The sequence below is a fragment of the Penicillium diatomitis genome (genome assembly GCF_028827545.1).
Source record: "Penicillium diatomitis strain IBT 30728 chromosome Unknown utg000002l_segment0_segment0, whole genome shotgun sequence".
Lineage (NCBI taxonomy): Eukaryota > Fungi > Ascomycota > Eurotiomycetes > Eurotiales > Aspergillaceae > Penicillium > Penicillium diatomitis.
In genome coordinates, this window is record NW_026623174.1 from 509,310 (window position 1) to 794,244 (window position 284,935).

The 284,935-nt window shown below is 42.7% G+C and overlaps 58 protein-coding genes across 58 annotated transcripts; 30 read left to right on the plus strand and 28 right to left on the minus strand.

The window, feature by feature from the left end:
* Positions 1-1,540: 1,540 nt before the first annotated feature.
* N7539_001379 (SGNH/GDSL hydrolase family protein) lies at positions 1,541-2,695 on the plus strand (the record flags this gene model as incomplete). The annotated part of the gene is made up of 3 exons (XM_056930982.1): positions 1,541-1,723; positions 1,794-2,414; positions 2,486-2,695. The coding sequence occupies 3 exons, from the start codon at positions 1,541-1,543 to the stop codon at positions 2,693-2,695; spliced, it is 1,014 nt and encodes a 337-aa protein (XP_056793013.1).
* Positions 2,696-3,138: 443 nt separating this feature from the next.
* N7539_001380 (uncharacterized protein) lies at positions 3,139-4,699 on the plus strand (the record flags this gene model as incomplete). The annotated part of the gene is made up of 3 exons (XM_056930983.1): positions 3,139-3,289; positions 3,407-3,545; positions 3,670-4,699. The coding sequence occupies 3 exons, from the start codon at positions 3,139-3,141 to the stop codon at positions 4,697-4,699; spliced, it is 1,320 nt and encodes a 439-aa protein (XP_056793014.1).
* Positions 4,700-4,903: 204 nt separating this feature from the next.
* Positions 4,904-9,306, minus strand: N7539_001381 (DUF3433 domain-containing protein; the record flags this gene model as incomplete). Its single annotated transcript, XM_056930984.1, has 4 exons — positions 4,904-5,765; positions 5,833-6,218; positions 6,368-6,894; positions 6,948-9,306. 4 exons carry the CDS (start codon positions 9,304-9,306, stop codon positions 4,904-4,906), a joined length of 4,134 nt encoding a protein of 1,377 aa, XP_056793015.1.
* A 1,788-nt stretch (positions 9,307-11,094) lies between these two features.
* Positions 11,095-12,120, minus strand: aspf4 (allergen Asp F4; the record flags this gene model as incomplete). Its single annotated transcript, XM_056930985.1, has 1 exon — positions 11,095-12,120. The coding sequence occupies one exon, from the start codon at positions 12,118-12,120 to the stop codon at positions 11,095-11,097; it is 1,026 nt and encodes a 341-aa protein (XP_056793016.1).
* Positions 12,121-12,852: 732 nt separating this feature from the next.
* Positions 12,853-13,086, plus strand: N7539_001383 (uncharacterized protein; the record flags this gene model as incomplete). Its single annotated transcript, XM_056930986.1, has 1 exon — positions 12,853-13,086. One exon carries the CDS (start codon positions 12,853-12,855, stop codon positions 13,084-13,086), a length of 234 nt encoding a protein of 77 aa, XP_056793017.1.
* Positions 13,087-16,395: 3,309 nt separating this feature from the next.
* On the minus strand, positions 16,396-17,385 carry N7539_001384 (isocitrate lyase/PEP mutase family protein; the record flags this gene model as incomplete). Its single annotated transcript, XM_056930987.1, has 2 exons — positions 16,396-17,175; positions 17,251-17,385. The coding sequence occupies 2 exons, from the start codon at positions 17,383-17,385 to the stop codon at positions 16,396-16,398; spliced, it is 915 nt and encodes a 304-aa protein (XP_056793018.1).
* Positions 17,386-18,336: 951 nt separating this feature from the next.
* On the minus strand, positions 18,337-20,296 carry N7539_001385 (Zn(II)2Cys6 transcription factor domain-containing protein; the record flags this gene model as incomplete). Its single annotated transcript, XM_056930988.1, has 4 exons — positions 18,337-19,269; positions 19,352-19,492; positions 19,572-20,159; positions 20,237-20,296. 4 exons carry the CDS (start codon positions 20,294-20,296, stop codon positions 18,337-18,339), a joined length of 1,722 nt encoding a protein of 573 aa, XP_056793019.1.
* A 1,522-nt stretch (positions 20,297-21,818) lies between these two features.
* On the plus strand, positions 21,819-23,591 carry hosA (histone deacetylase HOS2; the record flags this gene model as incomplete). Its single annotated transcript, XM_056930989.1, has 1 exon — positions 21,819-23,591. The coding sequence occupies one exon, from the start codon at positions 21,819-21,821 to the stop codon at positions 23,589-23,591; it is 1,773 nt and encodes a 590-aa protein (XP_056793020.1).
* A 598-nt stretch (positions 23,592-24,189) lies between these two features.
* Positions 24,190-26,512, minus strand: N7539_001387 (OSBP family protein; the record flags this gene model as incomplete). Its single annotated transcript, XM_056930990.1, has 9 exons — positions 24,190-24,592; positions 24,683-24,996; positions 25,096-25,345; positions 25,437-25,715; positions 25,856-25,966; positions 26,018-26,204; positions 26,250-26,276; positions 26,319-26,387; positions 26,476-26,512. 9 exons carry the CDS (start codon positions 26,510-26,512, stop codon positions 24,190-24,192), a joined length of 1,677 nt encoding a protein of 558 aa, XP_056793021.1.
* A 2,015-nt stretch (positions 26,513-28,527) lies between these two features.
* N7539_001388 (GIG1 family protein) lies at positions 28,528-29,716 on the minus strand (the record flags this gene model as incomplete). Its single annotated transcript, XM_056930991.1, has 3 exons — positions 28,528-28,853; positions 29,048-29,230; positions 29,416-29,716. 3 exons carry the CDS (start codon positions 29,714-29,716, stop codon positions 28,528-28,530), a joined length of 810 nt encoding a protein of 269 aa, XP_056793022.1.
* A 470-nt stretch (positions 29,717-30,186) lies between these two features.
* N7539_001389 (nicotinamidase) lies at positions 30,187-31,027 on the minus strand (the record flags this gene model as incomplete). Its single annotated transcript, XM_056930992.1, has 3 exons — positions 30,187-30,414; positions 30,450-30,845; positions 30,947-31,027. The coding sequence occupies 3 exons, from the start codon at positions 31,025-31,027 to the stop codon at positions 30,187-30,189; spliced, it is 705 nt and encodes a 234-aa protein (XP_056793023.1).
* Positions 31,028-31,980: 953 nt separating this feature from the next.
* ssuA (RNA polymerase II subunit A C-terminal domain phosphatase) lies at positions 31,981-32,868 on the plus strand (the record flags this gene model as incomplete). The annotated part of the gene is made up of 1 exon (XM_056930993.1): positions 31,981-32,868. The coding sequence occupies one exon, from the start codon at positions 31,981-31,983 to the stop codon at positions 32,866-32,868; it is 888 nt and encodes a 295-aa protein (XP_056793024.1).
* A 408-nt stretch (positions 32,869-33,276) lies between these two features.
* N7539_001391 (putative DNA excision repair protein (Rad26L)) lies at positions 33,277-36,414 on the minus strand (the record flags this gene model as incomplete). Its single annotated transcript, XM_056930994.1, has 1 exon — positions 33,277-36,414. One exon carries the CDS (start codon positions 36,412-36,414, stop codon positions 33,277-33,279), a length of 3,138 nt encoding a protein of 1,045 aa, XP_056793025.1.
* A 426-nt stretch (positions 36,415-36,840) lies between these two features.
* N7539_001392 (exosome non-catalytic core subunit SKI6) lies at positions 36,841-37,719 on the plus strand (the record flags this gene model as incomplete). The annotated part of the gene is made up of 2 exons (XM_056930995.1): positions 36,841-37,136; positions 37,212-37,719. The coding sequence occupies 2 exons, from the start codon at positions 36,841-36,843 to the stop codon at positions 37,717-37,719; spliced, it is 804 nt and encodes a 267-aa protein (XP_056793026.1).
* Positions 37,720-38,614: 895 nt separating this feature from the next.
* N7539_001393 (high-affinity Cu transporter CTR3) lies at positions 38,615-39,544 on the plus strand (the record flags this gene model as incomplete). Its single annotated transcript, XM_056930996.1, has 4 exons — positions 38,615-38,797; positions 38,863-38,893; positions 38,974-39,175; positions 39,223-39,544. 4 exons carry the CDS (start codon positions 38,615-38,617, stop codon positions 39,542-39,544), a joined length of 738 nt encoding a protein of 245 aa, XP_056793027.1.
* Positions 39,545-41,480: 1,936 nt separating this feature from the next.
* On the minus strand, positions 41,481-42,423 carry cyp4 (peptidyl-prolyl cis-trans isomerase; the record flags this gene model as incomplete). Its single annotated transcript, XM_056930997.1, has 4 exons — positions 41,481-41,667; positions 41,748-41,854; positions 41,953-42,125; positions 42,366-42,423. 4 exons carry the CDS (start codon positions 42,421-42,423, stop codon positions 41,481-41,483), a joined length of 525 nt encoding a protein of 174 aa, XP_056793028.1.
* A 2,003-nt stretch (positions 42,424-44,426) lies between these two features.
* Positions 44,427-45,645, plus strand: N7539_001395 (glycosyltransferase family 8 protein; the record flags this gene model as incomplete). Its single annotated transcript, XM_056930998.1, has 3 exons — positions 44,427-44,463; positions 44,650-45,085; positions 45,156-45,645. 3 exons carry the CDS (start codon positions 44,427-44,429, stop codon positions 45,643-45,645), a joined length of 963 nt encoding a protein of 320 aa, XP_056793029.1.
* A 714-nt stretch (positions 45,646-46,359) lies between these two features.
* N7539_001396 (putative cell polarity protein) lies at positions 46,360-49,034 on the minus strand (the record flags this gene model as incomplete). Its single annotated transcript, XM_056930999.1, has 2 exons — positions 46,360-46,764; positions 46,830-49,034. The coding sequence occupies 2 exons, from the start codon at positions 49,032-49,034 to the stop codon at positions 46,360-46,362; spliced, it is 2,610 nt and encodes an 869-aa protein (XP_056793030.1).
* Positions 49,035-51,465: 2,431 nt separating this feature from the next.
* Positions 51,466-54,997, minus strand: hmg1 (HMG-CoA reductase; the record flags this gene model as incomplete). Its single annotated transcript, XM_056931000.1, has 3 exons — positions 51,466-51,802; positions 51,875-54,594; positions 54,662-54,997. 3 exons carry the CDS (start codon positions 54,995-54,997, stop codon positions 51,466-51,468), a joined length of 3,393 nt encoding a protein of 1,130 aa, XP_056793031.1.
* A 3,873-nt stretch (positions 54,998-58,870) lies between these two features.
* N7539_001398 (uncharacterized protein) lies at positions 58,871-60,133 on the plus strand (the record flags this gene model as incomplete). The annotated part of the gene is made up of 1 exon (XM_056931001.1): positions 58,871-60,133. The coding sequence occupies one exon, from the start codon at positions 58,871-58,873 to the stop codon at positions 60,131-60,133; it is 1,263 nt and encodes a 420-aa protein (XP_056793032.1).
* Positions 60,134-60,878: 745 nt separating this feature from the next.
* On the plus strand, positions 60,879-61,749 carry N7539_001399 (uncharacterized protein; the record flags this gene model as incomplete). The annotated part of the gene is made up of 2 exons (XM_056931002.1): positions 60,879-61,422; positions 61,493-61,749. The coding sequence occupies 2 exons, from the start codon at positions 60,879-60,881 to the stop codon at positions 61,747-61,749; spliced, it is 801 nt and encodes a 266-aa protein (XP_056793033.1).
* A 435-nt stretch (positions 61,750-62,184) lies between these two features.
* Positions 62,185-62,716, minus strand: N7539_001400 (uncharacterized protein; the record flags this gene model as incomplete). Its single annotated transcript, XM_056931003.1, has 2 exons — positions 62,185-62,649; positions 62,714-62,716. The coding sequence occupies 2 exons, from the start codon at positions 62,714-62,716 to the stop codon at positions 62,185-62,187; spliced, it is 468 nt and encodes a 155-aa protein (XP_056793034.1).
* Positions 62,717-64,680: 1,964 nt separating this feature from the next.
* On the plus strand, positions 64,681-65,895 carry N7539_001401 (adaptor protein NBP2; the record flags this gene model as incomplete). The annotated part of the gene is made up of 1 exon (XM_056931004.1): positions 64,681-65,895. One exon carries the CDS (start codon positions 64,681-64,683, stop codon positions 65,893-65,895), a length of 1,215 nt encoding a protein of 404 aa, XP_056793035.1.
* Positions 65,896-67,548: 1,653 nt separating this feature from the next.
* N7539_001402 (ENTH domain-containing protein) lies at positions 67,549-69,477 on the minus strand (the record flags this gene model as incomplete). Its single annotated transcript, XM_056931005.1, has 5 exons — positions 67,549-68,853; positions 68,920-69,001; positions 69,069-69,148; positions 69,264-69,295; positions 69,396-69,477. 5 exons carry the CDS (start codon positions 69,475-69,477, stop codon positions 67,549-67,551), a joined length of 1,581 nt encoding a protein of 526 aa, XP_056793036.1.
* Positions 69,478-70,055: 578 nt separating this feature from the next.
* On the minus strand, positions 70,056-75,317 carry N7539_001403 (putative Ras GTPase activating protein; the record flags this gene model as incomplete). Its single annotated transcript, XM_056931006.1, has 3 exons — positions 70,056-70,957; positions 71,005-71,283; positions 71,342-75,317. Coding segments are annotated over 3 exons (5,157 nt in total), but the record flags the coding sequence as incomplete, so codon positions are not given.
* Positions 75,318-77,307: 1,990 nt separating this feature from the next.
* N7539_001404 (DUF952 domain-containing protein) lies at positions 77,308-77,779 on the plus strand (the record flags this gene model as incomplete). Its single annotated transcript, XM_056931007.1, has 2 exons — positions 77,308-77,598; positions 77,663-77,779. The coding sequence occupies 2 exons, from the start codon at positions 77,308-77,310 to the stop codon at positions 77,777-77,779; spliced, it is 408 nt and encodes a 135-aa protein (XP_056793038.1).
* Positions 77,780-79,013: 1,234 nt separating this feature from the next.
* N7539_001405 (putative IMP dehydrogenase) lies at positions 79,014-80,930 on the plus strand (the record flags this gene model as incomplete). Its single annotated transcript, XM_056931008.1, has 3 exons — positions 79,014-79,203; positions 79,263-79,571; positions 79,780-80,930. The coding sequence occupies 3 exons, from the start codon at positions 79,014-79,016 to the stop codon at positions 80,928-80,930; spliced, it is 1,650 nt and encodes a 549-aa protein (XP_056793039.1).
* A 1,030-nt stretch (positions 80,931-81,960) lies between these two features.
* Positions 81,961-83,186, plus strand: N7539_001406 (NUDIX hydrolase; the record flags this gene model as incomplete). Its single annotated transcript, XM_056931009.1, has 3 exons — positions 81,961-82,025; positions 82,081-82,520; positions 82,585-83,186. The coding sequence occupies 3 exons, from the start codon at positions 81,961-81,963 to the stop codon at positions 83,184-83,186; spliced, it is 1,107 nt and encodes a 368-aa protein (XP_056793040.1).
* A 424-nt stretch (positions 83,187-83,610) lies between these two features.
* Positions 83,611-84,179, plus strand: rps21 (40S ribosomal protein eS21; the record flags this gene model as incomplete). Its single annotated transcript, XM_056931010.1, has 2 exons — positions 83,611-83,642; positions 83,945-84,179. The coding sequence occupies 2 exons, from the start codon at positions 83,611-83,613 to the stop codon at positions 84,177-84,179; spliced, it is 267 nt and encodes an 88-aa protein (XP_056793041.1).
* A 1,463-nt stretch (positions 84,180-85,642) lies between these two features.
* N7539_001408 (phenylalanine--tRNA ligase subunit alpha) lies at positions 85,643-87,269 on the minus strand (the record flags this gene model as incomplete). Its single annotated transcript, XM_056931011.1, has 2 exons — positions 85,643-85,736; positions 85,804-87,269. 2 exons carry the CDS (start codon positions 87,267-87,269, stop codon positions 85,643-85,645), a joined length of 1,560 nt encoding a protein of 519 aa, XP_056793042.1.
* A 4,682-nt stretch (positions 87,270-91,951) lies between these two features.
* Positions 91,952-96,027, plus strand: tcsC (putative two-component osmosensing histidine kinase (Bos1); the record flags this gene model as incomplete). The annotated part of the gene is made up of 2 exons (XM_056931012.1): positions 91,952-92,095; positions 92,116-96,027. The coding sequence occupies 2 exons, from the start codon at positions 91,952-91,954 to the stop codon at positions 96,025-96,027; spliced, it is 4,056 nt and encodes a 1,351-aa protein (XP_056793043.1).
* Positions 96,028-97,112: 1,085 nt separating this feature from the next.
* On the minus strand, positions 97,113-97,707 carry N7539_001410 (uncharacterized protein; the record flags this gene model as incomplete). Its single annotated transcript, XM_056931013.1, has 2 exons — positions 97,113-97,153; positions 97,227-97,707. The coding sequence occupies 2 exons, from the start codon at positions 97,705-97,707 to the stop codon at positions 97,113-97,115; spliced, it is 522 nt and encodes a 173-aa protein (XP_056793044.1).
* A 2,424-nt stretch (positions 97,708-100,131) lies between these two features.
* Positions 100,132-101,511, plus strand: N7539_001411 (carbon-nitrogen hydrolase family protein; the record flags this gene model as incomplete). Its single annotated transcript, XM_056931014.1, has 5 exons — positions 100,132-100,279; positions 100,330-100,835; positions 100,927-101,139; positions 101,217-101,261; positions 101,332-101,511. 5 exons carry the CDS (start codon positions 100,132-100,134, stop codon positions 101,509-101,511), a joined length of 1,092 nt encoding a protein of 363 aa, XP_056793045.1.
* Positions 101,512-103,163: 1,652 nt separating this feature from the next.
* On the minus strand, positions 103,164-103,692 carry N7539_001412 (serine hydrolase-domain-containing protein; the record flags this gene model as incomplete). Its single annotated transcript, XM_056931015.1, has 2 exons — positions 103,164-103,436; positions 103,498-103,692. Coding segments are annotated over 2 exons (468 nt in total), but the record flags the coding sequence as incomplete, so codon positions are not given.
* A 1,773-nt stretch (positions 103,693-105,465) lies between these two features.
* N7539_001413 (uncharacterized protein) lies at positions 105,466-106,073 on the plus strand (the record flags this gene model as incomplete). The annotated part of the gene is made up of 2 exons (XM_056931016.1): positions 105,466-105,845; positions 105,992-106,073. 2 exons carry the CDS (start codon positions 105,466-105,468, stop codon positions 106,071-106,073), a joined length of 462 nt encoding a protein of 153 aa, XP_056793047.1.
* Positions 106,074-108,981: 2,908 nt separating this feature from the next.
* N7539_001414 (uncharacterized protein) lies at positions 108,982-110,084 on the minus strand (the record flags this gene model as incomplete). The annotated part of the gene is given in 3 exon segments (XM_056931017.1): positions 108,982-109,246; positions 109,258-109,393; positions 109,997-110,084. 3 exon segments carry the CDS (start codon positions 110,082-110,084, stop codon positions 108,982-108,984), a joined length of 489 nt encoding a protein of 162 aa, XP_056793048.1.
* Positions 110,085-110,121: 37 nt separating this feature from the next.
* N7539_001415 (uncharacterized protein) lies at positions 110,122-110,443 on the minus strand (the record flags this gene model as incomplete). The annotated part of the gene is made up of 2 exons (XM_056931018.1): positions 110,122-110,218; positions 110,298-110,443. The coding sequence occupies 2 exons, from the start codon at positions 110,441-110,443 to the stop codon at positions 110,122-110,124; spliced, it is 243 nt and encodes an 80-aa protein (XP_056793049.1).
* A 4,514-nt stretch (positions 110,444-114,957) lies between these two features.
* On the plus strand, positions 114,958-116,951 carry N7539_001416 (MFS siderochrome iron transporter 1; the record flags this gene model as incomplete). The annotated part of the gene is made up of 5 exons (XM_056931019.1): positions 114,958-115,213; positions 115,296-115,395; positions 115,467-115,479; positions 115,549-115,766; positions 115,844-116,951. 5 exons carry the CDS (start codon positions 114,958-114,960, stop codon positions 116,949-116,951), a joined length of 1,695 nt encoding a protein of 564 aa, XP_056793050.1.
* A 156-nt stretch (positions 116,952-117,107) lies between these two features.
* N7539_001417 (MCT family MFS transporter) lies at positions 117,108-118,710 on the minus strand (the record flags this gene model as incomplete). The annotated part of the gene is made up of 2 exons (XM_056931020.1): positions 117,108-117,273; positions 117,353-118,710. 2 exons carry the CDS (start codon positions 118,708-118,710, stop codon positions 117,108-117,110), a joined length of 1,524 nt encoding a protein of 507 aa, XP_056793051.1.
* A 1,355-nt stretch (positions 118,711-120,065) lies between these two features.
* On the plus strand, positions 120,066-120,441 carry N7539_001418 (uncharacterized protein; the record flags this gene model as incomplete). The annotated part of the gene is made up of 2 exons (XM_056931021.1): positions 120,066-120,083; positions 120,142-120,441. The coding sequence occupies 2 exons, from the start codon at positions 120,066-120,068 to the stop codon at positions 120,439-120,441; spliced, it is 318 nt and encodes a 105-aa protein (XP_056793052.1).
* A 1,634-nt stretch (positions 120,442-122,075) lies between these two features.
* N7539_001419 (acetyl-coenzyme A synthetase) lies at positions 122,076-122,647 on the plus strand (the record flags this gene model as incomplete). The annotated part of the gene is made up of 2 exons (XM_056931022.1): positions 122,076-122,415; positions 122,457-122,647. 2 exons carry the CDS (start codon positions 122,076-122,078, stop codon positions 122,645-122,647), a joined length of 531 nt encoding a protein of 176 aa, XP_056793053.1.
* A 1,727-nt stretch (positions 122,648-124,374) lies between these two features.
* On the plus strand, positions 124,375-126,048 carry sxa2 (putative pheromone processing carboxypeptidase (Sxa2); the record flags this gene model as incomplete). The annotated part of the gene is made up of 2 exons (XM_056931023.1): positions 124,375-124,570; positions 124,658-126,048. 2 exons carry the CDS (start codon positions 124,375-124,377, stop codon positions 126,046-126,048), a joined length of 1,587 nt encoding a protein of 528 aa, XP_056793054.1.
* Positions 126,049-127,593: 1,545 nt separating this feature from the next.
* On the minus strand, positions 127,594-130,127 carry N7539_001421 (serine/threonine-protein kinase; the record flags this gene model as incomplete). Its single annotated transcript, XM_056931024.1, has 3 exons — positions 127,594-128,773; positions 128,847-129,091; positions 129,678-130,127. The coding sequence occupies 3 exons, from the start codon at positions 130,125-130,127 to the stop codon at positions 127,594-127,596; spliced, it is 1,875 nt and encodes a 624-aa protein (XP_056793055.1).
* Positions 130,128-137,980: 7,853 nt separating this feature from the next.
* Positions 137,981-140,614, plus strand: N7539_001422 (uncharacterized protein; the record flags this gene model as incomplete). The annotated part of the gene is made up of 1 exon (XM_056931025.1): positions 137,981-140,614. One exon carries the CDS (start codon positions 137,981-137,983, stop codon positions 140,612-140,614), a length of 2,634 nt encoding a protein of 877 aa, XP_056793056.1.
* Positions 140,615-142,377: 1,763 nt separating this feature from the next.
* N7539_001423 (putative C6 transcription factor (Leu3)) lies at positions 142,378-144,980 on the minus strand (the record flags this gene model as incomplete). The annotated part of the gene is made up of 6 exons (XM_056931026.1): positions 142,378-142,703; positions 142,777-143,283; positions 143,377-143,642; positions 143,722-144,159; positions 144,230-144,582; positions 144,789-144,980. The coding sequence occupies 6 exons, from the start codon at positions 144,978-144,980 to the stop codon at positions 142,378-142,380; spliced, it is 2,082 nt and encodes a 693-aa protein (XP_056793057.1).
* Positions 144,981-170,369: 25,389 nt separating this feature from the next.
* N7539_001424 (zinc-binding alcohol dehydrogenase family protein) lies at positions 170,370-171,452 on the minus strand (the record flags this gene model as incomplete). Its single annotated transcript, XM_056931027.1, has 1 exon — positions 170,370-171,452. The coding sequence occupies one exon, from the start codon at positions 171,450-171,452 to the stop codon at positions 170,370-170,372; it is 1,083 nt and encodes a 360-aa protein (XP_056793058.1).
* Positions 171,453-172,562: 1,110 nt separating this feature from the next.
* N7539_001425 (uncharacterized protein) lies at positions 172,563-172,919 on the plus strand (the record flags this gene model as incomplete). The annotated part of the gene is made up of 2 exons (XM_056931028.1): positions 172,563-172,705; positions 172,802-172,919. The coding sequence occupies 2 exons, from the start codon at positions 172,563-172,565 to the stop codon at positions 172,917-172,919; spliced, it is 261 nt and encodes an 86-aa protein (XP_056793059.1).
* A 1,361-nt stretch (positions 172,920-174,280) lies between these two features.
* N7539_001426 (uncharacterized protein) lies at positions 174,281-175,018 on the minus strand (the record flags this gene model as incomplete). Its single annotated transcript, XM_056931029.1, has 1 exon — positions 174,281-175,018. One exon carries the CDS (start codon positions 175,016-175,018, stop codon positions 174,281-174,283), a length of 738 nt encoding a protein of 245 aa, XP_056793060.1.
* A 2,292-nt stretch (positions 175,019-177,310) lies between these two features.
* On the minus strand, positions 177,311-178,240 carry N7539_001427 (uncharacterized protein; the record flags this gene model as incomplete). The annotated part of the gene is made up of 1 exon (XM_056931030.1): positions 177,311-178,240. The coding sequence occupies one exon, from the start codon at positions 178,238-178,240 to the stop codon at positions 177,311-177,313; it is 930 nt and encodes a 309-aa protein (XP_056793061.1).
* A 1,089-nt stretch (positions 178,241-179,329) lies between these two features.
* N7539_001428 (SDR family oxidoreductase) lies at positions 179,330-180,100 on the plus strand (the record flags this gene model as incomplete). The annotated part of the gene is made up of 1 exon (XM_056931031.1): positions 179,330-180,100. The coding sequence occupies one exon, from the start codon at positions 179,330-179,332 to the stop codon at positions 180,098-180,100; it is 771 nt and encodes a 256-aa protein (XP_056793062.1).
* A 26,084-nt stretch (positions 180,101-206,184) lies between these two features.
* Positions 206,185-207,731, minus strand: N7539_001429 (bZIP transcription factor; the record flags this gene model as incomplete). Its single annotated transcript, XM_056931032.1, is given in 3 exon segments — positions 206,185-206,325; positions 206,345-207,238; positions 207,306-207,731. Coding segments are annotated over 3 exon segments (1,461 nt in total), but the record flags the coding sequence as incomplete, so codon positions are not given.
* Positions 207,732-247,847: 40,116 nt separating this feature from the next.
* N7539_001430 (uncharacterized protein) lies at positions 247,848-249,389 on the plus strand (the record flags this gene model as incomplete). Its single annotated transcript, XM_056931033.1, has 2 exons — positions 247,848-247,920; positions 249,202-249,389. The coding sequence occupies 2 exons, from the start codon at positions 247,848-247,850 to the stop codon at positions 249,387-249,389; spliced, it is 261 nt and encodes an 86-aa protein (XP_056793064.1).
* A 2,525-nt stretch (positions 249,390-251,914) lies between these two features.
* Positions 251,915-253,465, minus strand: N7539_001431 (GNAT family N-acetyltransferase; the record flags this gene model as incomplete). Its single annotated transcript, XM_056931034.1, has 2 exons — positions 252,125-253,465; positions 251,915-252,032 (listed from the first exon to the last, which is right to left on the minus strand). The coding sequence occupies exons 1-2, from the start codon at positions 253,459-253,461 to the stop codon at positions 251,915-251,917; spliced, it is 1,455 nt and encodes a 484-aa protein (XP_056793065.1). The 5' UTR covers positions 253,462-253,465.
* Positions 253,466-255,110: 1,645 nt separating this feature from the next.
* N7539_001432 (uncharacterized protein) lies at positions 255,111-256,060 on the plus strand (the record flags this gene model as incomplete). Its single annotated transcript, XM_056931035.1, has 3 exons — positions 255,111-255,620; positions 255,870-255,984; positions 256,056-256,060. 3 exons carry the CDS (start codon positions 255,111-255,113, stop codon positions 256,058-256,060), a joined length of 630 nt encoding a protein of 209 aa, XP_056793066.1.
* Positions 256,061-256,350: 290 nt separating this feature from the next.
* Positions 256,351-257,151, plus strand: N7539_001433 (uncharacterized protein; the record flags this gene model as incomplete). Its single annotated transcript, XM_056931036.1, has 2 exons — positions 256,351-256,362; positions 256,981-257,151. 2 exons carry the CDS (start codon positions 256,351-256,353, stop codon positions 257,149-257,151), a joined length of 183 nt encoding a protein of 60 aa, XP_056793067.1.
* A 2,744-nt stretch (positions 257,152-259,895) lies between these two features.
* Positions 259,896-260,363, plus strand: N7539_001434 (uncharacterized protein; the record flags this gene model as incomplete). The annotated part of the gene is made up of 2 exons (XM_056931037.1): positions 259,896-259,948; positions 260,225-260,363. 2 exons carry the CDS (start codon positions 259,896-259,898, stop codon positions 260,361-260,363), a joined length of 192 nt encoding a protein of 63 aa, XP_056793068.1.
* Positions 260,364-260,794: 431 nt separating this feature from the next.
* On the plus strand, positions 260,795-261,609 carry N7539_001435 (uncharacterized protein; the record flags this gene model as incomplete). Its single annotated transcript, XM_056931038.1, has 2 exons — positions 260,795-260,814; positions 260,874-261,609. The coding sequence occupies 2 exons, from the start codon at positions 260,795-260,797 to the stop codon at positions 261,607-261,609; spliced, it is 756 nt and encodes a 251-aa protein (XP_056793069.1).
* Positions 261,610-274,272: 12,663 nt separating this feature from the next.
* N7539_001436 (uncharacterized protein) lies at positions 274,273-276,684 on the minus strand (the record flags this gene model as incomplete). Its single annotated transcript, XM_056931039.1, has 4 exons — positions 274,273-274,531; positions 274,835-274,996; positions 275,678-275,740; positions 276,608-276,684. Coding segments are annotated over 4 exons (561 nt in total), but the record flags the coding sequence as incomplete, so codon positions are not given.
* Positions 276,685-284,935: the final 8,251 nt, after the last annotated feature.

The following is a 284,935-nucleotide window of genomic DNA, read 5'->3' on the forward strand; positions in this document are numbered from 1 at the left end:
GATACAAAGAGATGCGGCCGCAAAAGACACACCTTCCTGCACGACGGTCTGTGGTCCCATTCGACCGACTTGGCGACAGAAACGGGATTATCTTGCGAATTCACTGCAGGTGCCATGGCACAGACACCTTGCTTTGAGGCTCATCTCATTCTGGCCTTTGCATCGGCTCAAAGAGGCAGGTACCTCGTCGCAGTTCTGAGATTGAGGACGCTGTAATCTTCCAATGGCCCTGACTCGAGACGTTGTCTCATCTCGTGTCATGACGATCACTTGTCCTTGTTCACGGTCGCTGAGCCAGCAGATGAAGGTGTGTTGATCGGCTCATCGGCCTGACATTGTCTATTTACTAAGGTCCTATTCTGGATATTAAATCGAATTTCCTTGAAGGCATGTCGACTCTACCATTCGAACATCGCAGCTGATCGCTACCAAATCTCGCCTGCTCCTCAGGTCTGAATCTTGGCTGTCGCCTGGCATATACTTGGGTTGCCAGGCCGTCGAATTGAGCTCAAGTGTGCATAATTATTTGCACATGCGCTAAATTCTGAATTCTTTGCAGTCTTTCCTTTTCAAACATCACAAGAAGGATTGACAGGTGTCTTTCTCCCCCTGCTCAAAGCAGCCTCAAGTCACGCATTTCCAGTTCAAACTCAGAGTGATCGCGCTCACTAAACATTCCGAATGACGCCTGTCTGTGAAGCGGAGCCTCAAGATGAGACCGACGTTCGATACTTGGCTACCACCAGCTGATTTTATAAAATGTCGTGCCTACACGATGGTCGATCTGCAGGGCATGCCCCTTGATGCAAGTGACTCTGAACAACGAAGGGTCAGGTGTTCATCTTCGAGAGAGACAATACGGGCGCATTTTCAACACCCTTCAACCTCTGCAGGAGATGCTCTTGAAGTGAAACCCCTTCGAAGAGCCTCCGGGATGTAAAGACTCGACTGCTTCCTGTGCGGCCCGAGCCACCAGCGATGTAACAGCAATGCAGAAAATGCGGGGTGAAGGACACCGCTGTCCTCGTCGATCAGATCGACTTCCACCAATCAATTCGTATCCACGTCAGCACGGCGAGTCATGGCTAAAGAGAGGATTACAACTAGATCGAGTCTGGATCAATGGACCACGGTGGTCTGGGGATGAAGATGCGGGTACGATCGCCAATGATGTCATTCTTCATGCACCCCAACTTGAAGTTCGCAGAACATCTCTTTTGCCGGGTGCAAGGAGGAATTTGTCTCAGTCGACTCACAGCATCTCAAGTTGCATATTCCCTCCAATTATGCAGATACATAACCTCTTTCGGGAGTTGAATCTGCACACGTAAATAGCCGGTCTGACGGTTTGCATGATGAGCGATCATGCTATTCAAGAGACTTGATCCCGGTGTTCCCAAGGTCCTCTGCTTGTCTCGACGTTGCTTTCGGCGTTTTCGCAAATAGGGCCGGCCGGAACTTGAGACATAGTAGCGTTCTCTCACTGACTCCTGATCATTCGACAGCAGAAAAACAGTCAATCAGCGTGATATAAGTCAGCATGAAACATCGGCTCACCGTGGCACAAGCCGTGGCTTGCTTAGGGCTGCTGGCTCATTGCGGTCTTGCAATTCCATTCTTCACATCTAAACATATCCCGCCGGTGGTCATTTTCGGGGATAGCTACACCGATCAAAGAGTATATCAGTATCGGCCGAATTCGAATGGAATAGTCGCGGTGCCGGTTCTTAATCCGAACCTACTTAGTATGCTAGGCCGATGCGAATGCTTACCATACTAACAGCAAATTGCAGGGGAATGTCACCTCCACAGGCGGACGCGTCTGGCCCGAGTACGTTCATCAATACTCTGGAGCAACAGTCTACGACTATGCCGTGTCCGGCGCAGTCTGCGATTCCGTCTTTGCTTCCTCGCCTCGAAACGGAGTGAAACAAGCTCAGATTCCCGCTTTCCTGGCCGATCAAGACTACTTTCGCTCTCGTGACCCGAAGCAGGTCCTGCGATCCAACCATGAGGCCGTTTATGCGATCTGGATCGGGACAAATGATATTGGCAATGGAGTGTTCTTCACCGACTCGCAGCCCGCAGGATTACCCTTGTCCAGCTATGTCGACTGCGTCTTTGAGCAACTCGATCGACTGCATGCTGTCGGAGCGCGACGATTTGTGCTCATGAACATTGCTCCTTTGGAATTGACTCCGCAATATGCCACACCCGAGAATGGCGGTCTCGCTCGACCCAGATACTGGCCGGAGAAGACTCAATACAATTCTAATCTCACTCAGATCAGTGAGAAAATGAGGCAATATAGCACGCTTGTCAACGACATCTACAAGTTCCAGATCCCATATGAGCTAAAGATCCATCGCAGATACAAGGGAAGTCACTTTGCCCTGTTTGACGTGCACTCGCTGGTAGGATATTTCCTTTCCTTCTCGAGCGATCAAGGATAGAGATCCCGTCGCTAACCATGACACGCATCAAGATGTCGGACATTTGGCATAACCCGTCGGCTTACCTGAATGGATCCGCACCACTGAATGTCACGGGCATGGCTGCCGACACGCCGTCGAAAGACTGGGATAGCTATTTGTGGTACGATGAGCTGCATCCAAGCGAGCAGACAGACCGAGTCATTGCAAGGGAATTTGTTGATGTTTTGACTGGCAAGAGTAAATGGACGACATATTGGTAGAGCGACTTGTGTTCATGGCAAGATGCCGGTCTGCCGTTTGCCTATTGAGTTGTTGTCAAGATGTTTACGAAGATCAATTTGTTCGGCGTGCGGTCTTGTAGCTAAGACCACCGCTCTCCAACTCCGCATGTGACTTGGGGGAACACACGTTTGGACTAATGATGGATACAAGCGTAACTGGCTGGACAAAGGTCCTTGACGCACCACTTTACTTACTCGAGTACATATTGAAACTCTAAAACCGTAATACTTTCATATTTCCAAAGTGGAATTTCTTCATTGAACATTTTTATGTATGTTCCGTCCGCCATATCGACGTTGGGGGGAAGCCGTCGGGCCCGTCAATAGTCAGACACACGTGATTCGCCCATTCGACCATTCTAGTCGATCCATGAAGATCCAGAAAGTCCGCCCGAGTCGCGGTTCCCTCAATCAAAACAATCATGGTGCTACAATTGCATGTGTGGGGACCGGCCTTCAATCTGCCATCAATCGATGCCCAATGTCTTGCGGCGATTGCGTATTGCTCGCTGACCCTTCCCAAGGGCTCGTGGGAGCTGGTGGCCACTAGTGATCCCTCCGTTTCTCCTACTGGTAAGTGACGTGATCATTCAAAGCCTCACATCTTTCCCCCGTTTGCCCTTCCGACCATGACGGCTCAACTTTCCAAAGCGACAGGAAAGCTAATGCAATGACTTGTCTCTGTGCCAGGGGAGCTGCCCGCGCTGCAGGATGATTCCACATGGGTGAGCCGGTTTCGCAACATCGTGGACTATCTCCGCCAATACTCCAATGGGGAATGGGATTTGGACGGCTTGTTGGAGGGAACGGCGCGCGCTGACACCATCGCGTACGTATGAAACCTGTGACCACTGTGCAATAGGAATCATCAAATCTAGGGGGGCTAGCTTCCATATGCCGACGCAATAAGCCTAGCTGACTCGATTGCGCCCCCCGTGCGCATTGCTCTACAGATTCTCCTCCTTCATCGAATCCCGCGGTCAAACCCTTATCGATCTCTCCTTGTACGTGAGTAGCCAGAACTACTACGGCAACACATCACCCGCATACGGCAGTCTCCTCCAATGGCCGAACCAATGGATCCTACCACCGAGGCTGCATAGCGCCGCCAAAGCCCGGACGGAACATCTCGGCCTGTCCTCGTTAGACATACAGGCAATGGAAGAGCAGCGCCAGCGCGAACACTCGGCCGCAGTCGCAGCTGGTCGGGTGCCCAAGAACCTGATCCCCCGACCACAAGATACTGTCTCGAAACTACTCGGCCGCACAGCACAGCACAATCACTTCCGTCTTGAAGCGCTGACGGGCGAATTCTTCGAGCCATTGGAGGCCATGATTGGGGACAAGTCGTATTTCTTGGCCTCCAGCGAGAACGACTCACCCTCCAGCCTGGACTGTATCGCACTGGGCTATCTCTCACTTGCTCTGGTACCCGAGCTCACCTTTCCCTGGTTACGGGACGCAATGCGGACGAAAAGCCCGCATCTTACAGCCTACACGGAGCGCATGCGCCGTCTTTGCTTCGGCGAACAACCAGTGGAAATTGCGCACGCATTCTCACCAGAAACGGCGCCATCCTCATTACTACCGTGGAGAGCTCCTAGCCGAATCTCGGCCGTCGCTGTCAGCAACACCCTTCTCGACACCTTGGCCGAATCTCTACCCCTCGTGCGTACCCTTCGCAGCCATAACAAGTTGAAGGAAGGCGCACAGTCAGCGGACGCAGGGCTGTCGGATATGGAGAAGAAGATTGTATCTCAAGCTGCCGACGCGGGCAAGAATGACCTGTATGCTTCTGTCGCAACTGTCGTTGGAGGACTCGCCGCTCTTGTAGGGTACATGTTCTATATTGGCATGATCAGGCCCACGGGATCGGGCGACGAGGAATTCGTCGAAGAAGTGGAAGGAGAGGAGGAGGCAAGCGTCTTTGATGCGGGATCTGCAACCGATTTCCTCGGCGCTGGATTCTCCGGGTTCCCGTGAGATAAGAGTTCGACAGTGCCGGAGAGCTCGTTCTCCTGAATATGGCGGGCAGCGAGAGCGTGACCAGCGTCTGTCTGCACAGCAAACCGGTGGCTGAAACTTCAAAAATGTATTTTTAATATTAAACTATCAATCTAGTCGTGGAACACTTCTCTCAGACTCTGCAGAAGAATCATTAACCCATGGAAAAATGCCCCTTTATACTCAAGATTGAACATTCTCATCCGATAGACCCCATGTCTTCGTGCCTTTCTTTGAAAAGTACGGCGTGGCGATCCATTCGACTTGTGGTCCGTCGCCAAATGCGCTCACCAGCTCCACGCCCCATCTCAATTCCCCATCTTCATCCATGAACCAACCCAGCCGTGTGCGCAGCTTCTCATACTGATCCGGAGGTATGAGGCCCGCTTCGATAGCCCTAACCACCTCCAGCAGGTTTGCACTACCGGCAATGAGCACAAGAACATCGGCGAGACTTTCAAGATCTCGGACGAGTCGGCCGAAGTATTGTTTTTGTACAATAGCTACTACCAGGGTAGTAAGTATCAGCCAGGCCATAATCGAGACACTGAGCCAGACGGCGATTGCATTCATCTGGAGTAGCTGGACACGCTGGGCCACTTTGATCGAAACTGTTCTGTTTGTTTGCGAGATGGGATGAATGACATCCTGATATGCAGTTGCCACGGCACCGGCAGCGTATCCGTTGACGTATTCAACAGCCGGAGTGAGATCAGAAGGCAAACTAGCATTGATCGTTTGGTAGGCCCAGCCTCCGTTGGCCATGGAGATGTTATTGCTGACGAAATGCTGGAAAAAGGTAGTGAATGATTTTTGAGCGAGTCTAACGAATGTTTTTGGGTCGAGGAGAGCCTGTGGGTCTTTGTTCGCCATCGAGTACATCGAATAGGACATGAAATCCATATTGAGGCCATGCATCTCGTCACGAATATTGAAAGTATTATCATCCAGGCTCTCCACATTGTAGCCAATGGTGTGTGAGACCCCTGATGATCGTTGAAGATCGGCCGAAGTCAACAATGTACTCATGAAAACATGGCCGTAGCTTTATCAACAGAGTTAGCTCAATCATCCATCGTTCTTTGAGGGGGGCTGTCCACGTTCAGACTCACCTGATCGTCACATTGAACGTACTGTAACCAGCACGAAGATCGGTGACAGAACCGTTGTGAGCAAGGAAGTTGTCGTCAAAGGCATCTTTAGCGACCCTGGGAGTGTCTTGGATGACAAAGGACTGAATCGCCCCGCTTGAGGGGTCGACAGTGATACTGGCACTGGCAGTCTCGACAATAGGCTCACAATTGAAAAAAGAGAGCGAAGGCGGAGAGAGGAACAACGGACCAGCATCGGGCTGGCCGAGGAGCTTGTTCTTATTCGACTTGATGCCTGTCACCGCGTTCCCGTAAAACCATTTTGCTGTGAAGTTTCGCTGCCACGATACAGGTGAGAAGTAGTCGAGTGCATCGTTGGGAGACCAATAACCGATTGCAACGCTACCCTGGCGGGAGTTGGTACTGCCATTTCCGCAGCAGGTCAGCATAGCCGGATTGACGAAAACAGTAGTGCAGCCCGGGCATTCAGTCCAATTTTGACCGGGTAGTAAGGGTGTTATACTGCTGGGGAATTGCCTGGCTTTATACGTGTTACCCAATTGGTAACCCCCTTGACTCCATCAGGAATCGTGCTTTTATTCCACACAGTGTGATTGGAAAGATCTGTAGACGTGGTCCAAGAAGTGAGATTCGCAAACACACGTGCAGGAGGTGCACTGCATTCGATGCGACCTCGAATGGCAGGTGTCGTGAAGGTGATGTTCACCTGAGGTATAGATGAAGGCATGTCAGAATGGCTTGCGCCGAGCTTCGCAAGCAATTCCGGAGAAGAGATGGATTTAATGTCCAACGGCACAAAGCTCCATCCATCTTTACTCCAAGCTGGTTCAGACCCGTTGAGAGCCAACTGGACAGTTGCAGTGTACATATAGTACGACGAGAGATTTTGGTACAGACTCTGGAGCACGGCGGTAGGATAGTCCATTGCTGCACCAGGGTACATTGATTGCTTGGTCTCGTAGATGTGTGGAATTCGACGTACTTCAAGAGTACGGTTCAAATCGATCGGCGTGACAAGCACGCCTGTGCCCTGATTGAACAAAGCGGACATGGCAGTTGTGTCTGTTTCACATGGTCAGCTTTAGTCAAACACAATTTCTGTTGTATGGACACACATATAGGAGAGAGTGTAGATCCGAGAGCTACCAAAAGAAGCAGCCAGTGTCTGTTATGCGCTGCTTTGGAGGCTGCCCAGAACCAGTATGAGGACTGATAGGAGAGAGAAACGCCACGTCTGAAAGATTGGTCACGTTTTGCCATAGATATGTAGGGTTGAAGTCGACGAAAAGTTTCGTCGATAGCACTCCACCAGAGTCCAACCCCAATGGCCAAGATCGTTGGAATCATCGAGAAGGGCGCGATCGAAGAAATGCTGGCACCGGGAAATGAAACGTTGAAATGATAGATAAACGCATTTTGATACAAGTCCGAAGCTCCAGCGTAATGAAATAGCACGCAGACACCAGCAATGATAAGTATCAATGCGACGATCATGCCTAGAAGTGCAGGTAGACGAAGTAGTGTCGGTGTGCCACTTTTTGACTGCATCGGCTCGTCGCTTGTCAGCAGATCAGGATTGGTCTTGGACAGTCCTCGGAAGTCCGTGTAGTAGCGTTCATTGCCAAGTCTCTTTTGTAAATCATCGGTTGTTGGCTGTCTCAGTGATTGAAACCCGGACCTTGTCCGTGGACTTTGAGCGACAAGAGAGGCACTTCCGACGATGGTTGCCGGATCTCTATCCAGATTCAGTGGCCTGCGGCTCAGGCGTGAGGACCTCCAGACGACAAGTAAGAGCAAGCAGCAGATGCCGAAAAGAGAGCCCATGGCAATTGCTGGACCCTCTTGAACTATGACTCGCTGCTCAACAGCCCGAATTTCAGCATTCATTCGGAACTTTGTAGCTGCGTTGTCTTGGCGAAGGGCCGACTGTAAAGCTTCACCAAAGAAACGCTGCTTTGCCATTGCGGCAGACCTCGCCAATCTTGGGTCATTGACAAGGCTAGTCATATTATAGTCGTATAGAGCACCGAGAATCACAGAAGCACCTCCCATCAATGAGTTGGACGAGATCATGTAAGCGTTCCATTCTGAGGTCAGGGTCATGTCCTGGAATAGCGTAACGTTGACAATATTGTGGGGTATTGAAGTTTTGCGACGCTCGAATTCTGTTTCGTTGAAGGAGATCTCCGATTGTTCTCCATTGAGTGTGACAGTAACCGAAACGTTGGCCATGAAGTATTCCGTGCTGCAAATTTGAGCGATATGTTTGCCAGGTTTTGACAATGAGGGCCATGGCTCAGTTGCGACGATAAGCTCCCGGTTTCCACACGACACACTTGAATTAATCCACGATAGCTTCGCATCCATCAGAAGCGTCTCGAGGGAGTAGAAGAAAGTTGACGTATTAGACCAACTAGCCCCGCCCGTGGTGAAAAAGTCCGACGATACCGAGAGTCCATACTTACATCCATCCGAGGATGACCATGTGATTGACACATTGCGTTGATTTGCGGTGCTTCCGTCGACACTTTGGCCCACAATCTTCATCTCCTCACAAGTGAGCCTACTGGCGAACATCATGGTATCTGCTGTCCAACTCTGATGTTTGTTGACGGGCAGGGAGGTGATCGCCTCAGCCTTGAGATCAGCTGGCCAAAATGGGAGTATGGTGTAGTTATCTGTGATCCACGGCGAGGTAGACACATTCTGCAGTAGATTGGCAATGGTGCGGAAGTGTACTGTCTGGTCTGCATCAATTGGCAGCGGCGAAGTTGACGTCGGAGAAAAGCGGAAGAAGTCGACCGTCCGGGGCACAATCATTTCTTGAGAGTTGAGGAAAGCAGATGACAATGGTGAAATCGCGAGAAACCCAAGGACATTGACTATCGATACACACACTAATACCCAGCTCCGATGGCCATACTTTTTCTTCGCGAATCCACTGTACAAAGTGACCCACCATGGGCTTGAGATCTCCAAGATGCTTGCTGAAGCTGTTGCACCTTCTGGTCGAGCAAGGCGAGCAAAGGGCTCGGTTCTTTTCACATCATCGAAGAGCATTGTGACCAATTGAATCCAGAGCACGGTGACCGCGGTCGGACTATATCGCCAACCAAAAAGTGTCATGGATGATCCGTTATCAGACCCAACTCCCAAGTTCTCTGAAGACTTCCACCACAGTAGGAAAGTGACAAGACCTAGACTGAATGTCACAACGCTTAGCAGCCCGAGGTAGACGGAACGAAGTGTATATGGAATCCATCCTGTCTCTGTCGCCTTTTGGTCCTGTTCATGGTTCGCAAGTCTTGTTGTGACTTGAGCGCTCTTGGTTGATTGATTTGTGATGCTCGAAACTCGAGAATTGTTTGAAGTTGGTGATGAGGAGCGACCTGGCCGGACATTTGGTGAGAAGAATGTTTGAGTCGTGCTAAGCACCGTGCGGTCTTCACCCCGACTGTACTTTCTTGCCGCCATGATAATGTACCACAATGGAGGTACACCAACCCGCTAGATTTCGACCAGTGCCAATAGTGCTTGCGAGTATTGAGCTCGAGTCATACCAAGCATCGTACTCCTATCAGCAGGGGTGGCTTCCTTATTATAATCACAGTCCCTATCGACCTCATCTCGGAGATGGGCCCCGTTTTGGAAAAGCAGTTGGCATGCATTTTCGATTCGGCCAGCACAGGACTTCCCTATCAAGGTACTGAAGTGTAACTTCAGGTAGCCGCGGACTCAGCGGCAAAGACCGAGTCATCTCTCTCAACTTTGGGCGATCTTTGGCCCCCGTCTAGTAGCGAGGCCGAGCACAATGCCATCTGTCGTTCCGCCAGTAGTGTAGAAAGTCCATGTGTGGCCAGGCGTGTACATCCCTGTACCTTCTCGAGTCCTTCATTTCACTGAAATGATGGAGTCCACCCGCTAGTGCAGGCGATGTCGCATTGAGAGAGCGAACGTCCGCAAGCTTGACCCGATTGATGTTTAGCATGGCGGGCGATCTGCCGCCGGCCCCAGCCGGCGGAGCGGGCATCGGGCCTGTTGGGGTTCGAGCCTTAGCGCCGAGACCAGATGGCGCGAAACCGCTGTGACCAACGGATGTAGCGTGCAGAAGCGTGCTCTTAGTGCCCTTTCCTGCGTTTGGAAGTCGCGTTAATTATTGCTAGGGTCAAGCTTGGCGGCACCGGGGGCCAGACCGTTGATTGAAGTCTGGGGGCCGAGCCTTGGTGCTCTCACTCATGCTGATAGTATAAGAGAGACGTAAAAGAACCTCCTCAAGCCAGAAAATGAACTTCCAAGCCATGTGACCCCTTCTGGTGGATGAACTACTGCCCAAGCTGGGCAAATGGGATACCTGTCCCAATGCAATGATCCATCGTTCAGTTGGCGTGACGGGGCTTCTTGTGCGCATCTGACGTGCAGTATAGCGCCACGGTGCATGCCATCTTGGACGAGTTTGAGAATGATCGACCATATCAAGGGGGCGACACAAGCCACCACTCGAGTCCGGTACGAGCATCGTTGTTATTTTTGCAACTTGCACGTGTATGTCGATTGTCGACTAGCTGAAGGTCATTGTGCACTGGGCTATGAAAGACTCGAGCGGGGGATGCCGAGAGGGAAGCAATGATCAACCTTCGGAAAGTTGCAATCTGATGTTCGGACTGCTTGTTTGAAACTGATTCCCCCGCGTAAGCCAACTCCGCCGGGCCTCACAGGACCACTGCCATTGACTGCTTGCCTGAAGACGTGGCCAACAGATCCAACTCTGGTTCCAATGCTGGTCTGTCTTGAAGTCAATGAACAAGCTAGCGATTCATCCAGCGCTTCCTGTACAGGGTCTTGCGGGTATGTTGGACCTTTCATCCCTGCACAAAGGCTAAAATCTACAAGATCGCAGGTATTGATACCTGTACAACAAGGTGGTGGAAGAACAGAAGTACAATACAACGCGCTCAAGCTCGGAACTAAGAGTGAGTTCTAAAGACGAAAGAGGACATGGGGACAACTTGGACTGAAGCTTGGAGAAAGAGAAAATAGGTGTATGTACATGAAGCCATGGGAAAGATACAAAAAACATCCAAGGATTTCCAGAGTCGAAGCTAAAGAAAAAATGAACGGCCGTGGCACAGGAAGAGAAAGATGGGGAAAAGACCAATCAGCCGCCAAGGTATGAACACTCATTGACCGGCATTGAGATCGCGTGCGGGAAGGGAGAAAAGGGGTTGGGAATCACGCTGACTCCCGGAAAGCATAACCAGGAATCTAAGCATAGTCGAGGTTGACAACCAGACGGATGGCCTCAACCTTGACATTGCCACCAATGCCGTTGATATCGGTCTCGGCAGAGGTGTAGGCATCCTGCACAGTGCCCATGTTCTTGGTGATGGTGGAGCAGGTTGAGCCATCGTGCTGGCAGATGCGCATACCCTGGATCTCCTTGCCAGCGTTCTGGGCCTGGATGCAAGACACATCCCAAGAAGTGAAGTTCGGGGAGTCGCGCATGGTGAATTCACCCCAGGTGGCGGCATAGCTACCGTACTGGCTCAGAGGCATCTCATCGCCCTTCCAGGCGGCCCAGCCACCAGTGGAATCGGTATCAATGGCGACATACTTGACCTGGCCGGCACCTACAGTGAAGGTCAAGGCCTTGTTGGGGTGGAAGAAGCCATCCATCTTTCCATCGGGACCCTTCTTGTTCCAGACGACAACAGTCCAGTCATCACTCTCACTGCCCTCAAAGCGGACGACGTGCTTGTACTGGTTGGCGACATTCTCCTCCACCTCAATGATGTTGCTACCCCAGGGTAGACCGGTGTTGCCACTCCACATTACGCCAAGGGCGCCATCCTGAGACTTGTCACAGTTGTTGACGCCAAATCCAGCACGAGTGTACTGGCCGTTGGCGGGGAGGTCAGACCATGAGCCGCTGGATCCAGGAGTGGCGGTATGAGCAGGGACCATGGACTCGATGGCACTAGGAGCCTGGGAGTGGGTGGGAGCCGCAGTGATAGTGGGGACAGAGACGATGGTGGTGGGCGCAGAGGTGGCAACGGCGAAGGTGGTAGCAGAGCTGGTTGCGCTCTCGCCAGACCACTCGTTGATCCAAGTCTGAAGGACACCGTCGATCACGGCGTGGACGACATCGCCGACAGCACGCTTCTCGACCTCGACAATGGGCTCCATCTGGGCCTTGTGGTGAGCGTGCCGGCGCTCATGGCCGTGCATGCGGGCGGCAGCCGAGCCAGCGGTCAGAGCCGCAGCGAGCAAAAGAGAGTTCTTGACCAGCATTGTGGACGAGGGTTGTGGTTTCTTTTGATGAATTGGGAGATCGGGTCTTCTGGCGGGGATTGCAGAGTGGAAGATGGTCCCGTGGGAAGAAAGATCCTGGCAAACGCAAAAGGGGTGAAGGAGTGACTGAGCGAAGATACACTCGAAAGCTGAAGAGCAATTGGGATGGTAAGGAGTGTGGGTTTTGCAGGACCTGAGGGAGAGAGAAGGAGGAAAAGGGAAAGGACAGGGACGGGGGCGTCGATGGTAATAAGGTGAGTGAACCTAAACGGTGTGTGAACGCTGTGCCTGACTGATTTTTGCTTGTGGGTAATATGTTACTACTGCAACTGGAGGTGTATAGCAGTAATAGGATTGTTATGGTACACAGGTACAGTATCAGATTCTGTTATGGGCCTGTCAGCACCATACCGAGTCCTGCGGTGAACACCCCCATTTCCACTGTTTTCAGGCACCACGCCTTGGATTCTGACGGCCTGTGGGCGTGCTGGGATGGTGCTGCAGCCTGATGGCGCCTGGCCACCGAGATTCTGCCCGAGCAATACCATACATGACGAGTGTTTGGGTCAGGTTTGTGACACTCTCTGACCGTCTGACGGTGTGTTTCCGTGTTGCCCGTATGAAATTACGAGATTCCAGGCGTGTGGCCGTGTGCCGTGTGTGCGTGTGTGTCATGCTCACTGGCGGTCCAGAATCCAGATGCATCCCGAGGGCAGAGTCCAGACGCCCAAAATGGTTCAGCCTGAAGAACTGGACCAACCGAAATCCCGCAGCATGTCGGGACTTCTGGAACCTCAGGGGCAGGCTGCTGGTGATTGGCGGTGTACCTGGTGGTTCCTGGCAGGAGGTGGAGTCTACCTGCCCGATTGGGGATCCTCCCAGAGTGTGATTGGGGAGTGGGATGGTCAGACCCATGGTACTGGCTCATCCTCGCGTCCCGGAAAACACCAAGTCTCAAAACATTGAAAGGGGCCGAACGGGAAGCAGCGTTTTTCAGGAACAGTTCTATTTGACATGCACGGGGGACTGGATATTGAACAACATCAAGAAGGGGGGAGAGGGTACCGGTGACCAGCCCTGAACGTGGGATGTGTGAATCGGACAAAGGTACAAGTGACCCAAGCCACCTCCGATCGGATTGTCACCCAGAGAACCGGGCGCCTCTCCCTCTTTCTTCTGAATTTCCCAGGGGCGTACAGTCGGACACAGCCTACGCCAGTCGCCAGCTGCACTGGAAATCATGAGATTGAGGTGAGCTTTCAGTTTAATTACTGTCCTAGTGTAATTTTACACTCTTTGTGAGAAACCGATTCAATCCAAGTGACAAGGTGAATGGAGTCAATTGATAACACATCAGAGAACCACACCGACCATGATGACACAAGGTGACAAGAGACGTCTGATTTGAATTCATACTTTGGGCGATTTATCGACAATAATACTGCCGAATAATGCTGTCAAACACGTGTTCCTCTAGGAATGCTTGGCCGTTGGAATGTTGGAGCCCGACCAGAGAGCTGGAGATTCATCAACAGTGCAGGTGCCAGGCGAAGCGTCACAACTTCACCAGCTATTCACTCACAATACTACTGTGGTACCATAATTATGACCATCATATCACTATGAGTCCTATTGAGCCCGACAGGGAGTGTAATCTTTCCACACCTTGCCCCGGTGGTCCAAGATCGTCTATGATCGGCCTCGGGAAGACTCCATCCGGGCTGCTCCCCATCCAAGGAACAAATGCAGTCTGGGCTCCTGAGCAGCCCTCCTGCGCTGACGTGGCGCACGCGATATTTACTGTGGAAATCGGACCACTGATTGTAATTTACAGTCTTTTTACTTGGATCTACCATTGCTTCACGAAGATCACTACGGCCGTCTTGTGTATACGGCACCTATTTGCTAACATGGTAGCCTTCTTCTCTTGTCTTTGAATCACCTAGATGTAAAAACACTCATCCTGGACAGGTCATCATCGACCGAGTCATGCCCGATATATAGGGCCTAGAATCTTCTACCTGGTTGGTGCTCGTATGGAATCGTGTTCGACACGTAGCAAATGGAGAATCGATCCATCGCCTTTACCCTATGAAAGCAAGTTCCTTTGCGATTAATCCATTTATGTAAATCGTGCGAGTCTGTCACTCAAAGATAACTATGGTGCTAGTTATTTACATGCACTTCTTGCATTAGATAGTCAGACCCCAAGCTGAAGATTCGTCAAATATTCCCTTTGGAAACAAAACCGGCTCCATTCTCGCGTTGCGATCGGAAAACGTCCACCGGTCCGCTGCTTGGTACCCCGGCATGGCCCACCGAGCGGTCGCCGAAGGCCAACGATGTGGATTTTGGACATTCATGTTTTCACACAAAGACTAACCGATGACTGCCATCTTCCGTTCACCGACATACTGTCACAATATAAATGACCAGCTCACATGCCCCGTCCATGGTTCTATGTATGAGTATACCATATGGATGGCTGTGCGCAACGACGTCACACTTCCATAGCTGGCACTTTCTCAACGGACGGGACGGGCTTGATGGAGAGCGTCAAGTGGATTCCGGGCTGAGGAGGACGACCATCTGTGGTACTGGTAGTTATCTGTTTTTGCGTAAGTTACTAACTTGCCTTGTATTCAATTCGAGTCTCTCCCGCGCCACCCGCGGGCTGTCTGTGACCGATGACAAAGTGTGCAACACCGCATACATCTGGATCTGATAGATCCTCTGGGAGGCTTGGACTAGGCTACGATTCATCTATTCATCGAGTGACTCAAGCCTCGGCAGATTCTGTGTGTTGCAAAATATACAGTGCTACTGTACTGTAGATGCCAAGATGGATATCGATATAACCGACTAAGCCTTTTTAGACTAGGGTTGTGTAACATTGAATCACGTCAATTATGTCAGCAAGGATTGATGCCATTGAGTGTAAGTTGAGCCAAGACCTTTTGCCACGATGGAGTTGAGGCTTCCACCTGCAGATTTGGGTAAACAGCCCCGGGGGAAGCCCGAAGACCATCCTGAAGAGAGGTGACTCCCAGTCCCAAGAGCGGGAAGAAATGACGGAGAGATGGTAGTGGACACTGGAATGGAGGTTGATAAGATTGATCATCACTTTGGAAATCCAGAGGTGTCCAGTCAGGGCTAAATTGGATCTCATGCAAGACTTCAGTCCTCCGACGCAATCTGGAAAACTAGTCCTCATTGAAACATCCTTGCAACTACATACGTTTTATCAGCTTGGTCTCTCACATCCCATGTTCCCCTCCAGGCTAGAACCATGAAGATAAAATACTGCACGCCGCGCCCGGCACTGTCTAGCTGTCTGAAGACTTGGGACGGAAACCGCCCGGTACTTGAGATTTAGCCTGAACCCCTTCAAGGTTACAAAGTACAGCTGGTGTCTATCTAGTGTCTACCCTAGTCTTACCCATCCATGTCTGGTGGCTGGTCTGCGCTTAACTAGTTACAATTACCTTAATACACACTTACCTAGTGACCTACACATGCAGATATCTTGGAGTAGTTTCAAGTCGAGACTCTAGAGGTTGGCAGATACACAAGTTCATCATAGAACATAGAACACGGTTTATTTTGAGTTGTCCAGCGACCCAATGGATGAAGCGGGAAGCGAGCCCTGGAAACACCCCCGATCGCTATGACGGACGTTCCGGCACGCCAGCGGCCAGGGAAGTACTCTTGAAACACCGCCATTGCCCGCGTGGAGGTCGAGTACGGTTGAAAACTGGAAAAGTCCCGTGACCGGGTGTCTGTCCGGCGTCCGCACTACGCAGTGGATGAGGTCCACTCCTATTCTTGAGCAGACTCAACGCGCATGCGCGGTCGCGCTAGGATAGAGTGTTCTGCGACGGTCAAAGTTATTTTTATCCTGGCCGACCTATCGCTTACGATGTCGCTGCGGGTGCTTTCCTGTTGGATGCCCCCATTGCACTATTGCAGTAATGTGTGCCGAGTTAAGTCGGGCGCAGTCTGCTCGTCCATTTACGAGGACACTTGGTAGTCGAGACCCGATGGCATAGCCCATTGCATACGTACCTGCTCTTGGAAAGCTCACAGGCTCGGGTGGTCATGATCAAGGGCGACAAAAATGCTATTTACAGCAACACCAACGCAGATACACTACTGCGGAGTGCAGGCAAAGAAAAGAGACACCGGATCAGGCCCGCCTATCGGCAACCCTAGAGGACCAGAGGGAACATTTATACTCGTTGAGACATAAGAGGAAGAACATGAGAGGGAGCAGCTTCACTTTTGCAGATCCACGCCTCCCTCAAATGCAGCACCGCCAGCATCAGCGTCCAACTTGACGCTTTCGTCCAGCCCGCAGACACGGAATAACATCTGCGGGGTCAACTCGGGGTCGAGGCCCGGTAGTCCCAGACGCTTCAACTTCTCCAGTCCCTCCCTCATCGCCGTCAAAGCAGGCCCGATCGTCGCAAAAGGGAAGATAATCATCTTGAATCCCAACTCCATTGCCTCCTGCGCCGTGAGCGACGGCGTAGCACCATGCTCTACCATGTTCAGCAACAAGGGCCACGGCGCAAGATCCTGCACCGCCTGTGCCGCCATCTCTCGTGAAGATACACCCTCCAAGAATCCCATATCTGCACCCGCATCGCGAGCGGCACGCAATCGCGTCAAGCTCTCATCATACCCGAGGGACTGCAGGGCGTCAGTCCGCGCAATCACCACGATGTCGCTGCCGATGCGCTTGCGTGCCTGCACGGCCGCACGGATGCGAGTAGTATAGGTAGGGAGATCGACGAGTTGCTTGCCACCGAGATGGCCACATCGTTTCGTTTGCACTTGGTCTTCGATGTGGAAACCTGCGACGCCTGCCCGGGCGTACTGCTCCGTCGTGCGGGCCACCATAATCGGTCCGCCGTAGCCGGTGTCTGCGTCGGCGATAAGCGGAGTGCTAGGTGAGAGATTGGCGATCATCTCGGCATTGGCGCGCATGTCGTTGAGGGTGCAGATGCCGAGATCTGCCTGTCCATGGACCGAGGCGGCGGTTCCTGCGCCAGTCTAGAGAAGAATCACGTTAGAGAGATAGTGGTTCATTCGAGACTTTTGAGGAGGGTGAAGATTGCGCTTGCTCACCATGTAAAGTGCATCAAATCCAGCCCCGAGCGCCATTCGCGCAGAAAGGCCATCGTATACACCAGGAGCACACACGAAGCCGTTGGGATCTTCCAGAACCTTTCGCAGATTGCTTGCGCCAGTATTGACGGACATGATGACGTCGTGTATTCGTGAGGAGCGGCTAGTACTAAGTAGCTTTAGGCTCTCCAAACAGCGAGGTCAGATGGTTCAGTGAAAATGCTTCACTTGGCACTGATCACTGACACGCCGACGCAGCGCCGTCACCTTTTCTCTTATAAGGTAGGCCTCCTTGCTGCCTTCGGCCGTGGATTACCGATCATCTCCAATTTTCCTGATGGTTTCCACCCCCTCCATCATTTTTTGCCTGCGTGCCCAATCTTTGGAGTACTCAACCAATGAAGTCTCTTCCGTGGTGAAGCGCACTGCTCTCCACTGTCCCACTGCCGTGTTGCCGATACCGGGAAGTGATTATGTCATCGCATATATCTCGGGGATTTTTCGCATTCTCTATTCATCCGAACCGTTGTGGCGAGTCATGTTGTGTCGATCGAACGAATGTGGCCAGGACAACGATACGGCTTCGTGATATTGCGTGGTGGCGGAAGCGGGAACAATCAAGACAGCCTTGTTCGATGATATATGGAGGTGCAACTTACTGCTCCAGGAACGTTGTGCCACGAGCCGCATAAAGGTATGCTCGCAGATGTGGAGAGCGCCCAAGCCAAGTTTTCGATCTACCAGCATGAATCGCCGTTGTACATATTTGAACTCCGTCGTAGATCCAAGACCAATTGGTCGGGCCACGACTTGATTTGACGACACGATCATTTTTCGATGATTTTGTCCTTGAAATGCTGTCGGCACAGGAGTATTCAGCTCGGTAGACGAACCAGTCTAGCCCATGGCTGATTCGCTTGGTCCCAATATGACAGAATCGAACCTGTTGTTTGCACGGTGATTGTAGAGCGGTTCAAACCATCTCTAACACCACATCAACGCAGGTGTGTTCTAGGAAATCTTTCTCTCCTCCTCGGTGCTTTACATATCTTGCGCCATGATTCGATCCAAATGATAGAATCCCAATTATTCAGAGCTGTTGACCGACCTCTCTGGTACAACATTTCGCAGAGACTGTGCAGCCTTCGCAATATTCCTACCTTCCGAAACAGGGCTACGCGGTGTTTCATTGCTTGCACATGCGTTCTGCGACTCTGCTGAACGCTCAAAAAGGGTCATGTCGTCCCGCAGCGACCGACAGGGTATCGGCCATGGGTCGATGTTGCGGTTGTTCCAGCAATTCGAGTACACGTCAATCAGTCGATTACACATCGACAAGCCTCGATACCCTATCAAGCGAAGGGCGTTGAGGCACCACGTAAACTTCTCCAAACGGCCCAGTCCAATATAGATCTTGATTGCCGCGACCACCGGGAACAACAGCATCCCAGTGGCGGATAGTTGATCTGTATTCTTGGCATAATATGGCATCATGCGACATAGCTCGTCGGCGAGGAACTCAGGTATCTCATGTTGTCCTTCGCTGTGAGGTGGTGTCGTGACTGGAGCCGAAAGACCCATGGTGGCTGTGGGCTGGGGCTGAGCCCATCTTTGCAGCCTCTGAATCCAAGGCTGCACGGTCGCGAGTGCCACAAAGTAATAGTGGTGCATTCTGGCATCATCAAGGGACGAAAATCGATACCCTGAACCAAAGAGTCGCTCTGTGGATGGCAGCTTGTCCGTGTTGCAATCTTTGGCCTCGCAAATAAACATACTGTGGGGGGTGACATACTGCGCGTACCAAGCGCGAATTTTCTCTTCTTGCATCAGGCAAGCTCCAAGCGCTTTTGCCCGCTGTTCAGGATCGTCAATCTCGGTGCGATTGAGCATGGCCGACAGAGGGCCGAACTCTGCATACATGGCGAATAATTTGGATACGGCGGTGGAGCGTCCGTCGATTGAGTTTGTCAGGTATTGATGTTCCTCCTCTGTAATGTTCACACCCGCTGTCGCAATCATCTTACGCAAAGTCAGCAGGTAGCTCGACGATGACAGTAGGGCTGGGCTGTTTCTTTGAAAAGTGAAACCTCGATGTGCATACCAGGCGCATCTTCTGATGCTGGTTGTAAATGGCATCCAGCAGCGGGTTCCGAGGCAACGAGTCACGATGACAGTGCAGGATGGCACTTGTCCCTTGAGTATGCGCTAAGAAAGTGCGGAAATCAAATGAACAACAGTATGACTAGACATTTTTTTTTTCACGTCAGACAGTTCTCGCCAGCAGAGATGCCTCAAAGTAGTGACATCCTCCGATCTCCTACCTCTAGATCCTGAAAGATGACAGTGGTATAGATCGTATCCGCATCGCACGTGTTCCGTAAGACAGAGCTCTTGACGTTTTGGATAGCTGCACCGTAGAGATTCAGACCATAGTGAAACAGGCGATCGTCGTTGTTCATCTTGCCCAAATAGAGACATGACATCGCCGAGAGCGCTCGGTCAAGCGTCCCGGACCTGCGAGGAAGTTGCCCGAAGCTTAAGATAAGGTATTGCCATATATTGAGGGCGGACATTGGATGGGTTTCGCCAAACAGAAGACTCAAAAAAGAGCTGAAGATCTGCTCGCGCACCATTGGGCGGGATTGCCAGGTACTTCCTGAGGGCAAAGGCTGGATCAATGGGGCCGGCGTCGTCTGCTGGACAACATTCGCTGCTTGTGAGCGAGCCAACGGTCCACATAGTTGTTGCGCCGAGGATTGGAATTGAGACTGAGAAATAGGGATGGCAGTTCTGGCTTCATCGCGGTACTTGACTGACGGGTGGTGGATGTAGATGCGAGTCCTAATGTACCCGGGACACTTGACCCCTCGTTTAATGCACCGGGCGCATTCGGGTTCTTGTTCATCACACTTTGAGCGTGAATCCCATTAGATTGTTCCTTCTGGACCATGGTGCATCTTTCCGAGGGATCTCAGTCAACACGAACCTTGACTTTCCGTTTGCGACATGCGATGCATCCTTTCGAGTGCCACGGCGTGCCACCCATCTCGACCGATGCGCGCGTTGACGTTCAACAAGTTGTTGTGACCAGAGGAGAGTGTCTAGCTCATTTGCGCTGCGGTTGAGGTTGAACTCAAAAAACATGAGTTAAGCAGAAAATAAGCTCTCAAAGGACCTTGGCAGGCATCGCCTTTCGTAGCCCGTGCGAGGGGGGTACTTGTCCTCCTTTAACAGAGAAGGGAAGAGTCATGATTATCTCTACCCGGCAACACCTCCCCACTGTCGATCTCGTTCGCTGAAAATGGACAAGGGTCGATGGTTGTCGGCCCTACACTTTGGAGGACTTTGCGGCGTCGCGCATTAGCGCACTATGCAATGTAACGTGAGTACTGAGTAGTGCGTTCACTGCGTACCCTCACGCACGCCAAAATCTCCACCGAGAGAGCTTACCTCGACCGTCGCGGGGCGAAAGAGGTGCATGGTCACCATGGTGGATACTTCGACTTCACATAAGTGGACCGCCATTTCCAAATGGACCTCTCCAGTCATGTTGGTCTCTGTCCGTGTGACGTTGTATGTTGGGGTTGGGGGGGGGGGGGGGACTGTTGGATGTTTGGACTTTGCACCCGATAGAGTCGACCGACACAGACGCCATGAGAACTGAAGTGCGGATTGGTTTGTTGTCGACCAACGCGCGTGGGATTTTGCATTGAGGGAGAGTTGGCGCTTGTCTCGGGATCCGAGTGGGTAAACTTTTGCAAAGTAAAGCGCTGGCGACGTCGACCAAAGAAGTAGGAATTCTGAATGGAGGTAATCTTCACCGGAACCAAACTATAGATTCGCGCACTGGCCCTTCTGCGACTCTCATCTCAGCCGAAGAGTAAACGGGCTCTGTCGCTTTGCTGCCATGTTGAGTCCTGGGATGTCTCAAATTATATGCGACCATACGTGCTCCTTTCGATCCTCACTACATGAGAGGAGCGACTCTCAGCCTGACCACGACAGTAGCAGTACGACCACAACACAAGAGCTAAGTGAACCAAGATCCCATACCAGTGAAGGGTGTTCAATGCTCATAGTCTCATATACCCGTCGCATGAGTACCAAGAATCGGTCAGGGGAATTCTCGGTCTCGTAGGCAAAGCATGCATGAGAAATGGACTACGAATCTCCGGAAAGGGAGCTCTTGAGAGCGAACAATCCCATGGATAAAGTTTGTGAGGGCTGGATCCTGGATCATCTGTCGTGCGATTCACGAATAGAGACCAGAAGTCTGAGAGGCTCCTCCACCCATTTGCGCCGAGCCGCGGCAGATCGTCTTAGTCAGCGCCATCTCGACCTTCCACTAGTAGAATGGGACCCATGGACATTGACCCGTCATTAACCTCTCGTGCATCGGTAGAGGAAGCGACTCCAGATTCAAATTTCCACCTCCCCGAATTCCGCCATTCTGACATGAACCAAATGCTCCACAGCTAGTGCACTCCCATTGTCCTCGTGCTGACGATTTCTCACCCCCAATCGTCCGCTCTTCTCCTTTTCCTCCTCTTCCCCTCCCTCCTCCATCGATGGCGCGCTCGACTATCGTTCAAGAATATGATGCGCCATCCACAACGCTGAGCTTGGACCAAAAATCCAACCACGAACGCCAGCTGTATCAAGTACCCCGGCCCAAAGGGTATCGCGTGTCATGGCACGCCAATCCGGCCGTAGAAGCACATCATTTTGGCCAGTCACATCCCATGAAACCATGGCGACTCACCTTGACAAAACAGCTTGTCATGGCATACGGGATGCACCACGCCATGGACCTCTACCTCGCGCGGGCGGCAACCTACGAAGAGATGGCTGAATTTCACGAGGGCGACTACTTGGACTTCTTGCGCCAGGTGATGCCGGGCGACATGGAACGTGCCGAGCAAAGCGACAACGTGGTGCGTTTCAATTTCGGAGACGATTGTCCCATCTTTGACGGCCTGTACAACTACTGCTCGTTGTACGCAGGCGGCACCGTCGATGCGGCGCGCAAATTGTGCAACGACCAGGCCGAGATTGCGATCAACTGGTCCGGTGGTTTGCATCACGCGAAGAAGGCAGAAGCCAGTGGATTTTGCTACGTCAATGACATTGTTCTCGGAATCCTTCAATTATTGCGCCACCACCCCCGAGTTATGTACATCGATATTGACGTCCACCACGGCGACGGGGTTGAGCAGGCGTTCTGGTCGACAGATCGTGTCCTGACGGTGTCTTTCCACAAGTACGACAAAGATAACTTCTTCCCCGGAACGGGAGCGCTCGATGACACCGGTCCTACGCATCCCCTCAACCCGGGAGCTCATCATTCCATCAATGTTCCTCTCAACGACGGCATCGACGACGAATCCTACATGCAGCTCTACCACAACGTGATTGGTGCTTGTGTGGAGACATACCACCCGGGTGCGATCGTTCTACAATGTGGAGCCGACAGTCTGGGTTGCGACCGACTGGGATGCTTCAATCTCAACGTACGCGCGCACGGTGCCTGTGTCGCCTTTACGAAAACCTTCGGCTTGCCCCTCCTCGTCGTCGGAGGCGGCGGTTATACCCCGCGAAACGTGTCTCGTGCCTGGGCACACGAGACCTCCATCCTTCTCGAGGCCGACGCTCTCCTCGATCCCACCATTCCCGACTCGGTGGCCTTCCGCACACACTTTGGACCAGATTACTCGCTGTTCCCACCATTATCGGAGATTCGAAAGCTGGAGAATAAGAACTCAAAACCATATCTCGCAGGGCTAGTCGAATCCGTTCACGAACAGCTGCGGTACATCAAGGGCGCCCCAAGTGTCCAGATGAGTTTCATCCCGCCAGACATCCTTGGTCTCCGCGAAGAGACTGAAAAGGAAATCGAGGAGGAAACGGCCATGATGGAGGAAGAACGCGAAGAGCACTTTGGCGGAGGCTATGCTGCAAGTACCGCCGCTGCGGCCGCGGCCGCGCGGAGCGGCCGATTTCGTGGGGACGCCTGGCTCGGCCGGCTCAATTGCTCGTGGCAATCGTCGGCGCGAGCTGGAACGAGGCGCAGGAGCTCGCGGCGAGTTGTACTCATAGCATTCATAGAAGTGGACCTTGTCTTTGTCTCGCTGTTGATTTGCCACTTGAAATTTCTTCCGGTTTGGAAAAACACAGGGTGTTGGGGAGTTTGGTGGAGCTCGGTGTTTGGGGGAAAGAGGTTCCCTACCTACTTTGACTGTGAGGTTCTTTTTTTTAAAGCTTGCTGGCATGCTTGTTTAATCGACCCGGATGTCCAGCTTACTATCATTCTGGGTCGGGTGCTCTTCGATGATTGTGTCTGATGTCTGATATGTTTTTCTTTGAACCTTGTGATATACCCTGACATAACCGATGCGTACATATATGGATGAATCAGACAGATTCAAGTGTAACTCTAATTACGATGAAAGTAATCTGTGCCATGTCGTAGTGCTCAATACCTACAATATCACCCTCGATCCACTTTTTCTACATGGATCGAGAATTGACCACACGCAGCATTAGGTATCTTTCACTCTCAAGGAGGTATCTCGTGGTATTTCAGAATATCTTCGTGAGATCAGGACGTGGGGAAACCTATTTGCAACGCGTGGTCATCGTTGTACATGTGCTGCGACATGTACATACTCGATAATCAATGCCGTGAAAGTCGCGAGTATCTTGGTCGCGTGTCTTTCCTTCAGGGGCGAGTCGATGCCGGAGTCGTAAAGTCTTGCAGCGCCCGAGCTGTGCGGATAACGGCAATGCAATGTAAATCATCTATTGACGGGCTTACACCACACCGGTAAACAGGATGAATTAGGATTTAATTATGAGATCATCATGTATATGGTTTTCTTTTTTGGGGGGGCGTCATTTTTCCTTTGGATGGTCATATATGACTCTCTGTCAAATGATGCACTATGACTCCTTGGCGTCCACGAATTGTTCCACCTTGTGCGTTTCGGTGTCCATTCGCTGCACCACTGGGGGCACGGTAGATTCAGTGCCTTTGGGTAGCTCAGTGCTCGGGGGTTGAACGGCTGGGACATGAGGTTGCGCAATGGCATCTGGAGGCAACGCGACTGGCTGAGGTGGTTGGGCAACAGCGTTGGGCGGTTGAGCAACCGCATGAGAAGGTTGAATGGCAGCGTCCGAGGTTGGAGCAGCTACATTCTGCTGGGCGGACACGTTGTGGGTCGCAGACTCGATAGGTTCGGATGTATGCGGGGGAATCTGGAACTGGCTGGAGTCTTTCTGGCCGTCGAGGATCGGTGCAATAGCCAGGATCTGCTGTACGGCGAGTTGCGGGTCTTGGGCGTCTCTGTGTCCAAACGAAAAGATGTCAGCGCACTAGTACTTATAAATAATCCACTCTTTCCTCCGCAATCGGAGATGACATGGCTGAACATACACTTCCGCATTGATGATCCAGTCCAGATCCTCTTCGCCTTCATCGCGACCTCCGGGGCCACCTTCCACATGGCGGAACAATCGGGGACGCCACTCGACTCCGTCATCGACACGCTTCGCAGCCTCCTCCCGTTGCCGGTCTTCGATCTTCGTCTTCTCATCTGTGGCTAGAGCGTGGTTTTGCGCGATGATCGCCTTGACCGTAGGTTCCCACAAGCGCTGGGACTCGCGCTCCGATTGCTCACTGATGGGACGCGCACGCGGCTTGGCGTGTCTTGCGTGTGTAGCATCGAAAAGTACTTCCTTGTGATGATTCTATCGCCGGTTCAATGGTCAGCAATTCGCAGGGTCAAAGACAAGAGCTTTGTCTTCGAATTAGATAGAGTTGGAACAATAGAAACGCAGTTAACTCACGCGGACATCCTTGATGTGCATCTCGCCATTCCACAGGCCTGACAACTCATAGAGCACTTCACCGGTCTGCTCGTTCTTGATCACGCCCCCAATAGCGTTGTATGTGCCCGAGAAGTAGCCCTTGGTCTTGAACTCAATATCGGCCACAAGGTGATTTTCCGGGCACCGCACATAACTGTGATCGCCTAGCTCATACTTCATTTTGCCGAACAAGATGCCGCGCGCGTACATGTTGGGTTGTGTCACAATACTATGAGATTGAGTCAGTCGGTCGACCCCAAGGCGAGCTGCACAAATGCTCGGAACCGTCGTTGCCTCCGAACGTAGGATGGGGCACTTACTATCTCTCTCCCTTTTTTTGGTCCTGACCCCGATTTAGCAGGCGCAGTATCGCAATGCCTTCCATCAGACTGGCGGCAGAGTTTCCCAGAAATTTGCTGCGAGGCTTCAGGGTACCATCGATTCGAATGTGGTGTTCCGGGGCTATGAAAAAGTAGCTGGACTTGGGTGGGTGGTGCGAGGTCTGCTCGGAGATATAGTATCCGCGGGTCTGATCAGGATAGTCCCAGTAGCAGGTGAAAGTCTCTCCCAGGACAGGATTTAAGGGCTTTTTGACACCGCTGAAATCAAAATGGTAGGAACCGAATCAGCACTCGAGGGTTATGAGATAGATGCCCATTTTCGTTTGGAATGCAAGAAAGCCTTTTCTGATGACATATCTCGGTGGAGGCAGGCACAGAGGCGAGGAACACGAACTTACGGAGGCTTGATATGCCATCCACTTAGGTAGAATTTCACCACGGCGACAAATCGTTCGACGGGATCGTCAATTTCCGACATGGGAAGAAGTGTCTCTGGATGCGCCATAAAGCTATACAGATCATCAAGTCAATACTGTGGCTCGTGTTTCTTCCTCTCGCACTTCCGGTTGGCCCAGGCTACAGGGCACGGCCATCCCGTGCCAACCTGGAGCGCTTTGGGAGCGGTAGAGGCCCACACGTACTTTGTAATGCGCTCGAGCATGGATCGCGGTTCTAGGATGAAGGTGGGCAGCACGACTCGGCTCAAGTCGGCGCCCGGTCGAAGTTGGGAAATGATATGCGACAGGACTGCGTGGTCTTGTCAGTTCCCCTCTCTCCACATAGCTGCCATACTGAGCTGGGCCGGTCGCTCCCAGTCTTCTGCGAATGGTGATTAAAGGAAGCTTTTCCAGGGCGTCATACCATTCCCCTGTTCCGGTTCAACAATTTCTTCATCGCCGCTGGCGGGTGATGGGTCCCTCGATGACCGGCCTATCTCATTATGAGGATGATGTGAGCTTCTCGAGATGTTTGCATGGGTAAACCTTGATCATTCCTCCCGGGGAGACCTCGCACGTACTGGTCAAAGAGGCACGGCGGAGATGCGGCACCGGCATGGTTGGCAGCGGGACAGGCGGGACGGCGCAGAGACTCTCTCTTTCTCTCTCTCTCTCTCTCTCTCTCTCTCTCTCTCTCTCTCTCTCTCTCTCTCTCTCTCGGGGTGGGAGTTTGAATCAGTGCGACAGCATGTAGCGCAGTAGGAGCAGCAAGGGAGCAAGGCCGGGTGGGAGATGCACGGATGATGCTGAAGATGCGACTGTCCCAAGGGTATGAATCTGGCAAAGGTGGGAAAGCAGAAGGTGAGTTGAAGACGTGGGTAGCCTGATTCTCAGGAAGTGGAAAAGAAAAAAAGCTGGGCGGAAAAAGCGCAGTCTAGAGCAAAGCGAGGTTTGAGTCGGTGACAGCTCTTGGGACTGGCGGGGACTTGGGGAGGGGCGGGCATTAGCTCGTCATGCGACGATGGGGGGGGGGGGGGGGGGGACGGTGGAGACCGGAGGAGATTATGTAAATCTGTATTGAGTACTAGTATTGACAGTAAGCAGGCCAGCCTTTTTGTACTTGTGGACTCAGACGGTAGTCAGTGTACTATTTGCTTTGAGAGTCTACAGAGTACAGAGTAGAGACTGTAGCTTCCAAGCTTGAAGGTTATATCGACGTGTTCTGTCATCTCATTTGGACACGTTGACCATGTATGGATATACTCTGACCGGCAGAGATGCGTTTAAGCAGGTACTTGGAATAATGTACTTATCCAATGTTAGGAACTTGTCGGAATTACTATAGTTAGTACAATCAGCATACCTCTCATAGTATGACTATCAGTTGGCATGATTGATCTAATATTCTCAACTATACTGCAATACCGCTTCCAGAAATGACTGTTCTAAGCTGCCACCGTATTCCTGAGAATCTGACATGAAGCTCATCCTTACAAAGGTCTGGAAATCTGAATTGTGGATCCTAGGGTCCCATCTCGTTGGAATACGAAGCATGAAACCGGTACTATTGAGTATTCGCACAGCCACACTCCACCGACTCGTGATCTGGAGCCAAGAAACAGCCTGCAGGAGGAAGAGAAGTGGTTGTAATATGACAGTGCTCTTGTCAGAAATGCTTTGCATATCCAGAATGGCGCACTCCACACATCAACCACCAAATCGTCGAGGCTCTCGGAGGCAGTCGGACAATGACGTCGAGAGTCCGCGGATCTTTTGCGTACTGCCTGTGGACGCCCGACCGCCGAGTGGTGGTGGAGAGTGGAGACTGGAACCGGGAGTGGTTGAAAGTCTCTACGCTAACAATAGAAACTGCAACCGATGCGTTCATACTTGAGAAGTCCAGGGTGTATACCCAACTATGTGTAGGTACTTACATACTGCTGAACTTAGCTGGTACTTACTAGCTACTGAAGGAATTAGTATGTGGAGTGTCCTTTACGATCTTCAGTTGTCTCCAAACTATTAGATCATGCCAGCTCAATTAGTACTCTCTCTCTCTCTCTCATTCTACATGAATACGAGGATACTCATGCATAAGCACGACACCTGCCATTATACTGTCCAATGTCTGCGCGGTCATCGGCCATGATCCTCTCCTGGAGAGGGGCATCGCATTGGCTGAGTGGAGAGCAGCAACCCTTTCCAAGATGGAGCCGATCGAATGGAAGAGCCAAAGAACGACACTCGCCTTGATGCAGGTCCAGGCATGCGGGTTTGATTCGTAAAGGATCAATACGAGAATACGGCCAAGGAGAGTAGTAGGACTAGGGATCACTCACGACACCCGTGCAGTGAGTGCACCCAACAGGAAGTCCTCAAGTCACAGTCAATTTACCGACTCGGGAAAAGATCGTTTTACGCATATCCAGTACAAGGCTACAAGTAGAGTTTCATGCTAGCAGGAAAAATCACTTGCCACTTGCAAAGACAGAAGCTGACCTCATAAAGTCAATTGTCTTTCAATAAGAGGCGTAGCCAGCAATCTGCAGTATCCAGTGATCCACTCCGACCGCTGTAATGGACGGTATCTAATTCCATAGTAGTTGAACCTGCAACAAGGATGATGCACTTCTTCAGTCCACCTGTTCAATCAGTGGGACATCTCCCCCGGTAATCTCGCGCACAAAGTCCATATCTGGTCGATGAAGCATGACGTGAAAGTGTTCGACGGCATGGACGGATTTCAAAGACTTCCAATTCCTAAACCAAATCACCTGGTCGGGCGCCAGACGGGAGCAGAACGTGGCCTGCACGTATTGCTCGATCCCCTCGCGCGCTTCGTTGGTGAGATCACCGGTGGCCGGATCTTCGGAGAGCTCAAATTTGGTCCAGACCACAAGATGGATAATGCCCGGGTCCACCCCGTATGGCCAGTCATTGTATAGAATGCGAATGTCCTCTACGGCAGCGTTAGCGTAGAGTCGAAGTAACTCGGCAGATGACCCTCGTGGACTCCCTTCTGCGAGTCCATTGAGGGAGTGGACACTGGAAAGCCTTCTCACAGCGGTTGCCCGGCAGCTACCGCTCGATCACGGAACATATCAAACATAAAGGCTTTCTCGGTACAACGTAGGCCGTCAATGCAGCACTCACCAGCACACTCAAAAGGGCGACCCCGAGGCTGAAGACCTTCCAGAACCCCTATACCCCAGCGTAACCGCTCCATCACCACAAATCGCATGACCGATCCATATTGCAGTTTGATGCGAAAGATATACTCCAAATATTTGCGCAGTTCACTCGGAACTCGCTGAAACCGATCGATTTGGTTTGTCCCTGCTCAAAAGACCATTTCGCCATGTTAGCCGCATCTGCCCTGCTGCACGGCCCAACAGTATATAGACTCCGCGCCAAGGCTGTGAAACGTGCGAGAGCCCCATCGCCAAGATGCATGACAGTTCAACACTGCCGGGGCTGCTGGTCCGGGGGTGAAAAGGGACGGGGCTTTGGCTCCACTCAACGAATGATTATCTGCACTTGTTCCCAGCTCTGTCGCTGATAGTCGCAATCGCGCGTGGCGAGACATTGAATGTTTTTGAGGGACTGGTCGCGCAGGAACGGCGGACACTCCTTGGTCCGTTGCGACCGGGGCACGTTGACCTGCCAGTAGTATAAGGGCTCTTCCGAGTCGAGGCCGGGGTCGTGTAAGTAGCTGGGGCGGAAGGTGGTGGGGGTGTCTTCTTGACCACCTGCATGCCTCTTGACGTTGTCGTGAAAGCACGGCAAAGAAGTCGCAGCCATGTCGATTGATGGAGAGGCCATCAATCAACAAAGATGTTCGAGAAATCAGGCACAGAACCAACAAAAGCAAGGAGGGAAAGAGCTGAGGGAACTGCCCAGGTCGACTACTCCTTGATCGAACTCCTTCTTTTCACCGGGCGCTGAATGATTCTATAAAAAGAGATAATAAAGGGAGAGCCGAAGAGAGAAATGACGGGGAATCAGTTCGGAAATGAATTGCTCCTCGTGCAAGCTCTCCGGGCCGTTGTTATCGATGTCGATCACTGGTCGTCCCAGTTTCACGGATCCAGCCGGGTCTATTGGAATGTGCCGAGTGGCGATTCATTCTGAAGCACAACTATCATTGAGTGTGTAGTGTGTACTACTGTACAATAAAGATCTTGATAAATCCCCAGAACGTTCTCTGGATAATATAAAAAAAGAAACGCGCGGAGTCACCCACAGAAGGCGTAGTGTTCCTGACTCCGGAGTAAATACTGCGGCTGTTATGTTCAGTCCACAGCTGTGCTGAGCTTCTTCACGATGGGGTCGTCCATATGAACGACAGATACCCCCGCCCCATGAAGCTCTGCCTTGACCTTGTCCCAGCCCTCCGGCGCGACACATCTGGTGCCTTCTTCAACAAGCCAACTGCGAAATCCAGCCTTGACGGCATCGATTGCGGTCCATTTCACGCAGTAGTCGCCCGCCAGTCCCACCACAATTACATCCGTAACCCCCTTTTTTCCAAGATGGAGGCGACATCCTCACTGACGGATTGCGACGTCACAGCCGGGTCCAGATTACCAAAAGCGTCTCCAAAGGCTGAATACATCTCGACCTGGGGATCAGTACCTTTGCGGATGAAGTGGTCTATGGGCGTAGTGTCAATCTCCGGGATCATGTTAGACCCAGTAGTATTGGCTACACAGTGATCTGGCCACAGCTGCACCGACATGGACTCCATTTTCTTGTCCGGGGCGGGATTCTTCATCTCTGCGAATGACTCGAATGGACGATTGTTTGGAGGTGGGTGGTTACTGGCAAAGGAAATATGGTTGGCGGGGTGCCAGTCTTGAGTCGCGATGCGTACCACCAGGCCAGGTTGAGCCAAAAGAGTATTGATCACCGGTGCAATGTCCCTGCCTTCTCGAACAGCCAAGGATCCTTCCTGCGAGGGGAGTTCGAGCATCATAGCAAGCCCACGCATCAGTCATGTTCTGTCCCTTTGCGTACCCTATGTCTTGTGGCCATGGCGTGGGTTGAACTCACAGGTGGGCAGAAGTCTTCCTGCATGTCAACTACAATCAGCGCGGGCACGAACGGCCCTCGGTCACTGCCTCTGAACTCCATCCAGGAGTGTGTAACTGTGTACGAGCGCTGGTAGTTAATGATCACGAGGTTCCCAAGCTGGTTGATATTGGTCGGCTCGAGCTGATACTTCTCGGAGGAAGAGTGCACGTGTGAGATCAACCAAATATGACAAAGATTGAACGTGTTTGCAGAGGAGAGCTAATGTGTCTGATAACAACACACAACCTTAATAGAGCCCCAGGCGGGGCGCTACATCATCGTGCGGGTGGTTTGCTGTGTTTGACAAAAGCCACGTGATCTAGAATGGGTCAACCACTGCAGTCGGTAGTTTGGTAGTTTGTAGTTGGTAGCCGACCGCCTCAGCAGTGAGACAGCACAGACTGGAGCCCAGCCCGGCAGAATGTCTGGCTGACTCATCACGCACGCTAAATTCGGTAAATGCCTGCACCTTTTCTTTCTTCATCGTCCCCTCTTTCCCTTCTCTGGTCGCTTGTCTTTCTTTTCTCGAGGGCTCTGGCCCCCAAACGACTAAAGTGTGCTTCTGAGTCAAGGCTGACGATAATGAAAGTCATCTTCCAGGTATGCAAACCTTCAAAATCATCTACCAATTCCTTCCTGTAATACATTCCTGTATGCACGTCTACATGATGAATCTTATTATTGGAGCTGTCTGAGCTTCGGCTTTGCGGACAAACTCATTATACGCTTTTTTTATCTGAACCCAATTTCCATTGCAACCCATCGGCGATCAACTTGACAGTACCTCTACCATGATGGGTCATTATACTGACATGTCTCAAAAGTCCTAGACACGACACCTCTGGAAATTGTAGACATCTTCTTGTGAAGCCTTCTTGATACCCCATTTGCCCAACAAGCCTTTTTTAGCTTCCAGGCCCCATTTCGGGTCCTCTTCTTAGTTCTATCTTACTCTTCTCTCTTTTTCTGTCCCACCGTGCTCCATCCATTCTATCAATAAGCCGTCGCCCATCATGGCATCCTACGACCCCCGTGTAAACACCAACAGCACAACTCAAAATCCTCCTCCCCCGCCGCCTCCTCCCGAGTCCGCGCCATCAGACATGACTGCACCTACCGACGGCGCAGCTGATGTGGTCGCTGCGACCACAACCCCCAACAACACCAATGATGAGCAGACAGATTCCTGGAAACTCAAATTCTGCACCGTCTGTGCATCCAACAACAATCGCTCAATGGAGGCTCACCTTCGACTCGCGACAGCACCCTCCGCGTTCCCAGTCATCTCGTTCGGCACTGGCTCACTGGTCCGACTACCAGGCCCGTCTATCACGCAACCGAACGTGTACAGCTTCAACACCACTTCCTACAATCAGATGTACGAAGAGCTGGAGGAGAAAGACGCGCGCCTGTATCGTCACAATGGAATTCTGAACATGCTGGACCGCAATCGCAATTTGAAATGGGGCCCGGAACGATTCCAAGACTGGATACCCGGTCAGCCACGGCTCGAACATATCTCCAAGGGCGACAAGGGCGCTCAGGGGACAGAAGGGGGAGTGGTCGATGTCATCATCACCTGCGAGGAGCGCTGCTGGGATGCTGTGGTGGACGACCTCATGAATAAGGGGAATCAATTGAATCGACCTGTTCACGTATTCAATGTGGATATCAAAGATAATCACGAAGAAGCCCTGGTTGGTGGAAGGGCCATTCTGGACTTGGCCAACCGGTTGAATGAATCTGCCATGGCGCAAAGAAATACCCACGGATCCGCGGGATGGGAGAATGGATCTGGTGCCGCGCGCTTGAGCTTCGATGAGAGTGTCCCGGAGATCCTGGCCGAGTGGCAAGAAAAGCACCCCAATCTGCCAGCATTGTGGACATTGGCCTGGCTGTAGTTTGGAGCAGCTCGAGCAGCCTTACGCAATCTACGTCTTATGTTTAGACTGATACCCATTCACGATGTTCTGTTCCTCAAGGTCTGCTCTGTGCGAGATAGCAGCCATTTTCTTTCAATTTCGGTAATTTTTGTTTAGGAGACATCATTGACCATTGCGTAATCAAGGAAGGCAGATTATGATCATTACGCTTGCTTCGTGTTTTTCGAGTTGACGTTTAGCCCTTTCCACACTGGAAGACAACCAGTCAAACTCATTGTAGATCGACCGGTCTTCTCTTAGAATTACATTGATCTGTACATGCACTAGTTATGTGGTCTTCTAATCGAGATACGGGAAAGCGAGTCTCAAGAGCCTTGACAATAAGACAATTGGAACACACAGACGGCGTCATCCGAGAGCAATCTCTTATGACTCCTCCTTGACAGCCACAGCCTCCTTGTGGTCTTTGGCCAAGACAACATTTCTTCGCTCCTCATACCACTTATCTAGACACTCTCTTCGCTGAGCCTGAGTCATATTCTCCACCACGAGCGCAAACTCCGTAGCATCGGCATATCCGAAGCGGCGCGCCATGCTACAAAACTGCCGGCGCTTGACATCCTCAGGCGGGTTGTACTTGAATCGCACAATCTGCCCCTCTGGTCCTTGAAACACAGAAGGCGGAGGAGGCAAGTGACGCGGTTCTTCGAATGGATCAGAACCGCCATCGTCTAGTTGGGAAGGCTCGAAGATTTGGAAATTCGCTTCCGGGTCATCGGTAATCTGCTCGGCGCGTCGACTCAGTCTTTCCTCGACCCGAGATGAACCGATGACTTCATTGTTCAGGTGGGTGTATTCGACTCCGGCGCCTGCGAGAATTGCTTGGATCGGGTCGTGGCTGCGGGATGTCTCAGGCTTAGGACCATCGGCATCTGATTCACCGCGGATCATTGCGGCTAATTGGCTCATGGCCTCGTCTTCGGCTTTGACTTGTCCGTCACCAAGCATGCCGCTTTCGGGGTCTTCTTTGACCTCGATGTCCATGACCTGGACGCCAGCTCGGCTTTCCGCGACGTTGGTCTTGTTCACGATGTCGCGAAGGACAACATTGTCATGCTGGTAAGCGAACAGATTGTGCATGCCAAATATTTCGCCTTTTTGATCTTTCTTCTCTTGAACGCCCTTGAAGTATCGCCGCTCCGAGCTGGCAGTGTAGCCGATCTCGGCTTGTTGCTGCTTGTAGATTTGCCGAGCGTAGACGATCTCTTCAATGGTGCCAACTGAGACGAGACGGAAGACTTCGACATCACGAACTTGTCCGATACGGTAAGCTCGATCCTGAGCTTGCAGATCGTACGCGGGATTCCAGTTGGGATCAACCACAACTACCTTGTTCGCCGACGTAATGTTCAGCCCGACGCCACCGGCCTTGGTGGAAATGAGAAAGACGAACTGATTGGGATCGGAGTTGAACTCGCCGACGGCCTTGGCGCGGTCTTCATACTTCATGGAGCCATCCAGATAGCTGACGTTGTAGCTTGTGTGATTGAATAGCATTTGGAGCATTTTCAGCAAACGAACGCTATGGGAAAATACCAGCACCTTGTCCCCGTTCGCATGCCACCACCTCAGCAGCTTGCGAAGGACTTTCCATTTCCCACAGAATTCAGGATTCGCGTAGTTCACAATGGAGTCACGCGAGCGGTAAAGATCCTCCCACTGATCAGGCAAAGCAATCTGTAACATCTCCTTCTCCTTCTCTTGTTTCTCATTCGAGTCATTACCCTGGGGGATGAGAATGGCTAGATGATTGCTGAGCTTCTGCAGGACCGCAATGGCTGGAAAGACAAGAGACTGCCATGTTTTGTCCGTGCCCGGTACATATTTACGACAGCACCATCCCTGCTTCCTGCCCGACGAGCAGTCGCAAAGTTCGGTGGCCCACTTGATCGTGGTAACAATGTCACTGTCCAAGAAGTTCTCATAAGCTTCTGCTTGTGTTGCAGTGAGTGGGCAAAACACCACCCGATCACTCTTCTTCGGAAGCTGATCTGCAATCAAAGTCTTCATTCGGCGAAGAAAGAATTGGGGTAAAAGATTCTCGACCAGCTTCTTGGCCGTCCTTCGAGCTTTGCTCAATTGATTCAACGTTGCCTCGTGAGATTGGCCGATCTTCAAAGGCTCAGCAATCTGCGCTTTCCATGTTGTCACGGGTCCAACGACACCTGGGTTCGTCCAGTTCAACAGTGTCCACAGCTCTTCGTATCGATTCTGGATCGCCGTTCCCGTTAAGCCGACCCGGCACAGTGAGTTGATCTCGTTCATGGCTTGGGTCGTCTCCGACTTGCGCTCCTTGATTTTGTGACACTCGTCTGCAATCACGCAATCCCATTCAATCATATTCACCGAATCTCTATTGTTCACATAAGTTGTGTAGGTGGTGATGAGGATCTCAACACGGCCCGATTTTGCGGCATGCAGAGCAATGTCCTTGCTGCTGCCATGGTACACGTCAACATGCCACCAGCCCCAGCGCTGCAGCTCAGACATCCAATTCGAGATCAGCGTTCCGGGACAGATGATGATGGTGCGTGGGTACCAGGTCCCCTCTCCAGTCCTTCGCATCTTCCGCATGCGTTTGGAATCCCGCTCATCGCCAGTCTTGCCGTAGACGGCGGTCAGGAACGCAATCACTTGAATAGTTTTACCCAAGCCCATGTCATCGCCAAGAATGCCGCCTTTCTGATAGACGAAAAGCTCATGCATAAAGGCGACGCCCTCAATCTGATATGGTCTCAGCCACTGCGCAATCGGGGCTGGGATCAGGCCGAGCGAGCATGGTAGAGTAATATCCTTGTAAGCCCTTGCAGGGGATTGACCGGGAAAGGCGGGCCTTTCCTGTAAATGTTCAAGACGCTCATCATCCGAGAAGTCAACATCGTCATACGATGGGGGGAGTTTCAACCCAGCGTCATTCAAACTTTGCTGCTGACGATCGAATTTGACCCTTCGCTTTTTGAGATAGTCCGGGAGAGTGTACTCCATGAGCTCATCCTCCGAGGAGATTTCGCCATAATCCCTCAACGGCCTTTTTGGTCGCGCCGGCGCGCGCTCTGGTTTCACCAGACCGACCATCTCTTGGTCGCGTGGTTGTCTCTTCGGGAGCTTTGCTCGTCGAGTAGCGGCTGCGGCCTGCTTGCGCTTGACGGCTTTGCGCTCCTTGAAGTTCTTGTATGTCGTCTCGCCATCATTAAACTCATCTTCGCTCTCCTCTTTGGCCTTGATTGGGGTACTCGGAATTAGGCGAGAGGGAGGATGTCGTGGCTCTGACTTGAATTTTGTAGGAGTGGTATACCGCTGGGGGGTCGAGATCGCAGGCTTTTCTCGTTCGGAAATAATTTGTCTCCTATCTTTTAGTTGGTAAGCTGCGTTATCGCGCACATGCTTGGGATCCACGAGACCCGTACCGGGTGTGTTGCCGGGCCTTGCATAGGCTGTTATCTCCAGATCGTCATCGTCTGATTCGAGATCGATGACCTCGACTCCAGCATCCAGATTGCCCATGTCCAATACATTCCCGATTGCTTTCTGGTTGAGTTGGACGACGGCGTTGGAAGAACGTTAAGATCGTTGATGGATCCAAGCCGCAGGCGTGCCAGGGCGGAGTCGATGTCATTTCCGGTCGGCGAGAAAAAAAGCTGCGGGACTAGATTCCTCTCCACCACGACACTCGTGATTTCTTCCGCGGGCATTTGATCATCTTGCATGGGTATTCGGCCAGCTTGAGAAAGGTGAGTTCACACCGGACCAGAATGTCCAGTCACCAACTTCTATGCCGTGACTGTGCTGACGTGCACTCTTCAGCTACCTCAACTCTTTTCAGTCCAAGCAAGATCGGCTTCGTTCTCTGAACCCTAGCGTCTTGTCTCTCTCTCTCTCTCTCTCATTCACGGACCCTTTCACGCGCTTTCAACCCGCGCTATCTACACAATGCCTCTCGACACCTCCACGACATATCCTCTGACCAAGCTGCGGCTTGATGGTCGCCGATGGAACGAATTGCGACTCATCCAAGCACAAATATCGACCAACCCCGCGAGTTCCGGGTCCTCATTCTTCTCGATGGGCAACACATCAATCATGTGCTCCGTTCACGGTCCTGCTGAGGGTCGCCGAGGAGACGCAAGCGGCAGCGCCGGGGGCGCGGGCGCCATTGTTGATGTGGATGTCAACGTTGCAGGATTTGCTGGTGTTGATCGCAAGCGTAGAGCTGGTGGAAGTGATAGGTACGTCCCTCCAAGGGAGTTCTTGTCTTGGAGAATCCATCAGAGAGGGGATTTTGCTAACATTCATCTCTACAGACAATCTTCGCGGATTGCGACGACGCTACGCTCGGCTTTTCAATCACACTTGCACACCTACCTTTACCCTCACAGCACCATTAGCATCCATGTGTCCGTCCTATCAGTCGATGGCTCCCTCCTCGCCGCTGCCATCAATGCCTGTACGCTGGCTCTTGTCGATGCCGGTATTCCCATGCCGGGTCTATTGACCAGTTGCACGGCCGGCATGAGTGGTAGCGCATCTACGCCTCAAGACCCCCGAAACAACGAGCTAGATCCGCTTCTCGATCTGTCTCTGCCAGAGGAGCAAGAGCTGCCTGTGTTGACCGTTGGCACTACCAATTCTGTTCCCGTGGGCGAGAATAACATGGATACTGATGAAGAGGAAATGAAGGTGGCCGTGGTGACCATGGATTCCAAATTACATTGCACCTATGTGGAGACTATGCTGGCAGTTGGTATTGATGGCTGCAGCCAGATTCGTGAACTATTAGAAGGTGTGATCAAAGGGTCCAGCCGAGCTTAAAAAAAGAAGAGAGCTTTGATACCCCTTCTATACTTCCTAGAGGACCATTTCTTTTGACAGCACCTGCAGTATGGATCTCGGAAGGGATGTGACCTGCTCCGTCAACTACTCGAGACCTCGTTCATGAGGGTATCCCGAGGGAGGGTTTCGAATTAAGGAGGACGACAATATCTTCCTGCACTGAGCCTCAGGTGGATGCCCAGAAAAGGCCGTGCTACTGTAGCTATCTTGTAAGTGAGAAACCGGAACGCAATACCTCACTGAGCCATGCCACGTCGTACTCTCTACTTTTGCGTGGAATAAGGAGTATCAAATACGAGTCAGTTGTGATTCCCAGCCCAGAGCGAGCAGGCTCCTGGGTGAACATATTCCTTGTTGGAGCTGTTATACTGGTTACCAGTTAGTGCTCCTACATTCATCCAGGGTCTGGAACAGAGTGACGATGGAGTACATCATTGACTATACCCGACAGCTGAACTATCATGTAGAGAAACAGAAACATGGGCCACCGTCCCAGCTTCGACTTGTGAATACGCACTGTGTAGGAGGATCAGCGTGACAGCCGTGGGGAATCATTAATCTGCTCAAACTTGCTCAATTGTAGTACTTTCGCGCCCCCCCCCCCCCCCCCCCCCCGAAATTCCCAAACGGGCAATCACCACACCACCAAGTGACACTGTTGATGCCAGGGCCAGCATTGATCTGACCATCCATCCTCCTCCCTACTATTTCTGCCACTCTTTCTGCCACTCCCCTTTCTCAAAAGCGGTTGAGGTGAGTCGTGGGCCTTCTTCACGACTTATCACTGACAACTCTTCTTCATTCTGCAAACCACCTCAACTCGACCTTCATCTCCATCTCTTCCATTCCCACTACTTCAAACAAACAAACCAATATGGCGTCTTTCTCTTCAATGTCCATGCCGGATCTGCCAGCAATGACCGCGATGCCTAGCGGATTGGGATTCATGAACACGAGCTCCATGGGAATGCCGGATATGCCGGATATGCCCTTGAATGGATCGGCTCCTCCAGCCATGCCCGGTATGGATGGTATGGACATGAGCTGTCGCATCTCGGTATGTGAGCTCAGGCGCCAGATTGACCAGTACCTTTGGAAGTCATTCTAATCTCGAAGTTGCAGATGCTTTGGAACTGGTTCACTATTGATGCCTGTACGGTTTGACCCTATGCATCTTCCTGGTTTGGGAATCAAGGGCAACAGATGAGCTGATAAACAGTTGTTCGAATCAAGGCTTTCTTTCCAGCACCTGGCACATTCGTTCCAAGGGTGCCTTCGCTGGCTCGTGTATCGGCGTTATTCTTCTCGTCATCAGTTTGGAGTTCCTCCGCCGCCTGGGTCGCGAGTTCGATGCTTTCATCCTCCGTCGAGCCCATCAGCGACAGTCGACTCTGGACGGTTCTCCCTACAAAGGCCAAACCACAGGCTACATCAAGTCCGGAATGTCCCTCGACGGAAATGACCCAGATTGCATGTGCGCAGGTCCAACATCCCCATCGGCAGGTCAAGACGGTACCAAGTTGATGGGTTCTGGTGCTGTCACGGCTGTTTCCTCTGGGGGTTGCGATCTACCGAAAATGGCTCGGCCTCTCGTCAAAGCCATGAGGCTGTCATCTCCTATCGCCCTTCGCCTCTCGAGCAGATCATCCGAGCTTTGTTACACACGGTTCAATTCGCGGTGGCATACATCATCATGTTGCTAGCCATGTACTTCAACGGCTACATCATCATCTGCATCTTCATTGGAGCTTTCCTGGGTGCTCTCGTCTTCTCGTGGCAGCCTCTGTCTCTCTCACATGAGTAAGTCTTCTCGACTGGACACCACCCCCGAGGGTTCAACACTAATACCACAGCAAACCAGGAACGATGCCACTCAGGTGACCAAATGTTGTGGCTAGATGGTAGGGTTGTTGATTCGACGGCGACCATCATGAGCCAAGGAACGATTACAACGATGTGACGGGCTGGATGTTAAATTATGTGATACTTGACCGTTTCTTCCTATCGTGCTGATTCAGAACTGCTGGGGTTGGACTTCACCGCGGCTGTTGCTTTCACTTATCCGATTCATAAGCTCAAGGCAGGGCAGGAGAGGTTTACGATGGCTCCTGCCCCACTTTGATATCACCGTGTGTTGTATGTGTTAAGAATTTCAGCGCTAATGTCGAATATGGGTTCAATTGAAGCTTTTCCAGTATGATATCCGCCTATCTTTATTTCAAAGACTTTAATTCACTACATGGACTCCTTGAAAGCAGCGCGTGTCGCTGTCGCTTGTGCCGGTGGAACAGTAGTATTTCCACTGTGAGACAGACCTGGCCGTTTGAAAAGCGTCTCACATGTCAGGATATTTCCATCTCTTCTCAACGACTCCCTCGTCGAGCTCCTTCCATTGTATCCATGCCCTTTACCTATTTCACCTCCAGCTACAATCTTTTCAAGCTTTACACCACTTCTGAGTTAAGATCCCACTCGCCAGCGCAAACTTGGCGGCGATCTCCTCGTACATTGACAGATTCGACGTCGAGGAGGAAGACACATGCGGCAGTAGCATAGCACCACGATATTCCCGCGTCAAATATTCGCCGGAGAAGGGGCCATCTACCTAGAATCTATCTATACCCCAAGGTTTACCCGAGAATATGATCTATTGGTATTTAGTAAGTACTAAGTACTACTTCGTAAGTACTACTTATCTAGTAGTTCTACACTATACAGTATAATGAGTATACCCTATATGACCACATAGTATTCATGCACCATGCACCATGCGCAGAGAGGGAAATCTTGCTCCCTACTAGATAGTAGATACCAGGTACCTAACCTCAGGTACCGTACGTAGGTCGGTACTTATTCAGTTGGTACTCAGTCACCAAGTAGAAGTACCCAGATTATTGAAATACCTCTTTACCTGGATGCGTGAACGCACAGAGTGACTGGCAGTGGCACAGATTCCAGTTGGCCCCAAGATCAATAACCATCATACTGGTATCCATCAAGGTTCAGGTCTTGACTTATACTAGTACTGGTAGTCTTGGTCCAGTCACTAGTCACTACACTGCCTGAGTGCAACTGCCATGAGCAATCCCCAATATCTCAAGTTCCGGCTTCCTTCTCTCCTTTGAGAATTAGCGGAAGTATGGTCCGCATGTCCGCAGTGGAAAATGTCCAATAGGCATCCTTCCCCCCCTCCTTGCCCAGCCCCCTCCACTTGGCTTTCCTTGACTTCCTCCGGAGTTGAGTGCCCCTCCATCGCATGTCCCAGCGAGCGTAAAGTCCCCCCCCTTCCCGCCCAAAAACCTCCGCGTGCCACCTCAATTGGTTCTTAGTCTTACACGGGGTCTCAGTTGCTGAGGCCCTGCGAGGGAACAGTCGTAGAAACCGGTTCTGGGCACTGTCAGTGTCAAAAGAGGGTCGAACTGTCGACGGACCTGGTAACCGTGAATGACACTTCTCTAAGTTTGACTGAGAACACCGCAAATTACAAAAAGTCATACGAGAGAGCAAATGTCAATGCAGCGGGTTGGAAGCATCAATGGACTATGTTTTTTCACAGTCTAGATTACACACCACATCTTGGAGAAAAAAAAAATAGCCACTCGGAACAAACTAGTTGGTCGCCCCGAATGGGTTTATGATTCTTTTTTGGGTAAAAAACCTCTCCCAATGGTGGCCCAAACGCTTGGACGAAGAATCCGTGCCACCAACGCAACTTCAATTGTTTCCACAATCGAGGTCACTTACAACTCACCACAGTCGACAATGGTGGGCTTCTTGGCAGAGCGAATGGAGCCGCTGGAGGAGCCGAGAGCCTCGATCTCCTTGACAACCTGCATGGACTCGGCATCAGCGACCTCGCCGAAGACGACGTGCTTGCCATCGAGCCAAGAAGTGACAACGGTGGTGATGAAGAACTGGGAGCCGTTGCTGAATGGTAAAGAAGTCTGTTAGAAAATGTGTAATCCAAACCTCACTCCACAAGAAACTCGTGGAAAGGGTAAACTTACGTGTTGGGGCCGGCGTTGGCCATGGACAGCAGACCGGGGCGAGTGTGCTTGTACTTGAAGTTCTCATCGGGGAATTTCTCGCCGTAGATGGAGCGACCACCGGTACCCTGTGAAGAGCGAAGAATGGAGTCAGTCATGAGCTCAACTTGTCTCTTAGGGTAGTTTCCGCTCCGAGCAACGGAGCGAGTAACCTAAATGAACTTACGTTGTGGCGGGTGAAGTCACCACCCTGGAGCATGAACTGGGGGATCACGCGGTGGAAGCCGGAGCCCTTGTAGCCCTCGCCGACGGGCTTGGTGCAGAGCTCACGGAAGTTGCGGGCGGTCTTGGGAACATCAGCCTCATAGAGGTTGAAGTTGATGCGGCCGACCTTGGGGGCTATAGACACGAGTTAGCAGGGCTCGCGACAAAAGAAAATCCCCCCGAGAGGACAATGATTTGGCAGCAAGGGTTCAATTGAGGGCCAGCGAAGTAAAACCTGGTCAATGGATGGGGACTAAGACGAAGAGGACTGGCAAGAGAAGCAGCAGTTGCCCTTGACCCTACCCCTCCTTCGCATCCTGTCCACGACACAGACCAGATTCAAAGACGCTGCTCGCGAATGAAGGAGAAACTTACAGGCCTGGCCGGAGGGGGTGTACTCGACGTCGAAGAAGGCCTTGGTGTTTCCAGACATGATGGCGGATGATGTGAATGATCGATAGGCAAAAGGATGGAAGGAGCAAGAGGAAGAAAAGAGGGAGAGTGGGGTTGACTTGAGGCGGCAAAACATGGTGAGGGGCAGGAGTCGGAACGGGAAAACTCGGGAGCCGAGACTAGATGCGGGTTAGCTGCTGCAAGAGTCGCCATTCCCGTGCCGCGTGGGACAAATGATGGGCGAGGTACGGGGGGTACACTAGTGCAGGCCTGCCTAGCATGAGGTACTGTGTACATGTTGATGCGCGCCAATGCTGGCACTTCAACATGCGAGGTCGTAAAGGGGGGAGCAAGCCACGAGTTTGGTCCCCTCTCTTGGTCTCACTCTCTCGCGCTCTCTCTGATACCCTCAAGCATATGAGAACTGGTCTCCTGCCTTGTTGCCTGAGGTGTTTCCTCTTAGCTCCCAGACGGTAGGAACCATCCGGGCAGGGATGAACCAACGAACAGCTTGACTCGGTCGTCGTGACGAGAGTATCATGGAGAGAGGGAGAGAGATCCATTGAAGGGACCCAATGCATGCTGGACCAACCCTTCCCAGCCCATGGAAATTGAGGTTCACTTACAGAAAATAATAGTACAGTTGAGGAGTGGTGCGGAGATTAGCAGCTCTACGAGGAAAAAGGAAGAAGCTCGTTGGAAAAAGCTGAGGTTCGATCCGACTCTATTCCGGAGGATCGGAGCTCCTTGATTATGTCATCATCGATGAGCCCGATGGACCGGGCTCGATCATGGCTCGAGCTTCGTCCGCAGATGATCTGACTTATAGGACGAATGTTGGAGAATCTGCATGATTGACATATAGTCAGGTAGGCTACATAGGGGACTGATGCTATACAGAGATTGTTTCAAAGTATATCCCATGCCTATGGAATACTACATGTCCGCAGGGTGGCTGTACAAGTAATAATCTAGTGGTGTAATCCTGGTCCGGTTCCTGCGGCTTCGTACTATGATTAAGCGGTGCTTCTCGGGCCCTTCATTAGTGGACATTCTCCACGCTCCACAAGTCCAGACTTTCTATATCCCCGAGCAGCTTCGCCTGCCATTTGGAGTGATCGAAAGTCCATACCAGGAACAGTATGTGCAGCCATCAGATGCCTCACTGAGGATGTGTTTATCTGAACACCGTTCAAGGACCCAACATCTTACAATACTAATACTACCGACTACCAGTACTTACTACCTAGTCCTACTACCTAGTCCTACTACCTAGTCCTACTACCTAGTAGTGGTAAGCTGGAACACAGTAATACAAACCCGGTCTATGAACTGCCTGATTAGATTGGCGAGTTCCCGATATCTCACAGTACTGCCTGATCATGTACTCCTGTGATGCATTGGGAAGGTGCTTCGTGATATCAGCTCGAGTGGAAGGGCAACAGTCGGGATCGATTGACTTGCTTTGAGCGATATTAAACAAAGCATCTTTTGAAGCGTACTTTGCAAAGGGACTCGGTTTCCTACAAATGCCAACTCTTCATCTGCCCAAAATTTTCAAGCCTTTCTGTCTCACTCAAGTGATGATGACTGTGGCTCACTTCATCCCCACCGACGTGTCCACCATTTCTCCCCTTCTCCCCTCCGGCACGATGCAAGTAATCAAGTACAAGGTTAGGTTCTGCGCTGCGGATTAGCAATCTGGACCATCGTCTCCCCCAATCGATCCGATCTCCGATCCGCCCGATTGCGGCTAGCCAGGGACCAGGAACCGTGAAACCGGGGCTGACAACACTTCCGGCTCTCCCTTGTCTGCCCCTCCAAGCGTGGATTCTTCCGTTCTTGATTCTTTCCTTGACGGTCAACTTCAACGTCAGCACGATTTTCAGAGCTCCTACAGAACATTTGCTTACTGTAGCTTCGCAGTGTCGTGGTGATAGAACAACTGGAAGAGATACAATTGAGGCATTCCCCTACCACTTACGGGAGGCTCTTAACAATCCATCCCCACCATCCGAGGCATCTTCAACATCGTCAGACATCATGACCGATTCCACACAGCCACTTGGGGGGCCCCGAGGTAAGTCACCCACCTCGTCGTGCAATTGAACCCTCAATCCAAGCAACAATCTCAATACGACTCTCCATCACCCTCGCGACCTCACAACACCCACATAGACACACACACACACACACACACACACACACTCTCTCTCTCTCTCTCTACCGAAAATAAACTAACCAATCTCATTTCTCCCCCGCACAGTCTGGACTACCCTCATCACCAACACAAACTATCTTTCCGGCCTTCTGACACTCGACTATTCTCTCAAAAAAGTCGGCTCCAAGTACCCTCTCATCGCACTCTACACGGACGCCTTCCCCGCCGAGGGTCACGCCGCCCTCGATGCGCGCGGAATTCTCAAACGCCATGTCCCATATCTGCTGCCCTCGGTCTCCAAGGATTACACCAATGACGTGCGATTCTACGACTGCTGGAGTAAATTGACCCCGTTCTCGCTCGTCGAGTACGACCGCGTCGTGCAGCTGGACAGCGATATGGTCGCGCTCCAGAATATGGACGAATTGATGGATCTCGAACTCGATGCGCCGGAGCTGGACGGGACGGGGAATCGTGTCTTCGCCGCGAGTCATGCTTGCGTGTGTAATCCGCTTCAAAAGGCGCATTATCCGAAAGATTGGTACGTTTTGAGCTAGTCATTGAGAGTCACGCCCATCCCCCCTCAGGTATCTAATTCAAATGTTCAACAGGATCCCCGCCAACTGCGCCTTTACCACCCAGCACAATGATCCGGAATCAGCACAAACGACGGGAGCCCCACCCACTGCAGGCCTGGGCATGCCCAATGGTGGCCTCCAAGTAGTCAACCCTTCCAAGGGGACCTACGACAAGATCAGCGCGCAACTCGCCTCATCCACCGCGTCTAACTACGACTTTGCAGACCAGTCGCTGTTGGGCGACGTTTTCAACGGCCGCTGGGTCGCCATCCCTTACATTTACAACGCCCTCAAGACCTTGCGGTGGAAAGGCGTGCACGATGCGATCTGGCGCGATGAGAATGTGAAGAACGTCCATTATATCTTGAGCCCGAAGCCCTGGGATGAGTGGCATGCGCAGCAGAGGGGGGAGCAAGCACAGGACTCGGAGAAGAGTAAGGACCCGTCTCATGCGTGGTGGATCTCCTTGAATGAAGAACGCATTGAGGCGGAAAAGGCCCAGGGTCTGAATGATCGGTTTTGAGCGTAAAGGCGATTATGAATAGAGCGTCGGTACATTCAATGCATATCTGGAATAGCCGGAAACATCGGGCCTCGTGTTCAATGCTCGGAGTGCTTTCACTAATCTTCTATTTTCGGTTTAAGTTCATCCATCGACGGGGTTGTCTACGGAACTGATATGTCTTGAAGGCGACCCCCATTAACCTTGTTGCAGGTTCAAAATACTGAATTGATCTGCTTCCTGTATGATACAACCCACAAACTGTAGCTCAGTGGAAAATTCAAGGCAGTCTAGTAAAGTCGTAAAAATCATATGCTCTCTGGGCGCGCTCACACAAAAATTGAGTGTCAGCTTCAGACCAAGAATGAACATCCAGTCTATCTCTAAGAGCAAGCTAGGTGGGGGCCGACATGACTGTCAGACACTCGATCCCTTGGACCAAAGTGGGCACAAATTCTGCTGGGTCACCACAATATTATAACTGGCGGTCATCAATGCAAGTTGCTGCGAAAGGAGACGACCAAAAGATGCAGAAAAATTTGAAAGGGGAAAAAGGGTCTCCTCGGGACAGAGAGTACAAAAAGGGAGGAGTGAATATAGAACTAAGGAGATCAAGGTCGGCTATGAACCTGATCGTCTCGGAAAATGTCAACACTGGCGCTGAGCAACAGCCCCTGAGATAAACACTTGAAAAGAAAGGCACCAACTGGGGGCCAAAGGTCCAAAATACCCCTTTTATCGGAAGTCGTCATCGTCGTCGTCTCCTAGTGACAACGTTTCCAGTCGCTGGATGAGGTCTTTGGCATGACGAGCAGTTTCAAAGGCAAGCGGAGGAAGCTGGTTGGTGAGTTCACGGAGCTGCTCTGGACTAGTGGCATTATGTCCCTCGGTGACGATTTTTGCCAGACGGTCTCGACACTGGCTCAAACTGTGAATCACTGGCTGAGATTGTTCTCGAAGAGAGACATCCCCGCTGCGGTCGTGCATCAAGTGTTCGGTGGACGCGATCACGTTGCCAACGATGTTCCCGATAGCCGACACATAGATTTCGACGGTATCCATGCCATGCTCCGCACGAATGCTAGCAACGAGAGCCTGGATTGATTGCACCATGCTATCGGTTTGGTCTTCGACGTATAGCTAATGAGAGAGGAGTCAGTGAGATCCCCAATAATGATGATGATGATCTTTTTCTCGGTCCGTACCTTCAACTCCTGGAGCTCGTGGTCCCCTTGAGGAGCTCCGTAATTATAACTTTGAGTAGTGCTGACGTCCTGCTGGAGTGAGGATGACATCTCATCAGGAGGACTCAGGACGCTGTATTCGGAATTGTTGCTGAGTCGCCGCTGACTGGGTGGAGCGCTGAAATATTCTGGAGACTTGTCCGTGGGGAGATCTTGTTCTTCTTCCTCATCCGATGCATCCACAGAAGACACCCGGATTTTCACAAGGCGGATCAACTCCACAACGGCCGTGCTCAAATGCGACGCAGCCGCATCCATCAAAGAGACAGGGGAGAGGCCATCAGAGCGAACAAAGTTCCGTGCGGCGGTAATCATATTATTCGCAGTCACAGAGACACGTCCTTTGGCCTTGACACGTAAGGCGGCCGAACCATCCATCGGAGAAGGAGCCTGATCCACGTCATGTATGATACGGCGTACGGCCACGATCACGTTCTTGATATGACGAGACACTTGTTGCGGGTCGTCAATTCGCGCAACACGTAGCAATTCGTCGATCGAGATCTGGAACTTGGTGACATGCAGATCCTCGACAATACCGTCGGGCTGTAAGAGCTCGTGCTCCCGAGCTACTACCTTGGAGGCATCGGGTATTTGATCGGCAAGACTGCCGGCAGAGCTGCGCAGATCCCGCAATTGTGACTTTGCCTTGGCATACCGATCTTTCCACTCATTCACTTCGTTTTCGAGCCTGTGGACATCAACCGAGAGCCGTTCCTCCCGTTCTAGTTCTTTGTGGTTCTGCGTGGTCAAACTCCTCATCTCCGCGAGAGATTCGGATGCCACACGACGAACCTCAGCTGCCACCTGCTGCTGTTGCTGTAGCTCGGCTTGAAGGCTTTGATGCTTTGTCTCCAACTCCATATAACGGGCCTCTAGTTCGGGGTCTCCCGCATTTAGGCTGACTTCTTCAAGCTGACTACGAAGGTCACGTTCCGTCCGGTCATGTTCCGCGCGCATCTTTTCAAGCTCCTCTTGCAGTGAATGATTAAGATCCTCGGCCTTTGAGACCTTGCTTTCTAGATCTTGTCGCAAATCATCCCACTCTTGACGCTCGCTTTGGCTAATCATCGACTGGTCGGCGCTTGACCCACGGGCTATCTCATCGTCCTTCAAGCGAAGTTGTTCCTCCAGCCTCTCAACCTTTTCTTGCAACGCAGACACTTGCGTCTGGCTGTCCATGAGCAATTTTCGCTCATTGTCCCCCAAAGTCGTCGTAGTCCCGCGCCTGCTCAAGACTGCATCCAGTGCGAAAGCATCGCTGCGTGCGTCCTCATCATCGTCGCCCGCCATATCGTCGCTGTCCTCCACCATGGTGCTCTTATTCGGCACCATAGTACTGCTCTGAAATGCTCGGGGAACCGGGCCCTCTCCATTTGGCCCGACAGGCGGAGCACCTAAAGAGACCTGCCGAGGCGGAAACGGGCCCCCAGGAGGGCCGCCGGAGGGATACCCTCGCCCCGCCGGAGGAGGGCCTCGCGACTGGGACGATCTGGAGCCTGGAGGCGGCGGTCTCGGGCGGCCTGTGAAGTGTGGGAATCGGCGCTCCAATTCACAGAACACGTCCGTGGCGAGATCTCGGAATCGCGCGTGTTGCAGAGACGCGAGTTTTTGGCGGGCGTGGTTTCGTTTCTCGTGGAAATCTTTGCGGGGAGGGAGGAAGGACGGGACATCGGTTCGAGCAGGGCGACCCGGCGGAGGCATTGCTTGCTGACGGCGAACCAACTCATCGTAGACATCGGTACTCAGCTCATGGAACTGGGTTGCGGAGAGACGGAGCAACTTATCACGGGCCTTTTCGGACCGACCATTCTTTCGTTCTTCGCGCAATGAGGCGTCCAGAAACCGTTTAAGGGTCACATAATGTTGGTGCATCACATCCTCCAACGGGCGGCCCCGACGACCACCCTTCTCGCTGTTGATTGTCCCGATGCTCGATCGAGCTGCCACCGAACTTGGAGGAGAGGGATTTCCATTGCTGGGGGGGCCACCGCTATTCGGGCTGAGAGGAGAGCTGGGAGCGCCGGATGTTGGAGGAGTGGCCAAGGTACCTCGTGCAGAGATCGTAGGGGAAAAGGGCGCATCAGTTTTCTGGTACTGATTGAGGCCCGACCAGTCGCTTCCATCAACGGAGATGGGCGACAGGCCTCCTGCGGGACCATTCATGTCGAGGGCACCGGGAATGCGGAAGGACTTCTCGGTGGCCGCAGGTGCTCAGAATTTGTGGCCAAAAGGGCTCCCGACGCTGCCTCTCGTCCTGTGTACTGCGAGAATGATCGAAGGCAGTCGTTTGTTTCGCGCTGCAAGCGTTTGACACTTCGCGGACCAGTCTCGGTCCACAGGAGTTGATTCTCCTCCACACTAGAATCTGAGACCTGAGGAGCCGCGGACAAGGGGCGAAAGAAGGAGGGTGGGGAGTTCCGAACCCAATAGGAAAGCCAGACAAAAGCCTAAAAAAAAAAAAAAGAGTAAGAGACCCCACGATCGAAACTCGATCCTGTCGAGTATGACCAAGTCCAAAGGAGTGAAGGACTGGACGGAAGTAGAGTATGGAGAAATGAAGAGCTGGACGAGAAGACCAAAGTGAAGGGGGGGGGGGGGGAAAGGAGGCTTGTTACTAAGGTAAGATGAGCGAACGGCCCTTCAAAGTGTGTGCAGCGTTCTGGACCGCGACCGCGACCACGACCGCGGAGGTACTTGCTCGGCCCGTTCCTAACTAACCTGAAATAGACAACACCCACTGTATGATAGCCGTCGTCTCCGGAGCTACATACTACGACTAGTCCAGTACTCTGGACTCTGGACCCGTGCGGAATTGAGTAATCCTGCATCCACGCACGCTTGGACCGTAATTAACTATTTGTGTACAAGTCTTTGGTTGCCATAGTCATCATGCGTAGAGACTGTAGACTGTTCGCACCTGACAATACTATGCAATCTATCAAAGGTGCTACAAATCATTGACATATGTGGATGCAAGGTTGCTGATAGTCCAGGTACCACGTTGGCCAAGGTACACGCAGTATTCTAGTGGCCATTCGGTGCCAGGAACTTTGAGGAGACTGCGCCTCAAAAATCATAGTTCATACCTCAGGCCACCTGCATTCGATGTGAAAGTATAAGTCACGTGCTTTCTTTCCATCCATCATAGTGCTGACGCTGCTGAGTGCACTCGCACTCGCACTAGACTATAATCAGGACATGCTCAGTGTCCGAGTACATGTAGACCATGCTTCTTATGGTCTGAATTTCTAAGGTCTTCATCTGGGACAAGAAACCCGGCTATACGGCGAAGATTACATGCTAGGCCACCTTGTATAAGAGAAGCCCAAGGTTGAACCTCGCGCTTGTCTCTGACAAGCTTCATCCAGACATATAAGTTCTGGATTGCATACTTTCCTGAGGTGAGCCTGTGGAAATGAGCTCTGGTCGCAGGAAAATAGTGCGAGGAGCATCTCGGACATATCAAGCAGGGGTCAAGTGCCTCGAATGTGCCGTTGGCAAAGACGAGATACGGTTTTGCATGATATTCTTGCCCTCAAGGTTGAAGCAAAGAAATGCGCTTCATGACCAGCGGCTCAAATACTCACTGTCGGATCAAGTCGCCGAACGACCGGTCAGGCTGCTGTGCAATAATCAGACTGGCGACGACAACCATCCGGTTGTTGTATGACCATGTCTAGAGCAAATCAGCGTGCGTGGGAAGATGGAAAGAAATCTTGATGACATCTTCGTGGATTGCAAAGACGGACCCGTTTTTCTCAATTACCGCGTAGGTCAACGGAGACAGTCCTGAGCAATGGCACAGCAGATCCTTGATCGTCAGCCTGGAGGGCGTCGCGGTATGGATGTGCTAGATTGTTTCTCCATGCTTAAACGGGCAGATTCATCGTCTGGTGGGCGGAAGCACCAGGAATACTAGCGAGATACGCACAAAAATGAAGCAGCATACTGAAACTCTGAGGCGATGGAGTCCAGGGCTCATCAATCTACCCGTCACAGGTCGAGACAATAATGCATTGTGACATTGATCGTGGGTCGGACGAGACTTGGTATTGTTCTGAAGCACCGGGATCGGAGCATCTCCTTAAACAGCCGTACCCCGGGAAACGGGTGGGGCGAAGGCGGGCAATTATTGAGGTAATCAAAAGTTCAATCGTACATATTTCATGGGCTATAGACGGCCGGAATTCTAATTGAGAAGCATCAAGGTACAGGAATGTAAGGTGAGCGTGTAGCTCATATCCGCGTACGATGCGGTTTTGCTGAATAGACTCCACGGAGAGGGAGATGTTCTCCTGGCAGGTACTATTATGCGCAGATCACAAGGGCTTTGCGGGCTGAATGGACGCCGGAGTGCAGCGGATTCTGTTGGATGCCGCTCCTGTAACCAGTCCCGAGGGCAGCCCCATGTGTGGGACGATAAGATGCAGTGGGTGAAGGAACGTGGGAAGAGGAAAGGAAAGAAGATGGTGGCGAGGAGGAGGCGTCTTACCCAGCAAATTGCATCTGAATATTATCGTGAAGGGGTCGTAGGTCGCGGAACGATATACAAAGTCTCATTCCAAGTGATTTGGAATGAGCTCACGGCAATCTCCTACTTGGATGTCATGGAGAGACCGCGGGCAGCACCGACAGCAGCAGACACGGGGGTGGAAGACCGCGTAGGTGCCGCACTTCGGTTGTGAGCCATATGAGCTTTGACGAGATGACCGGCAGCGAGTGCAGCGCACAGACTAAGCTCACCAGCCAGGACCGAGGCCGCAATGATGCGAGAAAGCTGGCGGGCATTGGCACCTGGCTCAGTCGGGTGAGGCCCGCGCACTCCGAGCATTTCCAACATGGCCGACTGGGCCTCCAGAATAGTACCGCCACCAATCGTGCCAACCTCAATGGACGGCATGCTAACTGAGATTTGAAGGTCTCCATTGCGGCTGTAATGAAGGTGTTAGAGTGATTGATGCGCGCAGTGTTAGAAGGGAAGGGAGGAGGGTTAATGAACTTACTTTCGCATCGTCGTGATACAACTGCTACTCTCGACATTCTGGGCTGGGTCCTGACCGGTGGCCAGGAAGACAGCAGAGACAATGTTGGAAGCGTGAGCATTGAAGCCACCCAAGCTACCTGCCATCGCAGAACCAATCAAGTTCTTACTGATGTTGAGTTCAACCATAGCCTCGACATCACTCTTGAGAACGCTCTTGACAATGTGCCCGGGAACAATGGCCTCGGCGACAACTGACTTGCCACGTCCGTCAGTCCAGTTGATGGCGGCGGACTTCTTATCAGTACAGAAGTTGCCGGACAACGAGATGATGGACATGTCGTCAAATCCGCAATCCTTGGACATGACATCAAGAGCCTTCTCACAACCCTTGGAGATCATGTTCATACCCATAGCGTCACCAGTGGTGGTCTTGAAGCGGATATAAAGGTAAGTACCGGCGAGAGCAGTCTTGAGACTTTGAAGACGAGCAAAGCGGCTAGTAGAATTGAAGGCGGCAGTGATGACGCTTCGGCCCTCCTCTGAGTCGATCCAAACCTTGGCAGCGGCAGCCCGGGCCAGAGTAGGGAAAGACACACAAGGACCGCGGGTCATACCATCACCGGTCAGGACGGTCACCGCGCCGCCACCAGCGTTGATGGCCTTAGAGCCACGGCTGGTGCTGGCAACGAGAACTCCCTCAGTCGTAGCCATGGGGATGAAGTAATTCTGTCCGTCAATGTTCAAGGGTCCAGCAACACCAAGGGGAAGAGGCAAGTAACCGATAACGTTCTCACAGCAAGCGCCGTGAACCAAGCCATAGTTGTAATGTTCGTAAGGGAGCTTCGAGCGCTCGAGCGAGCTGCTAGTGGCAGAGGTGGCGGGAGTACGGGAAACCACAGCACGGCGAATCTTAACCGCGCGAGTAAAAGCATCCACACGGCTCATCAATTCCTCGTTCTCCATGGTCTTTTCCAAGGCATATCCAGGGAGTTTGCCCTTGAGTGACAATGTGATCAACTCCTCATCCGTCAGGTAGGGGGCTCGCTTCTCCTTCAGCATCAGCTCGCATTCTTCCATCGTTCGGGTAGACTCTTCCTCATTGGGCTCGAACTTGGGATAAACCTTGGGTGCCACAGGCTCCTCAGGGGTGATCTTGACGGGCTCGGGCTCTTTGATACTCCAGCGAGCAGCATTGAAAAGGTACCCATTGAGAATGATGCTCAGAGTCAAAGCTGCAATGATCCACTTGCTGATGATGGGGTCTTCCACGCTCTTGAGCAGGCTCTCGAGGACTTTCCCACCCACGGCGTCCAGGAACTGGTCAGAATACTCGATCTCGAAAGAGCCAGTATCTTCGTGAGTCGCGTAGTGCACGGAAGGGTATTCCAATTTGTATTTGATCGGAGGAATTACGGTGACCACGGTCTCTCGTCTTTGGCTCTTCGCAGCCACGTAGATAGCATCCAAGCCATTCTCAGCGACCTTGAAGGGATCAATGGGAGCAGGCGACATGACGTTTGAGAGGCGAGACATAATAGCACCATTTCCAACATTTCTGAACGGGATGGCGGACAGATTCACAACGTTAATCAGAATGAGGCCACCAACCATAAGGAACTTGAACCGTCGCACACTGCTCGACTTGATCTTGCGCCCGAAAATGCTGGTGTCGGCTTCGGCGCCAGCAGCACCAGCAGAGGGCCAGTCGTTGCTGGAAGCGACGTTCTCAGCAACGCTATGAGTGATACCATCCTCCTCAAGAGCTTTGCGCAAGGCAACGTGACGCTTGATGCGAGTAATCTCGAGTTTGATGCACAGTATTGTCGTGTAGAAAGTGAAGAGCAGAACACAGTCGAAGAACAGAGTCCACGCGGCAAGGAAGCAGAATTGCTGGAGACCGCCTTGGACACCAGACACAGCACCCAGAGTGAGAAGACCAATCTCGATGCAGTAGTGCTGAACAATTTCGAAACCCTGGGATTTGATGGCGGTGGCAATAGAATCTTGGATTGAGCCAGGGGTGCTCGCGGTCAAGGGACGGGGCGCAGCATCGGGCTGAGGGCGACGGTTGTCCACAGATGCTCGCAAAACGGCACGTGTGAACATGATAGGTTTTTCAAAGCCAATGGTCACGACCAAGAACGGGAGACCTTCGGACAAAAGAAGAAGGTTGATCGGCACACCAAGCTTGGTGGTCACCAAAAGGCCGAAGAGGAAGGCGAAGGAACCGGAGAAGAGCACGGTCGTTGCCAACCAGAAATTGGACCCTAGTCGGCGCATGGAAAAGAAGAGGGAGACGAAGCTGAGGTGCATCGAAAGGTAGCCAAGAGCCATGATCACAATGTCAATGGTCTCGGCGTGCTTGAGAAGATCTACGAAAGAACTCCACATGTCTGTGAACCAGAGCTTCAGAGCAAGACGCGATCCGGTAGGGCCGCGGGCAGCCTTCATGATCCATTTCTTCGACTCCTCCTTTGACTCGTCCGCCACTGGATTAGGAATTTCCTGAACGGCCCTCAACAGCTGCGGAACGTGGTCGAAAGGCAGAGCGTAGGCGAGAGACGAGTCGTGCGAAAATGGCGAGAGCATGTTCGGGGTGTGGGGTACGGAGTAAGCGGAGACATTGGAGGGAACCGGGACATCCTCGACGGAGGGGGCAGTAGAAGCAGACTTGGAGTCAGAGTCCGGGAAGATGAAAGTTGTCAGAGCGAGATGGTTTGTGGGTTCCTGCTGGATTGGCTATTGTTGGCGGAAGTATGAGTTAGTCGAACATTGGCAGAGCAAAGAGCGTGGAAGGGCAGCCTACCACGGTATTCATCCAGGACTCCTCAGCCTGCCACTTCCAGGCAGTTGATTCGCCGAGACGGAGCGACCGACTGCCTTGCAGAAGAGTATCGACGTCCACTTGTCCGGCCACATTGCGGGCATTGCGAGTCGCGTCGAAAAGACTGCCCTCGAGCAGACCAACATAGGTGGTACTGGCAAAGAGCGCAATCACGACGATGGTATGAATCGGGTGCACACACGCGCGACGGGAGACACACTGAAGGCCAGCGGTGACCTGACGACGAATCCAGCTTGGCTCGGCATTGCGATCACTCTCGGCGGAGCGCAGCTTCTTGGAGATCAAAGAGGTTGCCATGCTGGCGAGAGAGGCGGTGGATCAGAGAGATCTGTCCGCGACGTCCTGTTGAAGGCGTGGAGGGGAGGAAAGTCCTGTATGGTCCGCGAAAGCCAAAATCTGTGCGAGCGACGCCGTCGTCAAGCACAGTGCCTGACACGTAATAGAGAAGTCGAGGATCTCACAACAGTCGAGGGGTCCTATATCAATTGCCACATGTGGCTCACGAGGCGGTGTTTCTCAGTCGCAAGTGTGGATTTTTTGCAACGGCGGAAATCTTTCTCCAACCCTCCAAATCGGCACTGCTGAGCACACTCTGCCGCCAGAACCTGGGATGACAGACAGGCAATCCGTCAAATTCAGCGGACGAAAAGGCGAATGAGCACGACCCCAACTAGCAATTAACTTGATGCGGTGGATAAGAGAAGCACGGGGAAACCCCTGAAGGCTGCAAAATAGACGACATCCGGGTCCACGCCGATGGAATTAAGTATCGCCGACGAACGGGTCTCGCCAAGCCCCGCCGAGCAGAAAAAACAACACGGGCAAAAAGGGGGAAGCGAACTATGGTTGATCTGTGGCCGGCCAGTCCAAAGACAAGCACTTCGAGACACTGGAAGACCCCGCGCAAGGTCGTCTGCTCCCGATTTATGATACCCCCGAGTGGCCAAGAGGAGAGAAGGTAGGGTGGACTCGGGTGGTTTCTTTGTGCAGCACACGCAATATATGAGGTCGGTCTGGTTGTGCAGCAAGGGTCGGCCTTCGCAGGGAAGGAACAATCTTGAAGAACAATCGGGCTCAACCCCATTCCCGAACCCCGGATGAAACGAGCCCGATCTTTATGAAAGAAATTCACGGCCAGTCCAGTGAAATTACATAAGAAACACAAGAGGGGAAGGTCATGCGAGACCCTTGCGGTCCTATCGATTACAGTTATCGAAAGGCCTCAAATGTGAAGTTAGGATCATTCCAAGGGAGTAGCACCCTCGGGTGTTCTGTGAATCGAAAAGACCCAAGGGTAGGAAAGGATGTGCTCAGTGCTCACCGTTCGATCGCGTCACTGGACACGTCCACTTGAAAGTCCTACGAGGATACTGTAGATGTACGCTGCAATGCGCAGTGCCGTACCGTGTACAGCAATCCCTCGCGTGTTGCCACTTTCTCGCAATGCAGCCCGCTCACCGGTAGCTATCCAGTGTGAAAGAGGGCTCATCGGTCACCCTATTATAATTGCGCGACCGATATGGACGGGAGATCTAAGATTCGCAAGTCCGGGGACGTCAGTTTCGACTTTGGCCAATGATGTACGGATGTGAAAGCCTAGATAACCATGCAAAATTCAGCTTTGAGGCAGTTGACTTTCTTTGATCGAGCGTCATGGGAATCAGCAAGACCGCCGGACATTCGCCACCGGTTCTTTCGGAACAAAGCATGCTTCGATGCTTCACAGGAAGGCCGGTAGCATGGTTTGTATGAGATGAAGCATCCATCACACCTCGAGGGTTCGAGGGTTTCGGAAGAGTGGACCTCTTCCACCGACATTCCGTTTGCTTCTGTGTCTCGGGTTTTGAGGTATAGAGCAGTACTAAATCCGAGTCTGCGGGAAAACACCCGTATGCACCTCACCGGAATCACGGGTCCGATCGCTAATCAATGTACAATTGTACACATTGCACAGTAGTACATTCCAGTCAGAGCATATAGCACTGTTCTGTGGTATGGATCTTTTGCCCAGCCAACCCCCATGTGGCTGTCGGTAAAGGACAGTGCAGTGTGCACTTCAATAGTATCATCTATCGCCTTGCTGGCCGAGCCAAAGGATGCGGGATGCAAATTTCCGCCGAGAAGCGCAAGATCAGATAACTGTAAGCGGGATCACTCAACGTATCGATCAATGAACGGTGATACACTTACCAATTCCCCGCCCATATCCACAATTTGTCTCGGGCACTGGGATTGTCAAGCACTGACGACAAAGCAGGATTGACAAAATGATCGGGAGGTAGCTAAAGTATCCATGTCTGTGACCCGAGGTGCAGCTTTCGTCCAGGACAGGCCATTCGAGGTGGGCAACTACTGGGGCCCGGTCATATGAGGCGAAGTGGTTCAAATTCAACATGGAGACCTAGCAGACCAGGAGTACTGCAAAGTGGACATTCATATTCCCACTGAAATCTCCGCAAGCCCAGGGTAGTAGCTAGAGCATACTGCATACTCACAGTATGAGTATCAGCACATGTGACTACCGGATATCTGGCAGAGATTGGCCACGGGAAATGAATGGGCACGTTCCAAAAACTGACCTGTGCGCACAAGTGGGACTCGAGATGCCACTTTCTCGCAAACAAGCCTTTGGAGGAATCTCCCATGCGGACATGGTCCATGCCTCGAGGGTACGAAGAGAATATGCCCATAGAGAAGAGCATAGATCGTGTAGAGAATATAGCGTGTCCTGTTAAATGAGAGACTGGATTTATCGAGTCATTCCAGCGTTTCACCAACTTCAAGGTTGGAAGACTCCACGTGATGATCTCCTGCCAGCACGTGTAGTATACCTACCTTGGGGCTGCAGGTGTCTACTCAGCACGAAAGACAGCCAAAATTTCCCTGCTAAGATTGTCGGGTCATGATACCGACACATCGATTGATCAGTCTCACTGCCGGTCTTTCAACCAAAGTGCCAAGCCACAAGAATGCGATGCTGGCGATGGAGTTTCTCCTGCCCCCTCAGGTCGAACAAATATCCCTCCAACATCCATGACTTAAACATGGCAGAAGCCCACGAGATCTACTTTTGAAGGGTTGACTGCTACCCGCCGGCCCAAGGGGCTCTCACCAGGCGCTTAAGGTGCCGGTCCAGTCCACCGACCGCAGCCAATCGGTTCTGTCCACTGCCCACCCACTCCACTCTCCTTCAACCTGCAACGGCCGCATGGGTCCCTGACTAACATTCCACAGCCTTTCGCGATCGCCGAGCAGTTAGCAGAGAAGCTCCAGCGAGCAGAGACCTCGAGTCAGTCTCAACGTCAGACAAGAGCCCTTGTCTGACGTTAGCGCTCAACCCCATAAATTGTCCGACAAAACGTCCGGACGGGTACCCTAGTCGACTCAAGTGTTGCACCCACAGTCTCCATCCCGTCTGTCACTTGATGCTCGTCGGCCAATCATCCATCCATGGTGACTGACATTCTTGAGTCTCTGAAAGGAATGAAGCTCGCCTGACAGGCCCAGTTCAAGATTGCGAGCGTTTCAATTATGACGTTCCGCCGGAGCGCGAGACCATGCAGGCTTTGTTTGCTCCCCTTATTGGGCGCAAACAATCCTTCCTTTGACCAACTTCCCTCCTAAATTTATCACAATAGCCAATGATGCCATGTTGATATGCTGGGATATAAACGTCTGACTGGTATGCTCGGAGGCTCCTGCTCTTTGTCTTTCCATTGTCGTTCTTATTAAGTAAAGCTGCCTGCAGACATTGCAGCCTGGACAACAATTTCTTCTGGGATCTACTACTTTCCCCTGCCCACTGCTTCTCCACAGACAACAACCCTGATTGTTCAGCTTGTTTGGGGCATGCTTCTCAACAAGACTTCTTTGTTCATCCTGACTCCTACCTCTTTCTGGCCCACGCTCCAAACTCATAAAGGCATTCTGTCTTGTCTCTCAGTTGCCGCGCATCACTTCAATACGCATTCTTCCTTCTCTCGCCCGTTGTGTGGCAAGATCATACTACCACGGCGTCGAGGACTTTCCAGTATCGACCTCGACTTGATTTCCCACTGGAAATTTCACACTGTCACTGGTATTGTCTCGCAAATCCAGAAAGCTATCTTCTACGGCGGTGGATAGCTAGCGCCAAGCTCGAGGTTTCACACGCCAACCATTACAGTCAACATGCGGGCCAGTTGGCTACAGGGCGTCTTCATTCTCCTTCTCTCGACAAGACATGGGCAGGCCCATAGTTGGGTCGAGCAATTGACAGTCATTGCACCGAACGGTACATTTGTCGGGAGCCCTGGCTACTCTCGGGGGAACGTTCTTCGCTCGGAACATGGCTTCAGCGACACCAAAATGACCCATCTGATCCCTCCAAATACTCGAGCAGATGTCAACCTCATCCTCCCCACGGATCGGATGTGTATGGACTCGCAACTGGAGCAGAAACAGACGGCTGGGAGTCCTCGCCTACAGGCCAAGGCCGGCGACCCAGTTGCCCTGCGCTATCAAGAAAACGGTCATGTCACCCTTCCGTGGAATCAACCTGGCAAGCCTCCCAACAGAGGTACCGTCTACGTGTACGGAACGACGCAGCCCAAAAGACGTGAGAAATTCCTGGACGTTCACGGAGCCTGGACCGCGGACGGAACTGGAGGGGACAAGCGAGGTGTGCTCCTGTCCAAGCAGAATTTCGACGACGGGCGATGCTATCAGATCAACAGCGGTAACATCTCACAAATACGCAAAGAAAAGTATGTTCATCAGGCCAACGCGTTGATGGGTGCAGACATGTGGTGCCAGCAGGACATTCAGTTACCGTCTACTGCGCCATCAGGCAAACTGTACACCCTCTACTGGGTCTGGGACTGGCCCACTCTGCCCGGCAAGGATCCCACTTATCCAAAGGGAAAAGCAGAGATCTACACGACCTGTATGGACGTGGAAGTGGTCGCGCATTCGCCGCACGTCCTCGCCAGTGCTTCTGAAGGATACGTTGCCAATCAGGATCTCAACTACGCGGCCATTCCTTCCCAATTCACCCACCTCGACGATGTTTCCAGTTCATCTGCCACTACATCTCCCCTCTTATCAGCATCCGCATCATCGATTCCACATCAGCCGCAACCCGACTCGTTGACGCTAAGCTCATTGACTCCCCACGAGTCGCCATCCCCATCTGCCTTGAATCTCGACACCACTGCTGTACCCACGGAGTCCGTGACTTCCTCAGCGACAGCACTTGTCACGTCGGTTCCTCAGGGACCTCAGCCCACCTCGACCCTGTATCTCACTTCCACGCAGGTAGTCCGGATTCTCACGGTGACCGAGTGGCTCACGACTGAAAAGGTCATTGAAAAGACCGTCACCGTGACAGCTGGAGGGAGCGCTGCGACGCCAGTAAGTCGACATCGATTGGCCCGAAGGAGGTGGAGAGAGTGATGCAATCTGAACTCAATCAGGCACGAGGCAGGCTTCCACTTCATTGCTTTCAGCTCTTCATATCTATTCATTTGTAGACGTGGTAGCCTACTATTTGACTTATTTCCTTATGGTCGGTTTCTTTGAGATTCAGCGAATGCAATCCTTTGCTATCATATGGGCTTCAGATTACTTGCGTGGTGGGTGAATGGTCCGCTTTAAGCCTCCAATATTCCTTGTTCTTTAGTAATGAAGATACGAAGAAAATTGAAGCTTATATTTACTCCCCACAATGCACCCATTGCATGCACCTGTCGGGCGCCCACAACAGCACGAGTTCAGATAAGCCTCGTCCCTGGCGGGCATCAATCAGTTGCACTGGACCGTACAATGCCCATCGATTTTCGCAAGGCAGACCCAGCTTCTAGACCTAGCACAGAAAAGACGACAAAGACAAGAAGATTGATTAGAGGCGTACATATTCATGTCCATAATATCCTGGGATCGTGGTTGATCCGTTGCTGACCCGCAGCACCGAAGTTGCCGTGTTCTTGGCTGGGTCGAACACACGGCACTGTGCGCTAGGGTCTATACCCCCAATGGGGAAGGCACTGTCGAGTGCACCACAAACAACAGCGCCTCCTCACTCTTGCACCTCGCTCTAGTACTGCTGTCTAACCGTCTTTCAACGAGTCCACCATGGCCTCCGTCGCTACCAGGATTCAGCATTCCATCATTCCAGTCACAATCCCGCCGCGACACCATAATGGCTAGCCCAGTCAGCCATAACGCTTCCAGTCTCTTGCTCGAACCTCTGCCGAGTCTCAATGTTCCACTCAGCCGCACCAGTAGCAAGGCACTGCGTCGAATCCAGTTTGTCGGAGCTCTGAGGCGCTGGGCCAACTTCCGGATAGAAGGTTCGCAGACATACAACAGCCAGACATGGAACGAGCGCGAACTAGCGGCCAGGGTGTCAACCAGCCTGCAGGCCGGCTCAGTGGACGAAGAGCACGTTCTTGTGAGCGATGAGCATGGCGTACAGAGTAGATTCGAAGGACGAGCAGAGGAGGTTCTCGGGGTGGCTTTCGAGGCCCAGAATCAGGATCTCAAGCTGGGTGGCTTCAGAGGTGCCTCGTCGCTAACCCCGGGATACAAAAAAGTCCCTGATTTTGTGCTTGTGATCTCGTCTCGCGAAGCAAAAGTTGTGGGGGAAGTCAAGGTCCCCTGGATCAATGATCATGGCCTAAGCAAGGCGATCTCTCTCTCTCTCTTCCAGACAGGAGATGAGGAACCTTTCCAGCACCTACTAGGTCAGTTCAATGAGCTATCGATGGGACTGACCCAGTGAATACACGCTGACACGCTGACTTGCGAGTGAAGGCCAGATTGCCAAGTACATGTTCGATTCACGCCTGAAATATGGAGTATTAACAACATACCAGCTGACGATCTTTCTTCGAAAGATGGACTTCGGTCGAGCTTGGGGACTGGGATTCTCTCCAGTGATTCATCACAATTTCCGAGGGAGTACTTCAGGAAGGACTATATCGTTATGTCAAAGTTTTTACCATGTTGGATTGTTAGCTCTCACGGACTCGCAGTTTGACACACAGACGGGCTTGCGTAACCAAAGATGACCAATTAATCTCTGAGAGGCCACAGTCTTATCACTGAGTTCAATCTTTAAAAGTTAACAAACAACAAACTTTACTTCCTCTCCACTAATAGATCCAGCTCGAGGTGTCTTTTCCCCAGTCAGGATCAGTCTCATCCATGGAGGGTTCGGGCTTGACGAGATCAAAATGCGCCATCCAGTCAGCACCGAAAGTAATATCACGCCGGGGTCTGTCGACCTTCGAGAAAAGCGCGATAAAATAACCACACACAGCAGGTCAGTAAGTTAGTCATCCTATCGTTACAACATGGTTATAGTATAGGTATACAGTTTCTGCTTCTCCTGGTGCCAGACCAGGCTACGTGCGCCGAGAATACAGGGTAGCCATTTGATCTCATACAGCTTACTATGTTTGATAGTAATTAGTCTTTATCTCGAATACTCAAGAGTGCCCAAATTACGCTAGACCATTGATAAGAGCCATGCGAACACGCTCCCTTTCGTCACTTTCGAGAGCCCAGAATGCGTCCGCGCCATTGCCGTCTCCGAGGCGCAGCCCTGGGACAATCTCCCACACAAGCCAGATCATAAATCCACCCGGGACTAGCCCGGAGCGATCCTGTTTACCGGTCTTGTATCCAAGAAGCCCAGGTGTCTCGCTCGAGCCCCGTTCGGTAAGGTCTCGGTAGGCGATCAATTCGAGGGGCTCGAAGGTTGTGGCTTGTTGGCTTCGGGTGGCAGTATCGTGCATCTCAGTCTTCCCATGGGGGACTTGTGCGTAGATACGCATCAAAGCTTTCCTGGTCCGGGACTTGGGATCACTGCAAAGATACTTGGCCGAGGCCAAAGATCGCCTGCCAGACTCTTTGTTTTCTTCGATGTTGACCTGATAGTCATGCTCGCTCAGATTCTCGAGAATCTTCTAAGAGGAAGGCCCTGGCCGATCAAGAGTAATGATATCGCTGGGATTAGGTCCTTTTTGGAACCATCTTGAGTACTCGGTCACCATTTGGAAGTCCTTTGGATGGTTGGAGGATGGGGCTTCTTGGTTTGATTGTGACGTTAAGAAGAGGAGACTTGAGAAGAGGCTCTCTTACAGGGCAGACTAGCAGCAGGTACATGAGGTAATTAGTACTAACTACATACTACATACTACATACTACATACTACTAAACATTTGCATACTAGTAGTTACGTACTTTCGCGTCATGTGCTAGCGGAGAACTGGCGCCTTGTGGCCTAGAGTTTCAGGCCGGAAATCAAGCAATTCGACAGAAAATCTCCTTCGTGGCACCGAATGCGGATGGCCACTTAGTGTAGCTCGTAGCCCACACGAGACCTTGACTACCAGCAGCCTTGGATCTATGTGTGTATGACCATGCGGCATCGTTACGAATTGCATTTGACCGTAAGGTGTGAATGGCCTGGGCGTTATGGCTGTGGTGACCAACAAGGCAGTACATACATTCTCAATGACCATTCATGATTGAATGATTGCACGTCTGTACACGGGTCCAGAGCGGCCATCATACTGTGGATGTAGATGTCGAGTGCTGTCTGGTTCAAAGTCGGACTACAGAGTTTCGTAGTCTACCTTGACTAATACTACTCATTATACATATTAAATTCTACCCTCTAACTACAGAATACACGACAAGGAGTGTGCACACTGTACAGTGTACACAACTACACACCCTACCACTAACTTCGTATCGTCTCCCCTTATGAAACCTAAAGAAAATTAAGAAACCAAAAAAAAAAAAAAAAGAAGAGCCCGTTCCCCCCACCTCCGGTCAAATCCACTTACGAAACGACGCAAATGGCCCCTCCCCCTCCTCAAAAGCTCAAACCATCAACCCTCACCACGACCACCTCACCATATCTTCCCCTCTCCAAGCCTTGGGAATCCCTCGTCCTGCTCGGGCTGTCCCTCAAGTGCCGACCTTGGACGATCAAAAGATATCTCTCGGCCACGGATGGACCATTTCTTCACTCTTGGGACTCTCCTTGCCGAACACCCTTCCATCACTTGCAGTTGAGGCACCCTGCTATATTTAGCACGTTTAGTTAAATTGGCCGTCGCGCTCACCAGTCATCATTTCCGAACCGGCGCCTGGAGCACCACTACTAGCAGCACCTGCACCACAATTACCTCTCTCTCTCTCTCTCCAGGACTACCCTCAGTCCCATCAGTCTTCAGTCTTCAGTCTTCACCAGCTCCGCCACCGCTGCTGCTCGCTGGTGTTGCCCATTCCTCCCCTCCCGTCTTCTTCCCCCTCCACCAGAGCCTACTGGACCCTCGACCCGCGCGCGACCAAGACTCCAGAGTCACCCCTTCTGCCCGGGAGCCAACCCTCCTCGGATCTCTCTCGAGTCTCGGCCTCTGACCCTCTCCAGTCGTCTCACACCAGTGATCTTCTTCGTGGGGCCCCTTGAAGTCTTCTACCCCTGGCTCCGTGCACCACGCGCACTGCCCGCAGAGTGGCCCTCGAGAAAAGACGGTCCATTCCTTCGGCTCGCCGGTGTCTGCCAATTTCTTCCTCGTTGATGTACCACTTCCCAAGTGAGGATTAACATCACCCATCCTGCTTCGGCCCTGGTCACGTCAGATCGGACCTCCGCAAGTGCATTCGCCTTCTTGCTCAGTGCAAATACCCTCCTCATCCGGGTGTGGCTCCGGTGGCAAGTGTACACGAGACCTCATCGCGCGCGGCCCGCCGATCTCGTTGCGCCAATTGATCGCATCCCGGCGCTCTCAGAAACGGACCGACCTGCACTTCTGTATCACTATGCGAAGGTGGATCTCCAGCTCCTAAACGGGAAAAAAATAATAATTCACACTGAAACCGCAGCCCATGATTATCTTCTTCACCTTTGGACTACACCTGCGCGACCTGAATTGTTCTTCTCGCCGTCCACAGCGATATCTATTGGCGATTCCCCTTCTCTGACAATGACCTCTCCAGCATCGCCGAATTATGCCTCGGCTAGCAACTTACAGGTCTTACCTCCCATCCTCACCGACAACTCGGTGAAAGCCTCCCCCAGCGCCCGAGATCGACTCTCGACCTACTCGAATCTCTCTTTCGTCTCCCAAAATCGGTCACGGCCAGGCTCCCATGTCTTTCCCATCTTCCACACCAGCCTTCCGTACGCCCTAGTCCGAGATTTCGCGTATCCGTCCATTCATCCGTTGCACTATGGACCACCACCCCCTCTCACGTCACGAGTGTCGACCCCCGCTAGCGAGTATCGTCACATGTCCGATCCCCCAGGCGCGTGGGACACCTCCAAGGGACCCTGGGCTACCACCGGTGGTTGGAACACGGAATTGACGCAGGGCCAGCAGCGGTTACCTGCAATGTCTTTCGGGGATGGGCCTCCTTACAGTGAGGATGAGGATCTGCACAGTCCCGTCGTGACCTCCTCACGTCAGCGCAAGAAGTCCCAAGGTACCGACGTCCACGGCATGTTTGATGACCGCGCTTCCGCATATGGGCCAACTGCGGATCGCGGCACTTTCGTGAGTGTCAATCCCGATGGGAGCGAGACATACTTTGTGAACAATGGCGGTGCGGTGGGCGAGGGCGAGGGCGAGGGCGAGTATATCACCTACCCAGCCAACGAAGGAAGATATTCGGTGGCATACAATGTTCACCCCGGCTACCAGCAAGATCATGAATACGACTCGGAGGAGGAATTCGTGCAAGGGGATCGTTATTCGAACGACTATCAGTTTGCGGTTGGATGTCCTGACGAAGAAATGCACGGCAAGGCGGTTGCGCTGTTTGACTTTGTCCGGGAACACGAGAACGAGCTTCCGTTGACGGAAGGTCAAGTCATCTACGTCTCATATCGTCATGGTGAAGGCTGGCTGGTCGCCGAGGACCCCAAGACAGGCGAAAATGGCTTGGTCCCTGAGCAGTTTGTTCGCCTCTTGCGTGACATTGAAGGGGGATTGAATTCGCTGAGTGCGGATGTCAATGTTGAAGCCGTGGAAGGGAGCGTGCCCCAAAATACTGACCTCGATGAGCACGCTGCAAATGCCATGCGAGGCACAGCGGGAAGCATCGGTAACAGGGGACTGCCGCCTGCTTCTGAGGAAGCCGGCATCGAGTCGCAGCCGAGACCCAAAGAGGACAGTCACATTCAGAGTCAAGGTCGGTGACCTGAGTGTCAGGATCTCGGATCGACATCCGACGTGCTCTATGTGAGCTGCATCGCTGCGCAGCCCCGACAGCAAGCAGCCGTAAGCCTTCCACCTTGAGATTCAATGCGCAGCCTGATTCATGTTGGCCGGTTGATCTTTGACAACTTTGACAAGTGACTGGCGAGTAATTGCTGCACTCTCAGGAGTCGACCGAACCGACTTGGCACTCGGGCGCTATCCAGGCCTCTGGAGACCCTACACCACCTCATTGTGGTCTGGTCTTCAGCACTTTACTGGAAACGCAGAAGAAGCACATGAATCGTCGAACATGTACCTCTTATGCGTCAGACGAGTTACGTAAACCGTCGGTATGCCCTCAGGGCCAATCTAGTCCTTAAGATCTCGGGCAGCTTGCGACCAGCTCAGCGACGAGACTGCCGATGGAAAACCGTCAGGTCTTTCCTCGGACCCGACATGTCAATGGTCCCCAATGCCCATCCGCCGAGATCCATCATTCAAAAAACCCCGCAATCATGATCCCTGTTAGCCCCTCCCATTGACCTTGCCTACTCGCGATGTCCAACAATTTGTCTCTTTCTTTCCACCTCGAAACTTGTTCAATCTTCATCTAGATGGAGCGATGTGCATGAGAAATGATTCCACATTCCTCTCTAGTCTTTATCAATTGTTCACATGCTCATTTCCTCATCTATCATGTCCTCCATGACCAAACATGTACCTACTCCCATTCTTCAGCGCAGGCGTTGTCCTTGCCTTGCATCATTTAGCCCTAGCACATAATACGTCTACTTATCTCTCCACCTGAACGGTGCACCCTAGACTATCGGGTCGATTCGGGTCGATTCGGCCTTTGACCAACAACGTACTAAATCGGTTCCAAACCCACTCGATAGTAGATATGCATGTAAGAAACACAAGGCCGAAGAAGACTTCCAATTATGGACTGTCCTAGAAACTGGCCAACCCCGAAATAACTTGTACTAGGTAGGTCGGTACCGGGCAGCGAGCCGTTTTTTTTTTTTTTTTTCACCTGGGTAGTATGGAGGGAGCCAAAGGTCTGATGGAAGTCACCTGCTGACCAATACCAGTTGACCTAGTTGTACCTTTTGATTTACTCATAGTATCTTTTCGAGACTCCCAGATCACGATTTTTCAAAACGATCGACGTACAAGATCGAGGCGGTCTGTTCCTGATGGAAGGCATACACCGTTCACTGGTGGCGACGATCCTCCACTAGGCAGGGTGGAAAGGTAGGATGCAAGTCTATCGATCAGAGGAAGGCCGGATTTATCATTATTGTTTGCTAGGCGGGGTAATGCCCTCGGATTGAAATGACGAAGGAGAACTGGAGGGCGGTAGGGACTCGGGAGGGCAGGAAAATGCGGGAAAGAAAACTGAAGAGCTTTATCACGCATGTTTTATGGAAATACAAACAGAAGACCAGGATGCGAAACCAAAGCATTGAGACCTATTCCCGAATAGAGACCTATTCACGAATAGAGCGTCGGTGACAGAGAAACGGCAGCAAGTGGAAAAAGCTTGAATACACGCGCAATGTATTCGTGGCGCAAATGAGTCCAAGAAAGACAAAGAAGCAAAAGATTTGGCACTTCAACAATCTCTCGTCCATTTCTGCATTGACCAACCGCCTAGCCTAGAAGATCATTAAACGCGGAGCCACCTGCTGGTTTTTGCTGCGCCGCGGACGAAGATGTAGATGTCGACGCGGCTGGTGCGCCCCAGATACCGGCACTGGCCTTTTCCTTGGCCATGCTGGCCAGATTGGGACCCTTGTTGGCGTTTGCATTGGCTTTGGCAATGCCGGCGCTAGCACTGGCTGTGGACCAGAGAGACCCAAAAGCATCACCGGAGGGTTTCTTGGCAGTACTAGTTGTAGGCTTGCTGGCAGACGATGCGGCCGTGGGCGAAGACAGAGATGGCTTGGAAGAGTGAGATGAGAATGGCTGTGCAGCTCCAACTGACACAGACGTAAAGTAGTTGGGAGTTGCGGCTTGGTAACCGGATGGCTTCGATGCCATCGTTGGCTGCATAGATCCGGTTTGTGAGACTGGCGATGCGAGGGAGCTTGTAGTAGGGGTGGGGGTGGCAGATGTGAAGCCAACAATGCCATTGATGTTGGCCCCCTGCGCTGCAGACACAGGCACAGGTGCTGCGAATTGTGTGCTCGAAGTTGTGCTGTAGGTGGTGGATGGTGGGGGGATAGAGAAGTTAGACGATTGAGCAGGAGTGGGCTGGACTGCCGGTGTCGCCGATTGGAAGTCGTCAAAGTCATCATCATCCGCCGTTGTATCGAGCATATTCAAGCCGCTACTAGCAGGCTGTTTACCCGCGGCAACAGAGGTCGCTTTTGTAGCGGGAGCGGCGGGCTCGTCGTCTCCAAACTCAAAGAGGTCTACAACAGGAGCAGGTTCTGACTTTTTTGGCTCCGTCTTGGGTTTCGGGGCTGGGGCAGACTCGCGTCGTGGACCTGCAGATGTACCCTCATCGTATTCATCATACTCCTCGAAACGGTTGCCCCGGCGGCTAGTATCGCGGCTGGTGTCCTGGAAATCACTTGAAGCTCCGCCGAAGCCTCCACCGTCGCCGTAGACACCCCCGCTATAACCGCCGTACCCTAGACTTTCACTTCCAAAGCCACCGTATCGGCTAGAGCCGGAAGACATGCCACCACCAACACTCATACCACCTTCAAATCCACCGAACTTGTTCCGGTTGGCGCGAGCCTTTTTGCGCTCCGTGCGAATCTGATCGACGTCACCCAGCAATTTGACAAGCTCTGATGAGCGATTGCGCACATTGATACCCTGGTCTTTGCCGTTCGCATCGATAAAATGGAATTGTCGCAACATTCGCAGCAAGGACATGTGAGATCGCGCGTCGTCAACGACCCGCTCCGAACCATTTTTGACGAGGAATTCGAGAAGTTGAAGACTCTGTGGAAGGAAATGGAAGTCAGCGTCTTCTCGATAACAGCAAGCTCGATGCGCTGCTCTACACACCTTGTAGATCTGTCTCCACTCTTCAGCACTCTTGTCGGTAAATCGCTTGTAGATCAATGGCATAATCTCATTGAGTAGCTGACTTCACGGCCAAAGTTAGACCAATCTCTTTCCACGCAAACTTAGATGAACGGCGAGGCATCACGTACTAACTGTGCGTTCCATTGGCGATCTCTTGCATCAAGGTGGTCGAAGCACCCCAAGGCTCGTTGTTGGTCGCTTCGCGGACCTGTACTACACATTAGCCATCGCTCCCAAACCGCGTGATTGTAACGATCCAATTCGCGTCATTGAATTGCTGCAAGTGGCTTGTAGCGGGGTGGCGGGTTGGAGTAAGTGCGGACCTTGGCCTCCATCTCGGTATAGTTCATGACGGCTATGACGGAGCTATTAGCACAAATGGTCCCAACGGTGATATGGAGTGAAGGGCCCTAGATATGAAGTATATCCTAATTTCGCGCAAGGATATAGCTCACCATTTTGGACTTTACGGACACCGGCTTTGAGGTCGTATAAGGTCAGGTTGCTGACCTTCTCTTGGAGGTTGGAGAGGTCCATGTCGAGGGATGACGGAATGGCAGGACAGCAAGTCGCAGGGCGCAGATAGCTTGAAACAATCTATCACAGAGCGAATTTGAGATGCACCACAGACACAGAGGGATTGGAGCTGCGACGAAAGGGTCCAAACCAACTGGCAACAATTGTGAGAGGAGAAGCTGAAGAGGGAGTCGGCCGGTTCCTAACTAGTTGGTTGATCCCACTCCCACTCTCAGGCGCCACGTTGTCACGTGGCATCCGACCCCTGACCTTACTGGACAACCACCCTCTATGACAGGCTACCATCAACAATGCCAATGACATCGAACTTGTCTTGCCAAAAATTCCCAAGCTTCTCATATTATGTGCTATTATCTGTGAATGGAACCTTTCAATTGTAAGAATATATAGTTGCAGAGCCTATATAAAATGGAGTCGATATTGGTATCAAGAGAGTACTCATAAAATCGCAACAGGGGCAAATACCAAGGTATCTAAACGTGTAACAGGAACAAAAAAAAACATGAGTGCGAATCCAAATGCAAGAGAACTCCTGCCCCCAAAGCCGTCATCTCTCATCAAGTCCGTCAATGTAAGCTTTATTCGTTGTAAAACTTCTTCATGATCAGATGCAGGAAGAGGTTCACATTGACTCTCATTTGCCCATCGAAGAAATCCATGAACTGCGTATTGTTGAATTGGGCTTGCAACAGATCGTCAAGGGGTACTTGGGCATTAGCGCCAGGAACCATCATGTTGCCGGTGCTTCCATCGATGGTAAACACTCCGACTTCATTGCTCGAAATAGTCAGGTCGACTCGATCATACTGTCGCTCAGAGTACCCCTTCCAGGCGACAAGAACACCTCGTTCAGCCAACGTTCGTGCCGAGTACTTATACGAGCCGAACTTGAAGACCTTGCCTGATTTTTGTAGCTCACGCTGGTGGTCCCACTGCTTGGTAAATGGCATTAGGAAACGTTTCTTCCCCTTCTTGTTCTGCAGAGTCATCATGGCTTGTTCAATGTAGTCATTGTAAGTTTTGAGCTGCTGATCCAAATAGATCGCCTGATCACTGAGGCGAGCCGAGGTCAACCGCGCACCTTCCAGCTCACGCTCGCGCTGGACTCGACGGCGATGTTTTGTCCGAATATCGCTCGCAATGGCATTGAGAAGGTCTTGGTAGTGGTTGTGTCGGCTGATTTTGCCAGCTTGCTCGAGTCGAAGGATGTTCTCAAGCGCAATGCCCTTGAGCTCGGTGTAGTTCATAGACCCAATGTCGATGAGCGTCGTGGCTTCCGAATAGGCTCCACGACGAGAATTGCTTGAGCTGAGCTCCTCCCGCACCAAAGTGTGCCAACGTTCCTCATCTTCAACGCTTGGAGGCTTGAGCATGATATCTAGGAGATTCGCGCCTGTCTGGACTCGAATAATGTAAAGTATGCATCTCTTTGTCTCCATGAACAAGGTTTTGATGTCGGCCTCGGGATCTGTAGCAAGCTCTGTTTAGCGAGGTTCAATGATAAGGACTGTGTTTACCTCCACATACCTTCGGTCTGAGCGAGCTTCGGGTTGAGTGTCAAGTTAATTTCAGTTGAGCTCACACCCATCAACTCGTTTTCATTGGTCTTCACATTTCCAAGATCACGCACGAGCTGTTTGAGGAAATCATCCGGGTGCGGACAGATCACATCAATTTGAGACGCCACAAGTTGATGAATGGAGAAAATGTCGGACATCTTGATGTATAGCGTAGGCTTCGCCTTTGCGTAAAGATCGTTAAACTCGTCAATATCAAAGTATGCCTCAGCATCTTGCACCGAGACCACTAATGTACTGTTAGAGACAATCTGCACGACAGGATAAAAGACTCCCACATGACTTACTTTGACCCCAAATTTGCCCAAGTCGCTGTATTGATTCACCGATGTATGAGTTCAATGGTTGAAGATAGACGTTCTCAGCCCCAAAGAGCCTTCCAGACGCCACTTGCGCGACAACTTTCGCAATTTCACCAAGATTTCTCTTCTGTTCTTGCGTCAAACCCCTGTCTACAACTCCATACTTCTCTGGCTCCAGCAGAGCAGGCTGAAAGTAGTTCTTCCAGGTCCAAAGCCCAACAGTCTGCAGGACATATCCAGGATCCTCATTAGGGAATCTTGAGAGCAAACTCTCGTACATTTGCTGTGCCAAGTATCTTGTACCAAAGGGCATGCGATACAGGAAGTCTTCAAAGGCCGCGAAGAACTGATCGGCGATGTCACGCAAGTCCTGTAAGTGTTGAATAAACGTCTCACGAGTTTCCGGGTCCCTGATGGCTTCCTCTCGAGGAAGGTCCGGTCGTCGCCGACTCCGTTGGCCTGTTCGAAGTTCTTCGTTGTTAATCGAAGACCGATAGATCTGAATGGGGTCGCTCTCCAAATCAAGCTCTGCGTTGTTGATCACAGACTCTTTGACAACCGTACCCCAGACGTCACGCATGAATTTCCGATCACGAGGGGATTTGGCGTATGAGGCAAAAAGCTTGTTCCAAAACGCGTGTGAGCGCAGATACTCCGGCAGTGTGGCAAATGTTTCGATATCTTCCTTCACCGAACGAGATATGAGCTTAATAAGGTAGTATTCTTCTCGCCTCTTCTGAGAATATCCGAACAGACCCATCATCAAATGCCGTATGCGTTCGTATTCTTTGTCAGAAGTGTTGAGCTCTCGTAAACGGCGGAACAGACGCGCCAGGTACTGCGACTGAGTCTGGAGTAAGAAGAAGAACACTTGATACTGATCAAGCTTTCTTCTCGACGTCTTGTTCAGAGCTTTGAGATCATAGGGATCTTTGGAGGAGATGTCGGTATTGGACAGAAGGTTGCCAATGTGTCCGCCGAAGTGTTTCTGATGCTTGACAACTTCGTCAAGCGTGATCTTGTTCTTGACGAGCAGAGCAATCTTGATATCGAGCTGGCTGATGTACTGTTCAGCCAGCTCGTTTTGTCGAACTTGTTGAACGACAACCTTCCGCAGCCGCTCAAATTCAATTTCCTCGTCAAAATCAAAGTCGCTGTCATTAAGGAGATGCACAAAGCCTTTGACAGTACCGACAGGCGGGTTTTTACCGCTAGTCAGACTCTTGTAGGCTTGACCTTGAATGCGAGCTCGGATCACGCTCTGTGCCTTGATGACTTTCTCCATGTTTTCATTGTAGTGACGACGCCGCTCCTCGAAGCGAGTGCGGACCATGGAACCCCTGATGCAGGCTTGTAGATCAACAATGAATTCTTCTTCATCCTCAAGCTCGGCCAAAGCTTGACCAACATGGATTCGAACAAGCATGGCTCGTGACAGTGCCTGAAGTTGAACAACTTCCTCCTCAGTATCCTCGACTTGCGACAGGATGTGTCCTACGCGAATACGCTCGATTGCAGCGCGCGCAAGGGACTGAAGACCGACAACTTCAGCGTTGTGAGATTGGAGGGCACTCTGGAGTCGAGCCAGGCTCCGTCTCTCCAAAAGACCCCTGATCGATGACTGCAAATCCAAGATCATGTTCTCTTCCTTTTGCAGAGAGCTCAATTGAGCATCAAGCGCCTTTCTCACGGCCTTCTGTCTCATGATACTCTGTAGATCTACAATAGCAGCGCTATGTTCGGACAACGCAGAGCGAAGGGCTGACGTACTCTGGCGTGCATCCGCGCCTCTTATCATAGCCTGCAAGATTGTGCATTGATCATTCGTGTCAGCCAGAGCCTGCAGGAGCAGGTTCTGACGGTCCTTGGTTGCTATGGCTCTTGCTATTGATTGAAGGGAGGTAATCGCATCTGCTTCGGTGCTGAGAGATGACTTAATCTGTGCCAAGTGCTGTCGAGCAAGGTTACCTCGAACAACCGACTGCAACGATTGGATAGGCGAAGTGCTTTGCTGTACTTCTTGCGATTGAACAGCAAGGCTTTTGCGCTGTAAAGCACCTCGAATAATGGCCTGGAGCTTCAAGACGTCCTCTTCGGCATTATGGGTTTGTTCATAACGCTCGGAGACTGCCTTACGTTGCAAGGCACCACGTATAGCAGCCTGAAACTCCTTGATGCCGGATTCTTGGCGTTGAGCATGTGTTTGCAGTAATTTCGCGTCTGCTCGCACCTTTGAACCTCGAATCAGACTTTGCAGCTGGAGGAAAGCTGTGGCCTGGGTGTCTCGTAATGTCTTGTCACTCATTTGACGGCGGCGCGCAATGTATCCACGACTGAGAGCCTGCAGCTGGACTGCAAATTGACGCATGCTTAGGCGGTACTGGCTAATCTGCCGAGCCCAATCTCCGCGCAGCCGTGATTGCAACTCGACCAACAAAGGCTCAAAGTCCCATAGATCATTCATCATTGTACCAAGTTTGAGTCGCAGCATTGCACCTTTGATTTGAGCTTGGAAGTCGACAATCGACTGCTCATTCTCATGGAGCTCTCGATCAATGCGCTCTTCTTCCGACTCGACAGGTTCTGGTTCAGGCTCCGGCTCGGCCCCGAAGTTTGCAGCCATACCAGCAAAGCTGGGCATGCTGACACCAGATTTGTCAAGACCCTTCTGGGTTTGTTCGAGTTCGTGGTGCTCGAATTCTAGCTGACCAACCAGATTGCCCATTCGGAAATCCAGCATGCCGTTCTTGAACAACAACCAAGACAGAGCATGGATACAGTGGATGACTTTCGGTATATTCTTCTTTTCGTAAAGGTCGATGAGCTCAAAACGGAATAGCTCTGGCAGCTCCACATCATCAAGGAATCTGAAGAACAGGGCAATATTATCTGAATGGCGGTATTGAAGCTTTGCGTGCCGAAAGATCCGCAAAACCCGATCAGGATACATCGCTTGGACAACCTCTGCAAGAGTGACACCATCCCGAAGAGCTTCTTCGAGTCGAACAATAGGCGGAATCTCCTTGTTGATCACACTCTCGATCCACTCTTTAGCTTCACCAATGTGACACAGGTACTCGTACGCCTGCAAGAACTGTCGTTGTTGATCCATCCAGCTTCCGGCGGTCCAAGATGACACCTTGGGCTTCTCCGGTGAGACTGCGCCCGTCCGCCCACTAGCAATTGAATCTGCGCGCTTCAGGCGCCGACGTCCCTGCATTCCCACAACCGACTGACTTGTCCCTCCAAACTGGAATTCATCGGTATCGCCTGACTGTGCGATTTTGGACAGTGTTCGCAAGTGGCGTGTGGAGGACTTCTGGAATTTTTCCAGCTCCGGAGCGGACAATGCAGTAGTTAACGGTGGAGGATGCGGACTGTTAGAGAGGGTTTTTTGAGGAGACGAAGGGCGAGAGGACCCCGGGGTGGTATTGGGAGACAACGCAGGAGCTACCATCCCTCTCGGTGGCGTTTGTGCTTTGAATACTGGTGCTCTGTGATGGGGTGATTCATTCTCCTTGAAATGAACCCGTGATGTCTCCGGGGTACCAGTTCGATGCCCTTTGGGAGACCGTCCCTCATCGATCGTGTAGCTCCGCGCATGTCGGTAGGTCTGCGGTTTGGGAGGTACCTGAGTGGGATTTGGTGGTTGTTGAAGTGGTCTCAGAGACTGCCTGATACTGTCGTACGTTGATCCAGCGTCGGCCCAGTTCTTGTCACCGCCAGGCTTCATCGTCGATGCGCTTGTTTCGCTCTTGCCGCGGAAGTGACCTAGGTTACTTTTGATAGACGCATTCGATGAGACGGTGCTGGTCCGACTGGGTGTAAACGAGCCGGAAGCGACCGAGTAAGCGGAGGAATTCGTCGACGCAGTTGATCCGTGTCGCAGAGGACTCGCCGAATGTATCGGGAGATCCGTTTGGGTGCGCTTAAGCGATGGAAACTGGTTGGACATTGTTCTCTATCGTCGCGACGTGGAATTAAGTATCGGTAGAAAGGTGGCGCGGCACTCGGTTGAACGCATCCCTGCTCTCTACACAGAACAGGTGAGTTGGGGTGGTTCAGACCAATTCTGGGAGATGGGCAACGTCTCCGATCCGGAATCAAGAGAAGGTGATATGAACCGCACCACTTATCGATCTCCCCTGCTGTGACGGAGATGATACACAAGGCGTGAATTGTGGATGATTTGGATATTGTCAACCAGCAGAGTGCGACAATGTCAAAGATTAATCTTGGAGGAAAATGCGTTTTGCTAACGATACGGCGCTGCTGAGAGTTTGTGGTTGGGTGGGGGTTTCCAGCTGGGCATGTGCGACCGGGATTCCCCAAGCCCAAAGGAGACATGTCCAAAACAAATCTCTCAATTAGGCCTAGCGTCAATCAGGTGATCGCCGCCGATCTCTAGTTTCTTCGCGGCTCTCTTCTCACTACTGCTCAGAGCATTGCAAACTGTTATATCAGATATACCGATGAGGTTTGGCAGTTCGGTAGCTCTTAAGGCTTCTCCAATCTAAGGACCTAGCCAACTCCATATCTACTCATGCTGGCTAGTTTCATCGCTTGAAATGTGCGTGACGTCTTGTGCAAGCGGGTCGGTCGCAAATACTACGGTGTTGTGATGAGCGACCATCGGCCTCTACAGGCCGAGTCCCCGCTGCCGACTGCCCAGCGCCCAGTGCCCGTTGTAAGTACCCGCCAGGCCCGTTGCCCCCCTTCACTCGATGAAGTCACGGAATAACGACTGGTAAGTGGCAACCCTGCCCGTATTCATACTTGTCTCTGCCCGTACTCATTAGTCATGATACCTTCTTCGCAAATTTTTCAACCATATCGCCGGTCATCATTAGCAGGGACCTGAGTGGTTCGTTACATACAATCCGTGGCTGTCCAGAAGAGAGTGGTTATGCGTCGTCTCGGCTTAAGTTGAACATTTCTCAACGAACACCTCCACACTGAGATGACCCAGTAACCAGTAAGGCATCCACAGTTCCACACTGATGTGAGCCTCATCAACACATTTCTATCTTTTGGAGCCCAGTGAAGTAACGCCAAGTTCCAATTCAACTGAAGGGGAGTCGGGGTAACCGACAGATCAAATTTACTTCAGACCTAGGAGGTAAAGAGTAATTTCGCAACTTAACAACGATCACCGAGGTCATTAGAAGAGCTAGTTACTCACTAACATGTATCTGGTACACCCTGCTAAGTGGGCGATATATATAAGCCAGTGATTGCCGTTGCAAGCGCTGGAGCTGGAGCCCCAATGGTGAATCCGAATCACAAGTCCGATCGGGAGAGCAGTGCGGACATGTTCCCAACGGAAGCAGTGTTGGCGGGACAGTCAATGTACGTTGTCCTCCTCCGAGCAGAAAGGGTTTGGTGAGAGTCGGCTGCGAAGAGTGTCGTAGGTACACTGCCCAGCAAGGATGCATGCATGAGTCAGTCAATCATTCACGATCGATCGAGGTATAGTAGTAGGTAGTCCGGCTGATCGATGCAAAAGCTTGGCGATGAGGTAGTCAGTCAAGTGGCTGACCCACGGACGTGAGGCGCATCCAAAACTCAGGCCCCCTTCTTTTACTTGTCGGTACTGCAGTCTGCAAGTGCAAGTCTTAAGTTCCGACTTACCAAGTACCTTAGGTACCTAGATTACTGTATCGGTGTACCTCGCCTACCCAACTACTAAGCCCAAGGGGTAAGGTACCTCCATCAACCAGCCCAGCAAGCTTGAACCCCCGGCAGGATCTGGAGCAGAGTGTCACGCACACCTCCTGATCCAATATCCGCTCAACTCTGATAAAATTGATCTTCATCCTTCTCCCACCTGAACGCTCTCGTGACATTCCAGTTTTTTTCAGGACCTCTTTGTTGTGTCCCCAACAGGAATTGGAACATCGATTCACGACTGTCCATCGACACTGGAGTAGCTACCTACCTAATTCTCAATCATGGCGGCACTCGAGACTCAGCCCAGATATATTTATAAGATCGTCCCCTCTACAGCTCCTGTGCGGGAGCCGATACCTGATCGACTGCCAGTCAGTCAGCTGGATCAAGACTCAGGCTTCATTCATCTTTCGATGGCGTCTCAGGTCCCTAATACCCTTAAGCTCTTCTTCAGCGAAGAGCCTCTGGTGTATATTTTGCGCATTCACTACGCAGATATCATTCAGGATATTCGGTGGGAGTCGCCAGATGGGACAGTGTGCGGCCCGCGTCCCGGGGAAGGACTTTTTCCGGTAAGTGGTTGCTGGGACGTCCGCGATGCTGATGTGAGATGTTCTGACTTGAAGCGACTGGTAGCATCTGTACAATGGCCTCAAACTCGGCAGAGAAGAGGTCGAAAGCGTGGCAATCTGGCAGAACGAGGAAGGTTGGGACAAAGCTCTAGATGGCGCAAAACCGTGGCTCCTGTACTAGGCTAAAGCTTGGACTTGCATCGAGAGTCGCCTTGCACAATTCAACTTATTTCGCCCAAACTCACTTGATCCAATGATTCGGACAAGACATCGGGTGTTGTGCAACTCGTCAACTTTGAAGGCTGCCTCCGAATAAAAAGGCCTGGAGACGATGCTTTGTGTCTTGGATCCAGCCGCCTCATCGCCTTCCTGAAGATGGACCCACCCCTTGACGAAGAGATGCAAATCGTTTATCGTAATGAATAGAAGTCATACAGTCGTGTTCGCACGAGACCCATATGAGCTTTCATCACTACGTATCTTATAGCCTATATTTAGCATGTACGGCACAATTGGAAATGGAACCTCGAGAGGATACTGGTACTGTACCAGGGACCTACTAGGTTACAGGTATAATTACCTAGGTCAACCTCAGCATCATCCATGTTGGCATAACCACACACAGCAGGCTTGATGGAAGCCATCTGAGTATTTCATCTATGTATGAAAAAATAGGAGGGGACTAAATGTCGATGGATGCTACAAAGGTCCACTACTATCAGATATAAAAGATCTAGGATCCTCAAAATGGGGACCCGAAGTACGAAGTGGACTTGATGATTCCTGTGGAGAATCAAAATTGACCCCGAGGCCTAGTATTCAGTGTCAAGCACGCCTTCATTATTTTTGGAGCTCCTCACAGCCAAAATTTTCTCAAGCGGAACCTGGGCCCGGGACGTTGACCGCATCTCGGATTTAGAGGCGCAACATGACAACGTTTGAATAATGTGTCATCCGACTTGACTGATCGTAATGAACTGGACTGGATTTGGAAGGTTATTACTCGATTTTGTACTTCTCAGGGGGGTAGACACTAGACTCAAGACTGCCCTTATCCACAGAATTGTCCGCTTGGACTCTCTGGAGTAGGCGGTTCGCGTCTATCGTTCTCCCGCAGGGCCCGGTCGGCACTGCGGCAGAATGCCATCACCGGGGAAGCTCGGCAATCAACCAATGACCGTCCCCAAGGACGTGGGATGAAAAAGTTTCAACGCTAGTCCTAAGCAGGAAAGGGCCCGTTGCTCGCAAAAAAAAGTGAAAAGGAAGACATCGTCCGCGCAGACTTTTCCCTCTTCTTTCTTTTCTTTGGGAAAGCTGGTCTCTCCCCATCAACAGATTGTTTCTCCTGTTGATTATAAGGTCAGCTTTGATACCCCACAGAGTCTTTTATCAGCCGCCTCTCTTTCATTCCAATTATGCCTATCACCGACAAGGAAGCCGCGCCTGGTGCCGCTATGAAGGCTGAGATCGAAGACTACACCAAGGCCCTCGAGGTCGTGAAGACTTATGCCACACTGGATGGCCTTGATGTGGACACTTTGCTGGATTCTGATAGCCATGGAGCATTGACCTACAACGACTTCTTGCTCTTGCCTGGCTATATCGGTAAGCCAAACTAACCGGTGGTTTGGCAAGGCCCGTATGTTAATAACGCCGGTCAACAGGCTTCCCTGCCTCCGATGTCAGCCTGGATACCCCTGTCACCAAGCGCATCTCTCTGAAGGCTCCCCTCCTTTCTTCACCTATGGACACTGTCACCGAGCACAACATGGCCATCCACATGGCCCTGCTTGGTGGTCTGGGTGTCATTCACCACAACTGTGCCCCCGAGGATCAAGCTGAGATGGTCCGCAAGGTGAAGCGATATGAAAATGGCTTCATTCTCGATCCTGTCGTTCTCTCTCCCAAGGCCACCGTGGGAGAGGCCAAGAATCTGAAGGCCAAGTGGGGCTTTGGTGGTTTCCCTGTCACTGGTACGTTTCTCCACCTGTCTTCCCCCCCCAAACCCGGCACTCCATTATTGCATGATGAACAAACCTTATCAATCATAACTTTCGTTCCACTGGCAGCAACGAGAGTTGCACTGTAGAGAACCTTTTCTTATCTGATCTTGCCCACAATCAAACGACCTATCATCACATCATTTTGCTTGGCTTGAGTGCTAACTTTCTCATGTGATAGAGGACGGAACCCTGAGCTCAAAATTGATCGGTATGGTCACCTCCCGTGACATTCAGTTCCACAAGGACTTGTCTGAGCCTGTCACCGCCATCATGGCCACTGATTTGGTCACTGCCCCCGCTGGGACCACCCTGGCTGAGGCCAACGAGGTTCTGCGTCGCTCTAAGAAGGGCAAGCTGCCCATCGTGGATGCTTCTGGCAACCTCGTCTCGCTGCTCTCTCGCTCCGACCTGATGAAGAACCTCCACTACCCCTTGGCCTCTAAGCTTCCTGATTCCAAGCAGCTCATCTGCGCTGCCGCAATTGGCACTCGTGAGGAAGACAAGTACCGTCTGAAGTTGCTTGTGGACGCCGGTCTCGACATTGTCATCCTCGACTCCAGCAACGGTAGCAGCATGTACCAGACTGAGATGCTGAAGTTCATCAAGAAGGAATTCCCCCAGATCGACGTCATTGCTGGTAACGTGGTGACTAAGGAGCAAGCCGCTATGCTCATTGCTGCTGGCGCCGATGGCCTGAGAATTGGCATGGGCGCCGGTAGTGCTTGCATCACCCAAGAAGTTATGGCTGTCGGTCGCCCCCAGGCTGCTGCTGTCCGCAGTGTCTCTGCATTCGCTGCGCGATTTGGTGTTCCTTGCATCGCCGACGGTGGTATCCAAAACATCGGTCACATTGTCAAGGGTCTTGCCTTGGGTGCCAGCACTGTCATGATGGGCGGTCTTTTGGCCGGTACCACTGAGTCCCCTGGCGAGTACTTCGTCAGTAACGAAGGCCAGCTTGTCAAGTCTTACCGTGGCATGGGCTCCATTGCCGCCATGGAGGACAAGAAGGCGGGTGGTAACAGCAAGGACAGCTCTGCCAACAAGGCTAGTAATGCCGGCACCGCCCGTTACTTCTCTGAGAACTCTCGTGTTCTCGTCGCCCAGGGTGTTGCTGGCTCCGTTCTGGACCGCGGCTCTGTCACCAAATTCGTTCCCTATCTTGTCGCTGGCATTCAGCACTCTCTGCAGGACATGGGTGTCAAGTCGCTTGATGAGCTGCACGACGGTGTGAACAAGGGTCTTGTTCGCTTCGAGATGCGCAGTGCCAGTGCTCAGGTCGAGGGTAACGTCCACGGCCTCCACAGCTACGACAAGAAGCTGTACTCTTAAGGCGGTCGGCCTTCTTGTATGAACGGGCTCCTACCTTGTGAATAAATCTAATCGGGATGTCCTGTACGATGCGACGCGATTGAAAACAATACCAAAATGGGGCATGTCAAGGGTTGGAGTTAGATTTGAGGAGTTTTATCCTTTGGGACTTAGCACATATGCCATGAATGCAGTTGCACGACACTATTTGTATTCGAAGTATTTCTTTTCTTTCCAAGCCGTAGAGCTCCTAGCACCATCTATTCTGGGTCTGGGATTTAAGATACAAGGCACGCGCCGTAGATTGCCTGTTTTGGGGAGACCAACCGGGTTTGGTCTAACAGATGAGCCAAATTGCCTCGGCTGGCCAGTGGGATGACCTCTTCATCAGGCGCTGAGAGCCGCCCCGTCCAAGGAGTGAATACGTTGCTTGCTTCATAGAAAGATCTCAAGATTAGGTGGGCTTATTGCACGGTTCCTGGCATCGACTTCTCGGCCACTTTCAATCACCCCGAATCCTTTCAATGAGTTCCTTGTCTCAGCCTTTCCCGTGCTTATCAAGCAGTGTTGTTGGTCATTTCCTCTCAGATGGTAGACTGCCTTTTGTGCTTGTACTTGCGACTCAAGCACGACATTTTCCACTCCATCAAATATACCTCCCCTGGGCCGCGAAAGAGGCTTAGTGGCAACGTGCTATGCAGGGCCGACGTCCGCTCCCATCTGCCAATCAATGTAGCCCCGGAAACAATATCACCAGCACAAGCGCGGGGTACAGGGATCAGCCTAGGCTCTCGGCCCAGCGACCCTCTGCTTATGAACCTTCCCGAGAGCGCTTAGAAAGAGCGATACAGAGGATATGTCCAAGTTCATCTTCAGCATTCCCTGCTGCCGCCGTTTCCCATTGAGTTCTTTCACAGACCTTCGCCTTCAGTCAGCGGCGCGATTTACCCAACCCAGATCAGTATTCCCGCGAAGTCACTGGCAAGACTGCTCATCCACATCCTACGCAACAAACTCAAACGATTCCAAAAGTCCCCTGAGAGCACCTCACATGTCACGCTCAAGCAGCCATGGCGAGGCAAAAAAAATGCCAGCTTTGCCCCGGCCCAGTTCCAGGTAAGCTTTGTCCATCAATTCTGTCAACATAAGCACATCCCTTGGCTCCAAACAGGCCGCCAGCAAGCGATAGCCCAACATCGAATGCCACTGCAGTCGATATGCCTGTTCGAAGCGCAACGTCACTGACAATTCCCGATAGTGTAATCTTGGTCTCACCGCAAAATGAAATCTTGTTGCTCCATCGAGTCAAGACATCGACTTCTTTTGCGTCTGCCCATGTCTTTCCTGGAGGTAATCTGTCTGAGCAAGACGGACCGTGTCCTCCACCCGAGAATCTTTCCAGACATGAAGACGGACCTCATTACCGTCGGGCTGCCCTTCGAGAGCTATTTGAGGAGAGCGGAATTTTGCTTGCCAAAGATCGCAAGTCCGGGAAAATGTTAGCTGTTGACGAGGCCACGCGGGAGCAGGGCCGGAAGCTCATTCATCAAGGGAAAGCGACGTTTGACGAGTGGTTAGCGCAACAACATCCGGATGCCGAGCCTGACACAGGTATGTTGCTTTGGAAACGATTCACTCAATTGCACATTGCACGACTAACACTCGAGCTTACCAGAAAAATTGACCCCTTTCACCCGCTGGATAACCCCCAGTGCAAATGCCAAGCGCTATACAACCCAGATGTACATCTACTTCATGCCACTGCCAGTGAACGTGGATGAAAGCTTACTCAAAGAATTGCCACAAGAGGGTGAGCGCGAGGAGATCCAGGTGCCATCGAGTGACGGTGGCATCGAAGTCACAGAGGCACAATTTTTGCCGGCAAAGGAATGGCTGCGTCGCGCACAGAACGGAGAGATCATCCTTTTCCCGCCTCAATTCCTACTTTTGTACCTGGTGTCTGGCTTCCTGGACCAGCATCCACGGACAGGGCTTTCTGTGGAAGAAATGGAGCATCGACGAAACAAACTCATCAGATTCATACACTCGGGATCGCCTGCTTGGACAGATAAGTGCATATCACCCAAGATGACCAAAGTTGCCGCGGATGGACGTACCGTTCTCGCGTTGCATGACCCGGGTTATGAATTGAAAGGGTCGAAGAGGCAGGGCGAGTCGGATTATGTCGTTCTTGTACGATTCATGAAGGGGTCTGCGAGGGAAGTAACGGTTGCCTTGAAAAAGGATATCCTCAAAGACGAGCGCAGTAACCTTTGACCTTGCACAGTACTTTACGACATAACGAACCTGTCGTCATTTGTGTATGCCTAGCCTAGAAGAAATGAGCAATCATCGCGCCTCGGGCAATGATGTATATCGTGCAATCATGCAATAAAACTTGAGGCTTTTCGTCCATGAATTGAACCGTCAATCTATTGTATGTAGTTATGCAGTCCTGAACAGGAAGCAGAGTTCTCGAATGTTTGCCAAGTGCAGGCGGCTTCTTACAGTATTGCCACGGACCCTGATACGGTGCTCAAGCCCAGCACGCCCCACTTGTCTTCCGGCAGCCCTCGACAAATAGTCACATGACCACACAAATCATTTGAGTCTCTGGAATTACAGGTCCTCAAAATTCCCATCTTATTCAACCTCACCGTCGCCCGCCGAAACCCCCCTCCCCCAACCACAATCATTCAAAATGGAGAACGAGAAGGGAGAGATCGTCGATCTGTATGTGTTTCCCCCAATATCATCAACCGCCAACACTCCGCCATTGCCTCGCGGGATATCCTGAATTCTCAAATTTTCCTCGACTGCGCCGGACCACGCCATGCGATATGATGAACAACCATGTTCTCGGAACGGCGCCCCAGACGAAAACCCTGCGACTTCGACAAATCTACTCTTGTCGCACAAGTATCGAATTCAGGATATCCGCTGAGGGCACATGGCGGAGGTTTGCTTGGCTTCGGAGTACCCGATGCATACCTTGAGTCAGTCGCTAATTACTCTATCTTTGCTTTCGCCAATAGCTACGTGCCCCGCAAGTGCAGCGCCACTAGCCGCATCATCAAGGCCAATGACCACGCCTCCGTTCAGATCTCCGTCGGAAAGGTTGACGAGAACGGCCGCTACACCGGCGAGAACCAGACCTACGCTCTGTGCGGCTTCATCCGTTCCCGCGGTGAGAGCGACGACTCCTTCAACCGCCTCGCTCAGCGTGACGGTTACCTCAAGAACGTGTGGACCGCCTCCCGCCAGCGCTAAATTAATCATGTCGCTGGGATGTGGTTTGCATTAGAGGGTGTTCGCGGGTTGAATTGATGTAAGCCATACCGATCCCAGCTTTCTTAAGTTCCTCTCTTGGAGGGTGGCTCTCGAACCGAATAGCTGATTTCGGTGGTTTACACTTGACAGACGAACTGCGACTTGTACCGGTCCAGTTTGAGGAATTGGTCATGAAAAGAAGGGTGGAGGGGTAACTGGCAAGTTCCCTTTGGTCTGGGTCTACCTTCCTTCGAGAAGAGCCCTCTTTTCCCTTACAGTCCTATCTATCGAAATGAAAAAAATGGATTCGACGACTTCAAAATCTCCGTGCATTGTCCCGTCACAAAACGACATGCTTGTTGTTCAATATTTCTGTCACTTCAGCTATTCCTGAACTTGCTGGACTTCGTACGCCATTCCCAGTCAGATCCACTGTCCATGATACTACGGTGGAATCCAGTTGGAATCTTCCTTTGGGCATAATTTCCTCCAAGACTTCTGCTCCCGGCACATCAAGGCTTCCTCATCCCGGTGGACATGGAAACCGGACATGCTCACGCGGTCTGTGATTCCATCGTTTCTCACCTTTCCATGGGCGAGGAAGTAGAAAATAGCACATCCAGCCGAAAATTGTACTTCCAAAACCCGCCTTCTGAAGAGCCACTGTCGCAGAGTATCATGCGCTGGGGCACAGATACGGGTGGGACATCCATAATGTAGGACACGTAAAACCCACGTTTTGAAATCCATTCAGACGTGGTCATTTGATCATGTCTTGGGATCTTTGCGTTACTACCGAACAAATGATAATCTTTACCAAATGATTCAAATTTCTCATCTCGTACGAACCATTTTTCACTCTCGTGATGACACTCTGACTGGATTCCTTCGATCGCTGCGTCCTGGTTGAGCGTCTGCCCGAATCCTAGCATTCGCTAACAACCCGAATGCCAAGGTTGATGCCGACTTCGTGTCTCTACCGTGAAGAGTTGGAAACTCCAGCTCCTCCAAGCTCCATTCGAGACACAGGGCGATCAAATCAGTACCGGGCACCACCTGCACATGTACCGTAATCCGCATAGAATTCTTCAAAGCTGGGAATAATGGATATCTCGGTTGTATGCAGCCTCCACCGGCGCAATCTCCAGTTTTCTTGAGACGTATTTTGACTGGCTCCAATCCCAAACTATATACACACGATCGCCTCTGGATCTCCTGTGTTCCATCGCGCTCCATCTTGAACAGCACTACAAGTTTTTCGATCGGTGAAAGGGTAATGAATATGTTGCGAAACACCAATGTGATTTGATTATGTGAATCTTCTAATGAACCATAGGAATAGAAGAATTGTTAGACGGCGAATGACCAAGATGTTTGTTTTTCGTAATCTATGGACAGATGAACTCGCTCGAGCCCGATGTTATGCTTGTAAAGAACCTTCTCCCCCCTCCCCTCCGTTTCTTTTACTCCTTCTCCAGACGAACGGCAGGGTTGGTTTCGATGAAGTTCAGGTCAACCTTGTGTCCAAGCAACTCACGAATGTTGCTAACGCCATATCTGTAAGGGGTGTCAGAAATGCATGTTACATGCTTTAGTAGGGCGCTGGACAAAGGGAAGGACTTACTTGATCATGGTTGGGCGCTCCAAACTCAATCCCCAGCCATACACTCGCATATCCTTGGGGATACCCATTGACTCCAACATCTCTGGTCGGAACATTCCACTGTTACCAATTTCTACCCACTTGCCGAGACCCTCGTGGTAACCGAAGATCTCCATGCTGGGCTCAGTGTAGGGGTTGTAGGCGGGCTTGAAGCGCAGCTGGTGGATACCCATCTTGTGGAAGAAGACCTCCATGAAGCCAATCAAGCCTCCCAGAGTGAGACCGAAATCGGCAATGACACCTTCAACCTGGTGGAACTCTGCCAGGTGAGTGGCATCAACGGCCTCATTTCGGAAGACTCGGTCAATACTGAAGTAGCGGGCCGGCCGCGGGTTGGCGGCGAGCTTGTGCAGCACGTTCGCCGAAATAGAGGTGGTGTGGGTACGGAGGACCAGACGCAGTGACTCGTCTGCGTCCCAGGGGTATCGATAGCCGATGGAGCCAAACTTGCCGTGCTCGTGGACCTCGTGGACGTTGTCCCAATACTGTTGGTAGTCCAAAGGCTTTTGTTCCGTCGCGTTGGAGCCAGGCTGGGAGGTCTTGGGGCGGTGCGGGTCATTTGAGGGTTCCTCACGAGGGGGGTCGGCCTTGAGAGGATCGGCGATGTAAAAGGTATCTTGGAGGTCACGGGCAGGATGTTGTTGGGGCACGAACAGGGCGTCAAAGTTCCAGAAGCCAGTCTCGACGAAGCGGTTGGTAGGCATCTCCTCGAATCCCATCTCGAAGAAGATGTTGCGGAATTCCTGTCGCACCTTGTTCAAGGGATGCAGCGCACCGGCAGGAGTGATGGCACCCTTGGCGTTGAAGTTGTAGGGCTTCAAGTGCACGGTCTTCCACGAGCCATCGGCGAGCATCTCGGGAGTGAGGTCGGTCTCCTCCTTGACAAACTCGCGAGCGTACTTGGGACCCTTGGAGATCTTGTAGGCGATATCCTTGGTGACAGAGACCAATTTCCTTCGCTTCAGGTCTGCGAGCGCTTTGGCGTCACCCAGACCCTTTGTCTTTTGTACGGTGAGCAGCTGCTCCCGAGTCTCGTCGACAATTGACTCCTTCACTGCCCGCAGCTTGTCGTTGTCCTTTTTGATCCAACCGCGCTTGAAGGCATTGCCCTGGCCGACCTTGGCATTGTCCTTGCCCACCACACCAGGGAGATCGCTAATCTTGAGGCCGTCCATGGCAGCCACCACGGCCGCGAAGACCTTGGCCTCATGACTGCCATTGGCGGCAATCTCGTCACCCTCCGAAGTAAGCACGTAGACTTCTTTCTCGAGGGTTTCATATTCGATCATCTGTCGCGAGCCGAGGCGGTCCAGCGCACTTTTGACATTCGATGAGGGGTGGGAGGGGAAGGCATCGGTGGACAAGATAGGCTCGTCGGACGCGGACAGCGCGTCCAGGACGGGCTTTGTGAGATCGGAGGACGCCATAACTACAGTCTATTCCTTCAGAATATTTGTAGTGCCCGAGGCGGTCTTGGTGGAAGGCGAGGGGGGGGTATCGGTCTTTGCGGTGTCGGCCAAAATTCGCAATGACTCTTTCAAATTCCCAGCATGAATTCCGGCGGGGCATTACGACCATTTCTGCCGTTTCACCCCGCCATGCTGGCAAAACGCCGCAATCCCCGTCCGCCTTTGGTGTAGGCGTGTGTTCGATGGAAGTGACTTGGATTCTTCTGCCGAGATTCAACAGGGATAGCTTTTGGCCCGGTGTAGCATCCAGACAGATCCAATCTCGATCTCGTGAAACGCCCTGCCATGTCACATTCTCAAGATGACAAGGTCCCAGGCTTCGAGATCAATGTGCCAGCCACTCGGTTGTGTACTTATGAATACCTTCAAATTCAATAGCGCGTCAATTTCCCATGGACGGAGTAAAAGACTATTGACAGGACCCATTTGAGAAGGTGGCCTGTAGCCCATCGCTTCGCTGGAAAACACTGCGGGGTTCTTATCTCGAGAATTTCCCGCATCATTGAAGAGTCGTAGCAAGATTGTCCAAGATTGTCCTGTGGTGCTTACCGGCTCGGGGAAACTGCGTTGCGGCTTCATCCACTGTAGCAATTACACAGGCCAGAATATGTTTGGACAGCGATTGGAATGAAGGACTTGGGTGTCATTACTCTCTGCCAGATCACGTCAATCTCATGACCTATGATCCCTGATCGCAGCCTCTCCCGGTCTCATTTGGTAAAAATCACACTGGGCAAACGTCTACTCTGCCCCGTCAACCGGTGAAATGTTACAGGCGGCCTCAGTGACGCGGCGATGGTCAACGCCCAACGGTCAACCCGCGAACGCAGATCGATTATAGTACATGACTGCACGTGAAAGTACGCAACACTAGACTTGCCGCACCGGCAAAGTCTGTGAAGACTCGAGTTGAGACGTCCCGTCTGAATGACCAACGGAGCCTATCTAGTTCACTTTACGTGCCCGCGCTACCCCGTCTTCAGGTGATCGACCCTACGCTGTGCAGCTGTCTTGTCTACAAGGTTATTGGCCGGCTTGAACCCGACAACTTAGAGCAAAGCAATCTCGGAGTGTGCTGTACACCCGCATGGTCTATGCTCATTTGCCTCGACAAGATCTCGAAGTTGTGCGCTTGACAGCAACTATTACTTATTAGACACATGTTTAATCCTGGCAGAGCAGGGACGATTATTGGCAAGTGTCACAACTTCTTTGAGACTGACTGATCTTGATCCTTTGAGCGCGGCCTATCTGATCGAGGTAGAGGGCACCTTCCCAATGTGGAAGGCATTTACAAGTGAGGCATCCGACAGTACCTGTGATCGGTCGAGTTCCAACAGTGGGGCAGCCTTACTCTGAGGGAAATGCGAAGAGAGAGAGAGAGAGAGAGAGAGAGAGAGAGAGGGAGAGAGAGAGAAGCGATCCCTCAGCACCACCGGTGGTAACCTATGGTCGGAAGACTTGTGCTATGGTGCGATGGGGACGAGTCTTGAGTTGGCCAATTGCCTGGACAAAAGAAAGGGTTGAGAGGGGAGACACCCACCCCGAGCGAGGACGAGATAGACTCAGGAACCGCTCCGCTACAGATCCCGGGGACGCAGAAAGGTCTTCTCCTGACCCGGAGATGGTCGCCCGCGGGTTGACCGCTGATCAGTGCACGGGGATCGCCTGTCGTTGCGAGGTAGATCCAATGCTTTTCCAACTCGTAGTTATCGTCTTGAGTAGCCTGCTCATCCAGATTGTAGTCAGTTTCGACGAGCTGACTCTGGGGCACTGCTGGACAGAAGTGTGTTGAATTGTGCGCTGTATGCAGTTCTGCATTATACACCAGGGCTCGTGTGCAACTGTGCAGTGGTGCACAGATACACAGTCACAGTAGTGCGCCCGAGTCTGCTGCTCTCTGCGCATGGGGTACGAGTGTCGACTCGTCGAGTCTTCTCTGGGTAGAGATTCACTGCAGTGGGGCGGGTGGAAGAAGGAATCCCGAGACAACGAACTCGGCGGATCTTGGGCAATTGTGCCTGACTGGCTGGGGAACAGAGTGGTTGACTGGGTTCTCTCCACTTGGCACCACTCAAAAGGCCACCCGGACCGTTGGCCTTGCGCCTGTCGGTCTTCCGTTGGGAGTCGTGTCTCCTGTGCGCATCCACCTGAAGAGGCGTTTGAGTCCGTCGAGGGTGCCGAGCGCAGGCTTAATCCCATGTTTGACTGGTCCCCGTTGTCAGGCAGGACTCAGTTGTGCTTGATGCTCAAACCCTCAGCCCCAGCGTGCGGTGTTTCGGGGAGAAGGACGCGATTTGCACCGACTCGGTGGATGCTTCTTCATCGGTCAACTCCAGAGGAGTCGTCTTTGCTTTTGGGACAGACGGTTCGTGTTTGAGATGAAGGAGCCGGGAGAGAGAGAGAGAGAGCCTTGACAGCAGGTTGGCCCTCAACCACGCTAGAATCGACGACTTGTTGTAGCCCTCTTGACCGATTTGATGGACAGCGCCATACTAGGCAGTAGGCACTGAGAGCCATCCATCATCAGACAGTCTCACCTTCAGAGTGATGGCGATAAGATCGGATGGTGCTGCCTGATGAAGGCTGGCTCTGCTTCATCTGTGCGAAGGGTTATGGTCAATCTATCCTACTGGGGACGTGGAGAGACATGATCGTTGTCAATTCGCTGTCGCCTTCTCCTTTAAACTGCTCACGACTAAGACTCGTGACTCTCGAGGCGGTAGCCCAACTTGATGGCAGATCGGTAGGAGCCTCCAGGAGGGGTACATCTGTTGACTGCATTGGTTACATTCATCCAGTCTCATCTCTCTCCTGGAGGCTCCCAAGAATGACAAGCAATGCTTTCAAATAAAACCCATGACCACACTTCAGAGGAACCTTGTCTTGAAATCATTCATCTACAGTCGTCTAAACCAACGATCAGGTTCATCTCGGTACGAGGCCGAACTTATCGTCTGCCAGACACGACAGAGACGTCTAATGCATCAGGAGGTGTGACAGGCTGACAGCGACATCGATTCGTTCGGTAGGTGGCTGTGATGTACAGGTCAGGATATGAAGTCCATGTCGCTGCTCGTCCTTGACTTGGTGTATCAGAACACTACGATCGTTCTACATGGTATTTCTACATGATAACCTCCACCTGCCTCGATTGCCTTCGTGTCCAATCTATTCAAGGGATATGTAAGATGATAACGGGTCAACATCCGGACATCTGTCCAATGTACACTTGTAGTCTGTACTCTGTACAGTTGATCTTGACTCTGCTATTAGTTCACTCTTGTTGTCTCACTGGTTCAAAAACAACAGAGCGTCGAGCGCCTGCCTTCCACGGTCGAGGTGATCACGAAAAACTCTCGTCATGACTCGTCAGATGGGATGCTCAAACCCTATATGATTATGCACACCGTCTGAGTACATCCTACAAAGTGGTACAGTAGCAGTCCAGTAGGTGCCCGGTCAAAAGTGTCGAGTGCATCCAGTGGTAGTACACACGCAGCTGACACTCCACCACCCCTCCCCACTGGAAACCAAACATCTCCTCGACCGTGTGTTCTCCTCTCCACTTCACCCACAAATTTGTGCCTCAGATTCAGAACAGCTAGCGGCGGTGCCGCCCCTTTTGAAATCTTCCGCTAGTCCCCTCTGCGAGTAGTAGCGAAGGACAAGAAGCAACGGAGAGGGAAAGTAATACTACTAAAAATAAGATTCAGATCGCCTACGGTCAACTCCTCCCCCAAGACGATCATTCTCTCTTTCTCCTGAGTACGACTGTTTTTTTTTCGAGGCCAAACCCACGCGCGACTGCTGCTCTGCTGGTCCATCTCAATCTCGTTGCTCCGATCTTTCCAGTCTTGGGTGAATAATGTCCCTCCCCGCAACCCTTGCTGTGATCCCCGACTCGGTGGGCAAGAAAAGCCGACCTGATCTTGAGAACTGCTCTTGCACAGACGATGAGCAGTCCTGCCCGAACGTGAAGGTCACCTCACGGTGGAAGCGCGCTGCTGACATAACCTCCTCCGTAGGCCCCTAACGGTACCGGTACCTGTGAGAGCGTTCCCGGGCGTGCGAACCGTTGTTCTCCCCTCTCTCCTTTGAAACCCAGCCTCAGCACACGCTGGCGACCGTGAACCACATCCTCTCCGGTTCTCTGCGGGAAATCGTAGGAACAGTCTCGGGATCTCGATCGGTGTGCTGAACCTTGAGACGACTCCTTCTGAACCATCTCCACCCCCATGTCGCTTGAATCTTCATCTGCTTGATATATCCTGCGGAAACCGTCCCCTGTGTAAGTTCCGCTTGTCCCAGCTCCGCCTTTCGCGTTTCGATGGTGCCCGGAACTCGTGACTCTGCACAAAAAGGGGGATGGGCGACATCCCACCCAGCCCCTACTTTTCTTCTCTGTCCCCATTCTTCATTGAGCCATTCGCCATGAGATTTGGGTTCAGCTACTCAAGCGCCCGATTCTGATCTATATGGCTTGTGCCGAGATCCGAGGGGGCATGGATGGGCATCGAAGAACAAGACACATCGAGGTTGCGGAAAACTCTGCTTCGCATACGATCATCAACACCGTTCTTGTGACGACTCGTTCTCAGCCTCTTCGAACGCCACACTGACCGGATCATTAGGGCACAATGGCTGGCGCGGACGAGACGCTCGTGGCCGCGACGGCAGTGTTGCAGGCGCTCGCCCGCGATGAAGTAGCAACGGGTTCTGCCTCCCCCCCTTCGATTTCGAATTCCCGGCGACCAACGGTGCCAAACCCTCCAGACTCCCCGGTGACCCCAGCCCGGCAAAGGCCGCCTTCGAAGCCGAGTTGGAGGCCTTGGTGCGCCGTGTGCACCATCTGGAATTCCAAGCTGTCAGTCATCACAAACTCCCTGACAATACCCAGCAGACCACCCTGTCTGCTCACGGATCTCACCAAAAGGACCCTGATTTTTTGTGGACCTTTGGGCTCAATCGCTTGTCGTCCGGTCAAGGTTCTGACTCTTCTTATTGCCTTACACAGCAGCAAAGCCTGAATCAACCCGGTCGGCGACAGGTGACCCCATCGGGAAATGACTCCAAATCTCACCCTCCCCCGCAACAAGCCACCTCGGCAGGTGAACTCAACGACGAGGAGACCGACGAGGAAGATGAGACCGGCGCCACCCGTCTGGTTCGAGAAGAAGACATCAGTATCCTCCGCAATCACGTGCAGAAACAGGCCGAAGAGATCAGCTTCCAGAAAGATATCATCGCGCAGGTTCGAGATGAGTTGCAAAAGCAGGAAGAGCACACCCGCCGTGCGCTCACCAAGGTGGAAAATGAGGACGTGGTCTTGCTGGAACGCGAGCTTCGCAAGCATCAGCAGGCGAACGAAGCTTTCCAGAAGGCCCTTCGAGAGATCGGCGGCATCATCACTCAAGTGGCCAATGGTGATCTCTCGATGAAGGTCCAGATTCATCCCTTGGAGATGGACCCTGAAATTGCAACCTTCAAACGCACGATCAACACGATGATGGACCAGCTTCAAGTCTTTGGAAGTGAAGTCTCTCGCGTTGCCCGTGAAGTCGGCACGGAGGGTATCCTCGGTGGTCAAGCGCAGATCACTGGGGTGCACGGTATTTGGAAAGAACTTACGGAAAACGTCAACATTATGGCCAAGAACCTGACGGATCAGGTGCGAGAAATCGCTGCCGTCACTACTGCCGTCGCTCACGGTGATCTGAGTCAAAAGATTGAGAGCCGGGCCCAGGGTGAGATTTTGGAACTGCAACAGACGATCAATACCATGGTGGACCAGCTACGGACCTTTGCTACGGAAGTCACACGAGTCGCCCGCGACGTCGGCACAGAAGGTGTCCTGGGTGGACAGGCACAGATCGAAGGGGTACAGGGAATGTGGAACGAACTGACAGTCAATGTCAACGCTATGGCCAACAATCTAACAACACAAGTGCGAGATATTGCGACGGTCACCAAGGCCGTCGCAAAGGGTGACCTCACACAGAAGGTGCAAGCCAACTGCCGTGGAGAGATTGCGGAGTTGAAGAAGATTATCAATTCGATGGTCGACCAACTTCGCCAATTCGCCCAGGAGGTCACGAAGATTGCCAAGGAGGTCGGTACTGATGGTGTCCTAGGTGGACAGGCTACGGTCAATGACGTCGAGGGTACCTGGAAGGATCTCACGGAGAACGTGAACCGAATGGCCAACAACCTGACCACCCAGGTGCGCGAAATTGCGGATGTTACAACGGCCGTCGCGAAGGGTGACTTGACAAAGAAGGTCACCGCAAACGTTCAGGGTGAAATACTCGACCTCAAGAGCACTATCAATGGCATGGTGGACCGACTGAATACCTTTGCATTTGAAGTCAGCAAAGTCGCCCGAGAAGTCGGAACTGATGGTACGCTTGGCGGCCAGGCCAAGGTCGATGATGTGGAAGGCAAATGGAAGGATCTCACCGACAATGTCAACACAATGGCTCAGAATCTCACGTCGCAAGTACGAAGTATATCGGACGTGACTCAAGCTATCGCGAAGGGTGATCTCAGCAAGAAGATCGAAGTCCATGCCCAGGGAGAAATATTGACCCTCAAAGTCACCATCAACCACATGGTGGGCCGACTAGCCAAGTTTGCAACAGAACTTAAAAAGGTCGCCCGCGATGTAGGTGTTGACGGCAAGATGGGCGGTCAAGCGAACGTTGAAGGAATCGCAGGAACCTGGAAGGAGATCACAGAGGACGTCAATACCATGGCCGAGAATCTAACGTCTCAAGTGCGCGCCTTTGGTGAAATCACGGATGCCGCCACCGACGGTGATTTCACCAAGCTTATTACGGTGAACGCATCCGGCGAAATGGACGAGCTCAAACGGAAGATCAACAAGATGGTTTCAAATCTGCGAGACAGTATTCAGCGCAACACCGCGGCCAGGGAAGCTGCCGAACTCGCGAATCGCACCAAATCCGAATTCCTTGCGAATATGTCGCACGAGATTCGAACGCCGATGAACGGTATTATTGGCATGACCCAACTTACCCTCGACACGGACGATCTCAAGCCCTACACGCGCGAAATGTTGAATGTGGTACACAACTTGGCGAACAGTCTACTCACCATCATTGATGACATACTGGATATTTCCAAGATCGAAGCAAACAGGATGGTCATTGAAAGCATCCCATTCACTGTGCGTGGCACAGTCTTCAATGCGCTCAAGACCTTGGCCGTGAAGGCCAACGAGAAATTCCTCAGTTTGACGTACCAGGTCGACAACACTGTTCCAGACTATGTCATTGGTGATCCTTTCCGTCTGCGACAAATCATTCTGAACTTGGTCGGCAATGCCATCAAGTTCACGGAGCATGGCGAAGTCAAGCTCACAATTCGAAAGTCCGATCGCGAACAATGCACCACCAACGAATATGCCTTTGAATTCTCGGTCTCCGATACTGGCATTGGAATCGAGGAGGACAAACTTGACCTGATCTTCGATACATTCCAACAGGCCGATGGTAGCACCACACGCAGGTTCGGTGGTACGGGTCTTGGTCTGTCCATCTCTAAACGTCTAGTCAACCTCATGGGAGGTGATGTGTGGGTTACGTCTGAGTATGGACACGGCAGCACTTTCCACTTCACCTGTGTGGTGAAGCTCGCCGATCAATCCCTGAATGTCATTGCCTCCCAACTCTTGCCCTATCGAAACCACCGAGTCTTGTTCATTGACAAGGGCCATAACGGCGCTCAGGCCATGAATGTCATGAAGATGTTAAAGCAGATCGAGTTGGAACCCTTGGTCGTACGCAACGAGGAGCATGTGCCTCCACCAGAGATTCAGGACCCTTCCGGGAAAGAATCTGGCCATGCGTACGATGTCATTATCGTGGATTCAGTGGACACCGCTCGAGTCCTGCGTACTTTCGACGAGTTCAAGTATATTCCGATTGTATTGGTCTGTCCCCTGGTCTGTGTCAGCTTGAAGTCCGCATTGGACCTGGGTATCAGCTCCTACATGACTACGCCCTGCCAGCCCATCGACATGGGTAACGGTATGCTCCCCGCGTTGGAGGGACGATCTACTCCTATCACGACTGACAACTCCCGCTCCTTTGACATTCTTCTTGCCGAGGACAATGATGTGAACCAGCAGCTGGCGGTCAAGATACTGCAACGGCACAACCACAATGTGTTCGTGGTGGGTAACGGTCTGGAGGCCGTCGAAGCCGTTAAGAAGCGACGTTATGACGTGATTCTCATGGATGTGCAAATGCCGGTCATGGGTGGATTTGAGGCCACCGGTAAGATTAGAGAGTACGAGCGAGAGAGCGGTCTGCAGCGGACGCCCATTATCGCTCTTACAGCACACGCTATGCTGGGCGATCGTGAGAAGTGTATTCAAGCTCAGATGGACGAGTATCTGTCCAAACCACTGAAGCAGAACCAGATGATGCAGACGATCCTGAAGTGTGCAACACTTGGTGGGTCCTTGCTCGAGAAGAGCAAAGAGTCTCGAATCTCAAGCAGTGGAGAGATGCATCCGTTGCATTCTTCCTCGGTTCCTGAGAATCAGCAGAGTGGGCGGCCAGGCCTGATCGAGGCCCGGGCGACATCCAGCACGGGTCCACCCACGCGAGGCACTCCAGCCGAACCGGAAGATTCAGAAATGGCTGATGACATTGATCGCACGTTATTGTTACGGTCCAACAGTACTTGAGTTTTCTATTGCATACTTATTTCGAGGTCCATTTATTCTTTCCGCTGCCGCGCAAGATATCTTTTATTTGTGCCCAAACGGCATTGGCGTGGCCTGTTGATACCCTGTCCATATGAGTTGTCTGAAGATCGCTACTTGTTCTTTCTGGTGCCTGGTCTTCTTTTGAGTCTTTTTTTTGTTTTCATTGTTATGCCTTCCTCTCATCATTCTATATGACATTCGTCTCTGTTCCAGGTGGCCACAATTGTATTTGTTCCATTTACATTCAGTAAGCTTTTTGAATCAAGCATCTCTGGTTTCCTATGGAGAAGACTGGTATGAAAGAAACGATTCAGAACAGAGAAGCATAGATCTTTGCTTCGTAGACTTTCAGGGCGTCACGGAGACGTTTAGTGTTGACGGTCAACACAAACACTCCTCTTCCTAAGTTGCTCCCATCATATCAATTCCAAGTCTTGAAAGTTGCTTGTCATGACCGAGATCCCAACGGATGGTCATGCTGTTCTGAGTCTAAAGGTTTTGACATCGCGGTGTATCGAAGACGAGGCTTGTATTGAGGAAAGGTCGGGTGGAGGTACTCGAGGTCTACAGCATCAGTGTATGCATTGCGCGCCTGTCTCCTCCGTCCTTTCATTTACCAAGGAGCCAACCAAAATTCACGCCCGAGTTTTGCGTGGAATGTTAGAGCTTGCTTGATCTTATATTGTAAGACCGGCGACGGCCACAGGCGTGACGTTTCATTCTTGAATCTTGGAGCAATGATAGTCTTCTATTCCCTTGCATTCTTAGGTTCTTTCAACTAGCGAGCACTATCGTACAGTCTGAAAGCCAAGGCGGAGCAAAGTTTTCAAGGACAGATAGGGAGTCGGAAAGATCAAACGAGGAGAGTCTCAAATAGCAAAGAACTCTGCAATGTAACAAGAGCTCACGACTTCATCAGTTGACAAGCCAGATCCTTACCTTTTGTCAACAATCAACTGACCGGACTTTTCAAGGACCCGAATCATGAAACCCGATAATGGCGATTTTATCAGCATCGCTTCCATAAAAAGGGTCCATGTTCTTTTTTGAGACAATCGAGTGTCCTAAAAGAACGGAACGAGCCGTCTTCGCATTCGTCGAGGGTCTAAAAGTGCTGTTAGCGAGATCCTATCGCGCCGGGGGCCCTCTCTCCACTGCCAAAGCTCGTTCAAACATACCGGGGAGTGGAAAATGGGGTCGAGTGGTAGTCTCCTTTGCACTTTCATGGCTGGTAGACGTCCGCGGGTTTGTCGTAGTCAACGTGGGTTCACCGCTCGAAGGTCGAGTGTGAACAGAGCTACTACTTCCGTGTACCGATGGCGTTGAGCTACCATGCCGAGGACTGGAGCTTGGAGTTGGGATGGCCGAGCTCGACCGCGAACTGGTTGGAGTAGCGCTGCCGACTGTGGCCATGTTGGCGGTGGCTCCGGACGCACCGTGAGTTACTGTGACCGTTGCCGTAGTGATCACGGTAGTGGTCGTGCTTGGAGGACAGGCGGCGCAAAGAGCAGTGACGATCTCGCATAATCCTGTCGAGAGCGAGTTGGGGCCGGAGGAGTCGCTATTGATGCGTTTCGCGAGGTTCAAGGGCTTTGAAGCTTGGATTGGGGAGGCGGCGAGTAAGATGCAGGAGATGATCAGCCATTTCCAGGAAGACATGTTTTCGGCAAGATGAGAGATTGCAAGAAAGATCGGGTTAGCGACGATGAAAATTAGGTAATTCCCCCGGAGATACGGATTCTTCGCTGCTGTAAGGAGAACTATGATGAAGATTGTTGTGCAACGGAGTGACAGATCAAGAAGTCAAGCAAGATAATTGAAATCGGAGTGACTGAGCAACAGAGACTTGTCAGACCCAACAACTTCCCTTCAAGTAGTTTACAGAAGGCCGAGCAAGAGACATGGCCAGTTCTAGAACATTGACCGTGCAGTTCGGAGAACCTCATGGTGATACTTACAAAACTTCGATGACGCTCAATGTCAGCGGGAACTCCATCACAGTGTCAAACCTTCCCAACTTGATCGTTCTGTATATTACCCGTCAAAGCACGGTTGACCCGTGCCATGATTGGCGCTGCTATAGAGAGTATGCGTCGACGAGAGTCGACCAGGCCTGTCAGAGACTGACCCGTCCATCTCGTCCCACGGACACGACTCTGAATTGACTTTTGCCCTGTCGGCCACACCCACGCCCATCCGTGGTTGACAGAACTCAACACAGGTAAGCAGAGGTCACCGCTACATCGTCAAAGACGCTATGTGGGAGGAGTCCGGAATCTTCAAAACATGCCTTCCAGATTGACTCCGTTCCGTGGACACATTGGAATACGAATTCATTCCATCATTCGACAAGACAACCAGCGGCATGTCGGCCTTGTAGTCTCATCAGATAGGGCCACACCGCTTGAATGATCTGCCTCATTCTCATTTGAATCGTGGTCTATGGCAGAAGATTTCCTGTAGCCACATTGTTTCGATCGCTGATAAGATTGCCATTCTTGTGTGAAAGAATCTGGACCGTGGCTCGAGTCGACACCCAGTATATCAATGAGAAACTAAGGAAAACTGTGGGACGTTGGAACGGCTCCCTTGATCCCATCATTTCAGATTAATAAAAGAGCCTCGAGCCTCGAACCTCTGCTCATCGTTAGATCAGAGGTATGAATGACCATCGAATCGGAAGCACTGCGAGGATCTGGCTCGACTATGGCCCCGTCAGACACTTGGTCGCACCTCTACCTGCACGTCATGCTCAGATGTCAACAGCGATGTGGCATCTGCAGTAAGGCTCTCGAGTCATCGGCTTCTATGCCCTCACTGGGCACTTTTTTCAACTCCCAATAACTTTGCCGCGGAGACCAGCTGCAGCGATGTCCTGAGGTCGGGATTCATCTCAGTCTCTTCCAGTTGGCCCGGAGAAGGAAAATGACCGAAGACATTCAGCCGGTCTTTCCATCAAAGGCCGGAACAATGATCTCAGCTAGGCAATTTCATTGCCCTGCTATGTATGTATGTCCAGCTCTTGGAAAGGGGTTTGATTTTGTATGTGAGTGGAGCTCAATCACCGAACGGCGTCGAGCATGCTCTATCTCAGCTCGTCGACAAACAACAAACGTCCCACTTGTCGCGACGCAGTGTAACGTTCAAAGGCCAAATTATTGCGGAGACGGGACAATTTTCGTAGCTGCTCTCCGGTTCGGATCATACGTGACTGAAAAAAAAGATGGTTTCTCCGCATCTCTTGCATCGCTGCAATGCATGAACACTCTGGCAGTCACCGTCGGAGTGCGTCGTGCTCAAGCTGTTCTGACTCCGGATGATATTTGCTTCTCAACCCGAGTATCGAGCGGCACCTGGTCTCGGGATTTGCGCATTCGGCCATGGAAGTCTCACCGTTTCACTGTATTTGAGCAGAGCAGATCCCGCGCAGGGATTTGGTAGGCTTGCACCTCAAAGACTTCCTGTATGAGTCTTCTGGTTTCAATGCTTCGACAGAGAACGGCAAGCCTGCGTGTATGCCAAGGGTGGTTATTCCCGGGATTTGGTACTCGAGATGCTGTGGACGTACGTGCCCTCACGATGGTAAGCAACGCACCGGACTGGATTTGAATATCGTACGATCGATCCCAAGGAACTGAAGAACCGTACCAAATTATCCGCAGATGCCGAGAAAAGCTCGAAGATCCGCTATGAAGTGAGTATAGACCAGGATGAAGAACAAGTACGCGGCCGACGTTTCATCTAGTCAGACCCCGATGGCTAAATTTGCGAGGCATCGGATCGTATCTGAGGAGTCCACTTGTCACGCCCGAAGAACTCTGAGCCAAATAGCATCGAGCAGATCCCGAGTTGTGACACTCCGACGTGGCGTGATGGTAACCATTCCCTGTGCATGCATCCTCAACAAGAAGTGATCTCATCTAACACAGCGTCAAAGTTGCCTATCGTCTGCTGTCTCTTCACCATGGAAGAGAATATAAAGCTCCAAATTCCTCCCGGAAGGATAGTTCCAGTATTGAAGCACCATCTCAATCCATCGTCTCTCTTGCAAATTCACCGCGAATCATCCGCTACTGTCCAACAATGGGTCCTGTTCTCAAGAAATACAAGGCAGTAGCAGTGAATGCTGAGCCTGGCTGGTTCAATCTCGAAGAATCTGTCCGACGCACCGTTCACTGGATTGACGAAGCCGGAAAAGCAGGCTGCAAATTCATCGCGTTCCCTGAGCTGTGTGAGTACAGGGCCTGCACCGACTTCAAAGTTTTTGTGGTGAAGTAATAGCTGATCAAAGAGAAGGGATTCCCGGTTACCCTTACTGGATGTGGAAGGTCAACTATCAGGAGAGTCTGCCATTGCTCAAGAAGTACCGTGAGAACAGTCTCCCCTCGGACTCGGATGAGATGCGGCGCATCCGTGAAGCTGCGCGCAAGAACAAGATTTTTGTCTCTCTTGGGTATTCCGAGGTTGATCTGGCCAGCCTGTACACCACTCAGGTTATGATCAACCCGGCTGGGGAGATCATCAACCACCGTCGCAAGATCAGGGCTACTCACGTCGAGCGTCTTGTCTTTGGTGACGGGACCGGCGATACCACTGAATCAGTGATGGACACTGAGATTGGGCGAATCGGACACTTGAACTGCTGGGAAAACATGAACCCTTTCCTCAAGGCATATGCTGCCTCTCTGGGAGAACAGGTCCATGTCGCTGCCTGGCCTCTGTACCCCGGCAAAGAAACGCTCAAGTATCTCGACCCATATACGAATGTCGCTGAGGCTAATGCCGATGTAAGTCCGCCAGAAAAGGGCCATGGCTCAGATTTCTCATGATGAATGGAAGTCCCCCTCCCCACTGATTGCTGCTGACTAGAATGCCCAGCTCGTGACTCCTGCCTATGCCATTGAGACTGGAACATTTACTCTCGCCCCTTGGCAGACCATCACTACGGAAGGAATCAAGCTCAACACCCCTCCTGGAAAGGACCTCGAGGATCCCCACATTTACAACGGCCACGGTCGTATCTTCGGACCCGATGGTCAGAACCTCGTCCCTCACCCGGATAAGGACTTTCAGGGTCTTCTTTTCGTTGACGTAAGTCCTCTGGTCTTTTTTTTACCTTTCACCGGCGTTACTTCTCATCTGAGCCGCAGAAACTGACTCAGACTCAGATCGACCTTGATGAAATCCATCTGACCAAATCATTGGCTGATTTCGTAAGTCTTCCATACGCAGACAGTGCGCTTCTCCCTGCGTCGGGAATTTTTCACTGACCAATTGATCCAGGGTGGTCACTATATGAGACCGGACTTGATCCGCCTGCTAGTAGACACCAACCGCAAGGACTTGATTGTGCACGAGGACCGAGTCAACGGGGGTCTAGTGTACCGGAAAACTGTGGACCGTGTTGGGCTTTCGATCCCTCTGGACAGCCCACCTGCAGTGGCAGAGTTGACTACAGAGTAGAGGAAATGAACACCTCTGTCACAGGAATGGTGCTAGGCATGGTTCAGAACTGGGAAGTTTTCCGTTGCCCTGCTGATTTGGGACCTAGATGTCCCTCGATAGAGACTACCGACACTCTGTCTTTGTTTCCATTCTCCAGATTGGTATATTGTATGATGGTACCCCTGTGCAGACACAAAATGCAAGAAATTTGCACTCACTCGATGATGGTTTGTGGACGGAGGGATGTGGCCAGGGGATTAAGACGTCTCAGGTGAAGAAGAACAAGCAATTTGCAATGGATGATTCACATCAGAGGCGGTAGTCACACACATCACTTGATCAAGGTCACGAGAATAGTCATGGGTACCGATATGTCAAAATTACACACACCCAGAGAGAGAGAGAGAGAGAGAGAGAGAGATAGAGAGATAGAGAGATAAGAGACCAAGAGACCAAGAGACCAAGAGACCAACAGATTCATACAGATAAGACAATCGAAGCCATACCTAGCCAACATGTAGTTGATGATAGGTAGGTACCAGAAGACAAGCAATAACAGACAAAAGTCTGCCCGGAAGAGCAAATTCGCATTAATGAACTGAAAAGTCATCTGAACTTACGTTATAGCATTGCTTCAAAGAATGTCTACTTGTCTAGAGCATTTCTTGTCTCGCCATTTACAATCTACAGCGATGAAGGTACTGTTCATGATCACCCCAGAAGAATGGCTTCGGAGAACTGGACACGCGTCCTCCGACTCAGTCGAGATGGCCTCCACTAGCACCCATTTGAACCGGATCTAAGGTTAAACCTTCATGTGTCTTATCCTTGTCTCGAGCCACAGCCACACGCGCGGAATTGACACGAGTGTCGTGTCAATTGACAATTCTTGACAGCAATGCGAAGATGGTTATTGACACTCAGTTTGCGGAGAACCATGCGATCACCTACACGGGTTTCTACCAAGATAGCTAAATTTGATCAACAAATTAGAAAGAAAATCCAAACCGCTCCCGTCCGGGGCTTTCACTCGGGATTTTGTATGATCAAAGTAGGGTCAAATGTTCGAAGAAGAGCGATGATAAAATCCTCAAAGGGACAGACGAGGCTTATTGTGAACACCTCTTGAGGTCAGGAAATTATCGACATACAAGTAGATATATTTTTTGATCTTGTGCCAAGACTGAACGGCCAAGCACTGTAATACCGGTGATGGTAAACTGCCGCCTCGGGAAATGATCGGCTCCCGGAGCACAGAATGAGCTAATCACCTCGCCGCCCTGAGCAGTTCCCTGAGCGAACATGAGCAGCTTCCTGAGCAGCCTGATCGCTCACCCCAATGCTCATACCGACTGCACTTTCGGTCCCAATTTGCCTCCCCGTTTGACAAAGGTTTTGGATGCTAAGCGCGCAGCTTCTGGTGCGCCTGGGAGCGAAAGCCAGGATATGACGTACTCACGTTGCTATGGTAACTTCTTTCGCCTTTCCAGTTAGCTGGTGCGCCTGTTTTTCAGCCTCTCTAAAATTTTGAAACCCTCATCATGTGTACACTGTGTCATCCATTCATGCTATTACCGTGGAACAAGTATACTTCCCTTTTTCTTCTGTTGTCAAAGTTTGGGAATAGGCTCGTACGCACAGTCTCGGGCTTCGCAAGCAGTTCGACCAAATCAATACTGTGTATAATCGCTGCCTGAATAGATCTCATATTCCTGGGAGCGCCTCTCTCGGTTGACCCACCCCCCATTATACTGATAGAGCCATGGACTCTTGCATTGTCGTGCAAGCCTTTTTGTTTGATCTGGAGAAATTGTTGCATCTGAAAGGCCTATAGTGTGGAAAGTTGGGGTCGCGATCTTTGGCGAGTAGAAAGCTTCATAGCACATATTTTCCAGCTTGAATCCACTAAGGCATATGGCAAATCTGAGTTTTGGGTGGTTCACCTAGGGATCTCCCGTCAGTTCTGAGATCATGGGCATGCAGGATGTGAAGGCTGTAATGTACCTTCAATGGAAAGCCACTAATTCCATCATTCTTTTCCAGAAGCGGCGTGATGATGGCAGTCATAGCGGCACCAGAGGAAAATCCAGTTATGCCGCTAAAAGGGCCTTTTTCTTCGATTGTACCAAGAATATACTGAATGGACCCCTGCAAGCCCCGTATTTCATCGTGTTCAGGCTCACCATAACCCCAAACCCGCTAGTAAGTGATCTTGTCACTATCGGGATAGGCTGGCTAAACTCCAGACAGGAACTCAAACTCAAACCCCACTTCCTCTGACAGACTGTGGAAGATCTCTCGCACATACCGAGTTTTCGGCTTTAAAATGTCCACGGATTGACCATATCCTAGTCTCCTATTAGTCGACGCGGCAGAAGGCCCCTTTTGGGGTTGGCAGCAGTCGAGTTTTACCATGAAGCATTAACAATTTGTGAGGATTGTCCGCCATATTTGAACGTGGAAGGGATACTAATTTGAGGGCAAGTCCTACTTATACCACTGTAACCATAAGAGCATAATAACCGCCTTGTGTAAAAACGGTTAAACGTCTGTCCGTCCTACATCTCGGTGAGATACGTTCATCCTATTCAGCCCTCAAAAATCAACAGATTCTTAGACTTATTTACCTTCAACATCTTTCAAAGCTACATACAGGTTCTCACTTTGTATATATTCATGAATCTCCCTTGTCATCCATCAACTGAGAAGACAGGTGCTTTTCCCTAGTACAAACTGCACAAAGATGACTCATATCGATCTGGAAAGCAGTCGAAATCAAGATGGCCATTTATCAGCATCCTCAGAAGGTTCGTCGTACGACACTGAATCCCCTGGGTGTAAAGAAGAAAATGGTGTTGTTGCATGAGAATGGGATGACGATCCCTACAATCCATACAACTGGCCAACGCGTTTCAAAATCCAACAAGTGCGGTCTTCACAACGTAAACCATTATCTTTTCTGTGATATTGATAATCTCTTCAACTAATCACGTCTTGCAATAGCTTGGTTTGTGTCTCCATCCTATCCCCTGCCCATCTCCAGATAATGGAGGAGTTTGGAGTCGGAAATATGGTCGCAGTTCTTCCACTGTCACTTTATGTGCTTGCTCTGGGGCTAGGCCCTCTAATAGGAGGGCCATTGTCTGAGACAGTTGGAAGATACCCTGTACAGCTACACATTTCCCCTTCTCCTGGGAGCCCAGCCATGCCCTGATTGGTTGCATGTGACACATGCTAAGCATCCCCCTCTCTGACAATCTGAAACACATGACTAATCATGGCGGATAAAGTTATCTCCTGTCTCCGGGTATCCACCTATCCTGCTGCTGTGACCTGTATTAGCTATAAATTGCCAAGGATTTACTAGCCAATGAGAGCAATGGAATTAAAAAGGAGTAATGTAGAGATGAGATGAAAGGAGTGTTGATTCTGGTGAACTAATCTATCGAACTTCATGGGGGTTGAAATACCGTGAGAATACCAACGACTCGGTGGTTACAAATCCGAGGTGGCGCCATTCCGCGACTGTACGTATAAATCAAAGAGTGAGGGTATGGTAAGAAGGTTAGGTAGTCCTCACTGCTCAGGACACCGTATGGGTACCTGACGAGGCAATACAGCGCCAATGTCCATTTTCCTGACAGATTATAATGCCTGTCGCCCAGGGCTTCCTGGCGGAAAACAACTTCAACTTTCCATCACTGTCTACAATGGCATCTCCACGCTTTTTGTTAACCTTCTTTCATCAACTCTTGAATACCTTCATTCATTCCACAGGAGATGGTCCACTACTTGCGCGAGCTCATCGACTCGTACAAAAGGAACCTGCCCAAACAAATAATATTTTACTATTGGCGCCAATTACTCTAGGGATTACCCTTGACATCCTAGTAAGCGACTAACAAGGAAATTCCTATTCCTTCCGCAGAAGCTAATCAGCCTCAGATCCGATATATTGTTGGCCATGTCTTAATGTCTATCTTAATCCTTGAAACTGTGGAGAAGCAAGCAAATGCTTCTAAGACGCCTCCCTCCAGCCGCCAACCGCTCCGAACCATTGCCGTCCTCTACCGTAAAGGCGGCCTCCGTTTTCTCCTTAATGGCATCGGTTCCGCCTGTACCTACTGGGCGATGCACACCTCGGTGGTAAAACTATTGAGTTTTCTACTTCCTAGTCCGGTCGCGTATATTATTGCATCAGTCCTGCTAGCGGAGACCCATTTCCTCTGGACCGCGCGTACCATCCTTCCGCGCGACCAGGTGCGCCTCGTGCCTAAACCCTGTGACCACCAACGATGGAAAACCCTAGTGATTCCCGCTTCAATCTATGCCGCGGCCAATACGGTGATGACGTATGTGCCGGCTCTATTCGATAATAGCCTCGCCCCACCGGAGGAAGTCGCGATAGTAGGACTGTCATATATTGTGGGATCCGACATCCTAATAGCGGGGCTCATGCTTTTTGCCCAACTCTTTCTCCTCCTTCCCTCATATATAGTGTTAGTTTTGGTCCAGGTCAGTCTTTTACCACCCAACTGCGAGACATTGGTCTTTACGTCGAGACAGCAGCAGCGGGGTAGACGGGTGGGGGAGATCTTTTGGGTTAAGAGAGGACCGCTACAAGCACAGGAGGCGGCGCAGATGGTTAGCATTGCACGATTGCTATGGTGTCTGGAACTGCATGGAAAGATGTGTTTATGTTTGGTTGGGGTTGCCGCTGTGGTGCATGTGGTGGTCTACTCTATGAAATAGAAGGAAAATACCAGCGCCTCCTGGGTACATCTTCATACCTGGTTTCTTGATGCTCATGACATTCTTCAAGATCTAAGCCAGCAAATAATGCTTGCGTTATTCAATCGGTCACTTCCCTCCTGGCAAATTTACCTTGTTTTGTTCCATCTGTTGTCGACCACCGTGGGCGCATAGCTTTCGAAGGCGCTCCATAGAGGAAAGTGCAGGGACTTCAAAGGCTTGAAGCCAAAAAATTATACCGAAGATGAATGTACGAGGGCTGAAGACAAGCAACGGATCGTTGATGGTTTCGGGAAAAGGAAAATTGTTACTAAGGATTAGACTTATTATTGAGACCTTCATTGCCCGGGTTCAACGCACGAGATATACACTTGGGAAGTTCCGAGGAATTACTTTGTATGCTCCGATTTGATCTCCACTAAAAATACGGGAGGGTCCTCGTCCGGATTATCTTGTATGGAGAAATGCAGATGTTTGAATCGTAGCGAAAGAGGAGCATGCAGCCGGTTCACAGTAAAAATCCCGAGCATGTTGAAGAGACAGCTGGATTCGTTAGTATCTGATGAGATATGGCTACGGTAGGGGCAGCAGTATCGATCTGTGAGAGGGATGAGGAGTGGGGGTGCTGTGGGGGAGAGATTCTACCTAAGCTATGGACTGTGGTGAGTGGCAGAATCACATGCCATGTAAATATGATGAGAAAAAGCTGCTTCACACATCAATAAACAATATTTCCAGTATCGCTCCATGAATCAGTAGGATAATGCTTCTCTTTGTCGGCCCAAGGATCTGAGATATACACCGTTCCGGTGTCCGAGTATACATTAGCAAAAGCGTATAGCACATGCGTCAGTCTATCAGTTGGGAGGTCCTGAGGATTGAAGTTACGGCCATCAATTGCCTAAATATGAAATTGAGTGACTCTGAGTGTCTGGTAAAGTACTATTTCAGAAAAACTGACCCAGTTGACAAAGTAGGCAATAGAGCGATATCCATCCGTACGACGGACTACAAGCTCGGTTTTACCAGCACTCTCGGATTCTATATTGGCACTAGCTCTGATAAGGCATGCCAGGCCTATTATAAAAGGAGTGACAAGGTGCATGATGAACGAAGTGGAAATTGTTCTCATGAGGGATTCAGTAGAAGCAGCTACGGTGTAGTATTAGAGCCCGGAGACGAGGGAGAACGTTGTTTATAAGTCATTGAGTTCACCAAAAAGGTGTCGCAGATTTACTGCTATAGCGGTTTTCCGACTCACCCAGACCAAGGGTACTATTGTGCTGTCGCAGCTATTTGCGGAGTTGTCTAATCTGTTACTGTAAAATACTGTAGGACATCTTCACCCTGAAATAAACGATCCATTCAAGAACACGCTACCTATGTTTCGGGGCACGATCCTCTAATGTTTACGCCCACTTCAGATAAGCCTAGCTTTCATTATAACACGTAAAATCCTCCATGGATTTCTCTGTAACTTACACCTCGTCGGAACTGGCCATTTCCCCTTTCTTGTGAGGATTGTCAACATTGGAAAATCCCTGCATAGCTGAGTACTCGGGGTGAGATTGAGTGTTGTCTTCAGCGAGAAGTTTCGGTTCCGTTTGCCATTTTCTTTTTCGATTCACAGTTAGACCACCTTTCGTCAATATAATGTGCGTCGAAGAAGTGGCGACGCAGATTTATATTACTCCCATAATCCTTTGCTTGACAACAAGGATAAGGACAGAAAAAAGTCGTTGGGGTTTTCAAACCATCGAAATGTTGGTCAATATGATGAAGCAGTGTTGCCTTGGCCACCCACTGTTGAAGTTTCTCCTCTGGTTTCTTGGCTTCCTCGCCCAAACAAAATGGGCAAAAGCCAGGGGCAACGAGCGTATAGCGGAATTTTCATATCCCACATCGTGGTTGAAGACTATTCAGGTGGCTTTGGCAGTGGCCAATCCACGCTTGCTCGTCAGATTAGATTTTTGCGCAGAGAGAACAGAACTGCACAAAGTTCCGCTGAACACGCCTATACGCTCGCTTTTCGTTCCGGTAGGGTTGTTGGTATTGCGGCCCACCTAGAGAACGTCTTCGACACTGCGAGATATGTTTTGCTCTCCCCTGGAATAGTATCTTACTTTGGTCAGTCTTGGATTTTAGATCAAAAGGCAGAGTGTTCTTACTGTGACACAAGCTTACAGCATATCGGACATCGATCGTCCTTAGGTAATAGCCCGGAATAGTAAACAACACGTTCCGTGGATTTGCAAAGCTCAACCATATCCCTTAAGCATTATTGGCTGATCACATTATCCACTGATGTTTCCGTAAAAAGTGATTGGCTCAGACGAGCACGTTCTAGTAAGTACTTTTGAAAAGTTTAAATAAACAGGTCATATCGCGCTCCGTGAATCCATTTCCTGATATATATTCGTTGTATGCAGAATACCACCATTTCTGTATGAATTCGTTCTTCCAGGTTTCCAAGAGCCTGTAATTCCTGCTATATAGATTTGTACGTTCAGCAGCAAGTTCATTATGTAGCTGGGGCTCCCCGGCGATTTCTGAAGTCAGATAAGCAATTCTCCGATTCATAGATTTGATATCGACTCTCTCTTCAAATGCTTTGATAGCAGCTACGTTCAATCTCTAGGGGCCATTGGGGTCTTTGTGGTGAGCCATGCTCTACTCCATGTCCCGACATTCATAATCAGGCAGCAAATCAGAGAACAGGGCCTAAATATCCAAAGATTACAGCACAGATTGGTATTTAATATATGTGTTATGGCTTTGATGATCGAGAGCCTGACTGCAGGTCGCCTCCGATGCCTTGGCTGAATAATGTAAGCGCTGATTGTCTGAGAAGAACAGGAATGACTTACGGTCAGTGCAATTTGCAACAGCACCACGAATCCTATATACGCGCAGTGGGTCCTTGAAGCACTGCGCTGAGCTAGACAGGTGAAATTTTAGTGCATAGAAGAAAAGGATAATCCTTCCTTTCGATGGGGTCCTTCTGGAGTCAACATCCTAAGGAATGGAAGCTTCTTCACACTCTCATTCCACTCAAGTATATATGATTCTCTCCCTTCTGAAGTTCTCACAGCGAGAACGTCTGCCACTGTACTCAGACCCTTAAAGGCGCCATCAGTAATTCCATGCACTATCACCCAGTAAAAACAACATTCATTCCTAGAATCGGATTTTCTCTGAACCAGTTTTTTAGTCTTAACCTATTATCTTAAAGTCAGCAGTCAAATTCCACAAAAGCTTATTCGCACTTAGAAATCTTTGTCATCGCGATAGCGCCATCCTTTTAGAAACTCGGAATCAGTCGTCACCTAGCGTTTCTATTCATGTCTGGTACTCCATTTCATAATAAATATCAGATGTTTTGACGGTTCGGTTAGCTTCATTACTTTCTAGGGATAGGGAGGGAATAGGGAGGGATACGGTCCAAACGTACCCCATAATATAGACATTCGTTAGGGTGAAGATAAGTGCTCGATTCCCCTATAGCACCGGCCCTGGTACCTGAGCCAGCAAATAGGGCAAGAGCACTCCCAGTTTGTACACGTGCTCTCTCGTGCTTGTAATCGTGCCAATCATCGCCGAAAAGGCCCCGAAGAAGGTAGTCAATGTCCTTTGCAGTGACCATAAAACGCTCTCGTGGCTTTGTACGCATTTGATAGTTGACGGTCAGATCCTACCTAATATGCTTCAACTTGTAAGGAGGAATAGCCTTGAGGAGATTCAGTGGTCTTACGTTGAGAACATCGTCCTTGACAGGCCTCGACAGAGAACGAAACGTCTCTCTTTCCCATCTTGACGTGAAGTTTATCAAATTCTGACATGCAGAATTCTGCGAAGGTATTCTTTTTCTTGTTGCAATTAGTCCTTGGCAAAAGATTTCAAAAATTTAGGGGTAGAATCAGGTTCATTCTTGGAAAAATTGGCATTGATCGCTTCGTGCCGGGAAAGTCTCCATCTGCAGAAATTAGCGCCAAGACCTGTAGTTGTCCATAGCAGTACTTACAAGGCCAATTTTTTTTTCTCTATTTTCATACTTCATGAGAGTAGCCGGAGCGAGCTGTTCAAGGCAGATGGTGTTGTTTTCTTGTTCTCGTTTGTTTTGATACTCAAGGGTGAAGCCACGTGACGCAGCACATGCACTTCTTTCCTCGAGTTCGTTTTGGAAGTCTTTCAGCAACATCTTCTGTGAAACGGCTGAGCTTTGAGGAATAAGAACAGAAGGCCAGGAAGCCACCCAGTGCTCATACTTATGGGCTGGTCTCCAAGTCAAAGTGGGTATGTGGGTGATCCTTGATGAGAATTCTCACACGCTCTCACCCCGTTCTCACCTCTATCCACCCAGTCTCCGCACTTCTCACCCAAATCACCCACACTCACCCTAAGATGAAATCAGACGCCATTCAAGACTCAGGGCGCTTTGAGAATTAGCCGCATACTATATGTGGCTTAAGTACGGCTCAGCGGATGGGAAGCCCTGTTCTCCACTCCCTATGGTCGTATGTGCTCAATATGCTTTCGCGGGGAATCATACAGACATCGCAATATCGCAAAATACTGTAGAAATCAGTGCAAAAGTCGAAGATATCAGGCCTATCGGGAGTGCAAGGAGCCAGGGCTAAACGGTCGTAGCGTGCTTATAGTTACGGAAGATAGTAGCTGAAGCCGATCGGATCTATTTGAATCGTGAATAGACCGAATAATTCAGTCAAGCTACCAAGCTAAGTACTTGCAACCGAAGTCCCAACAGCACTTAGTGTACTCTCACATGTCAGTGAAGCTGTAGAGCCTCGTAAACAAGTGAGGGATTCCACAAGCCAGCGAATAAACAACGCCAAGCGCGGAAGTTAATATCAATCAATGCCTTGAGAAAATTCAAGTCAAGAAAAGAGTTGTCCAAGCAAGGACGAGCTAGCACGAGCCAGTCATAGAAGGGAAACGTAGACAGAAGTGCGGTACGAAACCCTAGAACTCTAAGAGCTAAGATGGATGCAGAAGTCGACGAGCAATAAGACAATGTAGCCAGGATAGACTCGAGCGAAGCAGAACACTTCTTGGCGCCGAAATTGACGAATTGGTGGCGAGAATGGGCAAGGGTTTTGCAGTACGAACGCAAGCCAAACTTTGCGGGCAGCTCGCGCATAGTAGTAACCCCTTCACTCGTTCCTCGTTTCAGGGCAAGGTGAAACTAATTTCGAGCGACCCTGTAAGCCGCAAAGTTTCTCTGAATCTCTATTTCCGGCTTCCAACCCTATGATGGCAGTTCTCTCACACCAGCCGGGAATGTACAGAGCCGAACTATCGAGGCTATTTGGGGAAAGCGAAGAGCAGAACAGTAATTTTTCATCCCAACAACACAATGATCCCATGTCGTTGCTGCCAAAGCATTCCTGTTCCACGGGGCCAGCCAATAGACCATCTGGGGGACGAGGTGAGTCGGGCCCTTAGCAAAAATGAAGCCAGCTAACTTGAAATGTGAAATAGCATTGGACGGTCATTCGGCAAATAATCAATGCTTGTCACCTGAATCATGGGAACAGTAAGATATAGCTCCAACTACACGTATGACAGTATTTACTAATTAATGGCCGCGAGTTAGGCTTAGCACGTAACTCTGGCACCCCCTCCGAAGCACCGAAGCCTTAGTGTAACATATAATGTCAAGTAGTTTATGTACGTGGTGTAACGGTGAGGAAATCACCCAGGTAATTCCGTAACGAGACACGACTTTAAGTCGCCATTCTTTAATTTTTTCCACGAACAGGTACACCTGGGTATATTACCAGACAGATATCATGCACTATTGAGTCAAGACCGAAAGGCATTCCAATGTCAAACGTTTAAATGTTTGGTATTCCGGAAATGAAGCTCAACACGGGTCCTGCCTCTGTATTCTTGGGCCCACCCATCATTTGCTAGTAGGTAGAATGCACCAGGCCCAAAGACACTTCTGAAAACTCCCCCTCTGCCATACACCTTATGGCATAGTAAGGATCATTCAAGATCCACCAGCAAAGCAGCAAATACAATATTGTGTAGTATTCTGCAACCGCTCCGCAATGAAGTCTTGCGTCTAGATTCCATTTCACCACCTATAGGCCGGGGAGGTAGAGAAAAAGACCTGTCGACGGCTTAGTGGTCACTAGCCCCTTTTAAGTATAGCGTTTTCTGATAATATTGATTTTCTGGGTCTTTTTTATCGTAATGTTGGGTATTTATCAAAGGAGATTAGTTCCTACATTTGGTCAGTCTTTGCTAAAGGATCGCCTTGATAGTAAAGAGGGTCCGAGCACCCAATTTGAGCAAAGATCACCTGTTGGCTGCCATGAATCCTGTCAAATCTGATCAACCGGCCGAAGTCTTTCCGCCGAAATTGGAGGGGGTACAGCATCTGCGGTGTGCAATGGTGCAGTACCAGAGGTACCCGTCAAACCACTCGCGGAGGGCGATCAACAGCACTAAGGCAGCCGCACTGGAGTCGGTCGCAAGTTCCTTTACCGAGGTATGCGAGGGGTGCTGCTGGTGTCTAGTCACTCTGGTGTACCCCTCCTCCGTGCCCACCCGAAAGAATAGCGGCAGAGGAGAGGTGGGAAAGTCCAGAAAGTTCGTTTGCCATCAGCCTTTCCCGCTCGAGTGTATCGGATCCACGGACGGGAGTGGCTGAAGGAACATGGGAGCAATGATTATAAGCATGACTGGTGAGGCTGGTAACCTGCAGCGCCTCTTTTTCCCTGCACTGGGCAGTCGGCAGCCCATCGGTACCTTGAGATCGGACGCAGAGTTGCCAACAATCTCCAGTGGTCGTTCGTCCGATCACCCGAAACTCAAGATAATCCGGCGGGCGTCGACAAGCGAGTCGCCAATTCTCCACTCGGAAAACTTAGGCCGATTCACCGGAAGCGGGAGGTGTGCGCCACCGACGAACCTGGACCGAGATGCGATAGATGGCCTATCCTGTTGAACATGCCCCATACTCTTGTGTGATGTATGGAAGTGTGGGTGTCGTGTGCTCATTATGCATGATGAGTGCTGTGTAGTATATACTGCGTACACCACGTCTAAGAGGAACTCAATGGTGAGGGGAATAAAAAAGCAGGATGTTGCAGGCTCAACAGTCTGAAGATGACGTCGGCGTCGGGAGGCGTGGAGATCCGCCCGTGCTAGGGTACAGATATACGGTATATATGTTACCATTTCATATCGTATTTTTTCAGTCCCGCTGCTTCGGCAGTGCTGCCTCCGTATATCGAGTAGGGTCATCGCCTATCGATTCGTCTCACATGAGTGACATAGTATTTGAGATAAGCGATCTGAAACGTGTGATCATGAAATTGATCATAGCAGATTATATAAGCTTTGTTCGACACCTAACTAAGGACAGATGCATAATCGAAGCCCGATTGTTCGAAAAAGTCATGGAAGATGTTTTGTATATGCAAGGAACGTGTTTCGTTTCACTTCACCCAATTTCAGGTGTGTCATGACAGAAAGTACCATACCGCGTGCACGTCGTGTGGTAGACTCACTTGAATTGACTACTAGACTGATAGAAAAGGAAATCGACCGACATCACTGAAAAAACTTCGGTACACACACGTCTTCCTGCCCGATCAGGTGATTCACCGATACATGGGTGGTCCGAAGATACAAGACTGACCAAAGTACAGTAGGCCCCGAGGCTGCAAGATGGACGTCATACCTCTCTTCTGAGTACATCAGCCGTGAGTCAGACATCAGAGCCTGCAGGTATAAGTGTACAAGAATGGCGTATGTAGATCCTGAAATGTCGTATTACATATGATAAATTCTCATCTGGAGGGCATCGAAGCAGTGATTCTCAATCTCGTGGCCTCGTATCTCTGATACAAACGGTTCCGTAATCCCAACGGTCCGGGAGTTTTTCCGTGAACCGTGTGTCCGGTTTGGGCCTCGGGTTCCACGGCATCCACCCGTCTCAGGGCGTTTCTGCCCGCCGCTTCGCTGGCTCACTGGGTCACTAGTCCGCTTTGGCTCGAGCTGGCTTGGCGTTGCGTGTAGCAGATCGGTCAACCCGTGTTTTCCTTTCGACCCTGTCGGACCTGACCGTGAGGAAAAGTTTTTAAGCAATCCGACTGTTGGCCCCATTAGGCGTGATGTATTTAGTGCTCCAGAGATCCCTCAGAATATCATTTTCAGTTCCTTACCTTTTCCCTTCACCACAGCCATCAACCTCCGTCAACGCTCCACCACTCATTACCTTATCCCGGGCTTGGATCTTCCTTGCTTCCTCGCCCTCGGACACGCCTTGATATCGACCAGGCTGTCAAGCACTACTGTCCAAAAATCAATCTAGGGTCGAATATCAAGACAGTCTTGCAATCGTGCTGAAGTAGCTGGTGCCTCGAACGCTTGTATACTTCCCACAACGTCTTGACCTAATCTGTTCTGTACACCCGTGCGACATTGATATCACATTCCCCTTTGCGGCCCGACTTGATCTGCTCACTCCTCGACCGAGAGCCGGTTTCCGATTTCGACTTTGCTTCCATTGCACCTTTTGATCCTAAAAGAGACGGAAACTCGATCGCCATTGCTGGTTGTAGCAAACCCTGTCGACTCCCAAAGCGCCAAAAAAACAAAAAAAAAACAAAAGCAATCTCTCACGAGAAGCCCGGCTGAAGGCAATCCTCCAAAGCGCCTATCTCTTGATCCGCCACCATGGGCTTCGCCAACTTTAACCCGTTGAAACGAGAACGCCAGAACTTCCCCGGCGTGGTCATTCCTTTGGCCCCCGCCTCCGCTACTCACGTCTCGCCAGACCTGACTGAAAAAGATGACAAGGCCTCGGACCGTGCGTCCTCATCCCGCAGCTCCGGCCAAAATGAAAAAGCCAGCACTCCCTTGACGTTAGAAGCTTTGCGAGCCGAAGTCGAAGCGGATATTGTCGCTTCTGGAAGTGACACTTCATATGACCGTAAGTATATGATGATCCGATCAGATCTCGGAACGTCTTGGAAAGGAACCTGCGCCAGTTGCTAACCCTAGGACTCGTACAGGAAAAGCCAAGGTGGTGAACCGGGCTCTCCAAGACATTGGCATGGGCCGATACCAATGGGAGCTCTTTGCCCTCTGTGGCTGTGGGTGGCTTGCAGACAAGTAAGTTTGGGGATGGGTTGGTCGTACACAGTCAAAAATTGGCTAACCCTAGATTCTTCCTCACTTCACAGTCTTTGGCTCCAGGTATGTTCCCAATGATGAAGAACCCATTCGGCCTATTGTGATAAGCTGAGACTAATCGTGGTAAATTAGGGAATCGCTCTCACGTTGACCCCAATTTCATATGAATTCGGCATCTCCGAGTCACACGTCCGGTTCACGACCTGTGCTCTGTTCCTGGGTCTGTGCATCGGTGCTTCTTTCTGGGGCATCGCCTCGGATATTGTGGGTCGCCGACTGGCTTTCAACATGACCTTGTTCCTGGCTGGCACCTTTGGTCTTGCCGCTGGCGGCGGTTCCAGCTGGATTGGGTATGTTTGTTCATTCTCCCTTGCTCAATCGCTGTCGGTATGATCGAGAGCCCCCAGGCTAATTAGATCGTCGATAGTGTCTGCGCCTTGTACTCCTGTCTTGGTCTCGGTGTCGGTGGCAACCTGCCCGTCGATGGAACTCTCTTCCTCGAGTTCCTGCCCATGGCCTCGGGCAACATGTTGACCTTGCTGAGCGTCTGGTGGCCCGTCGGCCAACTCATCTCCAGTCTCCTGGCCTGGGCCTTCATTCCCCCCTTCACATGTGCCAGCGCGGACGGCTGTACCAAATCCCAGAACTGGGGATGGCGGTACCTGATCCTGACCCTGGGCGCCATCACCTTCTGCATGTTCATCTCCCGATTCTTCTTCTTCCACCTCTACGAATCACCCAAGTACCTCCTGTCCCGTGGCCGCCAAGAAGAAGCCGTCGCCTCCGTGCACGGAATCGCCTACAAGAACAAAACCCAGACATGGCTGACCAACGAGATCCTCAACGAAATCGGCGGCTACGCCGAAGCCCAAGAGACCCAGAAGCTCACCGTCAGCCAGATCGTCCAGCGCTTCTTCTCCAAGTTCTCCATGCACCGCATCCGCGCTCTCTTCGTCAATAAGCGTCTGGGCGTCGAGACCGTTCTCCTCTGGTTCATCTGGGCTACCATCGGTATGGGCTACCCTCTCTTCAACGCCTTCCTGCCCCAATACCTCGCCAAGTCCGGCGGCCAGGTCAACTCCAGCTACATCACGTACCGGAACTACGCGATCACGTCGATCGTCGGTGTCCCCGGCAGTATTCTGGCGTGCTGGACCGTCGAGAAGATCGGCCGCAAGGCCACCATGGCCACCGCTACCTTGATCACCGGTGTTCTTTTGTTCTGCTTCACCATCTCCCCCGACGCCAACACGCAGCTGGGCATCTCGTGTGTGGAAAATCTGGCCCAGAACATGTTCTACGGTGTCCTCTATGCGTATACTCCTGAAGTGTATGCTGGCCCTGTTCGAGGCACGGCGACGGGTATCTGCAGCTGTCTGAACCGGATTGCCGGTCTTTGTGCGCCCCTGGTGGCGGTCTATGCCTCGGGAAGTAACACCGATGCGCCCATCTACGCCTCTGGCGGCCTGATTCTTGCCGCTGCCGTGGCGATGATTTGTCTGCCGATTGAGACTCGTGGACGAGCAATCATGTAAGAAAAGAAAGACAAAAAAAAGTTTTCATGTCATACATAGATGTTTCATAGCCTTACGAATTGCATTGCATTCTTTGGAGTTTTTTTTATCATACCATTGCCACTTTTATCTGGTTGCCTAGCGTGCGAATATTTTGAATTTTGTGAATAGACATTATCAGTAGACTGCCCATGGACGACGCCAGCCAACTTCAATCACCTTGACCGCAGTACAGCATATCAACCCCATCGCATAACAGGTGGTGGTGAAGGCGATCAGACCCCAATATGCCCCGTTGGTGCGGGATTGAATCTCTCCAGCGATGGGAATACCGGTCAGGGTCCTAGTGAGCATTGAACATATTGAGTCAGTTCCCCTGCTAAAATGACTTAGCACCGCCAAGGTGAGATTCTATGGCTTACCCAAAGCTGACAATGGTATATGCTGTAGCGTAATAGCGTCCATAGTGCTCGGTCTTGCACAACTGCCCCACACAAACCGGGGTCAGACTGATGTTGCTCCCGCTCGAGAATCCAAATAACAGCGCATAAATGACGATCAGCGCCAGGCTATCTCCGGCTGGGAGCCAAAGGCACGCATTCGTCAACAGGCACAGTGCCACTGTGACAATCAAAGCGTTGAAGCGACCCAGGAAATCGGCGAAGAATCCAGGTAACCAACGGCCGAAAAACGACCCGACATTCAGAATGGCCAGAATCTGATATGAAAAATCGGTGGAAAAGCCATGGTCCAGAGCGTAGGAGGTGATGTAGGAGATGGGGATGAACATGCCCCATTCGATAAAGAATACGCTAGCAGTGGTCAAGGCGAATCGCACGTCGCGGAAGATGAGGAAATCGGGCATGATGTTCTCCTTTGAGAAGGGCTTCTTTGGCAGTCGTGAGCGAATCAACAGGTTGGCCAGTCCGAACGCGATCAAACAGATCAGAGCCACTACTCGAGTGGCCCATCCCCATCCGATCTTGGGGAACAGGGCTTGTAACACCAGTGGGAATACGATGCCTCCCACGGACCCACCCGTGGCAGCGATTCCAGTCGCCAGCCCCCGTCGGACGTAGAAGTAATGACCTATCGCAGAGATGGCAGGAGTGAAGATGAGCGAGGCCCCGACGCCGCCCAGCACTCCAATCACCAACATAAATTGCCAGTACTTGGTGCAGAACCCTAGAAGAATGATCATGGCCATCTCTAATACCGAACCGAGAAAGACAAGCACCCGTGGGCCCTGGGCGTCAAAGATCGGTCCAACTTGCACTCCGCAGGCAAAGACCAGGAATGCATACACTCCAAAAATCCATCCGACACTTCCTGAACTGTAATCTTGCAACTGATGAGTCTGGATGTATGCCTGGAAAGTACCGATGGTGTTGACCAGGCCCAGTGAGCCAAAGAGCCCAAAGAAGCTGCCAATCACCACCGACCATGCTTGCAGACCACCTTCCGGGTAGGTGTTGCCTTCTGCATCGGTGGTGACTCGGCTCAACGGGTCTCGCTGAACAGACCGGTGAGATGGAGCGATTGTCGACGCATGGCGATCGAGATCATCTCCTTCAGCTCCATGGTCCGACGCACCTCTCTTGGCCTGCTTGTCGGAGTCGATTTCCTGTGGCTCAGCAGCGAAACATGAGGGCGATCCCTTTTCGGTCTGACCAAAATCCACGGTTTGAACCTCCGAAGAAGCTATGGTTTCGCTATGCACTTCATGACCATCTTGTGAGACCGTATGGCCTAATTCACGAGCATCACCATCTTTCGTCATACTCCACAAGTGGCCCTCCTTTTGGCTATCCTTGAGCGATGTTAGTTTCAACTTTGCTTTTTTTTTCTCTCTTCCAACGAGACACTGTTGGAAAGCTGGTCGTCAAAGAGGAAAAGGAAGGGCGAAGAGAAAAAAAAAAACTATAGCTGCGGGGGCCAAGACGAGGCCATTAGTCAAGAAAAGAGCCTGAGCCTGAATTAGACTCATCGGCAGACTGGGGTTCTCAGAAGGCGGAGGATTCCCCATTGGCCTCAGGTTACGGGCAGTGGCTCTTCTCCCTCGATTACCTTCTTTGGCGTCAGAGGAAGACGTTGGAGTCGCTGGTTGATTGGCAGGAGCACAATGTGGGTTGGCGGATGAGTTCCTCCACCTGCCGCCCTAATAGCCGAAGTGATCTTTCCCACGACTCCGGTCTGCGAGGTTGGGCACTCGCGCAGAAATGGAGAAGCAGTTCTGCATTTTATGGTGTGATGCGCAAGCTGCGTTGAATCTGCATCTTGCGGTCGTCGTGGAGGGGCACGATTTTCCAGCGCCCAGACAGTCCTCGGAAAACAGGCCAAGTTGGACGGGCCGAAGCCTTTTGGTCTTACATAATACCGCACGTTTGCCGCCCATCTGAACACTCAACACCGAGACACGGGAAACTTGCCCGCGTCGAGTTATCAGATTGGGCTGCCACCAGCTTGCAAATATGTTTGTTGCCTTTGATTTCACCACGGCCCAGACAGTCGTGAGCTCTTTTCTGAGACGATCGAGCAAAACGGCCTGACATTGGAAGCCAAATTGCAGGGACCTTGTAAGAGACAGTCAAGCGAATGGGCACTGTGTTGGTTCGGGAAGTAAAGGTGAAGATTTGGGCCCATTGATGCCAAGCGATCCCCCCGGCTTCAGTTCCACGCTGTCACGGCACGTTGAAGCCTCTGTGGGTGCTTTCCACGGAGCACGGAGTCTTTCTTGATTGTTCCATGTCTTTGTCAGATCAAGTTGATCTAGATAGAGGTACAGTATAGTTACACACCTCTGAAAAGATCCTCCAACAGTGACTACCAAACATGTAATGGAGACACTGATGACCCACATAACCTAGATGAGCCGCAGCTCCAGGCAAACTGAGTACATCTTCAACCGCACCGAATCACGATAGTCTCTCTACCGACAACGTGATCCGCAAATGTAGGTATGCCTAAACGCTGAGACGTCTCGAAGACATCTTCAGCCTGTGAGGGTCAAGAAGCGGAGCCTGAGAATCCCCAATACATTATCAATGACAAAGGGTCTCACTCTTGCTGACTGTCTCGGATGGCGAATGACCTGTATCCGGATAGTTGGAGGTAAGGATGAAAGACAAGACCCAAATGTATACTACCACTAGGGTGAATCGGCCCAAATATTCCGAAAATCAACATTGAGTTTGTTTTGATTGTCATTCAGAACAAGGAGTGGAAAGTTATGGATATCGAGGAAAACAACACGGTACAAGACATGACGAAAGATATAGAGGAATGGGGGAAAGAGCAACACGCGCGAGTGAGAATTCGAGAAGAACAGAGTCGTATTTCTCCAGTCGTCGACACATATCTTGCGAGCAATTCCCGTGCGGGTTGGGTTCAGATGCAATATCTCATCTTTCAAAATTCTTCCCAAGGCAAGAAAGCCCTCATTTTCGATGCTCGAAGTATCGCGGAGTTTTATGACGCTACAAGCGAGGGCAAGGTGCCGAAAAGGACATGATGTTTCTACTCACAACTTCTCCATGTCGATTACCAAGGAGATCTAGATCAATTGTACAGACCACCGTTGGTATAAAAAGCAGAGCTGGTAGCCTATCTGGCATCATCGCTACAAAGGCCTGCAACTTGACGGGGGTGCAATGTCCTCAATCTCGCTTACTCGAGAAGCCGCAGGGGTCTCCTGAATCATGAGTACCATTTCTTTGATGAATTGACGATCACTCTGGAGTCATTGATCTGCTGGAACAGTGTCAGTGTTCATAGGAGACACTTGTACGCGAGATGGAATAACCCATCCGTTCCAGCCACTGAACCTGGGTTGACACTGTTCACGGTAATGCCGTCAGAGCGACCAAGCTCCTTCGCCCACACTCGGGCCAGAGCCTCATGAACATTACAATCAAAAGTGGGTAGTGAAGAGCTCCAGCTATGTGTCTACCGGGTTGGCCTGTGGTCCAAGAGCGGCGCTATAGGCTCGATTAGTCTCAATTGTCAAGGGCCAGCTTTTTCCCGTCGACGAGCTGCATACATGCGGTGCTGGTGATAAGTTTGGTGCATGAGGCTAGTCAGACGGTATTGCCAAGCGACATTGATGAACTTCGATTCAATCCTGCCTGGCCGGATGCACAATTAAACACGATGTCATCACTTTTGTCTATCGCGCAGTCGACCGCGCCGGTGAGCTGTGGTGTTGGCCCGCTAGTAGCTGTCCAGCACCGCGAGGGCGGTCGTATCCACCTGGTTGAAGAGCTTCCTTGACCTTACTGGGCGATGAAAAATGAAGTTATTTGAAGCTGTGAGAGTTGGGAGGGCTTGAGGAGCCCCATCGTCAATGTTTTGTGATGGAAGGTGGCTACAGTCGGTACAGCATCACAATATAAGAGAGGGATGAGTGTGAGACTGACTGGCTAGGAGAAATTCTATCTAGGCTAAGTGCTGCGGTGAGACGGCAGTATCACATGCCATGACGAACATCTTGGTGTGAAGGGCGCTTGTTGCTCTCGACCTTATCATCTCTCCAACGCGGGGAGACCTCAGAAACAAAGTTTTGAGACTGGAATATCAAGAAATCGGGCTATGGTAATGGCTGATGATCAGTGAATCTTCAGCAGGGTGTTGGGATATGGAGATTATCTGCAAAGAAATGGCCCCCGGAAGTTTGACAGGCTCCATTTTCGTAGGGTGGAGAGTTTGTAAGTGATTGCCTCATCGGGTAAGACGATTGCGGACCGTACGGTGCTACTCTAATTGCCCACTATCGATGGATAGTAATGGGGTAGAATTTAGAAGAGATGGATTGTCTCGAGGGATGAAAGAAAGAATGAATAAACGAAAGAGGTATACCGGTCAAGCGACTGAAACCAAATGGATGCTTGAGAGGATTAACAGCTTGTCTACTTATCGGACACAGACTGATCTGATGGCTTCAGTCTCAACGTGGATGGACTCATACGAAGATAAAGCATCAATGCCCAGATTTCAATTTTGGGATGTTTCTGACAACATCCCACTTTGACTAACTGGCTATTAACGCTACCGATTAGGACGACTACGCTAACGAGATAGAACCCGGAAAGCAAGCGATCTATATCGCACTATCAAATCGTCAACACCACCGCTATCACTGCCATCGCCATGGGCGACGTAAACCCAAGTTTTGAACCTGAAATCATTCATGTCGCACCCAGATGGCGAGTCCGTCACCCTTCCACGTCATACCTCGCGGGTTTGCTGGACTATCCCGCCTCTTACAAGAAGTTCGTTCAGCATCCCTCAGCCTCTTGGGTGCGACAGGCTCGAGACCTGCTTTCCTTATCCTGCAATTTCCATGCCACGTCGGTCGGTTCGTTCCAACATGGCGGTAATGCATGGTTTCTCGATGACCATTTAGATGCATGCTCAACTGCGTTGACCGACACGCGGCGCAAGATCCCGGAAGCCCTTTTCATCTTGTACGAGCTTGACGATCCAACAAGTCAGGGGAAAGTAGGCACACATGGAGATCTCTCGCGCCAGGTTTCACGCTTGACGGGCTGACCACGGGCCCGTGGAGTCTAGAAGCGACGGGGCTCCGATGCATGGCTGAAGAAGAAGAAGAAGAAGAAGAAGAAGAAGAAGGCGGAGGCAAATTCTGGGATATTGGCGTGGCTCTGTCTGGAGGTAGTACTACTGTCGAAATAATTTGTCAAGTCTATGGAGAGAAATAGCGTGTCTTTTGGACGGGACGTTCAATAGTTCGATATATTCTGTCAGGACTCCAGAGTAATAGGCCAGGCCACCCCGAACTTGTGTCACAGAGGACTTCATCCAAAAAGAAGAGATCAAGAGCGGTGGGTTGCAGCACCAGATAGGTAGCAAGTTCCTGTGCTCCACACAGCTGGTGAATCTGTAGCGAAATCATTGGGGTCTTGGTCGCCCAGCAGATAAAGCTCCGGCCCAGACGGATCGGACCAGCATCCGGGGCGGGACAAGTGCAAAGCTTAGCGATCCTTAGCCTCTCCACCCTGTGCTCACTGCTCACTGCTCACTGCCTACCACGACGAGATAATGTTCAGAGCTAATTTGCGCGAATTGCACCGCGCTCACGATAGTTGAATATACATTGATTGATTTCATGGAGAAAGCGCTGTCGCTGTCTCTGAAATGTCGGACAAGCGCTCTTTTACGGCTTCCGTCAGGTTACCTACCCTGTTTAGACCTGTCGATCGCGTAGAGCCCGAGCAGAGTTCAAAATAGATACCATTGCCCATTGCGCGACAGTGGCCTCAAAAGCTCGACACTGGGCCTGAAGACTCTTGGCCGAGGGACGGTAACTTTTTTCCAGGCCGCCCAGACGACCTGGACTGCTGTTCTTCTCCGCTGACGATAATTGCACGCCTGAAGCACTGAATGTTCAACCGATGTGGAAGTGTCACCGCTCAAACCACGCAACCAGTACGTAATAGCATCAGAAGATAAGGGCCGTCTGGAGTTCTGCGATCTGCAAAGACTATGACAAGCAGATAACCGAGTCATCAAGTGTATCGCAAGAGCCCACCATTGAGGTTTCCCTCTACATATCTATTGCTTTGCGAAATGTACAGCGTCGCGGTTATCTGGAAACGGCAGCCTGAAGTGGACCCCAGCACGAAGCGATGCGGAAGTCCGACGCTGATCCGGACTGACTCCTCCCTAACCATCGATTTCTACCGTTTGAAGCCAATAAGGGCAAATCTAAATCAACAGCGACGGAAGGGAGCGACCACAGCAATCAGCGTGACGATGCTGATCTGTGGCGAACCAAACGGTGTGAAGCGAAATGGAAGTGCAACGCCGATCTCCAGGCGAAAACAGCCTCGAATCCAGACGTGAAAGCACTTGCGGATGCAGACATTGCCAACATGAGGACCTGCCACTTCGGGCAAAGATGGGGGGACATCTGCCATCTTCCCCGCTTGATCCGTGCGATCCGACCGGGTTTCCATGGAGTCATGGTCACGCTTTCGAGGAAAGAAAGAGGAGAGAAAGAGGAAGAGAGATCCTCCCAGCCAAAGACACTCGAGGAAAGCTGATGGCGTCGAAGAAGCAAACGCCCGGTGGAGTCGAGTGGGCCGCCTCGGTTCTGCAGCAGGCCATTTAGAATCTCCAGACACAACGGACGCCCGTGGGAGTTCCACGATTCAGAGAAGCAGACCGACGAAAGCATAAAAAAAATGGAGTGGGCCATACTTATCGGCGGAGCTGTACCATGATGACATGGTCCCCGAGGTGCGGTCTTATCCGCAAAGCTTAGCTTTTGCAGACCCTGTCGGTTTAAAAGGCGTCCCTCGCGCCTAGAGTCACGAGCGTTTGACCCTTGGTGTGTAGGAATCCTGACCTGATTTTCTTGCTTGTAGTTTCCTCTTTTTGCTGGAAACTTGGGGATCTCCTGAATCCCTATCGGGCCTCATTCATCATGTTCTTCAGGTCGATTCTGACCTCGGCGCTGGCCTTGTCTCTGGGGTTTGAGACCGCCGCGGCGTCTAAGCATGGGCGCTTCGCGCAGCTTGCTCGTGATCCTCTGGAGAGAGCCCAGCGAGCTGCGGATGCCGCACATGTCAAGCCGGTGCGATCCCATAAAGGGTACCGGTTCTTGAACAAGGAGACCAAGCGTAAGTATTCCCAAGCTGTTATCATTTATCCCCCTGGTGAAAGTGCCGAGAAGGGAATGAGCCGTAACTAATTTTCCCGGTGTCTAGATCACTTGGTCAGCCACCTTCCGGACGTGCCATACGATATCGGTGAGATGTACTCGGGATTGATGCCCATTGACAAGAACAATGAGTCTCGAGCCCTCTTCTACATCTTCCAACCGACCATTGGCAAGCCTGTCGATGAGGTCACTATCTGGTTAAACGGTGGTCCCGGCTGCAGTTCCATGGAGGGCTTCCTTCAAGAGAACGGCCGTTTCACGTGGCTACCGGGCACTTACGCCCCAGTCGAGAACCAATACTCCTGGGTCAATCTGACCAATATGTTGTGGGTTGATCAGCCCGTCGGTACGGGCTTCTCCATCGGCACTCCCACAGCCACCACCCAAGAGGAGACTGCCCAAGAATTTGTCAAGTTTTTCCAAAACTTCCAAGAGCTATACGGCGTCAAGAACTTCAAGGTCTTCGTCACGGGCGAGAGCTATGCTGGCCGCTACGTCCCGTACATCTCTTCGGCCCTGCTCGATGCCAACATCACTCTTGGCGGTGCCCTCGCCTATGACCCGTGCATCGGTCAGTTCGATTACGTCCAAGAAGAGATCCCCGCGGTTCCTTTCGTCCAGCAGAACAAGAACCTGTTCAACTTCAATGAGACCTTCATGGCGGAACTGGAGCGTCTGCACAAGGAGTGTGGGTACGAGGAGTTCATCGACACGTACCTCAAGTTCCCCCCACCCAAGGAACAGCCCCCTCTCTTCTTCAACTACACCAGTATGGGTGAGTGCGACGTCTTCAGCATGATCTACAATGAAGCCCTCGGCATCAACCCCTGCTGGGACCTCTACGAGGTCAACCAGATGTGCCCCCTGGCCTGGGATGTTCTCGCCTTCCCCACCTCCCTGGTGTATCTCCCCAAGGGGGCCTCGGTCTACTTTGACCGCAAAGATGTCAAGCATGCTCTCCACGCCCCCAACGTCACCTGGGCCGAATGCTCCAATGCCCCCGTTTACGTTGGCGGCTCTGCAGGCCCCGAACAAGAGGGCGACACCGCTGCCAACCCCATCGAACACGTTCTCCCCAAGGTCATCGAGGCCACCAACCGCGTCTTGATCGGTAACGGTGACTTTGACTTTGTGATCATCACCAACGGCACACTGATGGCCATCCAAAACATGACCTGGAACGGTCAACTTGGGTTCCAAAAGGAACCCTCGACCCCTATCGACCTCCACTTGCCCGATCTGCAGTGGAAGGAGGTTTATGCCGAGAATGGTGCGACCGGTCTGGATGGAGGGCAAGGCATCATGGGTCTTCAGCACTACGAGCGTGGTCTGATGTGGGTACAGACGTACCAGTCTGGTCACATGCAGCCGCAGTACCAGCCTCGCTCGTCCTACCGTCACTTGGAATGGCTGTTGGGGCATACCGAGCAGATTTAAGCACAGTAGACAATCGTTTATTTCTACCAGCGGGGGCGCACACCCCGCGGTCACAGCCACATCTGTGATATTTCCACGAAGTTACCAAAAGCTTCCGCGGCTCTATAGTGAATAACGTTTACTGCTCCAGACCATGTACAGGGAGCAAAAGGAATGAAGCACCTAATGAAAGTCAAATCTAATTTTCCATCGAAACTTTTCTGCTAATTCCTCTATGACTCGCCCCAAAATTCATTCTATCAAGCTCTTGTCCGTAGCCTTGAATTCTATGTCCCAGACGCTGTTGACATTGTCTGATGAATACCCATGACCTTCCCAAGCAATGTTCAATTCATTGAATATACTCCCGAGAAAGACAGTATGGATAAACACACGCGCAAACCATCATTCCAGCAACTAGATTGATTTTCGCTGGAAAGAAGGTAAGCACTAGCCTACATGGCTATGCAAGCATCATCCATCCCGTCTCTATCCAAGCCGAGACTGCTAGGAAATTCCCGACGGCGAGCGCTGCTATAAGATTGATCATATGAAAGTGGCGCGGAGGTCCTTCATCCCATCTTTTTGGCATCAGTCACACCTGGAAGGATCTTATTGAGCGGGGCGTACAGTGCACGACTAGGTAGATAGAACTGATGATACGCAGGACGTTTACTTGATCAGCTTTTGCTAGATAATAGATTACTCAATCATGAGCTTGTTCGATACTGATGGTAGATACTGCTATATCCTAAGTACCTTGCACCGTCGATACGAACCACTCACTGCCTACTTGACCAGGCTTGGCAGAATACCTGCTTTCTGTAACACTGTTGAAGACCACGCTATGGAGGAAGACGTTGGCCACCTGCATGGCCGCGATCTCAACAGCCTGGATGTTGAGACTGCCATTGTATTGACAAAGACTATATCTTCGACGAATAAAACAACGAAAGAGAGAGAGAGAGAGAGAGAGAGAGAGAGAGAGAGAGAGAGAGACAGCATGTCAAAGTATGGTATGATAAATAAAGTGAGCCCCTGCAAGCACCGTTCCAAGCTAAAAGCTAAAATAAAAACAACAACTCCGGTTCAACTCGGGCTTGCGATTTAACAGGGAAGATCGGGACACAAAACAATAAAAAGTGTAGGGATGGGCAAGCGAGCGCTCTTTTCAATAGTAGAGAAGAGGATAGTCCACCATCTTGAACCACAAAATCATAAATGTCGAAAATAGCATTTCCACCTCTCGTGGTGAGACTTGCCTGGAAAGACAAGTTCGATTCCGTCGAAGATGTCGAAGCCCAGTGATGGGAACGACTTGATAAGGAAGAGCCCCAAAGTCCATTCGACAAGAACAGATTCGATGCATGGTCATACAAGTTCATGAGGTTGGAAGAGAGGAGGGCAGATAAATAAGCAATGCAAAAGGTGATCCGCTTGAGAAAGAATAAAAAGAAGAAACACGGAAGAAAGACAAGCCATATTAAGAAGTGAGCCGCATCGCTGACAATGAAGGTCACAACATCATGTCATTGAAGAAAGCAGCAGATTTTCATCAAATAGGACTCAGGCAACGGGCTGCCCCTGGTTGCGCCGGCCACGCTTCTCAAGCAGGGTGGCGCCATCCAGGCTGAGCTCGAATGGCTCATGCGTTCTTCTGCCAATGGCACTCTTTGCCGCGGCAGCAACCTTGGCATCGTGTTGCCCATAGCCCTGCTGCTTGGGCTGACGGTTGGCCTGTCGAGCTTGAGCCGCACTGCTCTGGGTGCCAAGGTTCGTCGACCGAAGCTTGGCCTCCATACCAGCCATGTCACCTGCGTGGTTGTTGCCCTTGGCGACCTTGTTAGGGGGCAGATCTGAGGTCTCTTCACTGCGTCCCCGGTACTCCGGCTCGTCATCATAGTCCTCGTTCAAAGAACCCAGGGCAGACTGGAAGCCAGCCAACGGGTGACCGCTTCGGGCAGCATTCTGCTGACGGCCACGACGACGCTTGCCTTCCTCCTCTTGTCGGTGAACCGCATAACCCACATCGAAGACTTCACGCAAATTGAAGGCTCCGGGCGAACGGAAATCCATCCGTCGGTCGCCAGCCACTGAAGGCGCATCCAGAAAGCGGGAGCTGGCGGGCTGGTAGGGCGCTTGGTCGGCGCCAACAGGGTTGAGCTGGGGGCCGTCCTGGCGGGCTGGACCGTACGGAGTCGCCAAAGGAGGCGCGTCGGCAGCTGCGGTGGTCTCTTCGTTGGTCTGGCGGATCCATGGGTGAGCGAGGAACTCCTTGATGGTGTATCGCTTCTCGGGGTCCACAGTCAACAGGTGGGAGATCAGGTCCTGAGCCGACTTGGAGATATCGTCCCACCAGGGAGACAAGAATGTGTATTGTCCCCGCGCCACCTTCTCCGTCAAGACTTGGATACTCTCGTCGTAGAAAGGTGGGAAGCCACAAAGGAGGGTGTAGAGCACACATCCCATGGCCCACATGTCTACACTCTTCGAGTACCGTTCATCCTTGACAATCTCGGGGGCCGTGTAACCCACAGTTCCGCATGGCGTCATGGTCTGGCTGTCCCAAATCACCTTGGACAGACCAAAGTCGGCAATCTTGATGGTGCCGATGCCGCCAGCCCCGACACCGGGGATAAAGTCGCCTTCGTCCTCCTTGTCTTCGTCACCTGGCTGCTTGGGCTTGGGATGTGTGCTGGGTACGAAAGGAGCGGGGTAGAAGAGCAGATTCTCGGGTTTGATATCACTAGCATGATTCGGTTAGTTCGGAACGTACCGAGGCCGACCTATTCCAGTCAATAGGATCGATCATTACTCACCGATGGACCACGCCTGATGTTTCATGCAAGTATTCGATAGCATTTGCAACTTGGGTAATTACGTGGCGGCTCAGGTCTTCGCTGAAGTATGTCAATCGCACGATTTGGTGGAAGAGCTCTCCGCCCGGGCAGAGCTCCAGAATGATGTAGTAGTATTGCCGAGACTCGGAGAAATCGACCAATTTCACGATGTTGGGGTGATCGAGATTGCGCATGATCTGGACCTCTTTCAAGATATTGGCTCGCTAAGCAATTACGACACGTTAGCCTATACGGTTCCTCATAAGCAGCAAGGGCGAATGAGGAGGACGAGAATTCGAGGAATTCCTCGACAGTGACACGCGAAGAGAGCAGCAAGAAAAGGCACGCTGAGGCAGGAAAGACAGGGCAACGAAGTACAGTGTGGCACACGAGTCGCCACAACCGTTGGAGGAAGAAGGCGTGTGTGTGTATATGCATGTGTGTGGAGGAAGATTAGAATGCGCACCTCCGCAGCCCGTGGGACCTGTTTGACGCTGGGATGAAGGGGATCGGTCTACAGAAACGCTATGTTGGCGAGGGATCATTCCCCTTTTTCTTTGTTTCTGAGACGCAGAAAGCACGTTGTGTTGTCGTCACCGCACCGGCGAATCGGAGTCGAAAGTTGCCAACCGAAAGGACAGACGAGAGCAGACGCACGCGCAAGCATAAGAGCAAAAAACGAAGAAGAAGAAGAAGAAGACCACACCAAAACCGGAGTAACCACGGGGACAAAAGAAGCGAACCAAACAGGGCATCATCACGCGCAGAGAGAAAGGAAAACAGGGAACCAAAGCCCTGTGTTCATCATACCTGATTGCTATTCATTTCAAACTTGCGCACCACCTTGATGGCCACTTCGCCCAATTGGCCCGTTGAGTCTCTCGCCCGGTAGACATTACTGAAGGCACCGTCACCCATCTTCTCCAGCAAGATCCAGCGGTCCAAGCCGGGATATTGGGGCATCTTGGAGCGGCTATGTCTCTCTTCTTGGACCAGACGCTCAATTTCTGCAGACCGATCGTGCTTGGCTTGGGCTTGGGCTTCGGATTTGGAGGCTGCCGCGTGACCGTTGCCGGCCTGGTGGCGGGCCTCTGTCGTCTCAAAGGCACCGAGGGCGGGGGCAAATTGGCCCTGGGGCTGGGGTTGGGGTTCGGCGTGGACGGTAGAGACGTCGGTCGTGGGCTCTGCGTGCGGGGTGACCAGGCGGGCTTGCTTGCCGTGTCGAATAAAGTTCTTGATGTTCTGTATCGTGCTCATCATGGATAGATCTGCGATCACTGCCTGGATCGAGGGGATATCTATGTGAGATCGGTGGCGGGGGAAAGTGAAGGGAAGGAAGGTTCACGTCGTCTCCAACTGTGGTATGACGATGTGAAGGAGGCTGGGGCGACGAAGCGTCGAGAGTCTGTCAGATTGGGGGATGGGGGAGGGGGAGAGGGGAAGAGGAAGCAGGAAGGATTTTTGGACGATGGGAGAAGAGAGAAGAGTTGGTGGAGAGAAGCGTTGGCAGTTGATTAGCCGGGCAGTTCCAGGATCACGACCCCACGATGAGATAAGGTTCAGAGTCTAGATAAAGCGAAAATAAAACTTCAGGAGGATTCCAGGTTGCGTCGAGGATCTATTCATTCGAGACAGCAAGAGACTCGGGGAGGGGTGGAGGGGAAGAGCGAGGATTCTGGAGAAGGGGAAAAAAAGGAAGAAAAAGATCCAGTTCTGATATGAAGAGGGGCAGTACCCGAGTAAGAAGTAGGGCCCGGCGAGGATGCGATGCAATGGGAGCAGATGAGGTCAGAGTTCAGAAGTCTTGGGACCAGCAGCAGCAGTTTGTTCGGCCGGGGTGGACAAGGTGGATAAGTCCGCTTTGAATATGTCTTGCTTCTTAGTGAAAAATAAAGATAACAATAATAACGATTACAATTTGGAAACGTGATCTATTTTTCCTTGGGTCCATTTGGGCGGGGGGAAGGGTGACAGCCAAGGGACGAGTCCGAAGATCCGTCCAAAACGCCGATGACGAACGTGCCGTCACTGCAATCACTTCGCGGCGATGTCATCGCTTCTTTTACTGCGGACCTCCTTTTGGCGTTTTTGGGGCTCTCCCAACCTCCCGCGCAAAACCCGATGTTTTCCACAAATTGATGGGAACAGAACATACATGTTCAATGTTAGACAAAAGGTCTTGAGGATTGAGCGAGACTGTCTTTCATAGTGTAGCATGGTTCTGCATACAAGTATTTCACATGGCCATGTCATACGCCATCTCATGAATCGGCGAGCTGATCAAAGGACACCAGGCATTATGTGATAGTACTCGAGCCTTTTCCGAGTTAGGAGTATTCACTTTCCACATTCTGGTCGCTAGCATGAACAGAAATGTCAATGACCGTCTACTAGTTCTGTCTAGCCCCGTTTCCCCCCGTAGCAGAAATGTTCCAACTCTACGCCAGGTTCGGATTTTCAGGGCAGTCAACTTTCCAGGCTACGTTCTATTTCTCCATTTTGCAACTCGGGCGCTCCACCACTAACTCGTTCTTTTGCTCTCCTTCTCTCTCTCTTTCACTGTCAATCTAGAGCTCTCCGCCCGGTAAAGCTGCATGCACTGTGCTCTGGAGTCTGGAGTGGCTTGGTCGGGGGTGGAAGGTCTCTCACATGCATTCAGAATTGAGCCAACTGTCGTCATTACCGCCACTGACGGTCCGACCCACCTGTCAAATTGGACACACATCACTTTGCGAGTGGAACAATTGCCCCGTCATGGACGAGTACTCAGTACAGTAGTAGTTGAGTACCTCAAGTGGTCTTGTTAGAGTTGTTTCGAATTCTCGCCAAGAAGAAAGGATAGAGGTGGATGGATTTGGTAGATCTGTTAGCCCGGATCAGGCAGGACTGTGTTTCATAGGAGACAACAACACTTAGTGAGCTGCAGCCGGTAGCTGCACCAGAGCCTTTCGATGTTGGTGTTGAGGGGAAAAGATGCAAACGCCTAGGTTCAGCCACGCCGAGATGGCATTGTGCAATTACTAACCAGTCGCTTGACCTTGTGCTTCTTGTGGCCAACGATACTATTCTGCATGATACTCGGTCTATGACCAGCCTGTCTTCACTCGGCAGCATGTCACTGTCACGGACTGTGAGTGGCTTGGGGGTGACTAATTTCGCATTGGTTCAATGGATCAATAAGCTACCATAAGCTCAAGAATATGACGGTCAAGGAGGTACTGGCTACGAAATTGCTGGGCTTCTGATACTGTTGCAGGGTCGTCGAGAGCTAGCAGTGATACAATTACATAGGCTTTCTGGGTGCACCATCGACTTCACACTAGACCTTGTCCATTCAGCTGTCGACCTCCCAACCCCCCTTGAGAGGGCTTAGCAGACCCTTCAACCCATGAGCGCATATGATTGATACCGGCTGTTTAATATTAACACAGGATCAGCTGACTGTAGTACTGGACGGTCAAGATCTTCTAGCGAAGTCATGTGTGACAATCTTCTTTGTCGCGCATCCGAGTCTCGTTCATCCGAGAGATTGGATCAGATTCAGATGTCCAGTTGACCGTGACCTTGGCGAGCCAGCCCCGAGTGGAGTGTATCGTCGTCATTTCTCGCCACAAACCCTTCGTTTCAGGATCCAAGCTTCTCGTGTTCGCCAGACTGAGGATGACCGAGGAGGATGCCGCTTGGATGGCACTAACGCCTTTCTGATAGGCGGAACCTTACCCTCTTCCAGAGACGATGATCCTGGTTCGACTGGAAAAGGCTGCCAGCTCCTTCTTGGTCTTGAATCTGGTGCGGTCTAGGCCTTCCCCCGTATCTGTAAAGTCGAGGAACCTGGGGTTGCGTAAATGTCCTACCCACGCGCTGAAATCGGAGCTGTGATAACGGGACCTGTAAATTCCCTCATCCGGTTAGTTTTGCCGCTGCCGGTTTAGAGCCTGTAAAACACCGTCACGTAACCTCCGCCTTTACTCGCCCGAGCGGAAAAAACCCAACATCGCCCTGCTTCCTTTACTCCTCTCACTCTTTCTTCCTTCGTCCCCTCTATCTTGATGATGTGGCCTCTTGTCGCAAGTGACGCCGTGAAAGAGGGTCTCCGGTCATGGGGCGAGCATGCTCTGCGTGATGCGGTTGTACTGAGTGACTACTGAATGAAGTCTCCTCGTTCGAGCAAGTCCCGAATTGCTCCTTCTCTGTCTGTTCCCCTCGATGCCCTCGATGGCCGCCTGCCTAACGTCTTCGGTCAATTTTACGATGCTGCCTATGCTTGCCACGGTGCATTGTTATTGTCACCGGCCGCTTTGCGTCTGACTCGTTGATGATCTCTGCTGCTCTGCCTAGTGCTGTCGCGGCTTGGTTGCCTTCGTGGCTGCTGCGCCCTGTTGCAACTGCCTAATGGCAGATATATCTCACTGATCCTCTCGGGCTCGTGCTGCGCCGTGCTACGCAGTTACTGCCGGTCTTGACCCTAAGAAGCCTGTTTGGACTGGAGAACTGCCAAACCTCGATCCCATCGATCCCGCAATCCCCGGCTAAGCAGATCCCGACAATGAAGATATTGCTGAGGGCTTTGCCAGCCAGAAGCCGGTAACGAGTTTCATGTTTTCTACGTGCAGACTCACCCCTGTTTGGTCTAGTCGACATGACGCCAAGGACATAATCTCCTCCGCACGAAAACCATAGGCGCACTCTGCTTTAACCTCAGACGGGGCCGAGTAAGGCGTGCGCAGTCGAGCCATTGGCACCCGCTCCTCGCCATCGTCAGTCTCCCCGCCGCTCTTCCGCTGCAAATTTGCTTTTCGAAGCACACAGGGGTGTCACATCGGCCCACAGTCTCCCAAGACCTTAGGCGATGCTTCGCCCGCGGTTTAAGCTGGCGTAGTCCCAGTTTGCCTTGGATGCAATGGCTTGGAACGGGACCGCTTGGAATCTTAGATGTTTAATATGTAGTTCCCGCCGGTCCGCTAGAGGGGCCCGCCGTCGTAAGACCGTTTTATCTTGTACCGTTCGTCAATTCTCGGCCCTTCGCATTGAATCCCGGCTACAGCTGCTGTCCTGACTATTTGCACTATCACACTGTATCCCAACGCGTGTCAACATGGAGGTCACCTGTATATCGAGATACATCTCAGAAACCAAACTCGAGACAAGATGCGTCAAATCTCATTCCTCTGCCCAGCCCAGCTCGAGTACTGATCTCATTGATGGGCGACCCCCTGCTACGATTAAAGGCCTACCATTTTCCACGGAAGAAAACCGTTTATTGCTGGACCTCAAAGAATTGGTCAGAGGCGAGGAGACGGTCTGCGCAAAACTTCCGCGAAAGAAGCAAAGGGTCCCATACAATCTGTGCACTGGAGCACGACTCTTAAACAGCGGCAATCTCTACTGGAAGCCACATGGAAAATGTCATCTGTTTGCTGGTGAAGCTCAAGTCGCGTGTGGCTTGTACCTCGTATGAGTATACATTGATCGTATCGACGAAAAGGCAGCCTAAGGATGATGCAATTTTCACGAAAGATCCCAGGATGGGACGGTGTGCGCCCTGTAGTGTACCGTTCGAGATGAGCCGGCCGGACTAGAGAAGCCTTATAATACCAAGAACAAATCATAAATCTCTTTCTGTTTCGACCAGGCGTTCACCCTGAACCTTGAGTGAGAGCTTGCTCAGTTAGAATAACTCATCTCACGTGCCTCGCCCTCGTTTCGAAACCTCTGAAATGACGGTCGCTGATCCTTGTTATATCACCTGACATGGTACATTTAGGGAACGGTCGAATTCCAAATTCCTCGTTTAGAAATTATTCTTTCAATGCGCCTCCAGGATGTTGTCGAATCTCTGGCGATTTTACTCGGCAGTACTGGCTGCGATGCGATACATTGATTATCCCTGTCATCGCGCATTTGACCTCGTGTCTCACATGATTCCGCCAGTTATCGGATATCATCCGTCTAAATCTGAAAAGCCTGACGATCTTGGGGCTAATGATCCGGTTGATGTCGCCTCAACATCAAACTTCCACACATACACCATTCGGCTGCACCCTCAACGTGACTTGGAAATAATCGGAGTTGGAGCTTCCGCTCCGGCCAGGGTCAGGGATGATGTTCAGGGCACGGAGCCGGCACTCTTCTAACTTCTCTGCATCCGCAGGCATATATAGTCGTCTCAACCACCATTTGACATGGCAGGCGATCTGTTTTAGTCAGCATTCGTGTGTAGTAGTAGGTCGTCGAGGGCGGCGCGCCGGCCAAAGTTACGGGTGGAAAGGCAGCCGTTTCGGGCCTCCAAAGCGGTCATTTTTGACGTCAATTTCACGGGTCCTTATATTCTAGGTGTAATACATCCAAGCACAAAAGTTCCTGGAAAAGTGCTGGTGGTCGGGGAAGTCTTCATGCCAGTGCGCTCTCCCGGACGATGATAGAGAGTTGGAATGCCGACCATGTATTATGGTCTGCGTTTGGGAGAAGAGACATGCATTGATCTGCGTTGCGTCGCATACTGTACAAGAGATGCTTCAGTTCCCCGATGCAAGGAGTGTAAAGTCTCTCAAGATCAATGTGACCCCACAGAACCTCGTCTGCTCAGACTGAGGAATTCATCCATTTACTCTTTGGCTGGTCGCTTCGTCTGCCCGACAAAGACGAAGAGGAGGGGAACTCCGAAAAGAGAAGAAGAGAAAGGTGATCATTCAGGAACGCGTGCTCGTGCTCTTGTCGGACCCTCCAGCCCCACATGGACCCGGCCGACTGGAGACGATTCGTGAGAAATGACGTTGATCCGTGTCACCACGACAAGCACGGGCCGGCGACTCGTCGGCTACCACCGAGCCCGAGGGGGAATCGACATCACCTTGACGTGGTCGGGGTCTCGGGAAATACAGTAGTAGTGGTAAGTGGTAACTAGCCGGAGAGCTTGATCGGTCTTTATCCATTTCTATACCTTATTGCAACTTATCACTGGCTGCAGCTCCACAAAAGGTTGTTCTTGAATACACACTAGATTGTTGGGACGCCATGATCTAGTGTAAGAGGTTTTCAGACAGACTCACACGAGCAGAGGAGATGGAGTGTCCATCCCCACGTTCCATCATGGGCCATGCTGCATGAGAATGTATCCCCGGTAGACGCCTTGGAAGTCAAGGAGAGTGAATGAATCATGCTAAACAATTGGCAGGAGTGTCACGCTGCAGGAGGTGACGCACGTGATGCGCTGGCTGCATAGCCACAGGTGGCTTGGTCAACTGATGGCTAGTACAAGTTGTTCTCTCCCAACCTACTAGGGTAGTTTTCAATGTTGGATGATCTAACTACCTAGTTACAAGATTTGTCTCTGAGTCACTCCAGCGCTTGGAATTCAGGAGGACAAAGATTCTTTTGGCCATACCTAGACATGGGAAGGGACTCCATAAATTTGCGAATAGCCAGGGTTTACGATGAGGCTCTTGAGTGTATTCGGCGAGTGAATGAGTCGGGTCTTCAATGGTCGTCTTGGCCTCATCTGCACCTCTTCTTGTCGACCTCATATATAGGTACCCTGCATGTGAAACATTGACAGGACTAGCATTCTCGTCTGAGCTCCTCGCCTTAAGCTTCTGCGACCCACAAAGACCTAGAGCCTCGTGTCTCGTATCTATCTGTTCGACAATTTCCCGACCATGTTGCACATCCATTTCTTGTCTTGAAGCCCTGCGCAAAAAGAACAGAGAGATGCCTGATGCAGGTCGTGTACGTTACTAGGTACTTACCTAGGTACTAGGTCCTCCATCTGAATCACAACCATTGCATCACTGAAAATGAAAAGCAGTATACGTTGCTTCCGCCTCAGTCCCTCGTAAACTTGTGTTCCAACCACTCATACTACCGTAGCCCGGCCAAGTCCGCATCCATATGTTCTGCAGCTGAAGCGAGGCATCCAAAAGGGAAGCATTGACTGTTTCAGGTACCTGCCTAATACTATATATGCATACGAGTTTTACTCGACCAGTCTCGTGTGTACAGTGGGAAGTGACTAATTATATCCATTACTACTTCCTTGTGTCTGTTCATTAGAACTACCACGGTTGTCCGTTGCCGACTGCAAAAGAACTGCTGATCTCGATCAAAGGCGCATTGCTGATCAAGTCCCTTTTAGGCTCGACTCAAGAAGTGGTAAACAAAGGACAGTGGTCCAGAAAAAAAATTACGATCAAACATCAAATCCGACCGTATCTTCCCACTGGGCGGTTGAAGTCGTGGGTTGATTGTTTGTGCTGATTTGGAGATGCGAGTGTTTCTACTTCTTGTATGACTATGTGGATGGGTAGTACTAGTACCGGTGTTGAAGATCTCAACCTTTAGATACCTAAGCTCCAACCTATGGCTATTTAAATTAGTCTTCAATGGTCCTGACTGCGACCCGGGTACTTTCACAGTAGAACAAGCAATCAGTAATCTACGTAAACCGATCATGACCCTAAATGGATATGCAAGCGATGAAGACAAGAAACTGAAAGTGGAGCGGAATACTTAACCACAAGTTACTACTAGTCTCGTATACTTCAGTATGCCACTCAGTCGCTTTACGGCCGTTTGAATTTCCAAATCATCTCGCCCCTGCATACTGGCACTAGCAAGAGTCATCCCATGGGGTCGCGACTCATTCTACTCGCAGTCCCTCCATAGTACCTTCGCCCAAGTCCGTACTGAGCCTAATGCCGCGTCAAAGTCTGTTCGGGCCAAATATCGTTTCGAGGCGGGGGAACGGCAATATAACCTTTTGACAAAGCCATCCTCGAATGAGCGGAAAGACGCCGTGTCATGGACGGTAAATTACCTTTCTGCACCCTGCAGATTCGGCGATTCGGCCCCTTGGGAGCGCGCGTTTCGAGGGACGAATCGAGGTGCCTCTTCTCGCTCGGCCACCATTTTACAACTTGACTTTCCTCCATTCCGATCCAAGTCACGCCCAAAAGCGAGGCTCCTCACGTCAGGAGTCGCGGGCGATGCTTGACTCACGACCGACGCCGCTTCGACGTCTCTCATAGGATCGCATGTTCGTTCTGTGATTGTCCTTCATCAAAGTCTTTCGCTTTGGGTCCCGACTCTATCCCACACGAAACGTTGGAAATCCCACCATGCCGGGCGTCCAAGTGGCGAGCGCATCCGCGACCCCATCGATGGACATCCCAGGGCCGCAACGTCCCAAGTCTCACAAGACTCCCTCTCGGAAGGGAATTGTCGTGCCTCAAATGGACTTTTCTTATTCGACACCGGGCTCTCCGGAGTCGAGCAGCACGGTCATCGCGACACCCGCTCCTCCACTGACTCCGCCTGCCGCCCACCAAGACGATCGTGTTGCGCAGGAATCGATACCGCAGAAGACGGCCACTCCCCATGTTGAGACCACCTCCTCTGGCTTCTTGACACCGCGTCGACCGTCAAAACCTCCCACTCCGGATGTGACACCGCCACGGATGGGCTCCACCAAGCGTCCAACCCTCCATCCGCTGGTGCATTTGTCGGCCTCGTCGCGAGCTGAATCCTTTCAAACAGCCCTGGAAAGTCTCTCTTCCGACGGCGATATGGATACGCCCGAACGTTCCACAGCACAGCTGTCTTCCAAAAAGCCTACCAAGCGAGAGCCCTCAAGCAAGAAAAGGAACAAGGCGCCCGGTGATTCCGCAAAATCAAAGTTCTCCAAGCTGACGCCACCCTCCGCATCGCAGCCCTTCAGTGAGACGGATTATGAAACAGGGTTCGAGTCTTTTGATGGAAGCTGGGCCACCCCCAACCAGACAGGCGATCTGCCAACCGTTCGCCTGGATAAAGAGACATCGCCGAATACGCGGACGATGTCGATGCGGGCTGTTGATGCCAAAACCCTTGATGTACAGCGTCTTGATGAATCACTTGCAAGGGAACAGAACTTGCGAGACAGGATCCATAGTAAAGGCTCGCTCGGCGAGTCCCCTTCAATGGAGCGTTTTCGTGAAGAGATCGGCTGGCCCTCGTACGATGCAGGCCAATCTCCTCTCGAAGATTCTGAGTCGCGTAGGATCTCTGGAGTCTCCTCCACGTCCACTGTCGAAGCTTTGATCATTGACTCCCCCAAGAGAGCCCCTCGGTCTCTACGGCACACTGAAAAGAGAAGCTCGCTGCGGTCTGCAAGCTCGCCTGTCTCTCGGCCAGAGCGAACATCAGCCGCCTCTAATGTTTGTCCACAACCTCGTTTGCTCCACAAGGCAGCGCGCATCACAGAGCACGATCGCAGAAGCATTTCATCCGACGTTTCATTTTCCGCTCAGACGACAGCGGGTCTCCATCAACCACCAACCACCGTCATTCCCGTAGTGGTGATTCCCGAACGACGGTCATCTTTGAAATCTGGGCCCAGCAGCTTCACTTCGTCTAAACCTAGTTCTCAGCACTCCCAGCGGCGTCCACCGCTAGTCTCGTCGGGTAGCTTAGTGGACGTTCCTCCACATAAGCCGCAAACAGTGTCGGACTCCGCATCCGCACGCTCCCGAGACATGGACTCGAGGTCTCGACCTATAGGTCGGCCCAAGATTCCACCTCGCAGTTCCTCGCTCTCTGCACCGACAAGTCGCAACAATTCGCGAGCCACCTCCCTCACCTCTGAGAGTTTACGCAGTCACACCTTGGCAATGGACACGGGGATGCAAAAGCAGCATGACTGGTTACCGGTCTCACCTCCTCGTCATAATATTCTCGGGCCCAACGGTCGTGGGAAGGGTCTGCTGGAGGCGTCAAAACTACCCGAGATTGTGTTGAATAATTCAACGGACGACATGGCGGCTCTGCGCCCACCGTCTCTGCCATATACACAGTGGTCGATTCCATCGTCCTCACCCGGCCCGATTGAAATTCGTGAGGCGACGGCAGTCAGCATGTTTGCGCATCGCAACCGATCGTTACTACTGGTCGATCAGCGTCTACCTGTAAACCAGAGCGCAATGTCTGGATTGGGTAGAGTGGCATCTCTTGGGGAGTATCATCCTCGAACGCCTGAAAATCTTGTCGAGGATCTGCCTTACATGTTTGTTGAATCCCCATTAAAGAACCCTCGCCCGCCTCCAAAGCCTCCCGTTTCCAGGCCTCTCCCACCACTTCCGCCGACAGACGAAGCACCCCGGGTGGAGAGACCTGGCCTTGGTCGTCGCTGGACCTCTATGAGACGCACATGGACATCCCGCCCTCGATCAGACTCGTTCGGGGCCCTCACACGATCCTTATCGATGCGATCTGCCAAGAACCGCAAGGCTGGTATTGAGATGGACAGTCGTCTGCACCCTTTTTGGCGCCCACGTGGGTTTTGGGAGGATATGCCAGAATCGCCTGAAAAGGGTCAATCGGGCAGTCACACTCCGGCCGATGCAAACTACATCGGCAATTCGCTGGGAATCCCTCGTCAGAGGCTCATATTTGAGGGCTCCTCTGTGCTCGATCGTCGCAGCCCCGAGATGAAGCGTTACTTTAATGGCATGACGTCAACCAGTCACGGCAGTCTCGTCGAGTCTGGTGGTATCTTGCGCACTGGAACGCCGTTGTACAAAACCCGCTATGTTGTCTTGTCCCAATGGCGTATGCGCTGGCGGTATTTGTCTGTGCAGGCTATGCGTACTCGCTTTCGACGAATGCGTCAGCGCCGTGAGGAGAGGAAACGAGCCGCTCGTCGTGAAAGCCTCAAGCAGAGCATTGGTGGTCCGCTGCATGTTGTCTCTAGCGCGCCTCATGGCAGTATCCAGTGAAGCTTCTCCGGCGCTATCCCGACACAAACAATATTTGTGACTCGCACCATTGCTCAGTCGATGAGGTTATTAAATTTGCGTTTTCACATATCCACGGATGCATGTGACAACGGACTTGCCTGATCTACTTTGATCTTATGTTCTTCACCGCCGACACAACCCGTGACACTTTACAAACCTGATAATCGTCTTCTGTTTGATTGATTTTGCGTTATGACATTACGAACCGATATGACTTTAGCATGATGATGATTCAATGACTTATGTTGATGTCTTATGTCCTGCGTTGCCTTCTGTTGATATTTGTCTACCATGTTAGCCGTCGGCACTCTTGGCGAGTACGTGGGTTTGAAAATGTATCAAAAGAGATTTCGTTATTCCGATTGTCCGAGAAAATGTACTATCTCTGAATCTCATCCTTTCTCCTCGTACGACCTTTGATTTCACATGTTCATATTCGTTGTGTCCTCTTTCCGGAAAGCACTTTCCACCCAGGAGACAGGCACGTATTTCACGCCTCGAAACGCCCCAAGTATAAAAATTACAACAAACCATTTAGTTTAACCAGACGGAATTCTCAAAATTGCCCTCCCCAATACCCACCCCTCGTCGCCGCCCTTGTCCGCCTCCCCCTCCCACTAACATTCGACCTCCCCCGAATAGCCATAGACCCATACTCCGCCTCGCGCTCCCTTCTTCTCCGCCGCTGATCGGGCGTTTCCCCTTCAAACCGCCCACCCTCCCGCCTCTTCGTACGCTCACGACGATCCCCTGCGGTTGAACCCGTCACAGGCGATGCAACCGCCTCTTCTTTCTTTTTTGCGCGTATGCGTGCCCGTTTGACCATATCCTCCCAGGTACCCGGGTCGAGAAAGGGCTGCGGAGTCGCAGCGAACGAGTACTCGATTCGAGGGAAATCCGAACTGGGATCGACGTGCTCAGCAGTTGGGAAGTAGATTCTCGCTGTCGTCGTCGTCGTTACTGTTGCAATGTTGTCCGTGCAATCTTCTTGGCGGGCGCGTGGTTTCATTTCGGTTGTTGCGGCTTTCGCGCTGGGGTTCAAGGTGCTGTGTACTTTCTTTTGATTGGTTGATGTGTGGTTTGTTGGAGGGAGAAGAGCGCGTTTATGTGGGATGATTAGGGTGCGTTTGGTTGTCATGAGGGCAGGAGGACTGGTGGTCCTGGAGAGTTTTGGAAAATGGACGAGGGTGAGACGGACCGCTTGTCAAGATAGCGCTTTACAGACAGAAATAATGCATTTCGGGATATCGAAGAATAGAGTGATGACGATGTTGGGGCCGATAAGGTCGGGAGACGGGATTACGCATATCCACCCTTTACGAGGTTATCTCTTATCGATAAGCAAAAAGGCTCAAAGGTTACCCATGCTTGGGCCGAGGTGAATCAAGTCCAGGGACATTTGGCATCGTTGTGAACTTCGCTGTCCCTCGGCTGATGCCTGCTACTATCTCTTCCTCTCTGTGCACGTACGGAACATATTGGGGAAATGGGCGCCCGGCTACGTGAAACAAAAAGAAAAAGCAAAAGGACCGTCAAATGGGCGTAACAGCATTACAAAGTCAGAAGACCCTTCTCCTAAGTAGACATTTGTGACTGCCTCTTCGTGGTATAATAGTACAAATCAAGGGCATCATTGGAGCGTCAGTACGCCCAGTATAAAGATATTCAATAAACCACCAATAAAAACTTGAGTCCGTGGACCTCAGGGAAATAAACAAACCAACTTGGAACAAGCCCCACGTCTATACAATACTTTGAGGCTCTATACCACCCATGGTCGAATAAGAGTATGGCAGATCGACGAGCCCGTCGAGAAGCCAGTTTAATGGATCGAAGACCTCGTAGTTTGGCTCCATAAATCCACTAGGGAGACTGTTAACTCCCGCGTTAACTCCCGAACTCGGTTGTTGTACTCCGAGAGTGGGCGTAGCCAGCATGGGCGCTGGTGCTAGGCTGGGATCGGCCCCAGAGATCCCAGGAGTGGATGAGTGGGTTCTAGTTAGGCCCACTGAGGATGCGGCAGATGAATCCGCTGCCGAGTCTGGATTCGTAGGGTTTTTGAGATATGCTGCGGGTAGACCAGTTAGTCAGATGTCAATGGGGGTGAGCCAAAGCTTCTAGCTAACTCCCTTCATACATACCTTCAATGTTCCGTCCCTTCGTCCGCGTATCCTCTCGCCATCGCCAGACAGAGTCGAAAAGCAAGGACATGCTCATACGACACCGCACTTTCAACCTTAGAGAATCATCCACGTCGGTGTTACCACCAGCTACCCGCTGAGTGCCACCTCCGAGCCTCCACATCTGAGCAAGCACCTCGGCAAGCCGCTCTGGGAGGTCGTTGCTAGACACTGACACGCCACGAATAGCCCAGATTGTGCGATTGAAAAGATTCTTCGTGTGTTCCATATCAATATGGGACGAGAAGAAACTCTTGCTCAGCTTGAGAAGTGTGCACCCAGCTGCGACCATCATCTGATATATGTAATAGGGCGTATAGGAAAGCACGGGTCCCATATCCGTTTCCAATGTCATGGCCGCTTCAAGGAAAGATGTAGTGGCGACATATAAGGCGAGAAGACGTTCGCGATAATCCTTCTTGGAAGGCTCATCAAAGAATGCAGAAAGATGCAAATGTAAATTTGCGGCTCGAAGATATAATTTGGTTATGACTATATGTATCGTCAGCATTGGAAGTTAGGAACCGGGGGAAACAGCCGACAGGTGTCGATTGGTCCTACCATCTTGTTGTGGCTTGAGTTGTTCCTCTAGCTCATCATAGTCACGGGACAGAAATGAAATCATTGCGTGTCTCTCTTGATCAGTAGAGAGACCAACCGGGTCACGTCGGTTGCTGTACAGAGCTTTTGTAATCTTGTCACAGAATCTTTCGACATTAAGCCGAGACAGGATATCTGACGGAAGTTTGAAGTTGGGATCGGTGGAATCGCCCGATAAAGTCCAGTCGTAAAGCGTTGAGGGCGGCTGACCATAGCCCGTAGACACTCTACCGGTAAAGAGGACTATCGCGTTAGCTCTTGTCTCTTCGAAGGGATCGGTGAAACCAGCTCGGTCGAGTAACATACCGCTGCGCAACAATATTGCAGATAGCCCACGTCTGCACCTTGTCCCTCAATTCTTCTTCAATAAGCTCCACTCTGAACTTGCTGAAATCTTGGGTATGCGACGGGCGATGAAGACCCAGCTGCATCGCGACCTGAATCATCATACCACAAAGCATGAATGTGGGATCTGTTGAGGTGCTGCTTGTAGGGAACGGCCACGAGCACAAAAGACAGAGCGCCTTGACCACATGGTAGCTCTGGGGTATATCGGCCAGCGTACTCCAGACAAGGCGAGTCACGGGCCCGGCAAGGGAAGTCAGTAGGCCTGAATCACTCTGATATCGCCTTGCGCCGACGCTGACAATCGTCCAGAATAGGAGTGGCGAAGCAGAAAAGTACTCCTCGGGGGGTTTCGTTCGGTTTAGAAATGGGAGGAATGGGTGGTAGTATGTGAAGAATCTGTCGCTGTCAGAGGCTAGCTGCTCCTCGCACCGGGTCAATGCTTTGGGTACGGGAATCTAACACTTACAGACCGAAGAGCTCCTTGACTTTTTCGGGCACGACTATCACGTCTTCTATCCGTTTGAACTGGTGAGTATTGTTGCGCATGTAGGTAGAGCCGTCGTAGCCCGATCGCAAATCGAGCAGCGATGCGACCGCCTCCTGTGAACCCATGTATTGATCCGCGGACATGGCTGACGGTGTTTGGTAGACTCCGGCGGGACTGACATGGTTCGACTCTTGCTTGGGCGTGACTTGGCCCGCCGAAAGCTGTGGTTGCTGCTGGTAGGCGCCTGCACCGGAATTCGCGGTCGCGATCTGCTTTCTGAGTTCGATAATTTCTCGTTCCATTTCCGCATTGCGACTTCGTTTTCCGACTCGCTTGAAATTAGATTCGATTTTACACTCGAGTTTGAGTCGGCGACACCTCGAACAGTCCATCCATGGATCTTGAACCACATCACATCGTAGCTAGAAAAGACCACATCCAGTGAGTCAGCTTATTCGGTTTGCGCGACCATAACAGGGGGTTGGACAAGCATCGTTCGCAATGTTTTGCTCGCATTGGAGCGCATTCAGTGACGCACCTTTTGCTGTCGACACTCATTACAGGCACGCTTCACCGGCTGTCGCCTTCGATCATCACGGTCGATATCTTCACCATCATCAATGCTGCCGGGGGAGCTGTCCATTCCTGCCATTGCTACAGTGCGTTTGCGATTTGACGCAGCGTCCACAGCAGCTGCAGGCCCTGAGACATGATTGTTCACACCCGCCATGACGGGGGTTGGGGCTGCTGAATCATTATCGACTTGCGCAACGGGGGTTGTGGTCTGGGTCTGCGACCCTCCGATTCCGTTCGATTGACCCGAAGACGCCAGGCTGGTGACAAGCTAGGAATCGGACTGAATCTGAGCGTTTCCAATTGATCGCAGATATATAACTCTATATATCCAAATGGTCCAGATTGCGATCACTGTTGCAGCAAAGCGACCATATGGACCGCAACGTTTGCCTGGCCTCTTGAGATCCTTTTGCTCTCCGCACAGGCCAAAATGATCAGATCAACGGGCTGCCTGCCCGTTGCGGCGCACTGCAGTGATGACTCAGCGCGGGGGCTCAGCCACGTGACAGTCACAAGATAAGAAAATTCAAAAGAAGTGCATGAAGACTCAGGCATAATTCTATTAGTGAGGCATCCATGCAGCTTGTATAACTTGCTGGACCGGACTTGGCCTGAAGCTCCGCGACGGACTCACATCGCAACCCATGACTACAATGTTTGCGAGCAGAGTAAAGGATTGTTGCAGATTGACAACTTGCCGTGTTTTCTACCACCGTCGCTCTCTGTTCCTTAGGCTGTTCTCCAGGCTGTCCTGTATTCTCTCACCTCTCATTAATAGTCTAACTGCCATTGCGAGACCTCATTTTGCGAGCAAAATCCCCCTCAAGGAATGTTTGTAGATGAGGACTATCAATCTTGATTACAACGTGAATCTCTGGATCCATTTGAAAAGTTCCGTCGCATGGCACGTCATGAATGTGTTGCCTGTAAGAGACCTCTTGGTGGCGGAGATTTAGTGTGCCTTCTATAAGCATAAAATTCTTTCACCTTGTCTAGGACTTTCATGCAGTACAATCCCAGAATACTACTAACTTCTCACCTATGGTTCTAGGTACCATCACGATGCTCCACAGACCTCACAGACTCATTACCATAAAGTTTGTACACATATACACCGCCAGCATGATGCGACGTAGCTATAGGACAAGCCTACTGAAACTCGTGGATAACATTATGCGGCATTGATGTCTTAGGTCTTTCTCTTTTAGCCAGGGCATCATTCGGAGTCATCTATGAACGAGTCCTGTTTGAACTCGACTTGATCCTTACCGGGTTGCCGTTGCCCGGCGTTCTAGGGCGATCGTAGAAGAATCGCATCGCGACCAGCTTCAGGACTTGGAAACTATAGAACAGGGTCCTAGATAAGCTTGTGAAACAGCTAGGTAGTCATAAAGTACGTGGTAGTTCGTCCATTGCTTCACTATATGCAGGTCACTACTTGGCCTAGGCCAAATAATGACCTAAGAAATACAATAATATCCTTGCCAGTCGACTGGGCAGACTCCAGAGCCTCGAGAAATTGTAGATACTGCAGAAAAACTCCATGCAGGCAGATGTGATGAGATACGGCTACGGTAGGGGCAGTAGTATCGATGTGTGAGAGGGATAAGGAGTGAGATTGCTGAGGGGGAGAGATTCTACCTAAGCTATGGACTGTGGTAAGTGGCAGAATTATATGCTATACAAAAACCCCCCTAAATCGCGACTCTGTCCGCAATCTTACTGGAAAACTGGAATGAAACTATTATATATTATTGAGATAATAAACTAGTTCTACTTATGTTGAGATGCCTATAAAGTTTGTATTAGAGGCTACTAGGAAACGTAGCAGACCTAAAAGAGGGGAGAAAGGAATGGTGAGATTGTATCTGGTGAGAGGTGCCTATCTAAGCTACGAAGGTGGTATACGTAGGCGCGCACCACGCTAGTAAGACGCGCTAAACCACTAAGCTATCTTAATACCCCCCTAGACCTCGATCCACTAATCTTACTCAAAATATGAAAAATATAAAAAGTAATTATATAAATATATTAATAACGCCTTAATATAGCTTTTTAAGCTCAAAAAGGTATTTAAACCCTTAGAATTAAGCTCGCTATAAAGACTATTAAAAAGCTATTAAATAGCTATTAAATAGCTATTAAATCAGAGCTTTTTTATACCTAAAAGAAATAGAAACCTCTCGAATTAGACTTACTATAGTAGCTTAGTAAAGCTATCTATAGCCTACTCTATAGTAGAGATTTTAACGAATTTATATACCCTCCTAGAGACTTAGTCTCTAATATAATAGTATTTAACGTTAATATACTTTATTTATTAGTATAAATTATAGCTTTTAGTAAGGTAAATAGCGTCTTAGTTATCCTTATAGATTATAGTAGGAAGTTATAAAAGGGACTCTATATTAAGTTTCTTAAGAAAAAGCTATAGCTATAATACCTCTTATATAGCTAAAGATATAGCTATATACTTACTTTCTATAGAGGAAAGAGTAACGTATATTTACTTTTTATAAGCCTAAGTAATTATATTATTTATAAGCTTAAAAAGGAAGCCGGATATAGATATACTAGCGTCTATATATTTCCCTACCTAATCTATATTAATAAATCTAAAGAGAGGATCTAGTAAGTAGGAATATATAATAGTAAGTATTATAGAACCGTTAAGATACCGAAAGATATACTTTAATATAGTTATGTACTTCGCGGAGGGGTTATATATATATCTTATAAGCTTTATAACTATAAATATAATATCTAGTCGCGTATTAACTATTAGCTAAATAAGTAAGCCTACTATCTTACGGTAAGCTTTAACTTCCGCTAGAGTTATAGTATCCTTATATAGTTATAGGATCTTCTTATTATAAAATAGTATAGGGACTATATATATATCTTATAGGTTAAATTTCGCGAGGACTTAACGAATATAGGCAAGCTAAGAAAGTATAACTTTACTATCTATAGATTAAATAATATTAATCGTAAGGAATCGCGTAATAGTACTATTATTAGTAATATTATTAGGGTTAGGATTGTAGGATAACTAGGACTATTAACTAAGTAAAGGATCAAAGTCTAGAGGGGCTTAAATTTAAAGACTAAATCTTAAAGGTCGGAGTTCTTCCTCCCTTCTACGATTATTATATATATAGTTCCTACGTACCGAGCCTATATCCTTAGGGCTATAACCCGGATAGATTTATTAGCGTTCCGTACGTAATTCTCCCGCGACCGCGCCTTAATAGATCACGCTATAATAATTAATCCCCTTCTTTATACTAGATATCCCGGCTAGAAGTCTCCTAAATTTTTAGCTGTTTATATATATACTCTATACTATATATAGTAATATTTATATCTCTATCGGATAATAATATTCCTTTATATTACCCGAGCTACGATTATAGATAGGATAGTAGGGTCTACTATACTAATAAAGAAGACGCTATCGCGGAATCGGATATAAGTTAGGGCTATTATAATAGTAGGATAATAAGTAGGGTTAAATAAAGATAAGATATAACTAAACCGCGATTAGTATATATATAACTATAGGAACTTATCTTAATTAGGACTTCTTATAGTATCTTATAGTATTAGTATATATATAGTTATAATTTTATATTTAGTATACTTAAAGGGACTAGCGATTATAGAGTTAAGTACGAATAAGTAGGAAAGAAGGATATTTCGGGGAGCTCTCGGAGATATTATAGTCTCTACTATAAGTAGAGATAAGATTCCTATCTCCTAGTAGTTATCTAATATTAACTCTAAGTTTCTTCTTTCTTAGATACTATATCTCCTACTTCTTATAATTATCGCTACTATACTAAAGTAGATAGTATTAGATATACTTCTCCGGTACTAAACTATATTTATATAACTTATAAATATCTTTAGTATATATAGTATTTTAGGAAAGCTAAAAGGTTATATAACTACTTCTCTACTTCGGAGTTATTCTAGATAGTTTATACTTTCGATCGAATTAGTTTAGTATTATATAAGTTATATAATAGTCGGTATAATTTATATAAGTTAGTAAGAAACTCTAGGCTATTATAAAAGGGTAATAATTTAATATTAATCCGTTTTAGGTTCTTATAGATATAATATAGGATATATAAGTATTCTAGTAGTATCTATAAATCTATTAGGCGATCTTTAAAAGTATCTAAGAGTTAAATATCGCTAGGAAACCGATATATATTCCTATCTAGCTAGTTATAATATATACCGATCTCTTCTTTATAAGTAGAATCTAGTAGCTATTTTCGTGGGTATAGCTACTATTTATCGGAAGAAGTATTTTTTCGAAGGCCCGAAATATATATAGTCGATAAGAAAAACCTAGTATTTCGATTATATAAATATAAGCTAACTTAGGTAGTATTACTACTATTTCTACTATATAAAGATAAATAATTATTACTATAATTAGATATTAATTATAGAAGCTCCGACCGAGTAGATTAATATACTACTAGATCTAGAGAAAGGAGATACTAGATTTATACTATAGTAAGTCGGTCTAGTAAATTTTATAACTTGTTTAAGGGATATAATAAATAATTATAGAATATTAGTAGTTAAGGCTATAGCTATATATAATTAGATATTAGAGTTTATAGAGGAGTTCTAAGGATAGTTTAGGGATATTTTAGTCTTAAGTCTTATATTTATTATTTAGTTTTTACTACTTTAGTTTTCTTATATTTTCGAAATTATATAATAGCTTTTACTATATTCTCTATATTATAGTTAAGAATCTATTTATTATATTTAGAAGGTTAGTTCTTCTATTTAACTAGAAAATAAAGTTACTAATTAATCTTAGCTTCGCTCTTAATTTCTTCTACTTTATATTTATCCTCTTCTTTAGCTAAGTTAGATATTAGTATCTTTTCGATACTATTTTATACTAGATTATTATTTTATTTTTTAAAAAGAGAGATATAGAAGATATTATATAGATAGCTATATTTTTCTAGTAATATAAGATAATAGACTTAGGATCTAACTAATTAGAGGATCTTAAAAGGACTAATTCTCTTTAGTAATAGCTTTCTTAACTTTTTAATCTATAGATTTTATATTAATAAAGTAACTAGATTATTCTACTTAAAGAATATAGAAGTCTTTTTTATATTATAGTACTTCTCTATAGTTTTATTTACTTTTTACTAATATTCTATTAGCTTTTCGCGGAGTATTATAAGTTTCTTAAGTCTTATATTTACTTTCGGTACTTCTCTCTCCGAAGTAATAGTCTTATTATAGAGATAGAATAAGAGATTAAATCTATAAAAGACTTTATAAAAACTAAATTTAGTTATTATATTAATATATATATTATAGTAGAATTCCGCTAACTATAGTAGTTTTAGCTAGACTATCTATTTCTCGCCGGTAAAGTACTATAAATAATATTCTAAGATTTAGTTTATCTATTCTATTTAGCTATCGGTTTAGGAGTAAAATACTATTAAAAAATAAAGTTTTATCTTAGCTAGATAGAATAAGTTAATCTAGAACTTACTAGTAAAGATACTATTACGGTTAGAGATAATTCCTTCTTATAGTCCGAAGACTAACTTAATCTTATTATAGTATAGCTCCGTAAGTTATACTATATTAATAGTTATATATACTAGGAAGAATTTCGCGAATTTTGTAAAATAGTCTATAATAACTAGGATTATATTAATCTTACTTCTCTTATAGATTATTAGCGGAAAGCCTATAATAAAATCTATAAAGGATTCTTACTATAGTTAGAAAGGGATTAGTAGTAGCTTTAAGATTCTATACTTTTAATATTTAGGAGATATAGTTTCTTAGTAGACTAGATAGAACTTAATATATTTATTAATATATTTATAGATTTTTCTCTAGTAGTACTTCTAATTTAAGAGTTTAATAATATAGTTTTATCTAAAATATCCTCTATAACTAGGTTATTATAGTATAGATATACTAATTCTTATTTTAATATTTTATCTATTAGGATATAAAGCTATCTCTTATAGTATACTATACTATCGGGATCGACTAACTAGATCCTAACTTCTAGGGTTTTCTAGTTGATTATTTTATAAATCTTTCCTATTTTAGGATTATCTCTCTAGGATTCTAAGATAAGACTATAAAGATCTTCTAATATAATCGTAATATAGGTACTTTTATCTTTATATATATTTTTTACTATTTTATAGTATAAGCTCTAGGTATAATCTAATTCTTATCTCTAGATATCTAAAGATCTATCTAGGATTCTATCTATCTCTAGATTAGGTATTAATTTAGTTTTAAATTTATATAGATTAGCTAGTACTATTTATACTACTATCTCTTCCTAATAGATTACTATTCTAGCTTCTATTTAGTCTTATAATAGGTTTAATAGAATAGTATTTAAGATATCCCTTAAAGTAGACTCTATTATCCTCGAAGATATATCTATAGGATTCTTTTTCTCTATATAGTATAAAATAATAAAGTTAAATATTAAAAGGATTATATACTATTACGCTTAGTAACTATATAGTTTAGAATTCTATATAAAGGAATATAGATTATTATAGTTAGAAAAGACCTTAATTTAGTACCGGGATTCCTCTAAGTAGTATTATTATATCTTAAAGGAATATATAATAGTAAAAAGTTCTTAATCTCTAGTAGTATATTAGCTCTTAGTATTAGAGAACTTATAAGACTAAAATATAACTAGATACTAGATCCTTTTATTATCTAGTTATAATAGGATACTAGCTATTCCCTACTAAGAGGCGTCTATCTTAAGTTTAATTTTCCGGTTAGAGTTAAAATATTAGAGAACTAGCGCTATTTTAAAGACTTAAATTAATTAGTAGAATATAGCTACTTTATAGGCTTTAAGTTCGAGAGTTCCTAGTTATTAGCTATTTATTATCCTCTTCGTAAGATTAATAAGAGGTTTTATAATACTAGAGTAGTTATAGATAAAGTATCGATAGAAGTTATAAAATCTAAGAAAGGATTAGATCTTATAGATAATAGTTAGTTAGGGCTATTTTCGGATAGCTTCTACTCTAGATTTATCTATTATTACTTTTATAGAACTTACTATATAGCCTAGGAATTCTATTTATTCTTAGTAGAATATATACTTTAATAGATAGATATAAAGTTTATATTAATAAAGTCTTTCTAGGATAAGATAGATATATTTTATATAGGAATCCTAGTTAGAAGAAAAGATTAGGATATTATCTAAGTAAGCTATATAAAAGATATCTAAGTATTCTTATAATATAATATAGATATAATTTTAGAATATAGTAGATATATTTATAAGTCTAAATAGTATTACTATATATTCGAAATAGCTATATTAGGTATAGAAAGCTATTTTCTACTTATTATCTTTCTTAATACTAATATAGTAGTAAGTCTTATAGATATTAACTTTAGAGAAGACTATAGCTCTTATAAGTCTATTAAGGATTTCCGCGATAAGAGATAAGAGATAGCGATTCTTTACTAAAATATAGTTAAGTTCTTAGTAATCGATATAGAGATAGAGACTACTATCCTTCTTAGGAATAAAAAGGATAGATATATCTATAGGACTTTTAGATAGTCGGATTCTCCTATTTTTAAGATTAACTTAAATATACTCTTATAATTCTTTTAACTTAGTCCTTAATAATAGATAGATTAGTCTATAGGATAGAGACTTATCTAGAAGTAAGTTAATTATATAGTTAGTTTCTTTATAATATAGTAGAGTCTTAGTCTTCTAGACTAAATAAAGATCTATAAAGTCTTAGAACTTAGGAGACTAGACTTTAATTCCTTCTAGATCTAGTAGTATTTTAGATAAACTCTTAATAACGAAAGAGGGTAGTATACTTAGTTAGTTATCTTTATCGAAGTTAGATACTATCTAGTAGGAGATAATAGCGAAGATATATACTTTATTATAAAGATATTTTATAAACTAGTAAAGAGAGAGTAACTCGAGGTTTTTCTAGTTTACTCTAAAGTACTATTAATATATATCTATATTAAGAATAATTTCTTAGGTACTTAATCTAGATATTCCGAGAAGTATAGGAGATCTATATTTCTATATAACTATATAATAGTCGATAGTCTATATCTAGATAGTATCTTAGCTATCTATAGTAGTAATTAGGAGTTAATATATATCTTTAGTATTACTAAAATAGTTCCGAAAGTCGTAGAGTCCTAGGATATAAAAGAATATCTAATTAAGCTTGAATATCCTTATAAAATTAAGATTAATTATATTAATACTAGCTCTAGTATTAAAGCTAACTATAACTATATCTTATTAGATCTATATAGCTATCTAGATTATAGGAAGGATCTCTATAATAGACTAGGAAGTTAGAGATATAGAGTCTACTCTAACTTACTATTATTTCCCGGAGGATAGACTAGCTCCTCTATAATTTTATTAATCCGGGTATTTTAGGTAGATTTCTATTCTTAAGAATAGCTAGAGATATAATATCCTTTTTTATTATATTAGTAATAAATAATATATAAGTAATCCTTCTAGTTAGAGGACTAATTATATTATAGTAATATTCTAAGAGTAGTATAGTTAGGATATATTATCTAATTAGAAGTATTAGAGGATTTTTATTTTTTAGGTAGATCTAATCGGGAGATCGAGATTATAGGACTTCTATAATACTTCTTAGAGTTATATTTAGCTATATAATTATCTCCTATTCTACTAAAACTATAGCTATCCTAGATATAGATTACTACTAAAACTATATTAGTTTAGTTATCGGATAGATTATTCTAATATAATATCTTAAGTTTATTTTTAAGAAAAGAATAGAGCTTAGTATAGTATCTAAGAGCTTATTCCTTTTCTTAAAGATATATATAGTTTTTGATTAATTAGAGATAGTTATAAAATACTTAGGGGTCTTAGTTAGAAAGCTACCGGATACTATAGTATTTTTCTACGATATTAGTATTAGTAAATTAGTCTCCTTAAATAAACTCTAGAGTCTAGTTAATAAAGTTAGACTAGATAGAATAGATATAGAAGAATTTAGTCTTCTAATAGTTAGTCTATTAGGCCTACTAGATAGATTTAAGTATAAAGAACCCGATAGGGATTCGGTATAAATTATTAGCGAAATAGTTAGGACTTATATTAAAGATATACTTAATTTTATTAAGCTACTAAGTATACTATTTAAGGAAGGAGAAGGAGCTTAATTAATAAGAGATATAATTAAACTTAATCTCTATACTATATTAAGATCGAGATATAACTAGAGATTCCGGCTTAGTTATATTCTACTATAGAAATATTATCTCTTATTCTAGTTAGCGGATTCTAGCTTAGAGTAACTCTAGTATATTAGAATCTCCTAGTATAGGAGATCTAGGACTAGATATAGAGGGAGTAGTCTTATTAGTAGAGCTAAAAGAAGTACTAGTAAGGATCTACGGAGTTAGACTCTTACTAGCTTATAGATTCTATATCTCGGTATAGTATTTAGAATATTTAGTAGCTATAAGATAGATAGAATACTAGTAAGTCGGTAGATTAGATATCTTTCCTTTAGATAGTTAAAAAGAAGATTTAGTAATTATTAGGATTAGGATCGTAGAGTAATAAGGACTATTAACTAGGTAAAGGATTAAAGTCTAGAAGGACTTAAATTTAAAGACTAAATCTTAAAGATCGGAGTTCTTCCTCCCTTCTACGATTATTATATATATAGTTCCTATATACCGGGCCTATATATTTAGGGCTATAACCCGGATAGATTCGTTAGCGTTCTATATATAATTCTCCCGCGACTACGCCTTAGTAGGTCGCGCTGTGATAATAATTTAAAAAACTAAGTTACTTAGATAAGATAGATATACTTATCCGATATATAAGGGTAGTATTAGAGAGCTAGGACTAGTCTAATAATAACTCCTTAGATTCCTTATAGGCTAAGTAGACTACTAATTATAATAGTACTCTTACTATCCTAGAAGATAGTCTATTAATATACTAGGCTTATATTAGTCCCCCGGTATAGAATATTAATATATAGGTCCTACTAGATAGTAGTATCTTATATATATTTATATTAAAATCAGTTTTAAAGAAGTATAGGAGCTAGCTTCTTATAATATATAATAAATATATCTTACGAGTTAAGCTTCCCGACGGATAGAGTATATAGTCTAATACTTCTTACTAACTACTAATATATATTAATAGTTAGCGAGGGTATATATAAGTATAGATCTTAGATCTACCCGGATTCGATCTAATTCTTAGTAGAAATTTCCTTATAGCTAAGAATCCCTATATTAATTAGGTTATCTTAGTAATAACTATCTATAATTATACTAGTTTATACTAGATTAAAGCTATTAATCCTTCTTACGACGAAGAGCTCGAAGAAGCTAAGCTTAACCTAATTAGCTATTATTAAGCTTAATAATATATAAGGAAGAAAGATTCCGAGAGCTTCTTATTAGCTCTCCGGTCTATCTAAGAGGAGCCGAATATAGCCTCTAAGTTTATATACCTAGATCCTAAGATATATAAAATTATCCGATAATTCCTAGATATTATATAAGATAAGTTTCCTAATATTCTTCCTCCTATATAAGCTATAAACTATATAATCGATACTAGAAATATAAAGCTAGTTAATATTAATATCTATACTCTTTCTTATAAGAAGCTATAGAAGTAGATAGCCTAAGTTAATCTACTTCTAAAGAAGGATCTTATATATCTATCCTTAAGTCTATAGGGATTCCCTATCCTATTTATTAAGAAAGTAAATAGGAAGTAGTAGATATATATTAACTATTATACTTTAAATAATATTACGATAAAGAACGGATATCCCCTATCTTAGATTTAAGAGCTATTTAACTAGATTAGAGCTATACTATTCCTCTCGAAGATAGATCTAGTATCCGGATTCTAGTAAGTATATATATATAAAGATTTAGTAGCTAAGATAGCCTTTAATACTATCTAAGATAAGTATAAATAGCTCGCGATACTATTTAGCCTCTTTAATACTCTAGCTATATTCTAAATAGTTATAAATAAAGTCTTATATTCCTTCTTAGGTAAGTTTATCGTTATATACCTTAATAATATACTTATTTTTTTAAAAATATAAAAAAAGTACTATAAGTATCTATATTTAGTACTAGAGATACTATAGAAATATAAATTAGTAGCCTAGCTAGATAAATACGAGCTTTTAGTTAAGAAGCTAGAATTCTACGGATATATTATCGGTTATAGATATATATAATTCCTACTAGCTAAGATAGAGATTATTCAGAACTAGCCGAAGCCGCGTAATATCTATAAGATCTAATAGTTCGTAGGCTTAGCTACTTACTACTAATATTTCCTCTAAGGCTTCTCGGAAGTCTATATATCCTTATATAAGTTAATAAAGAAAAAGGATAAAGTCTTATAGAAATAGAAGTTCCGGCCGATTTAGTAGACTATTATATATAAGTCTATATTTATAAGAATTAAGGAAATATTAACAGAAGCTCCTATACTAATATAACCTAATCCTTCTAAGCCTTTTATTATTAAAACTAATATCTCGGAGTAGACTATCGGTATAGTCTTATACTAGGAAGGCTTAGATAGGAAGCTTTACCTAGTTGTATACGATAGTCAGAAGCTAAGTATAGCTAAACTAAACTATCTAGTCTACGAGAAGGAGCTCTTAGCTATTAAGAAGGCCTTACGCTAGTAGTTATAGTATATCGAAAATAGTACTTAAACTACTATCGTAACCGATTATACGAGTCTATAATACTTAACTATAATAGTTATATATAATAAGTAATTAGCCTACTAGATAGAAGAGTTCTAAGAATATAACCTAAAGATCTAATATTAGAAAGGATCGGAAGCTATTATACCTAATATCTTTAGCTATAGGCCCGACTTTATTAGGAATAGTCCTATAAATATATCTAAGTCTAAACCGATCTAGGATACTACTCTTAATATCGTAGAAGTAGACCTAATAATAGTCGGAAGTATATTAGAGAGTAAGTAGCTAGAAGTAACTATATAATTCCTAGAATTATAGGAGAAGCTAAGTAACTAGATACTTATCAAATCGTTAAGAAGTATATACTAAACTTAAGTCTTTAGATATATCCTAATAATACAAATAAGTAATTACTTATATTTATATATAAAGATAGTCTAGTAGCTCTATACCTAGAGCCTATCTTTTATATAGATCTTATTAACCGGATATATATATAGTATAGCTACTTAGATTAGCTAGGATTAAACGGAGTTATCCGCCTAAGGGTATAGTAGCTATAGATATAAAAGAATATTAAGGAAGTAGTATATATATACCCTAATTATTAGGTTTTATAAGGTTCGAAGAAGAGTCTAGAGAGAGAGTTACTATAGTATATAGTAATACGTAATATCTAGCTATTCTAATATTAGAATATTAATCTAATCGGTATCTTATCTACTATATATAATAGAAATCGGTAGATTATTACTATAATTAATTATATAACTAGCTAGCTAGTTATATAAGTAGTACTAGAAGTAATAGAAGAATCCTTAGGTTAGTTCTTATATAAATAAATCTTTATAAACTATAATATCCTCTTAGAATTATTATCGGATAATAGTTAGAACCTACTTTCGGGAGCGGTCGACTACTATCTAAAGCTTCTAAAGACTAGATATCGAACTATAATCCTTTATTATCCGCGGATAAATAGGAAAGTTAAGAACCTAAATAGTTTAATTAGATATATATTAATAAAATATCTTATAGATAAGCCTATAAAAGCTTAGGACTTATATCTAGTATAAGTAGTATTAGCTATAAGGATATAAGAATATATAGTTATTAGTCTTAGTCTATTCTTCTTAGTATATAGTATATATCTATAATTACTAGGTAATAATCCTATATAGAGTATCTTAATAGATAGAGATTATCTTAGTAAGCTATAGGATCTAGGTAATATAAGGATAAAGGCTAATAAGCTCCTTTTTATATAAGTAATTAAGACTAACTAGATCTATAATAGTAAGATAATAAAGATAGACTTTAAAAGGAATCTAGGTCTTAGTATATAATAAATCGCTAAAGAAGTACGAAAGTAAGTAGTTTAGCCTATTTAAGGTACTTAGCTAGTATCTACTTAGTATATATATACTAGCGAAGCTAAGCGATTATATACTCCGCTACTTAATTAATAGATCTCGGCTTATCGAGATAAAAGTCTAAGATCCTAAATTACTATAGATATCCTAAATAGTATAGAGCGTCTTATATATAAAAGACCTATATCTATAGTAGCCTAAGAAGATCCTATATATTCTTAAAGAGGATAAGAATCTCCTATCTTACTTAGAACTATCCTTATTTATATATAAGGAATAGGATAAATTCCGCGAGGATATCGCTTACTAGAAACTAGTAGGAAAGGGAATAAGCGTAGCGATAAAAGCCCGCGAGGGGTAATATATTATCTATATTATACTTAACTACCGTCGAAAGAGACTCGAATAGATATAGAAGAAAGTATATAAACCTATTCGAGACTAGAAGAAGCTATAGTCCTCTAGGTCGGAAGATATAGACCTAGAAATAGATAATAAAGATATATAATAGAAGGATAATAATATATAAAGCTATCTAGTCTACGAAAGTAAGTCTAGGAATACTAATACTTAAGAAAAGACCCTATTTAAAGGCCCTATAGCTATTATAATTCCTATAAAATAGTCCTAGTAACTATAAAGAAATATATATATATATACTAGTATCCTTATAAGAATTCCTCTAATAGATCCTTCTCGCTTTTATCTATCTTCTTACCGCTATTATTATTATTATTCTTATCGAATTTATCCTTAGTCTTAAGTATCTATATAAGAATATTATAGTTACTTTATATATAGATAATAATATCCTTAAGGATAGCGTAATCTTCCTTAGTATATATAATATATAGGTAATAAGTTAATAGTTAACTAGCTAGTCGGTTAACTAGTTCGTGAACAGACTTAGAGTATAGAGTTAGTTAGATAAGTTAACTAGTTAGTTACCGTGAACTAGTAAGTTTACTAACTAGTTAGTCAGCCGACTAGCGAGTTGGTATTAACTAGTAGGTTAGTTAGCTAGTTAATAGATATAGACTTAGGGAGTTAAGGAGGAGATTATATAATCGATATTTACGTTTATAAGATTAGATAATTACCTACGCGTTATTAATAGAAGCCTTACGCGTATATATATACTAGAGCCTAAGGATTATTTACCTTTCGGTTTATTTCTATAGAGGAATCTTCTATCTAGGACTTTCTATAAGGATTCTACCGTCTTACTATAGCCCTATCTACGATAGGTATTTAAGATAGTACTTTATCTTCCTTATTTCTTTCTTTCCTTTTTCCCCTTTGTCTTAGTTTTCTTTGTTATATAGGATATAGTTACTTTATCTTTCTTCTTCTATATATAGGTTATCGTAGCTATACTACCTAGGAGTTATATAAAAACTAAGACCTTTAATATTCTTTTTATCTTTATATAATAGACCGATATTTACTATAAGTTATTAAGTCTTTATATATTATCTTTCCTTATTTTTCTCTTTTCCCTTTAAATAATCGATATAGTAGTATCTATTAATATAGTATATCTAGGTATTAATAAAGAACCTAGTTAGGGAGAGTTATATAGTATATATCGACAGAGCTCCTTAGCTAGACCTAACGATCTTTCCTATAAAGACTACGATATACGTTTTATTTAGGTTATATCTTAGCTAGATAATCTACTCGAGTATTTACGTAATAGAAAACTTAGCTATAAGAACTTTATCGACTTAGTATATAACGAACCTAGGTTTATATTCGACTTAATATAGGATATATAGCGAGCGACGGTCGACTATTTATATTATCTCGATAACGAAGTAGAGGAATAACGCGGATAGCTTACTATAGCTACTACTAAGATAGTTAAACTAATAAACTAGAAGATAATAAACGATAAGCTCCTCTATAAGTCTAAGGAATATACCGATCTTAATACTACTACTATTAAGCTTTTATAGATAACCCTCTAGTAGATCTATATCTCCGCCGATCGAATCGAAATAAGCCGTCCTATATCTTCTACTAACTAATATAAGTAACGTAAAGCTACTATAGATACTACTATAATAGGCTATTCCGATTCTATATATACTATACGTAAATTTAAGATCCCTAATCTACTTCTACTTACTAATAGAAAGGAAATAACTTAGGAAAACTAGAAGATCGCGATAGAGTATAAGCTATATAGTATAGGACTAGATCTTACCGATCCCTTAGCTTTAGACTATACTTACTCTCGATATAGAGATATAGCCGAATAGAATATTAATTAATATATAATAGATATAGCCTCCGAGCGATACTAGAGCTATAATAACCTCTTTAAGTATCTTAGATCTATCTTTAGTAACTATAATAAAGCTATACACTCTAAATAGGATTTCTAGAACTTAGAGATATAGGGTAGCTAGTTATTTAGCGACTTCCTATCTTAGTTCTCTTACCTCTTCGACGCTAGCGAACTTATTATAGGCGAGCGCTAGAAGAAGTATACTCTCTAGAACCGCTTAACTCCCCGACTTCGGGAGATTATCGATATCGACTTAATCGATAAGCCTCTTATATCCTTTACCGAGTTTAGCTATAAGGTTAGAAAGAAGTACGACGCTCTTTACCTAAGTAGCTAGATCTCCGTTTAGCGATACAGCTAGACTACTAATAATAAAAGTACCGATCTGTCTAGAGCGTCGAAAGCGCGTTTCTCTAAGAAGTCTAATAATAAGACTACTACTATAACTCTAGTATTATCTAGTACTATATCTCGCGAGATAAAGATAATCCTAGTATCTAATACTAAGAGTCTAGATAGGAAGACCTATATCTACTATATAAAGGAAGGATAATACTTTAGATATAGATAGACTAGATATATATCTTCTAAGTATCCTAATAAGGAATATACTACTTTAGTAGCTAAGATATTAGTATCTAACCCTAGTTATATAAAAGAGATCTCTAAACCCTCCGAGATAGGAAAAGCCTAAGCCTAGAATAAGTCTTTCTTCTAGGTATAAGTATTATAAAAGTAGTTATACCTTTAGATTTATATATAGTATTAGGAAATAACGAATAATTTACTTTTCTAATTATACTTATATCTAATAGTTAGTTAACCTATATAACTACTTTACTTAATACTAGAGTAATATCCTATATAGCTATTAATAAAGGATTAGTCTATACTATCCGAGATATTTAGAATATTCTATAGATATCTTTATCCTAGTTAGTAAAGGTAGAGGGATATAATAAGAAAGATAGAAATACTATTATCTATATAATTATTCTAACTCTCTAGATTAATAGATAATAGTTTTATTAGATACCGTTCCTTATTACCGGTCTAGGTTATTACTTTATAATTATCGGACGAGCCTAGTTCGTATATTATTAAGTATTATTAGATTATATAAATTACCGAATCTAGTAGCCTACTAAAGTTATCCTAGTAGATAAGATAGCCGGGAAACTAACTCTAGAGATCTCTCTACTAGTATTAACGCGTCCGCGGGTTATAAATTAGAAATATTAGGTATATACCGAAGCCTATAACCGGGAAATAGAGCGACTAATCGAGTAGGAGCGGATCGATAGATCTCGGGTTACTTTAACTACGTATAATACCGAATATCGACTTCCTAAAGAGTTCTTAAGTAATTATATATAAGCCTATAAGGTATTTAGCTATATAATAGCTAGGGATAGAGAACCGGTAGTCCTAGCTCCTTAACTATCTCGCGTAGAATTAAATACTATATTTCTAAGTCCCGCTCGAGCTTTTATTAGTCGAGTAGGGTTTAAACGCTATATATAGACTAAGAATACCGAAGTATTTATTACTACTCTTAATAAGATCGATACGGTAATTACGGAACTAGCTCTTAGAAACGAAGTAGTTATAGAGAAGAAGTCTATTTAATAGTAAATTCCTAAGATATACTATAATCTATAGGAGTTCTTCTCGTAATATAAGTCTAATATTCTACTACTATATTAGGGCCCGTTCGACTATAAGATCCTTTTTAATAGAGAGTAGAGACTAGGCTATTATCCTCTTTATAAGATAAACTAGAAGAAGCTTAAAGTAGTTCGAAAGTATCTTTTCGAGAACTTATAAAAGGACTTTATTATTCTATCGAGATACCCCTTCGCTTCTCTAATCCTAATAGCGAAGAAGGTAGATAGCGGACTACGCTTCTATATAGACTACCGATAACTAAATATAATTACGGAAAAAGATATCTATCTATTACTACTTATTAATAAGATAATAGACCGGTTAGCTTATATAAGATACTTTACTAAACTCGATATATAGTAGGGATTCTATCGATTTAGAATAGCGGTAGACTTAGAGGATCTAACGATATTTATAACTCGATATAGGATCTTTAAGTATAAGATTATACTATTTAGATTATATAGTAGATCTACCTCCTTCTAACGGTATATTAACTAGATACTTAGGGATCTCTTAGATATAGTTACTATTATATTTATAGATAATATCCTAATCTTTAGTAAGGACCCCGAGAAGTATATTAAATATATTCGGGCTATAATCTAACGATTATAAGCTATAGGACTTTAGATAGTAATCTATAAGTATAAGTTTAACCGAACCGAGACTAAGTTCTTAGGTTTTATTATAGGAGTAGATAGAGTAAGGACTAACCCTAAGAAGATTAAGGCTATTTATAAGTAGTAAACTCCTATAATAGTTAAAGGAGTTTAGTTCTTCCTTAGGTTCTATAACTTCTATTATTATTTTATTACCGCCTATAGTTATATCGCGAAGCTACTCTACTAACTTATAAAAAAGGACTATATATTTATATAGAGCGAGGACTATATAAATATCTTCTAGTAACTAAAAACTACTTTTTCTTCGGTATCTATCTTAGTATACTACTATCCGGAGAGGGAGACGAGACTAGAAACGGATATCTTAAAGGATATTATCGCGGAAGTACTATCCTAGAAGTAGAATAGATTATAGTATCCTATTAGGTTCTTCTCTAAGACTATATTATCTAGGAAGTAGAAGTAGGATATCTATAATCGGGAGATACTAGTAATTATAGAGAGTATAGATAATTAGTAGGCTAAGCTATTAGGACTATAATATAAAGAAAGATTCGAGGTCCTAATAGATTACTAGGCGTTAGAGTACTTTATATTATTAAAACTTCTAAACGCTCGTTAAGCTTACTAAGATTTAAAACTTTCCTAGTACTATTTCGTTATCCGCTACTAACTAGGATAATAAAATACTCTTATAGATATATTATCCTACTTCTAGATTAAATAATAAGAGGAACCGGAGAGCTAGATATTACTACCGGAATCCTACTTAGATCCCTAGATCGTAAATAAGCGTAAGACCGTTCGAATTAACCGACTCTATATTAGTAGTAACTTAATTAAATAGTTACTCTTAATAAACCGGGATAACCTAGAGCTAGAAGTATAGTATTAGGAAGCCGAATAGGAGAATTCCTTAAGTAGATTCGACTTATAAGAAGAGATACTAATCTATAATAAGAAGCTCGTGATCCTAGTATATAGATAGCTATAAACCTAGTTAATCTCCGAAGTCTATAATTAACTATCTTTAGCCTATCTAAGCGCTAAGAAGCTTTAGAAGTTCCTAGTAAGCTATTTTTAGTAGGAGACTCTCCGCTAGGATATTATTCGGTTTTCGGATAACTATATAATATATAAATATACTAAAACCTAGCGAATAAAGACTCCGGGACTCCTAAACCTATTACCGATACCGGATAGATCCTAGTAGTATATCTCTATAGACTTTATATATCTACTAAAAGACCGATACGGATATAATAACGTCTTAATAATAGTCTATAGATTAATAAAGTAGATAGTTTATATACTCTTATTTAAGAATACTATAGCTAGGGATCTAGTAAAGTTATAGTTAATATACTATTATAGATAGATAGGACTTCTAGACTTAATTATATCGGATAGAGGACTATAGTTTATTATATTATTCTAGAAGATCCTATATAAATTAATAGGGATTAAGTAGAAGTTATCTACTCTATATTACCCTTAAATAGATAGGTAGTCGGAAAATATAATCTAGTTACTATCTTAATAACTATATATCTTTATAGATAAGTTCGCTAATAACTAGTCTAGTCTACTACTAATAATAGACTTTACTTAGGCGATTTTGCCTTATAAATCGACTAGGGTCTTACTATACTACGCCGAATATAGATATAAGCTAAGAATAATAGTTAATTAGTAATTTAGTAGTAGCGGATAGGATCTCTATAGGCTAGACCGGGAGATAGCTCGAGACTAGGTAGATAAAATTCGCTAAGTTTATAAGTTCGTATAGGATAATATAGCTAAAGCGTAGGAATATTAGCGTACCTAGGCGAATCGATATCGTAGGGAGCTAAACTTCGATATTAGGGATCTTATTATAATTATAATAAAGAATAATTAGTAGATTATAGAAGGGCTATTAGGTAAACTCCGTCCGAAAGTAGAGGGGCCTTTCCGGATTATCGAGAAGATAGGATACGCTTTTCGACTATAACTACTAGAAGGATCGTTACGATATAATATCTTTAACCCGGAGAAGTTACGCTATATAATAAGTATAGATCTACTTCTAGGATAGTCTATCCCTAAACCGGCGATATAGGTTATACTAGAGCCGGAGTACGATATAGAGATAATCCTTACTTCGCGAATTAACCGGTCGAAGCTTTAGTATCGAGTAAAGTAGATAGGATTTAAGAATAATATAATATAGTATAATACTAGTAATTTCCGGACTATAGCTTCGAAACTCCGGGAATATTATAAAATCTACCTATTCTATCCTAGATCTCCGATAAATCTTAACTATTAGTTAGAGTATAAGACTCTTAATAAGGAGCTACTAGTACGCCTAGATAATAATATACTGTAATATTACTACGCCTAAGGATAGTCGTAAGTCTAAATAGGGAATAATATAATATATAGGTAATAAGTTAATAGTTAACTAGCTAGTCGGTTAACTAGTTCGTAAATAGACTTAGAGTATAGAGTTAGTTAGATAAGTTAACTAGTTAGTTACCGTAAACTAGTGAGTTTACTAACTAGTTAGTTAGCCGACTAGCGAGTTAGTATTAACTAGTAGATTAGTTAGCTAGTTAATAGATATAGACTTAGGGAGTTAAGAAGGAGATTATATAATCGATATTTACGTTTATAAGATTAGATAATTACCTACGTATTATTAATAGAAGCCTTACGCGTATATATACGCTAGAGCCTAAGGATTATTTACCTTTCGGTTTACTTCTATAGAGGAACCTTCTATCTAGGACTTTCTATAAGGATTCTGCCGCCTTACTATAGCCCCGCCTACGATAGGTATTTAAGGTAGTACTTTACCTTCCTTATTTCTTCCTTTCCTTTTTCCCCTTCGTCTTAGTTTTCTTCGTTATATAGGATATAGTTACTTTACCTTCCTTCTTCTATATATAGGTTATCGTAGCTATACTACCTAGGAGTTATAGTATATAAGAAATTACTATTAGTAGTATATAATTTCTTATTATTAAGAGATAAACTAAACTAAGCGTTCTTAAATAGCTATAAGATAGACTTTTTTAAGATCTTACTCGAGCTATTAGCTATCTTTATACACTAAGAAGGTTCTTCTATATATAAATACTAGCTATCTATATCCTTACGCTTAGACTTAGTTACGGTCTTAGCTACCTAAATAGCTAGATAGTTCAGATTCTCCTTTTTTAGGAGTATAGTAATCTAAGTAGGAAGAGTTTTATCCCTTCTACAGAACGAATACTTAGCTCTATCTCTATTCTAGATATAATTTATATAGAACCTATTAAACTAAGGCTTCCTATCGAAGATTAGGATCTAGTAGGACTTAAAGAGATCCTCCTTCTCGCTATAAGAGAGATAAGACTTACCGGATAGTATCTTAATACCGACTTATTAAATAAGTATATATTAAAGGTATAATTAATCCTTATAATCTTTTAGGCTATAGGCCTAGTCGATATTATATATATACTTAAGCTAGTATATAGTAAGATTATTACCCTTCTTAAAAGAAAGTAAAAGGGGATTAAACCGTAAGTTAAGACCTATATCTATATACTAGAGTTAGTAGATATATAATACCGCGAGGGAGCGAAGGAGACCTATATATTATAGATAGAGGAATCTTATTATTATCTACTTCCTCTTCGGAATCCTTAGCCGTCTTATCCTCGCTATCGCTATTATTATTATTATTACTATTATTACTATTATTACTATTACTACTATTATTACTACTATTACTATTACTATTACTACTATTATTCCTATTACCGTTACTACTACTATAAAGATAATAAGTAGTCTCCTTAATATCGGATAGATATATAGGAATATCGGAGTCGATAGAAATAGTACTACTTAGAGTATTACTAGCTAGAATACTAGATTATAGCTAGCTCTGCTTAAGAGATCGAGTCGGTATAGATATACTATTAGAAGATATACTATAAGTTACTAAAATATATATTAATACTAAAGAGAGGTTATTATCGGTATTAAACGGATATAAATAACGAAGGACTTATCTATATTAAAGCTAGGAGAAGATTTCGAGTACTAGAAGAAGAAATATATTATAAGTTATAGGAAGAAAGAGAAGTTAAGAATAAGTATTTAAGCGAGAGACTTATCTTATCCCAAGAGTTACTATATTAAGAGAGATTCCTTTAATATAGTTATAAATTACTAGATTTAGTAAATACTAGAAAGCCCTATAAAGTAATAAGAACCTAATCCCGTCTATTCTTTATATAGATTAACGCTATCGCCTAATTTTTATAATAGTTAGCTTCGCTAATCGATTTCCTTTATCTAAGTTCTACTATTATTATAAGTATAGCGCTAATTAGTAGGGATTCGGGTTAGAAATTATAGGAATTACGGGAATTCTGACTCGGATATAGCTCTTTCGATAGAGGAGCGTAAGTATAAGGATTTTCGTAGTATATTTCTTTATAAGAGATTCCCGACCATAAGGGCGCGGTTAAATCTAGTAGGGGAGGATATAATTATAGGCCTATAGCTATCTTAGGTATCCTAACCCTTCCTTTTTGCGATAACTAGAGCTAGATAAGCTATAATCTTACTATATAGCTCTATTCGGTTATATAAGGATCCTTAGTCCTCTATATATATATAGTTATATCCGTAGCTATACTTAGAAGAACTATATCCTATCTATCCTCTAGATCTTAGATCGATAGAATAGTTATATTAGTTAGAGAAAGATAGGATCTTTAAGCTAGTAAAGAAGAAGAATCCTTAATAGTCCTCTAATTTAGAAGGGAATTCGAGAGGCTTAGGTATAGCTTCTAGTTCCTTATCGATAGGAAGCTAGACCTCCTTAGTCTCGGGTAGATAGACTACTATAAAGATATAGGCTTTATTTCTAGAGATCTTAGTAAATCTCTTAGGACTAAGGACTTTAAAGATTAGGATACTAAACTATTACTACTAGCCTCTATCTAAGAGATAGATATTAAGGTTATAGAGGATAGTTATAGAGAGTAGTATAGGGCTACTACTAAGTTATAGATTATAGTTAATTATAATATAGGAACGAGTAAACTAACGGGTTATACCTCGAGAGTCTATAGCCTAGATAGGGATAGACTAGACTCTATAGATAGAGATCTCCTATTAATTAATAGTATTAATTAAGGAAGCTATAAGCTTTATATTTTAGAACTTATACTATTAGATAAAGCTCTAGCTAATAAGATCTATCTCGGCTCTACTATCGAGATCTATATAGATATAGAGGATATCCCGGACTATAATATTAATATTAAAGCGTATTCGAGTTCCTATAAGATTTAGAGATAAAGAGAAAGGATCTACTCTATCTTAGTAACTTTTCCCTAGATAGCTAATTAGATAGTCTTTCCTTTCTTAGGATAGTTATATATATAGTATTCCTTACTTCTATAAGTAAAATAGGTATTTCTCTTCTTATTACTACTAATATAATTCTTTTTACTATTATACTAGCCCTTATATTTAGGACTATTATAGGGCTTCTAATCCTTAGACTCTTTTATAGGATTATAAGAGTTATAGGAGTTATATTAGCCTCTTATCCTCTTATTATCTTAGGAGATAGCTAGCTAGTTATTAGTATCCTTTCGTTTCTTAGGACCTAGGGACTAAATTTCCTAGTAGTAGTAGACTATATTAATTATCTTATCCTAGGTCTCTAGAAGCTTAATCTAGTATAGTCGAATAATATACTATAGGTTATATTATAGCTTTACGAAGTATAAAAGGGATCGCTCCTTCTTAAGGACTTATAAGAAGTATTACTTTAGGATATCTAATTATATATAGAACTTCCTCGGATCCTTATTATAATATTAGTATATTCTTTTAAGCTAAGCTATAATCTTAGATTCTAGGCTAGTAGCGTTTTTAATAAATATAAGAGTCTACTACTTAAAATATTCCTAATCTTCTTTAATTAGCTAGGAATAAGTAGCTTCCTTCTCTTTATAGTATCGATACTATTACTAATAGTAGATAGTATCTATATAAATAAGGACCCCGATAATCTTACGCTTCTCTATATAGTATTTCTTTAGGACTTCCTTAAATTACTAATAAAGATTAAGTAGCTACTTCTAATACTTCTAGAGATTAAATTCTTTTATAAATAGGGGGATATTTATAAGTTTAATTTCCTTTTCCCTAACTATATCTATATCGAGGTAATCGGGAGATATATAGTACTAAGTAGGAAGGGATTTCTCGAGTTCTTTATTCTTTAATAATACTTAGAGGATAGCTAGCTATTAATATAGATTAGCTAGCTATTCTAGCTTATTAATAGTTTCCTAGGTTATAGTAAAATAGATATTAAGAGATAGGAGGTCTTAAGCTTCCTAACCGATAGAAGAGATATTTAAGATTCTTATAGTCGGGATTAAAGAGACTAGCGGGAGATCTTTAATATTCTTAGGTTCTAGGTTAAATACCTCCTAGACTTATAGTTCCTAGGATTTATTAGTATAACTATAGATTCGCGGCGCTATCTCTTATAGTAATAATAGAGAGAAGAATTAGAACTATTAAGATAGCTACTTTAGTAAGATAGCTAGACTTAATTATTAGGAAAGAGATAGCTTATAGTAGTTAGATTAGTATAAAGACTAATTCTTAGGGATCCCTACTAGTTCCTTCTCTAGTATCTATCTTATAGTCCTCTCTCTCTATACTCTCGAGAGGACTACTCTTAACTCCCTCTTCTATCAATCGATCGATCGATCGGCTACCCGGAGAGATAGGATAGAGCTAATATAGAGATTACGATCCTTCGGGTTAGAATATATAGGATAATAGGGGTCCGAGGCTAGGCAGAGGGGCCCTGGGAGCCTAGCTCCCTAGAAGCTACGGGAGGGCCTAACGCCTAACTATCACGTAGCTAGGCCGGGATCGTAGGTTACGGGTTACCTAATAATTACTAGGCTACGGATCACCTGACGGGGTACTTTAATAAAGGGAGTCCCCTTACAATAGATCAGGCGTTCCAAAATCGAGTGAAGCTAGTCCTAACAGATTTATATAAATCTAGACACCTAGACCTTTGGCCGCTAGGCAACTTCTTAGTCGCGTGTAGAAGGCGAAAGAAGCTGTCTCAAGGTTCACCCAAGTAGTTTCTATTTTGTTTGACTCGCAAAGTATGCCGAAGGTTCATTTTAGTGGTCAAGCTACGGAGAAAAGCTCTTTACCCTCGGTCAAATGCAGAAATTCCACTTCCATTGTGGTTTGCTAGCCAAGGCAGGTTATCAATTGCGCCACGCTTTGCTTCGCAAAACTTCGAATACGAGGAGTATTGGCACTTTCGTAATCTACAGATGGATCTTCCAATGCGGCAGCGCTTCGATGATATTTGGGCTGAAATCAGTGGAGGATTTCCGTATGGGCGGGCAATGCATAGTAGGCCGACCTCATCGGCGGTTAAGGATATCTCGACATCACCTGAATGCAGGACGATGTAAACCAACGGTTTGCTCCCCAGGCCCATTCATTCTGAAATATAAGAAATAAAGTTGAATTTTCAAGAAGATTGCGAAATTTCTTTGGATTTGATGAAGTATACGGCGTGGCGACAATTCCGAAGACTGAAAGTCGACCAACGTTCATATCTCTATGGTGATTGAGCCACGCACAGTCAAGCTCTCTCTTTTAGTTGCACTTAGTCATCTCCGACTCAGATTTGATTCATATTACTTTGCATAACGCAACGCTATACTAAGCTGGAAAATCCACTACCAACTTGCCCCCGGCTACAGCGCCTGCTCGTAGTTTGTTTAATCCATCTAATATACCCTCAAACCCATCCTTTTCCTTGACAGTAGGAATCGGTTTTAGGATGTGTGTGATTGTTGGAAGGACATTGTAAAAGCGGACAAGAGCTTGGCGGTCGGATGGTTTAGCCTCGAACTTTGGGCCAATTGGGGGTAACCACTGAAAAGGGTGACCAAACACCGTATACGCCATCACCATCTCGTACAACACGCCCGGTATGCTTGACTTGCCGTTAGGCAATAGCGTTACCACCGTACCGCCAGTGTTCTTCAGTACTTCTGCACACACGGAAGTAGATTTTCCTTCGGAGAAACAATCGACGGCCATTGAGATCTTAGGATACTCCTTGACAACATCAGCTGCAACGGTGGCCGACCTGTAGTCAAACACTGCAGTGGCGCCGTACGCCTTAACAAGGTCGAATGAACGCGGCGAGGCCGTCGCAACAACTTTATACCCAGCTGCTTTTGCAATCTGGATGTGAAATAGTCCAGTGCTAGTGGCGCCAGCATAGATGAAGATCACCTCATCTTTAGGAGTTGCCTGATCACCTTGGACAAAGGGAAGGCCATGACGGACATTGAGGGTCAACATGGCAGTCACGGCTGAGACGCCGTATGTGGTGGCGTCCGTGTCGCTGATTTCATCAGGGACCTTCCAAGCCAAATCCGCGTCGACTTTCAAGTACTCGGCGAAAGCGCCCTTGTCGGGAAAAAGGCCACCGTGGACGGCGCCCGCCACGCGATCGCCGGGAGTCCATCCAGACTTGACAGCGCTGCCGACCTGTTGAACCACGCCGGCATAGTCGCAGCCGATGATGGAGTGAGGAGGAGAAATGACATCTAGGTGCTTGAAATCCGTAGGGTTCAACGCGACCGCCTTGACTTTGACCAAAATCTCGTTGGGTGAAATTGTAGGAATAGGAAGATCGTCCGTGACCTTTCCTCCCTGGCCACCGACCGATTTACCACTGGCCAGGTTGAAAATTCTGGTGGTAATTTTGCGATTGGAAACAAGAGCCTTCATGATATGGATGCACAACAAATCACCAAAAGTATACGGTGAAATACGGAGTCGCATGTCTTAGTATTTATGGAAATGGTCAATTATTAACGCCACGTGCTTTTGCAGATTAATAGATCACGAGGAAAGTTTAGAATTACGCTACTGGAACTTAGGTGGGGATCAAGTAATCAACGTTATCTCCCCGACGGCATAATGTTACAGTAATTAGGTCGTGACGGAATGGTTATGTAACCCATCCGAATGTCATGGAGGATCTATTGATCCAAAACGCGGGAGGTGTCAAGGCACATCAGTATAGGTCGCAGAGAAATATAGTTAATAATCATCTGATCCTGATATTCCTACAATCCTATATTAGGTTACTCGTGCTTACTTTAGCATACATAGGCGGTGTTGCGCGGTGAATATCGTTCACAATCGGCCTTATTTCACGCAATATGTCGGACTCAAAGTAACGGTCAATCCTTATTACCGGGTACGTTGAGACCGATCCACACCTCCATATTCCCTGACCTAACCGCTCACCCACCAGATATTCCTAAGGGGGTGCCGGCAACGCCTAGCCTTGTAGTTTGCTTCTAAGGACCTCCGCGTCTTTACGACCGCTAGGTCGCTGAAGACTTTGACTAGCCTCTAGGGGGAAAATTTTGAAACGCTAACTCTTGATGTCACGGACGCGAGCAGTATTAAGGCCCTTACGGCAGAAATTTCGAGTCGTATAGGAGGTTCCTTAGACATACTCTTTAATAATACGGGCACTCGTGGGTTATCTCTAGAATAGTCAATTATAAAATTTTGCACGGAATTAACGCTGCTCATACCCTAGTTTACGAAGCGCCTGCTATCGAGGCAGATCCCCCTCGCGTGCGTGTACTCTTCAACACGAACGTTTTCGGACTCATGGAAGTGACTACTGCCTTCGCCCCGCTTCCGCTAGCTAGCGTGAGCTCAGGCTTTTCGCCGATAATAGTTAACATCGCCTCTGTTCTAGCGCGCGTCCCGAACCCATTCGCTTCCGCTTATAACGCTGGCAAAGCGGCTGTAGCAGCCCACTCGGACACTGTTCGACTCGAGTTGTAGCCGCTTGGGATCAAAGTCAAAACCTTGTACATGGGAGAGGTATCGACTCCTTTGATGGCGGCGGATAATATTAAATTTGGGCCGGAGAGTATCTACTACGTCGTGGATGATTCTGTAAAGGCGCGAACAAATACTTACCGTGCAAAGATAATGGCGCTGGCTCAGTTTGCCCGGTAAGTTGCAGACGAAGTTCTCACTGGAAAGAGTGCCACCATTAGGAAAGGTACTAATGCCTTAGCGGTTTAGCTTTTGAACGCTGTGGGACTAAGGAATGTATTCGATAGTACCGTGTTAGAGGGGGTTCGGCTAGATAAGGAAGAAGCCAGGTCAATTATTTTTAAGCTTGGTGAAGCAAAGGCAAAGAAGGATGCGCCAGGAAAGGGTTAACGTAGCCAGATATAGCTAGGCTCACAAGCCTTAGGGAACTTGATAAATTTGGAATGTATATAGTATATATAATTACTGAGTGCTTGACTGTATTTTGTTTCTTTAATACATATTTATATATATGGTTAGGAAGAAGAGACCGAAAGCTTGCTAGGAGAGAGTAGAGAAACTGTCGTCAACTGAGATAGCGGTTGTGCGGTCTTTTTGAATTATGCGTCGATTGTAAGTATTAACTTGAGATCATCTTCGTCGACTTTAGTGATATCATTTCGTGGAAAAGTGGAGATGTGTATTACAGTAACATTGGATTGGCAAATAACTAGCCCATATTCTCTATTCTCTATGTTTTCGTATATATTGGTATCACCAGCTACGTACTATGTCACAGTTAAGTGGAAAGCATACATGCTCCAAAAGCAGAAAGTAAATTGATTGATGTAGATAGATGTATATTCCAGGTCCTCGTATTTTCCTGCGACCCTGCGACCTATTTTACCTGGAAAGAAGGTACACATGGTATCATCTGGCCACAAGTTACAACAGGCTAGTATTTCCACTGACTTTACACTATGCTTCTCCAGTGTCGGTCGAGCGCCCTTTGAGCGGTTTGAAACAGCGACTCCGAAGAAAGCTATTTCCAACCGCCACTTTCTCATGCCACCAAAGCTTAAAGGACCAGAATTCTCGTCCTCTTGATTCTTCACCTTCATGCTTTCAAATGAGATTCCGAAAATGAATTCTATCTTGAACAGTCCTCTAGAGCCGAGTCTTAGGGGCAGGAAGGGTTGTGAGAAGTGATTGATGTAAGCGCTCATCCTCCATGTCTCAACGCTCAACTCTTGTGCAGGAAGATGTGGTTTGCTGACAAGTTATTAATACATAAATAGCGAGTTCAGAACGACGAGCGCTTGCCACAGCATCGGTGATGCTATTCAAGTCTACCGAAGCTTAATACAACTACAGCAGCCTGATTAGTGAGTCGGTTATGGCTGAGGCTACCGTAGGGGATGTGAAGTATCTCTCCATTGTGCCTAAAAGGCTTTGCTTTACTTTGACTCATCTCACCAACCATGAACTTCCAAACTCCCCTACCTTCCACGACCAATCTCCGCCTGACCCCAACCTGGGTCGACTGAAGCAGCTGCTGGAGCGTGCACCAGCTGAAATTTCCATGGCAATTGAGCTTGCGCAATCTTGTTCTGAAAGCAATGAAAAAGCGAGCATCCTGGAACAGATGGATTCGACTTCAAGAATCCCATCTGTACAACACTCAAGGACTTGAATTCGTCTGGGAAGTGGGCATGGGTGTGTGGCTAAACTAAAGTAGAAAATAACGGTAGGATCACTCCTCTCTTTTCATCTCAACGCAAAGCAGGAATATAATCGCAGAAAAAGCTTCCATCATCAGTGTATCCATGGATGGAAAAATGCAATGAGCGATTTACCAAGAGAAATGCATTCACATCGGATGAATCCTCGTGGACAACATGTACGGCGAAGACCTTGCGGCCTCGCGCATTCTCGGAACATAGCATTTCTATGACCATGTCAAACAGCAGCAAAGCTCCAGCAGTGTCTTCTAGTGCGGGAGTGGTTGATTTCAGATCTGGTAGGACGGTCTGCGCGAGGTAGGTTAAAATATCAGGGTTGGGCCAGCGCAGGCACAATAACCCGACAATCCAGCACATGTTCATATTATACGTCTCCTCGTATAGGTACCGCGGTGGATCACATCCCTTTGCAATTCCCAGAATCGTCTTGGCCCATCCATTCAACTTCGAAGTGACTGGTCCACTCGCTGCGTCGAGTGAAAATTGAAGTGGTTGCCAGTCACAGTAGACCTGAGCTAGCGCGTACATTGCGCAGGCCATTGCCTCCTCATGACTCGCGAAAGTAATCGGCGGGATGGTATCATCTGTATAACCATATTCCATCTCATGGAAAGCTGGGTGGCTGGTGCATCGAACAAAAGCATTGTAGAGAGGAGTTGACTGAGCGAAAAGGATGTCGATACGTCTCCGTAGATTTTCGAGCTTCTCATAACCCTCCGACTCTGAGCTTCCCGAGAGATGAGCTTTGCCGTACCCAGGCACTGACATCCTGTTAAGCAGCCCCTGTAGCTTGTCAGAGGGATACTGTGTGGACTTTCCCAGGAGCAAATTGGACGATATGCGGATTGCGTCTACCACCATAGAGAACAAAATTTCTTGCGGTGAACAAATCTGGTCTGCCAGAATGTCTAGCTCGCGGTGGACCATATCTTCCCTGCGTAGGGAATGTAATGGGCCGAGAAAAAGAGCACCCTTTGAAAGAGTGAAAAGACTCGCTCGCAGCAGCAATTGACCATAAGGCGTTGCCGATAAATTGTGATGGTAGCGAAGTGTAAGAGTCTCGAGTCCCTGGAGGTGACAGGAGTAACCCCTGACTGTCCCAACAACATTTTCGAAGAGGATGAAAAAGATGACGGTAGCAAAGATGTCCTCTAATTGGCTGTGATTCTGCTGTATCAACCTGATTGCCCGACTGAAGTGATTCAACGACTGGATGAAGAAATACTTATTCGGCCGGACGAGTGTCTTCGATTGTGTATGGTATGGAGCACCCAAAGAATAGGCAAAGCGAGCAGCAGAGAAAGCCACAGTAGCATCACATAGGGCTGGCAGGGTTGAAAGTCTTGAAACGACAGGCCGCACGCTGGTCGGTAATAAGTCGACGATATGCGCGAAGTACTGATTAAGGTAAATTCGCTCTGAGCCACTTATCTGATACGCAAGCTGAAGCCCACTATTGCTGAGCGCTCGATCTTTCGCTGAACGCATAGGGGTTCCCGTCTGGGTGAGCCTCGTTACAAGCTCACCATCATAGCGGACCTTTCTTGTTCGCCCCGGCCTATCCAGTGCGACTCGAAATCGAACCAAAGGTCTTTGGTAGGAACATGTGATTTTCAGCCGCGAACAGACTCCACAACTGGGGCTGCCCTCATCACACTAAATGAGAGTTGAACGACGTTAATAAGGATTCAAGCCACTCGCACGTGAGTTTCACCTTTCGTTTTTTCCTCCTGCAGGAAATGCAACCATTCCGGCTTCGGGTGATGTTTGTTTTTCTAGGTCGAGGCGGAGGAGGGCCGTACATGACTTATGATAAAGCAGGCAAACATTCCATTCCGTTAGTCGCTAACAATTGGTGTCGACAATCTAGCCGGCAAACTTCTGAAATTTTGTATCAGTCTTGTAGAAGCGGAGGAATGATGAGCGTGACTTTACCAGGAGTTCAGGGCGGTGAAGGCTGGCCTCCAAGGCGGCGGACCAATACGACACTGGCTCAATACTCAAAAACCTTGACCGCCCCTGATACCACGTTAATGTCATTGCCTCACACATGTGGTTTCCAGCCCTAAATAGCTAAGTAGTCACCCTCCCACCTAAATAGGAAATCTAGGCTTGTTTGAAATTATTGCGGATATCGACGAATCTCCTCAAGAAGAGGATCTCTGACCATAGCTCTATTCACCTTCTTCGCCCTCTTCGCCCTCTTCGCCCTCGATCTCTGCGAATAGCTTCCTACCGCCAACCTCCCTTATCGCCCACTATACCAGGTCCGATTGACCTAGCGCGATACAGACAGAAGACAGTAGGTCTCACCCGTATCGACCACTCAGCAGAGGATATTCTTATCGGCCTCTTGAAAAATGACGCAATCGAGGTCGCACTTAGCACGATCAATAAACGCCTACGCCAATAGAGAAGCTATCTACCTACAAGTTGGACTCGGCGAAAATTAGGAGGTTCGAAATTCTGCCGGACAAATAGTCTGGCCTTCAGGCATAGAGCCAGTGCCGCTATCTTCCGCCTAAGCCACCCACCTATGGCCTGTCGTCACGTTCGATTATAAATCGCGACGCGCCACGTTTTAACTATCTTATGGTTGTAAATAACCTTATTATTGAGATATCGACTTCATCACCTAGTGTTCTTTGTGAATGTCTGGTAACAGTCTGATACGTACCTGGCTAAATCTTGCCTTAGACGAGGTGGAGCTTAAGGAACTGTCTCTCTTGAATGATCCGATAAGAGGATCATCTAGGACGAGTTCGTTTTCGATCCTGTTGAATGCCTATTCCACTTAGCCATCATCTCTAGTTGGTGATCCTGGCCCATAAACAGGCTATACCCTAACCATTGAACTTGCTCTTCCAGTTTTCCTCACAAATAACCTCCTATTCTAGCTCTCATGCTTACTCTAAGTAAGTTTGTGTTCCTGGTCTAATAATCATTGATGAAAACACCTTGAATACAAATACTTTAACACTTTGCAAGCTAGATCTATTAAAAATCAAGCAACACAGGAAGAGTACCAGCGCGAACACAGAAGGGAAATAAATACAAATATCACGAAATATAAGTCTTCAGCTCCGCCTCCGTCCATTCCCACAACTTCAATGCCAAGCTTCTGTTCTTCAACAAGCCGTTACTAGCGGCCTTTCCGACAGGGAGGTAGTATTCGCCAGTTTGAACCTCATTTGATGTGCTTGCCCATAGCTGGTTCAAAGCGCCGGTTTCCACATCCACGGCGATGGCCATTTCCGAAACTTTCAGTAGAAGCGACATGAAAATGGAAGAGCCTTTGCTTTCTTCAGCAATATTTGTCCGGACAAGTCCAGGATGCAGAGCGGCGGATTTGATCGCAGGGTACTTCTCTGCTAGGATCTTGGTGTAGTAGGCATTTGCAAGCTTCGATTGACCGTAACGGGAAAGGGTGCCAAGATCGGCCAGAGGAGTCTTGTTTTCCTCGAAGAGAATTCCACGTTTCGGAGCCGCTTTATACAGTTCCGAGCTCACATTGATGATACGGACGTCCTTCCCAGCCGTTGCAGTTCTTTCCAGAAGTGGAAGGAGCAACTTGGTAAGGAGGACGGGCCCCATGTAATTGGTGCCAAAGTTGATTTCATACCCATCTTCCGTAAGGCCAGAGTTTGCCAGCATGACACCAGCATTATTCACGAGGATATCGAGCCGGTCAGTCTCAGACAGGAGAGTCTCTGCCGCCTTTTTCACAGATTTCAAGGAAGCGAGATCCAGTTGCAAGAATATAATGTTTGCCGTTGGCACGGTCTCCTTGATATCACCAATAGCAGCTTTCGCTTTCGCTTCGCTGCGGGCGCCCAGATAAATCCTTTCGGGATTGTGTTTGGCAAGCTGGAGGATGGTTTCCTTTCCCAAGCCAGTGTTGCCACCAGTGACGAAGATAACCTTGCCCGACAGGCCGGGGATGTCATTTCTGGGGTTAAATCGAGGACTCGAACTGAAAATGAGTCCCATTGTTGTAACAAGTATAATGTGCCCGAGGGAAGATTTCAGGTGACTCGTAAAAACATTGATCTTGTGCCTCGTGGTAAAGACACGAAATGTGTTGTTTTTTTTGAGCTTCGATAATAATCAGTAATTAGTAATTTTAGTCTTCTCAGCCGTGGAAGATCTCAGAGAGATATCAGTCATCAACCTTGTCGGTGCCCCCGATGTATTATTGATCCAAGTTGCGGGTTCGGGTACCAATTTGGCCGGCTGTTCACCGTGAACTTTATCCAGGCCCGACACCATATGGGATTACTTTCGGCCGAGGGGACATTTTTTTTCTCCTGCGCACCCGTTCACTTCTTCGAGACAAAAGTGGCGGTTCCGGTCAACCCGGAGTTGTTGCTTGGCAGAAATTAGGTTTGTCACCATAGGCGTGTCCATTGTAGGCAATCCTCTTGATTCTGCCCCACTATTTTTACTGTCGCCACGGAATTTAGGATCGGCGCTAGCGCAATCGTTGACTGATTTGGGTTTAGTAGATTTCGGCTGTTTCATATTTCATGATTATCAACACTCCTTAGTGATGAGATAGTAGTTGGAAAAGTGGAGAAATCTAGTATGAGATTGTATGCCTAGTGGGGAGGAAAACAGCCCACGGAACCATATGGATTAGATCGATTGATTAGAGCAAAAGGAAAACGAGCAAAAGAGGAAAAACAGAAGCAGGTTGAGCTATCCCCAGGCGGGGTAGCCGAGTACTCCGGTGACTCGGTGTCTGGGGAATACCCGCAAATACTAGCAAGGTACATACACAAAGGCGTCAGGGATTCGACCGATCCCGAGTCACCGTAATAAAAGATAGTCCACATTCTTCACAGCGTTTATCCCCACTTTATGAGTTTGGTAACTAGGAAGTTGGTTGATTGCTTAGCTAACTCGAACCCTAGAATTAATAACGATGATCTAGAAGCCTCAACAGTCGCTTGACCCTTGCTGGTAGATTCCAATGCTTTGAAATCAGCTCACTGCTGCATGGAAGTGTCATATTTATTGTGATGAGGAGAGCCTCTTTCAAACAAGCAAGCGACAAGCAAATTTCATATTCTCGTCAACATGAGCACAAATCTGAAGTACTTCATCACTGGCGCCAATCGTGGCATCGGCAAAGGTCTTGTCACCATCTTACTGCAAAGACCTGCAACTACTGTTATTGCTACCGTTCGAGATCTCTCGAGTAATACCACCGAGGAACTACGCCAGCTACCAACGGCCAAAGACTCCAAGCTCATTGTACTCAAACTCGACTCTGCAATTGAAAATGACGCTTTCGACGCGGTTACCTGCTTGACGCAAACCCATGGCATTACATCTCTAGACGTTGTCGTGGCAAACGCCGGTATCTCTCACTCGGGAAAACCTGTTGCTCAGACTTCTGTCGAGGCAGCCCTTGAACATTTCTCGGTCAACTCTATCGCCCCATTGATTTTATTCCGGGCTACTGCTAGCTTACTCAAAGCCAGCAAAAGTGGTCGCTCCACTTTCGTCGCACTGAGCTCTATTATTGGCTCGATTGGCGGAATGGAACTACTCGCGGGATTCCCGGCGAAACTGAGCCCCTATGGAGCAAGCAAAGCAGCATTGAACTGGCTGGTCCGCAGGATTCAATTTGAGGAGCCTTGGCTGATCAGCTTTGTTATTCATCCGGGATTGGTCCTATCAGATATGGGATCTGCCGCGGTCAAAGAAACAGGCGCTGATCCGATTGCCCTGGGGGCGATAAGTGTCGAGGAAAGTGCCAAGGCAATCCTAAAGAGCATTGACGAAGCCACACCTGATACGAGCGGTACCTTCCAGAGTTATAATGGGGGGATTCTCCCATGGTAAACCATCTGGTGATTGCTGGACTACATGGATGGTGTACAGGACGTGTTCTAATGGGCAAATTTCATTGCACTACTGTGCCTAAGCCCTGTCTGGATCCTAATCCTGCTGGAGATTTGCTCATTCCTGTCTAGTTCCTTGCCCTTTGATGCTTTGAGGGCCAGCTTTTTCCTTTACTAGTTGTTGAGTGGCATTCGCTAGTGGGCATTGATGCAGCTTGCTCTCTCTTTGATTTGCGGTCTATATAAGCCTATGCTTTTATTTTCTACTCCTTCTCTAGATAGACTAGAAGTCGCTCTTTTTCTAAATCTTGTTTTCTGTCCCTACGACGTGGACAAACTTTTTAAATTTTTGGTCTCTACTTACCCTCGGAGTAATATCTTTCTCCTCCTTCATGGCAACAGGTTGTGGTTCAGGTAGTGGGTGAACCAAAAAGAGACAAAATCGTGCCTATCGTGAAAAACATGAAGCTGCGCCAAAGTTCTGACGAGTCATCTAGATAGTCCTCGATTGTAAGGCTAATTCCTAAAGGAGACTGGCCTGGAGGGACTGGTTCGTATACAAGTTATGTGAAGAAACTTTTATGATGTGATATCAATAAGTGATGGAGACGATGTCTTATGAGTACGGAGTTTGTAGACTTATGTGTATTAATAATTACTCTGACTCTTCATACCCTACAGACTGGCTTCCTTTGATAATTTATCTTTAGGGAATCTACGAGTCCATCGTTTAGTTGTAACGTCCTTAACTTACGGCTGGCTTCGGCCTTCTTAATATATTCTGTATGTCCTTACTAAGTCTCGGACCGAGTATATCCGAGCTTCCTATTAAGGTAATTACTTTAGTAAGGTAGCTAGACTTAATAGTTAGGGAAGAGATAGCTTAAAATAAATAGGTTAGTATAAAGACTAATTCTTAGGGAACCTATAAGGGGACTCCCTTTATTAAAGTACCCTGTGAGGTGATCCGTAGTTTAGTAATTATTAGGTAACCCGTAACCTATAATCTAGATCTAGCTATATATTAGGGTCAGGATCGTAGGGTGACTAGGACTATTAACTACGTAAAGGATTAAAGTCTAGGGGGGCTTCAATTTAAAGACTGAATCTTAAAGGTCGGAGTTCTTCCTCCCTTCTACGATTATTATATATATAGCTCCTATATACCGGGCCAATATCCTTAGGGCTATAACCCGGATAGATTCGTTAGCGTTCCGTACGTGATTCTCCCGCGGCCGCGCCTTAGTAGATTACGCTGTAATAATTAATCCCCTCCTTTATACTAGATATCCTAGCTAGAAGTCTCCTAAGTTTTAGCTATTTATATATATACTATATACTATATATTATAATATTCACGTCTCTATCGGATAATAATATTCCTTTATATTACCCGAGCTATAACTATAGATAGGATAGTAGGGTCTACTAAGATCCAGAGGGTAGATAGGACATAGTTCTTCTAAGTATATCTACGGACGTGACTATATATATATAGAGGACTAAGGGTCCTTACGTGACCGAATAGAGCCGTACGGTAAGGTTATAGCTTATCTAGCTCTAGTTATCGCGAAAAGGAAGGGTTAGGATACCTAAGGTAGCTATAGGCCTATAATTATATTCTCTCCTACTAGATTCGACTATACCCTCGCGGTCGGGAATCTCTTATAAAGAAACGCGTTACGAAAATCCTTACGCTTACGCTTCTCTATCGAAAGAGCTACGTCCGAGTTAGAATTCCTATAATTCCTATAATTTCTAACCCGAATCTCCGCTAATCGGCGCTATACTTATAAGAATAGTAGAACTTAGATAAAGGAAATCGATCGGCGAAGCTAACTATTATAAAAATTAGACGATAGTATTAATCTATATAAAGAATAGACAGGATTAGGCTCTTATAGCTTTATAGGGCTTCCTAATATTTACTAAATCCGGTAATTTATATCTATATTAAAGGAATCTTCCTTAATATAGTAACTCCTAGGATAAGATAAGTCTTTTACTTAAATACTTATTCTTAGCTTCTCTTTCTTCCTATAACTTATAATATATTTCTCTTTCTAGTACTTAAAATCTTCTTCTAGCTTTAATATAGATAAGTCCTTTACTATTTATATCTATTTAATACCGATAATAACCTCTCTTTAGTATTAATATATACTTTAGTAACTTATAGTATATCTTCCGATAGTATATCTATACTAACTTAATCTCTTAAGTAGAGCTAGCTATAATCTAGTATTCCGGCTAGTAATACTCTAAGTAATACTATTCCTATTAACTCTAATATTCCTATATATCTATCTAATATTAAAAGGACTACTTATTATCTCTATAGTAGCGGTAATAGTAATAGGGATAATAGTAGTAATAGTAATAGCGATAGTAATAATAATAATAGTAATAGCGATAATAGTAATAATAGTAATAATAATAATAATAGTAATAGTAAGAATAAGATAGCTAAGGATTCTAAAGGAGAAGTAGATAATAATAAGATTCCTCTATTTATAATATATAGGTCCTCTTTACTCTCTTATAGTACTATATATCTACTAACTCTAGTATATAGATATAGGTCTTAACTTATAGTTTAATCCTCTTTTACTTTCTTTTTAGAAGAGTAACGATCTTACTATATAATAGCTTAAGTATATATATAATATTAACTAGGCCTATAGCCCGAAAGATTATAAGGATTAATTATATCTTCGATATATACTTATTTAATAAGTTAGTATTAAGATATTATCTAGTAAGTCCTATCTCTCTTATAGTAGGAAGAAGGGTCTATTTAAGTCCTACCGGATCCTAATCTTCGATAGGAAGTCTTAGTTTAATAGGTTCTACGCGAATTATACTTAGGGCAGAGATAGAGCTAAATATTTATTCTATAGAAGAGATAAAACTCTTCCTACTTAGATTACTATACTCCTAAAAAAGGAAAATCCGAACTATCTAGCTATTTAGATAACTAAGACTATAACTAAGCCTAAGTATAAGAATATAGATAGCTAGTATTTATATATAGAAGAACCTTCTAAGCGTATAAAGATAGCTAATAGCTTAAGTAAGATCTCGAAAAAGTCTATCTTATAGTCTTTTAAGAATACTTAGTTTAGTTTATCTCTTAATAATAAGAAATTATATATTACTAATAGTAATTTCTTATATACTAAGAAAGCTTATACTATCCTTAAGGATATTATTACCTATATATAAAGTAACTATAATATTCTTATATAGATATTTAAGACTAAGGATAAATTCGATAAGAATAATAATAATAATAGCGATAAGAAGGTAGATAAAAGTAAGAAGGATCTATTAGAGAAATTCTTATAAGGATACTAGTATATATATATATATTTCTTTATAGTTACTAGAACTATTTTTTAGGAATTATAATAGCTATAGGACCTTTAAATAGGGTCTTTTCTTAAGTATCGGTATCTCTAGACTTACTTTTATAGACCGGATAGCTTTATATATTACTATTCCCCTATTATATATCTTTACTATCTATTTCTAGATCTATACTTTCCGATCCGGAGGACTATAGCTTCTCTTAATCTTAAATAGATTTATATACTTTCTTCTATATCTATTTAAGTCTCTTTTAATAGTAGTTAAGTATAATATAGATAATATATTACCTCTTGTAGGCTTTTATCGCTATACTTATTCTCTTTTCTACTAGTTCCTAGTAAATAATATCCTTACGGAACTTATCCTATTTCTTATATATAAATAAGGATAGTTCTAAGTAAGATAGGAGGTTCTTATTCTCTTTAAGGATATATAGGATCTCCTTAGGCTACTATAGATATAGGTCTTTTATATATAAGATACTCTATACTATCTAGAATATCTATAGCTATTTAGGGTTCTAGACTTTTACCTCGATAAGCCGAGATCTATTAATTAAGGAGCGGAGTATATAACTACTTAGCTCCGCTAGTATATATATACTAAGTAGATACCGGCTAAGTACCTCGAATAAGCTAAACTACTTACTTTTATACTTCTTTAGTAATTTATTATATACTAAGACCTAGATTCCTTTTAAAGCCTATCTTTATAATCTTACTATTATAGATCCGGTTAGTCTTAATCGCTTATATAAGAAAGAGCTTATTAGCTTTTATTCTTATATTATCTAGATCCTATAGCTTACTAAGATAGTCTCTATCTATTAAGATACTCTATATAGGATTATTACCTAGTAATTATAGATATATACTATATACTAAGAAGAATAGACTAAGACTAATAACTATATATTCTTATATCCTTATAGCTAATACTACTTATACTAGATATAAGTCCTAAGCTTTTATAGACTTATCTATAAGATATTTTATTAATATATATCTAATTAAACTATTTAGGTTCTTAACTTTCCTATTTATCCGCGGATAATAAGAGATTATAGTTCGATATCTAGTCTTTAGAAGCTTTAGATAGTAGTTAACTACTCCTAAAAGTAGGTTCTAACTATTATCTAATAATAATTCTAAGGGGATACTATAGTTTATAAAGATTTATTTATATAAGAACTAACCTAAGGATTCTTCTATTACTTCTAGTACTACTTATATAACTAGCTAGCCGGTTATATAATTAATTATAGTAATAATCTACTAATTCCTATTAGATATAGTAGATAAGATACTAATTAGGTTAATATCCTAATATTAGAATAGCTAGATATTATATATTACTATATACTATAGTAACTCTCTCTCTAGACTCTTCTTTAAATCTTATAAAACCTAATAATTAGGATATATATATACTACTTTCTTAATATCCTTTTATATCTATAACTACTATATCCTTAGATAGATAACTCCGTTTAACCCTAGCTAACCTAAGTAGCTATACTATATATATATCCGGTTAATAAGATCTATATAAAAGATAGGCTCTAGATATAGAGCTACTAGACTATCTTTATATATAAATATAAGTAATTACTTATTTATATTATTAGAATATACCTAAAGACTTAAGTTTCGTATATACTTCTCGACGATCTTTATAAGTATCTAGTTACTCGGCTTCTCCTATAATTCTAGGAAGTATATAGTTACTTCTAACTACTTACTCTCTAATATACCTCTAACTATTATTAGATCTACTTCTACGATATTAAGAGTAGTAACCTAGATTAGTTTAGACTCGGATATATTTATAGGACTATTCCTAATAAAGTTAGGTCTATAGCTAAGGATATTAGATATAATAGCTTCCGATCCTTTCCGATACTAGATCTTTAGATCGTATTCTTAGAACTCTTCTATCTAGTAGACTAATTACTTACTATATATAATTATTATAGTTAAGTATTATAGACTTATATAATCGGTTATAATAGTAGTTTAAGTACTATTTTCGATATACCGCGACTACTAGTATAAGATCTCCTTAATAGCTAAGAGCTCCTTCTTATAGACTAGATAATTTAGTTCGGTAGTACTTAGCTTCCGACTATCGAATATAACTAGATAAAGCTTCCTATCTAAGCCTTCCTAGTATAAGACTATACTAATAGTCTACTCCGAGATATTAGTTTCGATAGTAAAAGACTTAGAAGGATTAGATTATATTAGTATAGGGGCTTCTATTAATATCTCCTTAATTCTTATAAATATAGATTTATATATAATAGTCTACCGAATCGGCCGGAATTTCTACTTCCGTAAGACTTTATCCTTTTTCTTTATTAACTTATATAAGGATATATAGACTTCCGAGAAGCCTTAGAGGAAGTATTAGTAGTAAGTAGCTAAACCTACGAACTATTAGACCTTATAGATATTATATAGCTTTAGCTAGTTCCGAATAACCTCTATCTTAGCTAGTAGGGATTATATATATCTATAACCGATAATATATCCGTAGAATTTTAGCTTCTTAACCGAAAGCTTATATTTATCCGGTTAAGCTACTAATTTATATTTCTATAGTATCTCTAGTACTAAATATAGATACTTATAGTATTTCTCTTATATTTTTAAAAAGATAAGTATATCGTCGAGATATATAATAATAAACTTACCTAAGAAGAGATATAAGGCTTTATTTATAACTATTTAGAATATAGCTAGAGTATTATAGAGGCCGAATAATATTATAAGCTATTTATACTTACCCTAGATAGTATTAAAGACTATCTTAGCTACCGAACCTTTATATATATATACTTACTAGAATCCGGATACTAGATCTATCTTCGAGAGAAATAGTATAGCTCTAATCTAGTTAAATAGCTCTTAAATCCGAGATAAGGGATATCTATTCTTTATCGTAATATTATTTAAAGTATAATAGTCGATATATATCCGCTACTTCCTATTTACTTTCTTAATAAATAGGATAGGAAATCCTTATAGGCTCGAGAATAGGTATATAAGATCCTTTTTTAGAAGTAGATCGACTTAGGCTATCTACTCCTATAGCTTCTCGTAAGAAAGAGTATAGATATTAATATTAACTAGCTTTATATTTCTAGTATTAATTATATAGTTTATAGCTTATATAGGAGGAAGGGTATTAGAAAGCTTATCTTATATAATATCTAGGAATTATTAGATAATTTTATATATTTTAGAATCCTGATATATAAACTTAGAGGCTATATTTAGCTTCTCTCGGATAGACCGGAGAGCTAATAGGAAGCTCTCGGAATCTTTCTTTCTTATATATTATTAAGTTTAGTAGTAGCTAATTAGGTTAAGCTTAGCTTCTTCGAGCTCTTTATCGTAGGAAGAATTAATAGCTTTAATCTAGTATAAACTAGTATAATTATAGATAGTTATTACTAAGATACTACTATCTAGTAGAATCTATATATTAATATTCTATACTAGAGGACTAATATAAGTCTAGTATATTAATAGGCTATCCTCTAGGGTAGTAAGAGTACTATTATAATTAGTAGCCTACTTAGCCTATAAGAGATCTAGGGGATTATTATCGGGCTAGTCCTAGCTCTCTAATACTACTATTATATATCGGATAAGTATATCTATCTCGTCCGAGTAATTTAGTTTTTTAAATTATTATTACCTATATTCTTTTTCTTAGACTTAGGTTTCGATTAATCTACTTAGCTCTAATCGCGGCTACTATTATTATTATAATCTCCTTACTCTCTATATCTATATCTACCTCTATAGCTATAGAAGCTTCCGGGATTATACTTTTATTTATAGGCGAGTCTAAGATAGCCTACTTAGCTATAGTTATAGTAGATATATATATCGCTATTTACTATATTAAGACTATCTATATAGATATTACTATCGGTATCCTAGTTCCTTCGGCTAATATAATTTATAATTATAGTATCTTACTTATATTAGATAAACCGATCGATAATACTATATAAGATTATAGGCTTATTAGGGTTCTTAGCCTACTTCTTCTAGAGTTTAGTATAGATATCTTAGCGAAGGAATTAAATAATAAGATCTTCGAGGAATTTATATTTATAATCGGCTATAAGCTACTATAAGTTATAGGTATACTTAGTAAATCCCTACTAGCCGCCTTACTTATAGGTTATAAGTTAGTCGAGCCTATATTTAGTACCGATATACTCCGAGAATTCGTATTTAATCTATTCTCAGAACTTAGCCTAAGTAGTAGTATATTATATACTATATATCGGGTTAATATATTTAGACTAGATATAGTAGGCTTTCTATATATTATCTACTAGAGCTCTAGATATATATATAATCTTAGTTAAGTCCTAGAGGATTAAGTTAGAGAGTTAGCTTATTTCCGTAAAGAAGTATTTATAGTTATATAGATACTTTCTAGCTCCGTCGTTCCTAATTATACTAGTATAATTCTTAATTTTTAGGACTATTTTAACTAGTTATTTTCGGATAGCGATATCTATACTAGATTCTCGGGGTATATTAGTACTATCTCGATTAGCTAGAGGCGGATATATCTATAGTATCTATCCTAGGAGATATTAAGTAGTCGAGATTTAGTTAAAGATAGCTTAACGGATAATCTTCCTCTAAGAAGTAGGATTAAGAGCGCTTTAGTAAGAGCCTCGAAGGGGTTTAGCTATATTAGCTAGTAAGATTATTAGAGTATTACTAATCGATAGTAATACTAGTTATAGTATACTAGATATTAGCTAGTAAGAGGGTTCTAGGAGTAGTATAAGAGATTCGGAGTATAGGATATAAGTCCTATATAGGTTTTTCTATATATTAAATTCTATCGGAAGAGGATTATATATTTTAGTATTCTATAAGTTAATAAGGATTATAGTTTATTTAAATAAAGAAGCTTTTATTTCTAATTAGATATCTTTCTTCTAGTTTTACTTCTAGTTACTTAACTACTAGTAGATTAGATCTCTTCTAGAAGAATATCCTATATACTAACTATAGTAGAGTAGAGTTTTTTAGGATTTAAGCCCTCTCTTATACTATTATATAATTTTCGAGATTTTTAGTATAGTAAGAAGAGAATTACTTAATACTATAAGTAATTAGTAATTTAAGCTAGATCTTTAGGGATTATTTAGTCTCGAGAGCTTAGTAAGTATAGTTCTAAGTAAGCTCTTACTCTCGAGTAGTTAAGTACGAAGGCTTAGCTAATATAAGGGTTTACTACTAGATAAGATCTAGAGGGTAGATAGGATATAGTTCTTCTAAGTATATCTATAGATATAACTATATATATATAGAGGACTAAGGGTCCTTACGTAACTAAATAGAGCTATATAGTAAGATTATAGTTTATCTAGCTCTAGTTATCGCGAAAAGGAAGGGTTAGGATACCTAAGATAGCTATAGGCCTATAATTATACTACTATACTAATAAAGAAGATACTATTATAGAATCGGATATAAGTTAGGACTATTATAATAGTAGAATAAGAAGTAAGATTAAATAAAGATAAGATATAGCTAAACTATAATTAGTATATATATAACTATAGGAACTTATCTTAATTAGGACTTCTTATAGTATTAAGATAGCTACTTTAGTAAGGTAGCTAGACTTAATTATTAGGGAAGAGATAGCTTATAGTAGTTAGATTAGTATAAAGACTAATTCTTAGGGATCCCTACTAGTTCCTTCTCTAGTATCTATCTTATAGTCCTCTCTCTCTATACTCTTAAGGGGATTACTCTTAACTCCCTCTTCTATCAATCGATCGATCGATCGGCTATCCGAAGAGATAAGATAGAGCTACTATAGAGGTTATAATCCTTCGGGTTAGAATATATAGGATAATAGGGGTCCGAGGCTAGGTAGAGGAGGCCTAGGAGCCTAGCTTCCTAGAAGCTATAGGAGGGCCTAACGCCTAACTATTATATAGCTAGGCTAGGATCGTAGATTATAGGTTACCTAATAATTACTAGACTATAGATTATCTAATAGGGTACTTTAATAAAAAGAGTCCTCTTATAACTATCCTTCTCTCTAGGGATACTAGACCCTAGTAGATAGACTAGGTCTATAAAGACTAGTTTTTCTTTATTCTTATCTAATAGATAGCCTATAGAGACTATTATAGAGAAGATAGAGATTTCCCTCCTATATACTTCCTTAAGTCCTTCTTCCTCTTCTTTCTTACTCCTCCTTATTACTATCTCCTATAGCTCTAAGAGTACTAGCTAGGACCGCTACTATAACTCGATCTAAGTATATAACTATATAGATAGCTATCTCTCCTCTAATAAGCGGTATAGCGTAAAAGACGGCGCTAAGGAAAGTAGCTATAAAGAAGATAGTACTAAGGAAGGTTACTACTAGTAGTATAAAAAAGATAGTAAGAAAGATAGTTACTAGTAGAGTTTAGAAGACTACTCCTATAGCGTAGCCGAGACTATTAGCTATATAGTATAGAGGGGAATACTTAAGATAGTCTGATCTTACTAGATAGGTCGAGTTATAGAGGAATTAAACTATAACTACTAGTACGTATATCTAGAGATCTCCTAGCCTAACCGTATAATACCTATCCGTAGGATATCCGAAGATAAAGAGGAAGATTAAAAAGAGTATATTATTATAATATAAAAGAATCCGACTATAAAGACTATACTAAACTCTCTTAAAGCCGTTTAATCCGATAGTTATATTATATCCTTTATATCTATATAGTTATCCGTATTATTATAGTTATTAAGTTAATTAACTCCCTCTTCTTATATCTAAATAGCCTCTCCCGACTATAAGGCTACTATTAGGTATATATACCTTAATAGACTATCTACTCTATATATATATAACCGGATTCCCTACTATATACTATCCTCTCTAGAAATTTACTATCCCTTAGTAAATTTTCTATATCCTTCGAGGATTTTACTAGCTATTCTAAGAGTCTTATAAAGGTTTATTAGTCTATATAAACTATAGTATTACTAATAGTCCTTTCTCTTTCTATAGAAAATAGGAATATATACTAAACTATACCCGTTATTCCTATACTATTATCTAGAAATACCGAAGATAGGCCTATCTTATATAATCGCGCTACTCTTAAATTAATCGGTATATATACTACTAGTCCCGACCGAATAGAATATCTAGCTTATTAATAATAGTAGGCGAGTCCTATCTTTCGCGACTAATAAGAGTATCTCTAATTAGACTTAAATCTTATAGCTAAATCGATATAGAGAAGGAATATATAAGCCGACTACTATACTTCTAACTTAACTATCCTAAAGAAGTCTTCTCTAGTAATAAAAAATCGTGATAGTATACCGAAAGTTTAGACTAAGTACTAGATTTAGGACTATCTAAGATCTTATAATTATCTCTAATTCTAATAAACTATAATAAAATTATTCGTCGAAGAATACTAGCTAGTCCTATTAATCTATAAGATAAATACGGTTTTAAAATATATATCTCTTCCTACTCGTAAATAACTTTCGTCTAAGAGAGTCCGAATTTCTCCTTATTAGTAGATATCTATATTATAGTAGAAACTTTATAAATTAAACTATCCTTTTAGTAGCTATATTCGCGTAGATCTTACTATTATTTAGTAAGATAATTTTATATTCTAAGTAGTATATCTATATAGTTATATAAGTCTTTATTAGTTAGAGAGACTATCCCTTAAATTATATTCGCTATCTACTAGGATATAAGTAGATCTATTATATTTATATTAAGATAATAAAAGATAGTCTATTTACTAGGATATATACTCTTTATATAATAAGAGAATAAAATTAGGCGATACTAGTAATTAGATCGAAGTAGTATATAGAATAGATAGTAGATATAGGTATACTATATTAGCTACTAGATACCGCTATACTATATATTCTTAGCCTATCTAATTCTTAGAGTATACTTATATAACTAGTAATACTAGTTATATATATTAAATTCCTTCTCTACTATATCTATAATACCGCGAGGATAGTAGCTATCCTAGTTATCTTATAGCTATAAAAAGATTAGGATAATAATACTCCTATCTATATCCTAATCTCTTTCTAGCTTTCTCCTAAAAATATTAGGAATTCTTCTAAAATAGTAAAGACTTATATCTTAAAGAGAAAGATATAATAATTTCCTAAAATCTAATACTAGTAGCTTCTATAACTTAGGAAGGAATTAAAAATAGTTCCTAAGCTTCTTTCTAGATAATAGCTTAAACTAGGCTTCGAACTCTCTTTTAGCTCTATCCTAGTTACCTAATTATATATAAAGATAGTATAGATAATATACTAATATTATATAGTTTATACTATTAGTATAAATATATAATAGATATATAAGTTAAGTTATATATTTCTTATAGATTAAATTAGAATTAATCGTAGTTATATTTTCGTAAATTAATCTTCTAATAATCCGGAAAATTATTAGAGCTTCGCGTTTACTTTTAATATTTAGTTTTAACTTCGGAATTACCTTTTTTAGCCGAGATAAATCTATCTTATATCTATAAGATATAGATTTAGATAAATTCTATAAAGTCTATAATTTCTTAGTTATAATTAGAACTAATAGTTCCGGAGTCCTCTTTCGCGGCCGAATTTCCTCTATAGAAGAAATTAGATTCCTTTATAAGATCTAAGAAGATAGTTAGCTTTATAGCTAATTTTCTTCTATAGAAGAAATCTATATCTCTTTACTATCCGAGACTATATCCTAATTTTTAGTATCTTTATCTATAAGCTATAGTATTAGATAATATTTATATATAAACCTATCCTTATTAATTAAAAGATAATAATTTAATAGTTATTCTAGTATTAATTCTATTAAATCCGGTAACTTATATACGTTATCTAGATTATCTTATATAATCTCTTTAGCTCTATATATTCCTTATCTATATATTACTTTCTCTAGATATTAAAGAATAGTATTATTAACTCTAAGCTATATTTCTTCGAAACTAATTCTACTCTATATTAACTTACTAACTTTTTCGGTAAAGGTTTTTATTCTAGCTCTAATTATAATCTTTTTAGTATTACTATTCTAAGCTTAGAGTACTATATATATTACTTACTAGATATAATTCTTATTATATTTATAGCGATTAACTATCTCTCTTACTACTATCTAGCTATCTTTAAAGTCTTCTTAGGTCTTATATCTCTTCTAAAATTCGCTATCCTTAATAAAAATATAGAGATTAATTATAACTAAGTCTAGGAATTCCTATCTCTTCTTATAGATCTTATATAGATAGAGCTTAGTAGTCTAATATATCTAGTCTTTAGGTAATACTTATAGCTCTTCGATAATCTAATCTAGGGAAACTACTATTAGTTAGTTACTTAGTATTAAAGATATAAGATTAAGATACTATTCTATAGTAGATATTATAGTATCTTTTATAGAAGGAAACTAAAATCTTAAGTCTAGAAAAGTAGATAATATTATAGATTTTTAGAGTAATATTACCGATTAATATCTTCTATAGAAGAAATCCGTAGAATTTAGTATAAATCTTCTATACTTAACGTTTTTCTCTAGAGAGTCCCTTTCTATCCTAAAAATCTTACTATTCCTAGTAATCCTCTATTTTCTAGCTATCTTCTAGTTATCTTTAAAGAAAGTTCTTAAAATTTAAATAATAATAAAGCTAAAATTTAATAAATTTAGTCCTTTTAAAGGAGAAAGCTTTAAAATATAAAAACTAAAATATTTATATAATATAATCTAATTAGTATTTAAAATTTAATAAAAGAAATCTAATTTAAACGTAACTTAATCTTATCCCTATTATAGTAGCCGTTCTCTTCTATATCTCTATATAGTAGATAGGGATATATTCTTAGTCTTAATTCTTTTAGCTTTATCTATATTACTTTTATCCTAAAAAGCTTAGTAATAAAATCTTTTTAGTCTACTACTATTAATACTAGCGCTTACTTTATTTATTTACCGGTAGAGAGTACTATCTAATTCCTTAATTTCGTATACTTCGTTTTTTAGATCCCTTCTAACTCGATATAGTCTAGTCTATCTAAATCGTAATTTATTTTTAGATATTATATTATCTTCGAGCCTAGTATTATATAGAAGAATAAGATCTTTTTCTTTTAGAGATACTAGCTATAGATTCCGATATAAGTTATAATATTCTTTATTCTAAACCCTTAGCTACTATAGCTATAGTATTATATCTATAATATCCTAGTCGCGTTTTTCGATTTATTTTATATATATTATAATTAAATACGTCTATATCTTAACTTTATCCTAAGATAAAGTAGTCTAAGTAGGAATATCTAATTCTATTAGTAGAACTATATTCTATTCGTAAATAAACCTAAAAGGAGAGATTCCTATATATATATATAAAGTAGCTCTATCTATAAGAATCGCGATCGGTAGCTTTTAAGACTAACTTAGCTTAATTTCTTTAGATAGCTTATATCTATTTATTAGCTTTAATAAAGTATCCTTTAGAGTTTATATTACTCTTTTAATCGCGCTATTTACCTATAGGTTATATATAGAGATTAAAATTATATTAATATAGTAGGATTTTAAGAAATTCTATAGCTCTAAATATATCTTAGGTCCGAAATCGATTACTATCTCTTATAGGACTCTATATCTATAAATAATATTCTTCTATATAAATCTTATAGCGCTCTTCCTATCTACTTTCTAGAGAATTCTTATCTCTAGCTATCTACTTATAGAATCTCTTACCTAGATAACTCCTCTTTAGCCTTTCTTATTTAGTAGTAGAGTTATATTAATATACTATTTTTCCTAGATTTATATTAGTCGTATACTTCCGGTAGGTTTATATAGTCTAGTAGGATCTTATATCTAATATTTAAAGTATATATATATAAATTTTATAGTCTTATTATATATTCCTAGCTAGTAATATTACGTAGTTAATAGGTTATATATAGCTTTATATCCTTTATAGCCTAAGTCTTTATATAGTCTTTTTAATACTTTCTTTCGAAGTCTAATATTATCTAAAACTCTCTATATAATTAGGTCTCTACTATATCTCTTATAAAAGAGATACTAATCTTAGACTATAAATTTTAATATCTTTTTCTTAAAGATACTAAATTCGCTATAAGATATATCTAGAGATCTATAGAATATTATTAAAAATCTTATAATTTACTAAGATTTAGCTAAGTAGGATCTATCTAGAATTTTAATATTAGACCTAATTTCTTCTATAGAAGAAATCGGGTTCTAGTCTAGCTAGTTCTTATATAAGTTTTCTTCTATAGAAGAAATCTCTTAAAAAGCCGGAATTTTAATAGAAGTTATTATCTCTATAGGAGAAATAGTAGCGCGGAGATAGGAAATTTCTACTATAATAAACTTATTAATATCTCTTTCTATTTCTTATTCTTTAATATCTTTAGATATAGCTAGTTTTCGAGATAGTCTATTAGCTATACTATTCTTTATACTAGGAATATATTTTATATCGAAATTAAAAAGCCGAATCTAAGTTAGCTATTACGTTACTAAGATACTAGGAAGATCCGAAGCCGGTTAGTTTAACTATATAACTAGTATATTAGTATCGGTTTCTAATATAAACCGAATACTATATAGCTAGTATTATAGCTTCTTAAATACTTTTAATACTCTATAGTATTCTAATTTTCTAGTATTATAGATCTATTTAGCTTTAGACTATACTCTAGACTTATAATATATAACTCGCTATACTCTATCTCTTTTCTATATTAAGATAGCTTCCTATCTAATTTTAGATATATCTACTATAATAATTAGATCTAATAGGTCCTAGCTATAGTCTACTAGTATAACCGCGGAAAAGCTATATAGTATCTTCTTAATTTTATTAAAGATATTTTACTTAGTATCTCCCTATTCGAATACCGAATCTTTCTATAGGATTATATATAATAGTACTATTATATACTAGAAATCTCTTACTAGGATCCGAAAGTAGACTATAAGTCTAATAAAAGAGTATATCTTATTACGATTTATAGGAACTAGCTAGTTAGTAAGCTTAGAAATCTTCCGCTTATTAGGCCTACGACTATTTATATTATATATCTAGCTAATAATTTCTAAACCTAATATTACTAACTAAGATTTCTCCGCGGATACTCTAGCTCCTACGAGTTCTAAAAGATATAGAGTCTTATCTAGATTTTATATATATTCTAAGATAAATTTATATATTCCTAGTCTTATAAATTTATCCCTATATCGTAACTTAGGATCTTTAACCGGTATATTATCTATAAATAGCTTTATAATATATAAAATATTAGCTAGAATCTATAAGACTATCCTTTAGAATTAAGATACTAAATTCGAAGCTTCTTATAGTAAAGTAGTCTATCTTAGTAGACTAATTAGAGTCTAGATTATAGTTATATTTCGGTCGCGACTATCTAAGATTATCTAATTATAACTAGAGAATAGATTAATAGCTAAAGATATTACTATTCCTATAAATTCTTTAATAAATTCGTCTATATCTAGTAGTATATTTATATCGTATATTATTACTTTATTAATATATATTATAGTATTAACTAATCTATACTTTCTATTTTTCTTATATACTAGAAACTAAGGATTTTAGTAGAGACTATTATAATATTTAAGGACTTCTTTTTAAAGTCTCTCTTATAGTATCTCTTTAACTATTCCTTTTAGTATAAGTAGAATATAAAATCTAGGATATTACTATACTTTATATAGAATTATCTTAATATATTAAGATAGTATTACTTCTGGAAAGATTAATAATATATAAGACTAATCCTATATAAAATATCCTTCTCTTTTAAATAGTATTTCGTATCGTAACTCTTATTCTTTTAGTAAGAGGTTCTTACTAATTAATATCTTTTCCTCTCTTTCTAGCGTTAAATAAGCTTCTTTTACGATTATAGAGATCCGCGGAATAAGTAGGTTATCGAACTCCGTCTTAATATTAGAAGCGTAATACTTAGTAAAGTATCTCTTTTCGTAGATTTCTTTCTAATTTATATACCCTATAGATACTAAGCTATTATTTTTAGTCTTATTTACTAGCTTAATTTTATCTATAACTCTTTTAAATAGAGTATAGACTAGTATACTTTTTATAGAGTAACTAAATCGCGGATTCGTAGCTAAGAGATATCTTAGTTATAGATATTCCTCCGGAATATCTTAAGACTACTAATAAGGAATTTTATAATAATAACTAAAATAACACTCTTTAATAGTTATAAATATTTTTATAAGCTTATTATTTTCGAATATTTTTAGTAATTTCAGTAGATATTTTAAAAATATAGTTAAAATATATAGTAAGTTATAGGAAAATTTCGGTATTTTAACTCTAGAAATATCGCTAATTATACTTTCTAATATCCTAAAAAGTTTATCTCTATATCTATAGACTCTATAAAATCTTTAGGCTATAGCTAATACTCCTAGACTAAAGTCTTCTTACTTAGAGAGTAGGCTTTAAATATTAGTTTTCGCGTTCGATCTTCTAAAAAGATAGCTATCTTAATAGATCTATTAGCTTTCTCCGTAGTAGAGACTATTATATTACGTAGCTAGATTTATCTAAGAAGGAGTTTAGCTATATAGTCTTTTATAATTATATAGTAAGAATATATAGTAATATTACCGATTAAGATAGATAGATCCTCTGTTATTCTATAAAATAGATACGTTTAGCTATTAATAGATACTATATAAAGCTTTAGATCTTTTCGAATACTAAGATCTAGTATTCGAGTAGTTTCTAAGGAAATAAGATTAACCGATAATCCCTAATTAATTATAGCTTCTAATTTATAGCCTTATATATATACCTTTATACGTAGTAGTCCTCTAGTATACTCCTTAGCTATACCTAAATTCTATAGCGTTATAACTCTTACCGATTTCCTAAGGTCTAGTACTCGCGCGTTTACTTTATCTATCTTCGTAACCTACTAAGTACTAGCGAAGTATATAGCTATAGCAGAATTCGTTATAGTTATAGATACCGAAGGTTTAAAGGAATTTGTAAAATTTCTAACTTAACTATATAATTATAGTAATATAAATATTAAATCTCCTATAGTAATTATAGGTAGTATAGGAATAGCTAGTAACTTTCTAGTAATTTCTTCCTTATATTAAGTAGTAGTATCTATAGAAGATTTAGGACGTTTCTAGATTATTACTATATTTCTAGGACTAGACTAGTAGATAGGTATCGAAGATCTTATATCTTAGCTATTTTTCTAGATCTAGCTATCCTAGCTACGGATTTCTTCTATAGAAGAAATCGGCTAATTAACTAGTTAGCGTTCTTATTCGCGATTATAGATTTCTTCTATAGAAGGAATTCGGGAAGAGATCGCTCCTATATCTACTATTATATTATTATTATTAACTATTACTAGATAATATCTACTAGGTTAAATACTATATACTTTTATATAATTTCTAGTTAGATTCGGCCGCTTATAACTAGCTAGTTAACTATTAATAGCGAAAACTTCTTCTTAGTAGGCTTTATCTTTATTTTCTTTTAATTCTTTAAAATCTATATCTTTTCCTAGTAAGATATCTATAAAGTCTACTAGTATATTATAGATTTATAGTATATAGTAGGAATAGATATTAGAAGAGATTTAAGATAGGATAATAGCTAAGACTATATTAATATTTATATATTAGTTCTTCTACTATTAGTATTAGTCTAGAACTATATCTTTCTAAAATTAGTTACCTCTTTTATATATATCTAGACCGTTTTTACTAGTCCTACCGATTTTTACTCGATTTATCTTATTTCGATAATATAAATCTTTACTTTATATACTTAGGAAGATAGGATACCCTTAGACTTAGTAATCTTTATTTCTATACTAGAAATATCTATCTTATAACTATCTAGTAGATATATAAATAGGATCGTTCCGGCTATTATTTTTTATAAGAAGATACTAAACTAGAGCTTACTATTTATTAGTAGCTTTCCGCTAGTCCTCTATTACTTTTAGTATATTTACTAAAAGACTATTAAAAGTATTCGTTAAACTTTCTAAATCCTATCCTCCTTAAAGACTTATATTTCTAACTAGAGGATTACTAATTCACGGAGTATCTACTATCGCTAGCTTTTTAGAAGATCTTTTACTAGATTTCGAATTTATATTAGTATTAGTATAGACTTAAATTCCTTTATTAGATATAATATAGTCTATCGTAAGATCGTAATCCTTTTAATCTTAATTAAGATTCCTAGCTATTTTTTCGATCTAGCTAAAAGAGATCTATCTCTTACTTTTCGAAGGATAATTAATATTAATCTTCTCTTTCTTAATTAACTTCGATTATAGCTTCTCCGGTAGTCCTTCGATAAACTAAGTATACCGCTCTAGTTTACTAATATCTCCTCTTTTTACTAGATATAATAATATAGATAAAAAAGTAGTTAAGTATATATAGAAATTATCTTACTCGATATAGTTTCTATAGAACCTTTATAGCTAAGACTAGGTATAGATAACCTATAGGCTATCTATATCTTAGTACTATTCTTTAAAATCCTTAAAGAATACTTTCTTATCCTTTATCTACTAGTTAAGATTTTCTTCTACCTAGATATATTAAAACTATCTATAGTAATCTAGAAGGATATCTAGAATCCTTATATTATCTCTTATATTATAGCGCTTATATATCTATTTAAAACTATCTAAAAATTTAGAGATATTTCTTCCTTCGAACCGTAGCGCTCTAGGAATTCTAGATTTAGATATAGTCCTAACGATATATCTTAGTATTTATATCTCCGATCCTAGGCTATAGACTTAGATCGGTATCGGTATTAGCGAAGATACTAGTCTCGGAGGAGATAGTAGTAGTAGTAGTATAATTCTCTTACTAAATACTTTAGGCGAACTATCTATAGACTCTAAAAGAGCTCGATTACCGGGATTAAAATAGGCTTTAAATAAAGTTATATTTATAGGTATCGTATTTATAGATATATCTATAGATATTTTAGATTCTTTTAGCGATTTAGGTTTAGATTTCGATTTCGGTTATCGCTTTAGCTTCGTAGATTCTATTAAATTCGGATATTAATATTTTTGGGGTTTTTTAGTTATAATAGGATCTAGAGATATACTATAGGATTTATAATATTTATAATATTTATAAGGTAATTAATTCTTTAAGTTTAAAGGGGTTATAAAATTAGTAATTAATCCGGATAGTAGTATAACTCTTAATTCTTACTAATTCTTCTTCTCTCTTTCTTCGATTTCCGTTTTTCTTTTAATTTTTATTTCTCGGGTAGAGATTTCTTCTATAAAAAAAACCTATAGCTAATATCTTAAAGTAGTATTCTTATCTAGTAGCGTCTTCGTAGTTATAGCCTATAGTAGTTATTCTAAAGTAATATACTAATTCTATATAAAGTTTAGGTATACTAAGGATATTATCTTATATAATTAGTCCGGAGTTATTTTTAGTAGTTAAATTAGTATCTTCCGATCCTTTTAGTATCGATTAGCTAATAACCTATAAACTAGATAGATATATCGGTCGAATAAAGATATTCTCTTAATAGTAGGATCCTCCGAGGGTATAGTCCCTTATATATAGCTAAAAGTCGTATATTTAGCTATTTTTCTAAATTCTGTTAGGATTAAACGTATCGCCTACTTTTTATAGTAAATCCGTAAAATTTTAGTTATAGTCGTAGTTATAGTTATAGTCTTAATCGTAGTTATTATAGTAGTAGGAATATTAGTAGTATTAATCTTATTATTAGATCCTCTTATAATTATACTATAGGAATAATATAGTCCTCTATCTTAGCTACCTTTTTTATAAAGCCCCTATATCAGTTACTAATATAGAGGGGAATACTTAAGGTAGTCTAATCTTACTAGATAAGTTAAGTTATAGAGGAACTAAACTATAACTACTAATATATATATCTAGAGATCTCCTAGCCCGACTATATAATACCTATCTATAGGATATCCGAAGGTAAAGAGGAAGATTAAAAAGAGTATATTATTATAATATAAAAGAATCCGACTATAAAGACTATACTAAACTCCCTTAAAGCCGTTTAATCCGATAGTTATATTATATCCTTCGTATTATGGTTATTAAGTTAATTAACTCCCTCTCCTTATATCCAAACAGCCTCTCCCGACCGTAAGACTACCATTAGGTATATATACCTTAATAGACTATCTACTCTATATATATATAACCGGATTCCCTACTATACTAGATAATAAGGGAATCTAGTATCTAGTTATATTTTAGTCTTATAAGTTCTCTAATACCGAAAGCCGATATACTACTAGAGATTAAGAACTTTTCGCTATTATATATTCCTTTAAGATATAGTAATACTACTTAGAGGGATCCTAGTACCGAATCGAGGTCTTTTCCGACTATAATAACCTATATTCCTTTATATAGAATCCGAAACTATATAGTTACTAAGTATAATAGTATATAATCCTTTTAATATTTAACTTTATTATTTTATACTATATAGGGAAAAAGAACCCTATAGATATATCTTTAACAATAATAGAGTCTACTTTAAGAGACGTCTTAAATACTACTCTATTAAATCTATTATAAGACTAAATAGGAGCCGGAATAGCGATCTATCGGGAAGAGATAGTGATATAGATAGTACTAGCCGATCTATATAAATTTAAAACTAAATTAATACCTAATCTAGAAATAGATAGAACCCTAGATAGGTCTTTAGATATCTAGAGATAAGAATTAGATTACGCCTAGAGCTTATACTATAAAATAGTAAAGAATATATATAAAGATAAAAGTATCTATATTATAATTATATTAGAAGATCTTTATAGTCTTATCTTAGAATCCTAGAGAGATAACCCCGAAATAGGAAAGATTTATAAAATAATTAACTAGAAAATCCTAGGAGTTAGGACCTAGTTAGTCGATCCTAATAGTATAGTATACTATAAGAAGTAGCTTTATATCCTAATAGATAAAATATTAAAATAAGAATTAGTATATCTATACTATAATAATCTAGTTATAGGTAGATATTTCGGATAAAACTATACTATTAAACTCTTAAATCGGAAGTACTACTAGAGAAAGATCTATAAGTATATTAATAAATATATTAAGTTCTATCTAGTCTACTAAGGAACTATATCTCCTAAATATTAAAAGTATAGAATCTTAAAGCTACTACTAATTCCTTTCTAACTATAGTAAGAATCCTCTATAGACTTTATTATAGGCTTTCTACTAATAATCTATAAGAAAAGTAAGATCGATATAATCCTAGTTATTATAGACTATTTTACAAAATTCGTAAAATTCTTTCTAGTATATATAACTATCGATATAGTATAACTTATAGAGCTATACTATAATAAGATCGAGCTAGTCTTTAGACTATAAGAAGGAATTATCTCTAACCGTAATAGTATCTTTACTAGTAAATTCTAGATTAACTTATTCTACCTAGCTAAGATAAAACTTTACTTCTCGATAGTATTTTACCCCTAAACTAATAGCTAAATAGAACAGATAAACTAAATCTTAGAATATTACTTATAGTACTTTACTAGTAAGAAATAGATAGTCTAGCTAAAGCTACTATAGTTAGCGGAATTCTACTATAATATATATATTAATATAATAACTAAATTTAGTTCTTATAAAGTATTTTATAAGATTAATTCCTTATTCTATCTCTATAATAAGACTATTACTTAAGAGAGAGAAGTACTAGAAATAAATATAAGACTTAAGAAACTTATAATACTCTATAAAAAGCTAACGGAATATTAGTAAAAAGTAAATAAAACTATAGAGAAATACTATAATATAAAAAGAATCCTTATATTCTTTAAGTAGGATAATCTAGTTATATTATTAATATAAAATCTATAAATTAAGAAGTTAAGAAAGCTATTACTAAAAAGGATTAGTTCTTTTAAGATCCTCTAACTAGTTAGATCCTAAGTCTACTATCTTATACTACTAAAAAAATATAGCTATCTATATAATATCTTCTATATCTCTCTCCTCGAGAAATAGAATAATAATCTAGTATAAAATAGTATTAAAAAGATACTAATATCTAACTTAGCTAAAGAAGAGGATAAGTATAAAATAGAAGAAATTAAAAATAAAACTAAGATTAATTAGTAGCTTTATTTTCTAGTTAAATAGAAGGACTAGCCTTCTAAATATAATAAAGAGATCTCTAACTATAATATAGAGAATATAGTAAAAGCTATTATATAATTTTAAAAATATAAGAAAACTAAAGTAGTAAAAACTAAATAATAAATATAAGACTTAAGACCGAAATATCCCTAAACTATTCTTAGAACTCCTCTATAAACTCTAATACCTAATTATATATAGCTATAGCCTTAGCTACTAATATTCTATAATTATTTATTATATTTCTTAAATAAGTTATAAAATTTACTAGACCGACTTACTATAGTATAAATCTAGTATCTTCTTTCTCTAGATCTAGTAGTATATTAATCTACTCGGTCGGAGCTCCTATAATTAACGCCTAATTATAGCGCTAATTATTTATCTTTATATAGTAGAAATAGTAGTAATACTACCCGAGTTAGCTTATATTTATATAATCGAAATACTAGGTTTTTCTTACTAACTATATATATTTTAGGCCTTCGAAAAAATACTCCTTCCGATAAATAGTAGCTATACCTATAAAGATAGCCGCTAGATTCTTACTTATAAAGAAGAGATCGGTATATATTATAACTAGCTAGATAAGAATATATATTAGTCCCCTAGCGATATTTAACTCTTAGGTTTCTTTAAAGATCGTCTAATAGATTTATAGATACTACTAGAATACTTATATATCCTATATTATATCTATAAGAACCTAGGATAGATTAATATCGAATTATTACTCTTTTATAAAGGTCTAGAGTTTCTTACTAGCTTATATAAGTTATACTAACTATTATATAACTTATATAATACTAAACTAATTCGATCGAAAGTATAAACTACCTAGGATAACTCCGAAGTAGTAAAATAGTTATATAAACTTTTAGCTTTCCTAAAATACTATATATACTAAAGATATTTATAAGTTATACGAATATAGTTTAGTACCGGAGAAGTATATCCGATACTATCTATTTTAGTATAGTAGTAATAATTATAAGAAGTAGGAGATATAGTATCTAAGAAAGAAGAAACTTAGAGTTAATATTAGATAACTACTAGGAGATAGGAATCTTATCTCTACTTATAGTAGAGACTATAATATCTCTAAGAGCTTCCCGAAATATCCTTCTTTTCTACTTATTTATACTTAATCCTATAATCGCTAGTTCTTTTAAGTATACTAAAAATAAAATTACGACTATATATATACTAATATTATAAGATACTATAAGAAGCCCTAATTAAGGTAAGTTCCTATAGTTATATATATACTAATTACGGTTTAGCTATATCTTATCTTTATTTAACCCTATTTATTATCCTACTATTATAACGGTCCTAACTTATATCCGATTCCGCGATAGCATCTTCTTTATTAGTATAGCAGACCCCGCTACCCTATCTATAGTCGTAGCTCGGGTAATATAAAGGAATATTATTATCCGATAGAGATATAAATATTACTATATATAGTATATAGTATATATATAAACGGCTAAAAACTTAGGAGACTTCTAGCTAGAACGTCTAGTATAAAGGAGGGGATTAATTATTACGGCGCGACCTACTAAGGCGCGGTCGCGGGAGAATCACGTACGGAACGCTAACAAATCTATCCGGGTTATAGCCCTAAGGATATAGGCCCGGTACGTAGGAACTATATATATAATAATCGCAGAAGGGAGGAAGAACTCCGACCTTTAAGATTTAGTCTTTAAATTTAAGCCCCCCTAGACTTCGATCCTTTACCTAGTTAATAGTCCTAGTCACCCTACGATCCTAACCCTAATACTACGATCGTTAGGTTATCCTACGTAATAATCTATCGGTAGGCCCTCCTATAGCTTCGCGGAAGCTAGGCTCTCGGACCCTATTATCTAACCTCGGATCCCTATTATCCTATATATTTAAACCGAAGGTTTAGAACCTCTTTAGTATCTTATCCCTACCGCCTTAATTTACTAATTAATTGATTAGGTTAATAGAAATAGGGTTAAAGAGAAGTCTCCTAAAGTATAGGGAGGAAGGACTATAAGATAGATACCTAGAAGAGGACCGATAGGGATTCCTAAGAATTAGTCTTTATACTAATTTAACTACTATAAGCTACCTCTTTCCTAATAATTAAGTCTAGCTATCTTACTAAAGTAGTTATCTTAATAGTTCTAATTCTTCTCCCTATTATTACTATAAGAGATAGTACTATAAACCTATAGTTATACTAATAAGTTCTAGGAGCTATAAATTAAGGAATGTTAGGGTCAGGATCGCAGGGTGACTAGGACTGTTGACTAGGCAAAGGATTGAAGTCTAGGGGGCTCAAATTCAAAGACTGAATCTTGAAGGTCGGAGTTCTCCCTCCCTTCTGCGATTATTGTACATGTGGTTCCCACCTGCCGGGCCCGCATCCTTAGGGCTACAACCCGGATGGATTCGTTGGCGTTCCGCACGTGATTCTCCCGCGACCGCGCCTTGGCAGGTCGCGCCGTGACATATATTAGATTTTACGTTTTAAAGCTTTCTCCTCTAAGAGGACTAAATTTATTAAATTTTAGCTTTATTATTATCTAAACCTTAAGAACTTTCTTTAAAAACGCCTAGAAAATAGTAGATTACTAGGAACGGTAAGATTTTTGGGATAGAGAAGGAAGCCTCCGGAGAAGAAGGTTAAGTATAGATAAATTTATACTAAATTCTACGGATTTCTTCTATAGAAGATATCGATCTATAATACTACTACTAAAAACCTATAATATTATCTCCTTTTCTAGACTTAGGATTTTAGTTTCCTTCTATAAAAAGATACTATAATATCCGCCGCGATGTGATCCCGGGCCTGTAGCTGCCTTAGGCACCCTAACCCTTCCCTTTCGCGATGACCAGAACTAGATGAGCCATAACCTTACCGTACGGCTCCGGTCGGTCACGTGAGGACCTTTAGTCCTCTGTATATATATAGTCACTCCCGTAGCCATACTTAGAAGAACCATGTCCTATCTACCCTCTGGATCTCATTTGCGCCGAATCTGCGTATATAGGGTGTTGAAAATGCAGTTATTTTGCAAGTTTCTGAACAGGCAGTATAGTAGGAAGTGTTAAAACCTCACGTTTTGCGCTAAATAGCGCTTATAGACTGATGAGATACGGCTACGGTAGGGGCAGCAGTATCGATGTGTGAGAGGGATAAGGAGTGAGATTGTTAGGGGGGGGGGAGGGGGGGGAATTCTACCTAAGCTATGGACTGTGGTGAGCGGCAGAATCATATTTCATACAAACATATATTAAGCCTTATCGCATAATAGATACAGCAGTACATATGGATAGATATAGTAGGGGTGTATCGGTAAGTAATTAACGCTCACGTTTATGGATTAACTAAGTTCACACAATGGCCGAAAAGTGCAGGGCCTCCTCCACATCATCGCGTTGAAACCCAGGTGTCCGACCAAGGCAAACTCCTCTGCTGATCAACGCTACAAAGGTCAGGATAATATATTCACTAAGGACCAGGGACAGACTTACCTGATATGAAACGTGAGACATTGATATTGGTCTGCACTTTCGAGCGTCTTGTTGGCTCACCGGCCGACGCAACCAGGAGGACATTCTTGTCTCGAAGATACCCCTCCAGATCTTGCAAGTTAAACCAATCCCCTTCTAGCTGCTTCCGTGAATCTACCGTGACCAGTGATAAGGGGTCCTCAACGGTGCCCCATCTCTGGTAATGAGGGATAAATGCACCCGTGTCCCCGTCGGGATAATGCGTTCCCGCACCCCCTAACCTAAAAAAGGGGACTTCCTCCCATCCGTCCAGCGGCTTTTGGCTTACTTGAGCATATAATTCCGCTTTGAAGTAAGATGTCAGGCGTTCGCGGTTCATCATACTAAAAATGAGCCCAAAGGGCCTTTGGAGTTGATCCAAGCTGATAGATGGATTGCATAGAGCGAGATATCCCTGGTAGAGAGCTGCTAGGAGCAGCCTTTTGCTGAATGCGGATACCTCTAGAATCGGCATTCCCGGTGAATTGACGGTATATGGCAGGACAGCACTGTTTGGATGAGATAATTTAGTGCCGTCTAGGGGCAGGTGGAAGGGAATGTTGGATGACGGGCGGTTGATTGTGAGTTGTTGTGAGGCTGGTAGTGAGTCAATTGTCTTATTAGAGTCAACCGGGACCCTGATCTCGTCGTCCAGGCTTCCTCCTGACGCCATGGTAAGGAAGATCTTCATCGTGTCACGTAAATTCGCTGTCAGAGTAGAGTGTGACCTAAGCACTCCACTTTGGACTAGCTGCTCACTAAATGATAGCATAGCAGAGCTCATTCTCTCAATTGAGGTCTCCAAAAGTGAGATGCGGCTTTTGAGGCCTTCGACTGAGGCTTGCTGTCGTGAACGATATGCACGTTGCGCCATGCGAGTTTGTATGCGACGACGCTGTCACAAGAGTGGTCCGGTTAAAACTCTCACAACAATAGTAGAGGTCGACTGATACCATACGAACCTCTTCAGTATTGTCCTTACTATTACTAACTCCTTGGGGGGCTCCACAGTCCTTCGCTGGTGCGGCCTTCTGAGGTCCACGTCGCTGTCGTTTTTGCGGTCGTGGTGTCGTCGGTTTAGAGACGGGTGTTTGGTTTGTGTTCGTCCGGCTCAAGGGAGATGCAAGCTCAAGGGCGAAGTCGCTAGGACTGGGTGATGGCGTACCACTTTGAGCATTTTGTGAGTTAAATGATTCGGGCAGGGGATAGGAGCGGGCTGAGAGCAATGAGGTGATGTCAGCTCTCGCGGACTCCTGTAATAATGGGCGGCTGTGTTCGGGTAACGATGTGCTTCGACGGAAATCCTCCCAATTGAAGAGAGGCAGGTCGCTGGATAGCGGTAATGGTACTTGTTGGTCCATGAAGTGACGAATATAGTCACGGATAAGCTCAGCGTGAAGTCAAGCGATAGTCTGTCAGCCAGGAGAAGAGACTGACTGTATTAGAGTCCGATCAGCGCTGCCTGGTCGACTAAATAATTATTTCAGTAGACAGGCCTTTTCAAGATGAGTAGGATGAGGGGTGATCCTATCCTGGGAGAAGGATGAACATTCGTAAATTGCCCCGTGGAGGCAAAATTAAACTTCGGCTCGGCATGATCACTCATCATTCCGTTTAGTGACGCATCGAAGAAGTTCAGGAGTTCTTGCGTCCAAACAAACCTACATGCTTACTAAGGGGTCTTGAAAAGGCCGGGGGCAAATCTGTTTAGCAGAACAGCCGGAAGCAGACAAAATTTGTGCGGAATGGATACTATTGACTTGACGCTTTAGAAGACAAGGACTAAAAATGAGGACATCTTTGGACCACGCTTTTCCCCTCTTTAAGCTACTACAAGGAAAGCTTCTTCTATGGACCTGCCAGACCGAAGGGCGGACCACGCTTTTTCCTGCCCCTTTAAGCTATCCCAGGCAGCTTCTGCTTCTCTCGACAGACCGCTTCGTAGGGCGGACCACGCTTTTCGATGTAAGTCTACAACGAATCATTAAATTCAACATAGCTACACAGTTCCAGCTCTTTTGGACAATCGGTCAGATCGTGTGAGTTCAAAAGAAATGTCTTCGTCATACGACAGCTTGCTTTTCGCTGATCCCGCTTACAGGAGTCCTTCCTGAGTAACAACGTCACTAATCATTGAAGCAGTATCCAGGTCTTCCACGGTTCCAAAATGATGCGACATCATCATCCAAGGCTGCCAACGCCCTTGCCGGAGCCTTGCGCCCTTGGGGCATATGTGAAGACCCTTTACAGCCACGATGGTCCAGAAGCCAAGTGTGAAAGCACCCGGAGGTGCCGATGTTCGACGACCGACTAATCGACTGACATATGAGGTTATGAATCAAGGCCAAAAACGCCCCATCTCAAATGCAATAAGGAAAAGCGAGCCGAAACGAGGCCGGGCGGTGGAAGGCAGTGCAGATCGTACTTAAGTACTCGGGGAGAGATCGCAAAGAATAGGCTATTTTGCTTCGGAGGCAAATACGGTGGGAGGACAGTGAACTAAATCAGTAGCAAAGGTGTCTCACTAGTAACGCGCGCATAGGGAAACGGTGATGAGTAGAGTAGAAGGGAGAAGAAATACGAGAAGCTGAAGCGGTGATTGAAAGAGGCACGCGAAATTGCATCACGTGCATGGCTTATGTCTTTTATCTCCATTGTCTCCCGTACCCACTCACGAACTTGTACGCGATGCGTTGGCCGAAATAGAGGTCGAAGTGCTGATCTGGCCGCGACATTCGCCAGATCTGAATCCTCTTGAGAATCTCTGGGCCCTTCTCAAGGCAGAAATCTACAAGATCCAGCCTAATCTTATGCATACTAGCCATCCTAGGACCAACGTGGTCTTAGGACTGAAAATGTGTCTCGTCAGAGGCCACAACAACATTATAAATCCTAAATTACCTATAATTACACCGAGCCAGTATGCTAGCCAGATTTACACCAGGTTTATACCAGATCCGCAGCCAGTATCGCAGCTAGTATCGCAGCCAGATCCGCAGTCACTATCGCAGCCAGATTTACACCAGCAACACAGCCATCATCACAGCTAGTAACGTAGCCAGCATCGTAGCCAGCATCGCAGCCAGGAACGCAGCCAGGAACGCAGCCAGTAACGCAGCCAGTAACGCAGCCAGATTTACACCAGCAACGTAGCTAGTATCGTAGTTAGTAACGTAGCTAGTATCGTATCTAGTAAAGTAGCCAGTAACTGTGACGCATGAGCAAAGGTCAACATATCAACTAGCGAGTTAGTTGACTAGTTCGTGGCTGGACTTGGGGAGTGGAGGTCGGAAGATGAGTTAACTAGTTAATTAGTCAGTCGACTAGTGAGTCTTCGCGAACTAGTGAGTTTACTCACTAGTTAGTTATTAACCAGCGAGCTGTAGTTAACTAGTAGGTTAGGTAACTAGTTAGTAAAGAAGGACTTAGAGAGTTAAGACGGAGGTTATATAACCAATATTATAACCACGAAGTTAGGTAATTATACTTACATTATCGCTACCTATAGTCCTATCTATATAGAAGCGCGGGACCTAAGACTTATTTATTTTCTGTTTATATTAATAAGGAATCTTCTGTATAGATCTTTCTATAGGAATCTACTATCTTACTATACCCTACTCTATAATAGATATTATAGTAGGGAATCCGGTTGTATATATATAGAGCAGATAGTCTATTAAGGTATATATGCCTAATAGTGGCCTTACGGTCGGGAGAGGCTATTTAGATATAAGGAGAGGGAGTTAATCAACTTAATAACCATAATAAAAGATAAGAATAAGTATAATCACGGGCCTATAGCTACCTTAGGCATCCTAACCCTTCCTTTTCGCGATAACTAGAGCTAGATAAGCTATAACCTTACTATATAGCTCTATTCGGTCACGTAAGAACCCTTAGTCCTCTATATATATATAGTTACGTCTATAGCTATACTTATAAGAACTATATCCTATCTACCCTCTAGATCTTATCTAGTAGTAAACCCTTATATTAGCTAAGCCTCTATACTTAACTACTCGAGAGTAAAAGCTTACTTAGAACTATACTTACTAAGCTATCGAGACTAAATAATCCCTAAAGATCTAGCTTTAATTACCGACTACTTATAGTACTAAATAAACCTCTTCTTACTATACTAAAAATCTTAAAAATTATATAATAGTATAAGAGAGGGCTCGAATCCTAAAAAAACTCTACTTAGCTATAGTCGGTATATAGGGTATCCTTCTAGAAGAGATCTAATCTACTAGTAGTTAAATAACTAGAAGTAAAACTAGAAGGGAGATATCTAATTAGAAATAAAAGCTTCCTTATTTAAATAAACTATAATCCTTATTAATTTATAGAATACTAAAGTATATAATCCTCTCCTAATAGAATTCGATATATAGGAAAACCTATATAGGACTTATATCCTATACTCTAAATTCCTTATACTACCCCTAGAACCCTCTTACTAGCTAATATCTAGTATACTATAACTAGTATTACTATCGACTAGTAATACTCTAATAATCTTACTAGCTAATATAGCCGAATCTCTTCGAGGCTCTTACTAAAGTATCCTTAATCCTGCTCCTTAGAAGAAGATTATCTATTAAGCTATCTTTAACTAAATCTCGACTACTTAATATCTCCTAGGATAGATACTATAGATATATCTATCTCTAGCTAATTAAGATAGTACTAGTATACTCTAAGAATCTAGTATAGATACTACTATCCGAAAATAACTAGTTAAAATAGTCCCGAAAATTAAGGATTATACTAGTATAATTAGGAATAATAGAGCTAGAGAGTATCTATATAACTATAAATACTTCTTTATAGAAGTAAACTAACTCTCTAACTTAATCCTCTAGGACTTAACTAAGATTATATATATATCTAGAGCTCTAGTAGATAATATATAGAAAGCCTACTATATCTAGTCTAAATATATTAACCCGATATATAGTATATAATATATCGCTACTTAGGCTAAGTTCCGAGAATAGATTAAATATAAATTCTCGGAGTATATTAGCGCTAAATATAGGCTTAACTAACTTATAATCTATAAGTAAGATAGCTAGTAGGGATTTACTAAGTATACCTATAACTTATAGTAGCTCGTAGCCGATTATAAATATAAATTTCCCGAAGATTATTAGGGTTAGGATCGTAGGGTAACTAGGACTATTAACAAGGTAAAGGATCGAAGTCTAGGAGGCTTAAATTTAAAGACTAAATCTTAAAAGTCAGAGTTCTTCCTCCCTTCTATAATTATTATATATATAGTTCCTATATACCAGGCCTATATCCTTAGGGCTATAACCTAGATAAATTCGTTAGTATTCTGTACGTAATTCTCCCGCGACCGCGCCTTAGTAGATCGCGCTATAATAATTAATCTCCTCCTTTATACTAGATATCCCGGCTAGAAGTCTCCTAAGTTTTTATAATATATAGGTAAAAGTTAATAGTTAACTAGTAGATTAGTTAACTAGTTCGCGGATAAACTTAAAGAGTAGAGCTAGGTAGAGGAGTTAACTAATTAGTTATAGTAGACTAGTAAGTTTACTAACTAGTTAATCGATAGACTAGTAAGTTAGTATTAACTAGTAAATCGGTTAGCTAGTTAATAGAGATAGACTTAGAGGATCGAGGAGGATATTATATAACCGATATTTATATTTATAAGATTAGATATATATCTATATATTATTAATAGTTAGAGCCTAAGAATTATTTATCTTTCTATCTATTTCTATAGGAGTACCTTCTATCTAGGACTTTCTATAAGGATTCTACTATTTTACTATAGTCTATCCTATAATAAATATTTATAGTAGTATCTTACCTTTCTTATTTCTTTCTTTCCTTTTTCCTCTTCGTCTTAGTTTCTTTATTATATAGGATATAGTTATTTTACCTTCTTTCTTCTATATATAGATTCTCGTAGCTATACTATCTAGGAGTTATATAAAACTAAGACCTACTATATTCTCTTATCTATATATAATAGACCGATACTTATTACGAGTTATTAAGTCTCTATATATTATCTCTTCTTATTTTTCTTTCCTCTTTAAATAATAGATATAGTAGTATCTATTAATATAGTATATCTAGGTATTAATAAAGATCCTAGTTAGAGAGAGTTATATAGAGTATATTAATAAAGCTCCTTAGCTAGACCTAATAATCTTCCCTATAAAGACTATAATATATATTTTATTTAGGTTATACCTTAACCGGATAATATACTTAAGTATTTATATAATAGAAAACTAAGCTATAAGGATTTTATCGACTTAGTATAAAATAAACCTAGGTTTATATTCGACTTAATATAGGATATATAGCGAGTAATAGTTAATTACCTATATTATCTCGATAACGAGATCGAGGAATAATATAGATAGCTTAGCGTAGCTACTACTAAGATAGTTAAACTAATAAACTAGAAGATAATAAATAAGATTCTACTATATAAGTCCGAAGAGTATACCGATCTTAATATTACTACTATTAAGCTTTTATAGGCTACTTTCTAGTAGAATCCTATCTTCTCCGACTAAATTATAGTAAGCTATCCTATACCTTCTACTAATTAATATAAATAGTATAAAGCTATTATAGATACTACTATAATAGGCTATTCCGATTCTATATACACTATATATAAATTTAAGATCCCTAATCTATCCCTATTTACTAATAGAAAGGAAATAACTTAGGAGAACTAGAAGATCGTGATAGAGTATAAGTTATATAGTATAGGACTAGATCTTACTAATCTTATCGTCTTAGACTATACTTATACTTAATATAGTAGTATAGCTAAATAAAATATTAATTAGTATATAATAGATATAGCCTCTAAGTAATACCGGGACTATAATAATCTCTTTAAGTATCTTAGATCTATCTTCGGCGACTATAATAAAGCTATATACTCTAAATAGGATTTCTAGAACTTAGAAATATAAGATAGATAGTTATTTAACGACTTCCTATCTTAGTTCTCTTATCTTTTCGACGCTAGTAAACTAGTTATAGGCGAATACTAGAAGAAGTATATTCTCTAGAACCGGTTAACTCCCTAACTCCGAGAGATTATCGATATCGACTTAATTAATAAGCCTCTTATATCTTTTACCGAGTTTAGCTATAAAGTAGGAAAGAAGTATAATATCCTCTACTTAAGTAGCTAGATCTCTGCTTAGTAATATAGTTAGACTACTAATAATAAAAGTACTAACTAGGCTAGATTATCTAAGATACGCTTCTCTAAGAAGTCTAATAATAAGACTACTTCTATAACTCTAGTAATATTAGATACTATATTCTATAAGATAAAGATAATCCTAGTATCTAATACTAAAAGTCTAGATAATAAGATCTATATCTACTATATAAAAGAAGACCGATACTTTAGATATAGATAGACCGGATATATATCTTCTAAGTATCCTAGTAAGAAATATACTATATTAGTAGTAGAGATATTAGTCTCTATCCCTAGCTATATAGAAGAGATCTCCGAACCCTCCGAGATAGAAAAAGCCTAAGCCTAGAATAAGTCTTTCTTCTAGATATAAGTATTACGAAAATAGTTATATCTTTAGAATTATATATAGTATTAGGAAATAACGAATAATTTACTTTTCTAATTATACTTATATCTAATAATTAGTTAACCTATATAACTACTTTACTTAATACTAGAGTAATATCCTATATAGCTATCGATAAAGGATTAGCCTATACTATCTAAGATATTTAGAATATTCTATAGATACCCTTATCCTAGTTAGTAAAGATAGAAGGATATAATAGAAAGGATGGAAATACTATTATCTATATAATTATTCTAACTCTCTAAATCGATAGATAATAATTTTATTAAATATTATTCCTTATTACTAACCTAGGATATTACTATATAATTATTAGAAAAGCCTAGTTCGCGTATTACTAAGTATTACTAGATTATATAAATTATAGAATCTAGTAGCCTACTAAAGTTATACTAGTAGATAAGATAGCTGGGAAACTAATCCTCGAGATCCTCTTATCTATATTAATATATTCGCGGATAATAAATTAGAAATATTAAGCTTATACTAAAGCCCGCGACCGGAAGATAGAATAACTAATTAAGTAAGAATAAGTCGATAAATCTCGGGTTACTTTAAATATATATAATACCGAATAGAAACGTCCTAGGGAACTTATAGGGAATTATATATAGGCCTACGAGATATTAGGCTAGATAATTACTACGAGTAAAGAGTAGATAGTCCTATCCTCTTAACTATCTTATAGAGATCTAAATACTATATTCCCTAGCCCTACTCGAGCTTTTATTAGTTAAGTAGGATTTAAATAATATATAGACTAAGGATACCGAGGTATTTATTACTATCCTTAATAAGATTAATATAATAATCGCGGAACTAGCTCCTAGGAACGAAGAGGTTATAGAAAAGAAGTCTATTTAATAGTAAATTCCTAAGATCTACTATAACTTATAAGTAGACTGCCCCCTAGGAAACCTAGAAGCCAAGAAGTACTAAGCGTAGCGAAGCTTTATCAGATTCGTAAAAGTATAATCTTAATCAGATTCGTCTTAGGTAGGAGGGCGTACCGCCCCCTAGACCCCCCTACAGGATTATAAGAGGGGGTATAATACATTTACAGAATAGATATATATATTTATAGTAGAGATATATAATTTTATAATAGAGGTATAGAATTTTACGGTCGAGATATAGGGATTTATAGTAGAGATATATAGATTAATAGTAGAATTATAGGTTTATATAGTAGATTCAAAACTATCAGAGGTAGAATTTAAGAATCCTAAGCTTAATATATAGGTATAAAAGCTATTTAAATATATTCTAGAAAGGCCTAACCCTCCCTAAATCCTAATCCTCCCTAAATTAAGACGGTAGTAAAGTTTTAATTTATTATATATAAAATTAGGAAGATAGTCGAAAAGCTAAGATTTAAGGAACGCAAAGTTAAAATTATTAAAATTTTAGTATTAAAGTTAATATTCTATATACGTAAACTCAAGAATATAGAACTAAGATTAAGGTTTAAGAAACGTAAAGGTAAAACGGAGTATTAAGATTAAGATTTAAAGATCGTAAAGTTAAAATCGTTAAAATTTTAGTATTAAAGTTAATATTCTATATATATAAACTTAAGAACGTAGTATTAAGGTTAAGATTCGAGGAACGTAAACTTAGGAACGTAGTATTAAGATTAAGATTCGAGGAATATAAACTTAGGAACGTAGTATTAAGGTTAAGATTCGAGGAACGTAAACTTAGGAATATAGTATTAAGATTAAGATTCGAGGAACGTAAACTTAGGAATATAGTACTAAGATTAAGATTCGAGGAACGTAAACTTAGGAATATAGTATTAAGGTTAAGATTCGAGGAACGTAAACTTAGGAACGTAGTACTAAGATTAAGATTCGAGGAACGTAAACTTAGGAATATAGTATTAAGGTTAAGATTCGAGGAATATAAAGTTAGGAACGTAGTAGGCTATTTATTATTATTATTAGAATCTAGTAAAATAGTCTTATTATTAGAGTTAATTATCTCTTTTATAAGATCGTAAAGACCCTTCTACTAAGTTTTAAGTTAAGTAGTATTATTTTCGATTATAGTAAGTAATTACTTAAGGTTTATTATAGTCTTCTTAAGACTCGCCTAGATTAATTTTAAGGTTATAGCTATAAGAGAAAGGCTACTTTAAGTTATTAAGATAGTCTTATAATTAGTTTCGATACTTAAGGAGAGACGCTATATCTTAATTTAAAACCCTATAAGCTTCTTTCTATATTTATATATAGCTTCTTACTTTCTCTTCGCCCTAATATTAACCTAGTTTTTATATTTATAAGAGGTTCTTAACGAATCGTCCTTCTCCTTATTATCTATTAATAGGCGTTAGTATAAAAAAAAAACTATATAAGATAGTATTACTTACGAAATTAATACTAGATACTACTAGCTATCTAGTAGTAATTAGTATAAGTACTATTTAATTTATCCTCTGCTACTATATAGCCGATAAATAGGCCCTTCCTATTTTTATAATTATCGTAACTATCTATATAAGTAAGCGTATCTCTAACGACCTATACTAAGACTACTTCTATATTCCTATTATAGTTCGTAATCTTAGCTATAAGGTCTTAGATATTTAATTTATATATATAGATTTCTCGCTTAAGAGTTAGCTTTTAAAGATTTTTTGTAGCTTAACTTAGCTTCTCTCTCTATTAATAGTCCTAGATAAGCTTTACCTAGTTACCTAGATCCGGATAAATAGTTATTATAGGATTAGTACTAACCTCTAAGACTAGAAGACTATCTAATATTAATATATTTACGGTTAATATAGGAGGAGGAGGAGGAATTATAGATAGTAGAGGAGATAGTCTAGGAGATAGAGAAGGAATTATAGATAGTAGAGGAGATAGTCTAGAAGATAGAGGAGGAATTATAGATAGCGGAGAAGGTGGTCTAGGAGGTAGAGGAGGAATTATAGATAGTAGAGGAGATAGTCTAGGAGGTAGAGGAGAAATTATAGGTAGTAAAGAAGGTAGTCTAGGAGATAGAGAAGGAATTATAGATAGCGGAGGAGGTAGTCTAGATAGTAGAGGAGGAATTATAGATAGTAGAAGAGGTAGTCTAGGAGGTATAAGAAGAAGAGGAGAAGAAGGAGAAGGAGCTTTTAGGGGTACTTTTAGTTAATATCTTATAGAAGGACTTATAGTATTAGGTATATAGATCGTTTTACTATAAAGCTATATAGTTCTTAATATTAGTAGGAAATAATAGGCGTATTTATATAGCTATATTAGTAGAATTATAGGAGATATTAAGATATAGATAATTAGATAGAATATAGCTATAATAGGATTTTCTTTAAATTATAGAGTAGATATAAAAATTAAGGGATAACTTATATAAAATAATATCTATCTTCTTTATCCTTATACTACTATATAAATACCTATCTCTATCAGAATCTTCTAAGTTTCGATCTATCTAGTAAGATTATAAGAAATATAGGAGATATAGGGAATAGGAAAGGCCTAGTAATTAGAAATAGAAGTCTATATATCTACCGTAGATTAGGACCCTTTAGTTAAATTAGGTTATAGAAGGGATTTAGAGAGTAAGATCGAGTTATAGTCTTTATCTAAAGTAGGCTATACTAGCTACGAATAAGTAGGACTTCTATTAGGGGCTTCTATAGGGATTTTTATTAGCTTAGACGACTTAAAGAAGCTACTTATATAGTCTTCTAGTTCGGATATCCTAGAGTATAATATACTTATATACTTAAAATCTATAATTTCTAATAAGCTATCGTAGTATAAACTATCCTCTATAGTATCTTATATAGCCTATAAGTATAAAGTTAGTAGTTAAAGAGGAGGAGAACTAGAAGATAGTAGACTTATAGCGGACTACGAAACAGTAGGCTATAGACTTATAGGGGGCGTAGAGAGAGGTAATAAGGGCGTAGGAGATAGATCGGTAGATTCTTTATCCTATTTTTAATATAGTTAGTAGATTAGTTAGTTTATAGGAGGTAAATATAGGATACTTTAACTAGAAGAGATAGCTACGGGTCTAGGCTTTAAGGATTATAGCTGTTATAGGGATATTTTTAGTAATAATTATTAGGTATAGGTTAAAAATAGCGTTTTTAGCCTTTCTTTAACTAAGTCTATAATAGCTATAGAGTAGGACTACGGTCTTTAATAATACTAGAATAGAGACGTATAGTTATAGTATAATAATTATAAAAGTAAAGTAGAGGTTATAAGAAAGATAGTAGGGAGTATAGAAGAGAAGAAGATATTATAAGGAAGAGGTAGTAATTAAAGAAGAGAAGAGAATTAGGTTATAGGAGATATCTAAAGATAAGAGATAAAGACACAAAAGATAGAAAGAACTATAAGAGATATATATTACGCGTCGAGGTTTATAAATATCTCTTACTTTTACTATATCTATATAGTAAAAATACTCTAATAATATTAATTCCTTTATAAAGGCTATAAATTCTAAACGAAAAGATAACGGCTAATATCTAGCTCTAAATCCGGCTTAGAATTATTATCCGAAGACCCCGAGGATAAGGATAACAAGAATAAAGATAGGTTATTATACTTAAGTCTACGCCGAATTACTAGACTTAGGTTAAGAAGATAGGCTATAAATACCTATATAGTTAAGATATTAGTAAAATAGAATCCTAGAGATATCTAAATAAACTATATATTATATTTACGAGCGGGTATAGATAAAGCTAACCGAGTAGGAGGAGTCCGTATAGTAGGTATAGGACTCTGCGGGCTAGTATACTAGAGATTATATAGTTAGTAAGTAGGAATAGAGTCTTATAGGGTATATATATAGTCTCTAGAAACCGTCTCTCGAGATCCTATATTCTTATTTAAAACGCTATACTTCGCTCTCGGCCCTATAGTAGTATTAGATCGAAAGGTTTATCGAATATTATACCCTATAGGGTATATACTTATAATATTATAATATACTATAAGCTAGTAGCGAACTTCTTCTCGTTAATATCTATAACTATACGATTAAGGGATATACCCTAGGCCTTATATATAGTAATTATATACGCGACTATAATCGGGAATTACGATTAACTATAGGGCTTTCCTTTATAATCGAAATCTCGAGTTAACTAGAAAATAGGGACTAATTTAGGGCTATTCTTAGCTATATCTAGAAGTTACGGACTATTATAGTAGTTAAATTCTACTATTAGAGCGTATAGAGTAGTAGTATATAGATTAGCGATTACTATAGGCTAATAGATCTTTTGTAGGGTATCTATTACCCTATTTACGAGACCCTATTTAGTCTAAAGGTTCTCGCGTAATATAACGCGATAACTAATATATAGGTTAATTCGATTCTAAAGGTTCCTAGTAACGTTACTATTAGTCTTATCTATATAATCTCTACTATTTTCTATATAGAGCGTAATAGCTAGCTTAGCTAGATCTCGGAGGTATTTATAGTTAAATATAGCGATAGATATCTTCTTATAGAATAGATAGATAGTATTATTAAATTCCGTAATCTCCTAGTCGGTTAGATTATATTTTACTCGTTAACAGAAAAGGTACTAATCTTCTACTATAGAAGTTTTAATATATAATCGGTTAAGAGCCTCTCGAAATATAACTACTATTATATCGGCTCCGAGCTATCGTATCGGAGTCTATAGCTCGACGGTTCTATTAAAAAAATAATATACCTATTAACTAAGGAGCTCCTCGTTAGGATAGCGATCTATATAGTAAAGAGTATGTATAATAACTAGTAGTAGCTAGAAGAAGTCGTCTGTAAGAACTATATTTAATCTGCTAAAGGGCTTATCCTATTATTACGGAAAAGCCTAGTAGTATCTATAGTCTATATAGTATAATATATATAGCCTAATTATTAATTTTTTATCGATAACTAAGTAGTATATACCCGATAACTTATCCTAGAGATGTTTTAATATAGGGCCCCGTAATTCCTAGTAAGGGCCTAAAGGGAGAGGGATAAGTAAATTAAAAAGTCGATAGAGGATAGATCCGTTAATATTAAACGCCGTAATCCCTATTAGAGCCGCCCGTAGAAGAGGATTTAGATAGTTTATAGCTCTTATAAATTACTCTATCTTCGTAGATATTATCTATATTAGATATAACTTATCTATACTAGCCTTACTATTAAGATTAATTAGTAGCTATAGCTAGGGTATTAGGACGCCTATAGAGGGTTCTAGGAGCTAATCAGAGATATAACCGGCGATACGAATAGCTAGTAGCCTCCTCGTAATCTAGCGTCTACTAAAAATACTAGATAATTAGGTTAAATACCTCCTACTACTAATAATTAAGAGTATCCGGAACTATATCTATAAGGGTTTCCTAAGAGACCGTATTTACCTCTCGGATATCCTTCTAAAATATAATTAGAAGTTATAATATATATAGCTAGCGCTAAACCTCTTCTGTCTAATTATACTAATAGTTAATATACCGGTCTCTAAGGTTTTTAAGATCTTTATCCTAAATTATATTACTACTAATTCGGCCTATATAGGCTATAAAAGATCCCTAGGACGGTTATATATCGTTGTCTATCTCCGTATCTGAGTCTATATCCTCGAAAAGCTACTCTAGTACGGTTTTAGGCTAATAGCCGTAGAAGTCTAGAGGGATTTCGCTACTATATAAGATACGCTATCGTTCCTAGGCCTCTTCGTTAGTATTAAACGTTTAGCTATTAATAACCTTTAGCTAATATAAATACGAGAACGGGTAGTATAACGTAAGCTTTATACGCGCGAAGTCCTCCGGTTACTAGTATAGTTTATATATCTTAGAGTACTATAAGATATAATCCGGATAATTAGTAGGACGCTCTTTCTTCTTATTATCTACCTATAATAACTACTAAAGATAAGATTTCTCCTACTAGGATTTAGGACGCTCTATATACTTAGTTAATAGTATCTTATCCTATCTTAGCTCGCCTATTTTACGGTCTATAATATATTATATAGAGTCCTCTTATAGCGCGTATTTAACGAATCAGACTTTACGGCTACTATTATCGAGCGAGTTACTAAGTAGTAAAAAGTAAACCTCCTATATACTCTAGTTATATTCGATAATTAGTATATTTAGGAATTTATAGGTAGCCGTAAATCGGGGATCGCGTATCTTAGAGAGTCTTATAATAATACTTTCTATAATCTACTAGTAGGAGGACGTAGACTTTTCTATCTTACTATAATATTTCGAAAGATACTACTTTAGGGCCTCCGTACCTATATAAGGCGTAATATTAATATTAGTAAGCTATCTAAGTAGATATATTACGTTATACGGATTAAGATTATAGTCTGTTTTATAATATTTAGGGTATAAATACCAGAATAAAGATCCTTCCGGCTACTCGAGAGTTAGCGTATCCTAGGGTTCGAATAGGAAATAAAATCTATATACTATAGTATTAGTACCTATCTTTTTACGGTAGTAGTAGCTACTATATCTATATATTTATCCCTATTATACTAGATAAGCGAGGAACTTAGTAGTATTTTTAATCTCGTTATCGTTAGCCTATATTAGGAGTATCTTACCTTCTGTAGGAGATAGGAGATCTAGCTAAGGATTTATAGCTTTAATATAAAATCCCTAAACTCCTATCAAATAGGCCTATAGCTCTAGTGTAAGAAGATTATTAGGATCTAGTATATTTATAAGCTAAAGTATTAAATATATATATATTAATTCTCGGTCTTACTACTTATAACGTAACTAGTAATCCTTAACTCTAAACTTCGGTATTAGTATATACTTATAAAAAAGTAAAAACTGAAGATAGAATTACTATATAATAATATATAGGAAGTCGCGAAGTACCGCCTATATAAGTTTATAACGCTCGCTATTAGTACTATTAGTCTACTAGTTATAGTACGGGAGCTACTTTATTAAATTATTCTAATATATATTAGCTATAGATAGGGTAAGAAAGATATACGCGGAACCTAGCTAGTTAATTATAGTATTTAACTTAGCTCTCCTTTAGCCCTAATACGGCTACGTCCCTCGTAAGTTCTTTATAAAAGATATAATTAACGATAGTAACCTAGAGGCCTCGGGGTTATCTCGGCTATAGTTAAATATAGCCTAAAGTTCCTCTACTATAGGAGTATTACCTTACTACCGAGAAACTAAAAATCCCGCGGTACGGATAGCTATATACTATATAAATATATTAAATACGACGTAACGGAAACGTAGATAGTATATAAATTATCCTAACTTATATTTTATTAAGTACTTAATAAACTCGATATAGTTAACCTTTCGTAGATAACTCTATATATAGTTAGGATTACTATATAGGAAGAGGGACGGAAATATAGATAATATTAGCGGAATAGATTCGTTAAATTCGTTAACTAGTATAAGCCTAGAAGTAGGTATAGAGAGGTATAAATATTAACTAGAACTAGCTAATCGCTCTCTACGGGTCTATATAAGCTCCTATAACTAATTATATTTATCGATTATAGTAAGGATATCCGGGATACTAACTACTTCCGGGTTATTAGGACCCTCGAAAGGATCTTTATCCTCTAGTTACAGTCTATAGTTAGATATAATATTAGGTAATATAGCTTCCTACGAGACTTTAATTAATAGTATATTATCTATTATATTACTATCTTCGGGGAGGGATATAAGCGTATCTAGGCGAATCTATATAGTATAGTAGGTAGGATAATATCGCTATAAGTATTCTAGCTAGACCTTAAGGGCGTAATAGCGAACGCGAAAATTATTATAGAATTACCGACGTATCTACGGGTTAGTATTAGACTATAGAGGCCGGAGTAAGATGATTTATAGCTCCTCTAGTAATAGAGATAGCGTATTATACGTCTTTATAAAATTCTAGATAAAATATATAATATAGCCGCGATATTTATACTAGTACCCGCGAATCTATATAACCTAGATAGTAATATATACTTTAGCGATTATTATCTCCTCGATCTAGGTTAATTTAGGTAGATATATAGGTATAGGAGGGGGAATTATATTATTACTAGTACTATATTTATAGATAATCTGTCTCTTATTATATTCGCGATAGTAGCGATAGATATTCTATAGGTTAAGATCTATATAAAACTAACGCTCTTTATACCTCTTATAGGTCTATAAACAGATATCTCCGAGGGCTCGGCGGAAGTTACGGATAAGTTCTATATCTATAGTAGGAATTATAGTACTAGTTATAATATCTAGCTCTCTATTAAGGGGAAGTAGTATAATATTTAGAGGGTCTTTAATATTATAAGATAGTATATTAGGATCCTATAAAGCCGTTCTTAGTAATACTAGACGGTTCTATCTACCATATCTAGCGTTTATTAAATCTGTAGTATTAGAATAGAGAGATATAGGTTCTAACTATTACGAGGAGGGGTTAAATAGGGTACTGTTACGGCGTACTCATACGTGGTAACTTAGGACGATTCACGATCGAATCGACCCCGCGTCGCCTTAGGGTAATAACCCTAAAGGCTCTATATAGGGCTATAGAGACTCGGTATACGGAACCCCTATATATATATTATATAAACTAGTAAAGTCTACTATACCCTAAGATTTAGTCTTTAATAATTATAATTATAGACTTAGACTCTCTGCCTAGCTAATAGGTTCTCTGTCCTACGATATAGACCCCCTAATAATTACTAAATCTTCCTATTTAGCTACCTAGAGAAGAAATATCTATACCGACGACCTATTAACGATCCGCCTATCTTACGGTAGCAGAACGATCCCGATAAGTTAGTAAGGGGCTTAGGTAACCCTTAAGTAAACTTAGCCTAACCCCTCGGGACCTAGAAGATAGGTCTAGTTTCGAGGTACGATCTCCCGAATAGGCCGAGTTAAACGAATAAAATACCCTTAATTACCTCCTAGCGCGGATCTAGTAACTCGAATATAAAGCTATAATTCGGCGACGAGATACCCCTAAACCTTAACTCGCGCCTCCTCTTCCCTATCGACCCCGAGGTATAGAGATTAAAATTAATAATATCTTATACCGCTTAAGCTCTACCTTAACCCTAGAGTAACGTATCTAGTAGCTCGATAAATTAGAATATATCTTCGAAGCTAGTCCCGACCGATATATAAGTAATTTATATAAGATTCCTATTAGATTCTTTATATTAGAACCGATCTAACGGGCCTAGTAGATAAATTATAAAAAGACCGAGTTTATAGCCTAATAGCCTACCTAGGATAATTTCGTTAACTAGATACTCGAATTTATCCGAGGGGATCGATTTACGGAGGCTAATATTACAGAAAAATACTATAGCGCTTACTAGCTTAAGGACTAAGATCTACGCGCGTTTTATAACTACCTCTAATCTATCGAAAACTATATAAATATTTAGGAGAAAGAGCGTACTCTTAGCTACTATATAAAACTACGCCTAGTCCTTAAAAATAAACTTAAAGTACTATACTAGAACGATCTCCTAGAGAATCGTACCGATATAGTTTCGGCTATAATCTATATATAGGATAGTCGAGGTATAGGATATCGGAATCCCCCCCTACCTAGAATAAATCCGAAGAAGTAATACCGGGAAGACTAGGACTAAAAGGGATAATAGGAAAATACTAAGAAGTACCGATCCTCTTTCTATAGACGAGAGACTATAAACCCTAATCGAAATACTCCTATCTTACCCTATTATTAGTTCTACGGAAATAGGGACCTAACTTCGGTTACCTATTATACGTATAGAAAAAAGGGATATTATATTTCTAACTATTCTCGGGTAAGACCTAGCTAAGGACGCCTAAATATGTATATTAACGAAATTATCGCCGACGACGAAGCTATAAAAGAATAGGGAAACGCTAGCGAGTCGGAGTAAACTCTATAGTCCTAACTTAGTAGCTACTTATAGAGATCCTTCCGATAATTAAAACCGTTATATATATTAAGGATACTATTATTAAAATTAGCCTAGATATAGGTATAAGTATAAGTATTATCGACTACGAACTTATAAGGTCTTATAAACTATAATAAGCCGCTCTCTAAATACCTAAGCTCTATAACTTCTAGGATTAATATAGTAACGCTAAGGACGCTTTCTGCGTCCTAATTATAGTAACCGATTAACGAGGAATTATAAAGATCTAGATAGTAGAGTACTATACTATTAACCGGAAGATAGGACCCTCTATACTACTAGGGATACCCGGGTTATATATATAAGGAATTATTATCGATATAGGTATATATTATTAGTACTTCGGGGTTAATTATCGAAACCTCGATCTACTTACCCTCTACTAATTCGCGAAATATATATATAATAAGATATATATCTTTATAGTAGTATCCTACTAGATTAATCTAGAAATAGATCTCGATACTCTCGATAATCCGCTCTTCGATAGTTCGCTCCTATCTACTAATATCCGAAGGAATCCCGAAAGGACTACGAATTATACCGGAATTACTAGTTAGCCTAAAGAACTTTATAACTTTAAAGATTTATACTCGGCGGAGAAGGTAAGAACCTTACCCTAGCGTAAAAAGACTAATTATATAATCGATCTTATCCTAAGAGCTACTCTATCCTATAGGCCTATCTATCCTCTCTCTCGCGCCGAGCTTTAGGAACTTAGGAAGTATATTTACGTAAATATAGAGAACGGCTAAATCCGCCTATCGAAGAGTCCTATAGATATACCTATTCTTTTTATATCTAAAAAGGATAGCGGATTATAACTCTATATAGACTACCGGGGACTTAATCGCGTTTCGGTAAAGAATCGCTACCCTCTTCTACTTATCTCCGAAATCCTCGATTACTTCTTATATACTAAAAAGTTCTCTAAGATCGATATCCGAGAGGCTTATTACTATATCGGTATTAAGGAGGACGATAAGTAGAAGACTATATTCCGAATACGATACGGCTACTATAAGTATATAGTTATATCTTTTAGTCTTACTAATACCCTAGCTATATTCTAGAACTATATCTATATTATACTATAAGGATATCTAGATCTTTTCTATATAGCCTATCTAGATAATATTCTAATCTTCTCGGAGGATATCGAATTATATATAAAATATATCCGACTTATCCTCGAAAGACTCCGGTAATACGAACTCTATATTAATCCCGATAAATACTTCTTCTACTAAGACTAGGTAGAATTCCTTAGCTATATCGTTACTACTACTAGAATATCAATAGATCTTTTACGGGTTAAGTTAATCCGAGAATAGCTACTACTATCTACGATTAAGGAGATCTAATCCTTCCTTAGATTTTATAACTTCTACTACTACTTTATCTATAACTACTCGACTATCGTAAAACCTCTTATAGACCTTACGAAAGGCCTCGAAAAAGGAAAACGACTAGATAGGATTAAACTTAGTATCTATATAACCTAGGCTTTTTATAATTTACTCTACGCTTTCGAGTCGGTACCGATTCTATAATATTTCGATCCTAATTATACTATCCGACTAGAAACGGACGTCTTATAATAGGGAATAGCTAGGATACTATCCTAACCCGACGACGAAGGAATCTAGTATCCGGTCGTATTTTAGTCTCGTAAGTTCTCTAATACCGAATCCCGCTATACTACTAGAGATTAAGAGCTATACGTAATTATATATAGTTTTAAGATTTAGCGGTATTATCTTAAAGGGTCTCGGTACCGAATCGAAGTCTTTTCGGACTATAATAACTTAAGATCCTTTATATAAAACCCGTGATTATAAGGACGTTAAGTATAATAGTATATAACCCTCTCTATATTTAATTTTATAATTTTATACTATATAGGAAAGAAAAACCCGGCGGATATATCCTTAAGAATAATAAAGCTAGCTTCGAGGGATATCTTAAATACTACTCTATTAAATCTATTATAGGCCTAAATAGTAACCGAAGAGGTACTAGAACGGAGCTAGACGATAGTATAGTTAGTACTAACCGATCTATATTAATTTAAAAAGGAATTATTACCGGATTCGGGGGTTTAAGAGCTAGATAGTATCTTAGATACCTAGAGGTAAGAGCTAGGTTATATCTATTACTCCTACTATAAAAAAGTAGTAGCTTATTATCTTAGGTAATATACCTATATCTTGAATATAACTAATAATCTATAAAGTATAATCCTTAAGGCCTAGCGAGACGATCCTAATATAGGGAAGATTTATTTATTAATTAATTAGAATATCCTAACGTTAGGATACTAGTTAGTCGATCCTAATAAATTAGTATAGTTTAAAGGACGACTATATATTCTAACTAATAAGAAACTAAAGTAAGAGCTAATAAAGCTATATTATAATAATCTAGTAATAGGGGGCTATTTTAGCTAGTTACGAACGATTAAATCGATTAGTCGAAAATTCTACTAGAAAAATCTCTACGAATAAGTAGAGGAATACGTAAAGTTCTATCCCGTATACTAAAGAGCTATACTACCGAGGTATAAGAAGTACGGCTTATTAAAGCCTCTTCTAATTCTAACCCGACCGTAGTAAGAAATCTCGATAGACTTTATTATAGGTCTCCTACCTACGATTTATAAGGAAAATAAGATCGACTCGATCCTAGTCGTCGTAGATAGATTTACTAAATTCGTGAAATTTTTCCTAGTATATATAATAATTAACGCCGTATAACTAGCTAAGCTATATTATAACGAGATCGAATTAGTTTACGGACTATAAAAAGGAATTATATCCGACCGGGATCCGGTATTTACTAGTAAATTCTAGCTTTCGCTATTTAATATCTTAAAAATAAAGCTTAGATTTTTAACCGCGTTTTACCTATAAACCGATAGCTAAACGGAACGAATAAACTAAACCCTCGAATATTACCTAAGATACTTTATAGGGGAAGAATAAACTATATAGCTAAATTTACTACGAATAGTAGAATTCTATTATAATCTATACTAAAATAATATAATAAAATTTAGCTCCTATAAAGTACTATTCGGATATAATATATCCTTCTATATACGCGACGAGGCCGCTATAGAAAAAGAAAGGCTACTAGGAGTATAAACTAGGATCGAGAAACTATAGAGTTTACGTAAGAAGTTAATAACTTACTAGTAAAAGGCTAATAAATCGATAATAAAATACTATAATATAAAAAGAACCCCTATTATATTTAAGCGTAATAATCTTATAATACTTTCTACGTAAAACTTACGAATTAAAGAGTCTAGGAAGCTCGCTCCTAGAAGAATTAGCCTATTCCGAATCCTATAAGTAATCGGAACTTAGGCGTATAGACTAGTACTATCCTAAAAGTATATATACCTCTATAATATTTTCTACGTCTTCCTTCTAGAAAAATAGTATAATAATCTATCGCGAAGCGCTCCTAGAATACTCCCGCTTCCTAACCTTATCGAAGATAACTAAGAATATAAAGTCGAAGAAGTTAAAGGAAAGATAAAGATTAATAGATAACTTTATTTCCTAGTTAAATAGAAGAACTAGCCCTCTAAATATAATAAATAGATACCTAAAGAGAATATATAAAATATAAAATAATCTATCGCGAAGTTTAAAAATATATAGAAATATATAAAACGAAACTAGACCGAACCCGCTACGATTTACCTTAGAAATACTCTATAAACTCTAATACTATATTCTTTATTATAGTCGCTTCTACCCTAAGTATACTATTCGTAGTTATTATAGTCTCTAAGCGCTCGGTAAAGTTAACTAGCCTAGTCTACTATAATATAAATCTAGCGTCCCCTTCTTTAAGACCGAGATACTAGTCCGTATATATTAAGGGAGGACCGAAAGCTATAATTAGATTCTAGCGACGTAATACTATCTTTTCTAAATAGAAACGATAGTATCTCTATAAAGAGAATTTATTAGAATAAATCGTTAAAGAATTACGGGTGATCCGTACCTTTTATATATACTTCGGACCTTCGAATATATACTCTTTCTTATAGGCCTATACGACTCCTAAGAAAGTTATAGTAAGATCCTTACTTATCTAGAATAGATCGGAATAAATACCGACTAGCTAAACCAGAATATATAATAGCCTAGGCGCTATAGTAATCTCCTAGATACTATTAAAGATTACCTAGTAAATCTTTAAAAGAAAATAGGATATCTATATATCCTAGATTATTAATACGGGAGTCTTATAACCTATTAGTAATTCGGAAGTATTTCGGAAAAGAGTAAAAAACTTATAGTCTCGTATATATTATAGTTACTCTTATAGCTATTATAGAGTACCGATCCTAAGCGATTAAACTCGTACTCTATAGCGAAAGAGACTATCGTAACTAGATAGTTATACTCTATCTTAGTCCTACCGAAATACTTTAGATACCAGAGAAAATCGGGGCTTACGATTACGAAGTTTAGTATAGGAGATATATAGCCTATTCCGCTAGTAGCCTCGTAGCGACGACGATTCCGATAATAATAGGATATTCTGGAACTAAGCTTAAATAAGGGAAGTAGGTTAAAATTAAAAATCTCCTTATTTATAGGGAAAATCGATTCTATAAATCTTCGGGGATAAATCGTTAACGAAATACTCTATCGCGGATAGATTCCTAGCTCCCCGACCGACGTTAATTAGGTAAATAGGGATTAAGCGCCCTACCGCGATTTCTTTTAAACGGTATCGCCGATAGTAGTAGGAGGTTACGGCTATATAATATAGTAATCCTTTATTTATACCTATATCTCCTAAATTTAAGGACGTAGTATTCCGTATACGATATATCTACGATTCCTTCCCTTAGTACTATAATAAAGTCCGGACTATAGTATTCCCTAGATAAGAATATCCCTAGTCGGGATAACTAGTATAGAAGGGGGTAATAGTTATTATAGTATACTTATATATAGTAACTTAGGACGATTCACGATCGAATCGACCCCGTATCGCCTTAGGGTAATAACCCTAAAGACTCTGTGTAGGGCTATAGGGACTCGGTACACGGAACCCCTATATATATATTATATAAACTAGTAAAGTCTACTATACCCTAAGATTTAGTCTTTAATAATTATAATTATAGACTTAGACTCTCTGCCTAGCTAATAGGTTCTCTATCCTACGATATAGATCCCCTAATAGGTACCTATATTATCCGAATACTATAAGTTTATAGGTTACTAGAGGGGATCTATAATAGATATAGGTACTTCGGAGGAGGGTTACGATTCGTCTATTATAAGTATAGAGGGGGCGTATTAGGTCTACGGTAATTCTAGAGTAGATAAAGGATCTCTACTATAACGCTAAGTAGCTCGGTACTAACGCTAAATATTAGCTATCTCTTACCTAAAAAGGGGCAGAGAAGGGGAATTCTAGGTCTCGCTTTATAAGGCTACTAAGCTAGTTAGCTAGTATAGCTTAGGATACTATAATTATAGTATACTCGGCGGCGAAATTATAACTTACGGGAAAGGAAATAATAATATTAGTATACTTATTTCCTATAATAAGATTAACTCTTATAAAAGCGTATTTTTATCTCGAGATAAGTTTATATACTAAGCTATAGAAGTAGGATCTAGGGATAGGAGAGGAGGAAGAATAACTTACGGAACTAGAAAGGCTAGGTATAGAGGTCGTAAAGCTATAGATAATAAAGAAGGCGTTTAGAGAGAAGGCTGATTTTATATCTATTAATAGAAAGAAGTTAGTAAATAGATTATTAGGAGAATAGAATATTAAAATAATATACGCGTAACGCGATACGCTTCTAGCGATATTTATTATATATTTTATAATAGCCTATCTAGCTAGGCTTAAGGAAGTACGAGAGCGCCTTTTTATTTCCGTAACTAGTATATCTCCGACGGGAATCTATTTATAGGTACGCTTTTTCTTTTACGAAAAAGTAAAAGTAAGTTACGTAGGGTAGGTTATAGATATAAGATAGAATTCAGAAGATAGGTAAGAGATATAAATAAAAGGAGTATATTATTAATATAGATAAAACCCTAAAGATATACCCTAACTACCGGATTCGGATATATAAAAATTAAGGTTATAGGTCTAATATATAGTATAAGATAAGCTTATTTAAAGATATAGAGGCGATATAATAATTAATATTTAAAATTAAAATTTATATAACAGAATTTTGTCTTTATAATATAGTATACTATTAATTTTTTTATTTATAGATAGTATAGGTTCGATCCTAGATATCTATAATATTATAATTTTAATAAAAATATTTATATTTATATATAATCTAGCTAGCTTTCGGAGAGATATTAAGTATAAAGCTATATTCTAGATTTATAAAGATAAGAATAACTAAAAATCGGATAATCTTAGGAGTTATATTTAGTATATTAGATATATAAGAAGACTGAAGTTACTATAGATAATATATATATAGTAGTCTTATATCCTTAAAGAGTTAAATTCGGGCTTTCTTAACTTTACGTGCCTTAATATCTTTCTTATAATCTTATATTCTTATACTTATAAGCGTCGGAAGGTATCTAATATCTGATTTACAGCCTAAATTAGGGGTTTATTAACCCCTAATTTGGGCTATAAACTATCTAGTAGATAGCTTCCGATACTTATAAGTATAATTACGTAATTAGATTAATTTTTAGGTTACGTGACTTAGTAAAACCACGCGCCAGGATTTTTACTAACCCTCTCCGCTTTTAATATTAGTTATACTTTCGGAAGGGTCACGTGACTACTCTACTCTAATTAGCTAGTTAGTAGAGATCACGTGCCGGTACCGATTTAGACCAATCAGAGTAGGTCCTCACTAGCGCGATTTTATTAGCTAATCGTATCAGACCTCTTAGTAGGGCTATAGGTCGGGGTACGAACACATAAGTTACTTCGCTACGCTCAGCAATAAGAGTTCTTCTTATAATAGGAGTCTAATATCCTACTACTATATTAGGATCTATTTAACTATAAGATCCTCCTAAATAGAGAATAGAGACTAGGCTATTATCCTCTTTATAAGATAGACTAGGAGAAGCTTAAGATAGTTCGAAAGTATCTTTTTAAGAACTTAAGGATTTATTATTCCCTCTAGATATCCCTTTATATTCCTAATCCTAATAGTAAAGAAGGTAGATAGAAGGCTATATTTCTATATAGATTACTAATAGCTAAATATAGTTATAGAGAAGGATATCTATCCTTTACTACTTATTAATAAGATAATAGATTAGTTAAGTTATATAAAATACTTTACTAAACTTAATATACTAGCTATCCTAGGACTAAAGTAGTCTTAGGACTAAAAATATATCTCGTTAGAGGCTATAATAACCGAATCCGATATACTAAAACGTCCTTTCTAATTAGCCGTAGAGAGCTTAATCCTATCTATAGAATATATATAGTTAGCTATAACTAACGTAGGCCTATCCGTAAAGTAGTATTTATTAGCTATAGAGGGCTATTTTAGCTCCGTAAAGTAGTAATAATTAGTTATAATTAATAAAAGGGGAGCTTATAACTAGCCTCTTATACTATAATACTCCCTAAGGCCTCCTATTATACTTAGCTAATTAGTACTAACTAGTAAGAGCTAGTAGCTACGCTCCTAGACTTCTACTATTTTTCTTTCTTAGGGGATATATATCTCCTAAACCCCCTCCTAAGCTTAAATTTAAGTAATAGATAATATAAAGGGTATATAGAATAAAGAATATTCCTAATATAGCGGTTTCTAGAGTCTTCTACGTAGGAACCTACGCTCTATAATTATATATAATAACTACTTAAGATATACTTTAGAAATTATAACTCTTATATATCCGAATCTATAGATCTATCTACTACGAATATAGGTACTATAATATCGGCTAGAAAGCCTAGTAATAGCGAAAACGTCGGTATAAGTAGTATAAATATAGTCCCCTTTCTCCCTAGTATAAAGGATAGTAATACTCTAATAGATACTAAACCTACCGAGTAGATAAAGCGTATTAAGTTATTTAAGTAGGAATATAACGCGAATACCGGAAAGAGTAAGAAAATAGATACCGATCTAGTAGTATCGCTAAAGTAGATAATATCGAAGCGAGAGCTATATATATATAATATAGCGAATATTAACTTCTACGTTAATATTAACTATTATCTATAAAACCTCTAGGCTATACTAGTATAGGTAGTTAGGACTATCGCGGAGGACGACTATAATTACTATAGTAAGGATAATAGATTATTTATCTAGTATATAGTTAGTAAGGACGATCTCTCTAGCTTATATATAAATTACTATTAGAACTCCGGTAGTACTAAATATAGCCTCCGTAAGTAGCCTCTACTATAATATATAGATATAACTAATCTCCTATAGAGTCTATAGACGATAATAGAGATAGTAAGAAAGCTAAGGGTAAGAAGCCTATATATAGAATACTAGTTATATATAGAATAACGGCTAAACTAACTAGTATCGTAAAGATAGGTATTATAGCTAACTATATTAAGGACCTAAAAAAGTAAGGCTAAATACTTTAAGATATACTTAATATAACTATTACGACTACTAGTATACTTAAGATAACCCTAGATAGTATAGTAATTATACTAGATAGAATTTAATATAGCCTAAAGAGCTATAAGAAGAACCTAGCCGACTACTATAAGGATATTAGTACTATACTAGATAAGATAGAGGAAGATAATAATAATAACTAATCTATTATATTTCTTTCGGATAGGGCTAAGGAATCTACTAGGTTATTTAAACTTTACTATATTCTAGGGTATTTAAGAAAATCCGGGGAAGAAAATAGAGATAACTAAAAAATATTATTAGTTATAAATAGAATAGATTAGTATTTAGAGACTATCTACCTAGGGATTATATAGTATATAGATCCGTCGTAATAGCGTATAAGGGCTCTATAATATATAAGATAATAGCCGTAAAGGAAGACTTAAGATAATATATAAGATAGATAGCGTCTAGGAAGGCCTTAGTAAGATTATTATAGATACTTTTAGACTTAGGAACCGCGGAATCTAATACTATAATTCGCGCCGATCGCGATTATAGATATACTTAAGTATCTTCTAAGTATAACTCCTAGGTAGTATAGCTACGATAACCTACGTATAGAAGAAGGAAGGTAAAGTAACTATATCCTATATAACGAAGAAAACTAAGACGAAGGGGAAAAAGGAAAGGAAGAAATAAGGAAGGCGAAGTACTACTCTAAATACTTATTATAGGGCGGACTACGGTAAAGCGGTAGAATCCTTATAGAAAGTCCCGGATAGAAGATTCCTCTACAGAAGTAAACCGAAAGGTAAATAATCCTTAGGCTCTAGCGTATATATACGCGGAAAGCTTCTATTAATAACGTATAGATAAATATCTAATCTTATAAACGTAAATATCGATTATATAATCTCCTCCTTAACTCCCTAAGTCTATATCTATTAACTAGCTAACTAACCTACTAGTTAATACTAACTCGCTAGTCGGCTAACTAACTAGTTAGTAAACTTACTAGTTCACGGTAACTAACTAGTTAACTTATCTAACTAACTCTATACTCTAAGTCTATTCACGAACTAGTTAACCGACTAGCTAGTTAACTATTAACTTATTACCTATATATTATATTACCCCCTATTTAGACTCGCGACTATTCTTAGACGCGGTAATATTATAGTATATTATCGTCTAGGCGTACTAGTAGCTTCTTATTAAGAGTCTTATACTCTAACTAACGATTAAGATTTACTAGAGATCTAGGATAGGACGGATAGATTTTATAATATTCCCGGAGTTTCGAAGCTATAGTCCGGAAATTACTAGTATTATACTATATTATATTATTCTCGAATCCTACCTACTTTACTCGATACTAAAGCTTCGACCGGTTAATTCGCGAAATAAGGATTATCTCTATATCGTACTCCGGCTCTAGTATAACCTATATCGCTAGTTTAGGGATAGACTATCCTAGAAGTAGATCTATACTTATTATACGGCGTAACTTCTCCGGATTAAAGATATTATATCGTAACGACCCTTCTAGTAATTATAGTCGAAAAGCGTATCCTATCTTCTCGATAATCCGGAAAGGTCCCTCTACTTTCGGACGGAGTTTACCTAATAGCTCTTCTACGATCTACTAATTATCCTTTATTATAATTATAATAAGATCCCTAATATCGAAGTTTAGTTTCCTATAATATTAATTTGCCTAGGTATACTAACGTTCCTATACTTTAGCTATATTATCCTATATAAACTTATAAACTTAGCAAATTTTATCTATCTAGTCTCAAGCTACCTCCTAGTCTAGCCTATAGAGATCCCGTCCGCTACTACTAAGTCGCTAATTAACTATCGTTCTTAGCTTATACCCGTATTTAGCGTAGTATAGTAAGATCCTAGTTAACTTATAAGGTAAAATCGCCTAAGTAAAGTCTATTATTAGTAGTAGGCTAGACTAGTTATCGGCGAACTTATCTATAAAGATATATAGTCGTTAAGATAGTAACTAGATCGTATTTTCTGACTACCTATCTATTTAAGGATAATACGGAGTAGATAACTTCCGCTTAATTCCTATTAACTTATATAGGATCTTCTAGAATAATATAATAAACTATAGTCCTCTATCCGATATAATTAAGTCCGGAAGTCCTATCTACCTATAATAGTATATTAACTATAACTTTACTAGATCCCTAGCCGTAGTATCCTTAAATAAGGATACATAAACTATCCGCTTTATTAATCTATAGACTACTATTAAGGTATTATTATATCTATATTAGTCTTTTAGTAGGTATATAAAGTCTATAGAGATATACTACTAGGATCTATCCGGTACCGATAATAGGTTTAGGAGTCCCGGAGTCTTTATTCGCTAGGTTTTAGTATACTTATATATTATATAGTTATCCGAAAACCGAATAATATCCTAGCGGAGAGTCTCCTACTAAAAATAGCTTACTAGAAACTTCTAAAGCTTCTTAGTACTCGGGTAGACTAAAGATAGTTAATTATAGGCTTCGGAGATTAACCGGGTTCGTAGCTATCTATATACTAGGACTACGAGCTTCTTATTACGGATTAGTACTCTTTCTTATAAGTTAAATCTACTTAAGGAATTCTCCTATTTAGCTTCCTAACGCTATACTTCTAGCTCTAGATTATCCCGGTTTACTAAGAGTAACTATTTAATTAAGTTACTACTAATATAGAGTTAGTTAATTCGAATAGTCTTACGCTCGTTTACGATCTAGGGGTCTAAGTAGGATTCTAGTAGTAATATCTAGCTCTCCGGTTCCCCTTATTATTTAATCTAGAAGTAGGATAATATATCCGTAAGAGTGTTTTATTATCCTAGTCGGTAGCGGATAATAAAATAGTACTAGGAAAGTTTTAAACCCTAGCGAGCTTAATAGGCGTTTAGAAGTTTTAATAATATAAAGTACTCTAACGCCTAGTAATCCGTTAGGACCTCGAATCTTTCTTTATATTATAGTCCTAATAGCTTAGCCCGCTAATTATCTATACTCTCTATAATCGCTAGTATCTCCCGGTCGTAGATATCCTACTTCCGCTTCCTAGGTAATATAGTCTTAGAGAAGAATCTAATAGGATACTATAATCTATCCTACTTCTAGGATAGTACTCCTACGATAATATCCTTCGAGGTATCTATTTCTAGTCTTATCTCCCTCTCCGGATAGTAGTATACTAAGATAGATACCGAAGAAAGAGTAGTTTTTAGTTACTAGAAGATATTTATATAGTCCTCGCTCTATATAAATATATAGTTCTTTTTTATAAGTTAGTAAAGTAGCTTCGCGATATAACTATAGGCGGTAATAAAATAATAATAGAAGTTATAGAACCTAAGAAAGAACTAAACTCCTTTAACTATTATAGGAGTTTACTACTTATAAATAGCCTTAATCTTCTTAGGATTAGTCCTTACTCTATCTACTTCTATAATAAAACCTAAGAACTTAGTCTTAGTTCAGTTAAACTTATACTTATAGATTACTATCTAAAGTCCTATAGCTTATAATCGTTAGATTATAGCCCGAATATATTTAATATACTTCTCGGGGTCCTCGCTAAAGATTAGGATATTATCTATAAATACAATAGTAACTATATCTAAGAGATCCCTAAGTACCTAGTTAATATACTATTAGAAGGAGATAGATCTACTATATAACCTAAATAGTATAATCTTATACTTAAAGATCCTATATTAAGTTATAAACGTTATTAGATCCTCTAAGTCCGCCGCTATTCTAAGTCGATAGAATCCCTACTATATATTAAGTTTAGTAAAGCGTCTTACGTAGGCTAACCGGTCTATTATCTTATTAATAAATAGTAATAGGTAGATATCTTTTTCCGTGACTATATTTAGTCGTTAGTAGTCTATATAGAAGCGTAGTCCGCTATCTACCTTCTTCGCTATTAGGATTAGAGAAGCGAAGAGGTATCTCGACGGAACGATAAAGCCTTTTTATAAGTTCTCGAAAAGGTACTTTCGAACTACTTTAAGCTCCTTCTAGTTTATCTTATAGAGAAGATAATAGCCTAGTCTCTACTCTCCGTTAAGAAGGATCTTATAGTCGAATAGGCCCCGATATAGTAGTAGAATATCGGACTTACGTTACGAGAAGAACTCCTATAGATTATAGTATATCTTAGGAATTTACTATTAAATAGACTCCTTCTCCGTAACTATCTTATTCCTAGAAGCTAGTTCCGTAATCGCTATATCGATCTCGTTAAGAGTAGTAATAAATACTTCGGTATCCTTAGCCTATATATAGCGTTTAAACCCTATTCGACTAATAAAAGCTCGAGTAGGACTTAGAAATATAGTATTTAATTCTACGTAAGATAGTTAAGGAGCTAGGACTACCGGTTCTCTATCCCTAGCCGTTATATAGCTAAATACCTTATAGGCTTATATATAATTACTTAAGAACTCTTTAGGAAGTCGATATTCGGCGTTATATATAGTTAAAGTAACCCGAGATCTATTAATCCGCTCCTACTTAATTAGTTACTCTATTTCCCGGTTATAGGCTTCGGTATATACCTAATATTTCTAATTTATAACCCGTAGATATATTAATACCGGTAGGGGGATCTCTAGAGTTAGTTTCCCGGCTATCTTATCTACTAGAATAACTTTAGTAGACTACTAGATTCGGTAATTTATATAATCTAATAATACTTAATAATATACAAACTAGGCTCGTCCGATAATTATATAGTAATAACCTAAACCGATAATAAGGAACGGTATCTAATAAAACCGTTATCTATCGATCTAGAGAGTTAGAACGATTATATAGGTAATAGCGTTTCTATCTTTCCTATTATATCCCTCTACCTTTACTAACTAGGGTAAAGATATCTATAGAATATTCTAAATATCTCGGATAGTATAGGCTAATCCTTTATCGATAGCTATATAGGGTATTACTCTAGTATTAAGTAAAGTAGTTATATAGATTAACTAACTATTAGATATAAGTATAATTAGAAAAGTAAATTATTCGTTATTTCTTAATACTATATATAAATCTAAAGATATAACTACTTTTATAATACTTATATCTAGAAGGGAGACTTATTCTAGGCTTAGGCTTTTCCCGTCTCGGAGGATTTAGAGATCTCTTCTATATAACTAGGATTAGGTACTAATATCTTAGCTACTAAAGTAGCGCGTTCCTTACTAGGATACTTAGAAGATATATATCCGGTCTATCTATATCTAAAGTATCGTCCTTTCTTTATATAGCGGATATAGGTCTCCCTATCTAGACTCTTAGCGTTAGGTACTAGGATTATCTTTATCTCGCGAGGCGTAGTACTAGATAATACCGGAGTTATAGTAATAGTCTTATCGTTAGACTTCTTAGAGAAATACGCCTTCGATACTCTAGATAGATCGGTATTTTTATTATTAGTAGTCTAGCTATATCGCTAAGCGGAGATCTAGCTACTTAGATAAAAAGCGTTATACTTCTTTCTAATCTTATAGCTAAACTCGGTAAAGGATATAAGGGGCTTATCGATTAAGTCGATATCGATAATCTCCTAAAGTTAGGGAGTTAAGCGGTTCTAGAGGGCGTACTTCTTCTAGCGCTTACCTATAATAAGTTCGCTAGTATCGAAGAGGTAAGAGAACTAAGATAGAAAGTCGCTAAATAACTAGCTATCCTATATCTCTAAGTTCTAGAAATCCTATTTAGAGTATATAGCTTTATTATAGTCGCCGAAGATAGATCTAAGATACTTAAAGAGATCGTTATAGTTCTAGTATCGCTCGGAGACTATATCTATTATATATTAATTAATATTCCGTTCGGCTATATCTCTATATCAAGAGTAGGCGTAGTCTAAAGCTAAGGGATCGGTAAGGTCTAGTCCTATACTATATAGCTTATACTCTATCGCGATCTTCTAGTTTTCCTAAGTTATTTCCTTTCTATTAGTAAGTAGGGATAGATCGGGGATCTTAAACTTACGTATAGTATATATAGAATCGGAATAGTCTATTATAGTAGTATCTATAGTAGCTTTATACTATTTATATTAGTTAGTAGGAGATATAGGGCGGCTTATTTCGATTCGATCGGCGGAGATATAGATCTACTAGAGGATTATCTATAAAAGCTTAATAGTAGTAGCGTTAAGATCGGTATATTCCTCGGACTTACGGAGGAGCTTATCGTTCGTTATCTTCTAGTTTATTAGTTTAACTACCTTAGCGATAGCTATAGCGAGCTATCTACGTTATTCCTCTACTTCGTTATCGAGATAATATAAGTAGTCGACCGTCGCTCGCTATATATCCTATATTAAGTTAAATATAAACCTAGGTTCGTTATATACTAAGTTAATAAAGTTCTTATAGCTAAGTTTTCTATCGCGTAAATACTTAAGTAGATTATCTAGCTAAGACGTAACCTAAATAAAATATATATCGTAGTCTTTACGGAGAAGATTATTAGGTCTAGCTAAGGAGCTCTATTAACGTATACTACGCGACTCTCCCTAACCGGGTTCTTTATTTATACCTAGGTATACTATATTAATAGGTACTACCGTATCGATTATTTAAAGAGAAAAAAGAAAAATAAGGAAAGATAATATATAAAGACTTAATAACTTATAGTAAGCGCCGGTCTATTATATAAAGGTAAAAAGAATATTAAAGATCTTAGTTTTTATATAACTCCTAGATAGTATAGCTACGATAACCTATATATAGAAGAAGGAAGGTAAAGTAACTATATCCTATATAACGAAGAAAACTAAGACGAAGGGGAAAAAGGAAAGGAAGAAATAAGAAAGACGAAGTACTACTCTAAATACTTATTATAGGACAGACTATAGTAAAGCGGTAGAATCCTTATAGAAAGTCCCGGATAGAAGGTTCCTCTATAGAAGTAAACCGAAAGGTAAATAATCCTTAGGCTCTAGCGTATATATACGCGTAAAGCTTCTATTAATAACGCGTAGGTAAATATCTAATCTTATAAACGTAAATATCGATTATATAATCTCCTCCTTAACTCCCTAAGTCTATATCTATTAACTAGCTAACCAACCTACTAGTTAATACTAACTCGCTAGTCGGCTAACTAACTAGTTAGTAAACTCACTAGTTCACGGTGACTAACTAGTTAACTTATCTAACTAACTCCACACTCTAAGTCTATTCACGAACTAGTCAACCGACTAGCTAGTTAACTATTGACTTATTACCTATACGTCATACTAAGTAGTAGAAGCGTATTTAATATTATCGAATATAAAGAGGGTTTAGAATATTACGCTAGATAGAGTATAGACTTATAATAATATAATATACTATAGCCTAGTTATAAATTCCCGGCTAAATAGATCTAAGATAGCCCTATCTAGAGAGATACCCTATATCTTATATACTATAATACTATATACTAATATAATCGGGAACTACTTACGAGTATAGGTTTAGCTACTATAGTAAAACTTATACTCTACCGGAAGAATAGATACTAGCGGATAGCCCTATATATTACGTTACTAGATAGATCCGTTATACTTATCTAACTCTATAAGTAGCGCTTACGGAAGGGTCTTATAAGGATTAGTAGTTCCTATAGGCTAGATAATATTATATATTATAGTAAAAGAGCTATTTATAATACCCTAAGCTATCTAGAGATTCTCTAAGATTATAATATAGCTACTAATTAATAGCTAAAGATCCGGTACTAGGTTATCTATAATATCTAATTCTAGCTACTTAGTCGCTAGAAGGCTATTCTCTATATTAATATAAAGAACGGATTAGTCTATTTCTTATAGATAGTTATAGTTATATATATCTACTACTGTCTATATAGGGAAGATATAAAGTATCTTACGGAAATCGGCCTACTCTTATAAAGATAAAATCGATACTACCTATATAGCTAAAAGCCGCTAATTCTTATATATAAGCTTAGCTATATAAAGGTACTCGAGAGCTTAACAGAAGACCTAGCTCTCTATATTAGTATCTTACTAACGAATTATCTTATCTAAGATAATTATAATATTAAAAGATTAATATAGCTATAATATATAAAGCTCCTAAGAGAGGAATTCCGTATAAGATATACTAAATAGGATCTATCTATCTACTAGAGATAGCTAAAAAAAGTTATCTATAAGAATAATATTAAGCCTACTAAATAGCTTACTACCCCGATCTAGCTAGATTTAATAATACTATTACTTAATCTAATATAATATTAATATACTAACTATAGATTTTTTATTAATAATTAGGTAGTATATACCCGTAAAGCGATCTTATAAATACTTAACTACTAACGTAGTTACGGTCTTATAAGTATAGGGAAGTAGAATAGGGAGCCGAAATAGCCTATATAAAGTTATACCGGAGATACTATATATAGCGACTCCTATAGATATAGCTCTAATAATAGGGCTCTAAGATATATCTATAAGGGTTATAAGATCCTATAACTCGCTAGAAATAATACTAATTATATAGGAATTACTAGTACTAGTCTTACTATCTAGGTTAATAAGTAGCTATAGAGGAATATTCTAAGGAAGCGTAAGGGATATAGATAGGGTTACGCGATATTCCTAAGACTATAGATATCGAAGATAGTAGTCTATAATTAACTAATATAGGTATATCTACTTTATATTTAGTAAAGCTATACTTCTAGCGCTAGTAATAGCTAAATCTATTAGGTATCTCTCCTATTTATTACGCTAGTAGGTTATAGGAAATATATCTATTATATACTACCTAATATACTATATCTAGTTATATAGTAGATCTATATTATATATCCCTAGTATATCTAGATTAGAAACTAGAGTCGTAGTAGGATTATATCTAGGGAGATAACCTATAAGAGCCTACTATAAAGCTATCGGCTCCTTCTCCTACTTATCCTACTCTATATCCTTAAAGATTTCCTTAGGAATATTAGACTTATTAGTCTCTCTATAAGAATCCTTTTTATATATATAGGTCTACTAGTAGTACTTAAATATCTTGCTATATATTAGGAAATCTTATCTATCGATAGTAAGTAAGTCCGAATTAACGCGAAAGGGGTAGTATAATATTAGCTTAACGTAAGTAAAGTCCTCTATATCCGGCTTATACTTAGGATATAGCTTTAAGATATAGTCCTTATCTCTATAAACTTACTTAGATCGGTAGTTATATCCTCGAAGCTACCGAATATATAGAAGGTTATTAAGTAATAACGGATAGTATATATACTTATAGTATACTAAATAACTTTAAATTAAGGTTTCTCTATCGTTATTATCCGGTATAACGATATAAGATACCCCTCGAGATTCTTCGGGACTATAGTCTATACGAATTACTTTATAGGTATCTTATTAGAGGGATAGACTAAGGAGTATATAGAAAATCTCTTATATAGACTAATTATATTTAGCGATAAAACGATTTATTAGCTTCTATACTATAGATTATAAGGACTAATCGGGGTTAGCGGTAATAAGTATTATATATATTATATCTATAAAGGATAGTATAGCCTTCTCTAGCTTTAATATATACTTAGTAAGATACTCTAGAAGCGCCTTATAATCTATATATAGTATAATATCTATATTTATAAGCTAAGATATACTTACTAGCGAGTTATAAGGATTAAGATATAGGTAATTCCGGATTAGATAGAACTACTTATAGCTAGATCTAGAACGGGTTATAAGGTAGCTCTTAATAGTAACCTTTATTAGAAATCTAAATCGGTACTCCTCTATATAGATAACTCGGTTCTTATACTTATAGTACTAATCTATATAGCTATAGAGCTATACTCGATTAACTAGATCGGAGAGCTACTACTATATATTCTTAAGCTCTATAGATATAAACTATATAACTAGATATTTATTATAGCTAGATTATCGATAATTATACTCTAGATTTATAGTAGTAATATAGATATCCTACTACTCTATAAAGGCTTCCTTAAGGACTAGAGTTAGTAGGCTTTCCCTATTTAGAGTACTTAGAATCTAGATTATAGTATAGGAATATATAGACCCTCTATCCTACTACTTATAATAGCTCTAATAATTAGTAATACTAAATTTCCTTTTAATTATAATATAAAAGAAGAGGGTAAAGTAGAAGTAGAACTAGTAAGTAGTAATATATAGGTAATCGCGAAGATTCTCTCGCGTAATAATAATACGCTAGATAGATAGAGACTAGATCTATTTCTTATAATAAGAGAGATAATATATTAGATTATCCTAGTATAAATCGGCGGTAGAGAGTATAAGAAATATATATATTATACTAATATTCTTAATAATAGCCTATAAATCGGTTCTTTACTAGTACTAGTATATATATATACTATAAATTATACTACTAAAGGAGATTATAGATTAGAGTAGCGCGTCTCCTTATAGGTTTCGATTTATAAAGATCTATTATAATTCCTTAAGCGATAGGTTCGGTTAGTTATACTATCTTTATATAAAAAATCTAGCCTTTTACGACGACTATCGATATAGAATACTATTAAATATAATATACCGAAACTAGGGATAATACGTAAAATACTAACTATTATACTTAATAAGATACCGAATATAGTCTAGATAGCTAATCTTACGCTCCTATAGTAGTACGAATTCTGTATTACTATATAGAAAAAGTAAGAGGAATATTAGAGAAAGTAGCTATATACTAGTATTAAACTCCGAAATAGGTATACTATAGAAGGATAGCGCTACTAAGTAAGCCTACTACTATAAGAATATAGGAACTAGGGTAGGGTTAATTAAGTTCTATATAGTAGTTATCTTATCTTCTATAGCCGCGATATTAGAAATAATAGTAATCTTAGGCTTATTATTCTCTTCTATATTAGCCGATTTATTACTTATTGTCTTATTTATAGGCCTATCCGCCACGGTTATAAAGGTATTAGTTACCTATATAGATAGTAGATAAATAACGTCTTTATTATCCGGAAGAGTATTTAAAGCTATACTTAAGATCTCTATATCTCTATAATCTAGATAATTATAATACAGAAACGAAAGCTATTATATAATTACTATATAATAGACTCGAAAATAATCTCGGAATTATCGCTATATACTAGTCTATCCTTCTATAGTAGACGGTTATAGAATAATAATATTAAGATTCTTAGATAGTAAAGATAGCTAATTATAGATATAGCTAACTTCCTATATAAAGTATATAGTATAATTCTTATAGCGAAATTACTAACTATAGACTAATCGGAATTTAATAAATATATATATATAGGTCATTAATTACTCCTCTATCTATATAAGTTCTAGGAATTCCGGTAAAAACAGGCTAGGTTATATCTTATTCTTAGCTCTATAAAAATAAATAGTCTACCTAATATTCTTCTTAAGATACTATCTATAGATCGAATTACTATTTAGCTATATATTAAACTACTATTCCTAGTAATACTAGTATATCTCGAGCTAGGATTTCTATAACTCTTCGTAGAAATACTATAGTAAATACTATTCGTTATTTATTGGTATAGGATTACAGAGATTTAGTTCCTCTATATTAGTAGGAAGAGGTAAAGGAGATAAAGATATCTAGGGATCTATATCTAGTAGGGTAGTATTAGTATAGGACTAGAAGGATACTATATTAGTAGATAATAGTAGTATATAGCCCTAAGAAGGGGTCTAATCTCTAGCCTAAGAGATTATACAGAAGAGGGATAGACTATACTAGGAAGATAAACTACTAGGATCTTTACTACTAAACTAGAATAATAGTTATAACGATATAGCCTCGGGAGTTTACGTAACCTACGATAAATATAAATTAGGGTATAAGGCGTATTATAAGGTATATTATAATAGGCTAGCTAGGTTAGATAGTATTAAAGTCGAAGTATATAAGCTCGAAGACGGAGATAGATACTACGCCTATATTAACTAAGAAAGAGACGGTATTAAGGATATATCCTCGCTATAATAATATTATATATAGTAATAATATTAAATCGTAGCCTACTTATATCTTATATAGATATATATAGAATTATCGGAGCTATATAAACCGTAGTAGTAGTAATACTAGTATAAGTCTACTATAGATTATATATTACCCGGAGTTATATATCGATAGTCTACGGAGTCGCGATATACTTCTTTATTATTATTATAAGATACTTTATTAGAGTCGCGAGGGGCTTCTTTATCGAAGTTATAAGGTACTTTCTTATCCATAGACTAGTATAGTAGGCGCTACTATAGATAATACAGAGAGATCTAAGCTATAGAGCTAGTCTATTTATATAAAGCCTATATATAGTTAGCGAGTATAACTAGTAAAAAAGGATATTATTTAAAATAGTTAAATATATAAGTAAGCTCTAACGGTACTCTAAATAAATTTAAGTAAGGATCGTCTTCGACCGTAAGTAGCGGAATTTAGAAATAGGCTTTTCGTGACCGTAATTTATATAATAACGCGAACTAGAATCTTCGGCTATATAAACGACTTAGTAAGAAGTAAATAACGGTTCGGTAGTAGAGGAGGATAGTATATAAATATAAATATAGATATAGAGAGGTTATAGGTCTATACGATAGGAACCGTAAATAGTAGGCTAGCTAGTTATAGACTAGTATTATAGCCGTAAAAGTTAGGTTCTTAGTTCTAAGTTATATAATTTATACTTTATAGACCGCTATAGCAGAACGCCTCTCCCCCTAGGGAAAAAGAATACTATTATATAGGCCCTCCCCCCCCCCTAAGCGTATATCCTAAAGAAGTTAGCCTAAACTACTATTATAGTATCTCTAACAAGATATAATAATAGGAATTCTATTAACTTAGAATAGTAGTAGACTTAGAGGATCTAACGATATTTATAACCCGATATAGGACTTTTAAGTATAAGGTTATACTATTTAGGTTATATAGGAGACCTATCTCCTTCTAGTATTATATTAACTAGGTACTTAGGAATCTCTTAGATATTATTACTATTATATTTATAGACGATATCTTAATCTTTAGCGAGGATCCTAAGAAGTATATTAAGTATATTTACGCTATAATCTATTAGTTATAAGCTACTAGCCTCTAAGTAGCTATCTATAAATATAAGTTCGACTAAACTAAGACTAAGTTCTTAGGTTATATCGTAGAGATAGATAAAGTAAGAATAGATCCTAAGAAGATTAGGACTATTTATAAATAGTAAACTCCTATAACTATTAAAGAAGTTTAATCCTTTCTTAGGTTCTATAACTTCTATCGCTATTTTATTATAGCTTATAGTTATATTATAAAGCTACTATACTAGCTTACGAAGAAGGATTATCTATTTATATAGAATAAAGACTATATAAGAGCCTTCTAGTAACTAAAGACTACTCTTTTATTAGTATCTATCCTAGTATACTACTATCCGGAGCGAGAGACGAGACTAGAAATAGATATCTCGAAGGATATAATCGCGAGAATACTATCCTAGAAGTAGGATAGGATATAATATCCTATTAGATTCTTCTTAAAGACTATATTACTAGGAAAGTAAAAATAGGATATCTATAACTAAGAGATATTAGCGATTATAGAAAGTATAGATAACTAGTAGACTAAGCTATCGGGACTATAATATAAGAAAAGATTTAAGATCCTAATAGATTATTAGATATTAGAATACTATAATAAACTAGCAGACGGCAAAAGGACTGCCCGAAATGGCCGTAAGTGAGGCCGTTTTAAGCCGTCAATCTGCCAAACTTCCCGCTACGCACCTCGATATCCGCCTACGCCTATCTATTTGCCCCCTAGTATCCACAGAGGCTGCCGCTCCTACCTTTGTCCTCGTCTCCACCCACACCAGCCCGCCGCAGCCTGCGGCCTTAGGGAGCAGTACGATATGGTCAAGGCTGATTCTAACGTCTACTCTCCGGCTAGTATTTTAATTCTGGCTAAGAGATGTGGATTCCGAGAAGGGTTATTTAAATGGACGTTGATTTCCCGGCTACTGTTATTGCCTACGCTAGCTCCTAACCTACTTTTGTCTTCCACTCGTACCTTAATAATTCTCTCTATTCCACCGTAATATAGCCCGCTCTCGACGATAGGCGAGGTCAGAGTCGTATAATAATGATTTATAGATTAGAGAAGTTAGCTCCGACGATAGTAGCGACGAGCAGTACGATACCGATCCGATAGAGCCTGATTTCGATAAGGACTAGCTTAAAGATCCTAGTAATGTTACGTAACTTTTTGCAGATAATAAATACTCTCCCGACTATTACCTATAGTAACTCGCAGAGTTTAATAAGTCTGTGTATATATAGGAGGACTATAGTAAAGGTACTACTACCCTTCTTAACTAGATCGAGGCTTATTAGAAATAGTATATCTCTTTCCTCCGTAACTCTTCCCTCTTTTTATTATTTTTCTAAGCCTATTAGATTTTATATATATCTCCGTAAAGATCCTAAATAAGAATTCCGGAAGCTATCTATTACTATCCTATATATATTTCTTAACTAGGCCTTAAATTTACGACGGGGTAAAAATAGAAGACGGTTACCTAGAATTAAACGAAAAAGCTTACTAGAGACGTTCTAGAAGGTTTTTCGGCTAGTCTTCGAAAGAGTAACCTTAGAAAAGATCGGAAAATAGATAAATCGACAGATACGCCGGGTAAGAAACGAAGTTATCTCTTAGCCTCTAGGACTTCTTCTACTTTATATTATTATAGTTCTGATTAATATTATAGGTAATCCGTAAGTTAGCTCGAAAGCATAAACTATCTTAGAAAAGCCGCGAAAAGTCTACTATATTTATAGAAGACCTAACTATAGTCGTGGAAACGGCTATTAGTACTACGAAGAAAAAGTTTGGATATAGTCAGTATCGTATCGAGCTATACCTTTTCTTATAATTAGCTAGGCTTATAGCAAACCGTCCTAGGGTAGTACTAAGCCTACGGTATCGTTATATCCGAGTTAGTCTACTCCGAGATCTATAGGGTAGCCCTTACAGAATCTTAATCGAATTTAAATTTGAATATACGAAGGGATTTCTTAGTACTAAGGACGAGTAAGTCTATTAATTTAGCCGAATTTTCTTACCTCTTACTATAGCTTACTAAAGATTAATAGAAATATATATATCCTACTAGAGATTATATTTAATCCGTCGCTTATTCTTAGTCCCTATATCTTCTTACTAGGGCTTCTTTTTATAGACTATATCTTTAAGAGAGTTAAAGGAGAGGAGGTCCTAATATCCGCAGAATAGCTTCCTCGCTTATATATCCGGGATAGTTATAACAAGCTTCTATTACTACTTAATCTAGCTCTAGACGACGTACTAGTTTTTCGGTAGACTAAGTAAATATTATAAGATATCGGGATCTCGGCCGATAAATATTTATCTTACTTAACTCTTCTTCCTTAGATTAAAAGTATTAGTACCATTACTAGCTTCCGATAAGTTACCCGTCCTTATAGCCTTCGATATAGGACTAGTAAGGCGTTAGATAATAGCGGTAATCGTATTCCTTTATAGTCGCGGTTAGGTAGGTTCTTATAACTAACTTTATATATCTTAGGACCTATAAGTAACTTACTTCGTAACCTAATTATATACTACGTAGATACTCGTACTTTTCTAAAGTACTACCTTAACCGCCGGATTAATAAGAACCTTCCTACTATTATCCGAGGTCTAAATCTAGATAATAATATTATATATATAGCCTATCGAATAAGCCGGATAATTAACCCCGACCGCCTATAAGAATTAACAACTATCTAATCCTCCTTAGTTAACGAATAGCCTGAAATTTCTATCCTTATCTAGCGTCGCGATAAACTTCGCTAATAACTAGGCTGTCTACTCTTATAGTACTAGGGAAGTCCGAAATACGAAAGCTATTAAAAGCTGAAATAAGAGCTTAATAGTATAAGGGAACGAGCTAGAAATATATTACTATTATAGCTTTAGCAGAAATATAATTAAGAGCAGCCTATATTAGAAGTTTAGCGGTAGCTATCTAAGATAAAGCTAGTCGAGTCGGTAATAATAAAATTACGACCTACGGAGGAGCTACCCGAGCCTTAGAGATATTTAATTAAGCGTCTTTTAACTCTGCTATCGCCGATATTAGACTAAGAAATATATCGACGTACTAAAGCTATTAATACTATTACCGTCTACTATTAATTTAAGAAGGGTATTATATACCGTTTACTATAAAATAAACGGGTCGAAAGCTATCTGGCTAAGCGCGATAATATCGATTAGAAGCGGGAAAGCGAACTAACTAAGGTCTAGGCTAAATCGGTAAGCCTACTCGAAAATACTATTCGATCTGTCATAAAGGACTATCGGCCCTTATTTTACTTTATTTATATAGGGTAGCAAAACCTAGCTCTCAAGAAGCGCGTGTAGCGATTCTTATCGTATAGAGATATTTCGAAGTATATTAAGCGAAAGCATCTACAGAATCTTATATTAAGTACTATTATTACTTATAATATTTACGATAAAAAGTTTGCGGAAGTCATATATTTTCAGCGCTATACTAATAACTCTCACTCGACTATGACTAGACCTTTATGGGGTGTACTCTCTTAGTAATAACTTATCCTAGTTTTTATAGATAAAATTTATTAGAGCCTTGAATTTGAATACGTAACTAGATAACCTGATTAGTCTCTATATAACCGGCTCTAAAGGTCCCGAAGTTATAGTAGAAGTAGTAGGAGGAAGATCTACCTATATACTTATTTCGAACCTTAGCGTAGTTATACGATGTTAAGAAGAGAAATGGTTCTCCTTTTTCAAAGGGTTGACTTCGATTATCCAGATGATATCATTAGTTATAATATTAGTAACATGTTTCAAATGTACTGACGTACCAGAGGATACGCTATAGCAAGGAGAGAACTGGCCGTATCCTTCTTGTTAAACTACTTTGCTGCTGAAGGCCAGGGTAGGGTAAGATACTAGGGCACCAATCCGTGTCAGGCTTAGTGCCACAGTCTATCCCTAGCTTAGCGCCTCAGTACCGCAGCCGCCCATGAGAATCACTTTCTCCTGTCGTCCAGGATAGCTAGCACTCGATGAGGTGGATATAAACGCACCACCTGCCATAGCTGATAGCTTTATCTCTCATCTCCCTTCAGAAGCCCTCGCTCAAGAAGTAAACGCCACTATTTATAGTATTCTACACGTAGTTTTCGAAATCAGTTTTACCTCACACTCTTTCGATTTGATTCCTGGAACATAAATCCGAAATCCGCTAATCCCGTTTAGGGTCACCGCTCTATTTGTTGGGCAGAACTATGGTGGTAATGACTATACCTCATTGAAGGACGTATTGTAATAAACCAGTAATGATACATCGAATTCTGTAGAACGCTTTGGTAGATCTAGCGATCTGGCAAGATCGTCCGCCCGCTTTCCGCCTTCCCTCTAGTGTAAGGTTGCCACTTCGCCTCATTCTTCCCATATGCAGCGTAGCCTTCGTGTATATCTGTACGCCCACCAGTCATCATACAGAAGGCTGTGCTTACGCCGTGTAGAGCTAATCCTGGTATGAAAGGATATTTACTTCATCCCACAGATTTTGTCATCTACAGCGCGTCTCATTCGTTGTCAGTATCGAATCTCATCTGGCTCACCAAACTAATATGGACTTTCCAAAGGATCTTATTTACGTTTTTGGATAAGCCTATATCACGTCGATCATGAATATCAATCTATCGAACATGCAACGTAGGAACCTAACTAGGATTACGTGCTAACCCCTAGCTACTATATTAGCCCCTACACCGCACGATTTGCCCTAAGCCTATCCCCCGTCCAGTGTCCTTGGGAATAGTGTCGACCCCAAGAGTAGACGTGGCCTATATCCTCTCCGATTCCTTCCGTTGCACGAGTGGGAAGAGGGAAAGGCCTACGATGAGGATTGTGTGTTTGCTTCAGATGCTTTTTCAGTGCTTTAGTTGTAGACCGTAGTTTAGATGTAAGTCGAACGAGTCGACAGATAGATGACGTTACAATGCGCAGGTTTTTTTAAGTTAGAGCTGAGTTTAATCTAGATGCCTAGGCCATAAACTCTTTACAAAAAGCTTGGAAAGGAGAAGTTCTCCGTTGTGTTGTCTTTGTCAGCAATCTAAGGTCTTGAGATGTACGCCACAACAGAGATTTACCTGTGACAGTAGCAAAGCCAGCTGAAGCTGACAGATTTCATGTAGCTCAAATTTAGCACTAAATATGTTTTCTAGGCATCACACTAGATTCAAATGGTAGTTATACTAGGTACATGGCGCAACCCAGAAACTACGTTTAATTTTCATGATGACAGCACGCTCCTGCGAAACATATACTTCGCTTTCCCTAAAGAAACCAATGTCTCGTAGGGATGAAATGAACCTGTAGATTAATTTAGCATTGGTTTGACAGGATACTGGGCTCAATAAATCAACAACTAGCAGGGAGACCTATTCGTCAAAAGCAAACCATACCTTTCATGGTCCGCCGGAACCTCCACCAGGACGGAAGATGTTCTCTGGTCGCACAACCAACAATAATGAACCACCGAACTCAGGAAGACTGCCAGATTATCCAGGCAATTAAAGTCGTCGTTTCCAATGAAGAACCGGAAGCCCCTATCCCAGTCCTCTACTTTGCCCCGCAGCCTACCTTGACGATCTTCAAGAACCCAGAAAATCTCGAGAAAACTGACAGGTGTCGATCCCCAGTATGCTAGTACAGGAAAAGATGATTTGCTTGTCATGCTGGCTTTCAGATTTTCCCTCTGGGCCTCTAAAGAACCGCTCTGAGTAAAGCTTGTGTGAGCTGGAGACTTGTTCGTCCATCGATAAAGCAACCCCAAATCATTCATAAGTTTTGGATCAAGGCATAGATTCGGACCGCTCCTTTCGCTTGGCTGCGTCGTTATGGAACAGAACCTCATTGAGCTTTTTATTGGGATTAGCGGTATGCGGAACGTTATGTTCTGACCACTGCTAGGAATGAATCTCGTATAAACCACCTCGCCTTGCCGAGGAGCTCTTGGGCGGATGGGATGGCGAATCCTGTCAGTAAATTTATACTGAAGTGGGATGGAAGGGTAATATGAGGGTATCAAGGTCCCAACAGTATTAGGCCCAGCACCAAAGGGAAATCCTCTTCCAAAAGAATCCAATGATGGAGGAGAAGTCCATTCCTCAATATCACTGACTGGAAAATTGGGCGGATCCAGAGTAAACAGATAGATCCCAGGATCCAACTGCCAGAAGGCTCTTTGACTGATGAACATCTCAAGAAAGGTCTCTGGGCTCTCTTGCGAACCCACTGAAGGGTCAGTAGTCGCGATAAGGCCCATCCTTTCGAGTTTCTGCATTCGGTGTTTCCCACTAAGAAGGCCGTCTCCTTTGACTTTTAGAATCCACTCTCCTCCTGTATCTTCATATGCATTCGATGTGGGTACATGCCGGTCTGGTGCAGGCTCTTGGAAGTACCAGAGAAAAGTGGCAAATAAAATCATGGCCACTTGTCTAGTAACAGCGCTCTCAGGTTTCGCGTCGTGGATTGATGGCGTCGACATTGAAGATAGGTGTAGCACATCGCTGAGGAGGGTTGGTCTCGTAAATGAAGAGACAGGATCGATTAGGAACTGACCATTCCCATCAATGGACGACTTTTCTATACCCAAGTCCTTGGTGTAAACAGATATCGACCACCTAGGTGGAAAAGAGCCGTGCAAGGTGTGTTCATCGACTGTGAATGTAAATCCCCTAAAGGATGGCTTAACATTGATCTGCTGCCCGTTGGGCAAAAAGTATTTATCATACTTCATTGAGCTATAGGAAATAGAATACTGAGGTGATCCAGAGAGATGCGAATGCGATGTTGGGGGTCCCGTTGAAATAGCAATAGCGATGAAGAGTGTATACGTCATACAAAAGGTGAACTGGGGTACTCAGCCGATCACCCGCCCACTGATACCTCACCCAATGGATGGCTTGTGCGGGCCTTAGTCAGTATTGCCGGCCTGTCTATTAACTAACGTCATTTCAGGTTACCCAAACCACCCATGTCACAATATGTCGACAACGAGAAGAGAATTCCACCTGAATTTTAGCATGATATCATTTCATAATTCCGAAACGTTGCAGCTTAATTAATTTATTCAGGAAGCGATTTAATACCAAAAATACCAAAAATACGCCGCGATCAAGCTAAAGGAGCGTGTCCAGCACTTCCAGCACCACGTCCATACCACGTCCCTCCCGCTACGCTAATCGGACAGCGATCCCAACTGTTGTTATGATGGCCACAGGTATCAAGAGTTCCTTTCAATGGCAGGAGTAAAGGATCCCCATTATCTATCCGATAGACATTAGAGCGGGGTACAAGTTTTCCGCATGAGGAACAGACATATCTCTTAGTAGCTTTAGAAATAATATTCTCCTATCTAGCTTACGGACGCTCGTATATGTGAGCTAGATATCTCTAGACACGCGACAGAACGATCCCATCCTGTGCATACGTGGGTAACATTTGGTATCTCTGATCTTGCAAAGGGGACGTGCCACGTGGTGCCTAGCCTGTCCGTCTGAACCCAACACGTCTATCAAATCCAGATTCATCAACATAGACTAGGTGGTAAGATTTAAAATCTGAGAGATTATGTAGATAATAGTCTCGCAGATCGGCATTCTGTTCTTTAGCACGTCTCCGTGCAGTCTTTTTAGACTAACCTTTGGCGAGAAAGGCTCGTCTGATGGTAGAGGTTCTAACTATGGCTTGGAACTCATCCCATAGGAATACAACTATCTCTTCGAGGTATAGGCCGGGTTTTCATATAGGTGATCACAAAAAGCTTCGACCATCAGGGGTGTCACAGTTCGTTTTCGTCCTACCGGATTTGTGGTGCGTATAAGCTTCCAAATTGCCGTAAGTTATTGCGGATACTAATGATAGTCTGCTTGCTACATTCGGTCTATTCAGCCATTTCAGGCGTGGTAAAAGTTTCGCTCTCTATCATATCACGGATGAGAATAAGCTTTGCAGCTGAGAGTCTTGGAGCTATATCGCCTGAAATATAACGGTAAGCAGGGAGCTGTTATGCAGGAAGCTGCAGCTTGTCACGAAAGGGAGAGAGGGGTGAGGACGTACCGCGTGTCTGTTAATTTCGTGTAAAATACACCACCTACGGAACTAAGAACGTATTGTAAAATGTATGGACTATTGTAGGAAGCGGTCTAAAATAAAGTGCTTAAAATAACATCCAATCAGACCTCACACTGTTCGGATTTATTTTCCGGGAATCAAGTTTCAAGAGTGTAAGGTTAAACTGATTTCGAAAACAACTGTAACAGTAATGGTACAGTTAATTGGAAAACCTGCGACTACTATACTGTACCGAGGATTGTGTTGCGATTGTGTTGCGATTGTGTTGCGACCGACTGTATTGTGTTGCCCCGAGCTACGCGAGAAAGAAAAATGGCGGGACGGGCCGAGACGCGAACCCCTGAGCCGCCCGACCGTGACGAACACGAAGCTTCACCCCCACGATTGACGAGGCCGAGACGCACCACAAGACCACCGAATAACTACACTCAAGAGCAAGAAATTGGCACCGAGCAGAGATTGACACGCGCCCAATCGAAGAAGAAATGCCAAGGCAAAGCAGTACTCCAACATGACGCGGTATCTTCGGACGACGCCTCGACGGAGAGCGAGGACTTGAGCGCTACCAATCTCTTGAAAGAGCTCGTGAAGCTAAGGAAAGAGATTAGACGACGCGACGATGTGCATAAGAACCTACAGACCCTAGCAGACAGATCCCCGACACCGCAAGCCCTCTCTGAGCCTTGCTCCCAGAACGGCCACGATGAGATCCTTCGCGAAATTCACTCCCTGCGTATAGCAATCAACCCGTCAGATCCCGCCTCGGGATCCCTATCCTATGCAGATATCGCCCGTACTCCCCTAACGAGTTATCCGAGTAACGTACGAACCCTCTCATCGTCGAACACGATACCGACCACTTTCACTGATATATTATATTACACGATAGATACCTCGAGGATAGTAGATAACGGAAACGAAAGGATATCCGCAGGCTCAATTCGCACGGCAATTAAAACCGAAATTAGGACGGTAGAAAACCATATATACTAGCGCTATCGTGCTGTTATAGTAGATCCGAAAAATATAAACCGGATCCGAATTACCTACCGGGATAAAGCCGAGTACTAGCTGGTTAAAGAAGTATCGGAGGCTAAAGTCGGGGCGGGAGCCCGGGTACTTCGTGACGAACTTCACCCGATCAAAGTCGATAGTGTGAATAAGGCCGCGGTTCTAGACGAGAAGGGTAAGATTCGAGCCGATACTATAACGGTATTTAGCGAGGAGAACGACGCTACTATTACTAAGATTGTATAGCTTAGCGGAAAGGGAAATATAAAGGCTTATAGGTCTATAGTTATATACCTAACTAAAAGCGCGGATACGCGGAGGCTCTTAGCCGACAGGTTCTTTTACGCTAGAGGGGAATCCGGTATAACTAGTATATTTAAATACCGACCGCGACTAACGTAATATTATAACTACTAGGAGATCGGATATAAGGTATTCTAGTATAAGAACGTTTAGAAGTGTGTAAGGTATACCGCAGAAGGCTACCGCTATAGTAGCTACGACTAAATTATCCTAAAGTGTATCCTATACGGAGGCCCTTATGAATCGTATAGTAAGAACTATCGGAAGCTCTATCTATTACGCTATAAATAAAACTCTCCGAATAATTTAACTAAACGTAAGGAAGTAGGGTATAGTACACGAGAGTCTAATAAATAACGAAGATACTTAGAACGCTATAGCGTTAGCGATCTAGGAACCCTAGGCGAGGAGGATTTAAGGCTAGCTCTTAACTACCCCGATAGGATATCATAAATAGATAAAGATAGTTCCTTCTGCCTAGAGGGAAGGTAGGTAGGCGATTCGAAGTATACTCTAGGTAAATAAAGAGGTAGAGGCGGAGTAAGTACCGATAGAGTCCCCCGATCTTACGGTAGTAGTCGTCCGGCTCCACGAATAACTATTTCTTATAGTATTAGTTTACGTTAAAGGAGGCGATACCTTAGCTCTAGACGATATATATAATCACTTACGTAACGCGATTATAAAGGTACGGCGAGATATAGGCGCGGTGGTAGAGGTTTTAATCGTAGGAGATTTTAACCGATATAATTAACTCTAGGGAGGAGACGACGTATCTCTAGGAAGGTAAGACAAAGTAGATCTAATCATCGACCTTATAAATAAATTTACTATAAGTAGTCTACTTAGACGGGGCACGAAAACATAGTATAGCGGAGGGCAGAATAGTAACTACGAGTCTACTATCGACCTCGTCCTTATATCGGAGAACCTAACAGACTTAATTATTAAGTATACTATACTCGGGACGGAATACGGTTCGGACTACTACGCTATTAAGACCGTATTCGATGCCCTATGGTCGCCCCTAGAGTATTAGGAACGACTCCTGTTGAAAAATGCTCTATAGAGAGAGATTAATACCAGAATTACGAATACCCTAGCCGCTACTCTATAGGAAGGCACGGTATAGTAGAAAACCGATCGGCTTATATCGGCTATCTCGGAAGCGGTATATATCTTAACACTAAAGGCTAAACCGTTACTATATATAAAGCGATAGTAGACGGAGGACTTGATATAGCTCTGTTAAATATATATATACTAGAGGAATCGCGCCCGCTTCGAGCGACGGGCGGGGCGAAAGGTACTACGCCTAGAAGAGGCCGCTAAGGCTATAGCGAAATAATATCACGATGCTATCCGATAATAAAAGAAAAAGTACTAGAATAAATTCCTTACTAATAATAATAATATATAGAAAGCCGCTAAATACCTAAAGTCGGGAGACGACGTAGCGTTTAGAAAAGTCCTATAGCTCCTAAGAGTAGATAGAACGACTACTACTAATTATAAAGAGTAAGCTGAAGTATTACTAACTATATTCTTCCCGTCTCTGCCGGATACTATTAACGATAAAGGGGTAAGACTAGAAAGAGTACCGGTAGAAATACTAGCTATCACGATAGAGGAGGTAGAGCGATAACTACTAGCGGCGAAATCTTAGAAAGCGCCGGGCGAAGACGGCCTACCGGTAATAGTCTAGAAGATAATATAGCCTACGGTCAAGTATAGGGTTCTTAATCTATTTTAAGCCTCCGTGGAAGGAGGTATATTACTAAAATAGTAGAGATACGCGAAGATTATACCGCTTAAAAAGCCTAATAAAGAGAACTATAGTATTACTAAAGTATAGAGACTAATCTCACTTCTTACGATATTAGGTAAGATACTAGAATCGGTGGTTACGGAAAGGATCTTATACGCGGTAGAGATCTATAGCCTACTCCCGATAAGCTACTTCGGAGCCCGAAAATAACGGTCGGCGGAGTAAGTACTCGTACTTCTATAAGAGTAAATCTATATAGCGTAGCGCGGCCGATAAGTATTAAGCTTAATTAGCTTTGATATTAAAGGAGCCTATAATAGAGTATATAAAGAACGATTACTTTAGAGGATAAAAGCGCGAGGTATACCTAAGGATCTACTCCGGTAGGTTAAGGTATTCTGCTCGGAACGAATAGCGACTATTTAGATTAGTAGGTAATTATCTAAGGTCTAAAACCTACCTTAAGCGGGACTACTATAGGGCTCGCTACTGTCCCCGATCTTATTTCTCTTCTTTAACGTAGACCTTGTATAACGACAGATTAATAGCTAAGAAGGAGTAATCGTGTTTATAGATAATTTTACTATATAGGTAACCGGACTAACTACTTAGAGTAACCGGGAGGGTATCGAAGTAATTATCGCTAAAGCGCTCGACTAGGAGAAAAGGAGCAGAGCGACTTTTAAGATAGATAAAATAGCTATTATATAGTTCGCTCCTAAGGCTTATAAAACGGATTAGAAGCCTTTTACTATTAAGGGATAGGCTATAGTACCTAGAGACTATATTAAGATCTTAGGCGTTCTTATAGATACGAGACTTAAATATAAGGAATAGAATATATCGCGAGGATAGCGTCTAAAGGCCTAGAGGTAGTAATAGAGCTTCGGCGACTTCGCGGCCTAACGCTAGTAACCGTACGATAGCTATTTATATTAACGGTAGCTCTAGTAGTAGACTACGCTTCTAGTATCTAGATATACGTCTATAAGGATAAGGCTAGCGGACTAATTAATCGAGTCTAAAGGATAGAAGCGTAAGTAATTATAGGGATATTTCTTATAGTTACGACTAGCGTTACGGAGGTAGAGGCTTATATCGCTACTATATAACGCCGATTTTGGAGAAGGGCCGTGAAGATATAGACGGATATTTATATCCTACTATAAACCTATCCGCTCCGCCGGAGTATAGTATAGATTAAGAAATTCAGGAGATACTACCGCGCTTACTATTATACTAGGTAGCGGACGCGCTAAAAAACATCGAGATAGAGATACTAGAAACTATCGATCTGTTTATATTAGTACTATAGGAGACTTATATATAGACTAATATTAAAGTAATAGCGGACTCGTATATAGTACCGGGCGGATTAATATAAGCTACGGTTAGTAGCTCGGCCCGGAACGGCCCGGAACGGCCTTATAGGATTTAGGGTTACGATTAAGAAATAGCTATCTCTGTATCGAAAGCTGAAACTAAAGAGCTTTTTTGTGATACTAGGCGTAAGATCAGAGCAAAATCTATTCTCTGTAGAGCTAGTAGTAATAGTATATATATTAAATATACTAGCGGGACTGAAAGTCTATAGGATCACGCTACTCACGAGTAATAAAGTAGCGGCCCTTATAATAAGGAACCCTCGATAATAATCGGGCTAGGAGTTCGTTTGCTAAATATATAAGTTAATCTAAAGACTATAGAGAAACGGAAACTATATTAGTATTCTATAGGTCCCTACTAGTAACGATAATAAGCTGCTAGGTCTAGCTAAGGAGAAGGCTAGGACCGCGACCTAGAAGGATACCGTCCCGTAAGAAGCGGTTCCTAGGATAAAGTCGATAATACTAAATCTCGCTCGGTCCTAAGCAGCTACTAGTAATGACTTACTAGAGAAAGTAGGAAGATACGTGAAACGAGTAGATATAGCGCTACTAGGAAAATATACCCGATAGCTATATAATGGATTATTATGGAAAGAAGCGAGCGTACTAGCCTAACTCCGGACTGGTATGGCCAGACTTAATAGTTACCTCTATCGGATCAACGTTGCAGAGACGGACTAGTGTGTATGTGGATAAGCAAGAGAGACCGTGGAACACTTCCTCTTCCGGTATCGGAAGTAGACCATACAACGAATAGTGTTGTAAAGCAAAAGGAAGCTTTAATTCTTGATTCTTGAGGGAATACATGAGGCTATATATACAACATGAAGTCTAAGTTGATTGGAAATCAACTTGGGTCTTCCTATACATAGAGCAGGAATTATTTCCGATGTTGCGGCTTTATTCCTGAGCAGTAGCAGCCTCACATCACAATAAATAGCACTGCTGCAATGTAGTAACACTCACCGGGGCAATCTCTCCTTCTTTCTGGGCGGGAAATCGCCCTCCGATAGTCAGCAATGGATACCGAACTTGGAAGCCGTGCGAGCCTCAATACGATTCGCGATCGCCACAGGCCGACTCGACGCCGCCTAATCACGTCGACCAACACATTGATACCTTTCCCCTAACTAACCTACACCAACCACCTTGTGCTAAAGATGGTGGACGCGCTTCAACTGCCGAAGATAGGATGTTGAACACTTGAAGAAGCGCCTTCAAGCCAGTCTACTAACCAAATTACTAACCCACAAGGATCCCTATGATATTGATAACTGAGAGGACATAGAGTGAAGGGATGCATGCATGGGCTCGAAGGAGATACAGCAGATATATATTCGGACATGTATTGATAGATCGTTTCAGTTGCCCTTTCGGCTCAGCCGCCGGGCGTTAATGAATTGTGTGTGTGTGTGTAACAGTAAGCAATTCTAGCGTTCAATTTCTACTTCGGCTCCCTTCTGACGACCTTCAAGAATACAATTACCATCCTCAGACTGGTGGAACGGACTTCTGCCTTTGCCAAAATGGTCCTTGAATATCACAGGTACATTTCAGTCCACATACCTCGCTTCGTCCTGGTTCCTACTGCTGATATTTGTGTAGCTTCATGCATTCTGTTGTTCAGTTCCTCGTTGGAAAGGACCGAAAGCGGTTCTTAATTCATACGGAGTTATCTAGCTCCATTCCAAGCGAGATTCTTCGACCTCCTATAGTCGAGGAAATTGACGAGGTAGTCTTTGGCCGTTTCTGCGAGTTTGTATACTCTGGTGATTACTCCGTCCCCTCTCCGATCTACGACGGTCTCGGCAACCAAGCACCGACGGAGCCTGTGAGACAATGGGATCCTGCCAGGCTTACCTGGAACTTTTTTCACCCAGAAAACTTGCCCATTGTTTGCGCTGACTTACGCGAGCGATTGGGTCAGGTGAATCCCAAATACCGAGCCAACGACGAATCGACCACCAACCCTAAAGACAGTTATGCAGACATATTTCTTTGCCATGCTGAAATGTATCGTTTCGCTTCCAGAACCGGGTGGACTGCGCTATACCATCTAACTCTCTACCACCTTCTGCAGCTGCTAGCAAACTTCGCCCTTTGCGAGGAGCGAACTCGGGATATTGTAACTCTATTCAAATTTGTATTTGAGGAGATTGATTCTGAGTTCGAAGGCATAGGAGACATCAATGGATTTGAAGGTAGAGGAAACATCAAAAACTTGTTGGGAGACTACGCACTATGGAATTTGGAAATCTTGATGCGGGACGCGGATTTTCAGCTTGTGCTGGACAAAATGCCGTCTTTGAAAAAGGGCTTTTTCCGCTGGATGTGGAAATAAAACAGAAAATATATCAAATGACATCTGAGGGCTTTTAAAGCACTATGCGAGTTCCAAGATTAGCAGCTATCATTGAATGAGTTTGGAAGGTTGAAATTCGCCATCAGGGCCCCACTATTCTTATTTCTGGGAGATATAATGCTCCTGGGAGCTTGGTCCTGACCTGTAGAGCCAAGAAATCAAACTTCCTTCAAATTACCTACTCCAGCCCTGTATTATCATCGTGGTCCTGAGATAAATAGCCTCATTACCCTCTGAGAAGTGATGTGCTTGCCTATAACCAATTCAAAGAATGATTCCATCCGCTGTTGCCGAGTCGTGCTTAATGACCTTACTTCTGATTATGAGCATAGCTCGAATTTATCTTCTCTTTCACTTTCAAGTGACCTGGCCATACTCTAGGGTAGACATGGTTCTTTGTGCCCTATTGTGTCTTTCTTTCGGAGTGCTCGTCGGCCTCTTCTGGAGCAAAATGGCGCCTACATGGAGTCAGATTATCTTTGGCCTTACACCAATACTTCCCTCTCTTCAGGTGGTGAGTCTTGCCTTTTCGTAAGATGTACGACTTTAAATGAACATTTGCAGTGTCTGCGGATAAGCTTTCAACAACGCCGTCTTCTGAACCCACCGCGGTTTTCACTCATCCTCTGCCCCCTTTTCGCATTGTCATCAACCGTAGCAATGATTGTGGTTACACTAAGTGGCACATTTTTCCTATATAGTGTCCATCTAAGTGGCCTATTTATCCTCGTCATAGACTACGTGGGTGCGGCTTGGTGGTACTGGTGGTTGGTTGGGCAGATGACTGAAGGCAGAGCAAGAGTGCGACATATTTTGTACTATGTCTCGGCGATGGTGTTTTTCTTACTGATCATTGCTATCATGGGCACTGCTTGGAAATCATGGGTGATTGCACTTGAGGTATGTCATGCTTGCTTTAGGTCGTTGTTCAGGGAATTCTGACACGAGCAAGGTTCAGTTGTGTATTATCATCATCTGGGCAACGTTCCTGCAAACGGCTTCATGATATTCGCCTAATGACTGCATTTGAAAGGACCGGGTTTGGCGTTACTATAACTAGCTGTAACGACTGTCGCAGTTATGCTGGAAGCTGAAATTCTGGTAAATTGTCGGGTGCTATTATTAAGAGCTAAGAGGACCGTCGAATACCCTATTCTTCATATATCTCTTCGATTATCGAAGTAAATATTAACCTTTTTATTTAAATATCGTCTAAATATATTCGAGTAGTAAGTCTTTTCTTGGTTCTAGGTAGCTTTTATATAGCCTAAGGGTTAGAATAATAGAGAGTGAATGACGCTATATAGCTAATATCTCGCGGGGGTTTTAGCCCCCTTAGGAGCGAAAGATAGTAGGATAGCTAGTAGGGTATCCGACTTCTTATTAGTAGAAAGATAGCTAATACGTTTTATTACTATACTAACAATTTAGTCTTAATATCTAGATAGTAAATAAGATTATAATACAAAACAGAAGCTAAATATAGGTTAGTAATAAAGTAAGAGAAAATAAATATAGGTACTTAGCAAATTTAAACTAGAAATAGCTATCTTTATTAATAAAATATCCCCGGAGATAGCTAAAATCCTATCTTAGCTCGAGTACGTAACTTATATTTCTTTAATTACCTAAGCCTCCGGAGGAGTGTCTCCCTAAAAAACTAGTACTATTTAACTACGATTAGGCTTTAGTAACAGAGTTCTGCCTTTTCCGACTAGGTTATTTAGTTATAGGGCTAGCTTATCCTCGAACTTCTTCCCTTAGCTCTTAATTAGTAGTAATATATAATCTCTACGAGCCCGTAAGCGGAACAACGGAAGTTCAAAATAAAGGTATTACTTTCTAAGTAATATAATCTAGGGAAAATAATAAGAAGGTAATCGTTTTAATACTTAGCCCTAATTAGATCTTTACTACCCACCGGAAACTAGAATAGAAAATCCTTATTATAGGCCTAATCGGTAGGATTAAATTCTATCTTATATCTTTTTATAGAATTCTGGATAGGATACTAGACCTCGACTACCCTATTAATAATATTCTTTACCCTCTCTTTAAGCTCACTATACTAGACGGTCGAGAGAAGCTTATAGAGATAGTAGGATATAGTTCGAATAATAGATTCGGCCCTAGACCGGAGTTTAGCTTCCTATCCGTTATAGTTAATAGAAAGTAGAACGGAGTAATAAAAATATTCTTTTTTGTTATCACTTTTTACGAGCTTATTTAGGCTAAGCCTAAAATAGCTAGTCTTGGATAGAAAGTAACTTAGTTAAAAAATTTCCTTATTAATTTACCTAGATAGAATACCTAATATCACGGCTAGATATATTCCCTTAGCGGTATCGGAATTAGAAGTATATAGGGGAATAGACTATCCTTAGATAGCTCTATCTCGGATAGTAGTATTAGTATCTAGTCTGAACTTCTTCTAGGGTCTATTATTCTTTAAGGAAAGTTAGTTTTAGTTTTAGTTTAATATTAGAGGGCGTAGAATATATCTAGAATAAACCTACTATAAGATTCTCTTCGTTTAGATTCTACCGTAGGATAGTCTAGATTTTACTTACGGTATAGTCCTAGAGACCCGAAAAACCATCTATTCTAAAACTTAGGGTTAATAAGCTATAATACTAAGCTTAGGGAAAGTACTAATATTAACTACTTATTAATTTAGTAATATTTAAAGATAAAGGTATCGAACTTTTTAAGCTGACTACGAGCCTTTCGTATCGCTTTATTAAGCGACTTCTTATCTTATTTAAGGTAATTAGTTTTCGCTTTTTTATTAGTAAGAAGGCTAGTAAGTTTTATATTAGTAGCCTTTATTTTATCGATTAATATATCTTTTTCTTTAAGTCTTTTCTAAAGGGAACTTATTTCAAGATTATATTATATAATTATCGAGTTTATCTTCTTTTTATCCTAAGATCTTTCTGATAGCTACGTTTGTAGCTAGCTCTAAAGTTCTTAAATCCTTTGAGAGATCTTAGCTAAAGATTTATCTTTTTCTATAGCCTCTTTTTAAAGAGAAATAATTTTTTTTTCTATATTTTCCTTTTAGATAGTTAGGTTTTAATTTACTATAGATAATATACTAATTATAACCGATTTCTTCTCTGCTTAAGCTCTAATATCCTTCTATAATTTAGCTAGCTTTTTATCTCGAGCCCGGATTTACTCCTATTACTCTTTAATCTAACTATAAGTCGCCGATACTTTCTAGAAGTCGGGATCTAAAGTAAGTTAGTAGAAGTGCTTAATAATTTTATTCTTTAAGATATCTTTATATTCTATTTTAGTAGTAATAGGCCTATATATCTTAGTAGTTATTAAAGATATAATAAATATAACGAATAATAATATATAAGAGTAGATTAATATTAATAGAATTAACTTAATAGGGACTATACTTATTTATAATTTCTCCTATACTAGAAGTATATATAGCTATATAAAGATATTTAATATTTATAGACGAACGGCGGATTTACTAATATATATACGGAAATAAGCCTTATTACTATAGGAGCTTAGACCTCTTTAGGATATACTAAGTTATCTTATATATATAAGACGCTAGGTTCTAAGTAACGTATTTAGGAGCGAAAGGATACCTACTCCTACGTAAAGATATAATAATATAGGATTTAATACCGATACGAGTTATAAGACTTTCCCTACCCCTAATCCGAACCTTATTATCTAGGAAAGCTTCGTAGCAAAACCGCCTTACTAGGGCGATTAGTATTTATTAAATAAGGCGAGGAAGACCTTAGCTATTTATAGCTAGGATTATAAGAAATCCCGGTATAATATAGGTTAATATAATATATAACGAATAATATATAAGCTATTTCTCTATCGCTTATAGCGGTAATAGCTAGTAAGTTACTAGGTTCGTAGCTAATAAATCACCTATTAAATAAGGCTGAAAATAAAGCGTATAAACGCTCTTTGTATTCTACCCCCGCTATAATACGGTCGCCTAACCTTAAGAAAAGAGAATAGTATTAGCGGAATTAAATTAATGAATATAGAATTACTATTATAAATCTGAAACCCTCTCTTACTTAACGTAAAATTTAGTATCGGCTTTGTCCTATACCTAATAAGATAAATAATTATAGAGGGTTTTATCTTAAAGGAAATTAACCTATATTTTATAGTATTCGCTAGGCTAATCTAAGTTATATAAGTTAGCTTAACTTAATTTCTCCCGATCTAGATTAAGATATAATAATAAAGGCGGAATATAGGAGGCTATACTAGGATTAGTAAGTAATATATACCCGAGAAGGGTAGGATCATAAGAAATTAAAATCGCGAGGATTATAGATAGTATCGCCTATAAGTCGTAACCGCTTATAGTGGTATATAGTATTTTGAAGGCGACCTAGACCCGGCCGTAAGATACTTTAGTAGTTACCTACTAAAGCCCTTAACTAATAATTATACTTCTTAAGGGTAAAAGGTAATACTTATATAGGCTTTTCTATCTTTGGTATTAATTAAGGAGTCTCGATTCTGGGAGTGTTGAGCGCTAAGGGGGTAAGAATATTAGTCTTTTACTTTCCCGATAGTCTTAGTAAGAATTCGAAAGTCCTTTATTCGGGGTATACTCTATATATATCGAATCTTTTAATTATATCCGGAAATATCTAACCTTAAGTTAGCAGAGTGATAAGAAGGGGCTAGGCTAGATTATTACTATAGGTAATATATATTTTATTAGGAGGTAAAGGTGGATAACCGATTCTGTTATATTATTATTATTATATATTCTTATATACTAATATGAATTCTAGTCTTATATATCTTATACTTCCGGTCACGGACGTTTAGCTACGCTAGTATTAGAAGGCGTATAGATATAGAATATTAAAGGTTATATCGATAGAATATACCTCTTACCTTCCCTCTAGGATACGGGAAACTATATTCCTAAGTTCTAATATACTTAATAGGTAATAATTATAGACCCTTATTATTCTTAGTATATACTTTTATAAAATACAGAATCGACCCTTAGGATGCTTATAATATAAAACCGAGGTAAATCCGGGTATCCGAAGGCTATTATTAAGCTATAAGATAGTATAAAGCGATCTAGATAAGAGACTAATATATTTAGTCTGCTAGAGTATCTTTTATGGTTCTAACTCTTAAGTAAGAAGATTAAAGACGGTAAAAGGATTAATTAGATAAAAAGAACTTACCCTCGCCGATATTCTTCGAGAATATAATATCGATCGTACTAGTAGCGTTACTAAAAAGCTTCTAGAGAGCTAGGTTTTCGATTCGATCTTAAAAACTAAGATTCGATTTCCGGAGTTATTCGATATATTACCTATCTAGAGTAGTAAGAGAGAGGCTTTAGAAGTAGAGGCTTCGAGAGAGGAAGCTAATACTATAAGGGAGATATCTAATAGTAAGACTTTAAAAGATATAGTAATTAGTTCTTATACCGAAGTTAGAAGCGAACGGATATTTAGTAATAATTAGTTAATTCCTACCGGTTATCCAGAGTAGGATATAGATATAATTATAGCTATTCCCTCGCTATATCCGGTTTATATCTACTATCGTTATTAATATCTAGTCTTAACGACTATATAAGAATTACTTAAAGAGAGTTACTTCGAGTTTACTTAGTAGTATTTTCCCTATCTCCTAGTAACGAACGAATAGGACTATCCTAAGGCGGTTAAACTTACAGAATAGACTAAGATACTCTCTCGCTACTCTACCCCGCCGTTTAACGATCTAAAAACCCCTATTAATAAGTTTCTTATCTTACTTCGAGAACTCCGATATTCCGCTATATATCGACTTCGAAAAACTATAGCTAGTATTAAAAGACTTATTAAGAATATATAGCTTTTTTTGGAAGCCTTAGAAGATTCGACTCGATTAGAAAAGATTAAGAGTCTTCGGAGGGAGCTATAAATCGCGATTAAAGAGCTTAAGTATAATAAAGATCTCTTTAAGAAAAGATTAGTTATATAACTTAAGGAGATATAAAAGAAGCGGAGTAAATTAGATATTTAGAAAAAGAACGCGAGGGAGGGGATAATTAGAGAGGACTTATAATATTTAAGGGATATCGGTAAAGTTCTAGAAAGTATTATTCGGCGAGTTAAATTAAAGGATCTAAAGGAAGCTAAGAGTAAGAAAAGTATACTAGATATATATTTAGATTCGTTAGATTCGGAAGAAGAATTTCTAGATATAGTTTTATAACTCTATAGTATTAAGGGCTAATTTAAAGAATTATACGTTTAGTCTTTTCTGTGTTTTCCCGGAAAATAAGATATAGTAACAGTTCTTAATAGTCTCCTAGTCTTATTAGCTAGCTTAAAGAACTTAAATATATAAATATTACTTTAAAAGAAAATTCGCTTTATATAACTTAAGGAGATATAATTTACTTTTATAAGCTAGAGTAGAATTTTTCTGCTAGTCTTAAGCTCCTTTACCTATTTTTATAACTAGTAGCGCTTCCTTTAGATAGCTACTTCCTCCCTAGCGATTTAGTCTAGTTATTCACGTGAAAGGTTATAGACCTATAAAGGAGAGAATAATTTTATTAGCGCAGTAAGTCCGGTAACTAAATAGTAATCCGCTACTTATATATATATTATTAATAAACCTTTTTCGGGTAACTTTATAGTACGATTTTAAGATATCGTAGATATCTTATATAGTCTATTATAAGTTACTTATATAGTAAATTCGAGTGAGATTAGAAACTCGAATATATTCTCCTCTTAAATAGTTATTATATTTTACGGAAAACGATAACTCCTTTACTTTAGACGAGATACGTTCCTAATAACTAAAATAAAGATTAGCTACTTATAACTAATAGTAGGTATTTAACTCTTACTATTTTTATAAATTACTATTTAAATAATAATTCTGAGTTATTAGTATTCTATCCCTTTTAATTCGAAGCAGAAACTCTGCTATCGAAAGAGCTTATCGATATTTATCTATAAGGTTATCTATTAGAAACGAGAGGATATTTTGACCTAGTCCCTAATCTCTATAAGATATATTTAACGCCTTAGTCGTGAAAGTATAAATCATAGAAATAATATCATAGATATAGCCCTTAGCTAGAGATAGCTATTTCGCAGATTATTTCTTTAGTACGCTAGAAAGTATAAATAAATTAAACGTTCCTAACTTAAATCCACGAGATTCCTAGTAGAGATTTTCGATCTAGGCGAGAATACCTTATACTACGGAATCCTGGATTTAGATATAATTATATAGAATATCCTAGATATCGCTATAACTATTTAGCTTCCTACTCGGGACAGACTTTCGCTCCTATTTTACTTCTTCTTCTCTATTATTATCTATACTACTAATAATAGCGCCGATAGAACTCGGTAGTAAAGTTTCTAGGACGGTTAATTTAATTTCCGAGTCGTCGTCGTACTTATATAACTTAAAGCTATATATATAGCCGTAAGTAGAAAAGTTATCAGAAAACTAGGTATTACGATTAGTAACTAAAGTTACTAATCGTAGATTAGGTTCGTCGTCGAAGGCGTCTTATAATCTATAATTTATATAAAGAGTATTCTTAGTAATTCGCTAAAATTTTAATATAATTTCGAGTAGAAATTTGCTTTATTACTTAGGAGACCTATACTCGTCTCCGAGGCTTTTAAGTAACCGTTTATATTCTTTATAACGTTTCGAAACCTTAGAACGAACCTATTATCTATTTATAGATTAGATTTATATAATAGTTCTTATAGATAAACTTACTAATAGAAATTCCCGCCGTACGTTTAAAGCTAAAAGTACTTATAGTCGTGTTCTTAGGGCTTCGATACTATAGTTATTATTTAAGAGGCGATTCTAAGGAGGTAAACTACGAAAGATCTCTTCTTTAATATCGCGGTTTTTTGATAGGTCTTAAAGGTCTCTCTAGCTAAGGTTTCTAACTACTACCTAGCCTAGTTCTTAAGACTCTTACTTCCCTTCGATAAATTCAATAATCTTATTCTCTGTTCCTTTATCGATAAGATCTAGTTTTATAAGGATCCGTAAGGTTCTTATTCTATCCGGATCTAACTCTCTAGATATTTTAATAATCTCTTATATAGTAATATCGATATTTACTAGTATAATAGCGAGTATTATTAACCGCGGATTTCGTATATAGTTAAGTACTATATCCCTTATAAGAGTAATATCTAACTTTAAAGTTAAGCTAGGTATTATAGTTTTGAAAATTCCTAGAATATTAATTATACTAAGATAATTTTTATAAGGTCTATAAATCTCTAGCCGAAGAATATTAGAGGAAAAAATAGGTAGGTTTTCTCCTACTAACGTTAATAAGCCTATCGCTTCGTGAACCTTTAGTAAACTTAGTTCTTATATTTATTATAAGATCCAGACGAATAGACTAATCTTAGTTATTATTTTCTTAAACTCTATCTTATTTAGTACCTCTATATTAGATATACTCTAACTAGTATTTTCCTTTCTATCGTTATAGGTTATTAAGATAATAAAGCCGGTAACTTTCTGTATTTTTAAGCTCGGATCTCTCCGAAATATAATCTACGTCGTAAATCGGGTATATAAGCTACTATTTCGAGGAAATTTTAATTTTATTAGCCTCTCTAAGATAGAGCTTTTCCCGCTAGATTAATCTCTAACTATAACTAATTATAGTAAATTAATATATTCTCCTATATTATAAGTAAATAATTTATTAATCTTTTTAAGCAGAGAGGGGTTAGCTAGTATAGTACTAGCTAATACTTAAGCTTCCTACTTAACTATTATACTTTATTATAGAAGATTCACGGACGATATTATACGCGATTATATAGCTAAGATATTAAATTCCTCGTTAGATATCCTTTATAAGGGGATTCTCCTCGTTCTTTATTAGAATTTAGAGAGTAACGTTATACCGTCCTTATATAGAAGTAGTCGGAGTAAATTAGAGATTTAGGAGAAGAATATAAATAAAGCGATAATTAGGGAGGGCTTAGAATATTCGAAGGATATCGGCGAAGGTCTTTAAATCTTTATTCGGTAAGTTAAATTAAGGATCGAAAGGAAGCGGAGGATAGGGAAACTTTATCGGATATTTATTTAGATTTATAGGAATCGGAAGATAAATTAACTAGTAGAGAAATAAACTCTATATATTTAGTATTAGAATACCCGATAACCGCTTAAGCGCTCGAATTACTTTCTCTCCTAAGCTATACCTTACTTTTATTTAGACTTCGTTTAAATTAGCTTCCTCCTCGCTAGCTAGGAACTTTTACAAAAAACTCCCTATTAGTTATCTTTCTTAGAATATATAATATATACTCGAAGCCGAACTTACTATATTATTCTACTAGTATCGGAGTATAGAGCTTAAGTTATATAGGTTATCTAACGCTTATATACTAGAGTTAAGGTATTTATTAAATAAATTCTACTCCGATTTATTATCCGGACTATCGCTCTTATTCAGAGCTAGGGTAGTAATAAGGTTATAATACTTAAATCGATCTATACTATTAGGGACTTTAGATCCCCGATAAGTAGCTAACCCTACTTAGCGTAGCAAAGACTCGAAATCTGCGAGAAGTCTATCTTTATTCTCGTTATATAAGCTATCGCGCTTATTAGCCTACTTCCTATAGGTAACTTTCTACTCTAGTATAAGTCGCTCTACTCCGCTAGTAACAAGATAGTTACTATCCAGAATTCCTCTAATATTTACGCCCCGGAACTTAAAAGTATTCCTTATTAGAGGTTAAAGGCGGTTAAGGAATTCGACTCGGGAGAAATCGAAGATTTTCTCGAAGTAAACTATATAGTATAATACTAAAGTTAAGCGGCGTTAGAAGTCTAGCGAAGCTAGCTAAGGAGAAGGGTTTATATATATATATTATATCTTTCCTAGGACCCCTAATCTATTCCTAGATATATAGCGAGGCGTAGGCTACCCGGTTATATTATTCGATTATAACCCGGAAGTCGGTATTTCGTGCTACGTATAGAATTCGGGGCAGATTCGATAAAAAATAAGGAGGGCGCGGTATAGGATATATCCGATAGTTATCGATCTAGGGTAGTTTCGAGGCCTAGATATCGAATAAGGCGCTTTTTCTCTTATAATATAATATCGTCTAGTACCTCTAGTATAGGATAGGCCGGTATATCTTCTATTAATAATTAATATATCGCCTATAGATCGATCTTAATATCTTCTATAACCTCGTAGGATTTTAAATAAGCTACGAGATCTTCGGAGATATTAGTACTATAAATAGTATAGTAAGCTTAGTACGGTAATATATACGTAATACTCTGAAAACTCTATATCTACGAAAAGCTATTCAAACTTTTAAGGTCCTCTAGAATCTCGCCTCTATTACGTCTAACGAATTCTTTAATTCTAGAAAATAGATAATTAGTTCGTAATTTTAGGATCTACTAGATTAGAAGACGTACTAATTAACGTTTTCGGGCGGAACGCCTTCGTAGTATTTAACCTATTAGTAAATCGAATAGATAAGCTAAAAATATACGGTTATAAAGGTATATAGATACTTATAAGATAATAAGGTATTATAGCTAATATAAACGTAGAATAAGATTATTAAATATATATAGGAAGGTTATACGTTTTAAAGGTCGAGGAGGTAGAGAAAGAGTAACTCTTAAATAGCCTCTAGAATACGTTCGCCTACGGCCTACCCCGAGCTTAGCTATAGGCGGCGTTCGTAGGGGAGTCTTCCTACGAAAGGGTAAACGAATAGGAGGCCGCTATAGTAGACTTACGTTACCCTACCTTAATCGTAACCCGCTTTAGCAGGTAATAAGCCTAGTTAGCTAATAGAATATCCGTTCGTAAGGAGCGGGGCCCTAAACCCGTGAATTCTCCTTAAGGATTATATACTATTAGGCTACTTATATATTCGGTCCTTCGAGCTAGGGCCCTAGGCTATCTTCTCTTAGTAAGTATTACCGAATAGAAGGCTACTATAGTATAGTAATCTACTTCTTTAGTAGGGTAAGGAATATAATAGACTAATAGTCACTCCTTACTTAAGGCCCCCTCGTGAATCCCTTATAATACGTAGGTAGCTATCGAATAAGTCGGAAGCTAGTACAGACCTAGAGATAAGGACGTATATCTAAAGTAGATCTATATCTATAGCCTTTATCGGTAGCCTCGAATTAACTATTCTAGGTTATAGGACCTAAAGCTAAAGCCTTCCTACCATAGTATCCCTATAACTAACCTATATCTCCAGACTCGAAGCCCGCCTAGATATAATTCTATAGCTCTATTATATTACTAGCCTTTAGGTACTAGATATATATCTCTTCTAGCTCGGGGACTATATAGGCTAGAAAACGCTCTTCCTAAATCTATAGAGGCCCTACGTACCTAGATATACCGCCCCTAAGCGTATATCTAGTTCGTTAATGATATCGTGAAACTCATCTAACCTTAACCTCTTAGTAAGCGTCCCTAAGAGGCTAATTAGAAGGTAATACTATAAAACAGGGAGCCTCTTATACTAATATCATTCCTAATCTCTATACTCGGATAGATTCCTAGATACCCCTTTGCCCGCTAGCTAGAAAGGCGACGGGTAGCGGAGCTTAAAATTCTGTTTTTGTATGGGGGGGGGGGGGGGGGGGGGGAAGATTTTAGACTACGAAAATGATTAAATTCGTAGAGATTACCGAGAGCTAAAGTAACGATTACTCGTAAGATAGCAGGAGCCCCGGCTAAAGGATATCTATAATCGAATCTCTTTATAATAAATAGAACTAATAACCGCCTTACTAAAATAAATTAGCTAATAGCGTAAGCCGGCTTATAACTAGGCTAGGACTAAGACCACCGTTATAGGATAGGTCCTATACTAAGAAGGGTTTTATATAATATAGGTCTTCTTATATAGTATTTTCTCTTCGGTCGGGCCTCCTAAGACTAATTTCCTCTTAAGAGGATTCTATCAGAAGGATTACGCTCTTAGAATAAAGGTTTTATTCCGGGGTTTCTAAATACCCTAACTTCCTAAGAAGATCTACCTAAAATAATATTTCTTTCTACGTCTTCCTACGATAAAGACTACAAGAATCCCTATATAGTTCAAAGATAGATATAAGATATACTGCTTATTTCTTTAGATCTTCTAAGAGCTTTCTCTCGGGGTGGTATCGCTTATATCTCTAATAGCCTCTTATTCCGGGCTATATAGTACCTATATTAGCTTAAAAAGTTCCTTATAATATTCTCTGCTTTATAGAACGACTAGGCGTTTCCTCTTCTATCCTATCTAGCGCTTAAGAGGCTATTATTATAAGTTACCTCTCCTAGGTAAGTCGGCCTATAGCGATAAGTTCCCGCTCTTTATACTCGGAAATCGTGAATATGGAATTTTCGCTATCGACGGTAGCCGCCCGGAAATATTACGCTAGCCTAAGATATTAAAGATATATATCGTATAGTAAATAACCTTTCCGTAAATACTTTCGCGTAAGTTACTCTAGTAGCGACAGATCTAACGGGTCTACGAGGAGACGATCGGACTACCTCTATTAATCTCGTTTAAGAGCTAAGAACTAAATCTCGACGGGCCCTTACTATGGTTGAGACGAGCCCGCTTCTCTAGCCCTAGATTTATTAGTAGAAGAGGCGTGAGTAGAGAGGTTTCTAATAATATCCCGGGAACTCGGTCTCCTCTGATCCGGGTGCTTTACTATAGGTTCTAGCTGCCCTTTACGGCGGGAAACTGGCGATAGATCGTGACTAGTAACGTTTAGAGCAGAACTTAGGTGCTCGATATCCGCGTATATAGGTGCCGCGGGCTCGTTACTAGAGGCCGGTACTAGTGAATTTTGTCTATCTATAAATTGAGGCGAATCCCCTAGAGGTAGTTACCCTTCGTTAGATAGACCGAGCTCTTTATTAAGCCGCTTACGCTCTAGTTCCTATTCTAATCGTTCCTGCTCTTCCTAGACTCTCCGTAAATAGGTAAGGTATATATCTAACCCTAGCTACCTAGGATAGCTACTAATATTTAACGAATAGTCTGCCTTAGACTCTGGAGACGCCGGCGGGAGTGTATTATTAACCCCTATCTAACTATTATATATATCTTGCGGATCTGGCGCTACGGCCAAGGATCCTCCGCCTGGGTCTTACTTAGGTATATTTACTTCAAAGGAGATTCTCGTATAATTACTAGTAGTATCTATATCTCTAGGGCTAGTACTATAATAGGAACTATATAGAGAAGCTATCGCTAAATCGATCGGAGCTATCTCGATATTTAATTCCGGAAGAGAAATATTTTTATCGCGAGGACTGCTTTGATCTAATATATCCTAATCCTAGGTTTCCGTATTCGGTAAGTTCCGCTCTATAGGTTCTTATCCCCTCTCGGTTATGCGGTATAAAGTAAGTCTATATATCTAAACCTTACGCCTTCGCCGTCGTCTTAAATAATCCTGTAATATGCTTTATCGTACTCTACTTAGTCCTTACGGCTCCTCTTATCTGTCTTAAGTCGGCACGCTTAATAGTGCTATATATATGGTTTATATATAACTATTAGATAGTTCTTCCTCTTCTATAAATAGCGGAGACTAAGATACATCCTCTATCGGTTAGTCTCTATCGGGAACGAGTCTGTACCGTATAGGCTTTCCGAAAAATATAAAATAAATATAACGGCGGATAAAGAAGCTTATAATAGTATCTATAATCTTAATATCTATATATAGATAGTCTAGGAAGAGTATAGAGTTATCTTACTTCTGAGTTCGTATTTATAGTATCCCGGAACGAACCCGCGGCTTTATAGTACTATCTACGAGAAGATCTTACGACCGGTTAGGCTAGTTAGGAATAGTATATCTAAAATAACTAACGATCTGACTAACTAGGATATCGAACTACTCGCGGTCGTATCGATACCGATCTAGTTTTCGGGCCTATAGTAGAGCCGACCGCGCGATCTAATAATCGGGAGAACTCTGAATTAACCTATCGATATCCGTAGACTTAAACCCGAGACGGCGAGTAAGTTCGGCTATCTCGTAGATTACTCTCTAGTCTAGCTTTATATAAGATAGTTTTGCTAATAGATCGTCCTCCTTCTTTAGGTCCGGGGGTATTAGAGTATAGTACCGTATAGTATATAGCTATACCTATAAGTAGGCTATCTCGAGGCGCTCTATATCGGTCGCTTACTAATACCGAAAAGTAGACTCCGAAGTCTAAATAATACTTACTCCGGTATCTAGATAATATTCTTCAGAATCTAGCTATAGAATAAATATCGAATTTATAGTTTCCTAGATCGAGGTTAACGGACTAAAAAGTCGCTTAACGTAATAAGCGTAGCTCTCTAGATATTTAAAATCTTCGAAAAAGGTATATAATAACGGAATAAGCCCGTTAAAATCCTTTATCTATATCTATATACCGCGCCTCTCTTCCTCGCTAAATTCCCTAAATATATAACTACCTAGGACGAGCCTATAAGCTATTTTAGCGTTAGTACGCGATTTTCCGGGTACGAGTAGTTATAGGGCTTCGATAGTATCCTAATTAATCTTCTTTATTAAAGGACGCCTTAAGGTAACTAAAGAAGACTAGAAGTTCTAGATATAATCTAAATAGGTTATTATCTCCTACGGATTAGATAGATATATAGTTAGCGAAGCGAAAAGAATATAAAGACTAAACTTACTTAAATATAGCCGGACGCTATTAACCGATAGAGTAAACTAATTCTTATTCCGCTTAGCTAAAGCCCGGGAATTACTAGTAACCGGTCGAAGGTACGCCGGAGACAGCGGTTTCTTTTATTATCTAGTTAATCTAAGCGTCCTTAATTATTAGGTAATAGTCTTACGAACTATCGCTCCCGAAAAGCCTCGTTATCTTCGCCCTTATACTATCTAATCTTACGGTAAATCTCTCCGTCGGATAGCTTCTTCTAATTCGCGTATTCTTCTACTAAAGAGATTCTTAGTTCGTCGCCGATATCTTTATTAATAGTTAGTAGGGAAATATAAGAACTAAAGTAGATATACTATCTAAGTAGAGGTTAATAGTCTACTAGCGATTAGCCGGAGGAAGTACCTCTGCTCCTATCTATATACGGTAACAGCTATATAAACCCTAAAGCTACCCTACTATAAATACGAGATAGGGAATTTAATAAGTATTATTCGTTAGTAGTAACTACCGCGGAATATTTACCTTCCGTAATATATCCGTAAGGTTATATTAAGATATAATCGTAGGGATATAATTACCGATATCTAGGCGGCGATAACGGTTCTTCCGGAAGATACTACTGAGTCGTTCTAAGTTCTTTAAATCTAGGTCGCGGGATAAAGGAGGTTCGAATTAAATCTAACTAACGCTAATCTTAGCTATTCCTATATATTTTAGACGCCGCTCTGTTACTAGCTATACCTCTTAATCGGTAAAAAAGGATCGACTTATTAAGGGACGATAGGAGTACAGAAAGTAGAAAATAATAGGCGGAAGCTCTATCTAGTTATATCTATTTATATACCTAAAAGTATATCCTACTACGGTACTATTACGGTATCCTACGTATAATATACTGTAGTATCTATTAGGCCCTATACCTCTTTACTAGGAGAATGATTTAAAACCATAGTATCGTCTTATAGTATTTATATACTCTATTACCTATTTTACTACCTTTAAAAGAAGACTTATTATCCCTATTATATAGCTATTCGATAATAAACGAGCGATAAAAATTTAAACTAATAAGGTTCCCCTTATACTATAATCTCTATATAAAGATAATCGTATAGCGTTACTAGTAACCGAACCTAAGCTTAAACTAGGTCCTCTCTAACTAAGTTCCTACCCGATTAAAAGGGCTACTACGCTATCTCTCTCTAAGCCTACTAGTAAGGTTATCTAAGGCTCTCCTAAGAACTTAGCTCTCTAGGGCGCTAGCCGTTTAGAGACTACTATCGGCTCGGATAGATTTATACGAGATAAATTACCCTAGGATACTTTTAAGCTATATTACGAATATAATCTAGCTAGTAATATTACTATTTATATTCAGTCCTCTGATTATTATACCGCTCGGGTAATCCGTCGATATCCTAGTAAAGATACTAATAGAATCCTAGAGATTCTCCGTTCTATATCCTATAAGAACGTGGTTTCTATTTAGGAATATTTTTATACCTCCGATTCCCTATATACTCTAGGTAAGTTTAATCCGCTTATACTAGATTACGTTATTGCCTATAAAGCCTTCCTAAACTAGCTAGAACTAGCTACGATTATATCCTAGGTTTATTATTTAATTATTCTCGTAAACGGATACTAATTCGCTAATTATATCTAGTTTCTTAAGGGACTATTATATCTAGCTACCTAAAATTTTTATTACCTATCTTTAGATTATTCTAGTATTCTAATAAGCCTTAAGGGGGAGGTAAAGATTAGTAAGCTAAATCTATAAACGTATATTAGGGGTTACCTACTAACTATAATCCTAGTACGTATCGACTACTATATTATCCGATAGATAGGTAGACTTTATAAGATTGATTTAACTCCTATATCTAAAGTTATAATAGAATTAATATAAAAATATACTAAAGATAACGGCGTAGTCGGTATTAATAATCTTAACCGCTAGTAAATATACCTAGCTACCCTCGATTTTCTCTCCGCTACGATTTTAGCTAGCTTATTTAGGGAGCTAAAAAAAGTATATAATCCTTAGTTTTAATCTAGAACCGTACTTACTCGTTTCTAGTAGCGCTTTTTAATAGAAATCTGATAGTCCCTAGGCGATCTGATCGGCCTCGCGTGGTTTACGCTAATATCTACCTGTATATTTTACTTATATACGCTAAGATCGGAAGAGAGTACCTAGGCTATATACTATTATTACTTCTACGGAAAATAGGGAGTAAATATCAACGAATACCATTAATTTAAGTACGATTAGGTAAATTAAATTTTTTAATTCTATATTATGATTTATTTCGTTGATTATCCTACTATCATATCGTATACTATATCTTCGAAGCCTTTAAATATAAATTAAAATAATTATAAAGTTTCAAGCTAAAGCCAAACAACGCCTAGCGTCCTAATAAGTAAAGATTCTCGTTAGCGCGCTATAAGTTTAATAGTGGCCTATAGTTATCACGAATATCATAAAGTAGACTCCTACGGAAGTTCTGTAACTTTAAGGTTAGTCCTATATATGACTATATATAACGGGCTTTTGGTGGGATTAAGCCGGACGATTATAAGAGCGTGCGGCTATTAGTTACTGATTATTTTGACTAACTAATACGTAGTCTGGAAATATAGAGATTAAACTATAAGTAAAGGAAGCAGACGGGAAAATAAGTAAGATAAGTAAATAATCGATATTTATTTTATTCTAGGTATCTTGTTTACGAAAGCTATAGGTAATAAGAGACAAAAAAACAGAGGATAGGCTTAACCGAGATAAAGCTATTTACTAAGGACAGAAGATATTAGAGTTAGCTATTAAGTTAGTGCTACGTTACTAGTATATTAGCTATAGAACTTAGTTAACTTTCGACTTATACTCTTCTGAATATCTGCTACTTCCTAAGAACTTTTAGACTAGTAGGAGGCTAGGGCTCTTGTATTATCCTCGCGGATAGCTACTATGTCTTTCGATCTAAGAAGACCGATATCCTTATCGAAAAGGACCTTACGCAGATCGTACGTGATCTCCCTAAATATAAGGAGTTTAACTATAGGCTCTAATCCCTCGAAGATACGAATAGTGCCTAGCCGAGTCTTCTAGACGAAAGTAATAAAAACTTAGATCTGACGCTCCTGAAATATATAAATATACCTAGTAAAGATTAGCTAAGCCGCGTAATAATTTAGTAGAAATACGTATATAATATCGTATAGAGAACTATTACCTACTAGTAGTATACTAGCTCCCTAGTTACCTATAAGTATCTACTATTATTTACCTCGTCGGATATAGTATATAGTAATCTTATTATAGCGACTCTGCCGGGGATTAGATAGGCGTAGGTTATCCGGGTAGGTATCGAGGATATAATTTAGAACGTAGTTCGTATAGGGCTTTAATAGCGGAGTAGGATAGTAATTTTTAGGATATTTATAAAGCTCCTTATAATTAAAATAAAGAAATATATACCTAATACACTTCGTAACGGGGTTTAGATAAGGAGATTTTGTATCTATATCTAGAACTCGTAGGTAATCGATAGCTACCTATATACCTTTCTATTATATAGGAAGCCCGAGTATATATAAATCGAGTGAGCCGTATTTACGCTAATAATCGAATAGGGGTTTTAGTATACTATTAAGGTCCTACGGCAGGAGATAAGCCTCCGCCTTAAGGATCTCCTAAATTCGATCATTCCTAAGTAAAATATTATAAGATTATAATATTATAAGAGTAGTATACCTTAAGCTATTAGTAATTTCTGTTACGGTTAATTAATTCTCTAGGGCGCTAGATAGTCTATTCGTGTCGCTTACTTTACTATCTATAGTAGCTCTAAATCCGGGGAAGGTATATTACTCTCTAATTCGCGGGGGTTTTAACGGAAACGGTCGAGGGTATCGGGTATCCCTTATTTCGCCTATATATAAGGATAGGAAGGTATAAAGTATTTCCTATATATAGCTAAGTAGATATAGCTCGACTAGCCCCTAGTAATAGTAGTACGCTTTCGTTAGGAGAATAATATATAGTAAGCGGTATCGGATAATAAGAAGTACCCCCCTCGATCCTAGGTATAGATACGTTTTCGGATAACGCTATTCTAAATAGTGACTAAGTAGGATTTAGTTTCTCTAGAGTCTCTAAGGGATATAAAAGCTAGTCCGTTTAATTATCTTTGTTATTACTAGAAGAGGTTCGATTTTCCGGATTATCTATAGGTAGATATACTCTATTAGAAGATAGTAGAGTAGATAGAGTAGGCTATAAGGTATCCGTATAATAGTACTCTCTAAAAGTAGCGAATATTTCGATAGGATAAGGCTTAAAAGATCGAAATTTAAGTACTTCTTACCTAGAGATATAGTAGGATTATCCTAGATAGGTACTTATACGAAAAAGATATTAATAAATCTAGTACTAGAAAGCCTATATCTAACTTAATTTACTTAGGTCGGCGTAAGCTTCTAGAGCTATTCTAGGTTATCCCCGAAAGCTCGAATAAACTATAGAGAGTAAGAACTAAGAACTAAATATATAGTTATTAACTTACCGATCTAAGTTCATCGGTACTAAGGTTAATAGGGTTTATTACTAAGTCAAATTCCTAATATATTTACTATTAGATATTACTAGTATCTAGAAGAGTAACTTACCTAGAAATAGATAAAAACCGATAAAATTTCCTAATAAGTATTCCGGTATATTAAGGAAATAAGGTACCCTTAAAGCGTAGCTAGTTCGTACTATCGGATAAACCGCTCCTATTCTACTCGTATTAAAATATCTATTATCTAGAATATATCTATTCGCCTAATCTATTCTAATTTTTTACTAAACCGATTAACTAGCTATACTAGATTTAGTATTATTAACGAAAAGCGTTAGAGTAATTTAACTTACCTCGAAATATATATCTTAGTCCTACTCTAGCCTATACTTAGGATAGAAATTCTTTAACCGGATAAGTACCTATTCAAATTCCTCGTAAAGGACCGACTTACCTATAGGCCGACCGTAAGGGTAATTATATTAGTAGGACTAGTCTACGAAAATACTCTAGTAATAATAAATAAAGGAATAAGGGTTAGTAATAAGAATTTACTAAACGAGAGGACGCCGTTTCGAAGGTAATAGGGTATATACTAAATATACCGGTTAGGAAAGATTATAGGAGGAAGAGACGGAATCGCTACTATTTATAGGTAAATCGAGAGCGGATCTACCCTAGACTAAAGGGAGCCTAGGGGTTAAAAAGTAAGGGTTCCTAGAAAGAGATCGAACCGTAGGGACGAAACCGTAGCTATAGGCCGAAGAAAAGAACAGACGTATAATATACTAGCCTTACTAGCACTACTTACTATATATACCCAGAGATTTATCTAGGGTAATCGAAAAGCGACGGTCTTCTTACCTTACCCCGGGGTAAGAGAAAAGATAAGTAGGGACCTCTTTAAGTAAAAGAGGTTCCTAAAAAAGAAGTACTAGCCCTATCTACCCGTTATAATAGGTATATCTAGATTATATTAGTAACTAGAAGAAGGATAGATCTTACCCCGAAGGGTAAGAAGAGTAAGAAAAAAGTTAGGGAAAAGTTAGGGTTTCTAGAAAAGACGTATAGAGGACCTATAATATACCTATCCTACCGCCTAGCCGCCGCCACCTTTCTATACGCTATAAACTTCCCTAGAAACCTCTGAAGGTATCTAGAACGGAATAGCTTAGGAGAAAGCTATAAGTAAAGATATTATTTCTAGCCTATAGTTACTTCCCTAAGATAGTATCTAGTATCTAGATCTCTAACTACTATAAATATCCTATAACGTACCCTAAATCTTCCTATTCCTAATTTTCTACTATAAGTTACCGATTAATTCCCTAATCTAGTTAGTATTCTAGTTCCGAAAACGTAATACCCTAGTATAGATAGCCTCTGACGATCTTCTGTATATGATCTCGAAGATCGCCTAGTATAGAAACTAAATAGTATTAAGTACGTAATACGAATAGAGTCCGCCTAGAGTACTTATCTATTACTAGTATCCGACCTCGCTCGTCTCGAATATTTAGTAGCCTCTCGATCTAGCTCCCGGATACCTCGAGGGAGATAATACTACGGTAATTAGGTATACCTTAGTAGAAACATACTCGTTTATGTTTACTAAATAGTATCTTATTTTACGCGAGGCCGTTCTTAATATAGATTAATATACTAAGTATCTATATATATACTTCTATTAGTATTATATATTTACGTTCCCTTTCGAGGCTAGAGATAAATATAGTCTTTATCTATAATATTATCTTCGAGGAGGGTATTAAGTAGGCCCTAGGCTATAGTTATTATATCTATTTTATTAGCTTAAAGTAGCTTAAAGTCTATAAAAGATACGCTTACTAATCGATTCTATTTACTAGACTAAGTATAGCCGGCGAATCTAAAGAGTATAGGTATTATAACTATATATTATCTTCTTAAGGTATAGAATTATTATAGTAATCCTAAATCCGCTTATAATAGTTAAAGTAGTTTTATATTAACTAATATCCTTACTTATACTATAGGACCCGGTAAATAGAGCTAGGAAAGATACCGAGCTATCCGGAGCGATAGTGGTATAACGGAGAATATTTAAGGTTATATCTCGTCGCGGTTATATAAGAAGCTCTATACTATCCTATTTACCCCGTAACTAAGATATAACTATAAAAGGGTATAACTATATCTACGACTATAAAGTAACCGATAGTATCTAGAGATTAATATACTAACTAGGCTTAATCTTTACTAGACGAGGTAAGACAATACGAATATAGGCCGCTACTACTATATTACCGCTCTCCTGAGATTTCTTAGTAAACGATATAAGTACCCGAGGACCTCTGTAGCCCGAAAAGAGCCTATTTCGATATAATAGGGTCGCTAATTCTAAGGATATCGTTAGACTTAAGATACCTAAAGTAATATAGATATAGAGTTTTAGCGAGCTGTTATAGGCTAGAAGATACTACTAAGTACTATAGACAAAGAGGCTAGCTAAGATCTAATAGGTTCGGAGGAAGATCTCGTAGGACTATCGACGAAAGTATAGAATAAAAAACAGAGTAAGGATACCTAATAAAGTAGTAGCCTATAACTATTAGCTATATTAATATAATACTAGAAGGGAGATATACGATTATAGTAAATAAATTATATATACTACCGAGCGGAAAGCTAAATTACTCGCTCTAGACCTTAGTAATAATATAAGATAATACTAGAGTAATAACTATCTAGCTAGTTATATAGTAAATTTTACGATAAGTACGCTATATAATACTAAGGAGGTTAGCTAGATAGCTAAGGTAAATAGCTAATAGCGGGAAGATTATATTAATAAGTACTAGCTCTCCTATACGCCGGCCGGCCCTAGTAAACGAATTAGTTTTAAGGAAAACTAGAGTAATATTAATACTAATATATATTAGATAGATAAGGACTCCGGATCGAGTCTATAGGCCCTAGATCCGATACCGATAAATAAGGACTAGGAGAGTAAGATATCGAGAGAGTAGAATAGTAAAGGTTTCCGTCTAGTTAATTAAGATAGAGCGAGTCTAGATCAGAAAGAGGGCTAAAAGAATACCGCTAATAGTAATCGTATAAATAGCTACTACCTCTATACTCTATACAGGATTTTCCCTAAAGGTAGTAGTAAAAATATTAGAAATAGTATACTAGCTAAAGAGCTCGCTAAAATTAAGACGCTTTTAAACTACGTATAGTTACTAAGGATAGATAGCCTTACTACGGCACAGCTCCCTAAGGTAGAATATATATATCTTCCTTAGCGACCGTAGCTACCCTTACGGACTACGCTTAGGATATTTAATAGGCTAAGCCACCTCAAATATAGAGGATCTTTCAAATAATCTGGTCTCTATAGTAACTATATCATATCTAAGAAAGCCTTATGGATAAAGAAGCACCAGTCGGAGAGTACTCGAGCGAAAACGCAATAACGAAATAGACGTAAGCGAAGCCTATTTAAAAAGACTAAAGAATTTATCCTCGAGTGCGAATCCGATGTCTTCTTGGCTATACGAGTCCGTAAAAGCGGACAGATATATATTTTTAATTCGTCTACTCGGAACTAGTGGCTCAAAGACTTATCTACCCTGGTACTTTATTCTATAAATCGTGTGGATCTTCCGTCGCTGAATTTACCATAATAGGAGTCATGCTACCCTCGTCCGATCCAAGAATCGACGGAGATAGCTCCCGAGCTTGGAGAGGCTCTCTCAGATCAAGAAGATAGATCAGCTTTTCCTAAAGTCTAGGAGCCCTAATCAAGGAGAACTTCCCATCGATTGTCATTCTTTTGTAGCATTTTTTTATGTCAACAATGATGGTAATGGAATGCGTATACTGGAGACGAAGGATCACATCAAGTGTCGTCTCCTCGTCTCCCGCAAAGGTAGCAACCCAAGTGTTTCAAATTAGGTAAGACATCGATGGGGTTGAAGTTTATTCACTCACATTCACTAGCCCT